The following is a 243,793-nucleotide window of genomic DNA, read 5'->3' on the forward strand; positions in this document are numbered from 1 at the left end:
GAAGGGTTATGATTTTAACAGTCTATGTATGTATTTATGTATGTATGTATATTATGTTAGTATTAGATTCTGTGTGTCACACCGTAGCGCCTAAACTGCAGAGCTGATTTTGATGAATAAGGTGTCATTGATCAATTTGATATTTCGGGTGACATAGGCTACATTTTATACGAAATAAATCGACATGACGGATGTTACATCCAAAAAAGTGGGGGTCCCCAAAAATTTTTTTTGCTATTGTATCGTATGTAATGTAATAAAAAAGTTTTCTTTCAATGGGTTAATCATGATGATGATACCTCTTTGGCAACCCTAACTCAAAATCACCGGTCGCTACAACGGAAAATCACACACGGTGCCTTGTCGCACCCGCAAACATTAGTCACTGGGAAAAGGGGGAAAAGACGCGAGCGCGGGATTCATAGCCGGTGTGGGGTAATTTGTGACCCCCACCTGACAATTCACGTGTTGCGCCTGAGGCCTTAGGATAGCATTTTCCGGCAACATTGATAGAGTTCGATAAATGGTCGAAACGCTTAAAGTAAAATGGACTTTAACTGTTTTGTTTTAATGCTCCATTTTGTCCATTATATTTATAGACATAGATCCAAGTGGAAACGTAGCGACATTAACATCTGCAGTACTGAAATTTGGACTTTAAATCAATGATGTTTAAGTCCATTTTACTTTGACGTTATATTATTAACTATTAACGTTGGTGAGTTGCAAAATCTCATACTAAGCTCACTAATCGATATGATATCGATTGTTTAGTGGAATGCGACGCAAATATACCTACACCACTAGTGACAGTCCTTTGCTCTCCTTATGTGTCAATCAATCAATCAATCAATCAGCCTGTTTGCGTCCACTGCTGGTCATAGGCTTTCCCAAGAGCGCGCAAGTACACACGATCTTCCGCCTTCCCCATCCACCCACTTCCCACTATCTGTTTAAGGTCGTCAGCCTAAGGGTTGGAGGTCGTCCCATACTGCGCTTGCTGATACGCGGTCTCTACTCCAGAACACGTCTGCCCCAGTGGCCATCAGTTCTGCGACAGACGTGGCCTGCCCACTGCCACTTCAGCTGGCTAATTCGTTGAGCTATATCGGTCATTCTGGATCTCCTACGGATTGCCTCGATAAGGATTTTGTCCTTCAGAGAAATCCCTAACATAGCCCGCCCCTTAGCACTCCGAGCGACTTTGAACTTATGTGTAAATATAGGTAAATAGGCTGATAATACATATATATGCTCACATGATTCGCGTAGACATTTACTCTGCCGCGCTGGCAGCATAATAACTTTCTGTCCGTGTGTCAGCCACGTGACGGATTGCGATGGGGGAGCCATCTATCGGCATGCGACCCACTTCGCGACAAATGTGCGCGGCTTTTACATGTAATTCATAATATTTCTTCTGTCAGCGTTTTTGGGTATGCCACACTATTATTATACCCATCCATTTGGACCTGCCAGCCGTAGAAAATTTATATTTTATGTGCATAAATAACTAAAAAAGAAGACTGAAAAGTAACCTTTTGTGTTTCTGAATCTGATTATAGAGATTATCTTTTCCTTCTTCTTTAACAGGATGGATGGTGCATATCGCATACTGGCTACTGCTTGCTGTACCATACAGATTTGTTCATCTGTTTTGGTGGATTAGCGAATCAAGCTTGTTATATTTTGTACATGTAAAAAGCTGCAACTCATATTTACCAAATTGACTTTTATTCATACTTATGATAAATGTTAAATTATTATATTACAGTCTGTCTGTATGTTGCTTCTAAACCGTTGATAAATACTTTTCGTTTCGGAAACGCGCCGCGACAGAAACTGGAGACACAACAGATAAAACCTTAAGTTCCTAAGAAAAACTTAAATCTACACAAATGAAAACGCAAGCATTAAAGAAGTAATATTAATTCTAATAAAAACCAGGCGTGCGAAGCTAGGGTGACATAGCAGGCAACTTATAATTAAAATATACATCCACGATTTATCTTCCAAAAAATACATGCAATAAGCTAAGTAGGAAATATGGTGTAAATAAAAACCTTTTTGCCGTTGCAATAAATCCACATAAGCTTGACCCATAGAGGATAAAAAGTGTCAGGCAAACGTCCGTACTATTTACAAAAGTAACATTCAAAATGGCGCCATCCATCATGGCGGATCTGTTTGGCGAGTATAAATTTGGCGGGAAATCCTCACGTGCCTTGTGACAGCCGTATATATTGTTAATTACAACGTAACTAATGGACTTGCACGTGTATATTATGTTTCTGTCATACGTTAACGAAGGATTTTAATTAACCCCCGACCCAAAAAGAGGGGTGTTATAAGTTTGACGTGTGTATCTGTGTATCTGTGTCTGTGTATCTGTGTATCTGTGTATCTATCTGTGGCATCGTAGCGCCTAAACGAATGAACCGATTTTAATTTAGTTTTTTTTGTTTGAAAGGTGGCTTGATCGAGAGTGTTCTTAGCTATAATCCAAAAAAATTGGTTCAGCCGTTTAAGAGTTATCAGCTCTTTTCTAGTTTTCTTGTAGAAAAGAAGGTTAGATAACCGTTAGGTTCATAATGTTATGTCAATTGACAAATGTCAAGCTGTCAAGATGGACGTTGCCTAAATACATAATTATTTATTTGAAAATGATGTTTTGGAAAACTCAAATACTTTGGATCGTCGGGGGTGTTATAAATTTTTAATTTACACTTGTTTTTGGTGTTAAATTAAGGGGTTTTAGGATACTTTTTTAAATCATCTGTTATTATACTGGCATAAAATATTGTGTTCAATTGCAATTTATTATACTTAATACTTTTGGCTTCCGTTTTTCCACCCTAAAACACTCGGAACCGTGTGACAGCTTTTATCAAAATAGTCAATAATTAAACATCTATGTAGGAGGTCTTCAGTCGAGTTTCTGATTGTGATGTGATGTGTTTTTCTTTAAACATAATATAAAAGGAGGAACTGACCCTCCCTTTATGTTATGTGTAAATAAAAACAGCCACTAAGCAAAGTTTCAAAGGCTTGAGATGTCGACCTTACAAGTATAGTCGTCGGGTTAAATGTAACTGAGCCATACAACCTACAATGACTAGCATAATTCTTATCTACCCTCAAAATGTTATTCGGCTCGCGTGCAACATCAACTGGGGGAAGATAAATATGAGGAGGCGACGGCTTACTCAATTAGTTTTAACGCCTCCGTATCCACGTACAAGATTACACTGAAGAACTTCATAAATACAAAAAGACGGTATTATCCGGCTTCCCTTTTTGATAATCTCAAAGATTTACGGACGAAATTAATAAATATAATCAATTTTATTTGTAATCTATGGATAAATTACTGAGCAAAGTTGTTATTTGTCAAAAATCGCTCTCTCACACACATACACGCACGCAAACACGCACACACGCACGCACACACGCACACACGCATAAGCACACACACACAAACACTTCGTTTGGTTTCTTATGTAATGTTTTAAGTCACATAAATTGAATTTTTTTAAGAGAAAATCTGTAATTGGCGATATATTTTGTGTAGTTAGCTTTAAATGAAATTTATTAGAATAAGTTCGCTGTATAATAAATATATAATAAATAGAAAAATATGTACCTACTTGGTCTTTCTTTGACAATTAGGTAACAACGTCACTAAGTACCTTATCTACAGATTACGGATATCCTTTCTATCGCAGCCTTAAATAAAACGTGTCTCTATAGATACTGTACCATATCCAGATAGTGGCATAATGACAAAAATAGAACGATTTGGAGCCTATTTCCATCTGTCGGCAACAGGTGGCAGGTGACGTAGAATAAAACGCTGGCTTTCCTAACCCCATGATGTCCTAGTCCGCTCAGCGCCTGTATTGAAGGTGTTGTTTCCCTCCACAGATCCTGTACCACTTCCGGGTGGTGACATAAATAGGTATTGATGCCGGTGAAAAGCCTATTTCCACCTGTCACGGCGTGCGACGTAAAATAAATACGCTGTAAAAAGGATTACAAAAGCGATCGCAATGAGCTTGTTACACTATTCTGTGTTATTTTTACGGATGAATAAATTTAATCTATCTGTAATCTGCTAATAATTTACTCAGCAACGTTGTTGATGGCCAAAAATGACAATAACATAACCGCAATTCCAGCGTATTTGTATTAGTAAAGGTCAGTGACCTTCTCATAAATACAATGAATATTAAAGTAATTTTCTAATCATAATGCATAAAACAACCATATTAGTGAGCTCATGCGTCATAACATAATATTCTAATTCGGTTACTATGCCAAACCATACATCCCGAACTAAAACTCATATTGAAAACATAAAATTTGCATAAAACGCAACAATATTCCAACAACGTACTATTAAATAGACTCCAACACGCTATAAATTTCCGCCATAGTCCAATTAAACTTTGCCAGAACGGCGTCGTCGGTCGCGCGAACTGGCGTGAAAAAAAAACTTGCCAAGCGCAAGTTGGTCTTGCGGAATCAGTGTTCCGTACCAGTGCACTGATTGTGTTATAGTAATCCTTTATATTTTCTCGCAGAAATTACTCTATTTTTATATTATATTTTTATATTTATCATTTATCGCCTTGTGACGTCATTGATCGCCTTCCGTACAGCGTGACGTTAGTAATTAATTAGTTAAAAATTTCGAAAAATCTATATATTTTTTTAATATTTTTTTTTTCTCTCGTCTGGCTTTACACTGATTAGCCAATGTCAAGTTTGTAGTTATTTACAAGTTAGGGAAACTATATGTATAAGTATGGACTTCTTCTGTGCCGGCGCCCGCCGACATACACGCGGCACCCCTTTAGAGCGCTTCCCAGTCAGTTCCACCAGCAATAAACACCAGCAGAACACAAAAACCGGCCACTTCTAACAAAAAAACACTCTAAAAAGTCACAACACGCGCGCCAGCAAACGCCACCACAGACGAAGTCCATTATTTTCTTTAATAATCAATTCTAGCCCCATAAACTACCGCTATACAAATCATCACATCATTTATTACTACAGTCCAAGACCTTATTACCTAAAATGCACATAACTAAAAGTTTGTATCCCAAACCCTCCGAATAGGACGCCGAAGTCCGAACCACTATACTTAAGCTATCTAGTCTCGGGATAAGATGGCCGTGACAGACGGATGTCGGACGGACACTAGTTTTCAAAAGTTCCGCTATTTACATTAAGTACGGAACCCCAAAAACGAAAAACGGGCAAACTCTAGATAGTTTTGTGGTTTGAACGCGGGCAACGTCATATCCGCATTTGATAAATGCGTTGCGCGAACAACCTCGCGTCCTCGATTATATACTTAGTAGTTGTGAAATACCTACGAAACAGATTTTGTGAAGACCGATTTTTGAGGATTTTCTGTCAAAAAGATCTCAGTAATGTCCCCGCCACATTAACGACCAACAACGCGATGTTCAACGGCGTTTCCCGTTAAACGTAGATGTAGCCACGATCAACGCACAACGGCATTCACAATGCCGTTCGGCGTTATACGATTTTAACCCCAATGCAATTATTGGCATTAGGCGTTAACCGTTCAAGTGTGGCATACACAGTTTACACTTTTTAAATTTTTTTTTTTTAATGATGTGACAAGAAATTTACGGTTTTCGGATTTATTCCTTTACTTTTGCTATAAGAGGTCTTATAGCAAAAGTAAAGGAATAAATCTACCTGCCTTTCATGATTTTAGATCAACGGGAAGTACCCTATAGGTTTTCTCGACAGACACGCCAGACAGACAGAAGACGGACAGACAGACAGACAGACAGACACACATCAAAGAGATCTTATAAAGGTTCCGTTTTTCCTTTTGAGGTACGAAACTTTAAAAAAGCAAAATCTAGATCAAATCTTTTGGTTAAGTATTACTTCTAATGTAGGTTTCTAATAGATTTTTCTCCTTTTCACAAAAAATAGGAACCTGATGAATCAATATAACCGATTCCGCGCGCTCATTGGATCGTAAAGGCATTTGCATAGCAATGAGACGCTATTAGAGCGGTTGGGTATTGCCCACCTCAGGACGCTGGCTCCTTTACACCCCGATATTACAATTCCGATGGCATTTCGGAGGTGTGAAACGTTAAATCGCACTTTTGAATCCATCCACATCGAATATCAACGTCCTTTTACTTTTATTACGGACTATTCGAAAAACCATTTTGGCTAGTACTTAGTTCTAGCCTGAAATCTATAGGAATTAACCTTCCCATAGATTTCAGACTGAAGAGGTCCTGGGTTCGATTACCGGATAGGCTCCAAAAACGATTGGCATTCGGTTTTTCTCTCAAGAGATTTTCAGTACTTAGCCGGAGTAAGGAAGTTCTGATCTCTCTCCGATTGTGTCGTAGTTCCGTCCCATCGGGCTATGAAAGTGAGGGAATAGAAAGTGCACCAGTGTTTGCGCACACTTTTATGACGCACTAGGATATCTCTTGCGCAGATGATTATAATCTCTGTGGAGATTTACCACCATTGATTGAAATTCGGTCGGGAGAACATTATCATTAGGTTTATTCTATTGAAATCTAACATCCAGAGATGTATATTTTTGCACAATTGCCCAGAAAAAGTAGTGTAATGTTTTCAGAATGTGTATTTTGTATAGTACGCGACTGGTCCAGATGGCAACTGGGGTGGGCCGCTTCGCACGCCCGCACAGCCTCTGCGCTAACCCGGTGCGGGAGAACATGGGTGACGTGCGGGTGGGCGGGGCGTCCCCCCGCCTCATACCCCGATTGCCATCTCAACCTGTCACGTACTATAGGTATGTAAATTTCTTTATTCTATCGTAACTTCTAAAACGGCAACCCTAACCTTTTCCTGTAGCTTACGGCCTTTCCGTTTTGGAAGGACCGTAAGCTACAGAGAAAAAGTTGTCGACAAAAACTAGTAAATAACAAAATCAGCTCCCGATCACGTCACTAGTTCGTATATAAATTTTGATTAATGTTATTTCTCCCGCCCTTCCCGAGTTTCGGAGGTAGGGTTGGAAAAAATTGTTTTCTGGAGGAGATAAATATGTCTCGTGTCGGCTGGAGCGGAGACATCCATCATAATATGATTACAAGTCACCATGGTAGGGTGACGATGGGATAGGAAATGTGAGGACAGTCTTCGAATAATCAAAATAAATTATTTGTTAAAGTAAAAGGAAAGTAAAACAAAACTTGAGAGATTTGTTTTAGATTAAGTAAGAAACATCATAATCAAATTAAAGAGCAGGTGAAGATGCTGTTAAATAGACGATATGGCCAATCTTTTTGTGTACAATTGACAGTCTCAATGTATTATCTCTTCATAACGCTCCTTACAAAAAAGGATAGCACTAGATTTAAAGATCATGTGCAATAGAATGAGCCACAACGGCAATATCGTACTTAATATTGAAAACCAAATGAAAATAGAATAGAATAGACAGATTTTTATACAAATTAACTTTTACAAGTACTTTTGATTCATCAAATGCATCTATCACTATATAATATTTCGTTGAAAATGTGTTGCATAGTAGCATCTACATGCTTATTATATTTAGTCTATAAATATTAAATTATCGACCATTTATAATTTTACTAGGAAATTCCTCGCATGACAGCGTGTTTAATGTGGATCTTGGTCCTTGCTAATCGCTGACGTTCCATGCATGCATATTTAGCGTTGGGAAGGCTGGCTGTGCAATGTGCATATAGCAGGCTACACGGTGTACGGTCAGCCTCAGAATTTGAGTAGCAATTCCGCAAAACTGTGGAATCAAAAACCTGTCACAATTATGACCTTTTTCTATAAGCACGCCACACACACCTAACGCATGTGCATAACCGTGCCACGCGAATATGATCTGATCATTAAGGTGCTAAGCGACTTACGGCCTTTGACTGTAGCATACAGATTTGTGTATTTTGCGGATTATAGTAAATCAAGTTTATTGTTGCACTTTCTTTTCTATATTTTCTGTGGAAAATCTTTGAAATGAGGGTCGATATGGTTATCCTACTCATCACAAAATCTGTCTTCGACGGGGGGAAAATATAGGGTAAGTCAATGTTGATAAGGAAAAACATTGTGAGCCAGAACGACGCGGATAGGAGCTGTTTACGCGATCAGATACCAAGTTATTGATGGCTCCCTTATTGCTAGCGTTTTGCTTGTTAAATACAGATTTGTCATACCAATATTTAAGTACCAATCATCATAATATTATTATGCTAGATGATATCCACAATTTCGTCCGCGTGGATATAGGGTTTTTTAATACCGCGGGAACTCTTTGATTTTCCGGGATAAAAAGAAGCCTATGTGTTAAATCAGGGTATAGTTATCTCCATTCCAAATTTCAGGCAAATCCGTTCAGCAGTTTTTGCGTGAAAGAGTAACAAACACACACACACTCTTACACAACACACACACATAAACACACAAAATCTATACAACACAAAAATTAAATAGGCATCTTCTAAGGTAAACGCGTCCCATCTGAGGCCACATCATCACTTTCCATCAGGTGTGATTGTGGTCAAGCGCTTGCCTATAATAATGAATAAAGGAATAAAAAATTGTATATGTCATAGTTAATTTTAAACACAGCGATATGTATGGGAAGGCACTGGCCACTGAGATACGGGATCTCCTAGTTTAGGGGCCAGGGTTCAATGTAAGATTGTTTAACCAATTATATCGTTATATCGTTGATCAATAAAATATTCATTCATTCACATAAATAAAATATAGTTTACTGTCTAATAGGATAAAAACATAGGTTCGCTGTTTTTGTTTAGTGGCTCTAGTGCCTCGTGCTCTAATGTGCGATCACCAGCATTTTGCTTGTTAAAACAGGGACTTGTCAAGCGTATTATATCAGGATATTTTCCCAATGTTTCCAAGATATTTCCAGATACTACGCCAAGGGTCGCCTAATATTCGATATGTCAAATTAACAAGATACCTATCATTTTCCGAAAAAAAAATTTCTCTTGTTAGTAACAAGGTGGGACGTCCCGCACACCCACCCGCGCTAACCCGGTGCAGGTCAGCGCGTGTGACGTGCGGGTGTACGCGGCGTCCCCCCCGCTTCATACACCAGTTGCCATCTCAACCTGTCGCGTACTACAGGTATGAGGTATTGGGTTCAGTTTTGACTCCTCGTTGATTTAATGGGAAGCATGTTCGACTGTCGATGATGAAGTCCTAGGTTCTGTTCCTGGGTTGGGCCAGACATGCAAGTAGGTAGGTATTGGGGTATTTTCTATCAACAAATTCCCAGTACTAGCCCGGAGTTAGGAAGATGGCGGTGTTTCATCCCCGTGCCTCAGAGAGCACGTAAACTGTGAAGCCATATCAGTCCTGCACCTGATATCTCCATCCGATAATGAAAAGTAAACATCGAACTTCATCTCTCGCAGCACTGCAGTCCCGTTATACATCGATGCGTTCGTGACAGTTGCACGACTCATGCAACTGAGTGGAAATATCGGCAAATAAAAATCATCAAATTAATCGTAGTATGAACCCGTTATCTACGATAGCATTATCATTAAGTACCTACTTTTAATGATAAGATAATTTAGGTATAAGATCGATGATTTTCGAACCAGTGATTTTGTCGATTTAAAAGGACTTATTTTTTGAACCTACAAGATTTTGGGCACTTACTGGATTGTAAAATATTTCTTCCATGCTTTGCAAACCTGAGATTCGAAATCTTGTTTTCTTAGTCGAGTTGTATGCGGAGGGTCTCAGAACCCACCGCATTTATTATCTTCACAGGGCTCTCTCCGTCAATTACTCCATACAACCGTGGTTCCAATTTCATTTGAATATTAAGCAACCAAAGTATATGAAATTTTGCAGACATATTCTAGAAACTAATATGCCTGTGGTGTTTTAGATTTTTCTAAAAATATGTAGTTTTAAAATTATAGGGGTTCAAAGATTTGTATGTAAATTTTTAAGACCCCGTAACTTTGAAACCGAATATTTTAACAGAAATCTGGAAAACTACAGGAATAGATATTAATTTCTAGAATATGTCTGTAAAATTTCATGGACTTTGGTTGCTTAATATTCAAATGAAATTGGAACTACGTTTGTATGGAGCGAGTGACGGAGAGACCCCTCTTAAGAGAGCTCCTTTCCAGTGATTAATGGAAAGGGGTCACGACACACGATACATGACTCACGCCCCTTAGACGTGTATTCTGACAGTCGTGAGTCGTGAGTCGTAGAGACGCAGAAAGAGAACTATTATATTGAGAGAAGAATTTATTATAAAAAGTTTTCACGAAAGAAATAAATAGGTTCATTAGTTGTACCTAGTCCCTTTGTGAAACAAAATTGCAAATTGGAATATCATTTACTCAAAAAAAACTACTTAAATACTAAACTTTCAAAAGGCACTTGTAATGTTGAGAAGTTTCCAACCATTTTATGTAAAATTTATTCATTCAAAACTATAAAATGGTTGAACAGCACAAAGGTACTAACTTAAAAAGTTATTCCGTTTGATACGCCTACCAGGTAAGTTTAAATTTTGTGAAAGACTAGCTTTCGCCGGTGACTTCGTCCGTGTGACCCCTAGTACTAGCAGAGAGAACTAGAGTGAGTGAGCTCTCGATTGGATCCTGAATCGACATACTCCACAAAGATCGTCTTCTTAATAAACGCTGAAACATTATAGTAAAATTGTTTTTTTTGTCGCTTGGTATATTTTAATGTTATCAACATTTACTTAAAGACTAACTTCTGCTGCTCTAATTTTTTCTTTCGATACAATAAAATGATCCTTACCTGAAACTGAGATGATTGGCAAAAATTTTTTTAATCAGTTTCATTGATTTTTATGGACAACTCACGCTTGACTAAAATTTTGACTATGCCAAAATTGTTTTCACAAAAAAAGACCTAAAGTTTCCTGAGACAGTTTCCCTGTATCTCCTATGGTTTTGGATTTCCCCATATTGTCCCAGTTATAAAAATACAGTGTGTAGTGCGCCACCGGTTGAGATGGCAACCGGGGTGGGGACGCCCGCACAGCCCCCGCACTAACCCGCTGCGGGTGAGCGTGGGAAACGTGCGATACCTCATACTCCGAGTGAATCTCAACCTGCCGCGTACTAGGTATATTTAGTTTGATATCAATTTCGGACAGTTAACAAGGTTAGTACATCAGTGACATTGAGACGAAATGATCGTTGAAATCATAGTGACCCTGTTAACCGCGTTACTTGCGTACATTGTGTATGTGTACAAATGGGTGCATCACTATTACGACAAAAGAGGAGTGAAGTACTTGCCCGGGGTACCGATTTTTGGAAATGCTTTGAATTCCACGATTCAGAGGAGTCATATGATCGATGATTTAGATACGGTGTATCGGGCTTTCCCTGATGAAAAGTGAGTATGTTTTTTTAATCAAAAAATGTGTTTTAATTTTTTATTTATCACAAAAAAATTGTAGTTATAAATAAATAAAGAAAAAATTCCTAAGTTCAACACAAAAATAATATAAATAATTTAAAATATTTGATAATCTAATTTATATAAAGTCGAGATAACACAAAAATTGCTGGCATAAATAATATTATCTATACTGCACTCGCGCAGAATAATTCAAGGGCGTCAGTTCATCGGCCCGTACACAGTACATTCATCATTAAGTAACCCATCGCCGGCCCACTACTAAGCACGGTCTCCTCTCAGAATCTCAGAAGGCCTTGGCCATAGATTAACACGCTAGCCAAGTGCAGATTGGCTCTATAAGAACGTTATGGAATACTCTCAGTCAGACATGCAGGTTTCCCCGCAATATTTTCCTTAGCCGTACAGCAAGTGATATTATTAATTGCTTATACCATAGATATAGCTTTGAAAATATAAAGGTGCGTGCCCGGGATTGATCATAGTATATTACATAAAAAATATTCTTTTAATTTCGTTCGCTTGCTCATCGCTTGTAATTTACGTAGATATTCCGACTGCGCAGTTCATTCAATTAAGACATCCTCCGCTCGGTCATTTTCATACATCAGTCATCAGTGGTACCGATTTTTGAAAATATTTTGAAATCTACGTTTCTGAGAAAGCATTTAGTTGATGATTTGGATACGTTGTATCGAGCTTTCCCAGATGAGAAATTTTTCAATGATTCGAAAATTTCGGCTTGAACTTTATTTGTTTCGCCAGAATACCACACAAGACATGACAAGATTACAAATTATTAATACATACTTAGTTCTGACACTTTTGTGTTTTTAGCCCGTGCGTGTAACGATGTTTTTTTTTATCAAAACACAAAAACAAAATGAGAAAAATCAAAACACAAAAAAAAAACAAATGTTGTCATGCCCATTGAAAAGCAATGATGAAGTCGAAGTTCAGAACGCACTTGCCTAAAAGACTAAAAGTTTCTATTATTGTAAAGTACCTAGATAGACACCTAGTTTTTTATACTAAGTATTGAATATATTATGTTTAGGTATGTAGGCTATATAGAAGGCACGGCTCCGATTCTCCTGATCCGGGACCGGGAGCTGATGAAATCCATCACGATCAAGGATTTCGATCACTTCGTCGACCACAAGGAATTCTTTTCTGAGGAGATTGAGCCATTGTTTGGAGGCAGCTTGCTTATGATGAAAGGTACAGAGTTCATGATGGCTTATGGCCGAAACTAATAATAATCTATCTTTAATCCGTCGATAAGTTACTGTCTCAATTTCTGCATCGTATTCCTCATTGTTTAGGGTCGTCACCACTTCACATTAATTACACAATGGAAGAAGTTTTCTTATATGGGTAATAATGCGGTAGGTTCCTAGATTTTACGTTTAGTTGCTTTACCTAGTTGAGAATTGAGATTCTTGTAACAACAAGGCCTTTCCATAAATTCGTTATTTGCATATATTTCCAAAGATTGTGGGAAAAGGATGGACAAATAAAATTGGGCGTATCAGCTAGTTAATTATAATTTATTTTCAAGAGTGTTTCTTTAACATAAAAATAATATTTTTTAGGCGAAAGATGGCATGACATGCGCAGCACCCTGAGCCCTGCCTTCACCGGCTCCAAGATGAAGAAGATGCTGCCGTTCATGACGGAGATCAGCACCAACATCGTCAACCACTTGAAAGGTAAGATGGCACGACATGCGCACCTCTCTGAGTCTTGCAGTGCGCTCCATCTTAGGCTGCATCATCACTTGCCAGCAGATCTAATTGCAGCCAAGCCCTAGTCTATAAATTTTTCAGTCCGCTCCTTTAACCGTTGAACTATAGAGAGTCTAAATCTATCTGGTTGTCCATAGGTCGTATCGGCGAAGATATTAACGTCGAAGACTTTATACGTCGCTACACGAGTGACGTGATCGCATCCACCGCCTTCGGACTGCAGGTGGACTCGGTGCGGGACAAGGACAACGAGTTTTACAAGACTGGCCAGCAACTGTCCAAGTTCACCGGCTGGCAGCATTTCATGTTCTTCTTTACTACTTTTTTCCCTTACTTATCTAAGGTGAACTACAGAAAAACTGGTCCATAATATAATGCCATACTGATATCTATCGCAAATTCGAAAGTTTGTCTGTCTGTCTATATGTCTACTAGCATTTTATGGCCTATCCGTTTAGCCAATTTTGACTTTTGGTATAGGCAAAGCTTGCATCCCGGGGATTGATAAAAACTAAACTATTTTTTTCTTGTCTTCGTCGCTTGAAAATGTTTATTACCCTTCAAGTCCCGCTTCAAGTTTAGAAAACCGGCCAAGTGCGAGTCAGACTCGCGCACCGAGGGTTCCGTACTCGCGTATTTTTTCCGACATTTTACACGATAAATCAAAAACTCTTACGCCTAAAAATAAATAAATAAACTGTTTTAGAATGTAAAGGTAAAGTTCTTTCATATGATACCCCACTTGGTATAGTTCTCTAACTTTGACAATTGAAACACATTTTACTTGTGCTACAAGACCTACCTACCTGCCAAACGTGATTCTAGGTCAACGGAAAGTACTCCATAGGTTTTCTTGATAGACACGACAGACGGACAGACGGACAGTCAGACAGACGGACACCAAAGTGATCCTATAAGTTCCGTTTTTGCTTGTGAGGCACGGAACTCCGAACTCTACGGGAGATGAGCGACCTTCGGAAGTCGCTGCTCCGTTGCTTTCTTGCGGCCACAAACATGCTTTCGCATTTATCTTTCAGAAACTTGGCGCTAGAATCATTCCGGCCCAAACAATGGAATTCTTCAACCACCTGGTGTTGAGTACGATGGAGCACAGGGAGAAGAATAACATTGAGAGACCCGATATGATACAGTTGCTCATGGAGGCTTCTAAAGGTGAGTTTGTTTTTAAACGGAACCCTATTAATGTCACTCTGATAAATCTGTCTGTCACCTAAAATTTTGGTAGAACGTTAACCCAAAACCAAATATTGAATAAGAAATTCACTTAAATTACTATTTTTCAGAAGGGCACACATGAAAAAGGAGCCGCAAAAAAATTATTACTTTAGCATATGGGGTATGGGGTATTGTTGTTTAGAGTATAGTTTGAGTAGAGTACGAGTAAATTTTTGTTTTTTTTTATCTAAAAAATAAGGAAATAGGGGGCCGTCCAAGTTGACAGTTTTAAACCATTTTTGTGATGGGGCCTATCACAAAAACTGAACTAATTAGGAATATGAAATTTCGGTGTACTATGTATCATACTGTATTTAAACAACAAATACTAAAAGCAACAATTTATAAAATAGTTTGTAAGCGACCAAAACAAACGAACAGTTTTGAGTTTTTGTTATATGGTTTAATGCGATGTTCTAGCTCGGAAAAGAAATATTTCATACACCTATAACATGATTTTCATAATTATGTACGGAACCCTAAAAGAGCGAGGCCCGACTCGCACTATTGTGAAGTTTTGTTTTATTTACAGGTGCAATAAAAGATGATAATGATGCAAGCGACAATATGTCGCCCACCGATGACACGTTCAAACCAAAAGCAGTCCAAAGACGTAAGTTAAACGTACAGCGTGTTTTATTAACTCACTTTCAAGCGAAATGCCCTAAAAAGTTGTTAAAATTGAGTCCAATGTTCATAATTTTGGTTAAATAAATCAGAACGCAAAAAAAATCACTTTCAACTTTCAAACCGCATATTTTTACGTTACTTTTTTCAGAGTGGACTCAAACTGAGCTGGTGGGTCAAGTTTTCATCTTCTTCGTAGCCGGCTACGAGAGTTCTGCTACAGCCCTGGTAATGTGCGTGCACGAGCTGACCATCAACCCCGATGTCCAGGAGACATTGTACCAGGAGATCAGGATCTTCAAGGAGAAGCACGGGGAATTGACTTACGACAACCTCGCTGCTTTGAAATACTTGGACAGCGTGTTATGCGGTGAGCATTTTTTGAGATTTTTGAATGAAAAGTTCATTCCAGATAATGAATTTTGACCTACAGCTATCGAGTAATTTTACAAAATAAAGAACTGGCCTAAAATTCGTAGACAGCTAGTGAAACCTTGAGATCTATACGCATGATATCCGTTTGAATAAAATAAGGGCATTGTACAACCGCTGACGATTAGCGAGAAATGAGTTGATTCTTTTGTGAATTCCAGAAACGCAAAGAAAGTGGGCATTCGCTCTTTTCATGGACAGGGTTTGCACTAAGCCCTATGAGTTACCCCCGCCGAGGGAAGGCGGCAAGCCAGTGCAAGTAAGTTACCCTAAGAGGTCCATTAGAGATGCCATTTTAAATACCACCTCCTACCTGTGGTCTTATGAGTGGGAGTTTTCAGGTTCGATTCCTTCGAACCCAGATTTCTTAAAAATCCTTTGGAAACTTTTCAATTTCCCGGGATAAAAAGTACTAAGCTATGTCGGTCTCCATGATGCAAGCTATCTCTGTACCGAATTTCATAAAAATCGGTTAAAAGGATGGGCCTTTGAGAATCCCATGGGAAGTCTTCGATTTTCCGGGTTAGAAAGTAGCTTATATGTCCTTCCCTGAGATGTAAACTAACTCATTATCTCATCAAAATCGGTTAAACGGGTGGACTGTGAAAAACTAGCAGATAGACAGACAACACACTTTTGCATTTATCTATACTAATATTATAAAGAGGAAACCTTTGTATTTTTGTATGTTTGTATTGAATAGGCTCAAAAACTACTGGACCGATGTCAAAATTTCTTTTACCATTACTTAGAGGGATTCTTCCGAATCCGTATAGGCTATATTTTATCCCGGAAAATAGAAAATATAAATGTCCACCCGTGCGAAGCCGGGGCGCGTCGCGAGTAATAAATAATATTATAAGTATGGATGATCCATAATTGGATCTTATTATCTATATTATTTACGTAATTAAATCAGAAATGAGGAGATCCGTAGGGGAACTAGAGTAACCGACATAGCTGTGTAGAAGTCTCTACAAGAAACCTATGCCCAGCAGTCTATTGGTTAATAATGATGATGATGATAATGATTATTACTATTTATAGTTGAATAAAGGCGATGTAGTCTACAACGTAGTCAACTCCGTCCACATGGACCCGCAATACCACCCCAACCCTACCAAGTTTGACCCGGACAGGTTCTCTGAAGAGAACAAGCACAACATCAAACCCTTCACCTATATGCCCTTTGGCATGGGACCTAGGAATTGCATTGGTAAGAGTTCTTATTACAAGCATAATTTATCAGGATTTCCAGGTTTAACCTTAGTTCTAAACCACGAGGTTAGCTAGGTTTATTCATATCGGTATCCAGGAAAAATTACACCAGGGAATCAGACACTCCAAGGAGGAAAACAGTTAAGAATCTTCCATTCTATCTTCTCCTCAGTTGAATAATTTACAACCTGGTGAACTCCATCGCCTTGGATCCGGTTAACTATCCCAACCTAACTGACAAAGTAACGCCGCACTGCCAGCATTCTATGCAACGTAGTATTAAATCAAATCCGATGTATTTCCTGGGAAGCCATGTCTCCTAATGTCTGTTTCCCTGAATCTTGTCACTGATCAACAATAAAAAATATCCCTACTTTGCAGCGTCCAGATTCGCCCTTATGGAGCTGAAAGTTTTGATATACGACCTCGTGCTGAACTTCAAGTTAGTGAAGTGTGCGAAGACCATGGACCCCATCGAGCTGAAGCCGCACCCCTTTAACATTCAACCCAAGAACGGATCTTGGATTCGGTTGGAACCTAGGATTGGTGTTGCCGATCGATAGTTGACCATCAATAAAATTGTATATCTATAACCTGTACAAAGCCCATGACAAATCAATAATATTCTCCAAAAAAAAGGATGCGGACAAAGTCCTGGGCGATAAGAATAAAAATAAAAATTATAAAGCCACAAGTTTTTTTTTCAAGTTCCTTAATCCAAGCTTTAATAGTTCGGGTTATAAACGGTTCAATCAATGGGAAGGTTCAATAGGAACTGCCAGGATTCGAACCCTGATAAGACCACAGCCTCACCACTGCGCGAGGCAGGTCATCATAATGGAAAGGAGTCAGGATTCACGACCTTCAGAATACAAGAGCGAGAGAAAACTATTTGCGAATTTATAAAAAGATTTAACAAAAGAAATAAATATTTATTTGCTGGAGGTCTAGTCCCTTTGTGAAACATAATTGCAAATTGGAAATAGAATTTTGCATAATGTGTTACAAAAGATGGTAGTATATTAATAAGTACAATAATATCATTTACTCTTAAACCACTTTTAACTTAACCGATTCTTAGGTATAAGTACGTTTATAAGTTTATGTTAATATAATGATTACATATATTATAATTTATTAGCTTCACCAATAGGCTACATTGTAATCTTAGTAGAGTACCTGAGGTTACCAATTAGTACTGTCAGAACTTTACGATCAAGAAAAATTAAAACGAGACAAAATACCAGCGATATAACGTTGTCTCATTTTAATTAACCCCCGACACAAAAACTGGGGTCTCATAAGTTTGACGTGTGTATCTGTGTATCTGTCTGTGGCATCGTAGCTCCTAAACTAATGAACCAATTTTAATTTAGTTTTTTTGATTGAAAGGTGGCTTGATCGAAAGTGTTCTTAGCTATAATCCAAGAAAATCGGTTCAGCCGTATGAAAGTTATCAGCTCTTTTCTAGTTACTGTAATCTTCATTTGTCGGGGGTGTTATAAATTTTTAATTTACACTTGTAGTGTATTATGTTTGAGTAAAGTCAAAGTACACTCTTGACTCTAAAGACCTGAGCCTGACTGAGCTAATAAAACTACAACCGCTTAAGATAGTAACTCCTAACAGTACTTTATATTCGCAATGCTTTCCTGTGAACCCTCTGTACTCTTTATACCTACTTTATAGTCTGTGATCTATAATGCAAGCGCGGATAAAGCTGCAAGAATACCTGCACAAAGTATATGGAGCTAAGTATAAGGATCTTACATTACAAAGTGAGTGTAGTGTGGTCTATTAATATTATATGAGTTTAAGAGCCCGCTTCATCGAAGCGATTACTCGTTGGCGGGTGGAACCTAAAATAGTGCTGTTTCCACAGAATATTGTGGAAACAATTATATTTGTGTGTCACCCTTTCCCTCTAACTGCAGTCTGCACCTCACCACGAGAGAGGTCAGGTAAATGAATTTTGCTTAAGACTTAAAAAAAATAGTCAAAAACGGTAAAGTCATAATTTCTAATCGACGTTTGAAATTCCGCAATATTTTTGGCAAAAGAAAACATTTTTTACACAAATTACTAGTTTTTAGGGTTCTGTATCCAAAGAGTAAAACGGAGTCCTATTAAAGTCACTTTGCTGTCTGTTTAGGTATCTGTCTGTCTGTCCGTGTGTCACGGGTCTCTAACTCGTTGACGATATGAGTTACAAATCTGAAAGATGCTTAATGTCGCAGTAAAATGGCGATATCAGGGATTTCGTAAATTGCCTAGAAAAATTAAAACGAGACAAAATACCAGCGATATAACGTTGTCTCATTTTAATTAACCCCCGACACAAAAACAGGGGTCTCATAAGTTTGACGTGTGTATCTGTGTAATATCACAAAATTCCGAAACAAGCCGAATACACCGATCGATTACTTTATCATATTAAATTCTTACTTTATTGTATAAATCTATTGAATTGAAGTAAGTTTAGTGAATAGACCTATTATTTAACTGAGACGATTCTGAAATCCTGAAGTAGATACGAAAGTATCGATTTTTTAAATCTTATGAAATACTTTATGAAATTGATGATCATTTCAGAGCAGTTTTGATAGTGATAAGTAAAACGTTAAACTATGATAATGTAAACGTATCACGCATTGTGATGGTACGCTGTGATCGTCTATACTAGTGGTTAAGATTAGGCATTATGAAGAGATAAAATAAGAAATAAACTCAGCTGAATTATAGAAACACCTAGGTATTTAAGTCATGAGTTATTTACAAGTAATTAATTGGTACAGTACGTTGGGTGAACACGTAGACTTCTCGACCAGCTAACAGGTTTACACGGATTGAATTATAAAAAATTAATGTAAAATTTCAACTCCTCAAAATAAATATAATGAGTGGAGAGATTTGTTAATTTAGAACGTCCTGTTAGTGTGGAAAATCAGTTTATACGTGTATTTGCCTTATTTAGGCCATCGGTTTGAGACCAACCGGCATTCCTCAAGCACGGGGGGAGCCCTACACTGAAATCTCAGTCTTTTAGCATTGTTATCGGGGCACAGCACTTGGACTCTCCTATTTCGCTGCGAAGCGTTTTCAATTTGCCTAGGTACGGAAACCTAGGTTCCTTTCAATGAGCTCTGGGCTCGCCCCAAAACCATGGTATTTTTGTATATTTATATATTTGTTTGATTGATTGTCAATAAATTGGCCAATTTATTAGTTCGGAGAGTCCAGCTGTATAAAGACATGACGTGTTTGCTTTGTGCCGGAATCTCGCTGCTGGTACGTCACCAATCAACCATGTACCATATAATATCAAGCAAAGGAATTACAAAGTACAGCAAAACTAGTATTTTTATCTATTCAAAAACTCGGTGATTCACAAATTCAGCTGGCGTCGGTTTTAACAGATAATGTTACCTAAAATGCTGTTTGGGAAAGATCGGTACACAATAAAAAAAAAGGTACCTACCTGCCTCGCCATCTGCCCTCTGGAGGCAGCGTGTACTCCATTGTCTCGTTCAGGGTAAGTAGATGAAATTTAGCTATGACTCGAAAGTAAAAGGTCCCTTTGTCTTTAGCCTGAGATTCGAACCCAGCCAATATTATCTTTAGTAGTGGAGAGCATTCTTGGTAAATTAGGTACTAATCGTTTTGTGAAAATAAAAGTATAAGGAAAAACCATCGTGAGAATTTCACATCCCTAGAGTTCTCTCAAATGTTCTAGTTCATTCATAACCATATAAAAGATTGATCATGATGATGATAATGATGCTTCGTCCTAACTTTTGTGATCAACTTCCACTAAATGACGTTATTTTATTTACTCAATTTCAATACTAATTTCAATGTAAGATGGAAGAAATTTGTATTTCTTAGTTCCATAGTAAGTACTTTTATTTAGGTATGTATTAGAGAGAGAAAGTCAATATTGAAGGTTATCAAATTAAATATGCACACATGTGACTTAAGTTTGAGGTATATCAAAAAAATCAAATGAACCATAACTAATAAATCTTTAACTTGAATCTCCTTCCAATATTCACTACTTCATATAGGTATAATTAAATATAGCAATAAAAGAGGAAAATAATATTCATATAATTTATTACTGGTGAATAGATTTTCTACTACTCACTCAGTTTAAAACCAAATAAAGAAGAGAAACTGAATTTATTATTTAGACTGGGAATTAAGTAACTTTATTACATTAATTAATTCCTGGCCGAATATTTGCTTCCTAAGCCATACTAATTATTGAAAGGGGAAAAGCAATATTCAAACGAAAAAACCCTTTCGGCTTTATGTACATCATTTTATCTAAAATACACACATGCCCACATAATTAATAGAGATATTATCTACAATTCTTACTTCTATAATAAAGTAAATTTTAAGGACACACATTACACAGTTTTATACAATCAATCTAGATATATTCAGATCCCAGCTCCACAGTTAATTATTTCGTCTCATTTAAACACTTTGGTTTAAGTAGTTTAATTTTATGTTCAAACGTGGAGTTAACTCATTGTGCGGTCTAGAGTATAGATACGATTTTTATAGCCTCGTATTCATAATTTAAAGATTATATAAATCATTATAGCACCAAACAAAATATCCAGGACCACCTCTGTTGATGTCCGGTTGTGGATCTCCGATTTACGTCATATAAAATACAAAGTGTGTAATGCATTATCTGGATTCATTTCTAATTAAATCAATCAATTAATTTAATTAACTAGGATTGTGGAGCTGATTTCAAAATAATCTAGTCAAAATAATACAAGATATAATACGTCACCCAATATCAGCTTCTGTCGGTTCAAACACACACTGATTAATTAAGATTTTACACTATCAAATTTTACTAGTTACTAATTTTAACAATACTAAAATTATTATTTCAATTTTACAATTTTTCTTTTCTCAAAACCTTTAATTTTGAATATCGAAATTGATGTCGAAATAATCTCGAATAGAATGATGAGTCTCGAAGGCTGAAGGCCGAATGAATTCCTCTCGACCACTGTCCTTTCTCCTATATCGTTTCTCCCTCTACTCCCTCCATCCTGTAACAGAAACACCCAGCGAAAGCATTCTGATATCTCATTGGCTCGCCTCCCGCGCATCTGAACTTTTATTGGTAAAAAGAAGAATTGACGTTTCCATGACCCGTCACATTTGACACACCTCGATTTCCCTGAATGGTCCGATTTTTGGCTCCACACTCGTTATTTTGTTCCCATGCTTATTATTTTTTTTTTTCACGCATCTGTTCGCAGTAAAATAACATTATTTATTATACTTCTAAGATTTCTAAGTTAAAATTGACGGCTTTGTCAGATTTATGACCGACCCTAACGCAATTTAGCTTTAGAGCAATTTCTTTTTTAAATACTTAGGAACTTAAACTAATTTATTTGTTTGTTTATGGGTGGACTCAAAGAAACTTAGTTCCAAGACGTATTTCTCAGTATTTAATTTATTTCATTTTTATTTTTTTGTTCTACCATTCTTTGGACATTTAGAGTGATTTATCTCTCAAGCCGTTTGCTTTCTAAAAGCAAAACTTAAAGTAACGGCCATAAAAAAAATATCTATGATGAATAGGTATGACTATCTCACACTCCCCCAAAATAGATTTTTAATACACGTAGCTCCTTTTGTCCCTGCAGCTGTGCTAGTCGTTTCAAAATCTATTTTTCCCCTTATCTGTATTAGAACGTTAGTATTAAACCTCCCACGCCTATCTATTTTACCCTCGGGCATGACCATAACTACTTAAATAAGGTATCTCTTTGTTTAGTGTACCCCAAACTACCTGTTTTCTGTTCCTTTCAATACCCTAGTTTTATCTACCTTTCTAGTTATCTACATAGTACCTAAACAAATGAATGGCATTGTAGTTACCCTTAACTTTATCAGTATGAACGTCTATTAATGTATATACATTATTATATGGAACTGCCCCTATTATGTACGGTCCTTCATATAAGCGCATGAATTTTTTTGTCAACTTTTTATCCGCATCTGACTTCGTAAAAGTCTTAAGTTTCACTAAATCTCCGATTTCGAATTGTATTAACTTATGATTTTTGTTATAATGTAATTGCCTACTTTCGGCCGCCTTATCTATGTTTTGTCGTGCCTGCTGTCGAATCTGTTCTAACGGTTCACCCTGTAAGTCTGCCCTCACCGATGAGTCAGTGTTGAAATCAGTCGATAGCAGAGTACGTTTTCCATATATAATCTCGTTTGGCGAATATCCCGTTGTAGTATGTATTACCTGATTGTAACAATCTTCTATATCCGATAATAGATCTACCCACGATCGATGTGATTTGTCGCAATACGTCCTGAATAATCTACCTAACTCTTTATTAACCCTCTCTGTCGAATTTGGCCGCGGATTTCTAACAGATGTGTGCGTCAATTCGATACCTAGTTGGCGAATACCTAACTCGAAAACTTTTGAAGTAAAGTTCGCGCCTCTGTCTGAACATAATGTCTTAATTGTGACCTGCTTATGAAACTTTTTTACACAAGTTAAAGTAGCCTTCCCACTAGCCTGGCGTAGTGGGTATAGTCTGATTAACTTACTATAAGCATCTTGCATTACGAATATGTATTTAAAACCAAATCGTCCTGCTGGTAAAGGTCCAAAAATATCGCAAAAAACTCTCTCTCCTATTTCCTTCGCTATTACAGTTTTAATCGGCCCCGTGTGCGTTTCCAAAGCATGTTTTGACTTTTGACATGCCTCGCAAGCTCTTACAACACGACCTATTATACGAGACATATTTGGGAAATAATATTGACGTTTCATAAGAGCATAAACCTTGTATCGCCCGAAATGACCTACTTCTTCATGTATGCTAACTATCAAATCCCTTAGTATGTTCTCGGGAACATATAACCTTAAGATATCCCCTTTTATGTCTCTTCTATAAAGAATCCCTTCTTTAAGCACGTAGTACTTTGATTCAGAAGTGTCTGCTGTTTGCACGCGTCTAATTATCTCACTAGCAGTCTTGTCGCGACTTTGATAACTACCTATCTCTCTCCATCGCTCCCGCACTAATCGTCCTAATGATGTTTTAAATAGATTCATTTCAGGCCCCGTGACCTTGTTAGTTAATACATCGGTGGTCCCCTTTAAATGTCGAGACAATACGTCTGCTACAATGTTTAGTTTACCTTTCACATGTTCGACTGTGTAATTAAATCGCCCTATATAATGTACCCAACGTATCATCCTAGCACTCAATAGTTTGCACGTCTGCAAGAAAATCAGACTTTTATGATCAGTCCTAATGACTAAATTCGCTCCTCTCAAATATGTTTCAAACTTTGACAAACTGAAAATGATGGCCCATAGTTCTTGTTCAGTAACTGTCCATTTGCGTTCTGTCTCTGTCAATGCTTTACTACAGAACCCTAATATTTGTTCTTCACCAGCTTCATTCAATTGATAGACATAACCCGAAACCCCCAAATTACTGCTATCGGTTTGTAAATAATAAGTTCCCTTAGGATCTGGGTGTACAAGAAGTATCGTGTCTATAAACAATTTCTTGACCCTTTCAAAACAATCGTTAATTTCCTCTGTCCATGACCATTTCGTATTTTGTTTTAATAGGTCACACAGTGGTTTAACCTCTTCGCTATATTTTGAAATAAATCTTCTGAAATAATTTATTAATCCCAGAAATCCTCGTAATTGTTTTATAGTCCGAGGTATAGGGAAGTCTAATATGGCTTTAACCCGTTCAGGATCCATACGTACCCCGTTAGTATTTACTATGTGTCCTAACAACTTTACCTCTACACATAAGAACCGACACTTCTCTAACCTTCCAGTTAAACCTGCGGTTTCTAATTTATCTAACACTCGATCTAAATGTTCTAAGTGTAACTTTATGTCCCCCGTAGTGAATATGACTATGTCGTCTAAATAGTTTACGCAAAACTCTCGTACTCCTACTAGGATATAATCCATTGCTCTCGAGAACCCTGCTACAGAAGTTTTTAAACCTTGAGGTAAAACATTATAAGTATACGTCTTCCCCATGAACGAGAACCCAGTATACTTCCTAGAATCTTTATGCAAAGGTATTTGAAAATAGGCATTATTCAAATCAATTAAACTGATATAATTTACTCCATGAAAGGATTGTAAAATCTCAGATGTGAGTGGAGGCGCGCCCGCGTCACCTACCATTTTCTTATTCAACTCTCGTGCGTCCAATAAGAGTCTTATTGACCCATCTCGTTTCTTTGTGAAAGTGAGAGGACTACAGTACGGAGTCGCTTCCTGTCTGATCACGCCTAGTTTTTCTAACTCTTCTAATTCGGTTTTTACCTGTTCTCTATACGCCAAAGGTACCGGATAACTGTGTTTTACAAAAGGTGTTTCGTCTAATAGCTCAATAACGTGTTCGTACTTGTTTGTCAAACCTAAACCTTCCGTAAATACCTTACAGTGTTTGTTTAACACAGGTAGTAATAATTCCTTTTGTTCATTACTTAAGTTCGTGTCATCTAATTTTAATCCCTTAAATTTCTCATTATCTAAATTCATGTCTGATACACTTTGTTCCACTGGCCTAGAGTTTTGATTTAATATTAAATTAATCGTGGCTGCGTTCGTCTCTCCCCCTAACCTTTCGATTTTGCAGTCCGAATTCAGCCTAACACAAGACCTAACGCCCATATGTACAATAGTCAAAGTGTGTTCACCATTACAGTTCACTATTCCTTTTACCCGCTCTAACCAATCGTATCCTAGTATCAATGACCTAGGAAGACGTCGCATAACTAGTACAGGTGCTTCAACTAAAGTACTACCTAACTGAAACTCTATTAGCACTAACCGATTTGTGCTTTCACTTCGCGATCCAAACGCGCCTTGTATTTGAATTGCTGGAATAGCGATCTCTGGCAATGTCCCATGTTCTCTCAGAATAGAGTCGTACAATTCCCTAGTTATTCCACTAATCTGACTTCCCGTATCTATGAGTGCACTCATACTTCTTCCATACAGTCTAACACATACTTCAGGTAACCTAGGTAAAGAATAATCAACACTCACATCGGTTTGTTCATCTAATTCATGATACATTGTGTACACATTCAAACCTCTCCTCATACAAGTTTCACAAGTCACGCCTAACTCATTACACTCTGTTACATTTTCAAACTGGTTTTCCAATAAGATTCCTATACTCCTAATTTCAAATTGACTACTATACTCGTTATAATCAACGCCGCCTCTTAATAACCGCTTAAGTCCCTTATCTCCGGTCCCCAAACTCTGTCCTGGCTTCCATCCACTATTAATTAAGATCCTATAGACTACACCTGTCCTTTCGTGATCTGAGGTCTTTCTGACGCCCGTGCCACACAAGAATAACTGATTTGACCTCGTTTGTGTTGGGCATTCTAGTTTTTTGATGATCCCTCCCCCACATTCTTAGACACAGTAAGATCCTCGCCCTCTTTCACGAACGTGATAGCCGGCCTAATTTGTTTAGATTCGGATACCGTAGGCCTGTTAAAGTTAACCCTAGAACCTAATCGACCACGATAGCCGCGTCCCCTCGTCGAATTTTCCCTAGCTCTCCAACTTCTTGTTGACATTGTTGCTACAATAGGTCGTCTCGATGATGACTCATTGTATCGTCTACCTCTGTAATTATTACTAACGCTACCTCTCGTAAATTGCCTAGGTTTTTCAACAATATTTTGCTCTATGTTTCGAAGAAATTTCGCTCCGTTCATGATGTTAACTTCCTCTGTTCTAGTAAACCATAATCGCTGTATATCTATAGCATAATGTCGCATAATAGAATTGACCAAATCTCTCTCACTAAACGCAATAGTTAATGACTGCATTGATTCTGCTTGCTCAGCAAAATGTTCGGACATCGACATTCCCGAATCGCTTGAATATACCGCATTAATCAATTTATATCTTATAGATTCCTGAATTTGTTCGGTCCAATAATTTCGTCTAAAATCAATCTCGAAGTCAGCGAACGTAGTCCAGCCCTTCGAATACAAGTCCATAACCTTCCGAGCATGCCCCGAGATGCAACCTAACGCTATATCTATTTCGCGATCTAATCCATTTACCGCCCTTATATATTTCTTTAATCGTTTTAGAAAAACGATGGGGTTAGTGAATGGTTTTCCGTCGAAATTTGGTTTAGTTACTGACGGCTGTACAACATATAAATTCCGGGTCTCAGATAATGTACTTGTGCTCGCGGTTTCAAGATTTGACCCCTGCCTATCAGATTTTTCATTTTCATTAATTCCGTTCGACGCGTGTGAAGAAACGCTCGCGATTTCATTTGAACCGGTATTTGAATTTAACTGATGTAATTTTGCTTCGAACTCGGTGATTTTTTTCAAAATCAACTCTAATGTAGCATTCCCTAAGGTCGTTGTTTGCTCGCTCGATTCTACGGTACTAACATCGCTTTGCCCCGCACCTACTTGCTTTGTTCTACGTCCTTTCCTACCTGAAGACATCCCTTTTTTTTTTTTCAATTTTACCCTATTCCTTTTACCTACTTTGGTACTATCTTAAATATTTTTAATTTTTTACTTTCCGTGTAAAATTTAGTAATATGCAAAGTTGTAATTAGAATAATAGTGCAATACTGCTACAATTTGCAACCACATGCGCGAAGTGCTTTGATTATATGAATTCCCAGACTTTAAGCAAAATTTGTTAAGTCTAAGAAATAAGCACGGGATAAATAACTCGGTCTTTGTAATATCCTCTCTGAAAACCTGTAAATTGTACATTTATGAGACACATAGCTTATTTCTGCTCCTGCTCCCCCTATACATAAATAAATGTAAATGTACAACATATATATATATAAAACAACATGCAGTGTGTCCTTAAAACTTATAATTTATAAATAGTAATGTAAGTTTATAAATTTTTCTCTCTCAAATACCCAATCACAATTTCTACGTTGTGTTATTTTTATGTTAATGTAAATCTAGTCATATCGTTATTTCGAATACGTACATAGATCCCTGGTCACTCGGCATCAAATTTCTGTGATGGTACGCTGTGATCGTCTATACTAGTGGTTAAGATTAGGCATTATGAAGAGATAAAATAAGAAATAAACTCAGCTGAATTATAGAAACACCTAGGTATTTAAGTCATGAGTTATTTACAAGTAATTAATTGGTACAGTACGTTGGGTGAACACGTAGACTTCTCGACCAGCTAACAGGTTTACACGGATTGAATTATAAAAAATTAATGTAAAATTTCAACTCCTCAAAATAAATATAATGAGTGGAGAGATTTGTTAATTTAGAACGTCCTGTTAGTGTGGAAAATCAGTTTATACGTGTATTTGCCTTATTTAGGCCATCGGTTTGAGACCAACCGGCATTCCTCAAGCACGGGGGGAGCCCTACACTGAAATCTCAGTCTTTTAGCATTGTTATCGGGGCACAGCACTTGGACTCTCCTATTTCGCTGCGAAGCGTTTTCAATTTGCCTAGGTACGGAAACCTAGGTTCCTTTCAATGAGCTCTGGGCTCGCCCCAAAACCATGGTATTTTTGTATATTTATATATTTGTTTGATTGATTGTCAATAAATTGGCCAATTTATTAGTTCGGAGAGTCCAGCTGTATAAAGACATGACGTGTTTGCTTTGTGCCGGAATCTCGCTGCTGGTACGTCACCAATCAACCATGTACCATATAATATCAAGCAAAGGAATTACAAAGTACAGCAAAACTAGTATTTTTATCTATTCAAAAACTCGGTGATTCACAAATTCAGCTGGCGTCGGTTTTAACAGATAATGTTACCTAAAATGCTGTTTGGGAAAGATCGGTACACAATAAAAAAAAAGGTACCTACCTGCCTCGCCATCTGCCCTCTGGAGGCAGCGTGTACTCCATTGTCTCGTTCAGGGTAAGTAGATGAAATTTAGCTATGACTCGAAAGTAAAAGGTCCCTTTGTCTTTAGCCTGAGATTCGAACCCAGCCAATATTATCTTTAGTAGTGGAGAGCATTCTTGGTAAATTAGGTACTAATCGTTTTGTGAAAATAAAAGTATAAGGAAAAACCATCGTGAGAATTTCACATCCCTAGAGTTCTCTCAAATGTTCTAGTTCATTCATAACCATATAAAAGATTGATCATGATGATGATAATGATGCTTCGTCCTAACTTTTGTGATCAACTTCCACTAAATGACGTTATTTTATTTACTCAATTTCAATACTAATTTCAATGTAAGATGGAAGAAATTTGTATTTCTTAGTTCCATAGTAAGTACTTTTATTTAGGTATGTATTAGAGAGAGAAAGTCAATATTGAAGGTTATCAAATTAAATATGCACACATGTGACTTAAGTTTGAGGTATATCAAAAAAATCAAATGAACCATAACTAATAAATCTTTAACTTGAATCTCCTTCCAATATTCACTACTTCATATAGGTATAATTAAATATAGCAATAAAAGAGGAAAATAATATTCATATAATTTATTACTGGTGAATAGATTTTCTACTACTCACTCAGTTTAAAACCAAATAAAGAAGAGAAACTGAATTTATTATTTAGACTGGGAATTAAGTAACTTTATTACATTAATTAATTCCTGGCCGAATATTTGCTTCCTAAGCCATACTAATTATTGAAAGGGGAAAAGCAATATTCAAACGAAAAAACCCTTTCGGCTTTATGTACATCATTTTATCTAAAATACACACATGCCCACATAATTAATAGAGATATTATCTACAATTCTTACTTCTATAATAAAGTAAATTTTAAGGACACACATTACACAGTTTTATACAATCAATCTAGATATATTCAGATCCCAGCTCCACAGTTAATTATTTCGTCTCATTTAAACACTTTGGTTTAAGTAGTTTAATTTTATGTTCAAACGTGGAGTTAACTCATTGTGCGGTCTAGAGTATAGATACGATTTTTATAGCCTCGTATTCATAATTTAAAGATTATATAAATCATTATAGCACCAAACAAAATATCCAGGACCACCTCTGTTGATGTCCGGTTGTGGATCTCCGATTTACGTCATATAAAATACAAAGTGTGTAATGCATTATCTGGATTCATTTCTAATTAAATCAATCAATTAATTTAATTAACTAGGATTGTGGAGCTGATTTCAAAATAATCTAGTCAAAATAATACAAGATATAATACGTCACCCAATATCAGCTTCTGTCGGTTCAAACACACACTGATTAATTAAGATTTTACACTATCAAATTTTACTAGTTACTAATTTTAACAATACTAAAATTATTATTTCAATTTTACAATTTTTCTTTTCTCAAAACCTTTAATTTTGAATATCGAAATTGATGTCGAAATAATCTCGAATAGAATGATGAGTCTCGAAGGCTGAAGGCCGAATGAATTCCTCTCGACCACTGTCCTTTCTCCTATATCGTTTCTCCCTCTACTCCCTCCATCCTGTAACAGAAACACCCAGCGAAAGCATTCTGATATCTCATTGGCTCGCCTCCCGCGCATCTGAACTTTTATTGGTAAAAAGAAGAATTGACGTTTCCATGACCCGTCACATTTGACACACCTCGATTTCCCTGAATGGTCCGATTTTTGGCTCCACACTCGTTATTTTGTTCCCATGCTTATTATTTTTTTTTTTCACGCATCTGTTCGCAGTAAAATAACATTATTTATTATACTTCTAAGATTTCTAAGTTAAAATTGACGGCTTTGTCAGATTTATGACCGACCCTAACGCAATTTAGCTTTAGAGCAATTTCTTTTTTAAATACTTAGGAACTTAAACTAATTTATTTGTTTGTTTATGGGTGGACTCAAAGAAACTTAGTTCCAAGACGTATTTCTCAGTATTTAATTTATTTCATTTTTATTTTTTTGTTCTACCATTCTTTGGACATTTAGAGTGATTTATCTCTCAAGCCGTTTGCTTTCTAAAAGCAAAACTTAAAGTAACGGCCATAAAAAAAATATCTATGATGAATAGGTATGACTATCTCAGCATCAAAGCAAAACACTTTATGTATTAACAATTTAAGAGAACAGTCGATTACTCAGTAAATTTACATTGGTAATAGTTTCTTCAATTGAATAAAAGATGAATGGTGGCCCAATACATAAGCGTGAAGCGATAACAATTGAGAAGCTGACCAACAAAACGACGTAATAGCACGAAATAAAATTTTACCTACACTTGCTCGTAAATTGCTACTTTACAAAAAAAAGGATTTCATTATAGAGGACTGTAATCGGGTTTTTATTGGCTGCACGCCAGCAATTTCCAAGAGGACTGTAATATAAATTACTGGACAGTTTCATACTGCCTACTAATGACGAGGCTCTTTCAGTGTTGTCAGGTTGTTTTAGGTAGGTACACGATTTTATGAATATTCTGTCTTATTACTTACCTACTACTTTTTTAGTACACGACTTAAAAAAATTGTTTTTTTTTTTTAAATTTTTCTTTTAATTGAGTATTACTATTTTGTTTTTAAATAAATATTTTTGACTTTTTTTAATTTTTTAATTGCCAATCCAGTGGTAAATAGAGATCGTTGATATGCTATATTTTAAACCACCCATCCATCTGTGTACACTTTAAAAGTTAGAAGTGGCGTGCCCGGAATTGAACAATAGTAGGTATATTTTATAGTAAATACTATTTTTTTTATTATTTCGTACTTATATAACTTTCGCCTGGTCATCGCTAGTAACTTACATACCTAGATATTCCGGCTGCGCAGTTATCAGTCAACTAAAACATATCCTCTGCTCAGTACATACGCCATCAATGACAAACAAACACTAGGATCTATTACACCAGTCGCATCCAAACAAAATGATCGTCGAAATCATAGTCTTCCTGATAACTGCTATATTAGTATACTATTTGTACCTGTACAAATGGGTGCATCACTATTTTGACAAAAGAGGTGTGAAGTACTTGCCCGGGGTACCGATTTTTGGAAATATTTTAAAATCTACGTTTCTGAAAAATCATGCGGTTGATGATTTGGATACGGTGTATCGAGCTTTCCCGGATGAAAAGTAAGTTTTTTGTATATTTGTCAGTGATTCGAAAATTTTGTCTTGGACCAAAAAAAAATTCAGTCAAAACACATACTTTACAAAAATAGATACGCAGTAACAAAAAACATTATATAATTCACATAAAAAAATTACATTATTTTAAGGTAACGTTATAAACGTTCAACTTAGGTATTTTACCTACAAGCTATAAAGACACGTTTTACAAAAATAAAATAAAGATGTAAAGAACCAATAATCTCATTAATGATCTAATCTTGACCTATAATGACCTTTAACATCATTATAATTAACACTTCTGACTCTTTAATTTTTAGGGCCCCGTACCTCAAAAATGGAAACCTTAAAGGATCACTTTATTGTCCATCTGCCCGTCCGTCTGTCGTTTTTTAACCCGTGCGTGTTTTTCATTGAAGCATAAAAACAAACAGAGAGTCTATTTTACAGCCAACTGTATTTTTTATGTACATTAGACATTGAAGTCGATTTGAAATAATTTTACTACTTCAGAAATATTTTAAGCTAGATAATGCCCGAGACTTCGTTTGCGTGGATTTAGATTTTTATAAAAATTCTGAAATAAAGTTGTCCCCGGGACGCAAGCTACCTTTGTACCAAACATATAAATCGGTTAAAGCCTTTAAGAATCCCGTGGGAACTCTTTGATTTTCCGGGATAAAAAGTAGCCTATGTCCGTCCTCGGGATGTAAGCTACCTCTGTACCCATCAAAATTGGTTAAACTGTTGAGCCGAGAAGACCTAGCAGACAGCCAGACGGACCCACTTTCGCATTCAATATATTAGTACATATATATATTTTGTTCAGGTATGTAGGCTACATAGAAGGTACGGCTCCGATCCTCCTAATCCGAGACCTGGAGCTGATGAAATCCATCACGATCAAGGATTTCGATCACTTCGTCAACCACAAGCAATTCTTCTCTGAGGAGATTGAACCATTGTTTGGAGGCAGCTTGTTTATGATGAAAGGTACAGAGTTCATGATGGCTTATGACCGAAACTAATAATATATCGATAAGTTACTCTCTCAATCTTTGCGTCGATCCCTCATTACTTAGGGTCCTGACCACCTTAAGGTTGAGATCTATAGAGCGCACTTTGACTTTGCTCAGACTTAAGACACTGTTAAAACGAGACAGCGTTATACCGCTGGCACGTATCTGTCTCGTTTTAACTGAAACTTAAATTAAGACGAATCAGTCGCATCCGATACCCGGGATCCTGAGACGCCTCATGCCTGGAACGGGTTTTTAGTGGGTATCTATCCTGTGGCAATGCCAGTGAGACCCAGATATCCACTTTTGTGGCGGGATGCGTCAGTGCATTTATTCGCAGCGAAAAATGGGGTCCTGACCACTTCCCATTAATTACTTACTGGAAGAAATTTTCGGGAGGTAATAATCCGGTGGGTTCCCAGATTTTACGCTTAGTTGCAGGTAAGCATCATATTTTTACCAAACAAATATTCACTTTACTTGGTTGAGATTCTTGTAGTAACTGGCTTTTGCCATAAATTGGTTCCACATGTATTCCCAAAGATTTTGGGTTTAAGGTGGACGAATTTGCGGGAATCTTAGAAAAGAATAGAAAAAGAGTTATTTGCTGATCCAACATATATTCAACACAAAAAACATTTACAAAAATAACACCTTAAAATCTAACTTAACTTAAACAGTGTGTAAGTATACCTACTATATTATATTTTTAGGTGAAAGATGGCACGATATGCGCACCACACTGAGCCCTGCTTTCACTGGCTCCAAGATGAAGAAGATGCTGCCGTTCATGACGGAGATCAGCGCCAACATCGTCAACCACTTGAAAGGTAAGTACTTAAACACACTACACATAGGATAGGTTTCAAAACAACAGGTATTTCAAATAAATCATATACCAGTTTTATCTATGTGTTTGACTAATTAAAAATCCTTTAGAGACCATAAGTGGGATAAAATAAGCTTATGTTCTGTATATCCCTAGAATCGCTTTGGTGGCTATAGAAACAGAAAAGTTTTTATTCAAATGAAATTTCATAAAATGTTTTTAATCGTCAAGTAGCTTAAGCTTTTGGTAGAGTACCAAAAGCCGTGAAAAAATATATTATATCTATAATATATAAATTCAATATATTTAATATACATTTAATAAGCAGACATCAAACCAATATTATAAAGGCGAGAGTTTGTGTATGTTTGTTACTCTTTCACGCAAAAACTACTGAATAGATTTGACTATTTGGAATGGAGATTGATTATATCCTGGATTAATACATAAGATAGATAGATAGAAACATAACATAAGCTACTTTTTATGCCGGAAAATCAATGAGTTCCCACGGGATTTTTAAAAAACCTATATCCACGCGAACGAAGTCGTGGACAACAGCTAATTGTAATATAATATGCACTATCTACTAATCACTACTAATTATAAGTATTATACAATAGCATAACAAACCCACCGTCAACCAAAAACATCAATTGATACCACATGCAAGGTCAATCAAGCGGATGCGAGTGATATCATCGGCCAATCAAAACTAGTTATCACTGGTTTTACAAGTGTAAATTAAAAATTTATAACACCCCCGACAAGTGAACGTTACAGTAACTAGAAAAGAGCTGATAACTTTCAAACGGATAAACCGATTTTCTTGGATTATAGCTAAGAACACTCTCGATCAAGCCACCTTTCAAACAAAAAAAAACTAAATTAAAATCGGGACAGATACACAGATACACACGTCAAACTTATTTAACACCCCTCTTTTTGGGTCGGGGGTTAAAAATCACGTCGATCCCGTCGATCCCTTGCTTCGTTGCAACATTGTAATATTAGAGGCCCAAATAAAAGAGTTGTTAGTGGTTTGCGTGCTTTACTGATACTAACTCCTAATTGTAAGGTGCGTTACAATATATATATCCGTGCATCAAGTGCCGTGGGTCACATACTACACCTCCCAGGGCACTTGAAAAAAAAAATTTAAAAGTAAAACAGTTTTTTTTTTTTTTTTTTTAGTGGTTTGCGTGCTTTACTGATACTAACTCCTAATTCTAAGGTGCGTTACAATATATATATCCGTGCATCAAGTGCCGTGGGTCACATACTACAACATGATTGGAGAAGAAACCAACAAACAAAACCACCTTCACATTTATAATATGTGTAGTGATATAGATAACGATGAAAAACCTATTTCACCGTAATTATTTTAACTTGTTTCACAGTAAACAGAAATGGATGTGTTTACCCCTTCACCATAATTACGTAACGATGCCGGGACCTAAATCACACGTATAATATACACGCTTGATAAACGCTCACATTAAAGTTTAATTGAATTTAAACGCCATTAAAAGTTGCTGCGTGATATTAGCCAAAGAGCATGACAATATTAGACTGATAGTATTAAAACATGTACCTATAGTGCGCACATTTTGACATCTCATTCGTCATTTTAGTTATACATATCTGTCAACTGTCATAATGTCAAAAGTAGGGTTCACCTTTAAATTGACACATACAGCTAAAATGGCGACTATGATCTCAAAATGTTTGCATTATATGATTGTTTAAGCTCCAACTTTGGCAATGAAGAACTGAGTAATGACAGTTTATAATAAGAACGAGACTGCAAGAGACCTATGTCCAGCAGTGGACGTCTATCGGCTGACGATGATAATGATGTTGAACTATACTCTATACACGGAAAGAAGATAGTAAAGCTCTCTGTTACGTAATCCCAAACAAATGACAGAGACAAAAATCCCAGTGGGCGTTGACTATTGTGAGTCACCAACCAATCACAAACATGTTTCAAAAAACATTCGAAATTCAATTCTAAAATGTTTTCGAAAAACATTCGAACTTCGATTCGAAAGCAGTTTCGTTTGTGATTGGTTGGTAACAGAAAATGGCTAGCGCCCGCTGAGGTTTTTGTCTCTGTCATTTGTATGGGGTTACGTAACAGAGACAGCGCTATGCTTTTTTCCGCGAAGGAGGTATGGTCATTCTACTCATGTTGTAATAGTTTGTCGGTAGTACCGACTCCCCTACTCCATACGTTTGAAGCGAGAATAAACATTTGCAAGCTATTACTGGCGAGGCTTAGTTTAATTTCTGAGATGATAATATCTCTGACGCTAACAATTTTGCTATTGTATAGTTTACGGTTATATAATTTGATTTTAGTTATTATGCGTTCAACTATATTCAATTTTAATGTGAATTTTGTACATTTCTCATTCAAACCCTCTAACTATTTTAAATTCTTACGCTGCTCAACTCAAGGTCCTTATAATAATATTGCAGTTAGTACCTACGTAGTATATTATTCCCATTTGACTGATTAATAGACTGTGTAAGGACTTTGACTAGTTAATATACTTTGTGATTTGTGATAATCGCAATCAGCTTTGATCTGTAAATTATCCTTTAACCACTGAGCTATCGGGGCTTTAAATCTATCTGGTTGTCCATAGGTCGTATCGGCGAAGATATTGACGTCGAGGACCTGATACGTCGCTACACGAGTGACGTCATCGCATCCGCCGCCTTCGGACTGCAGGTCGACTCGGTGCGGGACAAGGACAACGATTTCTACAAGACTGGCCAGCTTCTGTTCAAGTTCAATTTCTGGCAGCAGTTTATGTTCTTCTTTACGGCTATGTTTCCTAATTTGTCTAAGGTGAGCTCCAAAACAGAAAAAAGGTGAGCAGTGTTCCGAAAGCTGAAAGAAATCTTCTCATCCGAAATTCCTCGATGTTTGAAGACCAAGTCTTCGAACAGTGCGTGTTGCCAGTGATGAAATATGGATCCGAGACATGGTCGCTAACTATGTGCTTCCTTGGGTGTTGGGTCCTATACTTGGGTACCTATAGATCACCTGATGTTAATTGATTACCGCCGCCCATGAACATTTGCAGCACTAGAGGTACCGCTGATACGTTGCCGGCGTTTCAGAAATTTTTTGGCCCGCCCCTTGATTAACCCCATATTGTAATCTAGTGGGAACACCGCCGATGGGAGTTGATTCCACAGTTTGCATGTGCGTGGAAGAAAGGATCTGGCACAACGGGTGGTCGATGTGCACCAGGCACCCAGGTGGTGAGGTTGAAATTGCTTGCGATGGCGTGCGGTACACAATAACTCTACAAGTCTTTAAGTTTAGTATATCCAACAAAAAATACACTTTCGCATTTATGTGTCAGAGACTTGGCGCTAGAGTGTTCCCGGCTAAAACAATGGAATTCTTCAGCCACCTGGTGTCGAGCACGATGGAGTACAGAGAGAAGAATAACATTGAGAGACCCGATATGATACAGTTGCTAATGGAAGCTTCTAAAGGTGAGTTGGTTTTTTGTTGGACCTTGTTCTTAATATAATGAATATAATAAGAATAAAATTAGCAGCAGGCGACAGGCAAACGAGCAGGCGACTTTGACTTTATGGCTATTTAAGTTAGTACAACCTAACGTATAATAGTCAAGTTTTGTTTTATAAGGAACCAAAAGCTTAATTTGCTATAATCCGCTAAATCAAACAAATCTGTATGGTACAACATGCAGCATGCGACATGCATCGTCCGCCCTCCCACTGATAATCATGCAGGAAAAGCCAGCCTCCAAGCAAGCAATACGCACCACCACCACGCAGCACCACACAAATCTCTTAACTACTCGATGCTCGTTCCGCCCCGAGCATCAGAGTATCCTCAGGAGATGTAGACTTTCGTTCATTTCGTTCCTTGTATATCATGGACTTCCGCAAAATAACGAATGCTTCTATGCTAAAGTTTTGTTTTATTTACAGGTGCATTAAAAGATGATAATGATGCAAGCGACAATACGTCACCCACCGATGACACGTTTAAACCAAAAGCAGTACAGAGACGTAAGTCATAGTAATTTGTTTAGTTATTTGTGTAATTATCCTGGGTATAAAATGTATTCCATGTTGGCGAAATTGGCCCTAAGTGACCTGACGATAGATTACAGATAAATAATTGTTATTAATTTTGGCCTTTATTTAAATGTTTATCTTCGAAATATTTGTTGCTTTTCAGAGCAAACAATTAATTATTTATAAGCAATTAGCTGACGCCCACGACTTCGTCCGCGTGGATTTAGGTTTTTCAAAATCCCGTAGGAACTCTGTGATTTTCTGGGATAAAGTAGCCTATGTGCATCCTATGTGTTAATTCAGGGTATGATATATCTCAATTCTGATTTTCTTTCGTAGCTTTTGCGTGAAAGAGTAACAAACATACACACATACATACACACAAACACAAACTTTCGCCTTTGATACATTTTATTACGTTGATGATTATTATCTACACTCATTTATTTATTTTTTACATTTTATCCTATTTTTAAACAATAAAATAACAAAAACAACAGAAAAAATAACAGAAACACAGAAAGAACAAAAAATAAAATAACATCAACAACAAAATCAATAAATAACAGAAACAAAAGAGAAATAAAATAACATAAACAACAAAAAACTAAAGTAACGGAGAAAAAAAAAAAAAAAAAAAAACATTGAATAAAAATATGATAAAATGTACCCCACTGGCAACAGGGTGGGTTGGACCCAAGCCGCCAGTGGTCAGGGCTCCAGAGTGAGGAACCTCCTCACAATGCGTGCCGTCTCAAGAACCACTGCCTTCTGTATCTTACCCTTGATCCAACAGTTAAGCGACAGTTTCTTAAGATGTTGGTCGAAACTGTTCGCAATAAGACCGTTGACTGATACAACTATCGGTACAATAATCGCTGAGTCAACACTCCACATGGCGGTAATCTCGTGGGCCAGGTCCAAGTATTTCGATACTTTTTCCTTTTCTGCTTTCACTAGATTATCATCATGTGGAATAGTGACATCAACAATCATTGCTCGACGCGCTGATCGGTCAACTAGCACTATATCTGGTCTATTGGCTACAATATACCTGTCAGTGATAACCGACCGATCCCAGTAAAGCAGGGCACTGCTATTTTCAAGAACTGACATTGGGTCGTACCTATAGTACGGCACCTCAGTATCTACAAGGCCATACTGAAGAGCAAGTTGTTGATGGATTATCTTGGCTACTTGATTATGTCTGTGCAAGTATTCGCCGTTAGCAAGATAAGAACAACCGGAAACAATATGTCTGAGGGATTCCCCAGGAAGATGGCACGCACGACAAATGTCAAGCGTTCCATCTTTCATTATATGTTTCCGGTAATTATTAGTCTTAATAACTTCGTCCATAATTGCACAGATAAAACCTTCGGTTTCCCCAAAGAGGTCCCCAAACTGTAGCCAGGATACAGAGGCTATGGAATCTACATCCGGCCTAGTTAAGGCCTTGTAGAATCTTCCATGCAACTCCTTACTCCTCCATACAGCTATGCGATCCGAAGTGCTAAGCACTATGGGCTTACGCCAGTTATTTTTGCCTAAGGAAAGCGGAGTAAGACCTTTATCAACTGCAACTACATCCCTATGTATTCCCACATTTACTTTGAGAAAATAATCTCTGAGATTGCATACCTCACGATTATGAAGGTTCTTGGCATTTAAAAAACCACGCCCTCCACACTTGCGTGGGATATACAATCTCATAACAGATGAACGTGGATGATGCATACGATATGTAGTCAACAATTTTCGGATCCTTCGATCCAAGGCATCCAGTTCGGTTTGAGTCCATTTTAGAATGCCAAAAGTGTATATAAGTAAAGGCATAACCCAGCCATTAAAGGCACGTACTTTGTTGCCACCAGATAAAAGACTATTAAGAACTTTTTTTAGGCGGCCAAAGAAACGCTCCTCCACTGCCTGTTTCATAGTCCTCACTTCTATACCAAGTGCTTCTGACATTCCAAGATATTTATATGTTTCACCTTCACAGAGAGATCTAAGAATCAAAGTTTCTGAAAGAACTAAATTCTCAGAGTTCACAACCCTACCTCGCTCTATATTGATAATCGCACACTTGTCAACACCAAATTCCATCCCTATGTTATTGCTAAAGTTCTGAGTAATCTTTAGCAATTTCACAAGGTCTGTTCGTTTAGATGCATACAGTTTGAGATCATCCATATAAAGTAAGTGAGATATGACCTCACCCCCCTTGCGAAGACGATAGCCTAACCCTGAGTCCTTCAGTAGTGTACTGAGAGGATTCAGTGCCAAGCAAAACCATAAAGGACTCAAACTGTCCCCCTGGAAAATTCCCCGCTTAATCCTTATCGGTTCAGCTGATTCAAAAAACTCATCACCACCTGGTTGACGAAGGACTGTCATCCACTGACTCATACATGAGTCAAGGAAAGAACATAGAGTTGCATCGACCTTATACAACCTCATGATCTCCATGAGCCACGTGTGAGGCACTGAATCATAGGCCTTCTTGTAGTCAATCCAAGCAGCCACTAGATTTTTTCTATTTCGCCGAACCTGTTGCCAAATAGCAGTGTCAATGAGGAGTAGTTCCTTTGTACCGCGTGCCCTAGCCTTACATCCATTCTGAACCTGGGCCAAAATATTATTTGCATTAATATGCATAGTTATTTTTGTGGTTAGAATAGATGTAAGTAGCTTATAGATGGTCGGTAAGCAGGTTATAGGGCGATAGTTTTTTGGGTCTGCGGTACTTCCGGACTTATGTACCAAGAACGTGACACCAGTTGTCATGAGTGTCGGTAACGATCCAGAGTCAATGGAGTTCTGGAATTGTGTTGCTAAGACAGGATGTGCACTACGGAACCATTTTAGCCAGAAGTTGTGCAGTCCATCCGGCCCCGGGCATTTCCAGTTCGATGCCGAACGAATTGCACATCCTACATCCTCAGCACTAATGGTTACAGGATTCATCTCTACCACCGTAGCGCACTGATCCCTCACAACATTCATCCACTCACCTTCGGTATGATCTATGGGAGCCGACCAAATGCTACGCCAGAAATCTGACGTAGAATCAGGTGTAGGAAGCTCTCCATCGACCATACAACCTCTAGGTCGTTCCCAATTCCTGTACATCTTCCGTTGGTCACTTTGGAACATACGATTCTGAGAAGCTCGATCAATGCGTTTTCTAAAGCGCCTAATGCGTTGTGCCCATGCATAGACTTTCTGTTTCAAGAAGTCAATACGATCCGTAACCAAAGACAAATACTGAGAGGGACTAATATTAGTCCCAGCAAATGCTTGGTGTACAAATCGCATTATCCTCGGGCGAGTATTGCCCGCCCTAAAACAGATCAGCTTTGCAATGAGAGTTCTAGTCAAAGAGATACGCCTTTCGATCCCAGCCTGCCAAGCTGGAGCTGTATTTGGTCTTTTTACAGCTCTATGCAGCTCTGGAAATTTGATAGAAGCTATCCGACATGCTGCAACAGCTCCACAGTATAGGATTGAATGCGTATCATTTAGGTCATATGAACTTTCTAAATATGTACCTAATATTTTGTCTAGAACTGCCATCAACGCCATATTTCGTCTATGGACAGGCAAACGAGGTAGTTTCGGTCTAAGGTTGTTAGGCACAGATCTAAACTCTAAAATCGCATCCTCCAAAGTCCTCCTCATTTGCTCATCATTCTGGTTACTTACCGCCAAATCTAAACCACCTTGTAACTCCTCTTGGGTGTTTAAAATCTCTATAACACTCGGAATTTGTGGAGATTTATGAGTTGAGTTACCGGTAGTAATAACTTGTGGTAAATTTAAGCGCAACCGATCAAGTGTAGATTCATCCAGCACACGACGGCGCTGAATAACTCGCACCTGATCCGATAGCCGCTGAGCGGACACGGTCACTGTCGGTTCAAGGGCCTGAAACAAAGACACCATTCTTGAGCGATACCCAGTGAGATTAGTTCCCCCATCTGTCGCCCTATAGTACGCTCGCATGACGTTCTCATTCATTCGTTGAGTCCATCTCATGCGACGCACTACACCACTGGCGGCGGAAGCAGTCGTAGGAGCACGCAGCTCCTGTTGCTCCAAGCCATCCGGTGGCGGGTGTGTTGCTCGTCGTCGTGGTGCTCGTCTCGGTGGCCTGGTGTCATCGGCGGACCCCGTAGATGACGGCGGGGTCCTATAATCCTCGTCCGACGACGAGTCAACACCAGATGTTATTTGTGCTGTATGTGCGCTGGCATGTCGATGTCGTCGAGTTTCCATTTAACAAATTACTATGGAGTCCATGTTATTATTTTATTATTGTTCTTCATGTTTACTGTTTATATATACAACTTTTAGTTCTTTTTGGCTTCATATTTGGATGTTTAATAATATTTTGTGAAATAATTTATTTGTTGTTAGAAAAAAATGTCATCTCGGTTGACATCGGTTGTCAGGATTTTTGATGATTATTATTATGATAACGATGATGATGATGTCATTGCACTACGACACTGAATGTAGGTATAAAACAAGAGGCAGTTAAATATTTAAATGATATCACAGAATGATAAACAAGCGTAGGTAATCTGCAGTTTAGTGTTTGAATCAGTATTTGAATAGGACTTACCTAGTTCTAAGACAAAATCAGATATATTGTATTCTTTCTTTACAAATTGGGTACTGTACCCAATTTGAATGAATGATTTGATTTTGACTTTAAGTCCGTTTATATATTTTACGAGTGTAAATATTTATATAGGTACATTAGTACTTAATATGTTACAGCGTACCATTCAGCCTATAGCTACTTTTAGCTAGCCTTTTTTTTACTACAACTACGCCACATTTTATCATAGCATTATTTTTATAAAACATGCAAACACTAAATAACTATTTATAACATTACCATTTTAGAAGCATTTTAGATTAAAAAAATTATAAGCAAAAATTAATAAGCTGTTTAATTTAATTCTGGTGCCTATGTGCAAGGCAAACAAGCATAACATTCTCAGCGTGTTACCTGATATCTGCCTCCCTATTATAACCCTATGTAGCCGAACCTTATCGCCACCAACTTTTTCAACTTTTGTGGCGTACATAATATACATATATACCTACCACTACGATACTTTTTCCAGAGTGGACTCAAACTGAACTGGCGGGCCAAGTTTTTATCTTCTTCGTAGCCGGCTACGAGAGTTCTGCTACAGCCCTGGTAATGTGCGTGCACGAGCTGACCATCAACCCCGATGTCCAGGAGACATTGTACCAGGAGATCAGGAGCTTCAAGGAGAAGCACGGCGAACTGACATACGACAACCTCACTGCTTTGAAATACTTGGACTGCGTGTTATGCGGTGAGAATAATTAAGACATTTTTAAATCAACATTTTCAGCATAAACTCAATTTGACTTACTATCGAGTAATTTCACAGAATAAAAAATTAACTTAAAAAATTCTTTCGTCGGTTTGCAGTTTGCACAGTCAGCGATCATTTTATTGACACAGAATCACATCGATTTTAAGTTTATTGAGCAAGAAAGTCGTCGATAGCTATTCGCTTCCTTGATGGCGGTGAGACTACTGCCTTAGAGGCATACCTATCTATAGTGCGCGACAGGTTGAGATGGCAAGCGGGGTATGAGGCGGGGAGACGCCCCGCACACCCGCACGTCACCCGCGCTATCCCGCACCGGATTATCACGGGGGATTTGCGGGTGTGTAGGGCGTCCCCACAGCGAATGCCATTTTCTGTTATACTGTTTCATGAATCAAACAGTGATTCATGGTTCTTTTGTGAATTCCAGAAACGCAAAGGAAATGGGCTGCTGCTCTTATCATGGACAGGGTTTGCACTAAGCCCTATGAGTTACCCCCGCCGAGGGAAGGCGGCAAGCCAGTGCAAGTAAGTTACCCTAAGAGATCCATTAGAGACGCCTTTTAACGACCTCCCTGGTGCAGCGGTGAGCGCTGTGATCCCAGGTTTAATTCCTGATAGGGTAGGTAAATTCATAATATCTAAATTATCTGATTTGGTCTGGTGGGAAGCTACGGCCTAGCTAGTTACAACTTAGACCACCAGGTGAGACCTCAATCAAGGACTAACTTTTGTCTGAATAAAAAAAGAAATACGTGGTTGAAATAATGCAAGTATAATATGGAAACGCGGAGTTCCCATTCTTGATATGTCATCGACATTCCATCTACACACAAAACGTTTTGCGTCATTATTCCTCATACGCATGGCTAAGGTTTGGAATTGGAATACTCTTCTGTGAGCTGTGCTTCCTACCAATTACAACCTTTAAAATAAAATATATAGTCATCTTCTAGGTAAATGCTTCACATCATCTTTTTCCATCAGGAGTGTACCTATAGTGAATAAAACTAAAATAAAAAAATTACTGACTATCCATTCTTTCTTATTCACAGTTAAATAAAGGTGACATAGTCTTTAACCTAGTGAACTCGATCCACATGGACCCGCAATACCACCCCAACCCCACTAAGTTCAACCCGGACAGGTTCTCCGAAGAAAACAAGCACAACATCAAACCCTTCACCTATATGCCCTTTGGCATGGGACCTAGGAACTGCATTGGTAAGAGTTCTGAATACAAGCATAAAGTCAGGATTTCCATGTACCAGGACATTAGGCACTTCAATAAGTTAAACTCTAAGAGCTTCACCCGGATATTTTAGATGTCTCAAATCAAATCAAAATTATTTATTCGAGTGGTATGATCCTTATAGCCCAGTCAGTTAAAAATATACCTTCTTTGCAGGGTCAAGATTCGCCCTTATGGAGCTGAAAGTTTTGATATACGACCTCGTGCTGAACTTCAAGTTTGTGAAGTGTGCGAAAACCATGGACCCCATCGAGCTGAAGCCGCATCCTTTTAACATTCAACCCAAGAACGGATCCTGGATTCGGTTAGAACCTAGGACGGCTGTTGCCGATCGATAGTTGACCATCAATAATTATATATCCATATTCTCAAAAAAAAAGGATGTGAACAAAGTCGCGGGCAATAAGAAATCTAAAATAAAAAGAACATTATGTTTATATTACTATTTTGTATAATCTTGTGCTATTTTCTTATAAGATCTATTGTTATTCTTGTACCAAATTGTGTTGTTTTTTTGTTTAGATAAATAATATAAGGAATTATAAAAATGTATCTAGATTGCTGCAAGCGGTTGATTGATAATAAAAATAAGAAAGCCACAAGGTGTTTTTGTTATTTTTTAAGTTCCTCAATCCAAGCTTTAATATTTTGAGTTAAGAAACGGTTCATTCAAATGAAAGGTTCATAGAGAACTGCCGGGAATTGAACCCGGCACCTCTCACTGATAAGACCACAACGCTCGCCACTGCGCTAGGGAGGTTGTCATAATGCAACGACTTATGACTCACAACCCTCAGATATGTATACTTACTGAGGGTCGTGAGTCGAAGAGACGCAGAGAGAGAACTATTTGCGAATTTATAAAAAGGTTAAACAAAAGAAATAAATAGGTCCATTACCTGTACCTAGTCCCTTTGTGAAACAAAATTGCAAATTGGAAAATCTTTTACTCTTAAACTACTCTTAACTTACCGATTCTTAGGTAGGTATAAGTACGTTTATAAGTTTAGGTTTATATAATCAATATAAGCTTCACTCATAGGCTAGATACTACTGACAGAACTTGTTTTATTTTTGCGTTATATTTTAACGTTCGTTTTATTTTAACGTTGCCTCATTTTAACAGTGTCTTCAGTCTGAGCCAAGTCAAAGTACACTCTTTTGACTCTATAGACCTGAGCCTGACTAAGCTAATAAAAGTACACCCGCTTCAGCATAGGCATTAGTTACCACTAACAGTACTTTATATATTCACTACGCTTTCCTGTGTACCCTCTGTACTCTCTGATCTAATGCAAGCGCGGCTATAGCTGCAAGAATAGCTGCGCAAAGGGAGCTTAGTGTAAGGATCTCACATTACAAAGTAAGTGTAATGTGGTGTATCTATACTAATAAATAAAATTGGAGTGTCTGTCTGTAATTTCGAGATAAGTACCTCATATTAAGCTCATATGGTTATTTGAACGATACCAACACAGAATAACACGTTTTTAAAATTTTTGTCTGTCTGTCTGTCTGTCTGTCTGTCTGTCTGTCTGTCTGTCTGTTTGAAAAGGCTAATGTCCGGAACGGCTGAACCAATTTTGACGGGATTTTCACAGACAAGTTGAGGATTGACCAGGGCGTAACATAGGCTACTTTTTTAACCGACTTTCAAAAAGGGAGTTGTGTTTTTCTACCTATGTACACCGAAATCTCCGAGATTTCTGAACCGATTTGCGTAATTTATTTTTTAATCGATAGAGAAACTTTGCGACATTGTTTCATAAAAAACTTGGAGTCCAACTCCTCAATCCTGATGCTGCAGGGGATCTGACTAATCCACGCGGGCGAAGCTGCGGGCATCAGCTAGTAATTAATATAATATGAGTTTAAGAGCCCGCTTTATCGAAGCGATAACTCGTTGGCGGGTGGAACCTAAAATAGTGCTGTTTCCACAGAATATGACGGAAACAACGTTATTTGTGCGTGTCATCCGTTCCCTCTAACCTAACTGCACCTCACCACGAGAGGCCAGGTAAATTAATTTTTCTTAAGATTTGAAAAAAATAGTCAAAAACGGTAAAGTCATAATTATTGCTAGTCAACGTTTGGAAATACGCAATATTTTTGCAAGAGAAAACATTTTTTACATAAATTACTAGTTTTTAGGGTTCTGTATCCATAGAGTAAAACGCTGTATGTTAGGGTATCTGTCTGGCTGTCCGCGTGTCACGGGTCTCTAACTCGTTGACGTAATGAGTTACAAATCTGAAATTTTGGTATTTGGTGCTTAATGTAACAGGAAAATGGCTTTATCAGGGATTTTGGAAGGAATATCAGGAATATTATACAATCCCGAAACAAGCCGAATACCGATCGATTACCTTATCATATTAAATTCTTACCTTATTGTATAAATCTATTGAAATGGCAAAGAACTGAACTAAATTTAGTGAACAGACCTATTATTTAACTGAGACGGTTTCTGAAATCCTGAGGTAGATACGAAGGCGTCGATTTTTTTTAATCTTATGCAATATTTATGAAATTGATGATCATTTCAGAGTACTTTTGATAGTGATAAGTAAAACGTTAAACTATGATAATTTAAACGTATCACGCATCAAAGCAAAACACTTCACGTGTTAACAATTTAAGAGAACAGTCGATTACTCAGTAAATTTACATTGGTAATAGTTTCTTCAATTGAATAAAAGATGAACGGTGGCCCAATACATAAGCGTGAAGCGATAACAATTGAGAAGCTGACCAACAAAACGACGTAATAGCACGAAATAAAATTTTACAGGCTGAGCCAAAAACTGAACGAAGCTTTCTGAAAGTTTTAATTTTACCGCTTTGATCAAAAACACTAACTTTGGACTCATTTTCAATACAATTTTAGACCATTTTACTTGGAAATGAGTTCAAATTTGTATTCAGTTATGGATTTACGGAATGGCATCGATACATTTGAAGAAAAAACTCAAATCACTCGTTAGATCACTTCCCTGAAAATCAGTGGGTAAATTCAATACTAGCCAAACCAAGCCAGAAGAAACTAAGTATTTGTATTAAGTTTAATATTTACTGCGCAATTTAAAGATAGAGACAAATTACGCTGTAAAAAGAAGTTACCGATGGACTGAAAGGTTGAATTGATCACATAATAAATAAATTATTATGTATCATGGAATGGAATTCTGCAAATACCTAACGCTAATTATGATATTGATCTAAATGTGTCGAATGGCTATGGATGGTTGTTTAATTACCGATTGATTAAAATGATGAGGTAGGAAATAAAATAGCCAAACTCCGCCCGACATTTTCAAAGAGGCGGAAATCGCACAAAATGGTATTTTCAAACGCCAGCTCGTAATAACCTACTTACCACCCTCGTATCACAATTTAGATACTATTTTATTATTTCGTACCCACATAACTTTCGCCTGCTCATCGCTAGTAACTTACTTAGGTAGTCCGGCTGCGCAGTTATCAGTCAACTAAAACATATGCTCTGCTCAGTACATATACAATCAATGACAATCAAACACTATACTTTGTCCATCTTATTGATAGTTTTTTGACAGCTCACGCCCATGAAGTTTCGTATAGTTTAAGTTAAAATTTCATACAAATAATATTGTACTTCATGGACGTGTACCGCCCCCTTGGTGATGTGCCACACATAATGATTACTACGATTGTGCCACAGATTACAAATAATAATCGGTAGAAATAAATCCCAACAACAATATTTCATGTGAAAAATAAGGGTCAGTTCCTATCAAAAAAAATCGGCCATTACAAGTACCGATATCAAAAATTATGGCGAGTTCTTTGCTAGGCTCGGTAAATGGAACCATACAGTTTTATAAGGTTATCTTCTTCGACCACCTTCAAGCTGTAATCGCATTCATAGGGATCCTGTTGAAATGTGTTTAAATAATTTGTGTCTTAATATTAACACCGCAATTCGAAGTTCATTAAACAACTACAAAAATATGCAAATGAATAAAACGATAAAAGACAAATTTGATTTTATCGATAAAGAATGTACACATCACTACAAGTGAAGCCTAAAATAATGTATAAATTAAAATTAAATTACGCTATAAAACATGTTTTTTGTCAATATTACACGAGATTATTACACTTATAACATGTAAATCCTTAATTTTAACCTACTACTAGAAACTACTACCTATGAAAAGGCAATCGAGGAACTTGGACGCCTCCTTTCTTGGAGGCGCAAAACACAGCGTCACACATTTGGTTTTTAATTTTTATCTTAATTTTAACCCAGACTTATTTGAATTTTTAATTTTTATAAAAACATTTCATGAAATCCCAATGTTTTGTCTACCAATGTTGACACTACTGACATGAGTTACACTTACAGTGCGTTGTTGCCAGACCTATATGAGCAATCGCGAACCGAGGTTATCTGAAATAGACGGAGATAACAATACAATAGTTGACACATGGATGTACGAGAGCGGCAACAAGCTATGACTAACTCTAGTTTTATTTATATCTCTATGGTGGACAAGGACAAACTATAGGAACTATTAGACCAGTGGCATCCAAACAAAATGATCGTTGAAATCATAATCTTCCTGATAACTGTTATACTAGTGTACTTTTTGTATGTGTACAAATGGGTGCATCACTATTACGACAAGAGAGGAGTGAAGTACTTACCCGGGGTACCGATTTTTGGAAATATTTTGAAATCTATATTTCTGAAAAATCATATAGTTGATGATTTGGATACGGTGTATCGAGCTTTCCCGGATGAAAAGTAAGTTTTTTGTATATTTTTTAGTGATTCGAAAATTTTATCTTGGACAAAAAAAAAATCAGCCAAAACACATACTTTACAAAAATATGTGGTGGTTATGTCAAGCTCTGTTAACCAGTTCAAGAATAGATTAGACAACCATTTGGAAAACTCGAAGCACTTCTGATATAGACGCATCAGCGAAAACTGCTTAGTTTATTTATTATAAATGATAATATATTATGTTCAGGTATGTAGGCTACATAGAAGGCATGGCTCCGATTCTCCTGATCCGGGACCGGGAGCTGATGAAATCCATCACGATCAAGGATTTCGATCACTTCGTCGACCACAAGGAATTATTCTCTGAGGAGATTGAGCCATTGTTTGGAGGCAGTTTGCTTATGATGAAAGGTACAGAGTTCATTATGGCTTATGACTAAAACTAATAATCTATCGATAAGTTACTTTCTCAATCTCTGTATCACTACTTACCCTTACTACTTAGGGTCCTGACCACTTTAAGACGTCTCAGTCGTATCTGATACCCGGGATCCTGAGACGTCTCATTCCTGACGCGGACTGTGTCTCTGGGTTTTTAGTGGGTATCCTGTGGCAGTGCCAGTTAGTCTCACATACCCGCTTTTGTGGCCGGGATGTAGATTTTCCCCACCGAAAAAAAGGGTCATGACCCTTTCATGGTCATTAATCACATAATGGAAGAAGTTTTCCTTGGATAATAATGCAGTGGGATCCTAGATTTTACGCTAAGCTGCAGGTAAGTATCATATTTTTATTAAATATTTACTTTACTTGGTTAAGATTCTTGTAACAACTGACTTTTGCCATAAATTAGTTATTTGCATGTATTTTCAATGATTTTGGAGATGGAGTTGCATCTTTTTAGGTGAAAGATGGCACGACATGCGCAGCACCCTGAGCCCTGCCTTCACCGGCACGAAGATGAGGAAGATGCTGCCGTTCATGACGGAGATCAGCGCCAACATCGTCAACCACTTGAAAGGTAGGTACTTAATTTTTTTGTCCTATGACGAATTTGGAAACAGGTCCAGTTGTGGCGCAAACAAATAGGATAGGCAATTCCTGAAATGCGACCAACGCGTTAGCGGTTCCTCTGGTACTGCAAATGTTTATGGGTGGCGGTCATCACTTGACATCAGATGACCCGCCTTCTCGTTTGTTAAAAAAAAAAACAAGAAAACGACGAATAAATAAATATTATTTTATCTGGGACCAGTACAAACAGTACAAGTACAAGAAAACATACAGAAAAAAGATCACAAATCCTACGTACAGCTTACCATATTGCATGCCAACTGAGAAAACCACATTATATTATCATATAAATCATATACCAGTTTTTATCCGCTAATATAATATGTCTGACTAATTTTAAATCCCTTTAGAGACCATATGGCACACTCCTGGGTTAGAAAAAAACCTACGTTCATCTCGCTCGGATCGGTTCAGCCGTAAAAGGTTTTCATTCAGCCAAATTAGATATTAACGGGGCTATTCGCTGCCGGCCGATTTCGGTCGTAGGTATCTACGTCGAAGTAGGCAAGTATCCAGCCACTAGCGAGCTTACGTCATGCGCAGTGAGACTCCGACACAAATGGATACAACCCACGCGGACGAAATTTTGAGGTTTTGCAAGTAATAAGTATAATAATAATTTTTTTTTGTAAAAAAATCAGGAGTGAGCAAGCATAGATAGTAATTACCTAACTATAATAAAGACGTAAGATATATAGAAAAAAGTGGCAGCAAAATAGTACGACCTTTATCGTCACGACTCACAACATGGAACTCCGAGTGCTGTTGTAAATTGCACTCTGTTTTTTATATTGCTGATGATTTTGTAATAAAACTCAATTTTGTTTTGAAATTAATAATTTAATGTTAATTTCAAAAATAATACCATATTCGTTCTCAACCACCCCGATAACCTTGAAATGTAACCTATAATGCGAAAGGCTGAGTTTGTTGTGGGCTCTTCTCAGACTTGGGCGCGTTTGGAACCCTCGTAGCTTTAGTTTTAAGTTACGTAATTAATTATCACCACTATATCGTACAAATTTAACAATTTCGACCATCAAAAGGAGTACAATTGTACCTACTTTAAATAAATGATTTTGACTTTGACTTTGAAAGTAACAAATTAGTGCAATAGCCATCTTGGATTTAAAGAACCATCATCAATAATAGCATATCCGTTTTTAGACACCCCGAAAACCTTGAATATGAGGCCCATAATTTAAAAAATTTTCGGCGGCCATTTTGGATTTCAAAAATAATATGATATTCGTTCTTTGTCACCCCTAAAAAGCTGAAAACGACACCCATAGTGTGAAAATGACAAATTGGAGCGGCGGCCATTTTGGGTTTTTAAAATTATAGCAAATTTTACAGATAACGAAACCGTTTTTTGACGGAATCCTAAAAATCAACCGATAACTAAATGCCAAAATATGTCTCAGCAAATAATTAATTTAATCGACTGAAATCTACTTTTTTTAAACTTGCTATATTTTACTTGTTGTTTTTGCGTGTACGATTTGAAGTTCACGATTCCCGCGTAAAAGTAGAGCTGGCGGCGAGAAGCGTAGTCCCCCTTCGAAGGCCGTCGGCAGAGTGAAAATTCGGCTCGTGCGCTTCCTGTTATATCAGTGAGATTTTGTATCGCAAATCCCCATACGATTTTGTATGGAGAATTTTTGTGGAAATACTTGGAGCGCTTGAATGTTTTTCATTAAATAATGAAAGCACAAAAGTCTAAAATAAGATAGGCCAATAATACTTCAATTTCTTTCATTTGTAAAAAGAATTTTTGTTTCGTGTTTACTGCAGTAGACAAATCATATTTACGGGAACTTTACAAGGCGTTTTGGTTGATTTTTCGTGATTTTAGCAATGTGTTTCAATTTTTCTTTGGATAAATAAGGTATTTTCGTCAAATCCGAAAGGCTCTCAAAGAAGATCAACCTTTTAAACTTGCTACACTATTTTTTGTTTCTCAAAATATTTCTGTTTAATACGTTAAACAATGGTAATTCGTGAGCATGTTTAGCGTATAAGACCCTTAAGCTAGATCATTTTAAGAAATGGGCACCTGTTTTTCGGTAACTTTCGTTGGCTCCTTGGTTCCCCGGGGATTATAGTGTAATTTTTCCTTTTGTAGTTATCATATTGTAGTTTTTGACTGAATAAAGTTTATTTATTTATTCAAAAAATAAACGAAACTTGCTAAACCTGCCTATGATTCTAGGTCAACGGGAAGCCCTTTAAGTTTTCATGACAGACACGACAGACAGACAGAAAGACAACAAAATGATCCTATAAGGGTTCCCTTTTTCCTTTTGAGTTACGGAATCTTAAAAATTGTGTATCTTATAAAGTACCTACCTAAGTAATATCATAATGAACCCACGACCAACGAAAAAAACTCTATTGATACCACACGCAAGGTCAATTCAACGGACGCGAGTGATGTCATCAGCCAATCAGAACTTATTATCACTGTTAAAACGCTTAAAAATAGAGCAATTTAAAGGACTGATGACCTCCCTGACGCAGCGGTAAGCGCTGTGGTCTTGTTAGTGGGAGGACCCGGTTCGATTACCGGCATGGTTTGGAATTATATAATTTCTAAATCTCTGGTCTAGTCTGCTGGGAGGCTTCAGCCGTGGCTAGTTACCACCCTTAAAAACCGTACTTTATTAGCCGTAAGATTATATTAAGAAGAAGAATTTCTCAAAATCGTTGCTTAGTGCGGGCTACCTTATAGAGAGAACCTAGAAGCAATACCTAAAGTTTCGAATCCCAGCTGTTTGAGCTGTACGTTTATATATCCGTTAGTTAGTTTCTCCTTTTAAATTAGTCACACCCATAAATATAAATACTTACTTTTCCATCCTTATTCTTCCATTTTCTTTCTTTCTTTCTTTCTTTCTATCGATTGATGATGATAATGATGATGAACTATATACTTTATCGACGGAAAGAAGATAATAAAAAGCTCTCTCTGTTAAGTCATCCCTTACAAATGACAAAGACAAAAATCCCAGTGGGCGTTGACTATTGTGAGTCACCAACCAATTCCAAATATGTTTCAAAAAACACTCGAAATTCAGTTCTAAATTTTTTCCAAATACATTCGAAATTCGATTCGAAAGCAGTTTCGTTTATGATTGGTTGTTAATTGAAAATGGTTAGAGAGAGCGCTATATTAACTTCTTCCGCGGAGGGGGTATGGTAATTGTACTCATGTGGTAATAGTTTATTCTGTGGTAAGTAATAGTTTCTCGGTACTCCTTACGTTTGAAGCGTGAATAAACATTTGCAAGCTATTGCTGGCGAGGCATTGTTATTACGCCTGCAACTATATTCAATTTTAAAGCGAATTTTGTACATTTCTCATTGTAACCCTCAAACTACATATTTTCAACTTAGTACTTACGCTACTTATCGTTTTTAACTCAAGGTCTTTATAATGTAGTTTGTACCTGCGTAGTATGTTATTCCCTCTTTGACTGATTAATAGACTTTGTGATTTGTGATAATCGCAATCACATTTGATCGGTAAATTATCCCTTAACCGTTGAACTATCGAGGCTTTAAATCTATCTGGTTGTCCATAGGTCGTATTGGCGAGGATATTGATGTCGAGGACCTGGTACGTCGCTACACGAGTGACGTCATTGCATCCGCCGCCTTCGGACTGCAGGTGGACTCGGTGCGGGACAAGGACAACAAGTTCTACAAGACTGGCCAGAACCTATTCAATTTCACCGGCTGGCAGCTGTTCATGTTCTTCTTCACTGCTATCTTCCCTAATTTGTCTAAAGTGAGCTCCAAAACAGAAAATGCTAAGAAGTGTTCCAAAAGCTTTAAAAAATCTTCTCGTCGATGTTTGAAGAACAAAGTCTTCGAACATGACATGGTCTATGACCGAGACATGGACTATGTGCCTCATAAAAAAGCTCACAGTCAACAGTTTAGTGGGCGATGGAGAGAGCTATGCTTGGAGTTTCGTGGTTTAGTTGTTCAAATACCCCGTGGGAACTCTTTGATTTTTCGGGAGTAAAAGTAACCTATATCACTCTCCAAGTCTTTAAGTAGGTATATCTACGCAAAAAATCAAGTCGGGCGTGATTGAAGAACAAACCAAGAGACAAACAGACGCATTTATGTTTCAGAGACTTGGCGCTAGAGTGTTCCCGGCTAAAATAACGGAATTCTTCAACCACCTGGTGTTGAGCACGATGGAGCACAGGGAGAAGAATAACATCGAGAGACCCGATATGATACAGTTGCTCATGGAAGCTTCTAAAGGTAAGTTTTTTTTTGTTGAACCTTTTTTTTAAATAAAATTAGCGAGCAAACGAGCAGACGACTTCGACTTTATGGCTATGGCTATCCAAGTTTTTAAAACCTAACGTATAGCGAAGTTTTGTTTTATTACAGGTGCATTAAAAGATGACATTGATGCAAGTGACATTATGTCGCCCACCGATGACACGTTCAAACCAAAAGCAGTGCAAAAGCGTAAGTTATAGTTATTTGTTTTGGCTTTGCCTATGTGCCCAAGCTCAATCTAAGGCCTCATTCGTACGGGGGCTTTTTTAATGTCCGTTAAAAAAGCGAACAAATCCATTCCCAAGTATCTGTTCACACGTCAACGCTTTTTTAACGCTCATGTGAATAAGGACTAATTAATATATAAAAGGAAAGTTGACTGACTGACTTAAGTTGACTGGTACCTATGGTGTTCAAATTGCGAATATGGGTAAACAGTGGAGAAGTTATAAAGACATAAAGGGTACCTACAGTCAAATTCTGCCTATAAGCATGCAATATGTTTCATAATACACTATTCAGAAGAAGAATAGCTGCACTACTATAGTGTTAGTATACTACTATATTGTTCGTATACAGCTACAGCTCCTCGTCACATTTTATCATAGCATTATTTTCATAAAACATGCAAACACTAGATAACCATGATATCATTTTAGATTAAAATTATCAAAAGCAAGTATTAATTAAGTGGCTGTAATTATCCATATGAACTACGCAGCAGTACTCGTAATTTATATCTGGTGCCATGCGCAAAGCAAACAAGCATAATATTCTCAGCGTGTTACCTGATACCTCCCTACCCTTTGAAAGCAAACCTTACCACCGCCAACTTTTTCAACTTTCGTGGCGTACCACCTTACGATACTTTTTTCCAGAGTGGACTCAAACTGAACTAGCGAGCCAAGTTTTCATCTTCTTCGTAGCCGGCTTCGAGAATTCTGCTACAGCCCTGGTAATGTGCGTGCACGAGCTGACCATCAACCCCGATGTCCAGGAGACATTGTACCAGGAGATCAGGAGCTTCAAGGAGAAGCACGGGGAACTGACTTACGACAACCTCACTGCTTTAAAATACTTGGACTGCGTGTTATGCGGTGAGAATATTTTAGACATTTTTAAATCAACATTTTCAGAATTTTAATGAGGGATTAATAGCCTTTGAGGCACTAGGAGCGAGAAAATAGTCGATAGCCATTCGCTGCCTCGTCGACGCGCGGTGAAACTACTGCCTTAAAGGCATACCTATAATACGCGACAGGTCAAGATGGCAATCGGGGTACGAGGCGGGAGATGCCCCGCCTTGTACCCCGCGCTATCCCGCACCGGGCTAGCGGCTGTACGGGTGGGCGGGGCGTCCCCACCCCGATTGCCATATCAACCTGTCGCGAACTTACGGATTATCATTCTAAATTTTACAATATAAAATACTTGGCTAAGTATTTCATGATTCTTTTGTGAATTCCAGAAACGCAAAGGAAATGGGCATCCGCTCTTATCATGGACAGGGTTTGCACTAAGCCCTATGAGTTACCCGCGCCGAGGAAAGGCGGCAAGCCAGTGCAAGTAAGTTACCCTAAGAGGTCCATTAGAGATGCCATTTTATGCATTTTAACTACCTCCCTGGTGCAGTGGTGAGCGCTATGGTCTTGAGGGTCCAGGTTTAATTCATGGTAGGGTAGGTAAATTTAATAATGTCTAAAGTCGGGCTAGAGGCTACGGCCTGGCTAATTACCACCCTACTGGAAAAGTCGTGCCGCCAAGCGATTTAGTCTTTCGGTACGATACCCTGTAAAAACCGGTACCTAAGTGTGGGTTTAATAAAAACTACCATACTCCATCCAAGTTAGTAGGTACATACGTCACATCTGTATTTTCCATCAAGTGAGATTGTGAGCAAACGTTTGCCTATGGCGAATTAAAAAAAAAAAAACTTACTAACCATCCATTCTATCTTATTCACAGTTGAATAAAGGCGACGTAGTCTACAACGTAGTGAACTCTGTCCACATGGACCCGCAGTACCACCCCAACCCCACCAAGTTCGACCCGGACAGGTTCTCCGAAGAGAACAAACACAACATCAAACCCTTCACCTATATGCCCTTTGGCATGGGACCTAGGAACTGCATTGGTAAGAGTTCTGATTACAAGCATAATTTACCAGGATTTCCAGGTTTAACCTTAGTTCTAATAACCGGGTACTAAGCCCGGATAAACTAACCCCTTAAGATAATTAACCCAGACTAGTATTCAGAAAAAAAAAATACAATTATATGCTGGAGCTCTTTCTCAGTTGAATAAAAGATATATATTTCTCAGTTGAATAAAGATAAGAAATATTAAATTATAGTTAATAACCTGGTGAACTCTATTCTTTTTGGATTCATTTTACCATCTCAACCAGACCAATTTTGAGGATTACTGGCGAGAGCTCTTTATCTACATGCCTTTCAGAAAGGAAACTAGGAACCAACCTGTATTGGTAAATAACTAAGAATTCTTATTTCAAACATATTCTATTATTTGCAAGTTTTATAATCCATATTCCAGTGAAAATTATACCAGGAGATTGCTCAGATTGGGCGAACAAGCTCTTTTATCCCGAAATCCAGAAGAAATCATACCGGAAGTGCATAATGCACTTCAAGAAGTTAAACTCTAAGAACTTCACTCACTCGCTGAAGCGAGCGAGCATCAGCTGCAGGCGCTGCAGCATTCCGGGCACCATGTCTCAAATCAAAATGATTTATTCGGATGGTTTGATCCTTACAGCCCGGTCAGTTATATATATTCCTTCTTTGCAGGGTCCAGATTCGCCCTTATGGAGCTGAAAGTTTTGATATACAACCTCGTGCTGAACTTCAAGTTAGTGAAGTGTGCGAAAACCATGGACCCCATCGAGCTGAAGTCCTCCTTTACCATTCGACCCAAGAACGGATCCTGGGTTCGGTTGGAACCTAGGACTTAGGTAGTTGGCCGATCGATAGTCGACTATCGCGATTGTGCATCGAAAACCTACACACAGTTCATAAAAAATCAATGAATCCGATAGACATCATTCTCAGGTGGGTTTAGATAATTTAAACGTTTTATACGTTTTAAACGTTTTATAAAACGATTTAATAAAAACGTTTTATGCAGGCAAAGTCGCGAGCTGTTTGGAAGTAAAATCATAAAAACACTGTCTGTAATGTTGTTATTGATTGTATAATCGTGATATTTTCATTGTTAATTCGTGTTTTTTTTATTTTAATATCCATTGATACTAGTACCAGTTCGTACTAAAAAATTTTAACTTGTTATTTTTCCTACGATAACATTGTAATGAAGTGTCTGGACTGCCACAAGCGATCAAGCGGTCGTTTGATAATAAAAATTATAAAGCCACAAGTTTTCATTAGCTTTTAAAATTTGTACCTTAACTCAAATTGTTAAGGTTCAATGTTTAATGAAAGTATCAACTAACAAGTATGCTTTTGGTAGTCGGTGTACCACCAAGTAGCTCAGATTGAAATCTAAGACTCCAACTCAACGCAGTATTGTCTGTACTCCTATCCCTATAGTGATTTTGGACCGCACGAAGCCAGAAGCTCGCGAAGGTAGTCCTGAATGAAGCACGTTACGAGGCCGAGTGGAGCGAAGGGGGAAGGTGACGAGCGAAGCGAGCCGGCAACCTCCGTTGCTTATAACTTTGACTGTATCCTTACAAGAGACCTATTTCCAGCAGTGAACGTCTATCGGTTGATGATGATGATGGTGATTATGATGAAATTAACTTAGTGCTCACCACTGCACCAGAAAGGTTCTCAGATGAATTGTACAGAAAAATTAATGGAGCTTATTTTCCTTATTAAATAATAATGGAAGCAAGTTTAAGCGGCAAAAATATAAAATACGCTTGTTCTAAAAATCCGGTGAAAACCTGCCAAATGCACGTAATTTAAACAACGGAATATACGGGCGTACAATTCGAGCGTGCACGCTTCTTGGTGGAAGCACACACGCCACGCTACGTCATTCACGTTATGCCACCTCAAGTCACGGTGCAGTATCAAACAACTTCTGTTGACGAAAACCAAATCTTAATCATCGGAGATAATACTACTAGGACACGAAACCACGTCACTTCTTTCTTGAAAGCTTTCTTTATAGAAACCCTTTTTGAAGTTTACAAGGTGCAAGATGATGTCCGTAATATCCTGGCAAACTGAGGCTAGGACCAATGTGTAGATGTGCCAAAAATAATAAGCGTTGCGTTTAATGCCCGTAGGAGATATGAGAACATAAAGAATTTGTTTACAACTTCAATATAACAACCGTGCAAACCACTGATCGCGATCGCACGCCTTTTCCATCTCTTTTCATAGTGTGATGTGCAACACACATTGCTTTGTATAACAAATCTTTATCAACTTAAAAAAACTTAAACTTACAGTACCCAAAATTGTCACATTTACACAAGGACAAGCTGTACGCTTAGTTGGAGGGGGAGATTCTAATGTTTGAGGGTATGCCTAATTTTAAAAAAAGCTGCTGCTCCTGCTGCCGTCACGCGTCACTTTCTTGCCCCTTGTGTTTCCAAATCACCAGTTGATGAATGCGTATTTTTATTATTCCATGGTAGGTAGGCAGTGTCGGAGTGTTTAATGCGCAACGCGATGTACGGGAAATTTCCGTCTTAATCCAATTCTACCCGCAAATTCCAACCCCATGGGATTTTGACATTGATATAAAATATCCAGGAATTTAGTTTCGTTTGCCGTAAAAATGTTGGGGCGATGGTCTTAGTGAAAAAAATCTAGGTATGCCTAAGCACTTATAATAAAAATCCTGAAACTACTGGACTGATTTTAATAATTATTTCAACATTAAAAAGCTATGTAGATACTTTATCCAGAAGTAACATAAATTCCTCACGATCGAAGCCAAATAGATCAGCTAGTATCATCGATGATAACTGCATAATATTGACATTTCTATGGACAGTCCAAACTTATTCATTCTTTGCGCAAAGAATCAATTCAGCTTTAATACAAAAATAACCAGCATTTTAGACCCCATTCAATGCGCTTATTACTTTTATAGTAATTTTACAAAAATATTGCAGTTTGACTTGAAATAAGTTTTTATAAGGTAAAAAACAAATCCTTATCCTAATGTAAAACAGAGCTTATCTTCTAATTTTATATTTTTTCGAATGCTATTGCACAACACTGTGTATCTTGGGAGTGGTGTATCAACGGTAATTATGGTGATTTACACAACGGCTGGCAACTTTTATATTCACCGCAGCAACATAATGTGTTCTCATTTGTCATTTTACATTCGGAATGGGTTCATTTGGATTTTTATTGGCGTATTCTTGCCATATTAGTTCTATGTACCTATGTCCTTATTCAGCGGATTTGGGTTCATTGTTTCTGTTAAAGTAGGCCAGTGCGATGTAAGCTGGGGGCAAGCGACGGCCGCGAAATTCAAATTTAATTTGGTTTTTCGCAATTTGTAAACTAATACGACAAAGTAGGCTTATGGCATTCTAGTTGCGACAATGGCAGTATCATTTCCACGTATTTATATAAATCTTTACTTGATAAGGTCCAGTTTAAGAAATTAACTCTAGCGTCGACTAATTTGTGAGTTACAGTCGATACTAGAGCTAATTTCTTAAACTGAACCATTTTAAGAAAACCCGATTAAAATTTTAATTTCGCGGGCAGACTCGTCGCTTGCCCCTTAACTGCTTGAACTGGTAAAACATAGTATGACGAAAATCTGAGTGTATCATTTATTTTTATTGTAATAGGATGTCTTCAAGAATCGATGACCACGACTACATTCTACATAATATAATATCGATGCCAACCGCCCATAACATATACAAAACATATTATTAAAATTCACCTAAAAAAAATTTAGTAAGAATCTAATAAAGAGAGAGCCTGCGAGGGCAAGACCTTCGTTATTTTATAAAAGCTGAAATTTTCTCTGCGTACTGCCCCTAACACAGTGAGGAACGATCGGTGATTATGAAGTTTTTCATCAAAGTGGCTTTGGCAGATAACAGCTAAGAAAGTAAGTAAAAAATCTTACGTCAAAGTGTAAAGTGTAATTGTTTATTCATATTTTCTTGGAATAGTGGTAATTTAATTTCAATTTAAAATTTAATTTCAATTACACTGTTTTGTTCACCAGCTCCTCAAATGATAAAACTTAAAGACAAAAGACGCCAAATAGGTATTCATAAGTTAGTTGATATAGAACGCCGCGAACAAGTTTCAATTTAAGTAAAGCGATCCAATTTCACACCACGGTGACGACGAATGGCGTCAATTTTAAACTGAGATTTAAATTAGGGCTTTCTTAGTTTACCGACTGGGTAACGTAAGAGTAAACTGTGGCAACGTGGTCTCAGAGTTAAACTTTTATTAGTGCTGACGTGAAATATTATCATCATGATCAACCCATCTGCTTATACCTAACTCTTAGCTCTTAGGAAAGAGAGAGAAAAGAGAGACTTCACGCAAAAGGAAAAGAGACGTTTATTAAATTTTAGGCCTTAACGAGCTGAATTGCATTTTTTGTGTCGTAACAAGAGTTGCAATTTATTTAAACATCCTTGTACTCGTTACCATTTTGGACCAGGAAGGCATAGTATAGATAGAGTTTAGTTTTCCCTTAGTTTTCCATAGTTTGCTTAAAACAAATCGCAGCAACCATCTCGGAGAAACACGTAAGCGACACGATTTTTCCCGGTGCTTTAGAACTTCTGGAGTCAGGTTTTTGACTTGCATCATAGTTTCATTGTCAGTTTCTTAGTAACAAGTTGTCATGTCACACCAATTAAGGAAAACAAAAATATAGTTACTATTAGGTATTCTGTGCTAATACTAGAAATTTTAGACGCAAAGTTTTGCCTTTGGCCAAAAGCGCCGCACAAACGAGATCCACGCATTCTTTTTGTGCGGATTTCGTAAGCCCTAATTAGCAGCTAGGATTTTTAGTGTTCCTAGGCAGCTTCGCAATTGCCGCCGCGTTTACAGCTATTGACGTTGCAAATTACATGGGCCGGGATTCGTTAGCCGAAAATAGGGAATGTTTTTCGTATTTTTCCCGTTAGTTTGGAGTTTTTGGATCCTTTTATTTATTATTTTAGTTTGTCTAATTTGCCTTTCAAAGCTGTGTGATGAGAGAGAAACTTTATGTAGGTACCTACATACCTAGGTATTTGCTTTGTAACTAAACAAATATTGAAAGCTTGTAAACAATCTCTCATCTCTGTAAAGTCTTGATATCCGAATAATTTGTGAAGTTCTAGACCAGACAGTTTTACAAAGATTTTGTTTCAAATATTGATTTAAAAAAACTTTGAATATTCAACCGTGTCTCCTTGGATGAATAAATACTCCCGTGTCTCTTTTTATTTTTAACCGTTGTTTTTCTTCAACGTGTGTTTATCTTTCACTGAGTTCTTTCCTGACACAAACTGTACTTTTAGCTTTTGCTATAACTAAGTACCTACTAGTGTGAATAAAAAATTTTTAACACCCCCGACAAGTGAAGGTTACAGTAACTAGAAAAGAGCTGATAACTTCCAAACGGCTGAACTGATTTTCTTATATTATCGCTAAGAACACTCTCGATCAAGCCACCTTTCAAACAAAAAAAAACTAAATTAAAATTAGTTCTTTAGTTTAGGAGCTACGATGCCACAGTTACACACGTCAAACTTATAACACCCCTCTTTTTGGGTCGGAGGTAGCATGCCGGAGACTCGACCTTGAAGTTTTTAACCATCACAATCACTCAACGTGCCTAAAGAAGTTTCCACTTCAAAACATAAAGCCTCCTTCACATATTATGCCTAAATTATATTTTGCTGAAATACTCAAGGCATAAATAATTCGCCACGCATCTTGAGGACGTAATGATGCGTAGGATTTTATTTTTATACACAAATATTACATTACTTTCATTTGTGAACGTTTGCCAACATTTTTCGTCTCGCTTGAATTAATAAAACGCTTCGAATTTTATAATATTACCTATAGTATATGTATGTGTTTACATGAGTGATTGCTGAAAATCTGTAAATAGATTGCTGTAATTTAGTTGATCTTCTCTGTATATAAATGAACTTGAATATAACTAAAGAAACTGACTGACATAGATATTAACATACAGCTCAAGAAACTAGCATGTAGGTTTTGCTGCATTGATTTCATTTCTCGCTCTGAAATTCGTGCGTAAACTGGACGCAACCTATAGTTCGCGACAGGTCGAGATGGCGTTACTTGGATGTTACTAAAAAACTTTAAGGGGTCCATAATGATAAGGGTGTTACTAAAAAAAAGGGGTCCATAAGGACAAAAAGTGAGTTCAAATAAACTTGGATATTTTCTGTACATTATCTGGGGCGGCTAAAATGTGAAAAGGTGTCTTTTTGTTAGGATTTTCATATTTTACTATGCGTTAGGGGAGCGTCGACGTATTTCACGGTTAAAGAAGATTTTGTATCGTCATGAGGGAATAAATAGCTATAAAAAGTTACGAAGAATATTTTTTGTGATGCATGGTGTTGGTTGTTCTATCGCTTTTTTGTGGGCCTTTATTGTTTACTCAGTTAGTCTATTTTTTTTTGTACCGATATCGCGATACTATGTTAGTCCGTGACTGCAATCTCACCTGGTGGTAAATAATCATGAATTCTAAGATGGAAAAAGATTAACTTGGAAAGGGGTATGGCAGTCTCATTAAAAATATGTAGTCAGTTTCTACAGGGCATTTTACTGAAACGCTAAATCGCTTGGCAGCACGGTTTTGCCGGTAGGATGGTAACTAGCCACGGCCAAAGCCTCCCACCAGAGCAGACCATAAATTAAGAAATTATAAAATTCCAAACCTCTGCCGGAAATCGAACCCGGGACCTCCCACTAATAAGACCAGCACTTTCCACTGCGCCAGGGAGGTCGTTATAAAGCGTGATTGAAGGATAAAGGAAAATTGAATTGAAGGATAAAGCAACGAATCAATTATCCAACAAACAAACACACTTTCGCATTCATAATAGGTAAGTATGGGTAGTGATAAGTCCTTTTATTTAATACCAAACACTGTCGGAAAAAACGTACGTAGCCACGAGCGACGATAGCTTCACAAGCAACTTGTGGTATTGACAGCTGACAAACTGAATTCGCCCGCTGCACAGTACTTCTGTCCGTCCGTCCCGACAGCGGATGTAAGCTTTTGCTGCAAATTATTTAAATTTCATCCATTTATTTTTGAAAAATTTGACGCAAAGCTTTTTGGCGTTTGCAATTCGTTCTAAATAGCAATAAGTGAAACGAACGAACGCGGCGATGAAAATACCATATGAGTGCCTATCTGGGAAATAGCGCAAAACTTTGCTTCTGTCAAGTATCCTGCAAAACCTCTCTGTTTTCAATCCACGTGGATGAAGTCGCGGGCATCATCTAGTAGTTATATGTCTATGTAAAATGAGCCAATGAGCACGCATTACGGGAATGCTTCCACGTGTGAAATTTCCAATATGGCGTGAATGAGTTAATGAGCTTGACTGCGACCCGTGCAGTCATATTGCGTGCTGATATACGGCGACTGTTGCTCCAACTATGTAGTGTAGGGCAAACGACCAAGAGTGTTCTCCGAACACAAGTTTTCAGTACACCGAGCGAGCGCTGACATCCTTAATAATAATTGAATTGGTGAGTGAAAAAGGGTTCAATTGCACAAATTATCGAAATCAAGTTATTGGATTCGCCTTTCGATTTCCTATCTAATAGTGTAGGTAACATAGTAGAAAATTCAATAAATACGAAGATATAATTATTATGTAGTCGACATCTACTCGTATGAAACCTTTTTGCTCAAGTTTTTTGATAAGTATATAGGTAAACTGCAAGGTGTAAGGTCGATCGACATTTCAAAAAAAATTAGTCAATCTAATTTATTTTTATGTTTAACTCACACTTGACCAAAAACTTGACTATACCGATTTTTTTTCACGAACAAGATAAAGTTAAACAGCACTAAACCCCTTTTGGCTTTGCCGAAGTCGGGAAAAAATGCATCCTATTGATTAATAACATTATTCAAGTGAGAACCAAACTTCGTTAGTACAGAAAAACGCTGGAAAGTGCTCTAGGGATATACCTGTTGAAATAAAGTCCAATGAAACTCAAAGACTCTTTCAACATTTCACTCTGAAGGATTTAATAGCAGGTTATGAAAGCAGTGTAACAGCATTACAGGCCCAAATCCCCGATATCAAAAATAGTGCGGCGCGCGGGGAATTTTCCAATTAGCGTGGAATCGATACTTGTAAGCGGGTTGTTGAGTGTCGCGGAGACCATGCCGCCGCATACTGAAACACGATCAACACATTTTAAAAGTGCGGTCGACATGAGTAAGAACTTTCGGATATGGTAAAATTAAAGATGAGACCGATGTAAAAAGCATTGACTGTGAATCTTACAATCCATGCTAATATTATACATGCGAAAGTGTGTCTTCTGTCTGCTACCTTTTCACGGCCCAACGGTTTAACCTATTCTGACGAAATTTGGTACAGAATTAGCTTATATCCCGGGGATGGACATAGGCTACTTTTTATCCCGAAAAATCAAAGAGTACTATCCGCTTATCCGATTTGTATGAAATTTGGTACCGAGGTAGCTTGCATCCCTGTAATTGGCATAGGCAACTTTTTATCCCGGAAAATCAAACAGTTCCCACAGGATCTTTAAAAAACCTAAATCCACGCGGACGAATTGACGGGCATCCTCTAGTATGATATACTTACTGAATTGTAAAATTGAATAGTTGATTTAGCACTTTTCTCCTGTCGCTTTCCTGTAAACGCTTGCCGTGACGATACGAGAAGAGCATTTGACAATTTGTCTTGTCGCCGTTATCCGTAGCGAGTTTATGGCACTTTTAACCAGGGTTTAGCCAGAACGCCAGCTAAAATGAAGACAGGTGATGCTACTGATGATTACTGATAAGATACCATCCTGATAAGATATCCTGTATAAAAATACAGGATTTTTAATTATTAAGATATTGCACAATATATTGCAATTTGAAAATAAAACATCTGACTGGCGCTAGAAGTCAACAAACTTTCCGTAAATAGGTCATCCGAAGTCAATGCCGCGTCGTAGCTGGGACCAGAGTTTGGCACGCTATACATTGCGTTTGCGAGTTTGAAAAATACTAAATCACTAAAACTATAAAATAAGGCAATTTATTTATTAAAGTTATTTGAATTGGATTGTATTTAGGTAGTATAATAATAACGCTAAGTCTTTGCTAGCGTTCTGGTTACCTGTATATTTGATTAAAAAAAAGCCCTGCCTTATCCAAAAATTTCATACTCTCCGTGTCGCTTTTTAAAAGAGAGCCTTGCTTCTTGGAGCGTGTTGAATTTTTAAAGAGTACTAATTGGTTTACCTTTTAGTGACGACATAGCACCTGTCTCCGGGGCATTGGACTGTTTCTCTTGTCTACTTATGTATCTCTTCTACTTATCTTCCTATCTACTTCGAGAGAGAGGTTAGCCGACGAATCCAACTGGACTGAGCAGCGTTTGGGAAGCTTCGAGATACCTTCTCATACAAAACTCCTCAGTGCTTGAAGAGCAAAGTCTTTGAACAGTGCGTGTTCCATGGAGAGAGTTATGCTTGGAGTTCCTCTACTGATCAAATCAGAAATGAGGAGATCCGCAGGAAAACCAGAATAACCGCGAAGCTGAAGTGGCAATGGGCAGGGTACATAATACAAGAAATTACAAAGCGTAAACTCCGTCCGCTTGCTGTCAACTCTGGCGGTAAATGTAGTTATGCAGCCACACTTAATGAAGGGAATAACTGCAAAACGCACCGCGCAACTCCCCGCGTCTCCCTGAATGAGGCCTAAAAGAAGTTTCACCTCAGAATAAAACGAGGTTCTTATACACCTAATATTGAAGTTTCCAAGTGGGCCGATATTGAATGGGCGGCATAAATCCTCGGGAGCCGGAGTGTAGCCTGCCACTACATATATTCGCAATATTTGACAACAACACCGTTCCGACTTTTTACGATTGTTTTTATTGCGCATTCTCTTCATATTTCCTAAACTTTGCTTCAGGTGGCCATGGTTGTAAACTTCAAATCGGGACAGCAAGGTTTTATCATCAACAAGTACCAATCAGTATGTCCTTCCCGTCCTCACTTATGACGGTGAAACGTGGACACCGACAAAAAGGGCTTGATCTAACAATTTCCTCTCCATAACTCACTAAGCTGACTGTCTAGAATAAGATTCCTTATATCTACACGCACGAAACTTTTTGCGTCATCATTCCTCATAGTACGTATGGCTAAGGTTTGGAATACTCTTCCGCGATCTGTGTTTCCTACCAATTACAATAAGGGGATCTTTAAAACAAGAGTGAATAGGCAACTTCTGGGTAAACGCGTCCCATCTTAGACCACATCATCACTTTCCATCAGTCGTGATTTTGGTCAAGTCCTTGCCTATAATGAATTTAAAAAAAGATTCGAAAAAGAGATCCGCAGAAGAACAAAGGTCACTGACATAGCGCAAACCATCAGCAAGTGTAGATAGGGCATGCTTGCCGTAGGAGCAATGGCCGGTGGAGCTGGAAAGTTCTAGAGCGGAGACCGTGAATAAGTAAGCGTAGTGTTGGACGGCAACCAGCTCGATGGACCGATGATATAAAGAAGATGGCGGGAAGTAGCTGGATGGAGAAGGTTGAGAACCGGGAGTGGTGGCGCTCTATGGGGAAGGCCCATGTCCAACAGTGGACAACCGTAGACTGAAAATATGATAATGATGAAGTGCCAGCCAAGTTTACGCCGTTTACGAACTGCCCTCTTTGGTTGCATTTTTATACGAATTTGATTCATACGAACATTCACGAATGACTTCAGCTTTTCAAGTACCAGGGAAGCGCGCAAAATTTTTAAACCCAGCAGGCTCCCATTAGTACTTGAAAGATCGGGTTTGTTCGTGTGTATTCGTACATGTTTGCACGAGTCAAATTCATACGAAAACGCATCCAAAGTGCGGTTAGCCTACACTCATTGTTTTTCACCTTAGCTAATTTTGATAAAGTTATCTTTTGTCCTAATAATTTCAAACTGCATGGTGAGTGTACCAGGGCGTAAGAAGTTTGTGGAATTACACCGTGTTGTGCCTTGGAGGGTGAACTTGGGTCCTTTGAGCGTATTATTGCTATTCCACGTCTCATTTGTAATTGCTCCTCGCTCTTTATTTGAGCGGGATTCTGTTCTATTTTTTGTGGAGTTTTAATTACTATAAGACGTCAATTTTGTGATTGTGGGACTTTTTACTTTTTGTTTTGTCAAGGACGTAAAGTACCTAGCCCATACTGCAAAGCTAGTCTTCTTGTAATATAAAACTCAGTGAGCTGTGAGCGCAAAATATTATTGCTTTTACGCGCGGTAATAAAAATTCTTTGGTAACGTCGTATTATTTAGAATTCAGTAATTTCCGAAATGAGCCATAGTCAGTAAAAAATAGAACTTTTAATGCATTGCACTCGGACTAATTACCTACTTGATACTCTAAAACACCTGTTTAAAAGTCGGTGGCCTCAAGACATCTGTTCTGTAGCGCCACAAAGGAACAAAGAAACATATACGTAGACTGATGAACACATACTTATTATTTTCTTCGTGTTTGTGCAGTCGTATTATATCCCGGACACATTAACGACCAACAACGCGATATTCAACGGCGTTTAGTTAATCGATCAATGTACTAGGGCATTCATAATGTCGTTTGGCGTTAGACGATTTTAACCCCAATTCAATTGGCATTACACGTTCAAGTGTGGCCACTCAGTTTAACGCGTTGATTATCGCGATAATTATGGCGTTGTTGGGCATTGACGTTAACCTTAATGTGGCCGCAATATAAAAAAGTAAACACATGCGGTCCGCCTACAGTCTGGACGATCATAATCTTAAATATTCGTTCGTGTGAGGGTGAAAACGAAACTACAAACTATTTCGGCTGTGTAATGTTATCTTCTCAACTGCTGCCCGGTAGGGGCTGGAATTAATTGTTTGCCTCGGGCAAGACGCGTCTAGACCGCCTTATATGTACGTACTCTGTTTCTCTGGTAGAACTGGCAGGTAAACAGATGGACCGTGAAAGGCTACATTTGTAATGTTAAGTATGGACTATTATGACTTGCCATGAATCTGTAAATCTCATATCATATATTATATTTATGTAGTAGTATAGTATCTCAATCATAAAGTACCTATATTATACTCTAGGACTAAGTAGTATAATATTACCTAAGAGATAATATAAAATTGTTAAGCGTATATTTTAGGAAAGGTTGCAAAAATAAGGTTATTTCCATGAAAAATGTAATAGCGGCGTTTAACCTCGTGTTAATAAAACCACCAAAATATTCGAAAAGTGTTTAAGCATCTTTCCAGGGCGGCCCTACAGCGCCCGGGGGCAGCAAGGCTTAGAATATAAGGTTATGAATATTTCCTATTAGGCAAAAAGCCCCGGCTATGAAATAAAGACTTCCTAACGAAGTTAAATGGTTTAGTAAAAGTTTTATGCTGCCGTACAGCCATTAAAGCCGCGAGAGATAACTTCCGAAAATGAGAGTTTATAACTACTAGTAACACACTGTCGTAAAAGTTCCAATTATAAAACTTAAACTTATGGAAAAAATCTATATAAAACTCATGTGGTAAGTAAGTAGTCGTTCCGACTTCTTCTGGGAAGTCCAGAAAAGCAGATCTTACCCACAAGTCAATTGTCAAATTGATGTGAATCGTTTTATTTCCTCGTCAGCGCTCATCATTTTAACCGACTTCCAAAAAGGGGTGGTTTTCAATTCGGCCCGTTTTTTTTTTTTTGTATGTATGTAAATATATTTTTTTTCGACGTTTCTGGACCGATTTGCAAATATATTTTTTGACCTACTATTATTTTTTTCGTTTCGTCGTTCGTTCGCAAGCTTTTTAGTTGTTTTATTTCAGATGGTATATAGACTGCGAAATAAGGAAGCGTTGTCTTTACAGGCTACTTTAAGTAAGGTAGGTACTTAGTATGAAGAGTAGTTAGTATGAAAAGACTTTTCAAGTGATTTTTCACATGCGTCTGTGAAACACGAGTATCCATCTCTACACCGAAATAATCTCATTTTTCTTAGAAATAGGCTACTTAACACGGTTGTTCAAAGGGTTCGTGATATTTTATCTAGCCAGAGTAAAGACCAGCTATTTTCAAAAACGCCTTCCTAACGGCCCGATCCGGGCTAATACAGAGCGGTTCAGCCGGATAACGTGGTTATTAGTTTATGAGATGAGCGTGACGCACGGACGGACAGCGCTACACGCCTAATACACTTACCAGATTATTGTGTGAAGGTCTACCACTTAACTCATTATTGCCTGGAAACTAAACGAATAATATCCTACACTTTTATTATAAAAAATATGCGTATTTTTCCTTCTTTGCATCTTATTAGGTATCATGTTTCATTTCTGAGCATTTTGACCTTCTATTAATCATATTATGGTAGAGGTTTATTGGGTTAGTAAAAGCGTGCGTGAGCTCCTAGCTTATGACACTAATAATATTGTAAAGGCGAAAGTTTGTGTGTGTGTGTGTAATATGTTTGTTACTCTTTCACGAAAAAACTACTGGACACATTTAGCAGGAATGGAGATAGATAATACCCTGGATGAACACATAAGCTACTTTTTATCCCGGAAAATCAAAGAGTTCCCATGGGATTTTTGAAAACCTAAATCCACGCGAACGAAGTCGCAGGCATCAGCTAGTTGTTCATAATACTCATTTTCCTTTTTTGTTTGTCCTCAATCCCCGAGAGCTACGGATTTAGGTACGTGATTCTCTGAATGGGTATACCTACTTATTTGAGGACCTGGACAATACACACAGGACACAGGCTACTTTTTATCCGGGAAAATCAAAGAGTTCCTACGGGATTTTTAGAAACCTAAATCCGTGTAGATGATGGAAGCTAATTTTGTAACAAATTTCATTTGGAATTTTATAATTTCAAAATCACTGCTCCGGTCTGGTGGGAGGCTTCGGCAGTGGCTAGCTACCACCCTACCGACAAAGCCATGCCGCCAAGCGATTTAGCGTTCCGGTATGATGCCGTGTACCAAATACACGTCAAACTTATAACACCCCTCTTTTTGGGTCGGGGGTTAAAAAATACAACATCAAATTGCTCTTCATTTATTTTATATCATTTAGGGATAATGCTATAATGTAAGCGCACACCACAGCACATTAAAAGTAAATTAGGATCGTTAAACAGAACCTACATTGTAAGCGTAGAATGACTACACCGAAAGTAGGTTGAAATGAGCATAAAGCTTATTATGAATTTATTATTTATACTTAGGTACAAGGAAATTATTGGGTTACCTAGTTTCAATCATAATCACATTCGAAAATTGAAAAGGCCAATCAGAGCGTATAATCTGTGCTATTTATAATATAAGGAGTTGAGATTTGTTTGTTTGTTTGTATTTGAAAACTCTGAAACTACTGAAATGATTTTAATAATTCTTTCAAACTGCTTTATCCAAAATTAACATGGGCATAAATTACATAATTATGTACCGCGAACGATTAAGTTTTAGCCTTAAAACTCTAGTTTCTGAATAAAGTAATGACAAACACACATAATACTGAATGGTACATAATGCTAAAAAAATGTTTTTATTCATTATAGGTACGCTCACAATCACATTTGATGGAAAGTGTTGATTTGACCTAAGATGTTTACCTAGAGGATGTCTATTCACTCTTGTTTCAACGATACTCGGATTATAATTGTTAAGAAACACAGATCGCAGAAGAGTATTCAAAACCTTAGCCATGCGTATGAGGAATAATGACACAAAACGTTTCGTGCGTGCAGATGGAATGTCGACGACATAAGAATGGAAACTCATCTGACATCTCATTTGATATCTCATCGAATAGTTTCTGAGCACACAGTTTTATTACACAGTTTTATTATCGAGCCAAACTGTCAAAGTCGTCGCTATGAGGTATTACGTTGTTATTACGTTTCGCAATAACCCCATCAGCTTTATGAAATGGTAATTAAATACAGTAGGTATAATGAATTACGCTGAATAAATTGTTACCTTTTAATGAATATTTTAACACTTTGGTTATTAAAGCAAATGATTTATGATTGGCTTGTTATTGCTTGGCAAAACAAGATCCTAACTCCTAATAATATAATGTTAATTATACTTAATCTTTGTTTTCTTATAATTATATCTTAGGTACTAGCTGTGCCCGCGTGTGCATAAAAATAAATAAAAATCTGTTTTAGAATGTAGAGGTAGGTTTAGGAGGCCCTTTTATAGATACCCCACTTGGTATAGTTATCTTACTTTGAATTTCCTCTCTTGTGTGATCTGCGATCAGTCGATCACACTATATGCAGATTTGTTAAGATCAGTTATGACTTTTTGAAAACTGAAAATACTAATTACCTATTTGTTCATGAACACCTTTTAATTTTTTTTGTGATATAACCACAAATTGAGGGTTTTGACACGACAGACGGACAGACAGACAGACAACAAAGTGATGCTATAAGGGTTCCGTTTTTCCTTTTGAGGTACGGAACCCTAAAAACTCTGAAAACATTACCCTCCTGTTTTTGAGCAGTCGTCTAATAAAACAATATAAAACACACATGCAATAGCACTGCTACACAAAGCTGCTGTTTTGTGTCGGGCATACATAACTGCACTCACGTAGCGAAACGTATTGCCACATTAACTGCAGAATATACCTGCCGAATATTTACGAGGTATACCTGGAAGGGATATGAAATTTGGAACATAAAATTGATGTCACTGTACCCACGAGGGAAGCTAATATAGGGCTCTCTCTGTTACGTAATCCCATACAAATGACAGAGATAATGTTCTCAAAAGTGTAAGAAGTCTGCGCATCCGCATTTGACCAGCAGAGCAGACTATAGCCTACACCCTACACCCTTCTTATCCTGAGAGGAGTCCTGTGGATCAGTATTGGGTTGGTCATGATTATAATGATGAGTAAAAGACTGTACATACTTATTCGTATGCGATTTTTTTTAATTCAGATACAAGTTAGCCCTTGCCTGCAATCTCACCTGTTATTAAGTGATTGTGCAGTCTAAGATGGAAGCGTGCTAACCTGGAAAGGGTACGACAGTTTTCACTAAACCCACACATACCCCTTTGGTTTCTACACGGCATTGTACCGGAACGCCAAATCGCTTGGCGGCACGGTTTTGTCAGTAGGCTGGTAACTAGCTTCGGTCGAAGCCTCCCACCAGACCAGACTACAGAAATTATAAAATTCCAATACCCTGACGGGAATCGAACCCTGTACCTCCCACTAATAAGACCACAGCGCTTACCACTGCGCCAGGCGGGTCGTCAATAAGAGTTATACCTACTTCTATGAAGACTAGACATTGTTGGCAAGCTTCCCTCCCAGGGTATTATAGTGCACACAATATTTACTTTCAAGTCACGATCTTCCCCCTTCCCAACAGATAGGTAGGTTAAAACATAATTAACGACCGGGCCATCAATCAATCCTTCCACTCGATTTACCAACTTAATCAGATGACGCGGCTATATGGCGGTTACTCGTGTTCCAGCTTTACTATCATTTGTTGGCGGTAAAAAATGATTTTCACGTTACTTGTTACAATATGTTTTTATTAAACCTATATTGGGTATCACTTTCTTGTTGGTTTCGAAAGAATTATGAAAACTTATAAAATCGAGACTATCACACTAATATTATAAAGGCGAAAGTTTGTATGTGTGTGTATGTGTGTGTATGTTTGTTACTCCTTCACGCAAAAACTACTGGACGGATTTGGCTAAAATTTTGAATGGAGATAGATAATATCCTGGATTAGCAGATAGGCTACTTTTTATCCCGGAAAATTGAAGAGTTCCCACGGGATTTCAAAAACCTAAATGCACGCGGGCGAAGTCGCGGGCATCGGCTAGTTATCTATAAAATTGAGGAGTACCTTAGTGACAAAGGTGCGTGGAAGCTTGTGATTGTTACGTATAGTAACTTCCTAATTTGAAAAGAACACATAGGTAGATCTTTTTTAGAGATTACCACACGCCAGTCTTGCGCTGCCTGAATCCAGTGCCTCCCTGCGTTTCTTTTGATGTCATCTATCCACCTAATGCGGAGTTTTCCAACGCTGCGCTTTTCGGTCTAAGGTAGGTACTTAATATGAAGAGTAGTTAGTATGAAAAAACTTTTCAAGTGATTTTTCACATGCGTCTGTGAAACACGAGTATCCATCTCTACACCGAACTAATCTCATTTTTCTTAGAAATAGGCTGCTTAACACGATTGTTCTAAGGGGTCGTGATATTTTATCTAGCCAGAGTAAAGACCAGCTATTTTCAAAAACGCCTTCCTAACGCCCCGATCCGGGCTAATACAGAGCGGTTCAGCCGGATAACGTGGTTATTAGTTTATGAGATGAGCGTGACGCACGGACGGACAGCGCTACACGCCTAATACACTTACCAGCTTATTGTGTGAAGGTCTACCACTTAATTCATTATTGCCTGGAAACTAAACGAATAATATCCTACACTTTTATTATAAAAAATATGCGCATTTTTCCTTCTTTGCATCTTATTAGGTACTAGCTGATGCCCGCAGCTTCGCCCGCGTGGATTGGTCAGATCCCCTGCAGTATCAGGATTGAGGAGTTGGAATCCAATTTTTTTATGAAACAATGTCGCAAAGTTCCTCTATCGATTAAAAAAGAAATGACGCAAATCGGTTCAGAAATCTCGGAGATTTCGATGTACATAGGTAGAAAAACACAACTCCCTTTTTTAAAAGTCGGTTAAAAAAGTAGCCTATGTTACGCCCTGGTGAATCCTCTATTTGTCTGTGAAAATCCCGTCAAAATCGGTTCAGCCGTTCCAAAGATTAGCCTTTTCAAACAGACAGACAGACAGACAGACAGACAGACAAAAATTTTAAAACCGGGTGATTCAGTTATGGTATCGTTCAAATAACCCTATGAGCTTAATATGAGGTAGTTATTTCGAAATTACAGACAGACACTTCAATTTTATTTATTAGTATAGATGTGTTAGTAGACAATTAAGATATGTTATTTCAATTTCTAACTTCTAATACATAATATTATAATATTACACTAGTGGGTAGATTTATACTTAAATAAATTCTTAAAGTACCATCGCAACAAAAAACATACGAACGCGGGAGGTCCAATAGTCAGCGCGAGCCACGGCTGAGCTGACTTACCCACAAACTTTTGAATCGTCAAAATAATCTACCACTAGTTTTTCGAACTATGTGTCCTGTCCATTGCCACTTTATCATCGCAACCTGTTGAGTTATATACGTTGGTTACTCTGGTTCTCCTCATTTCTGATTTTATCACGTAGAGAAACTCCAAACATAGCTCTCTCCATCGCCCGCTGAGTGAGTAATATCAAATTAAAAATACAATAAATAAAACGTAATTATGTCAGCCATCCAGTTTCATACACTTTTATTTTATGGCCGCCATTAGGGGGTATCTGTCACATTTTTATGTTCTGCACAATTGGGAGGGTGTCCAAGTGCCTTTGACGTAGTGTGCCAACATATTAAATGCAAATTGTGCTTACATTACCATATAAAACCCGTTTTACTATGTTATTAATGTTCGGAGACCGCAGTATTAAAAGATGAAACAAAAGATTTAATATCTAGGCAATGACTTCTAGGTAGGTGTCTATTTCTTTCGCAGCTTTTACAACCTTGTATCGATTACACAAACTTCAAGTACCTATACTTTTACAAGGGCTTTTGAATCGTCAAAATAATTTACCAATGGTTCGGAGTGCCGTTCCTACCGAGAAGAACCAGCAAGAAACTCGGCGGCGGAAAGACGAAGTACCGTGTGTAGTGACGCTCTATGTCCAGTAGAGACTCAAACAGACTGGTGATGATGAAGTATAAACAGTAATTACACGTCGTAAAATATTCTCACTTCACGTGGTGAGTGGTGACGAGTGCCAACACTGTGTGGTAATAAATTGAGATTAAGTACGCGCGCTGTATGATGTATGAGGTGCCGTATAACTTACCCACAAACTTATGCAGCGTACACCAACGCTTGCAACTTGAGCTTTATTCAAATTAATATTCCTTTAACACGTCTAAGCGGTGATATCTTAGTGATCTAGAAACGACCTCCTATTCGAAGGTTCCGAGATTTGACCCTCTCACGTATCTCTAAATTTGTATTTGTATGTATTTTAAGCAAAATATCACCACTTTAACGGTGAAGGAAAACATCGTGAGAAAACCTGCATGTCTGAGAGTTCTCCGTAATGCTGTCAAATAACTACATATCTTTATGAATGCGAAAGTGTGTATGCTTCTTGGTTTGTCCTTCAATCACTCAATGGCATAATGTAGACAACTTTGGTTCGGGAGTTACTTAAGCACTGATTGAACAGGGTCATTCAATGCTCTCAGCGTAGAGTCAAAATCCTTTGATGTTTTATTTGTATAAGTGGCACTGCCGTTCCAATTAGATGTAAAATAAAAATAAATAAATAAATGGTATATTATGTAGTTAAAAATCTGGATAGTTACTATGTTATTCTTTATCCCGGAAAGTGTAAGAATTCCCACGGGATATCTAAAAACCTAAATCTGGAGTGGATATTTTTGCGACGAATAGAATGGAATGGAATAGATTTTTATTCAAATAGACTTTTACAAGTGCTTTTGAATCTTCAAATAATTTACCACTGGTTCGGAATGCCGTTGTTACCCTCAGTTACCTAGAATCTCAATTTGCCGAAGACTTAAGTTCACAATTTCAGTAGTGCACGGAGTCACAACGTATATTTGAATACCGCAGCGTCCCGCATTTATTCCCGCGCTGTGATTCCCCGCGCGGAGAGTTCGCTATAATTCTCCTTGACACGGCGGAAATCGCCCGCGTTGTGCGGAATGACGCTGTATTCTTGCTGTGCTGCCTGTCCGCTGCCCGCCATACTTGCGGCCATTCTTGCTGAGTTTAGGATTAAATTGCTAGCTTAGGCCACGGTCTCACTAGGACACCAATGGTGGCGCAAACAGTCACACTACCAACAAAATGTATATGTCGCCGGTATATTGTCAAAGCCATGATATTACAATTTCAATAGTGATATTATAATTAAACGTGAGATTGTCAATCGACTTCATTTCTCACAATTTAACTGCCTCGTTTTAGTGTCATTATAATGTCACGGAGTCACTATAGTAATATTACCGATTTTGAAAATTCTTTCACCAAAGAAAGCTACATTCTTCCTGAGACTATATTTTATTTCAAGCACCCGTACGAAGCGACGATAGTCTTTGATATGTCAGTCAGACGAATATACGAATGTGTATCTAGAATCTGAATCTAGAATTAGGCTAAAAAGATTGTCTTGTATAAAACTCCTTGAACGTTTTTCTGCTATTTTAATAGCATAAAATGTAAGCGGTACTTAGTAAACCTTTTCTACGGGATTGATGTTAAGTGTACTTTACTCGGGGTTTCCTATTTCGGGACAGTTTCGTTTACCAGACATGTTTACTGGCCGGCTGCAAGCAGCTTTATTACTTTTCACGGCTTAACCTGATTTCAACATTTCAGGTACCTACTCAAGATAAACTGCTCACTCTTTACCTCTTATCATTCTACCAGTTGACCCGCCCCGGATTTGCATAGAAGCCTACCTGGCTACCTATTATAGATACCTATATAGATATGAATGAGTTATAATATTAGAATCTACTTATACTTCTTATTTATACTTGAATATACTTAAAGAAAGAATATACTTAATCTACTTATACATATACTATCGATTCTCGGCAGGGGCAGTTTCAGAATTTATAATTTCTAAATTGTCACTAGTTTGCTCTGATGAGAGGCTTCGGCCGTGGCTATATACCACCCTACCGGGACAGCCGTGCCGCCAAGTGATTTATTAGCGTTCCAGTTCAATGCCGTGTAGAAACCAAAGGGGTATGGCAGTTTTTATTAAACCCGGTATGGGTTCCAATTCCAAGTTAGTTACCTAACTTATAATAATCAAACAAAATACCTACTTAGTACTTACCTAAGTATCTACTGGACTGGACCCCGCATCTCCACAGCGCTTCACGGCCATCAAGCGAGCATTTTCCCAGTTTCCTCTTTATGTTCACCGTTCGTTGGACTCGTAAATTACTCGAAACGTGGATGAACTGACAAATTCATATCGCATGTATTTGACGCGCGATTTTATTTACTGTAGCTGTTTTTATGCACGGATGACTAGCGTGCTAAACCAATCAGAAAACTTCTTTTCAAAGCTTAAATAAAATAATAATATAAACAAGTGTAAATTAAAAATTTATAACACCCCCGACAAAGTATTTGAGTTTTCCAAAACATCATTTTCAAATAAATAATTATGTATCTAGGCAACGTCCATCTTGACAGCTTGACATTTGTCAATTGACATAATATTATGAACCTAACGGTTATCTAACCTTCTTTTCTACAAGAAAACTAGAAAAGAGCTGATAACTCTTAAACGGCTGAACCATTTTTTTTGGATTATAGCTAAGAACACTCTCGATCAAGCCACCTTTCAAACAAAAAAAAAGTAAATTAAAATCGGTTCATTCGTTTAGGCGCTACGATGCCACAGACAGATACACAGATACACAGATATACAGACACACAGATACACAGATACACACGTCAAACTTATAACACCCCTCTTTTTGGGTCGGGGGTTAAAAATAAATGATCACTATCAATGATAATCACTACCCATAGTGTAAACGGGAATAGTATATTTCATTACAAGTGTGGAAAGGCTGTCATTGCAAAGAGTTCCGACAAATGTCTACCCGAGCCGAGGCGCAGCCGAAGGCGAGGGTTGGCAGTCGAAACAAGTTGTAATGACGGTTCCGCACGTGAACTGAACGACTATTTTAATACAGTTGCGAAAAAATGAAGCAATTTAATAAAATAATAAAAACACAATAAACTCAACTAACTTAATTAAATTTAATTTAAAACAAGTTTATTGTTAATAGATAGAAAAAAACTAGCGTCGAAATAGCTGACAGTAGGAAAAGAGAACGCATGAGTTCGGGAAAGGTAAAAAAAACACGAGTATGTAATAGCCCACATCCCGAACGCTATACGTCCCTGCAATACGCCACTTTTTGAGCAACTGTATTAAAAAGTGTGTTTTGTGACAGCGCGAAATAATAGATCAGAGTCGTATAGTTATTTTGTTTATTCTTAACAGGGCTCTCTCCGTCACTTACTCCATACAATCGTAGTCCCAATTTCATTTGAATATTAAGCAACCAAAGTCCATGAAATTTTGCAGACATATTCTATGGAAACTAATATCTGTGCCTGTGGTTTTTCAGATTTCTGTTAAAATATTCGGGTGGAGTTCAGTAGAAATTTGATAGTTCGGAGCAAGGAACCAGGAACCCCTAAACCTAAAAGCGTGTCCACCGTAGTTCTTCCAGTCCAGCGACTGCGAAGCAAGTACTACAGCGCACAGAACAGCTTATCCTTGCATATTAGATTTTTCAAAGATGGTAACTCACCCCAGCGAGTTCAAAATTTGAAGCAAAGAAATACGTTGCTACTGGTTGGTTCTGCACAGCAATTGGTCCACGTGATTATTTGCAAGGATATAGTTAAAGAAGATACGAAGAGTGACACATGCTATTTTATTTGGATATAAAAACTACCGAACCCCGGTTAAAAGTGATCCGAGGCAATCATTTTGCTCCACAGCTTTCGCGCAGTTTCCTCTCTATATGTTCCCCGTTGGTTGCTCGTAAATTACCCGCGACGTGGACGGACTCACAAACTCATATCACGCATATTTGACGCGCGTTTTTATTTCGCGCACGCCGCGTAAATACTCGCGGGGATTAAAACACTCGTGAAAAGAGGTTTTGATAAGCATATCTACATGTGTAGGCGCTAGATGCTCGCGATAATATATTTTTTATTGCTCTTTCTGGCTGTAACTTTGAAGTTCGGGAAGGGAAGAAAAATATTCGTCCCTTACCCGTCCGTCGTAATGATAGATGTGCAAAAAGTAAAGCTTCTGAAGAGATCCGTATTCCGTTCACTTCCGTACACAAATCGCAACGCAATCTTTTAGGTATCGTGGCCTGATTTTGTAGTTTTTGATAGTATTTTAACCGACACAAAAAATGAGGAAGTTCTCAATGGAAGGCATTATTTCTTTATGTAATGATGAACTCTTCTGGATATCTGATTGGATTTGCATATTTCTCTTTTTTATCTCATAAGAAATTAACGTGCGAATTCTTTTAAAAAGCGTGGACAATTATTTTTGATTGACCTGAGTCGATATTGAGGTTCTCATTTGGTTATTTAGGGGTTGCAATCATCTTACACCGGGCCTGTTCTACCTCTAGGCACAAATGCAAAATATGAATTGCACGGCCATTGCAAATTGCTTAAACATCGCTAAACATACCAACATGAAGACAATGAAGACGTTTCCTTAAAATACCGCCAACAAATCTTACATCACGCTGCAAAGATTGTTAAAGACTTGTACTACAACGACTGGTAGACGGTAGAGTCATAAATTATGGTGTATTTATTAGTTTATTTACGAAACATTATAGATGTCGCGCCGGGCGCGTCCCCCATTACTCAGTGGGGCTTAACTCCTTGAATTTTATCCGGGATTTTGTGATTGGCTCTGTTTCAACTGTTCCAGTTAATGGTACAAGTTACTTACTATACCGAGACTTCGAAAAATTTAATCTTTTAAGTTGCTAGCTTTTTAATTGCGGTAAATTGACAGCTAGGTAGTGTAACGATCTTGGCTGGTTCCCTATTGGCTAAAATGCATTTTTGCAACAACAATACCATAAATACAGGCAATCAAGCTTCAATTTTAAGAAGCCTAATCGCATAAAAATCTAGTCATCTATTTTTTGATTCAAGATACGCCGGAAATTCGAATCTAAGTAATTCGCAGAATTTGTTTAAACTTTTTTGTCAAAACCTTTTTCGATTATTTTTAGATGTCGTTGCTCTTGTAACAGTTTTTAACCCCCGACCCAAAAAGAGGGGTGTTATAAGTTTGACGTATGTATCTGTGTATCTGTGTGTCTGTGACATCGTAGCTCCTAAACTAACAAAACGATTTTAATTTAGTTTTTCTGTTTGAAAGGTGGCTTGATTGAGAGTGTTCTTAGCTATATAATTCAAGAAAATCGGTTCAGCTGTTTGAAAATTATCAGCTCTTTTCTAGTTACTGTAACCTTCACTTGTCGGAGGTGTTATAAATTTTTAATTTACACTTGTTACTTAATTAGGAGGCAGGGTCTTAAACTGGTTTATCTGTAAGTTTTTATAAAACTAATAAAGCTAGTAAAAATAAATAAAGATCCCTCACTAAATATATGAATGAAATCATCATTTAGTCGAGTAAACAAGTAGTTTGAACGCAGCACGAAGACGTTATCCCGGCGTATTTGCGATTTAAAATAAATGTGGGGATTGCGACAGCCGAGGCTACACCGAGCCGTTTAACGCCGAGCCGGAAGGGCTGACTTAGTCTATTGTACCCCTGCTGTTTTCATCATCATCATCATTATCTACCGATAGACGTCCACGTCACAGGTCTCGTGTAGGGACTTCCTCGCGTCACAGTTTTGTGGCGCCTGAATCCAGCGGCTCCCTGCAACTCGTTTGATGTCGTTTGTCCGCCTAGTGGGGTGTCTTTTCGCTCTGCTTTCCAGTCGCCATTGTATCCTATCACTTTGGAACCTCAGCTTTATTGGTTTTCGAACTATGTGCCATATCCATTCCCACTTCAGTTTCGCAATCCGTTAAGCTATGTCGGTTACTCTAATTCTCATTATTTCTGAATTGATCATGTGGAGAAACTCCACGTGCTCCTTCCTTTACTTGTGCCATAAGACCTACTTACCTACCACATGATTCTAGGTCAACGGGAAGTACCCTATAGATTTTCATGACAGACAGAAGACACGACAGACGGACAGACAGACAGTTCTGGTTACACTCGGTCTATTAATACAGAAGAAGGAGAGTTATTCTAATAAAAAAGAAACCAAAATTCATTAAAATTTTAATTTTATTTCAACTTCAATTAATTCTATCACTGTACAATTTTATAATAATTATATATCCCCATGCCTATGATTATTATCAAAAAAATATTAATTTCACTATGGTAACACTATCCTGTGTGTTTTCCTTTCATGATACATACGTACCTTGTACATACACATAGTAGGTATGAATATTTCAACAAGTTAAAATAGACCTTAAAATTAAAGTAAAAATATAACGAGACTATAACTTTTAGTATAACACTTTGGTATTCATTAATGATATCTTAGTAAATAATAGGTAGGTACAAAATAACTGTTACAAATCTATAAAATAATATATCAAATGAAGCACAAGTGCTGATAAAGTTTTTTATAACACAATTTATAAAGCTATGTAAAATGGGTAGAAAATTATAAAATATAAAAAAGTAGGTGGGTCAGAAAAAACAGCAAAAGGCCAACATCACGCGGTGTTCCCAGGCGGTCACCCATCCAAGTACTGACCGCGCCCGATGTTGCTTAACTTCGGTGATCGGACGAGAACCGGTGTATTCAACATGGTATGGACGTTGGCGATTATCGAAACGAATTTAGCAATCCATATAATCGCTTAAGTTCTAACAACCCGTAACTGAAATGAACAATTTGAGAGCAAAACCTTGCTACTTGCTATTTCCAGAGGTTCGGGTTGTTATGGATACCGTATAATTGCTTTTTATTCCTTTATAGACAAAGAGCTTGTGAGGGCCAGACTTTAGTTATTTTATAAAAGCTGAAAGTTTCTCTGCCTGTTGCCTCCAAAATCAAAGGGTGAACGATACGAAGTTTGGATTGGCTTTGGCGGATAACAGGTAACAAAGACGTATAAAATCTTTCGTCCAAGTATAAAGTATTTTTTACCTATATATTCTTCGGAATAGTGTTAAAAATCACGTCATGCCTAGTATCCCGGCAACCCCCAACCTCGTGGTGTGACCCGTTGGGAACCCATCTGCCAGACACCCTTTAACTTGCATAGAAACTTTCAGCTTTTGTAAAATATAGAAGGTCTGGTCCACACGGGCTCTGCCCACTATTAAAAGTTTCTATTGGACATTTTCTTATTTCTCACTAAAACAACGCGTTTCTCGGTTCTTTAGCGAATGACTTCTAAATGTTAAAACCGCCAAAAAAATTCAATACCTAATTTCCTATCATTCTTTCCTTACTATTATCTTCAATAAAGAATTTTTTGATATGTAAATTAACAATTTCTTAAAATTAACAACGCTTATGCACTGGAACCGATACTAATCCGAGAAAATACATTCTAATATACCTGTAGTACTAAAACAATCGTATTTAGTCACAGATCGAGTGCACAAACGCTCTATGTACTTATATTTGACTAAGTATAATAAAAAAAGGATATAAAATAATGTAATAAAAACCGCAAAGGGGAGTATTTTCCGACCTAAGATTATGTAACTGTGCTTATAGATGAAAATCTTCTATCGACGTCCAAAGCTGCAAAAAATTAGTTTATTAAAATTTTAGTCTCCATTCCATAATAGTTATTCATATTAATATTATAAATGCAAAAAACGTGTCTGTCTGTCTGTCCGCCAACTTTTCACAACCCGTCTGTTTAACCGATTTTGATGAAATTTGTTGCAGATATAGCTTTTTTTTGCATTCTGGGAAGGACACCTGGCAAATCAGAGTTCCCACGGGTTTTTAAAGAACCTTAATTTACATGGACGAAGTTGTGGGCATTGTACGACCGTCCATCTACACGCACGAAATGTTTTGCGTCATCATTCCTCATACGCATGGAATCAGAATCAGTACCAATGCTATCAAAAAAAATTACAAAAGCGTTACAGCCCGAAAAAAGGCAAAAGGCCAACATCACGCGGTGTTCCCAGGCGGTCACCCATCCAAGTACTGACCGCGCCCGATGTTGCTTAACTTCGGTGATCGGACGAGAACCGGTGTATTCAACATGGTATGGACGTTGGCGTTTGCAATTGCGAATTTAGAAATTGATATATAGTGATAGCTTTATTACCTAATACGAACTGGTCGATGCTAGGTCCGGTCACAAACCTCGATGCCATGCCAGGGTGTAAGGTCTCGAACACACTCTGGTGAGCCGCGTCGAAGTTCCACAGCAGGAAGCGGTGCTCCTTCTGTTCCAGCTCTAATATTGCTGATATCACGTTCTGGAATAAAAACTGTGTGTTCGAGTGCGTGTGCACTGCGTGCAGTATTGATACGATCAAAAAATTCACGGTTATTGAATTTTTTCCCTTTCTTGTGCTATAAGACCTACCTACCTGCCAACTTTTATGATTAGACACCGTAACAGGCTTGCGACTCCTACGCTCCGTCTCAGGAAGGTCCAAAAGTCATTTGTGGGAATGGGTATAATCTTCTATAACAAAATTCCTCAGTCAATTTTGGACTTGCCTTTACACAGGTTCAAAAAATCTATTAAAAATATGCTCCTGAGAAAAGCATATTATACTATCGAAGATTATGTAAATGATAAAAAAGCGTGGATTTGAACTTCGATTCGCTCCAGCAATGCGCAGGACTTCAATTGCTTTTATACATGGCATAATATTGTGTATCAAATCTTTGAAAAGAGCAACCGCCGAGTTTCTTGCTGGTTCTTCTCGGTAGGAAAGGCATTCCGAACCAGTGGTAGATGCTTTTGACGATTCGAAAGAACTTGTAAAAGTCTAATTGAATAAAAACATTTTGAATTTTGAATTTTGAATTTTTGAATTTTGATTCTAGGTCAATGGGAAGTACCCTATAGTAGGTTTTCTTAACAGACACGACAAACGGACAGACAGACAGACGCGGACGGAAAAACAGACATTCAGACACAACGAAGTGATCCTATAAGGGTCCTTTTTCTTTTTGAGGTACGGAACCCTAAAAAATAAACTATTATGTCCTATCAACTATAGTACGCGACAGGTCGAGATGGCAATCGGGATATGAGGCAAGGGGACGCCCGGCAAACCCGCACGTCAGCCGAGCTATTCCGCATCGGGTTAGCCTGGGGCAGTGCGGGTGTGCGAGGCGACCCCACCTCGATTGCCATATCGACCTGTCGCGTAGTATACCAGCTATAAAGTACTTTAGATACTGTGTACAATCTTTGAAGATGTACACTGGTTCTGTATACATCTTCACAAAAAACTAAAATCATAACATAACCAAGCCCACTTTATCAATAATTCTGGATGTAGTCCTAAAATATTATTAAAAAAATATTCTAAAAAAGTTCAAAAGATTCTAGAAAAGCAAAAAGGCCAATATCACGCGGTGTTCCCAGGCGGTCACCCATTCAAGTACTGACCGCGCCCGATGTTGCTTAACTTCGGTGATCGGACGAGAACCGGTGTATTCAACATGGTATGGACGTTAGCGACAATTGTAACGAATTTAAATATCCATATCAATTATTTATCTATCTCTTTGGTAATTTATTAGTTTTTTTATTACATTTTTCATGACTTCGCAATTCAAAAGAACACATTGTAAATATTAATTTTTAGTGGCACGTTTTTTCTCAATGAAAATACAATATAATGTATATATTATTGTTCTTTTTTTTGTAAGTATATATTATTGTTAAATTTTTATGTATGAATACCTAATAATAATACCTAATAATATCATACAATCTTTTGTTTCTGTTATTTATTGATTTTGTTGTTGATGTTATTTTATTTTTTGTTCTTTCTGTGTTTCTGTTATTATTTCTGTTGTTTTTGTTATTTTATTGTTTAAAAATAGGATAAAATGTAAAAAATAAATAAATGAGAGGAATCATACAATATTCTACTAGTATTATGAATTGATATACTGAAACTACTTGCCTTGTATTAATCCAAATTTTTAATTTCATTTTTATTTTTTTTTAAATGGGACTACTTTTTTTCAACCCGTGAAATTTTCTGTACTATTTTAAATGCAATTAATAAAAACATTTCGTAATTTTTTTTATGTAAGTATAGACTGCCATCTACCGCAGTTTCACAAAACTACTAAGCAGTTGTGCCTGCCGGGTGAACCGGCACAGTCAAACACAATTAGTACATTCAGTATTTAGTGATACAGCCCACCGCTAGATGTCGCTCATCTGAATCCGAGCATAAACACATTGCGCTATGTAGGTTCTCGCCCAGGCAGTCACTACCTCAGGTGTCTGTCTTTAGAGCATACTTACCTGGCGTAGGGGACACCGTGATCATGAAGGCGGTTCCCCCAGAGCGAGGCCCTTCCTTTGCACTGCGGCTGGGTTGACCTCTGCGATTATCCCTAATGTGGATAACTCGGACGCGTAATTTTTGGTAGTGGGGACTGCGTACGCGCCGTCCCCCCATAATCAACTAAGAGACAGTCATATTCACTTCTTAGTCTAATTAAATGCTTAGTCAAGAAGTGAATGAAACAAACAAAATATGGTCTATTGAGAGTATTGAGTATGGGAAGGTGGCTATACAAATAGCAAGGGATTATTGGGAAGATGGCAATACAAACTATACAAAGTCATTTAATTCAATGTTTTATGGAAAACTTCCCTATTCTTAATTATGTAGAACAGTCATTCATAATGGCTCATTAAATAGATCCTACTAAGTACTAATATTATAAACGCGAGGGTTTGTATGTATGTATGTTTATTAGTTACACGCAAAAACTACTGGACGGATTTGGCTGGGAATGTGGGAATGGAGATAATAGATTATCCCCTGGATTAACACAGGCTACTTTTTATCCCGAAAATCAATGAGTTCCCACGGGATTTTTAAAAACTTACATCCACGGGAACGAAAGTCGAGAGTATCAGCTAGTAGTCATTCATAGTTGTAAAAAATGAGTTCTCTCGCGCCTTCACACTGAGGTTGAGATCTATAGAGCGCACTCTGACTTTGCTTGGACTTTAGACCGACTTAAAACGAGACATGTATTTCTGTCACATAAATCTGTCCCGTTTTAACTCAATCAAGTCAAAGTGCGCTCTAATCTCATGATAAAACGTTGTAATGTAATGTGGGAAGTACCATTTTAGTCCTTATTTTAAAGGTGAACCGTACTTTTGATATGACAGCTGTTGACCCATAGAGTTCGAATGGCGCGTGAGAAGTTATTTTGTACGGACTACCTCCCTGGCGCAGTGGTAAGCGTGTGGTCTTATTAGTTAGGGGTCCCGGGTACCATTCCCGGTAGGGTTGGGAATTTCATAATTTTTAAATCACTGGTCGCTGACGCCCTTGACTTTTTGTCCTTGTCATTTGTATAAAATTCCGTAACAGAGAGAACCCTATACCATAAAATATGTTGCATAGATTACCCAGGCTATGACACGACTACAGGTTTCTTTTTCATTCATTTCACGTCACCCGTAACCTAATATTTGACAATGTCGATTCATGATGAAAACCGAGAGTTTCCTCACTCTAGTTCACTCCGCCTGTACTAACTTATCTCCGCAGATATAGTATAAAAATGCCTGCAAGTAAATCTAGCTTACCTCCACAACACCGATGTCCATTCTACGCAGATGCCTAGCGTCCAATATGACCACTTGCGCGCTGCAGTGCACGAGCGCACGGATCTTACGCGGCACGTGCTCAGCGCTAGCGTAGCCCAGTGTGCCCACTAGAGTTAGCGAGATGCACTCTTGGTTGCCGATCTGGAAATCCAAAACAACTTGTCCAAAATACCGAGAAAATTAAATTAAGCATTGAAAAAAGATGACAATGGAAAAAATTCCTTCATTTTCAAGTGGCTCTTCAGAACATTTTTATATGGAACATTTTTCCTACCTATTTTTACACGTAAAACTTATGTACCATCTTCCTTCAAAAAAATATGAAACGTCGTAGTATAACAGTGTTTGGGAGCACGTAGTGTCCCAGTGGTGGGTCTGCTGAGGCGGACATCCGCTGGCGGAGTAACGAGGCGTTGTCGGTCCCTTGTGCTCCGTCGTCAGCGGTGGGATGGAACTTCGTGAGGTTTTAAGTCAGCAGGAGTAGAAATAACTAGGGTGCTCCCCCATGGCGGGTGGTATCCATGACGGATTTTCCTCATGATGCTGACCTTGAACTGCAGTTTGTGCAGGTCGGGGCGCGCGGCAGCGGTGAGGGCGCGCAGCGCGTCGGCCGCGGCGCCGGCGGCGATGCCGTACTCCAGCCCTGCGGTGATGCCCACGAGCACTGTCAGCATCCATATGACCAGTTCCGATTCTGTAACGAAGTAAAATTTTTAATCTCCCTAGCGCAGTGCTGAGCGCTGTCGTCTTATGGTGGTTCGATGCCTGGCAGAGGCAATTTGGGCATTTTTAATTTCTAAAATGTCTTTAACTCTGGTCTGGTGGGAGGCTACGGCCGTGGCTAGTAATCTAGTAACATTTTTAAATCTAAAATAAAAAAAAATTGAAAACATCCTAAAAATTAACAAAAACAGCAAAAGGCCAACATCACGCGGTGTTCCCAGGCGGTCACCCATCCAAGTACTGACCGCGCCCGATGTTGCTTAACTTCGGTGATCGGACGAGAACCGGTGTATTCAACATGGTATGGACGTTGGCTACAAATGTAACGAATTTAAAAATCTATATCGAGCTATCGACATGACAGAAAATAAACAGTTTGCATTTTGTTTTTTAACCCCCGACCCAAAAAGAGGGGTGTTATAAGTTTGACGTGTGTATCTGTGTGTCTGTGTATCTGTGTATCTATGTATCTGTGTATCTGTGTTTCTGTGTATCTGTGTATCTGTGTATCTGTCTGTGGCACCGTAGCGCCTAAACTAATGAACCGATTTTAATTTAGTTTTTTTAGTTTGAAAGGTGGCTTGATCGAGAGTGTTCTTAGCTATATTCCAAGAAAATCGGTTCAGCCGTTTGAAAGTTATCAGCTCTTTTCTAGTTACTGTAACCTTCACTTGTCGGGGGTGTTATAAATTTTTAATTTACATATACACTTGTTATTCATGTATGGTTGTTACTTATTTTCTTTTTAAAATTTTTCTATTTATTATCTAGGTCGCAATAACATAGTGGACCGTAAGCATATTAGAATAAACTAAGGACAGTTATTGGACTGAAATTAGATTTAGAAATTATTCATAAGTAGAAGTTTAAGCTAGAATAAAATTACTAATTAGCCCATAGGCTAGATCGTAGTAGGAATAAAGCTACCATTATATAATGGAGCTTTATGGTAAAGAAAAAAAAAAAAAAATTTCACACTTATTTTATCACTTAAACATACTTTAACACCATAATATATACGCATAAGTTATAGTCGCATGGAACAATGTCAAGAAGACGTGGCATTTGTGCGCTAAACAGCCAGACTGATTCTTTGCGCAAAAGCGCCTTAAGAAGAGTCACTGCTAGTAACACTATAACTTACTGACTACTGCTACTATAATATCGCTCGCGGAATGAAGTAAATGCTTTACTTAGCCGAGTCACTGTTAGTAGCATGACACATGTGAAGTGCTACTTACTGCTACTAATCCACAGCTTCTTGACGATGGTGAAGTCGACAATGGACATCATGGCCACTATAATGATACCAGCCAACGTCGCTCGTGGAATAAAGTAGAATGCTTTACTTAGCAGAGTCACCGACAGGAGCACCAAACTTGCTGTGAAAATATCAAAATTATGTATGGCATAAATGGACAACTTGAGTTTAAAAACGACGCCACTCAGTCGGTGTGACGTCACAATTCTGAAAAAATAATCGGGCTGTTTTTGTTTTTGTTTGCTGTTACTGTTTTTGTGCCCGATGGAATAATTTGTGTTTTGAAAAGAGTAACTACTGAGTTTCTTTCCTGCTCCTTTCAGTAGAATTTACTTACTTTACAGTCTTGCCGTAGCATACCAGGCAGAAAGAGACAGCATGAAATTCGAGTTTTAAAACTACGCAGCCCAGTAGTTCAATGACACGATTCTGATAAGAACTTCAGGCAGAAAACGCGCTTTGATCATCATCAAGTAAGACACTTATTTTTAAAGATATAAGAAAATTAAAAACACAGTTTCCCTTAAAATTAAGGGAAAGTTGTGATTTAGTAATAATACTAAATTATTTTTATACTTACCTTTAATTAAAATTAATAGGCTGACCCAATGTCAATCGGCAAGTAGGCATAGTGATACACATTTCGGGTAGAAAAATGCGCTTTGGTCTTCACTATGGCTGTCACTTATTTTTCAAGATTAAAAAAAATTAAAAACAAAGTTGTTCTTGTAATTTTTTCTAGATCATTTTGATACTAATACTTAATAGAGAAGTAGTACCTTTAAAGAAGGAGCCTGCGGGAGTGACGACGCCGCTGGCGTGGTTGAGCGCCGTCCTCGTGAAGGAGCCGGTGGACGGCATGCTTTGTGCGAAGGACGACAGGATGTTGCAGGCGCCTATCGCCACCATCTCTTGCGTTACGTCCACTGTTTTTGTACCCGCTGAAATATTTATTAAAATGAATTAGAATAAATAAAATAAAAATATTCCGACGAATTGAGAACCTCCTCCTTTTTAAGGTCGGTTAATAGTAGATAATTTAACTTTTTATCATTATAAAAACATTATGTAGAAACCCTAAAAAATGAATCGAACTTCCAAGTTGCGTTTAGCTTTTGGTACTTCGTTGTCTGTCTGTCTTGTCTGTCAAGACCGCTCAAGGGAATCAAACCCTAAAAGACTATCCCTATAGGCTATATACTTCCCGATAACCTAGAATCATGAAATTTTACAGGTAGCAATGTCGTATAACGCAAGTAAAGGGCAAAATCCGAAATCCGCAAAAAAGTGTTATTTTTTTATACGATGGTAGGGAACCCTTTGTGTGCGAGTCCGACTCGCACTTGACCGGTTTTTTATTTTTGATTAAGCACTTACCAAAAGCCTTAGCAATGGCAACACTTTCCAATATGGCGACCAGTGGCATAACGAGTCCCTCAGCCCCAAATACTTGCAGCATGCCCTCAAAGTTCAGCGTCTCGTTCTTGACCCTCGTGCTGAAGGGCGGCGGACCGAAGTGCGGCAGACCCCCTTCTATTTTACCTGAAAAAGTAAAAAAAGTGCGTCAAACGTTAAAAAGATAAAGTAAAGGCCGATTCACACCAATTGCGTAGCGTCACTAAATGGTTGTATGCCGTGGAACCGCCACCAAATCGCAGGAGACCGTGGATCAGTCCCGTTTCATTTACAGAAAATCAAAATAAATATGTCAGATCACTTCATATAAAGTGGATGATAAGATAGCTGATAGGTAACGCAAATAAGGCTGCAAAGCAAAATATAATGTTACAGACAATGGATTAGCGACTTGTTTGATAATACCTACTCGTACTTATGTAAACACTGTTATTCATAGATAGGGCTTTCTTTAAGAGACCATTCAGACGGCATCTGTCATATTCAACCTTTATTTATCCATTTAATTACAGACTTTATGAAAAGTGAATATTTTACACCAAACTTTGCAAACCAAAGCACAATATAAAAACTGAGACTGGTGTTTGCAATTTGCAGCCCAAATAGACCATAGTCTGTGCTAGGGCTGACAAAAATCATCGTGCTTAAAAGATTAATTTATTTTAAGACTTAAGAATCAATGGTTATTAACATTTCATACAAACCTATACTTACATTTTTTATTTTTATTTAGCGTACTTTTTTATGCAATGCATTATCATCATTTGAATCAACTATGAATTCCAGTGTAAGTAAACGATGCTCGCTCGATATAACTTCTTACCTGTCAAAGCAAATGGTATAATGTCCTTCATAAACAGCACATAGGCCAATATGGTGGCAACGAACACTACTAAAGCGTTTCTAGCGCGAACCACATACAGCCAGCCCCCCGCGAACATTATTCGGCCTCGGCTGTCCAAAGGAGATGTTTTGAGGGTAGTTCGCTGAAATATTATACAGGGTGTAATTAAAACACTAGGGAAAATCTAGCGCTAATATTATACTAGGTACCTAAACACAATCCAATCCAATAACCATGTGCCTTATACTTGTAGTTTTAGTAATTTATTGTTTTTCAAACATGTAAAACTCGGGTTCAATGCCCGCGGCACCTATCTACGCAACATTGGGCATCATCTAGTAAAAAATACGTACGTACTTTGAGGATGAGTAGCGATATAATAGTGCAGATCCCCAGCAGAGTGTCCCACAGCTGGACAGTCTTAATGTTCTTGAAGAAGTTTGTCAGAGCTTTAATGAAGGTGCCGCCGGAAGAACCTGAAATCAAATAATTATTTTATGATGAGACTTCATCCGCGTGGATTAAGGTTTTAAACAATCCCGTGGGAACTCTTTGATTTTCCTGGATAAAAGTAGACTATGTCACTCTCCCAGGTCTTTAACTATACCCATGCAAAAAAATCATGTCGATCCGTTGCTCCGTTGCGGCGTGATTGAAGGATAAACTAACAAATCAAAAAACAAACACCCTTAATAACATGCTTAGTAATAAGGTCCCGTTGGCACCCTCCAAGACCCAGGTACGGAACCCTAAAATTCTACAATTTACCTGCGATCCTGAACAGAGATTTGAGTTGTGAAGCGGAGATCTGCAGCGCAGCCGCTGTGGTGAAGCCGCTTATAACTGGCTTTGATATGAAGTCCAACAGAAAACCTGCGCAGAAAATATAACCATACTTTGTGTATATTTTAATAAATAATAATAATTTTTTTATAGTTCATCCAAGATACAAGAGTCAAGAAATAAGCAGCAAGGCCTATAGCAACATAAATACATTTAAATCATATAATTTACTAGAAGATGATGATGCCGACTTCTTGTAGGTTTAGTTTTTCAAAAATCCCATTGGAACACTTTGATTTCTTGGGACCAAAAGTAGCCTATATCCGTTTCCAGTATGCAAGCTATCTCTCTATATCGAATTTTATCAAAACTGGTTTCGGCCTCTAGGCATAGATAATGGGAAAATAAATCTAGAACAACAAATAATAGAATACTTAGGCGTAATACGTTTGTATGGAGAAGCGCCGAACTAAGTCAATCCGAACCAGCGGTAGACGCATTTGACGATTCAAAAGGTACTTGTAAAAGTTTATAATTGAATTAAAAAAATTGAATTTTGAATTTTAAGAAAAACTAGATTACACAAACTAACCTAATTGCAAAACTCCAAGCAGCAATATAACACATCCAGACAGCAAAGCAGCAAGATAGGCGAAATCGGCAGACTTGGCCACATACTTAGCCAACAGTGCGGCCAGTATGGCCGTTGGACCAACCGTGACGTCCTTACAACTGCCGAATATGGCGTAAACTATTCCCGGGAATATACTCGAATATAGACCCACCTGAAACAAAATTATGTTATTTCGATATTTTACCATAATTACGCAACACGACCGGTCAAGTACAAGTCTAAAAATGGAAAAAGCTTACTTGTGGAGGTAGACCGGCTACCATGGCGTATGCTATCCCTTGTGGTATAGACGTCAGACCCACTGTTATGCCTGTGACCAAAATATACATAAAAGCTTTGAATTGGAATTTTTCAAATTAATATAAGGTAATTTTGTATACAAGAATAATATTAATTTAAAGCCTTGAAAGATAATTAAAAGAGGTAAATACTACAACGTTCTTTGTATAAATCTTTGATTTTTTATCTTGTTTATAAAGCTTAAATAAAATTGTTATGCCCACGATAATTCTATGTACAAATAGTTTCTTCTATGATGTCAACTCTAATATCCCTTTTCAATCATTGAAATGATAAAGAGGTAACTAGGTAGCTACTTATTTAAACATATAAAAGGAAAAGCTGACTGACTGACTGATTTATCAACGCACAGCTCAAACTACCTGATCGGATTATGACATAGGCATCCGCTAAGGGTTTTTGAAAATGCAACCCCTAAGGAACATAGGGGATTGAAGTTTGTGCAGACCATACGCGGACGAAGTCTGTATAAATAAGTATGTACCGTTCGTCAGTGGTGATGTTTTTAAGAGTAGTCAGTTTTTACCCATCGAGGTACTTAGTTTTGTTTTAAACTGTTGGTTTACCTGCAATAATATCCCGCACCAGAGAGTCTGCGCTGTATTTCGGCAACCAGATGGTGATGGGCATTCGTCTCCTCCATGACTCTACATTGCAGAGTTTTCTTCCTATATCACGCCATTTTCTTTTTGGAGGGCAACCTGTACAAATAAATAGTTAATTACATAGTGTTACTAGTATTTTTATAAGAAAAAAGTGGTAATTGCCTAGTTGTTAATGGGCCCCTGTCTTCGGCCTTCATTTCGAGAATCTGGGGTTCAATCGCAAATAAGTGCGTTTTGCTTCAACGTCTAAAGAAAAAATCATAAGGAAATTTCTAAATAGTTTTCTAAGGTCGTAAGTGTAATTTGTAAGGCGCGCAAGCGACGCATGATCTTTGGGGGCGTGCGAGCGGCACATGGCATCCCTTAAAACCATGTGCCCGTGTTCGCTGCTCACCCTGTACCATAAGTAAAGCCGGCACTGCTAATAATGTGAAGGAAGAGTGGTACATACCAACTGAACAAGTCATCCTGCTAAGGCCAATTTAGTACGAAATGTCCTGTAAACTTCCAGAACACTGTACAATCTAGATATTAACTAATTTTTGCTGTAGCCCAATGAGCAAAAAAAATATATTATACTAGCCTGCAACTTAGGTTTATAAAAATCCCGTGGGAACTCTTTGTTTGGGAAATTTTCCGGTATAAAAAGTAGCCTAACTATGTCACTCTGGTCTTTAAATGTCATGCAAAAAATCACATCAATCCGTTGCTCCGTTGGGACGTGACTGAGGACAAACCAACAAACTGACAGACTCGCATTAATGATATATACTACTATAATAATATAATACGGATAAACTTCACAAACACTGTAAAATCTAGATAGTGTAAATTAATAACTATATTTATAAACACGCGTGTCCTATCGAGAGCGGTTGTTGTATTAATGTAGGATTAAATGATGGCACCTGTTGAACCAGTTGAATGTACCTACTTAGCAGAATTTTAGTATTGTACCTACCAAGACTTAGGTATACCTACTGACTGCACTGCAAGCTATGCGATATTTGATATCCATTTCATATCGCTTGATTCGCATATTCACGATGAGCGAGGAGTGAGTGGCCAAGTTGTATACAATATATTGCGATTTGAATTATGAACAAATGAGTGTGTGTATGCGTGGGTGCGTGCATACGAGCGTGTGTTTGTGTGTGTGTTTGTGTGCGCCTATGTTTTAAATCAAAATTAGTAATTACTACAAGAAATGTAAGAGTTCATTTTGTAAATAATTATAGTCACAAATTAACAGTTCATACCGTCCGTCTGTAGTGGTATTTTTAGGAAGAGTAGGGTTTTACGTTAGAACTTTATCTTGTTATAAAATAGCATAGCTTTCAGTAGTCATGTAGACGGATCTAAGCGGGTTTACAATTAAGATATGGTTAAGTGGTTTATATAGGTTTAATCCATTACTCCAAAACCTTGTTATAGTAATATAAAATAATATATTTTTAAACAAGAGAAAATTATTATCAGGCGTTAATGAAACGAATGTCTACTAAGTCTTTGAATGAGGTACTTACTTATATACTTAAGTACTCATATGTATACTTAATTTAGAAATGTAGGTAATATAAGAGTACTTAATCTTACTTAATCCTTTCATATTAGCTAGGTACCTATTTAACGTTTAAAGGTTAGCCATAATGTCCTACCTTGAGATGTGGCGGTTAATTTATTTAAAGTTGCGGCGGGGTATCATCTATTTGGTACAGACTACAGAGATAGCTTGCATAGTGTATACAGACAGACTACGGGATAGGTAGGTATAGATTACTATCCGAGAAATCGAAGATATTGTAAAAAACTTAAATGCATGCCAACGAAGTCACGGGCGGGTGTATGTTTGTTGGTTTGTCCCGCAATCAACGCCGTAACGGCGTGCAACGGTTTGACGTGATTTTTTTGCATGGATTATAAGTACCTAACTAGCTATTATCCGAAAGAGTTCCCACGGAATTTTTAAAAATCTAAATCCACGAGGACAAAGTCGCAGGCATCATCTAGTTATTTATATAAATTAACTTTCGGTTAAAAACTAAAGTTTTCCATGAATATACTCATACATTCCATCTCGGTAATCATGGAACAGCACTAGAGACATAGACTAGAGCGCATGGCCATGGCGTCATTTGACATTGACAGTAAGTGAATGACGTTGACGGTTAACAGCAGTTGACAGCTCAAATAACTTCAAAGTGACATTATTATGCGTTAAAATTTCGCGCGACGAAATTATTTCTTTGTGATTTCTTTTTCGCTCTTGCGATAAATTTTCACACGACAAATCACTAAGTTTAAGATCAAAACGATAAATAAACAGTAATCGTTGTTTTAATATGCCTCGTAGGGTGAAACTGACTAAACCAATGGTGATCAACTAGATCACACAAGTAAGCAGACAACCGTGTCTGTGGGATGTGGATAACATTCATCACAAAGTCAGACAAAGGGTTTCAAGGGCCTGGCACAGTATTGCTTGCCAACTTAATCTACGAGGTTAGATATAGGTACATTTGTTTACCTACTTGTTACATTACTGTTTCTTGGTCTACAAAAGTAGTAATGCAGTGTACTTTGAGGCATGGAGCCATGGACATAGACAAACCACTCTAGCGAGACACTCATTGACAGACTCATTCGTGTCATTACCCACGGACGACTAGTCGCCCATAGAATATGTATTAATCACTTGTAGTCGCCCGGTCGACTCGATCGACGGCGCGACCGTTAGAATCTGTTTATATGGAAGTCACCGTGTTTATGCGCACGAAGTTGCGGCGACTGCGTGTTTAAACACACGGCGACTTCCATATAACTTACACATTTCTAAGACGTACCTACTTAATTTATTATATATAATATGAAAGTTGCCGTGCCTATGCGTACGGAGTTGTGGCTACTGCGTGCGAAAAGACACGGCGACTTCCATATAAATTATAGATTTTAACGGTCGCCCACGACTCAGTTGTCGGACGACTAGTCGACCGAGTTGCCGCGCGACTAGTCGACCGTGCGTAACGGCTCTTGTAAAGTGAGAACGTGGGTACCTTATCTCTGACAACTTAAATACCGCCAATTTTAAAATATTGGCAGTTTTTATGAAATACCTACTTTCTATCTGTAATCTGTTATATAAGTTACTTGGCAATGTTGTTATTTGTTGGAAGAAATCTTACAATTTTTGGAAAATATCTTAGTTGCCAAGTAGCTATCAACAGATTAGGGATAGTAGTTGAAACCGGATGTAGGTAAATAATTTCCCTGAATAAATTACAATAGCTTTAAGTACATAAACTCATTGAACAACAAAATACTTAAGTAATCTATAGAGCGCACTTTGAATTTACTTAGACTTAAGACACTGTTTCAATGAGATAGCATTATACTGCTGACATTAATCTGTCTCGTTTTAACTGAAACTTAAGTCAAGCAAAGTCAAAGTAGGCTCAATAGATTTCAACCAATGAGTTTCTGATTAATAGTCAATTAATGTGTTTCCTACATATTATTATTTAAGTATATGTATTTACAGAGGACATAGTACGGGCCAAATGGAAGAACCTGCGTGACACACTAATCAAAGAACTTAAGAAATATGACATGAAGACTGGAGACAAATACCCGGGCATGTGGCAATACTTCAATAGGTTACATTTTATGCACAAACACTTCAGTGCCAAGTCTACACATAATGAGGACTATAATAGAACAAATGCTATATTGCATCACACAACACATGACATTTATGCAAATGAATCAGACGATGGCACTCGGTATGAAGATCAAAACATCCCCGAGTCTGAATACTTTGAAGTAAATGACAGTCCTTCAAAATCCAGTCAAACCCCTGAAGATTTTGACTTGATGTTCCTGAAATCCCTGCTACCCTTTTTCATGGACTAGAATCACATAGGAAACTGAAAGTTTGGAGTCAGATACAGGACTTATTTTTCATGAATTTACAGATAAATAATATTGATAGAAACGGCTAGTATTCAATGAAATATCCTCACTAGATCCAAAGAGATTATTCAATATTTTGGGGCTTACATGGAAGATGATCTTTGTGATCGTTAACAACTTGGTGGTTCATAACAATTATAATTTTTGTTATGATTATTTATATATGTCAGGTTTCAATGTATTCAAATTTTTCAATCACTTATCAGTCAGTAAGTTATGTGGTTAATATTCAAAACTTGTGTGATATTTTTTGACAATATACAATGTGGCCAAGTAACTTTTTGACAGATTAATTGAATATTAAAACCTGACCTTACCGTTACTAAGTTACTGAACTATTGTAGGTAGCTACTGAATTACTGAAATCTGAATTTATCTATCATCTGTCTATCATTTTTCGCAACATGACTATTTCAAATAAATATCAATTACGTTTGTAATTTAAAGTTAAGTAACAGAAAAAAACTAGACACTTGTTACGATAAAGTAAGTAAACAGGGTCATGAGACCAATTAAATAATAGTTCTTCGACCGTTAAATATTGCAAGTACTAGATAGATAGTAAAAAGAAATGTAAATAGAGGTAGATATGCAAAAAGAAATATTTACCAAAAGTTAGAAACTTACCTAAAAGCGGGCGCCTTGGATCGTCAGCGTCCATTTTCGGTCTCACAAATACATGCAAATATTAATTGATAATAATAAACTGGATTGAATTACTTGCGTGATTGGTTAATAGTCGCATATTTTGTTAGTTAAGTAATTATTGTTTCGCTCTTGTTTTGGTATGACGTCTTCTTTCGAAATTCAAATTTTTCTGCGAAATTTGACATTGACGTCAAACGTCAAGTTAACACTGACAGTTAGAAAGATACAGAATATAAAAGAGTTCCAACGCCTTACAGTTGTCACGGGTAACATTGTAAACGTGTCAAACATTACGATGGCAAATTGAAATCAATCACCTGCAAAAATGAGTTTAGAATAGTTAATTTATATCTCAACAAAATAAATCAGAATGAAAACTTTGTGTGGTTTTTTATTTCTATCCGTTGCTTGTTGTCTCACCCACCTTAAATCTGTCCTATATCATCGCCTATTTAGCAAAATGCTAAGAAGTTTATTCAGAACAGAATATTATAACAATTCAATGATTATTTATCTAAGACTCCGCTGGTACTGACTACTGAGCACTTGCCACTCTTCAGATACGGACCGTTAAAATTAGCATTAAACTTTTATGAAAAATAAGTCTGACATCATCTTATGCTCGGGCTACATTATTTAACGTCAATATCCAACAACGCGTAATCAACAACAGAATTCTGAAATCTGAAAACGACCGATAAAATCAACGCGTGAGTGGCCACACTTGAACGGTTAACGTCTAATGCCAATTGATTGGGGTTCAATTAATCGTCTAACGCCTAAAGGCATTGTGAATACCATTGTTCAAATAAATTATCGCGTTGATCGTGGCTGCATAACAGGTTATTCAAGGGGGTTCACATTAATTTAGCCGCGACATTATAAGGCTTACTTGTTTTATTTTATATTCATGGGCTTTAGTTACATGACATGGAGATTTACGTTAATATAAAAAGTTAATAATACCTAACGAATAAATCTTTTGTTTAATCCTAGATTATTATTATGAAATGTGGATTATAATATTACAATAAGTACTAGAATCTTTTCCTTATTGTAAAATTGTGAGATTTGTTTAACGTTTTCAACGTGTCATTGCGTTCCTACAAAAAAATTATAAGGCCAGACAAAGTTAATACCTTAATATTCATCCAAGTATATTTTAGGCTATTTATTTATTAGGGAAAAAAGATAATAATGACAAAAACTCGATTAGATATAATTTAAAAAATATATTAGGTTTCGGCAGGTAAGTCGCATCGGCAAATAGTACGTTTGCGCTCATAATTCGCGCGTACAAAACATGCTACAACCAATAGCGGACAGACACGCGTTGATTGGCTGAGATATTTTCTCGCCATTCAAAAATAATATTTCTGCGCAGGTACATCGGTGTATTTTATAAAAGTGGTAATACTGTATTTCATAGTAAAATAATTTCAAGCAAGTGTCCAATTAGGTAAATTACCTACTTAATGTGATATGCAACCGATTTCAACTGCCTGTAGCTAACACAAAGGTTATCAGATCCAAGTCCCATTTCGCTCTATTAACTATTTACTAGTATAAACAATATAATTGATGATAAATAAAATATGTGCAGCGTTAAAAAGTTTACTTTTCAAATCAATTTCTTTTAAAATTAAATCTCTTAAGTTTTAATTTAAGGACGCCTTTGCAAAATGAATAGGTATCAAAATTGCACTACTACATAAGTACACTGCCCACACGCACACAGCTGCGTCAAAATGAGTGAATCGACTTGATTTTGATACTTTTATATTTTTATTTTATTTTATATTTGGTCATCTATTTTTTTTTTAACAGTTTTTTTTTAAATATGTATCTTGACAATAATACAGTAAGTAGAACAGTGCCTACAGACTAAGGGTCTGATGATGAAATATTTCACCATGACTTCTTGGCAATGAACAACATTTCCATGCTTATGAAATTATGAGCTCCTACTATGACTAAAATAATCTGAGAAGGATAGCATTACATTACCTCCCGACTTGATGAAATTGCATACTTTGGAACCTACTACTGGAACTCAGAGACGAATAGAGCTAGGTGTTTCGAGTTTGGGCTCATTTTCTTAGTCATGATGAGATCTTACCTCCGGATTTGTGGAGTGACCTGATGGTATACCTCGGAAGTCACTATTGGAACTCGGAGACGAATAGAGCTAGGTGTTCCGAGTTTGGGCTCATTTTCTTAGTCATGATGAGATCTTACCTCCGGATTTGTGGAGTGACCTGATGGTATACCTTGGAAGTCACTATTGGAACTCGGAGACGAATAGAGCTAGGTGTTTCGAGTTTGGGCTCATTTTCTTAGTCATGATGAGATCTTACCTCCGGATTTGTGGAGTGACCTGATGGTATACCTCGAAAGTCACTATTGGAACTCGGAGACGAATAGAGCTAGGTGTTTCGAGTTTGGGCTCATTTTCTTAGTCATGATGAGATCTTACCTCCGGATTTGTGGAGTGACCTGATGGTATACCTCGGAAGTCACTATTGGAACTCGGAGACGAATAGAGCTAGGTGTTTCGAGTTTGGGCTCATTTTCTTAGTCGTGATGAGATCTTACCTCCGGATTTGTGGAGTGACCTGATGGTATACTTTGGAAGTCACTATTGGAACTCGGAGACGAATAGAGCTAGGTGTTTCGAGTTTGGACTCATTTTCTTAGTCATGATGAGATCTTACCTCCGGATTTGTGGAGTGACCTGATGGTATCCTCGGAAGTCACTATTGGAACTCGGAGACGAATAGAGCTAGGTGTTTCGAGTTTGGGCTCATTTTATTAGTCATGATGAGATCTTACCTCCGGATTTGTGGAGTGACCTGATGGTATACCTCGGAAGTCACTATTGGAACTCGGAGACGAATAGAGCTAGGTGTTTCGAGTTTGGGCTCATTTTCTTAGTCATGATGAGATCTTACCTCCGGATTTGTGGAGTGACCTGATGGTATACTTTGGAAGTCACTATTGGAACTCGAAGACGAATAGAGCTAGGTGTTTCGAGTTTGGACTCATTTTCTTAGTCATGATGAGATCTTACCTCCGGATTTGTGGAGTGACCTGATGGTATCATCGGAAGTCACTATTGGAACTCGGAGACGAATAGAGCTAGGTGTTTCGAGTTTGGGCTCATTTTCTTAGTCATGAAGAGATCTTACCTCCGGATTCGTTGAGTGACCTGATGGTATACCTCGGAAGTCACTATTGGAACTCGGAGACGAATAGAGCTAGGTGTTTCGAGTTTGGGCTCATTTTCTTAGTCATGATGAGATCTTACCTCCGGATTTGTGGAGTGACCTGATGGTATACCTCGGAAGTCACTATTGGAACTCGGAGACGAATAGAGCTAGGTGTTTCGAGTTTGGGCTCATTTTCTTAGTCATGATGAGATCTTACCTCCGGATTTGTGGAGTGACCTGATGGTATACTTTGGAAGTCACTATTGGAACTCGGAGACGAATAGAGCTAGGTGTTTCGAGTTTGGACTCATTTTCTTAGTCATGATGAGATCTTACCTCCGGATTTGTGGAGTGATCTGATGGTATCATCGGAAGTCACTATTGGAACTCGGAGACGAATAGAGCTAGGTGTTTCGAGTTTGGGCTCATTTTATTAGTCATGATGAGATCTTACCTCCGGATTTGTGGAGTGACCTGATGGTATACCTCGGAAGTCACTATTGGAACTCGGAGACGAATAGAGCTAGGTGTTTCGAGTTTGGGCTCATTTTCTTAGTCATGATGAGATCTTACCTCCGGATTTGTGGAGTGACCTGATGGTATACTTTGGAAGTCACTATTGGAACTCGGAGACGAATAGAGCTAGGTGTTTCGAGTTTGGACTCATTTTCTTAGTCATGATGAGATCTTACCTCCGGATTTGTGGAGTGACCTGATGGTATACCTCGGAAGCCACTATTGGAACTCGGAGACGAATAGAGCTAGGTTTATCGAGTTTGAGCTCATTTTCTTAGTCATGATGAGATCTTACCTCCGGATTTGTGGAGTGACCTGATGGTATACCTCGGAAGTCACTATTGGAACTCGGAGACGAATAGAGCTAGGTGTTTCGAGTTTGGGCTCGTTTTGTTAGTTATGACGAGATTATACCTTGAAACTTGTTGGAGTGCTCTGAAGGTATACTTCAAAAGCCACTATTGGACTTTCGAGTCGAGTAGAGTTAGATGTTATGAGTTTGAGCTCGTTTTGTAAGTTCCAATAGTGACTTCCGAGGTATACCATCAGGTCACTCCACAAATCCGGAGGTAAGATCTCATCATGACTAAGAAAATGAGCCCGAACTCGAAACAGCTAGCTTTATTCGTCTCCGAGTTCCAATAGTGACATCCGAGGTATACCATCAGGTCACTTCACGAATCCGGAGGTAACATCTCATCATGACTAAGAAAATGAGCCCAAACTCGAAACACCTAGCTCTATTCGTCTCCGAGTTCCAATAGTGACTTCCGAGGTATACCATCAGGTCACTCCACAAATCCGGAGGTAAGATCTCATCATGACTAAGAAAATGAGCTCAAACTCGAAAAACCTAGCTCTATTCGTCTCCGAGTTCCAATAGTGGCTTCCGAGGTATACTATCAGGTCACTCCACAAATCCGGAGGTAAGATCTCATTATGACTAAGAAAATGAGCCCAAACTCGAAACACCTAGCTCTATTCGTCTCCGAGTTCCAATAGTGACTTCCGAGGTATACCATCAGGTCACTCCACAAATCTGGAGGTAAGATCTCATCATGACTAAGAAAATGAGCCCGAACTCGAAACAGCTAGCTCTATTCGTCTCCGAGTTCCAATAGTGACTTCCGAGGTATACCATCAGGTCACTTCACAAATCCGGAGGTAAGATCTCATCATGACTAAGAAAATGAGCCCAAACTCGAAACACCTAGCTCTATTCGTCTCCGAGTTCCAATAGTGACTTCCGAGGTATACCATCAGGTCACTCCACAAATCCGGAAGTAAGATCTCATCATGACTAAGAAAATGAGCCCAAACTCGAAACACCTAGCTCTATTCGTCTCCGAGTTCCAATAGTGACTTCCGAGGTATACCATCAGGTCACTCCACAATTCCGGAGGTAAGATCTCATCATGACTAAGAAATTGAGCCCAAACTCGAAACACCTAGCTCTATTCGTCTCCGAGTTCCAATAGTGGCTTCCGAGGTACACCATCAGGTCACTCCACAAATCCGGAGGTAAGATCTCATCATGACTAAGAAAATGAGCTCAAACTCGAAAAACCTAGCTCTATTCGTCTCCGAGTTCCAATAGTGGCTTCCGAGGTATACTATCAGGTCACTCCACAAATCTGGAGGTAAGATCTCATCATGACTAAGAAAATGAGCCCAAACTCGAAACATCTAGCTCTATTCGTTTCCGAGTTCCAATAGTGACTTCCGAGGTACACCATCAGGTCACTCCACAAATATGGAGGTAAGATCTCATCATGACTAAGAAAATGAGCCCGAACTCGAAACAGCTAGCTCTATTCGTCTCCGAGTTCCAATAGTGACTTCCGAGGTATACCATCAGGTCACTTCACAAATCCGGAGGTAAGATCTCATCATGACTAAGAAAATGAGCCCAAACTCGAAACACCTAGCTCTATTCGTCTCCGAGTTCCAATAGTGACTTCCGAGGTATACCATCAGGTCACTCCACAAATCCGGAGGTAAGATCTCATCATGACTAAGAAAATGAGCCCAAACTCGAAACACCTAGCTCTATTCGTCTCCGAGTTCCAATAGTGACTTCCGAGGTGTACCATCAGGTCACTCCACAAATCCGGAGGTAATATCTCATCATGACTAACAAAATGAGCCCGAACTCGAAACAGCTAGCTCTATTCGTCTCCGAGTTCCAATAGTGAATTTCGAGGTATACCATCAGGTCACTCCACAAATCCGGAGGTAAGATCTTATCATGACTAAGAAAATGAGCCCAAACTCGAAACACCTAGCTCTATTCGTCTCCGAGTTCCAATAGTGACTTCCGAGGTATACCATCAGGTCACTCCACAAATCCGGAGGTAAGATCTCATCATGACTAAAAAAATGAGCCCAAACTCGAAACACCTAGCTCTATTCGTCTCCGAGTTCCAATAGTGACTTCCGAGGTATACCATCAGGCCACTCCACAAATCCGGAGGTAAGATCTCTTCATTACTAAGAAAATGAGCCCAAACTCGAAACACCTAGCTCTATTCGTCTCCGAGTTCCAATAGTGACTTCCGAGGTATACCATCAGGTCACTCCACAAATCCGGAGGTAAGATCTCATCATGACTAAGAAAATGAGCCCAAACTCGAAACACCTAGCTCTATTCGTCTCCGAGTTCCAATAGTGACTTCCGAGGTATACCATCAGGTCACTCCACAAATCCGGAGGTAAGATCTCATCAGTACTAAGAAAATGAGCCCAAACTCGAAACACGTAGCTCTATTCGTCTCCGAGTTCCAATAGTGACTTCCGAGGTATACCATCAGGTCACTCCACAAATCCGGAGGTAAGATCTCATCATGACTAAGAAAATGAGCCCAAACTCGAAACACCTAGCTCTATTCGTCTCCGAGTTCCAATAGTGACTTCCGAGGTATACCATCAGGTCACTCCACAAATCCGGAGGTAAGATCTCATCATTACTAAGAAAATGAGCCCAAACTCGAAACACCTAGCTCTATTCGTCTCCGAGTTCCAATAGTGACTTCCGAGGTATACCATCAGGTCACTCCACAAATCCGGAGGTAAGATCTCCTCATGACTAAGAAAATGAGCCCAAACTCGAAACACCTAGCTCTATTCGTCTCCGAGTTCCAATAGTGACTTCCGAGGTATACCTCGGAAGTCCACCACCATCAGGTCACTCCACAAATCCGGAGGTAAGATCTCATCATGACTAAGAAAATGAGCCCAAACTCGAAACACCTAGCTCTATTCGTCTCCGAGTACCAATAGTGAATTTCGAGGTATACCATCAGGTCACTCCACAAATCCGGAGGTAAGATCTCGTCATGACTAAGAAAACGAGCCCAAACTGGACACATCTAGTTCTTCTAGTCTTCAAGTTCCTGTCGCAGCCTTCGAAGTTCACTATCAGATCACTATCATGCACAAGAAAAAAATCCAGCTAACCATAAAATGTGATAATAGGTACATAATATTATCATTATTATCTTACCTTGCCAAAATATCAGCACAATCACGGAATAAGTACCTATAAATATCAGTTAGGGTTTAGTCGAACTATTTTGTGTTCGTACAGCGATCTTTTCCACATCAAAAAATTATAGCAACCGACGCAGAGACCACCCACGAAGGCGGCTGGCCGCTGACTGATATAATTTTGAAATCATACCATTGCCCGCCCAATATCAAAATAACCCTTAGTGCATTGTATTAAGGTTTGCGGTTGAAGCAAAATACGTGAAAAATTTATACACGATGTTTTTATTTATTTTTATAATACTATTAATATAATAATCTCACATTTTGAGGTACACATTATGTGCTAACGGAAAATATTTATTAGAAGAATAAAATCCGTACGTAAACTGAGAAAAATGTACCTAAACTTGACCCTAAATTGTTAATTCTGCGTGGAAGAGGTGAAGGAAAATCGTTCTTATAGTATCAAAATTAATGATTTTATCAAAAAATTGCTCGACCATCTCGAGATAAAGGACCAATCTATTTTTAGCAATCTGTAGTTCCAATTTACTTAGTATATTTTAGCCACAAAGCGTACCGAAAATCTATACAAGTGTGCAAATACGTCCTTAACGAAGACTAAGAAAATAACAACCTTTGACTCATCATCATTACCTACCATAATGACCCATCGCCGGTCCACTACTGTCCACGGATCTCAGAATGAGACGGTTTGACCTCATAGTCTACCACGCTGCCCTGCGGGTTGGCAGACTTCACACATCTTTAAAAAATATTATGGAAAACTGTAAGGCATGCAGGTTTCCTCACGATGTTTTCCTTCGCCGTTAAAACATCCGAAAAAATAAAGGTGCGTGACCGGTATCAAATCTCGGACCCTCGACTATTAGGCTACCACCGCTTTGCCGTTGACTACAGACCTTGATTTGACGAACCTAGGTACCCTATAGTTCGACATGGCAATCGGGGTATGGGGCGGGGACGCCCCGATTGCCACGTCGTCCTGTCGCGAACTATATGTCATCTAGATTATAAAATATCATAATCGGCAAGAATACGTCATACCAACGACGTCAATGTGCAAGTGCCATAATGTAGGTCATGTAATCAAAACACATCTATTGCGGGACTGCAGTTACCTATATTATAACCTAGGATGCCTATCTATACTTATTAATATTATAAAGAGGAAACCTTTGTATTTTTGTATGTTTGTATTGAATAGGCTCAAAAACTACTGGACCGATTTCAAAATTTCTTTTACCATTACTTAGAGGGATTCTTCCGAATCCGTACAGGCTATATTTTATCCCGGAAAATAGATAGAATTTTTCGTGGTAGTGTCCACCCGTGCGAAGCCGGGGCGGGTCGCTAGTACATAATATAGGTCATAGCTATGACCTCATATGGCATCATATTGTAAATCAAGTCTTTAAACCGCCGAGTTTTTTGCTGGATCTACTCAGCAGTGGTATCATTCTGAACCATGCAGTGGTAGATGCAATTCATGATTCAAAAGCACTTGTAAAAGTTTATTTGAATAAAAAGTATTATTTTCTATGAATTAAATTAAGGGTAAATGTGAATTAAATCCAGTAGATAGGTACATAACATAAGTTATCAAATATATTTACCGCCTAGATTTTAACTATAGTACGCGACAGGTCGAGATGGCAATCGGGGTATGAGGCGGGATGCGCTTCACCCGCACCTCACCCGCGCTATTTCGCACTGGGTTAGCGCGGGGGCTGAGCGGGTGTGCGGGGCGTCCCCATCCCGATTGCCATGTCGACCTGTCGTGTACTAAACGTAGCTATACTTATCTTACTTTGAGAAGGTAGGTACCTATTGCATGCCACAGGTCCAGATGGCAATCGGGGTGTGAGGTGGGAGACGTTCCGCTAACCCGCGCCTCACCCGGGTAAACGCGGGGGCTGTGCGGGTGTGCGCGGGGCCCCACTCCGATTGCCATCTCGACCTGTCGCGAACTATCTATACTAATAAATAAAATTGGAGTGTCTGTCTGTAATTTCGAAATAACTACCTCATATTAAGCTCATAGGGTTATTTGAACGATACCTTAACTGAATCACACGTTTTTAAAATTTTTGTCTGTCTGTCTGTCTGTCTGTCTGTCTGTCTGTCTGTCTGTCTGTCTGTCTGTCTGTCTGTCTGTTTGAAAAGGCTAATCTTTGGAACGGCTGAACCGATTTTGACGGGGTTTTCACAGACAAGTAGAGGATTGACCAGGGTGTAACATAGGCTACTTTTTTAACCGACTTTCAAAAAGGGAGTTGTGTTTTTCTACCTATGTACACCGAAATCTCTGAGATTTCGGAACAGATTTGCGTAATTTTTTTTTAATCGATAGAGGAACTTTGCGACATTGTTTCATAAAAAATTTGGATTCCAACTCCTCAATCCTGATGCTGCAGGGGATCTGACCAATCCACGCGGGCGAAGCTGCGGGCATCAGCTAGTTTCTAATAAATAATAGTGTACGTCCGCGGTTAATCCCGGGCACGCGCCTTAACTAGGTAGGTACGAGTATATGGAGGTAAAAGTTTATTTATATTGCATCATGCACATTTTACTGCCTATTTAACACCTACTTAATACATTGCTAGTTCAGCGATAGAAAGGTGACCCTATTGCACTATGTTAATTAATATGACGGGCCAAATTATAAAGATTAACTCATTTTTTATAGTGAGGTACTGCTTTTATGGCGCGTGAGCAGAAGGGCAATAAATACATGTCTCACCTGATGTCATGCTATGCATGCAAGTAGGTATGTGTTTAATACGGTATTTGTAATGTCAAAAATAAATAATTTAAAATAAAGGGTTCCAAAATAAGTACGTAAAATCCACGTCCTTTGTTAATTTTAAGTGTAATAACCATTTTAAATTATCGGTTAAATTAAAAAAGCACGTCAAAACATTGTGACGTCACATGCCAGTATTTCATACAAGCTCGCATACTAAGCGCGTGTTTTGACGTTCGATAAAAAGATACTGATTTGACTAGTTTTCAAACACCGGATTACATCATTATGTGTGTTAATGCGCTAAGAAACTATTTGATTAAATCCACCTTCGCTATTTTACTACCAGACCGCGAGGCATATAGTAAAGATCTGCACTGCACCCGTAGTCCCCTACATAGTCGAAATCCCACGGACTCGTATGATGCGATTCACTTCCTCGTTTCTAATATGCACTGCTAGAATATGGAATGCCCTTCCGGCTTCCGTCTCCCCGCTGCTATAATATTGGGACCTTCAAAAGAAAAGTGAATAGGCACCTTATAGGCAGACGGGCTCCATCTAAGGCTGCGTCACCACCTACTAGTTAGGCCCATAATAAAAAGATATGCCCATACTTCTGAACGTTATATTCCAAAGCTTCCGAATTCCGATTTAATTTCCAATGCAATTCCTATCCGTAAGTAATCTATGCCGTAAGTTTAGTAGGTACATAATAATTCAATGGCGTAAGTCAGTGCTACCCATACGTACCTACCTAATACATATGTATAGTAGGTACGCGACAGGTTCAAATAGCAATCGGTCCTGGAAGCCCCGCACACCCCCCGCGCTAATCCGGTGCAGGCGAGCGCGGGTGACGTGCGGGTGCGCGGGGTGTTCCCCGTCTCATACCCCGATTGCCATCTCAATCTGTCGCGGACTACAGCTAGCTTGACTGCTAGTTACTACAATGTAGTTACACTTACTACATACTAGATACACTAACCCTACACCGATCACTCACATTGCTTAGCGTTGCCAAACGCTTCATAGCGCAAGCCGCATACTCGTTGCATCATGTACTGTTGTTTCTAGTGTCTAGTTTAAACTTTAAATATTATTTCTATAATGCAACTTTTCCGATTATTGCATTTTCCTAACTGACCCAAACCTATGTTGAAGATTTATTGGGAATCCACGGAACCCTGTCTTATGCGTGTTCTGAGTTCTGACAAACACACTAATATTTCACGCATTGACGTTCTATAGGTACGTACGGATAACAGAACCCTAAGCCTATAAAGATAGTGCCAACATCGATGACTCCCGAGATCGTAATTCAGAACGAGTAAATAACGTCCTTGGACTCGTAAATTATAGAAAAACGATTGTTTTGGCAAAATTTTCTATTTTTTCACCTATGTATTTAATTATTTCAGTACACACGTGTTTGGCTCTAGGTATAAAACTGATGTAGGTGATACTTCATCATTATCAGCCAATATACATCCACTGTGACCAAAATACACCTCCATATTCGGCCTTCTGCAGGATGCACCCTCGCACATCCCTGTGGAAATCAAAATTGCAAATAATATATCGTGCTATTTCCGTTGCCTTTAAATAAATTTATACATACGCTATGGATTAACATAGTATATAATATGAAAACTCTTGCGTAGCACATAGCACGGCAAACATAAAACAGTGAGAGCGCACCTCGACCGATCATTTACATCCAGAACGTGATAAAGTCAACAAAAGTTCCATACAGTTCTGCTGTCTTAGTACACACGTCCAAGGAATTAACTGTTCAGTGTGGTTAATTAATAATTAAATTAATTAGTTTAATTGAGTATTAGTGATTAATTTTGTTCTTCGTAGTTTTTGGAATTAAACCAAGTAAGTGAGATTTTTGTTTGATTTTCAAAAAAGATTCGGTAATTTGACCTCAATACCTACAAAGCTATAACTATGGGAATTAAATGGCATGATCAAACTAATTTTCCCCATTCACTCTAGTTAAATGAAATATTTTGTTTAGTGATAAAATTAATTATCGCGAAAAATTAAGAAAACTCTACTACTTAAGTATATACATACCTATAAAATGCATCAGTCCTTATCGATTACGATTAATGAGTAAAAGTTAATTGATAAGAACAAGATAGAAGTTTGGGGCGCTTATCCGAAATCACGCAATCGCTTTGATAAGTTACACGCAGTCAATGACCTCGTTTAAAACTATGAATCTATACATATAATAAAATTGTAGAAAAGTGGTGTCTGTGCAATGGAAATATATATAAAAAAGTAGCAGGGGTTGTTATTATATCGATGCCGAACCCGAAATTGTAATAAAAAAAAATTTGTCTGTTTGTCTGTTTGTCTGTTTGTCTGTGTGTTTGTGCACGCTAATATCAGAAACGGCTTATTCGATTTAGATACGGTTTTCACTAATATATTGTAGTAAGCTTCACTTAACATTTAGTGTTTATTTCATGTCAATCGGTTGATAAATAAAAAAGTTATGTCAATTTAAAGAATCACGGCGCCTCGCGCCTGAGCGTCCGTGGCTATATAAAGCGCGAAAAGTCACTATTCCACGCGAACGAAGTCGCGGGCACAGCTAGTAAATACTAAGTGTCTTTATGTTCTGTCTGTGAAAATTCCGACAAGTGCTTTTGCTGTTCTTCTATATTTTTAACCCCCGACCCAAAAAGAAGGGTGTTATAAGTTTGACGTGTGTAGGTATCTGTGTATCAGTCTGTGGCATCGTAGCTCCTAAGCGAGTAAACCGATTTTAATTAAGTTTTTTTTGTTTGAAAGGTGGCTTGATCGAGAGTGTTCTTAAATCTTAGCTATAATCCAAAAAAATCGGTTTAGCCGTTTGAAAGTTATCAGCTCTTTTCTAGTTTTGTTATAGAGGTTTCTGTGTCGGGGGTTTTTAAATTTTGAGTTATCTAAAGTAAGAATTGTGACAAAATGTTCTCATCTTTGTGAAGATTCGTAACTTGAATAGAAGTAGACGTTACTTTGCGGAATTCCATGATATAGTAGGTAGTACAGGGAACTACTAATTAAGCTTGGAGTTCCTTGTACAAGATTCGCCACATCTTTTGATTTAGATATGCAACTAAATTAAATTAAAACCGGTCCAGTGCAAATCGCTCTCGCACACGATGGGTTCCGGTAACATCACAATATTTGTTTTTGTGGTGTTGCCACAAATTCACGGATTTCGGGTTTTTCCTTTTGATTATGCGACAAGACATTGTTACCTGCCCATGGTTTTACGTCAACGGGAAAAAGATACCCCATAGGTTTTGATTCCTTTGACGGCTCTTCACAGTCAAACAGACAACGAAGTCCTATAAGGGTTCCTTTGTTTCTCTCGAGATATAAACACCCTATAAATACCTAATATAAGATATAGTTGTTTATCCAATATCCATTCAGTTATTTATCGATACGGTCAACAGGCCGACCTCTGACGAAATCCGGATATTATACTTGGACCTACTAGACACACATATTATTACATATACATTATACATGTTTATTCTTATCTTGCATATTTTGCAATTTGCCTTTTCTCACTTATCTCGCTAAGATTACCAGAAATAATAAATTAAATGCACGTAAATAATGCTAAACTTATTTTTTAACCATAAAACAAGCAAAATCAAAAAGTCCATGGGCAAAAATATCTGGACACTGGTCCTCAATTCCTCAAAAACCCCTAACAGTATTCAAACGTAATGCCATACGAAAGCTTTTGAAGATGCTGAGTGCTGATATTATAAATGCGAAAGTGTCTTTGTTAGTTTGTTGGTAATTGCGACACAGCAATCGACGTGATTTTTTGCATGGATAATAGTTAAAGACCAGGAGAATAACATAAGCTACTTTTTATCCCGGAAAATCAATGGGATCCCACGGGATTTCTAAAACCTAAATCCACGCGAACGAAGTCGCGGGCATCATCTAGTAGCTAATATAATTAACTGATTAATAAAATTTTCCTTTACTCAATAATCATCTGTTTACATTCTGCAAAGCCAAGATTCCTCTAATAGGTAAATACTTAACTATTGATTAATTCTACAGACACATAAATACGTCAGATTTATTATTTACTAACTGAACGTGATATTTATCATTTACTTATTCATTTTTTATCGCGGAAATGCAGCCAGTATGCACTTGCATATTTCAACAATGTTGTTACAAATTTTAGAATCGTAACGTGAAGATAACCTGCCGATCTTCCAGTTTATCGCAATTTGGATACACTAAGTTATATATCCTAATGATGATCATTATCTGACAAGTGTGCTAATTCAAGAGATAATCTTTAAGTTATGTGATTTTGATATAATTAAAAGTAAACCATATTTTTCAAAAAATTTAAGTTTAAAAGAGTCTCCTGAAAACTTGTGATTTTTCAAATAGTTAGCGGAATTTTCATGTGCAGCTACAATGTGGGCTTTTCTTAAACCAATGTTTATATTACTCAGTAGATTGGTTTATCTGTATCGAAGTGTTTACAATTTTCGGGTTAAAGACCTTTTTGAATATTTCCTCAATGCTGTCTGCAGCTCTTTGTCTGTCTATGGCCTGTGGGAAAGTCAAGTCCAATTTCTCATGTAGGTAATCATCATTATCAACCGAGAGACGTCCACCGCTGGACACAGGCCTCTTGTAGGGACTTCCAATCGCCACGTTTTGCGCTACTTATCTCTATAAGTGATCTCTACCAGTGACCCTTGGCAGTGCGAGATGTTGTAAAGGGAGTGGCATAGGTACAACAAAAAAGAAAGTATTCATGAGAATATAATGTACATCTATTTATATATTAAAATATATGTGTATTGTTTTGTATTTCCAGCATGCGTGTGTGTGTGATCGGAGCGGGTGCGGCCGGGCTGTGCGCCGCGCGTCACCTCATCGCGGAGGCCTGCGTCGCGGAGGTGGACGTGCTGGAGCAGTCGGGCCAGCTGGGCGGCACCTGGGTGTACACGGAGAACGTGGGCTACGACGACTTCGGCCTGCCCATACACACCAGCATGTACAAGAGCTTGAGGTACTAACTCATCTACATTTCTGAACGTATATCCGTCGAAAATTTCGAGACATAATGAATGAATGAATATACTTTTATTGTACACCACGAAATTACCTACTAAAAAAACACATAAAAATCAAAACCAAAAAATAGGCAAGTACAATGGACATAGCAATAGTACGTTTTAAATTATAATAAACCTAAATCGCTTTTTAGGATTCCGTACTTCAAAAGGAAAAGGGATCCTTATACAATCAATTTGTGGTTTGACTGTCTGTCTGTGTGTTATGTCTATCAAGAAACCTAGAGGGGACTTCCCGTTGACCTAGAACCATGTAAGGCAGGTAGTTATGTCTTAATATAGCACAAGCACAGGGAAAAATGCGAATACCGTGAATTTGTGCTTAAGTTAGGTACATCACAAAAAAATATTGTTATTTTTTGTACGATAGTGCGGAACGCTTCGTGTGCGAGTCCGACTCGCACTTGACCGGTTTTTTAAATTAAAAAAAAATTTAGACCCTCACTTTTTTTGATGTAACTTCCGTCAGGCCGATTTTTTTCGTATAAAGTATAGCCTATGTAACCCGAGCCATTACAAAGAATCGATTGACACCTCATTCATCAAAATCGGCCCAGTAGTTTAGATGCTACGATTGAACACACAGAATCTGGATACAAACATACACACAGACACACATAATATTACATACCCAAATATATACATACATACATACATAGACTGCTAAAATCATAACCCTTTGCCGTAGTCGGGTAAAACTAGCATCAAAATCACAAAAACTTATTATTTAGAGTAGGTACCTCGTATTTATACATATTATAATTGCCACTATTTTATGTGACGCACCGTGAAAAGCAGAGACAGCAACCCTTTCCCAATATGGATTAATTTACACAATTATTATAGACATGGTATTCTAAGCACATGTTGAGACTTGAGAATACATAATTGATACATGGCAATTAATAAACTGCACGTGATATATATAGTATAACCAACAGATACATAATGATTATGTGCAAATTAAGCATAAATGAATGATTGACTGCAGTGATCAGCACCGATAGTAATTTACTAGTTAAGTTATTTACTATCACGATGCAACTTTGTCAAAATGTCAATAAGCATTAACCCTTACTTTCTGAAAAATAACAGAAACAACAAAAACTAAGCTTACCTATAGTTAATATTATAAATGACGTACCTACCTATAGGTCGCGACAGGTTGATATGGCAATCGGGGTGGGGCGCCCCGCACACCTACACAGCCCCCGCGCTAACCCGGTGCGGGACTGGACAGCACGGCTGACGTGCGGATGTGCGGGGCGTCCCCCCGCCTCATACCTCGATTGCCATGTCGACTGTCGCGTGCTATAGATTTCTAGTTACCTACTTAAAGTAATGTAATTTATCACCGCCCTATAATGTAGTCTCGTTACGATATCGATGATCTTTCACATCGTTACAAAATGGGGGCAGATATTTTAATTAGGTAGGATCTAATTTCTGTACTTTATATCAAGTACCTACCTACCTACCGATACTTCGTAAGTACAAATTAATATTCAGGGTGTAATTAGAATTTAGGACGCTAGCAAAAACTTAGCGCTATTATTCGATTCAAAAGTAGGTTAGGTACCTAGGTAGAGCTTGTCTATTTTGAAATGACGCGCCCCACCACCGCAATTTACACATCACTATTCACTACTACACAAAATTATGTAGTGGGCGCGTCATTTAAAAATAGACAAACTCTACTTTGTAAAAGTTTAATTGCATACAAATAATTTGATTTAGTATTTTTCAAACCCGTGCAAAACTCGGGGTCAATGCTCCACCTAAGACGCAGCATTGACCCCTTGGTACCTATCTACGCAACTTTCGTTGACCTCTAGTGTCAAGCAGATGTAATACTTCGCGTTTTGTTTGGGTATCTCATCAGTAATAAGTATCACCTGTCTCCGTTTTTGCTGGTGTGCTAATTATATCCTACAGGGTTGAACGCGTAAAATCAAAGAAATTAAAGCCAAAGGAAAACAAGCTCAGCCATAACAAAATGGTATGTTTTAAAGCATGTTTAAATAATGTTTCTTTAAAAATCTCCGGGATAAAAAAACAGTATACCTACACCTGATTAGCAAAATAATCTAACTTTCTAGAACAGAACAAACAAGCATTTCTAGAGCGAGCTTGATACTAATTGATAGACCCTCTTACGTCACTGATACCCTGTGACCCTAGCGCGTGGCTCAGCGTAGCGTCAGCAAAACAATTACTTGGGTGTTACAGATTAGATAGGATATCCACGAAAAAACTGTCTGGAAATGTGGTTTAACTATCTCCCTGGCGCAGTGGCAAGTAAGCGCTCGCGCTGTGGTCTTATTAATGGGAGGTTCCGGGTTCGATTCCCGACAGGGTTTTGGAATTTTATAATTTCTAAACTGGTCTGGTCTGGTGGGAGGTTTCAGCCGTGTTACCATCCTACCGGGAAAGCCGTGCCGCCAAGTGATTTCTGATCCACTGCTGGATAGGCCTTCCCAAGAACGCGCCACCATAACGATCCTCCGCCTTCCTCATACACCCACTTCTCACTATCTTCTTAAGGTCGTCAGTCAAGCGGGCTGGAGGTCGTTCCACACTGCACTTGCTTTGAACGACTTTGAACTTGTGGACAAGGACAATTACCAGTGTACACGTTCAGCGTTATACGCACTTGCAAAAGTTTATTTGAATAAAAATGTTGACTACCTAGACTTTTCTGTTTGTTCCAGAACAAACCTCCCGAAGGAGATAATGGGGTTCCCAGACTTCCCGATCCCCGAGAGCGACAAGTCGTACCTCCCCGCGAGAGACATGCTCGCCTTCCTGCAACTGTACTCCGACAAGCACGGCGTTACACGGCATATCAGAGTAAGCACATGCTCACCTTTGACCTTTCCTAGAATTAAATGCTGGTTTTATGGCTATTCCATACAAAAATCGTGTCCTATGAAGAAATCAAAATTAGTATGCGACACTCACTGGACATCAAGTTATAAGCATAGACGAGTTGCAGCCCGCAAAATTTTTTTTTTTTCGGAATGACGCGTTTATTGCTTACTGCTTAGTAATAAACAGAGGTAGTTGTTTTTAGGGTTTCGTAGTAAAGCAAGGAACCATTTTAGTTTCGTCCAGTCAATCCGTCTGTCTGTCTGTGCAGTCATTTTAAAAATAAACTAGAGTTTTAAAATTGAAACACAAGCTCAACAGTCAACACACTCGCTACACCAATGCATATTTAAAACGTTAAAGATATTATAATACCTCCTGAAAATAAAAAGCGAGAGCCAAAAAAGTACTGATGCTATCTATCAGCGCCAAAATGAAGAAATGATAAATCGCTTCAAAAACTGGTCGGCAATTGCAAGTCCAGGGTAGGTACTTACGTATAAGTAGAGGTCAGTGGCGCAGACACAACATTCCATTGTCATCCGGAGGACTGTATTTGAATCATCTAACTAAAAGTTTCTCTTTCAGTTCAACCACCACGTCCAGCTGATAAAACCCAAACAAGGGCCAACCGGGGAGCTGTGGGATGTCACATTCAAGGACCTCACCAGCGGGCTCAGCAACACCAAGGAGTACGACTACGTGTTCGTGTGTAACGGCCATTACAATACGCCGTTCATACCCAATATACCAGGGCTGAAGGAGTTTAAAGGTCAGTTTTATGTCAATAACATTTACACATGTAAGTTTTGCTCACGTAAGTATCTTAAGTGATTAACTTACGACAAATATGCCTTGAATCCATGCAATGATATTTCAATGCTTTCGAATCATCTTTCAATCCTAAGATTTGTAACATACGACACATACTTGGCATAAATCCGTCATTTTAAATCAACAGTCAGTATAATTTTGTTTGACAAAACAGTAGTAACTCTAATCATATCTTATGTCATCATCATTTTCTGAACCAGGTGATGTGATGCACAGCCACGACTATAGAGTACCGGACATCTTTAGCAATAAGCGAGTCCTGGTCGTAGGAGCCGGGCCATCTGGCATGGACATCGCTTACGAGATCACCAGCGTCACCAGGAAGGTAAAAAATCACCTTCATCCTATATAAAGTTCATCCCCCAATCGTTTTTAAACCCTTAGCGGCTTAGAGGATCACTTTGTTGTCTGTCTGTCTGTCTGTTCGTCCGTCGTGCCTGTCAAGAAAACCTATAGGGTACTTCCCGTTGACCTAGAATCATGAAATTTGGCTGGCGGGTAGATAGGTCTTATAGCACATGTAAAGGAATAAATCCGAAAATCGTGAATTTGTGGTTACATCATTAAAAAAAATTTAAATGTGTTTAAATTTTCAAAGTAAGATAACTATACCAAGTGGGGTATCATATGAAAGGGCTTTGCCGGTACATTCTAAAACAGATTTTTATCTATTTTTATGCATAATAGTTATTGATTTATCGTGCAAAATGTCGAGAAAAAAAATACCTGAGTGCGGAACCCTCAGTGTGCGAGTCCGACTCGCTCTTGGCTGTTGATAGACACTTTAATGTTACTTCCTCATACCCAGGTCATCCTCAGTCATCACCTCAAAGAGCAGCCTCGGACGGTGTTCCCGGACAATCTGGTGCAGAAGCCGGATGTTGACCGGCTGGAGGGCAACATAGCTATATTCCAAGATGGTAGTCAAGAGGAGGTCGATGTGGTATTTCTTAGCACCGGTGAGTTCTCTTCTACAAAAATGTTGGAGTTTTTAATGATAATAATCCCCTTTTCTCTCCAACTACTTGGTACTTGGTAAGCTTGTGCTAGAAGTGATCATAACCATTGTCTAGTAGGTGGAAATTTGAACATTGGTGATCTTTGACTTAATCATTCTCAAGATTACTATTGGAAGGGAAAATTGTAGGCAAAAGAACTCAAGGTGACCAAAGACGCAAATATTTGGACGATACAAAGGGAGCTTGGTTACTCGAAGTTAAAAGAGGCGGCTTTAAATAGAGAAGTTTTTCGGATGATCGCCAAACTTAATTTCGAAAAAAGCACGCAATGATGATGACTTAATCAACCCACTAATCCGTTGACTTCATAGTTTTATGGCTATGAGTTATGACTTAGGACTTTTGAGATTGATTCCCAGAATATTCTAGAAGCCACCAGCAAACTCAGTTGAGGCATCTTCTACCAATGTATTTTTGTGATTTTCCTGCTCCATGAACTTATCAAGGCATCTACAAGGGCATCTAAATAAAATATCGTACAAGTGACTTCCGAATCCGATACCAACTAAGGTCCATATAAATAAAGATGAAAGAAAGAAGAAAGGGAATCATATCTTTGATCTTCTTCCAGGCTATGTATACAACTTCCCGTTCCTCCACTCGTCGTGTGGCATCGTAGTGGATGACAACTGCGTGGAGCCACTCTACAAGCACCTCGTCAACATCGCGCATCCCACCATGTGCTTCATTGGCGTGCCGTACTACGTGTGCGCTTACTCCATGTTTGACCTTCAGGTAAACGTTTACAGATGTAGGGTCATACCCCTTTCAGGTTAGCTCACTTCCGTCTTAGACTGCATCATCACTTATCACCAGTGAGATTGCAGTCATGGGCTAACTTGTATTTGAATAAAAAAAAACAAACGACTTATCTCTATAACTGTTGGTCTTGCCAATAAAACACTCAATACTGTTGGTACTCAAGGGGCATGTTGATGCATATGAACACTATGAACGCAAACCTTCTAAATTTACTAAAATTAGGTACTTGATCATTAAGAATTTTTTGATGATGAAAATATAACAGTTGAATCTGATTCTTAATATTTTTGTCAGGTACGATATTATGTACGATCAATGAATGGGAGCTTCGAATTGCCAAGCCGAGAAGACATGACTGCGCATTTGGAGGAAGAGAAGAGGGACCGAGCAGCGCGAGGGTTCACCAAGCGGCAGACACACATGATGGGGCCTGATCAGGTAACTATGCTATTCAACCTCTTCTTTCTTCTGATTCCCTAGTGTTTCAAGTTTTCGAGAAGAAATGAATGTCTATAGAGAGGAAGGGAAGAAAGAAGGTTCCGATTGGTGCGAGGGTTCACCAAGGGGCAAGTACATACAAACTAATCAGGTTAAACTAACAGTAGGTTTGATTTATCGTCTACTTCTTTCTATTTAAAATTCTAACTGGATCTGCGGCACAGTTTACCAAACAGCAGAAATTTTATGCTTGATCGGAAAGAACTAGTTATGCTTATCTTCTTTTTTATTTTTTTAAGTTTCCAAGTCTTTGAAAAGGATAACTGATCAACGGGTAATATCTAAAAAGTTTTATCTGAAATTATTTTATCTTATCAAATTCGTATCAACAAGTGTAAATTAAAAATTTATAACACCCCCGACAAGTGAAGGTTACAGTAACTAGAAAAGAGCTTGAAAAGAGCTGATAACTTTCAAACAGCTGAACCGATTTTCTTGGACTATTCCGCGCCTACGATCCAAAGTATCTGAGTTTTTCAAAACATCATTTTCAAATAAATAATTATGTATCTTATCTAGGCAACGTCCATCTTGACAGCTTGACATTTAAAAATTGACATAATATTATGAACCTAACGATTATCTAACCGTCTTTTCTACAAGAAAACTAGAAAAGAACTGATAACTTTTAAACGGCTGATCCAATTATTGAACTAAGAACACTCTCGATCAAGCCACCTTTCAAACAAAAAAAAGTAAATTAAAATCGGTTCATACGTTTAGGCGCTACGATGCCACAGACAGATACACAGATACACAGACACACAGATACACAGATACACACGTCAAACTTATAACACCCCTCTTTTTGGGTCGGGGGTTAAAAAAGACAAGTCGCAACATTAAAAAGGCAACGCCAAAGCTTTCACACTATATTCACGGTCTTTAGAAGGTCTAGATAATACAGTACTTACTACCTATTTCTATGACATGAAGGAACCGTGCAGATTTAAGCACTATCAATGTTAACTAGTTTTATGGAATAGTAAACTTTGCCTAGTTCCATATAAGTGTAGATCAAGTGAACTGACAGTTCCGGAACCTATTAGTTGCTTGAGGATACTAAAAACTGTTGTATTTTATACATATACACATATGTATTTTCTACTCTCGACTCGCCGAGGGTTCCATACTCGAGTATTTTTTCCGACATTTTGCACGATAAATCAAAAACAATTAGGCATAAAAATAAATAAAAAATCGGTTTTAGAATATACAGGTAAACCCCTTTCATATGATACCCCACTTGATATAGTTGCTTTACTTTGAAAATTTGAACACATTTTTTTTTTGTGATGTGACCACAAATTCACGTTACTTGAGCTATAAGACCTGCCTACCTGCCAAATTTCAAGATTTATATTGACAGACACGACAGATGGATAGACACTAGACAGACAACAAAGTGATCCTGTAAGTGTTCTGATTTTGCTTTTGAGCTACGTAAACCTAAAACCCGATCAAATGTGAGGTAAATAAGAGGTAAAATCATAAATACCTATACTAATATGATTGGTAACCTAGGCAGGCTATTACGAATCCCTATCAAGCGAGAGCGCTGCCACGCCGCTGCCAGCAGTCTTCACAGCTGTGCACAACGACAGCAGCCAGCGGTTCCTCGACCACCTCGCTAGCTTCAGGAACGACGTCTATAAGCTCATAGACGCTAACAACTTTGTGTGTTATCGCGCTTAAAAACCCCATAGGTATAGAGGCAGCCAAAAAAAAAAACAGAAAAAAATAAACAAGAAAAAAAAAATCTTTTTGGTCGACAAATATTATAAACTATATTAACTACGCCCGCGACTTCGTCCGCGTGGATTTAGGTATTTTAAAAATCCCATGGGAACTCTGATTTTTCGGGATAAAAAGTTGCCTATGTCAATTCCCGAGACGAAAGCTACCTCTGAACCACGGATGGATCTTTTAGAATCCGGTGTGAACTCTTTGTTTTTCAGGGATAAAAAGTAGCCTATGTCCGTGCCCGGGATGTAAGCGAAATCTGTACCAAATATCATCAAAAAATTAAACTGCTGAGCCGTACAAAGCTGGCAGACAGACAGACAGACAGGCACACTTTCGCGTTTATAATATTACTATGGAAGTATGGATATTCATTACCTAAATTTAAAATAGCGTACAAATATAGTTGCTTAAGGGTATTTCGTTGATTGGAGGCTAGAGCGCCTAGTAGTAAGAATTGATAAAACAAGGCAATAAAAAAGAAAAATGATTCAATTACTTACTTTGCTTAAAAAGCATACCTATACGAAAATATAACTTTATAGTTCTAGAAAGCATATTAAAGGTTCTGGCAAAAGTTAAAAATCTAGGGGTCATTTGCTTTGTAGGGGTCACGAGCTAAAGTTGGGAAACTCTGTGTTAAATGTACGGCAGATTGTGCTAAGGAAAATTGGCCTTTGCCACGAAATTACCTAGCTTTGCTGTTATAATTTGTAAGAATAATAAAATAATAAAATCATCTATATTTTATTTGGAATACTTTTATTGCATTTATTGTAATCCCTACTATCCCAGAAATCATACTATACTGAATAATATGATTAGTGGGTACATACATAGGTCCTTACTTTACCTGTAAACTATTAAATCAGGGGGCACGGCAGTGCCCCCGCCAAGACGAGCCAAACGGCGGCCGGGGCGCTACGTACCTTTTTCTCGAAGTGTTTCGCCGTATTTTCGACTCGTCATAACTTCGGTCTGGATGACGCTAGAAAGCTGAAATTTTCAGTATAAGGTGTCCTCAGCAAATTTACCAAATATACCAAGTATCAAGTATCTAGCTTTTATGGTTACAGATATATTGATACCTAAAATACGCCGTTTTCGTCCCTCACTGATGATCATCAAAACCTATACTCAAAACCTCTAAGGTACTTCCCGAAGTCCTAGAAGACTGAAATTTGGTATGTAGACTAGAAATTGCATACAAACTACAGGAAAATTAAGAAATTGGAAATTCCCCCCCTCTACGCCTCTTATGGGTAAAGCAAATCTGTAAATTCTGTCGCTAGAATGCTGATATTTTCAGGATAAGATGTCCGTGGCAGATGTATTAAACGCATTGAGTATCAATTGTCTAGCTTTTATAGTTTCAGATTTATTGACAGTCAAACTTCTAGTCTGTAATTCTAGGGTACTTCCCAAAGTCCTAGAAGACTGAAATTTGGTATGTGGACTAGAAATTGCATACAAACTACAGGAAAATTAAGAAATTGGAAATTCCCCCCCTCTACGCCTCTTATGGGTAAAGCAAATCTGTAAATTCTGTCGCTAAAATGCTGATATTTTCAGGATAAGATGTCCGTGGCAGATATATTAAACGCATTGAGTATCAATTGTCTAGCTTTTATAGTTTCAGATTTATCGACATTCAAAACCTCTAGTCACAAATTCTAGGCTACTTTCTGAAGTCCTAGAAGACTGAAATTTGGCATTAAGTATGAATTTCAAGAATTATGAACAACAGATAAATTAAGAAATCGGGGCCCCCTTCATCCCTTCGTATATGAGATGCATATCTGTAGAATCTGTTGCTCGAATACTAAAGTTTTCAGGATAAGATGTCCGTGGCAGATTTATCAAACGTACCAACTATCTGTGTTTCCTGAAGTCCTAAAAGACGAAATTTGGTATATCTGCTTCAAAATTGAGTTGCAAGATTCCACCCGAACAAACATAGTTACATACGAGTACATTGCAAGTTTAATAAAAGCTTTAAAAAAAAGAGGTAACGATAGAGTGGGCCATGAAAATGATGAACCTACAAGAAATAAATAAAAAAAAAAATCTAAGGCACCTGTCAAAAAGAAATGAAATCCCACCAAAAACATTTCATGTAAAATGTTGCCAAGACTCACAAGTTCATAATGTTTTCACTGTTAAAAAGTTATGAGATCTCTAGTAGAGCCAAGCCCCTAGCTGAGCTTAGATTTGTGCTGGCCATGGGAGCTATCCCAAGTCCAAAGTATATAGCTTTTAAATGCTCTTGACTATATCACATTTATAACAATAAATAACAAATAACTCTACTTACAAGCTCTAATTCTACAAACCCTAAATCTTGGTTAAAAAAGTACGGCTTGGCCGTTTAATGTTCGTAAAACTATAAAATGACAACATATTTTAAGGCCATTAGGAATAGTTTGTTCGACAATTACTAATTTGTATTGTACTTCGTGATGGAACTGTAAACGGCCAAGGCGTATTTTTTTAACCAAGATGTAGGGTTTGTAGAATCAGGGCTTGTAAGTAGAGTTATTTGTTATTTATTGTTATAAATGTGATATAGTCAAGAGCATTTAAAAGCTATATACTTTGGACTTGGGATAGCTCCCATGGCCAGCACAAATCTAAGCTCAGCTAGGGGCTTGGCTCTACTAGAGATCTCATAACTTTTTAACAGTGAAAACATTATGAACTTGTGAGTCTTGGCAACATTTTACATGAAATGTTTTTGGTGGGATTAATTTTTACATAATACTTTAATACTAAAGTGCTTACTCACATCACTAGAAAATATTTTATTGGTGTAAAATTAAATAACTTAAAACTTAACTATCGACTTAAAACTAAAATATAAAATAAATTAAAAACTAAATTTTTGAAACAATTTACAACCTAAAAATGTCATCTAAAGTCTAAACTTTTTCTTTCTTTTTATTTTTATTGTTACAACTTTCTGGTACAAATAAATAAATAAAATAAAATAAATAAACCACCGTGTGACGAGGCAAACTGCCCAGAACGCTGGCTGCGTTACCTCCTCTCGGTTCCATTTAGATTAGATAGTAGCTGTGGTAGGAGTAGTTACTAGGAAGTATTTTAACTTAGTAGCAGGATACGAACCACCCCTCTAGCAAAGAGACTACCGTGGGGAGGTTGACCTCTGGATTTCATGTAGTTACGTCCAGGCTGGCGTTCCATCTATCTTAGACTGCCGACACTTACCATCTGATGAGATAACGGTCAAGCGCGAACCTGTGTACTATTTTCTTATGAAAAAACCGTAGATTCGGAATTAAATAGGTACTTACTTTCCTCTGTAACAGGATTCTTAATCGTAATTCGTAGATATCAGTTAAAAAGGCAAAACTCATCAGAAAAAGTTGATCAGTAGATTGTATTCTTCTCTATCAGAACTTTAGCTTATAAACACGCTTAATGGGTTATACGCGACAGGTCGAGTTGGCCATTGGGATATGAGACGGGGGGGTGCCCGGCACACCTGCGTTATCCCGCACCGGGTTAGCGCGGAGCCTGTGCGTGTATGCGGGGCATGCTACCCCAATTGCCATCTTGACCTGTCGCGAAGTATTGCTGCTGGTTTCCCTAAAATATTTTTTTTTAATAAAATTGGGTTTTATGTCTAAAATAGAGACATCCAGTTTCTAGCAAGGCATATATATACTTACTACTCTTGCCTTCTAGGTGCGGGATGGACGGGTAGAAAATAAAACTTCAAACAACAATGATTTTTTATTAAGTTACTTACACCATTTTTATGTAAATAAATATATATTTAACTTTTATTTAAAAAGTACTAGGAAATCATAAAGCGTAAGGAATTGTTTTATGCGATTAAAATCACACATTATAATTATACTGAGCTCACTGCGTCTTGATCCTTTCACACAAAGCGCTTGACTGCATGTTGCACAGTAGTCAACAGAAATAAATAGAATTAATCACATTATTCTTTGTTCGATCGGTCCAAGATCAATTGGCTTTTATAGGGGTTATCATTAATTAGCAGCCTTGTGGCAATGTCTTCATGCATTGCTTTTTAATAAATAATTGTCCTGTTTATCATATTAATGGCCAGACGGACTGTACATAACAACATTAGTTATTTGTTTTATTACGGAACCCTAATAGAATAATAAATAACCCATCCAGTTCATCACGCTAATTTTCGCCTCGGTCTGTCAAACTAATGCTGATGATGTGGCCACGCACCTTTAATTTTTCAGAGTTATCTGCGTTTAAGAAAAATATCACTTGCTTTAACGGTGAAAAAAACACTAGCATGCCTGACAGTTCTTCATTATGTTCTCAAAAGTGTGTAAAATCTGCCAATCAGCAATTGACCAGCGTAACAGACTACGGCCTAATTAAACCCTTCTCATTGTGAGAGGATACCCATCCTCAATAGTGGGCCGGTGATAGGTTGATAATGGCTGCTTATACACTAATTTTTGTCTTTCCAGGAAAAATACTACGCGTCGCTGGCAAATGAAGCGAGTACAGACAACCTTCCGTCAGTGATCACCAAGATAAGAGAAGAGAGCACCATCCGGTTCCTGCACAACCTCCAGAGCTACCGGCAAGACGTCTATAAGATCATTGATGATCACACCTACGAGATCATCAGTAACGGAACACGAGAAGTTCTTTGTTGACCTTAAATAGTTAAAATTCTATATCTCGTTATTATTTTTGCAATAAGTTAGACTTAATAACAAAAATTATTGGCAACACCCCATGACAGTACAACACATATTTTATAATTTTATGTACCTAATTCTTTTATAAGATTTTTATTTAAATTAATTCTATTGACTGTTTAAGAAAATCTGTTTGATGAATGTTAAATGTCTCAAATAGGAGTGAATAATTAAATTATACCAAATGGGTTTGTATTAACTATGTTACTATGTACATTATTTTTATTTGAAAATAAATAAAACACATAAAATCAGCCAAAAATATTTTATTTAAGCGTATTTATAATCTTTATATTATTATCAATGCTGATATATTATTACTCTTTAAATCTAATAATTATTTGTATGGCTCTCCCTTTTGATTACACTCTAAGATTGTTGAAAATAATTCATAAAATTACAAACAGTCTCAAGACGAAGTCACTTTGTAATGTAATTAAAAGCTGGGTACGTTTACACGTACATACATGGTCGACAGCTAGCGACATGAAGTATAGCTATGCTCGTGTAAATGTACCTATTTAAAAAAGTCGAACATGTACGCACGTTTACATTACGAGTTAAGGCTGCTCCAATTTTGATGAATTATAAACAAATAGTGTTAGTATACACTCGGGGCCGAGTTTAGACTCGCTCATCAACAAATTTGTACTTATTTTATACAACTTTCAAAATTATAATCAATACATTCACCGTTATATAAAAATACAACTTTTTTTAATATTGTTTTCAAATTCGAATTTTGTTTCTCCTTTTTTTTTAATATAATTTTATTTCCAAAGACAAGGGTCCAATAGTATATTATAATATTTGTAAATAAAATCAAATAAACTTACATTAAAACTTATCGAACCTAAACCTAAACTATTATAACAAAGTACGACGCACATTAAATTATATGATAGACAAAAAATGAAATTATTAATAATATTTTTCATGTTACCTACAACACATTGTATTGTTTAATTTATTATATTATTCACAATGGATTTCTCTCCGTAATTACAAAGTTGTACGTCTTAACTGAGAAAACTAATATACCTTAATAATACATATTTTAATCGAGAGCTTAGCCATTTATATTCTATTTCATATTTTCACTTGTTTTCGTGGAAGAAGGAATAAAGTTGGGCGGGTTTATTAGTTCTACTTATATATTTAACAAATTACTTTACCAACATTCATAAGTCATAACTTGAGAGTAACGCCAGAAACACATTCGCAACACCCAACACAGCACCTCAAATCAAATCCTAGTATTTTTTTACACTACCAACATCCGACACGTCGTGTTGTCGGGTATTGTAAGCGTGTTTCCGTGCATGGGATGGGTGTTATAAGTCTGTGCGGGCCATAAATCGTACATTATTTCAATCAATACGTAGAGAATTACAGTATTTTAAACATTGTTGCATCCTAAAATATAACATTGTCGTAAAGTTTTATTTTTATACCAAATCTATTATAAATTAAGCGAAACTAAATTATTGATATAATTAAAAATCAAGTTTTCTTAATAATGTTATCTTCTTATCATCGCAAATACTACAGTGTTGTAGAGTGTCGCACCAGAAGTTCATACGAGCTATCTGCATTTTATAAAGACTTTCCCCTTCTGGTGGGCTTAAATTGGTCGATCGTCACTCCAGATTAGATGGCAACACTTGACAATAAAATAATATAATTGCACCTTTAACTTTAAAACAGAGGTTTTAGTATTTAATCTAGTTTTGCATATATAACAGATTTGGTACAAATTCTAGCTTGAAATTAAGGGCCTGACAATTCAAACTTCGGCTGAATTTTTTTTAAACATTTTATTACAAACTGTTTGACCACATCTTACAAAACCTATCTACTTTCCTATCCTTGGTCGACCTAGCTATATCCCTGTCTTATCAGTCCCTTCATATACGCCTTGATATGAATAAAAAGGATAATGGTGAAAACACATTTGCTACACCCCACCTCACGCCACCCCTCACCGCTGGCAGTCGAAGGAAATCGTACTATTATGACTTATTGGTATGACCTGAAATAACGCTGCCAGATCAAAACCAGCCAAAGGCCAGATTTTCGGATGATAAGTTCACTTGACCGCGTGGTAAGTTACAATGCAAGGTAATGGAACGCTTAATCACTTGACACGTCTTTGCCGTTAGCACGGTAACTAGCCACGATCTAAGCCTCCTATCAAAAGACCTAATAGGCGTTTTGTCGATGGTGAGGTACCCAGAGACACCACGCATCTATCATCTACAAATTGAATAGTGCTAGTGCAGTACTGATACGTGGTGTAGGGTGAGGAGTGGCAATTGAGGTGGCGTGTCACAAATGTGTTTCTACCATAAGAATCGGGTTTCCAACACACCCTGTATAAAATGAACTTATATGCAGAATGAACATACTTTATATGAATACAATAAAACAATGGCAACAACAGAGCAAGATGACTTAAAAATAAATTTATAATATATAATGCTGTTCGCACATTACAAATAAACCGCGCTCGTTAACCTAAAAGACCCGTTCTAAGTTAGCCCGCTTTCACATTCCCAATAGGTTTATAAGTGCCATTTCGTACCGTTATACTAAATAGCTTATTACGGTTAAGTGTGCCGGTATAGGATGATAATTGTTTCAGCCGAAACATCCCAAATATAGTAAATTTTTTAACTAATCCGTAGAAGAATCAAATGCGGGACAACCCACTTATCCACTTGTACTCGTAAGGTTGGTGGTTATTCGTAATTTCCATCCCAAAAAAATTCGCCACGTGTGGTTTATTGCGGCGCGTACGGTTCGTCCGTAATGTGCGGTCAGCATAACAGGAAAACCTCGCACTATACTGGAAATACTTCTATGTACAACCTTAGTTAACTACACATAGCAAAATTATACGCACTGTATCAAGCATCTAGCACCATTTCGATATAAGGTATACATCAAATAACATAATATTATCAACCAAAATATAAAAAGAAATTAAGAAAAACAATAATATAACAAATAGCTCCGAATTTATGTTATATATTTTTGCCAAAACACATTAAAATGACAAGTAAAAAATTCACCGATTAATTTTGAAAAAATAGGAGACTAGCTCAAGTAGTATTGCATTTCAAGATAATATATAACTACATACGTTTCAATTGAGAAGATTCAGCTTTCAGAGAAACACTCAAACTTCCACCACCATAAGGAACAAAAAAATTCGCAAAAACTGTTTTCATTTTTAAATAAAACCAAAAAGATGTAAAAATTACGAAAAAATAAGCAGAAAATAAAATTTAAGTACAAGTACATATATTTCAAATATGGCGGTGCTCTTCTGAAACGCGTAGTATATTTTGTATGAAGAAAAATTACGCAAGAAAATCTACATAAAGAATCTAAAATAAACATAAATATAATAACTAGCTATAAACTGAGATTACGCCGTTCTATATAAGAATAAATCACATTTCATCACCGATCCAGTCGCTTCACGCTTGACCACGACTCACATACGACATATTGTCATCACTGGCACATACCAACTCGGCCCGTATAACAGCCACTACACACGGGACCAACTTTTAACAACAACTTCCAACGTATGAGTAGAAATAATAATAAGTTAGTTAGTCCTACACCCGATAGTGTTTAAAGGAAATTGTTTATGATTATGACCATGTCATTACTTGAAGATTAAATTGGTCTGACTAACCCTTGAACAACCGCTAGCTTATTTGTTATAATTACACTTGGAAAATATAAAACAGTTTTCAATTAGGTACATGAAACTTTAGTATTAGTGGATCTTTAAAACTAAATCGATAAGTCTCAAAGTAGTACTATCCTATTCCATGGAAAAGATTGTGTAAGGGATAGCATTAATTTTAGACCGTCAATTTAGTTTTTCAGAATTTACGTAGGTATAGCCAATTTAGCACAAATGTATGTTTTAATGATTTTATTGTAATGAATTACTAATGTGAACTATAATACAATACTTCGATTGAGAAATAAAGGTTTTTTAAACTATGTTGGCACGTGAGTTGAAGTTAAATTAGTCTCGTGTGTAGATGTTTAAGATCGAGGAGAAGAAAACATAACATTCCCAAAAGGACACCGCTAAAACGTAACAGGGGGTAACTTCAACACGTACAGTACAACCAAATTAATAATGCGAATGCAGATCTTCGCTAATTGTCGTATTCCGAATCGTAAGAGCCCTAAACAATGCACTTGCATTTTGCACCTTGTTATAAACAAATAGGAGTCAATATCATGTGTATCATACGACCGTTGCCGAACAGTGACGAAGATTTCTATGCGCATTATTAATTTGGTTGTACTGTACCTACGCTTGTAAAGATCGTCGCAGCGGACGGTAATGGCAGAAACACATTTGCAATACCCCACTGCACTCACGCCACGTGGCGTGGAGTGTTGCGAGTGTGTTTGGCCCATATAGTGAAAAAATTGTCACATTGTATTGAGCCTCAAAAATCTACATTGTACTTTAAGACCTGTATAAGTGATTCTCAAAGCTGCATCCGATATAATTACGTGTGTAAAGAAATCTACTGGGACGAACACTCTAACACTGAGATTTATGAAAAAATCGAAACACTATTGCTTTTCACTATTTTTACACTCAATATGTCATAATATTTAATTGAAAATAATTCAATGTACACACTAAAGTGGCGTAAATATAAAATATATAAAACTACTAATTTATTAATTAAGAAAAATCAATGATCAAGACAGTTCAATTGCACTGTAAGTTTGTTTTGTAAATCCATATTTACAAAATGTCCGTTTTAAACTGTCCGCACACTGGCACGCATTTTTCATAAATTAGAATGACGTCATAAAAACGCGTACATTCCGCATATGCGCACACTGAAGACGGTCATCCTAATAGAGCGCATGATTCGATCAGCATAAAAAGTACCAGGCGAGCAAGCTTAAGAAGTGGTAGTCTCCGCGAAGGGTATGTCTGGCTCCATCCTCAGGGATTGCGGCGTGGGATCGTAATGACCCGCCAGGTAGTATACGTCGTTGTTATCATAGACCGTACTGTACTTGACAGGGTCATCGCCCATGCGCTCCTTGTACTGCTGCAGCGGTAGCACCTCGCATTTGTGTGATATTGTTTGTACGTCGTTCTCGTCGGTGTGTGGAGATTCAAAGAGACCACCCTAAAATAAAATAGGTTATTTAAAAATTGCGGAATGTCTTCGCAACCAAATTATAAAATCGCAATACAAGCCGAGCCACAAGCAAGCAATTGTCGATTTGTATTCGAAATTCGAATTTGATAAATCGGCTCGTTTCATAATGTCTGATGAGCCAGTACTATAATAATTTTAAATCTGCCAGTTATACAACCAACCAAGTTTTACTGAGAACAGCAACAATTATAAAGGATGGTGACAGATAGGTACAACTTAGACAAAATGCTGCAATGAGCTCGGTGGCTATCATTCAGTGTTGAACACTGAGTTAGCGAATCAGGCAGGCTACCTTGCTGGCGCACGGCAGCCCACTGATTTAAACCATACTAATATTATAAATGCGAAAGTGTGTCTGTCTGTCAGCTAACTTTCCACTGCCCAACAGTTTAATCAATTTTGATGTTTGGTACAGAGTTAGCTTACATCCCGGGGAAGGTCATAGGCTACTTTTTACCTCGAAAAACCAAAGAGTTCCCAGGATTCTTAAAGGCCCATCCGTTTAACCGATTTATATAAAATTTAGTAAGGAGGTAGCTTGCATCCCAGAAATTGACATAGCCAACTTTTTATCCCGGAAAATCAAAGCGTTTGTATGGGATTTTCAAAACATAAATGTACGCGAATTCGCGGGCATCATCTAGTGCGGAATAAATACGAAGTGTTTTGTGTACCTTTCAATAAATAAATAAATAAGTGCACCTAGCCTGCTATAGCTCAATATGATGTGTTACCGGGTAATGCAACTTCTCGCAGCCAGCCGTCTCCTCGGGGTGGTAGAACCAGTGCACCCGCACCGCCATCGCGCCGCGCGCCTCCCACAGCGCCGCGATGCGCCCGATGTACGGCCGGTCCGCGCGCCCCGTCGACAGGAACACCGCCGCGTCACCCACCTGACAAAACCATCATCATCAGTACATTTGACTCCCCTGCTGGACATGGGCCTTTCCGAGGGCGCAACTGTGGCGTAAAACAAAAAGACAAGTAATTATTGATCCAAGTGACGAGTCGGTATAACTACTATGGATGACTTTGGAAGCTCCAAATTTGGCTTTTTCGTGCCTCAAAGAGCAAGTCATAATTTTACATTCACCTTCACTCCTTTTCTACACGTAGACCCTGTATTGATAGGTTGGAATGTCGTACTCACTGAATTAGTATCAAAAGGATCTGGGAGTTGGGCTGGGAGCATTAGCATCTAAAAAAAATCCTACCAATACATGATTACAGGATAGGGTCAAGAGTCAAGACCCTCAGCAATGGATCAATGCATCATTGGTTTCTTTAAACTCATCAGATTCTCCTCCACCAGGATCATATAAGCAACAGGAACTCACATGTAAAACCTCCTCGCCGCGTTGTATAGCTCTATAGAAGAGTTTTCGCAGTCTAGGTTTCGCAGTGCGCCGATACGCCGGTCCATGCCATCGCCACAAGGCGCCTCCTGGTAGGAAGGCCGCCATTTTGCTTACGCCACCACCACCACCGCCATCGGATGACGTTGAAGACACGGTCCGCCGTTTTGTCTTCTAGAAAAATAAGAAACAAGGTATCTGTGATTGCAAATATAACATGGCGATTCAGTTTTTGTCATTTTGTGCCCAATTCATTTTGTATCGAAAGACACTGAATGTGCAAATACATCATCATTATAACCCATAGTGCTCGCCAGCTCATTACTGAGCACGGTCTTTTCTCAGAATGAGAGGGGCCAGAGGGGGAGAGGTTTTGAAAGTTAATTATTCGAAATTACACTACTATTTACCTTTTTGGGCGCTTCGACCACAGCCGTAGAACTAGACGCGACAGGAGTCTGTATGGCATCTTCTTCCAACCCAATCCCGCTATCCTTCAAATTATCCTTACTTTCAGTGTCCTTCTTTAGCGTAATCTTGCTCAAATTGCTGAAATCCAGTACCGCATTTTTGACCAAACTCTTCTTAGACAGAACCGCTTTTTTAATCACAGTCTTCATTTTTTCTTCCGGTGATTTCTCAACCGCTATCAGAGTCGATAACCTATCATTAGAATCTACGGAGTCTTCGTTTGATTTATTCGAGTCTATGTAATCTGATGATGATTTGTGCCGATGATCATCGCCGGATGATGACGAATGGTCTTTGCAGCCAGAATGATGCCGTTTCTTGTGTTTTCTATGGTGTTTCTTGTGATGTCGTCTATGCTTGCAGTGTTCCTCGCAGCATTTATGTTTTTTCTTTTTCTTTTTGACGTATTCCATTGAAGCTGGGTCTTCTTCGCTTGTTAGCCTTCTCATTTTCTCTTTCTTTAATTTCTTTAGTTTCTTTCTATCTCTATGCCTTTCTTCCTCATTCTGATTGTTGGTATCTGCTGAAGGCTGTGGCGTTAGATTTGGTTGGGGTTCCGTCTTCACCTCGTTACTGGTGGTAGGTGCCGTCTTTTTCTCTTCCGTCATACTTGTGTTCCTTCTTCGTTTGCCCAGTGTGAATAATGTGTTTTCGTATTCTGTAATTTAATAAGGAAAACCATCACTATATGAAGCTTGGCTACAATATTAATTGAGACAAGTATAAAACCGGCTTATTATCTCGTGGCTGTTGATAGCTTATAATTTATTCAATAAATATTAAACTCCTATTATCCCAGGTCTATTTAACTAGCTCTACACACCTTTAGATGATTTTGTCTCCGTAAGGACGTTAATTTGGGAAGCCCTTTAGTGGTCAGCTTGAGCTTATTTCTATCATTTACTTTTTGAAACGTGGCGCCAGGAAAATTGGCTTATTGTTCTATGTTGAAACTTTGACACTTACTGAAAAGTATCGGTATAAAAGGAAGGAAAGGGATGGAACTTGATCAAAAGAATATTCAAACTTACCAACAACAGGATAGTTAGGTTCCAAAAACCTAATATCCTCAATGGCTATCCTGCCGGAGTCCCCGTCATCAAACTCCACGGCTACAAACTTGTCATCGTGAGGGTCTGGAGACGAGACGGCGACGGTGCCAGGGTACAAACACCGGTACTGCTGCGACCAATACGCGCACACCCGGGTGCCTGATGGTAGTTCAGTTACTGTTGTTGGACTCACTTCCAGGATCTGAAAAGACAGGCATCAGCGAAATTGTGATAGTCATGCAAACTGTGGAATCAACTCCCATCGGCGGTACCTCTGGTGCTGCAAATGTTCATGGGCGGCGTTAATCACTTAAGATCATTTAATCGACCTGCTTGTTTGCTCGCTATTTTATTATAGAAAAATAATAAAAGAGTCATGAAGATGGTATTGTCTAGTGGTATGTCGGCTAAGACTATCGAGTATCGGTACTTTGACCAACTGGATGATCGAATTTTTATTGAGCTCTAAAGTAAATTACATACAGTGGTTGGTGAAAAAATCGGATATTCGGAATTTTTATCGTTTTTTTGTAGTTTGCTCTTCGGCTCTGAGAACAGCTCCCGTTGCTGCCAGTTATTTTCACTAAATTTTAATGTATGTAGTTATTCGAAAACCTCAACTACTTGATTGAAAAGCCAGATGGCTATAACTGCGAAGTAGTACAGTAATATGTCAAATCCGTAATCATAGTCAGTAAGGTAACAACAGCAGACCCTGTCAACAAAGTACCAGTGTGCTGAATAAGAGGAAAAATTAACATTATTACAAATACAATATTTACGTACGATACTTACAGCATCTTTCAAGGTCTCCTCTCTGGATAGTATGTGCGGCTTATTTCCCCTTTCGCCATCAAGCGTTATGGCATACACATCTGGTGCTTGCACTGCACTCAGTTTACCCGCGTAGAATAATCCGCCTCTTGCAGTAAGCACTCTAGGTGAGGAGTCCAGGTTATCCTCAGTCAAAGTACATCTTGAAATTGGCTGTGGTTGAGGAGTAGGTTCAGGCGGGGCTTCTTTATTCACATCTTCAGTTCTTTCTACAGACTTAGTACTCTTCCGTCTCTTTTTCGCGCGACGTCTCTCTTTATCGCTGTCACTAGACGCACTCGCTCTTCTAATTGCTAGTTCTATCTCAGACATGTCGTCCCTTGAATGTTTCCTCGCCAACCTGTCAACCTTTTCTCGATTTTTCTGCCGAACCTCATTCAGACTTTCCATCGAGGAACTCGCTGATCTATTAAGGCCCCAATCATGTTCCTCCTCTTCTGAATACGTCTTTACGATAGGCTCGGCTTTTAACTTAGGCCGAACTTTACTCGTTCTGTTTATTTCTTCCCTCGAGGGTTCGCCTTTTGAATATAGAATATTGCCCTTAAGTTTTCCTTTTGCTAGCAGGTAGCCAACTAAGGTGCTCTTGGATTTAGGTTTCTTAGCTACGATTGTTTCTGTAGAGTCTGGGCTCGAAACTTTCCTCGGTCGCCCGACTTTTCGTTTTTTCGACGACCCTCTGTCTGAATCCGGGGAGAGAGCGGGAGTGCAAGGCGTTGGAGGTGTCGATATTGGTGGTAGAGGCGGCGTTAGTGCGTTTAACTGGGCTCGTTTTTCGTCACATTGGCGTTGTAAGTCCTGCAAACGTTCTCGCATGTCTTTTTCGATTGCATTGACGAGCGCCTGAGCTGAAGGCACGGCGTGGCCGTGAGTGCAGTCGGTTGACCCGCAAGTACAAGCCGTCACCCGTCGCAAACTCGCTTCTAACTCGCCACCGTCATCTTGATCAGTATCCTTTCGCTCACGTTTATGCCGTCGCATTTTTTCCAATTTATGCCTTAATCTGTCCTCCCTGTCACTGCTTCTTTTTCTTCTTCTCTCACTGGACGAATCATCTCTATGCCTATGTTTATCTTTTTTGGATTCTAACGACCTGTCTCTTTCAGTGGGACTCAGCAACTCAGTTTTAATAAACGGTCGAGACGTCGATGGTAGATTTGTTTGTGGACTTTCTTCGACTTCTTCCATAAACCTTTGTTCTGCTAAAGCACACAATAACCCTAACCCATCGAGAGAAGGTTTTTGTTGTTCATTCGCCTGTTCCACAACCGGGAACTCAAATCTTCGATGTGGATCTAGGTCGGTGCGTGGAGGAGATTTCGGGGATGTTTTGATTAAAATATTCAATTTGGTGGATGTCCTCGTATCTATTGTCAAAGGGGTAGGATCCAAAGGGGGCATGTTTCCGGGTGTCGTTCGCTCGAATTGTTCAATGCTGTTCGATAGAAGTTCGAGTCCACTGACGTCGACTGGCAGTCTAGTTTGCGGTTGAGTTGGCATTGGCGTTGGAGTGGATGTTCTTCCCGTGTCTATTACTAAATCGTGTGATCCACCGCTGCTCGAGTTATCTATCGTTTCATCTCTTTCGATTGCATCAATCGCCTTTTCTACAGCGCCAACTGCGAGGCCTTCAGAAGAAGAATCTTCAGCGCTGTCTATCAGTGGAGGATGTAATGACTGACATGACATTTGCATGACGTTTGATTCTTCTGGGAAATGCGCAACGCCAACGCAAGCTACGTCCCTTTCGTCCTCATCTGCGTGATTTGGTGAATCCTCTTCATCGTCGATGTGGTCTGTCTGGTTCGATGCGTCTCTGTGCGCCGGGAGTTCGGGAGCTTCTGGAGGCGGTGTGGGCGGAGCGGCGGGGGAAGTCGCTTGGCTTCTGCACACTTGTTCGGTGTAATCAGGTTGGTAGTAAAGGTGCGTCGTTAAAATTGGCTGTTGGACGGGCTCGGGGACGAATGGTGGTGGTTTCTCCTGAGGGGGTTCCGGTTCAATTTTTATCAATGTGTGTGGCATTATGAGAGGTTGCATGGATTTTCTTTTGTCTACGGGGTGCGGGGGGTGAGACTGGGGAGGTGGGGCGGGAGCTAGAGTGACCAGGCGCGTTGAATGGGTGTGCGTGTGTTGCAGGGTAGCAGTAGACGCGAGGAGGTCGCCTGGTAACAACTGTAGGTGATGCGAAGGATGTGGCGCGGGGGGAAGGAGTAAAGGAGCTGAGGAATATGGTACTCCACCCCAGACTACCGCGTGGGGCAAATCTGGAGGAGCAGGTAGTAGAAGTAGGGCTCCAGAGGAAGGTTCGCGGACAAGCTGGAAACCGCCGACGGACGACACTCCTCCGCCCACGGGACCGACGCCCACGCCACCCACACCGCCCACCATCATACTTTCCATCGACATTTGGGCTGTAAAGAAGAAAAAGTCTAATTATTTATAATTTTGATGTCCAATTTTTTTTATAATTTGTTACAATGGAAACATGTGGACAGCAATCAGCGTAATCATATCATGATGGTAATTTAATACCTACTTTCCGTGTACCTAAGCAGTAGGTAAACACCAGATACTCTTATCTTATCTATTTTAAATAACAATAATAATTAGCTGTGTAATTCTAAACTTCAAATAATAATCCATTTACATTTTGTTTACCAAAACAACCAATTAAAAGAATTTCTTCATTTTCATAATTTTCTTTATCACGTCTATCTAACATTACCTATAACAACATCAAATGGCTGCAATGAAATATCAACTCTATTAATACGGAACAAAGTTTTATTAATCTTGTACTAAATGCAAGTTAAAAATACTATAGTATGAGTAAATTATTATGGATTCCTAGTAACAAGTTGTTCTACGAGTTCCTAAGGATGCATTTACACAGACTAGGGACGTGGCAGGGGCGTGACACGGCATCAGTTTGTCAAAAATATTGTTATGAGATCGTTTACCTACATTATAATGGCATTTGTCAATGCATGCATATATTATTGATAGACATAGGCCACGTTCAGTCCGTTCCTGACACATTCCCGTTTTTGTTTATCTAGGCGGATTCTGATTTCTGAGCTAAAAATACAGGTCTAAATATACCTACCTACTGATGTCTTTATTTAAATGCTCCCGGCAGAAAAGGATAACATAAAGCATAGTTTACACGGAGCCAACACTGGCTGCCAATAAGACTGGCAGCCAGTGCTGGCTTGGTATTGGCCTTGTGTAAACAGTTTTTCAAGCCAAGCCAGCGCTGGCTGCCAACGCTGGCGAGAATAGAGCGACCGTCTATTTTTCTAGCCAGTGACCTCCGCCCGCATACCCTTCGACCCCCGCGCCAGCGTTGCGGACACGTGTAGACGAGTCTCGCCAGTCACTGGCGAACGTCCGTACGGTGTGTGTTCTTTGTTGTTTTTCCAAACGTGTGCACACCAGAAGAAAAAATCCGTGAATGATTGGCCGCGTCTAAACAACAAGGGCCAGGCCAACGCTGGCTTGTCTGCAGACTGGCGCCAGCATTACTGGCTTCGTGTAAACTCTACTTAAGAGATCTGTCAATTCAGTTTAGGTTAGAGATTGTGAACAACAGAATTAGCCACTTGGTCTTTTCCATGGACCAAGTTTGGAGTAGGTATGTCTAAGAATATGTAATTATGTATGCCATGTCTTAAAAATGTTTTTTCCAACCCTGCAAAAGACATTGGTGGGTGCTACTTCTGCGCCACATCGCTTTTGTATAAACCATGCCTAAGATAAGAGCGCGCCATTTGTATTCTATCCCCATACTTCCGTTGGGGGTCGGTGGAATGCTAAAACACACCGATGGGAATAAGAAAGGTGGATTCCAGAATTTCCAGCTCATTTCCTATTCATTTATTTGGAATCGGCTATCCTTTAATGCTGCTCTGATAATAAATAATTTGCTAACTGGTTTATCTGGATTGTGAAGGTACAATTCTGAAGGTACAAAACAATATACCTAAATCTAGTATAGTCCCCGTCGGTAAATAACGTGGTATTCAGTAACTTCTACGCAAAGACTACTTTTAGGTTTTTTTGTCTGATGGGAGGCTTCGGCCGTGGTTTGTTACCACCCGTTTCGGTACGATGCCGTGTAGAAACCAAAGGGGTGTGGATTTAATAAAAACTGCCATCACCTTCCAGGTTAGCCCGCTTCCATCTTAGACTGCATCATCACTTACCACCAGGTGAGATTGCACCTTGAGTGCAATCTCAACTTGTATCTAAAAAAAGCTAAAATTTAGAAATTATAAAATTCCAAACCCCTGCCGGGAATCGAACCCAAGGCCTCCCACTAATAAGACCACTGCGATTACCACCGCGTCAGGGAGGCTGTCAAAATTATCGATAATATTCAGTGACAAAACGACAAAATAAATAATAACGTAAAACCATCAATTATGCTAACTGTACACGCGATCACAAAATCCGTTCCGACCGAAAAACTCACCGGGCCGTGAAAACAAAACTCCAAACGCGATAATCGTGCGCTAAAACCCGCATAGGCTAAGAGACGGCGCCTGCTTGGGTCTTTTGACTTTAATGCTCAAGTATAATGTTTAAGTAGCCGGGATAACCTAACCCGTAGGTATAACTGGTAATGTGTGGCACAAAACAATTGTATGCAAAGGCAATTGAATGCAAATTGTATGCAGGGTATTGCTTGGAGCAATCTCCACCAGGCAACCTTTGGTGAAAGGAGAAACTAGGTGTGTTGGATAGTACTAACACGCAATGAATATTAGGTATGTCAGCGATATAATGCTTTCTCGTTTTAACAGTGTCTTAAGTCTGAGCAAAGTCAAAGTTCGCTCTATAAATCTCAGCCTCAAGAGGCATCAAACTTCGCTCGCGACGCGACGCCTCAAAGAGCATGCGTCGCTTGCGGCACTAAAATTAAATATTTTGGAATTAATGACCAAGCTGTGGTTTTCTATTCTTGTAAGCCCGTCTTTCCTAAACATACTTTTTACTCGTCTACCCTTGAGTCTCAAAGTGCTTCTCAAGCTCTTTACAATGACACCCGAATTAACGTCATATCTAAGTGCGTTATAAGTATCAGCGTAATTTCAAATTTTACACAACGCTAATTCGCAACAACCATTCGCCGGCGCCCACACTAGCCCGATGGGACGTTCGCAGGCAAAACAAATACATACAGACAATGTCTATCCATTATGGCCCACTCTTATCGCATTATTAGTCTCTCAGTTATTAGCGATTGAAATGTGATGGTATTTTGTAACACAAGAAATTTTGACAGGCTTTAATTTGTTAAACGGGCGAATAAATGCTTTTAGGTCTGAATTCTGTTTGTTGATTTTACGTCAAATTTTAACCAAAGAGTAAACAAAACGGTTTGTGTCAATTAAATGAAGATAATAACATTATATTTATTTACCTATTAATACGATACGTAGATTAGATACGCGGTACCCACGCCCAAATGGGCACTATCCACAAATCATTAGATAACTGTACAAACTCGATAAGAAATCTTACGACCGGCTCTTATAATGAGACGCCCGGTTATTCCGCCCACGTCCACTTATGACTGAAAGGGACAGAAATAGGATTCCACGTGCGCTGGAACGGGACGACGATACAGATAGAGTTTACAGATAAATTACCACAATTTCCGGGACTTTTCTAAGCACACCTAAGTACTATGACAAATAGATTTGTTTAGTTGAGTTTGTTGTGGGCTCTTCTCAGACCTGGGCGCATATGGAACCCTCGTAGCTTCCCAGTTCCCACTCCATAATCAGAAACTCTCAAAAGATCATTATTATTAAATTGTTATCCGAACAACACACAGGGATGAATCCGACATCCATGAAACAACACCTATCTGCAAAATCTCAACTCAATCAGTACTTAGCCGAAAAATCAGTTACCAATTTCGACGGAATAACAGCATACCTACATACTTAGGTACAAAGAAGTCCTTCAAAAAGTACCTAGGAATACAAAGTTTTTAAAAAGGACCTACGAGTTAGGACAGTCCCAAAAATCTCAATTATTAAGTGAACCTAGCTATACAACGGTCCCAAAAGCGTTTTATAAAATGTCCCGACATCGGAATTAAAAGGGACGCGTCGCATACGAATCGATTTTTGTATAAACGATTGTTTTCTCGATTAATTATTTATTAATGCACTTTGTTTAGTCCGATCCGAGTTCAATCGAATAATTTAGCATTTTCAAGCAGGTAGGTTGGGTGAGGGATGGGGATGGATGAGTCACGATTTATAGGCGTGATGGATACCTATGGAGACAGGCCTACCCTCGCTGTAGGACCTCGGAAAGCATGTAAAGGTGTCGGTCATGCAGCTGATCTCTCTTAGGTCATGTCGGATTGCCGTCCCTTCGAATTATGAGAGTGAGTGAATACCTAGAGTGCACCTGTCTATACGTACATAGATAGGTATTTGTGCACTTAAATTGGTAGATACTTACTAAGTACTTACCAACTAGATAAGTATAAGTAGAGGTAGGTATCTATATCTAATCTTTGATGAGAATATTGGCCGCCGAAGCCGAAATTCGGTCAAGAGAAAATTATAGATATCAGATATCAAAGAAAGTAAATAGGTACCTAAGTACTCAAAACCTAAAACTAAGAAGCCTATTAACAGGCTGAGCAAGGAAATTTAATCTCAAACGTTGAACCAAACTAAATTGTCAATGGATTAGGAAATGCCTACACGGCAGATTAGGTGTATACCTGCCTAATCCTTAATCTGGGTAGGACTGCTTACCTAAGCGCCTAGATAGTAGATACCTACCTACGTACTTACCTACTTACCTAATTCAAGGAGCTGTATGAAAAAGTTGAAAACTATAAAGTGTTGTATAGAAGCAGGCGTTAGGTACTTTGCGGAAGTCCATGATATTAGGTAGCTATAAAATATATCCTATACAAGATATAGATAGGTACCTACCTACTTATGCTATAATCCGCTAAACCAGACAAATCTGTATGCAGCATGCGATATGCACCACCCGCCCTCCCACTGCTAAACATGCAGGAAGAGCCAGTCAACAAGCAAGCAATACCTACTTACGCACCACCACCACGCAGCATCACACAGATCCCAAAACCATTGGACATAGAGATTTATCTGATTTAGTAAGTTTAAACTATAAAGTGCTAGAGAGGCTGTGTTTGACAATTGCTTGCTTGGTACTTAGTAGGTACAAATTGCTGTCAGAGTGAAGTAGAGTGAGTGACCTCTCTGTTTGAACCTAAATCGACATTTGTCAAATAATTCCTACCTATTAGCTAGGCAAGTACCTATTTGGACAATGGGGGCACAGTTCATGATTTAGTTAGATTTTTCACTCTGCTAGGGCTGACGTAAAATCAAAGATTTAGGTAAAAATATTAAAATAAGGTCGGTGGCTACTTATACTTATCATTCAGTGTTAGGTAGGTATACGGTCTACACTGAGATAGCGAATCACCCCGCTCGCTGGCGTGCTGCAGCCGTCACGTATTGACGCATCGCGTTATGTCCACCCACGCTTTTAATCGGTTTAACCGTCATTCGAAAAACCTTGACTAATTAATCCGATTCCCCCCTAGGTAGCTACTCGACGATCTAAATCCTAAAACCAACAATTATCAGCATTACGTTATCGATCAAAAAGAGCGAATATTCGAAAAACTAACTTTAATCCGTTGCGATAGTATCGCGTGAGGTGTCAAATTCTTAACCGTGAACTGTTCACTACGATAATCGTTAAAAAAACCAACTAATCACAACACTAAAAACGTGAGGGGACGTCAATGATTAGGTGACGCCTTTGTCGCGAGCTCGCTTCTGATTGGTTGAGACGTTGCGAAGGCGGAGCTTAGAAGGCGGGAGGAACGGTTTTAGGGCTGTCTATTTCAAGACTTATCGATAAATGAGTTTTTTTATGGTGTTTTTTTGCATGTTGTTTTTCGGATGATGGATAATTTATGGGTTGGGAGTGACACGAGTTCCGCTTGGCGTGTGGGAAGCGACTTATGGTGAGCGATGGAAGGTTTCTGACGAGGGTTACTGGGTCTTACGGGGTTTAGGGTTACTATACTTTGTCGGTGACTACATTGTAGATAGGTAGGTAAGTGTTGTATTAAGTTACCGTTCCTCCTGAACGCTTTATTTATGCGAAACAGTAAACAATACAGACTCAAATTAACCTAAGTAGGTATAGTGTTGTGCTTTACCGCGAAAAATACAAAGGTATCTATTTTTTACGTGATTAACCCTACCCGGTATAATAACGGTACCGATTTATTAAAAAAAAATCAGTTAAGTAAATTAGCAATTACGTATGTTAGGAACAAATTTTAAACAGAGGATATTATCCCTATACCTTTTGGATACCTAATAGGTACGTAGGTACTAGGTAAGTATTTTAAGTAAGTGGGTAGGTACCTACTTCACTTAAAATATCACTTCAGGTGGCGTAAAACTTCATGAAGAAACCGGCATGATTGAGAATGTTCTGCAACTCAAAAGAAAGGTGAAATCTCAAAGATGTATGAAGTCTGCCAATCTGCACTTGGACAGCGTCGTGGACCATGACTTTACATCCTTCTTATTCTGAAAGGAGACCCGTGCTCATAGTGCGATGGGATTAATGGGACACGCAAGTGATATTTTAATTGCTTAAAACGCGCAAAATTGGAAGCTGCCTGCCGGAGATCGAATTCACACCACCCGAATAGGAAAAGATAATTGTTATCATCATGATCTACCCATCGCTGGCCCACTACTGAGCACTGAGCAGTCTCCTCTCAGTATGAGAGAATTTAAGCCATACCTAATGTAAGGTTATTTTTAAAAATTGATTTGAGTTGTCAAAAATAATATAAAATTATTAATTTATCTAATGCAGGTAGTTTGATAAAATCGATATTTGGCTCATTCGATGTCATACAATCTGTTGCTAGGCGGCCAACAAGGTTGAACTTGCATAAATACGGGTGTTTCGAAGGTTTTAGTTTAGTCTCCTTCTGAGATTCGGAGCGATATCGCATATTTTCGGTATTTGGGTTGTGAACTGGATAATTAGATGTTGTGATAGCAATCACGCTCTAATTAAATTATTTATTTTGGCATTAGTTTGTTAAAACTAATGATTAAAACTCTCGGATAACCTTGCACATTAAACTTGTGTTTTTTTGTGTTGGTTTTGGAGAGGACATTCCAATAATTCGATAAAAATATTTAAATAATACCTGCTTTTCTGAGTGACGCCAATACTATGTAGTCCGCCACCCAGCCAAGTGTGGATTAGCCGACTAGATAGGTAGATAGATATTGAGTATTATCTTTCTTGCTGGTTATTCTCGATATAGGAACGGCATTCCGAACAAGTGGTAAAAAATTTTGACGATTCAAAAGCATTTGTAAAAGTTTATTTGAATAAAAATATGAATATTTTATTTTATTTTCTCAGGTATATCTACATAATCTATACCTAGGTAGGTAGGCAGACAGTATGAAATTATTAAAATGAAAGAATTATGAATTAAAATTGATCTAATTAGAAATGCTTACAAAAAAAATAGTCTATTATTCGAATTATTAAGCTAACGCGTCTCGCAATTATATTCTGATGATTCTGTTCTATTGTGACCAAAACTGGAACCCATAATAACGCATAAGCGATAAAAACTTAACGAGGTGTTATTGAATTACTCGAATGTACAAACCGACAATTTATGCAAAAAATATAAAGGTCAAGTGAGAGTTGGCTTAAAAGGGACTTGAAAGAAAATATTGTGTCAAAAGACCTCCTTAAATGTTAAACAATACCTACTGTAAGTAGAATGTACCTAGAGCATCGAATAATTCTGTAGGTTTTGACTTTTGATAATTTGTCAGTAAGTGGAACTTTTGTAGAACCCTGACACGTGTTGTACCTCTCTCTACCTTTACAGAGTTATGTGCGTTTTAAGCAATTAAAATATCATCTGCTTTAACGCTAAAGAATTGCATGCCTGAAATATCTCAATAATCTTCTCAAAGGTGTATAAAGTCTGCCGATCCGCACTTGGAACCGCACTGATAAAAATTAAACTAGAAAACTGAATTTATGTACCTAACAGTACTAGGTAGGTAGGTAATAGAAGGCTATGTAGACTACTGATTTAGATATTAATTTAAACTTGACAACAGATGAAGAACAAACTAATCCTAAGTATAAGAGTTACGATTTTAGCCACGCGGTAAGGAACCCTAGAAAAACCAAAAAAAAAAGAAGTTTTATTGTCCACGATTTAACCACAGGCGTGGGCACTGGGCTAGTTCATTACGAAACGAAAATAAAACGATTCGATGAAAGAAACCGGTGGCCGTAATAAACGGGATCGAGTGTCGACCCAAAAAGAGAATAAGAACCTCTTAAAAAACAAATTAGACTTCAAATGGTGGGAGGCTGATTACATCATTTTAGGCGGCGACGGTCTCACTACTAACGGTCACAGCGGTCTAGAGTTCTAAGTTCAGAGTTCTGCGTTCCGTTGTCAAAACGGACTTATAGCACAGCGTGTTTGACTAATCTTATTACATGACAAAATGGGTTATGTAGTAGACCGTACTGGGTAAAAACTTCAGCTTGCCGGGATGTGACATTATCTATAACACCTGGTTTAACTAAAAGACAAAGTCGAAAAATTGTTTACTTTATCGTGGTCATCGACTTTTGATTAATTAACCCGAAAGAAGTCTTCACAATGTATTAAAAAAAACTAAACCATCACAAATACATATTAGAAACAGTGGACGCTAGACCTCTGGCAGTGGTGGGATTGACACCTTATAACACAGCCAAATTGTACGCGCCGATCGGTATTTGGGTCTGAATGTGCGTAGAGTTCAAGTTATTTTGGATTTAATTTATTTGGGTGATATTTTCGAACGACCAATATAAATTGGGATGCTATTTCGTTAATTGTTCACAATAAAATTTTAATGTATGCAGAATACCTACTTACGTATACCGGTGATTGTAAAAAATAACGTTATAAAACCCGTTTTAGAAATACTTAGATATCGTTAAATAAATACCTGATATTAAGATTTTTCGATATTATTTTATTTATTATGGAATGAACAGATTATCGCTACCTATTTAAAGATACCTACCTACCTACTTAACTATACTGACTATACTATACTACTACTACTATACTTACTATACTTATTGAGTAAGTAGTAGTAAGTAAAAAGGCCCAACGGACAAACTCAGTTGCAATGCCGCTATCAAAGCGGCATGACATCGCAGGAGGTGTATTTAATTTAAGTGGAGCGCTGGCAACGCTAAAACGCCGCTCTCGCAATGCAGTTGGCGCGTAGTTACCAGGCTCGCATGAGTGTGAAGGAGGTGTGTCTTACCGGGATATTGCCAGAGGGGTGGGGCGGGCGCGGGGGCGGGGGTCGGCCACGCCAGCGGGGCGGGGCGGTCGTCGCAGAGCACGTTGGCCACGCCCACCGTCATGGCCGCCTGCGCCGCGTCTGCAATCACAACAATGAGGTTTTATATCTGCAATGACTGCGTGCTCGTTGCGAGCTGCTCATTAAAAATATAACACTTTATTTTATGGGGAAAAATATGGCAAAAACAATTTAAAGTTACTTATAAATAATTTGCGTAAGCCTTTATAGTTGTACTAGGTAGGTACTTGCTAGGTAATGAATGTTAAGTAGACATCAGCTGTCAAATTAATATCAAAATAATTCTTATCGTTTACGATATATACCTACGTTACATTTGATGGCTTTTCACATTGGCCAAACACATTCGGCGAATACAGTCAACGAGTAAACAGCAATACCTTGTAGGTATTCTTCTGACAAGTTGCTTGCAAATTGCATTAACAATAAAAAGTCTTTTGATGTTTGTATGAAAATGCACAAAAGTCGGCAAGGCGGACCAGTCTGCTAGACAATCTCGGAGACTAGACATTTTTTTTTTGTAAAATTAATTAAACAAAATGGGCAAGCAAATGTTAACAGGTTGTCTCTTGTCCGCTTGTCACCTCCCGCTAACTTTACCCATTCATCAAAATAATTATGTTGGGTTGATACTTAACACTAAAATTACGAAGCAGTGAGTGAAGTTAGCTGGAGATGCAAAACTGCGCATGTTAGCACGCAATGCCGTACAGCCGAGTGCATTAGCCGAAAGCGTTGGCCGTTGGGCCAATGTGTAAAATCTTAATCCTAATAGGTACTTAACTTAATATCAAAGTACCTATAGGTAAGTTTGTTACGTAGGTAGGTACGTGTACGTGTTAGGGTAAGTACCTTACTCCTTTACGCCACAATGACAAAACCAGAGTGAACTAGAGTGAGGGAACCGGGAACCCTCATTTTGATCCTTAATCGACGATGTCAAATATTAGGCTAGGTATAGGAAGGTACCTACCTAAGTATGGTGACGTGAAATCATAGAGAAATAGGGCTATAAGGACTTACTGAGGGTCGCGACCCCTTTCCATTTATCCTATAATGGTAGGAGTTCTCTTGGGATAATAATGCGCTGGATTCCCAGATCCTTCCGCATAAAACTCTCTAAGAGAACGAGATTTCGACTCTTAGGTTAATTGTCAGTTATTATCAGATGTTACTTGTTAGTGATAATAACCGGGACCGAGACACGGACCGGAGGTAACGAAAAGGCCAAATTCTGGCCACACGTCATAATAGGGCTACCAGCGTCGAATGTAGATACCAACCGTCGAATGTACCAATTAACATTTGACGCCTGCCAGTGACGTACATGCCTCGACGTTTTATTTTTGGACCAATACTCAATAAGTAGGTAGGTACGTACTTAGGTACGTTTTGTTAGAAGTTCCGTAACTGTCGTGAACTGTGAGAGAACCGAATTGGCTGAGCTTATGGACGCGGGATTTTAAAAACCTATATACCTACAAAGTCCCGGGAATCATCTTATAGTGAGATTTAGATAGATATAAGTAGGCACCTATTTTTAATACAAGTGTAAATTAAAAATGTATAACACCCCCGACAAGTGAAGGTTACAGTAACTAGAAAAGAGCTGATGACTTTCAAACGGCTGAACCGATTTTCTTGGATTATAGCTAAGAAGACTCTCGATCAAGCCACCTTTCAAACAAAAAAAACCAAATTAGGTAAAATTGGTTCATTAGTTTAGGAGCTACGATGCCACAGACAGATACACAGATACATACGTCAAACTTATAACACCCCTCTTTTTGGGTCGGGGGTTAAAAATGAATTGAAGTAGGGATTGTGGGATTTTGTGATAGACATCGCTGGGTACAATTCGCGAAATCAATTCTATCGCCATTTAAATAGGTAGGTATCTACCTACTACCTATCGCAAGAAAATGGCATTTCTTAAGAAGGTTTCTACGATTTGTTTCTGTGTTTGTTTCTATCTAGGTACCTAAGTAGGAACATAATATCTGTAATCTGTAAATAAGTTACGTAGCAAAAATTGTATGGCCTTTTTGCCAAATAACAACGTTGCCAAGTACCTAACTTATCTAGGTAGGTAGGTACTTACTACTTACTGATTATCTACTTACAGATTAGTATGTAGGTAAGTACCTACTTAGAATTTAGATTGAGTAGGTACCTACTTAGGTGTACCTACTTATTGAAAACGGGCGTCTATCAGAGCTAATCTGACAAACAAAGCAGTTATTTTATCTGATTGATTCCTAATTTCAACATATTATAAAGAACCAGAATTTTTAATATTACGTACCTACCTAAGTACCTAAGTAAGATTCACTAATTTATTATTTGCACACCAAGACCTGGTAGAATGTGTAAGGTAACTCAATTAAATGTAAGACTTACTTGTGCCTAAGTAGGTACATTCCAGCGAATAAACATTTATTTATCTATTTATTCATTTTATTTATTAAGGAAAACTAAAATGTAGTTAAGTACCTAGGTATAGATAGGTACGTAGCTACCTATCTACCACGTACCTACTTAATAAAAGCTGCAAATATTAGGTAGGTATATCTATACAAATACTAGGTAGCTACGTACCTACGTAGGTACTTACCAATAGCAAGTAAGTACCTAAGTAACCAACATCGCGGACCGGAAATAAAACCGGTCCGGCCCGGTTCCGTAGCTAATGGCCACGGCGCGGCGCGGGCGCAACGGATTCATACAATTTATTAGGTCATTTCTTTGTAGCTGTTTCTTAGTGGGAAGCTACAATCAAGCTATAATATTACGAGTATGTCAGGGCAATCTATTTTAGGGGTATTTTACACTATGCGAGAAAAAAATTAAAAACCGGTCAAGTGCGAGTCGGGCCTCGCTCTTTTATGGTTCCGTACATAATTGTGAACATCATAATATTTTGGGTATACCTATAAAATATTTCCCAGCTAGATGTATCACCCAAACAATGTTCATTTGTTTTGGTCACAGCTTACAAACTATTTTATAAATCGTTGTTTTCACTATCTGTTGTTTAAATGCAGTTTAAATTCTACATAACATACCTACCGAAATCTCATAGTCCTAATGGTCCTAACTAGTTTAGTTTTTGAGATAGCCCCCGTCACAAAAATGGTCTAAAACTGACCACTTTAACAGCCCCCCATTTCTTTATTTTTTAAGATAAAAATAAATAAAAAATATATTCGTAATCTTCTCAATGAGCTCTAAACAATGATACCCAACATGCAAGGGTAAGAAAAAATATGTCTTTTTCTTGTAGGTAGGTACCTATGGGAGTCCCCCTGACTTTACCGAGAGCAGGGTTAGCCGCCAAATACTTTAAAGCCCACTCAGCGAATACACGATGCTGTCTGTGGTCGTTGGGTTTTAGCTCTTGAGTTAATTGAACGGTGTATGGATGAAACATGTGTATCTGTGTATCTGTCTGGCATCGTAGCTCCTAAACTAATGAACCGATTTTAATTTAGTTTTTTCTTGTTTGAAAGGTGGCTTGATCGAGAGTGTTCTTTGCTATAATGCAAGAAAATCGATTCAGCCGTTTAAAAGTTATCAGCTCTTTTTTAGTAACTGTAACCTTCACTTGTCAGGGGTGTTATAAATTTTTAATTTACACTTGTTACCTAAAAGAGATGGTCCCTTGCAAAATTTTGGTTCCAACTCTTGATTCATAATGCACTCCTAAGCCATGGAAATTGATGAACTGTAGATAGTAATAAATTAATTGATGTAGTAAATAACAAGTTCTCCACAAGTTCTACCAATGTATTCGTTCTCCTCAAACCTGATGCAGCAGAATACTTCACTCCTACGTTGTGGGGATGCACGGACTGTTTATTTTGAACTAGATGATGCCCGCAGCTTCGCCCGTGTGGATTGGTCAGATCCCCTGCAGCATCAGGATTGAGGAGTTGGAATCCAGTGGCGTGCAGCTCATAGAGTTATAAAAGTACTGCCTACCCTAGTTGTAATAGATCAATGCTTATTTACCATTACGACCTGCCAGAAAATAAGTTCATACCTTTACTGCTTACCCTGGCTTTAAACGCTATGCACGCCACTGTTGGAATCTAAATTTTTATGGAACAATGTCGCAATGTTCCTTTATTTATCGATTAAGAAAAAGTAGGCAAATCGGTTCAGAAATCTCGGAGATAAATATCAGTATACATGGGTAGAAAAACACAACTTCTCCATTTATCAAAGTCGGTTTAAAAAGTAGCCTAGGTTACCTACTCCTTGGTTAATCCTCCACTTGTCTGTGAACGTCCCGTCAAAATAGGTCTAGCCATTCCTAAAATTAGCCCGTTCAAACAGACAGATACTTCAATTTTATTTATTAGTAGGTAAGTATAGATTATAGAATAACGAACATAGATATAGATTAGAATAGATTAATATTGAATGAAAGTGCCAAGTAAAGACTTCATCATTAATAATTCATTACATAAACTCCCTGTCCCAACTAACTGAAACAACGAAGAATGAAAACTTTATTTAAAAGTTGCCATTATTGAAACGGTCCAAAGATGGAAACAAAATATGTAATGGTCCATTCAAGGCAACTAGGTAGGTACCCACTTTAGACAAAAATAAAAAAAAGGAACAATAGTAATCTACGGTAGGTATGTAGGTACGTAGCGGCTAAGTATAATAATCACGGCTTACTTGCATTTTTCCAATAGAAAATTTCTTATATAAATAAGTATAAAACGATCATTAAAACGTGTGTAAAATTAACACCGCGTCAAAAGGCTTCCTTGATTAACGAAATTTGCATACGGATCGAATTAAATAAACAAAAACAAAAAAAAAGTTTTCTCACGAAACAAATTCCCACAATGAGATGTAATATCGGAGCGGCAGTCGCGCGAGGAGGCAAAAAAATGATTACGAAACTAAAGAAGCACGTGCTGGTATGTCCGTCCCGCTCTTACCTATTGCTCCGTCTCTGTTATTTCTACGTAATCCTGCAGAGTAGTTTTATTTAGAGACGTTTTAGATTAGGTGATTTATTAGTTTTTAAAAGCTTTTTATTATGGTGACTTGTTCGTAATAATATTGTTTATCGATGATATGTTGTCATTGGCAAAAATTGGTAAGTGATTTTTCGGCTACTTCCAATATTATGTCCGATTAAGCTGAAACTTTTCAAACGTGTGGCGCTTCTACACATTTGGTAATTATGTAGTATAAATTAAAAAACTTAAACCCGACTGCGGTCATCTTAATAAACGCTGAAATACTATAGTAAAATTGTTTTTCTGTCGCCTGGTATATTTTAATGTTGTAGTGCATTTGTACTTACTACTTATGAACTCAAAATTTTCTCCTGTTTCATTTGACACCCCACTCGATACAATAGGAAAAAAAAAATTTGGAGACCTCACTTTTTTTGATGTAACATCCGTTAGGTCAATTTTTTTCGTATCAAATGTAGCCTATGTCACCCTGGCCCTTACATCCAAACTTACAAACTTTATTACTTTATAGATAACAAGCTGGCACCCGCGACTTCGGTCCACATGGATTTAGGTTTTTAAAAACCCCCTAGAAACTCTTTGATTTTCCGGGATAAAAAGTAGCCTATGTGTTATCCAGGGTATAATCTATCTTCATTCCGAATTTCAGCCAAATCAATTCAGTAGTTTTGCGTGAAAGACGAACATACACACATACATACACAAAAACTTTCGCCTTTATAAGGGTAAAAATATTAATGTAGATAGTTTTACTTTTAGATAACTTTTAATGATAGATAGATAGATAGATAGAAACTCTTTATTGCACACAAAAACACATATAAGGATAACAACACAGTAAGAAGAAAACAGAAAAAAACAATTGTGTGCAAAGGCGGCCTTATTGCTTGGAGCAATCTCTACCAGGCAACCTTTGCTGAAAGGAGAAGTTCTAGGAAGGAGGTTGGATAGTACCAAGTCGCAAGGATTTTTTTACAAAGATTTATATATATACTAATAAACATAAAAAAGTAATTATATATCTATAATATATAAATATATATGTATATGCTATATATGACAATATAGTTACTTGCATATAATATAAAAGGGAAACATATAATATAAAAAATAGTAATATAATAAATAAAAACAATATTTAGATAGGTGTAGGTTATTTAGATAGGTGTTTGGAAAGAAAATAACATCCTAATAAAAGTCCAAAATAAAGTCCTAAAAATACCAGTAGTTTCCGTACAAGAACCAACAACTTTGGGCTTCACTCGCCGTTTTATTAATGCTTAGTGAGTCAACATAGTAAATGTTGCGAAATAAAACTATACATTCCTGTGCGACTCGTTTGATGTCGTCTGCGCACTTTAGTGGAGAGGTCTGCCAATGCTGTGCTTTCAGATGCGAAGTCGCCATTCTTGCGGAGCATCTTGGGACCCAACCTCTATCGGTGTCCTGCCCATTGCCACTTCAACTTCGTCGGTTACTTTGGTTCTACGGATCTTCTCATTACTGATTTGATCACGAAGAGGATCTCCGAGTATAGAGCTCTCTCCATCGAATCGAGCCTACCTTTGAATTAGTATATTATATTACAAAACATTCGTTTATATTTAACTAAAATAGTTTAAATACTTATTTTTCAATAGGCCTTCTGATAAAATTATTCATCGACCTCTCTGTTTATTAGTACACTATGCAGCGTATCAGTTGACCTTCACCGCAGGCTGGTACCGTTCCATCAACAGCATTCCAAGCATAAGTCTATCTCGCTCGCACTCGGCACTAAACGCTCACGACGATTCGTAGTATCTCCTAGTTACCGCTGATAGCCTAGTATCACGCGCGCTGAAGAAAAGGGTTTATCCGACGCGGATGGCCACTCCGTGCCCCTAGATTTTCCGACCGAACAAAACTAACCTAGTTTTTCCACGTAAATTAGTTAAATCAAGTAATAAAAATACTGAAAAATTATCTAAAGAAATCGATAAAATTAAAATGTTGCTTTTAGTGTTTTTCGTTCGTTTGAAGTTGGTTTATTTTATTTATCTGTAATACGGCGGATCGTTTAACTTTTATTATTTTTCACGCGGAGAGTATTCTATTCTAGGTCAGATAAATAGTGTCCCTATCCTAGAATAGAACTACGTCGCGTTGCGAGTGCGGCTTGCGTGGTCAGTGAAGCGAGGCGTAGCGTAAATAGAATGACGGTATCAGCCGCTTGCGAGCCACCAACTAATAGCCCTGTATAGCCTGAAACAATACCGGCCGGCTATGCAGTAGCTATTTGTAAGTTATCTACCAAAATGAAATTATTTCGTTGATTAATCCAAGTAATTTTTTTTTTTCGATTTCTTTGAATTTTATTTAGCTTTTATTGTGAAAATCAATAATAATGTTATTATGATGTCCATAGAGTCACTGAACGTTTTGTTAGAAATCTTTTTATAATTTTTATTTGTTCAGTTTATGGCATGAATATGGGAAACACAAAAATCTAAATCCAATTACATATATTATCCATACTAATATTATAAATGCGAATGCCTGTCTGTCTGCTACCTTTTCACGGCCCAACAGTTAAACCGATTCTGACAAAAAGTACAGGGTTAGCTTCTATTCCCGGGGACGGACATAGGCTGCTTTTTATCCCGGAAAATCAAACAGTTCCCACGGGATCTTTGAAACCTAAATCCACGCGGACGAAGTCGCAGGCATCCTCTAGTACAAGATAAAGTTGAAAACTAAAACCCGACTGCGATCGTCTTAATAAACGCTGAAATAGTAAAATTGTTTTTCTGTCGCTTGGTATATTTTAATGTTGTAGTACATTTATATTTATGAACTCAGGGTTTTCTCCTCTTTCATTTGATGCCCCCCTCGATACAATAACAAAAAAAAATTTTGGAGACCCCGTCTTTTTTTCATGTAATATACGTTAGGTAATTTTTTTCGTATAAAATGTAGCCTATGTCATCCGGACCTTAACGACGAATCGATTGACACCTCTTTCATCAAAATCGGCCCAGTAGTTTAGGCGCTACGGTGGAACACACAGAATCTGGATACAAACATACACACATACATACATAGACTGCTGAAATCATAACCCTTCCTTTTGGCTTTGCCTCAGTCGGGTAAAAAGAGGTAAAGTTTGTAAGTTTGTTAATAGAAAGTAATCTCTAGAAGTACTAAACCGATTTTGAAAATTCTTTCACCAATAGAAATATTATTCCTAAGTGACTGACATATTTTATTTTCTTTTTAAATCGGAGATCCCTACTAAAGTAATAAGCTAATAAGTATCTGTGCGGAGCCGGGGCGGGTCGCTAGTTTTTAGATATAAAATTCAAAAGTTTTGAATTTCACAATGCCCCAAAATTAAACTCTGATGCTCTGTTCCCTTAGCATATTTTTCGAATTTTAGTTCATTTTGTCACAGATTTTTTTTATTCATAAAACTCAAGAGGACTACAAAAAAATTACCAAGATAACAGAGAAAGAGAGGTGTGGTTGTTTGTACGGATGTCGGGCGATTGTTACAACGCCATGCATTATATTGTTTAGTAAATAAAAGAGTTCTTGGAACTAAATTGCAGAGGTGTATAGCATTTTCTTCAAAATGAAATATGTAGGAAATCGTGTCTAATGTTTTCAACCACATAACTACGGTTCTATTGAAAACATACCCCGAACCATGGCAATATATAAACAAAAATAAACTCTCTTTTCAAATGGTTGTCGACATGTAGGTAGGTACAGCAATAGCATAGTAAATTCTTTACGCAAACATTCCTGGGGTGAGCAAAGCCGCTATTTGCCCTTAACCATCAGTATCCCAACCAAAAAACACACTTATTACAACGAGTTAAGATAGAATTTAAGATGCTGTGTGTACCCCCTGCTCATTTTCTAAATTTCAGATGTGCATTTACAAAATTGAAAACTTTACAGCGGACATTTTATAAAGCAAATTGTTAAAAATCGAAAGCATAATAACTTTTTTACACTGACACATAAATAATGAGATAGCTGCTGTTGGTAACTGGTGTACGCAACACTATGAAATCATTTTTTTTCATTAACATTCAAATTCAAAATATTTTTATCCAATTAAACTTTAATGACGATTCAAAAGCACTTGGCTTTTGAATCGTCAAAATAATCTACCACTGGTTCGGAATGCCGTTCCTACCGAGAAGAACCAGCAAGAAACTCGGCGGTTGCTCTTTTCAAGCATTCAATTTACAATATGCCATTGTAGTCAGATACCTAATCTTAATATTAACAAGTATTTAATATTTTGTAATTTTGAAAACTTTAACAACCAGGTGCTATTACAATTGATGTACAATACTAAGATTGTGCCTTGGATCACTCAAAATATTTCCCATAAGTGGAAAAAGATAGTTCCACATCCACTCTGAAATGACTGGGCAGTAGTTGAACTTGGTTGCTACGTTGGGTTGTATGTAACGTAAGATTTCATTGTTCCGTTAACCTATCCTACCCTGAAATATTGAAAATACGCATAACACAAGATTTTTCGTAAAATATGAAATAAAATCTATACAGATGGGCCAAATATGCAATAGGGATGATGACTCCTAGTCAAATCAGTGACTTTTATCAAACGTCATAACGCCTGTAGGTAAGGGAGCTTGTATGAAATTCACAATAGTGACGTCATAGACATTTGACATAATTTGACGCACTTTTTTATGTTAATCGATAATTTAAAATGGTTAGCAAACTTAAAACTAACAGCGGACGAGGATTTTACGAATTATGGAAGTTCCCCTCTATTTAATAATTCCTAAGAAATAATTAATTTTTGACATAGCCATCATCCCAATTGCATATACCTAATCCGGTCTCTACTAATCATATTTGTATTTAAGCTCATCAGTGTCATTAGCACACAATGCGTTGAGTCACGAGTGTTACTAACTTGATTTGATTATTTCAATGTATTCGCACCAGCAATACAATATAAATAGGGACAATATAGGTATTATGTGAAAAACAGAAATAGTATCTCTACGTTATAAATCTGTAGTTTTCATATAGAGAATCCATTTTAGGCGCAAGGCTTACAGATTACAGACTAATGAGATTCGTATTTCCACCAAAGAAAATGGCTATGAAATATCAACAGGAATGCAGAACTAGTTATTTTAATTGGAAAACTAATTAAGGACTTTACCTATTAAGAATGCTGCTCTACTCAAGATTTTTAACTATAATATATCTATTATAACCGCATTTCTTTTGTGTCTGTCTGTTTTATCCATGAAGCAAATAGAAACATCAAGGCATGCACCAGGGGCGTAGCGAGGCGAAGCGTGCGCTCCCTCGGCAGGCCGAGGGTCGTCGTTGAGGGAGAATTTTGTCTTGCAGCTCTTGCTTGTGATTAGTTTAGGGCTGGCAAAGTCTTACAAACAGTTTTTGAAGAAATCTACGTAACACTCAAATTTCTTAGATGAAACGCAAGTAGTTGTAACAAAAGTGACATCACAAAGCTTTTCATCCTCACGAAGGAACTGTTTGAAATAACTTCCTCTCGGTCTAATAGGGTAATTTCTCTCATTAGCCTTTCTTCTTGATAGACGTTTCAACATTCAAGCTATGTCTAGGCGACACTTTTCCTGTGGTTACACAAGCCAACACGGGAGCGACATTTTCGGCTACATAAAACAGCTGAAATTGTCAGCAACTTAGATAGACCCGATAATACATACTGTTTTAGCTCATGCCTGCGTAGGAGAACAGCAAACGTCATTTGCTATATTTTATGCTCATAAAGTGTCGACTGTCGCAAAATACACATCGATATTTCGCTCTTTTACTGGGGAGAAGGAATTCTACGGCCGCGGTAGCTTTTCCAAAATGTCTTACTATAAATGGAACTCTCTTAATTGTCTATGTTTTTTTTTTAATTTAGCGCCCATCCATCACTTATAAGATTATTGTTAGTTTGTTGTTTGTCTGATTTTTTTGCACGCAAATAACACTAAATTGATCGAAAACTTCGTCAGTTGGAAAGCATAACGCTAGTCATTTTTAAATAGGCACTGCTTCACTCTCCAACTTACAAAACCGGTCCACTTCGACCCTTGGGTACATTTTAGACGCCGGCAAAAGCTAGAAATATCATAAAATGTAAAATATACCGTGACAATTAGTGTCAGCCCTGGGCGGGAAGTACGCCAAATGTTTGTGACGGGCGGCCGGGCCTGAATTGGCGCGACGTGATTAGAAATACTCTACGCTGCGCCGCCGGGCCCTCCTCCTACGCTTGCGGCTGTGTATCACAGGCAACACTTATGCTTTGTACTTATAGTAGGTACGTACGTGTTCAATCGCAGTTTCATGCGTGGACATAAGTAAAGATAAAAAGAACATGGCGAGTATGAATACAATAAATCAGTTATTTACTCTTTTACGTAGGTTCACTGTAAGGTAGGTTCATCATTATCATGATCAACCCATCGCCGGCTCACTACAGGACACGGGTCTCCTCTCAGAGTGAGAAGATTTTACGGCCATATATTTTTCATCATTAGAAAGCTACTTCATCAGAAAATAACATATGCTACAATATATGTTTTGTACGTACTTGCTGATCCACCCTGCTTTGCTCAAGTGAAGTTTTATATAACTACATTAAAATATTATGTGCCTACATAATACTACTTACTTATGGATAAAGCAGTTTTCTTAATGATAAAAGAACTATCAAAATCTGTTCAGTAGTTTCAGAGATTATCGATTGCAAACGAACGAAACCCGACCAACTTAGAACATGATGTAGATACCTACCATAATGTAGATATTGTAATAAATAAAAATAAATTCTTAGCAGCAACTAGAAAATGTAGGGTCTTCACTTGGCTTTTAATAACGGTTGCCGTAATAATTATTGTCTTTGTGAGTTACAATGTTGTCATCACACAATGCTTTATAGTCTGCATTAGTGTCTGTGTAGTTTCACACATTCTCGGGTGTTTTGTAGCGGAAGATTAAAAAACAGAGGACAGCACAGTGAACTCCCCCGACATGACACAACCGGGTCAAAATGTATTAATTAGTTAACAAAATTGGATATTTGATCGATAATCCCCTTCTCTCTACCGTACTGTTTTTTGGAAAAAGTAATATCATCCAACCAAAACTGGCTAGAAATAGGTATGATTATAGTAGAACAGGTGACAATAGGACCTGACATAACCTTTCGGATTTCAATTCACTGCCTAAAATATAAAAGAGAAACCGACTGAAAATATAAAATACGGCTCAAATTGCTGCGTCTAGAAAGAAATTTTGCTCGTAGGTTCTCTCTTTAACAAATCCAAAAATTAAAAAAAAAATTCAAAAACTCCAGTGGCTTAGCCAGTCGTTCTTAAAATCTTAATCTTACCTAATAATCTGCATGTTTCAGTCAAGTGGTTTTTGTGTGATACGCACACAAGTAATTTAGCAGACAAACTATTACAATGTCATAATAGTACCAGATATGTTAATCAAAACAAAACAAAAGCCTCTGACATCATCTCCGCTGTTTGGTCTCATTCAACAGATGACGCCGACCTTTTATCTTTGTAGTTTGTCTGTTCGCCCGACGTTGCATGCTTGTGTTAATTTATGCGAATGCTTGCTTGCGAGTTTAAATGTACATTTCTAGGAATTCAGATTTTAAATTGAAAATGTAAATATTTACTAAACCATCAATTTCAATGTTTAATTTAGCCATAAAAATGAGGAAGACTTGAAAAGAGAAAAAAATCACCATAACCAACCAAACTTGGTTGTTCAACGCATTAAAAACATATTTCTATATACATATAAATATTAGTATAACATCTTATTTGATAATAATTAGACAGGAGTCCTAAACTTAGTCTTCGTAGATAACTGCATAAGTACTTTTAAAAGTATTACTTACCTACCTACTATCAAAACCTAAAATGGAATATAAAAGAATAAGGTATCATCTTAAGATAACATTAGTATACTATTTATCTTCAACTTTATATTTAAGTTCCTAAGATTAACATAATAGGTACGTTCTTACGATCTATTTATTGACTTTGGTCTATCCTCTATCAGATGCAATTAATTACTAATCAATATTAAACTGAAAGTAGGTTAAACCCTCTCAAACAGTAATTTAAAATATTGCATCTCATTTAGTGACAACTGACAATTGCTGACTGACCATAAATAATTTTCAAATAAATACTAATAATTAATTATAGCATATTCCCATATTTTTCATTTACCGTTGCGCCTAAAATAATAATATCGTAGTAGTTCCAATCATAATAAAGAACAATAGTTTCAAAATACACTGACTAATTTCAGTGGCAATGTTTTCAAATAAATCAAAAATAATTTATTTTTCTGTCATAAGCCCCCAAATGTTTTCGACCACTTGCTGTGGCGTTATTATCTACTCGACTCACTTTTGTTTGGTTTTGGCTGTCATTTTCCGTGCGATATTGACCACTATTACTTTACAAATAACTATGACTTTTGTTTAAAAACCAAGATGGTCATGCGCCATGTTTTAATTAAGAAACCCAAATGCTTCTCTAACTCATATCACCCTGGTACTTGAAAGTCAACTTTATTTTCGCTTAGGTAGAGATTGCTTTGACAAGTATGTAAAGAAAGAGGAGGGAAGATTGGAGGGAGAGAAAGAACACTATAATAATAATTATGTGTTTATTGCAGCGTTCAAGTATGAAAGAAGAGGGTCGCTGGGGCTGGTGATATTACGTGGACCTTGATAGATTATTGATTTTATATTATTTGGTCATTCTTATAAAGGCTCATTAAACTACATAAGTTTACCTACCTACTTACTGTGTTTACAAATCGTCAAAATGTTTAAGAAGGTTACCAAGTTAATTCGAAAGACGAAACGCTTTTTCTTGAGATGAATAATAATAATTATTATTATTATACCTAAGCAAGAAACTGAGCGATCGCGTACCTATACAAAAGTAGGTAGGTATGATATCATAAAATCTATTCGGATAAAACAAAATGACCACTGGTTCCATAAAAGATTCGCCCAGAAAGTAAAAATTAATAAATAAACTCTGCGGTCGCGCATTTCAAAAATGTTTGATTTGCCAAATAAAAGGAGAAAATAAAAAATTTGACTGCCCTGCTATATTGAATGTTTCTCAAAATAAATAGTCAAAGGTCACTCGGGATAATGTTAGGATTCTAACGATACTCCACAGTCCACATAATTAAATCTGTTCAGTATATTTTAGTACTAGAAGTTATAGTGAATAAAGAAACTCGCATACAATAGATAAATGAATCCTGAAAATATTATACGCTTCCTTTTATTGGCAGTCATGTAATTAGTGCCTGTTGCATATTTTTTTTTTTCAAATTAATGTCAATAATAATATGCGCAAATCTTTAAAAAATGGAAATCAAATCGCGACGTTTTCCGTTACCTTTCCTGTCCATTACAAAGACAGATTAACACACAGTTAACCTTCAGTTAACGATGATTATTAACTAGAACCTCTGATTTTGCAAAAAAAAATGTGTAAATAAAAAAAGACAAAAATCGTTGCGTGTCCAATTGTTATCAAAGCCCACGCATATACAGCGTGCTCCGAAAGAATTAAAATTAAAAAACGCGTACTCCGCGCGACGTATATTCATGAAGCCATAAAAGCGACCGCGCTGGCGCAATTTATAGTAATTGTAAAACTCTGATTAGCATGTAATTGGTCGGGCCGGTGTTTTTGCCGTGTAAATAAATTTGAGCTAGATAGGTACATCCGCCCGCTTTCACGATGCTATCTGTACCTACTAGTACGAGTTTGCACATCTCGAAAACGTCGATGGTTTTCGTGAGTCTTTTTACTAAGCTTACTATAACGTAAGTAGTTACTAAGCTACTATAAAGTAAGTGGTTTCTATTGTGAAATAGGATTGCACATGACTATACTTAATAAAAAGCAATGATGAATTCTAGGCTGTGGCGCGATTGCCTAGAAGTTACCTGATCACTTTTAACTTGCATAAGCGTAAAATGGACTTACATATGTTTGTTATCAAATCGCAAATTAGACACTTATCATTGGTTCATTCTTGGCAGAGTGGTCGTGATTATAATTTATCATTCAATGAGCCTCTTACGAATTTCGATGCTCCAGGAACATCCGTTGGCGACATTGCGTGAAGGCTATCCACCTAATTAAAGAACCGATTTTTGTCTCTGCCGTATATGTAAAGGAATTATTTAGCTTTAAAATAAGATTTTTTTTGTCACTTTAGTCTGACGTTTTAATATCGTAACTCACGAAACCATTAAAGTTTTCGAGATGTGTGAACTCGTTCTAGATTTAGAGGAACTGTGCTAGAGCAAGAGCGGCGGGGGTAACGAAAGGATTGTAAACCTCTCCGGATTCAATTAATTTTATAAAGCGGATAATAAAAACACAGTGGTCACGATAACAATACACGGTAACCAAATGTTAAGGTTAATGCTTCATTAAGGCCATCGTTGCTTGTTAGCTAGATTTAAACCTAACTATCCACTTAAAGTACACGACAGACGACAGTACGAGATGGCAATCGGGGTGAGGACGCCCCGCACACCCCCACAGCCAGCGCGCTAAACCGGTGGGGGATAGTGAAAGTGACGTGCGGGTGTGCGGGGCGTCCCCCGCCTCGTACTCCGTCTGCAGTAACAGAGTTGTTAAGCTGATGCCCGCGACTTCTTTCCCGTGGATAGGTATAGGTTTTTAAAAATCCCGTTGGAACTCATTGATTTTCCGGGATAAAAGTAGCGTTCCTATGTGTTAATCCGGGGTATAATCTATCTCCATTCCAAACAGCCAAATCCGTCCAGTAGTTTTTGCATGAAAGGGTAACAAACATCCATACATCCACCCATACATACAAACTTTCGCATTTATAATATTAGTAGGAAATTGCATGCTAATAGGCAGAATTTGGCTGTACCTTTTTGTTTTTATAACTTCTCCACTGTTTATCCATATTGGCTATAAAGAATTGATTGAGAAGAATTGACTTGAATTGCTCGCACTTGACCGATTTTTAAAAACTGTTAAATAGTTTTCACTATACAGACTGTATGTTGTAAATAGTTTCACATGTATTTGACTCGACATATGAAATATTTGAGTACGCGTGCAAACTTCACGGTTGCATAATCTGCAATCTAGCCGATACTCGCTCATTTACTGCAATTAAAGCAATACCAGCCGACGGTATATAATTGCACTTTACTTTAAAAGCCCGTCCGTGTATAATAATACAAAAACATTTGCCGGCTCTTAATTGATTGGTGGAATAGTTTTGTATATAATACCTATGCGATGCGTTTTTTATAATACTAATAGGTATTAGTTATAATATTCGTGTGATAGTGTGATGTGATGTGAAAGTGTGGATGTTTGGATGTTAGTTACTCAATCACACAAAACTACTGGACGGAATCGGTTGAAATTTGGAATGGAGATAGATTATACCTAACACAGAGGCTACTTTTTATCCTGGAAAATCAAAGTGTTCCCGCGGGATTTTGAAAAACGTAAATTCACGCGGACGAAGTCGCGAACATCAGCTAGCAGTATAAGCCTAGCATTCTAGCAATTTAATTTGAAAGTTTTCATTTCTTAATCTCTTTGAACACAAACCGTCTCAAAAATAAAACTTAGAGTAGATTTATCTGCTTTAGACTAAGTTAAAAATCTCATAATATAAAAAGTCAAGAAAGCAAATTTAGATTAAGTTAAGATATGAATGTTGTATTTGGTTAGAGATTAGATACATACTATGGAGATTTTATTGATGAAAAACATACAATATTCTAAAATCTAACTGATAGTTATTAAAAGCCATTTAAAATTAGCATTGAAAGCTTGTAATATTCCGTAACACATGCAGTTAACGTTAATGTATATTTTTCCCCACCGCTTCTTCGAAACGCGATAACAACTTGTAAGAACATACTCATGACAGCAAGAACATAATAATGACGGCACAGGTGAAAATATTTTATAACGTAAGCATCACTTATGTTGTAAGTCATACATTCATTGACCATACAGAACTACGATTAGCATATAATTGTTTGTTTCAGCTGTTTAGTAATAAATCTCGTTCGGAAAGCTGGACGCGTGCTTTAACGATCTTTTTACATTCGAAATTAATGATCAGATGTTGAGTCCGCCAGATGGCGGCGATTTTAGGGACACTCTCGTAGGGCTAACTTCACCCCGTAGGGGTTTAAAGGTCTGTTTCACAACCGCCAGATAGACTTTATCTAACGAATAAATGTGACATTTTGACAGATTCTCAATACAAAAACTGTCTGTCATAACGTCAAAATTCGTTGGTTAAAATCTGGCAGTTGTAAAACAGGCCTTTTATCTCGCCAACCTGATAGATATCAAGCGTCGTAACACAGTAATGTCAAAGTAGAGTGGGCCTAAGACTCTTTAGGTCCATTTAAAGTCATGCATTCAGTACCTACAGGTTACAACCGATTTTTATTACCTACGCAAGATCTTCGCTTGGACGTAAAGGACTCTAGTGTCTAGAGGTATGGGCTTTAAAACAAGGCTGTAAAGGTTTGTTTTACTTCAACGTTTAAGTATCTCGACGCTCAAATTCTATTAACTTGGGCGAAACGAAATCTCTAATAGTACCTAACCCATCGTACTAACCCTTGCTTGTTATTGCTGCACCACGGCAGTTCTTTAAAAATCTACGGAATAGAAGTTATTGTGCAATTAAACCGTCTGATAATAATAATTATAAGAAAATCCTTCAGACTTTAAATACTATGAATGATTGTTGACTGTGAAATCTAGAAAAGGTGAATTTTTTTTTTTATCAAGCAAAATGTATTAAAAAAAGAATCAGGAACAATATCCATGAAAAGTATTTTTATATGGCAGCCCTATGAGCATGGTAAAAGGAAACGTGGAGGAAAACCGCAATTATGTACCTATTTATACATATATGCTCATATACTCTGATGGAAACACCCGGCTGACTCCCACTAATGTTAATGGCACCATATTGCATAATAATGTTATTAATAATGTTCACCAGTCGTTTTCACTTCACCTATACTGAATATTTTAACCTTTGAAGCTCAATAAAACAAAATATATGAGTGTGTTTTATTGTCTACTACACCTTACACAATCGAAGCTGTTGCATTAAAAAGTTTCCGCAATTGTATTTATGTAACACCTACGAATTACGATCTATACTGAAAAAGGTATGAATACGGAAAATATGATAAGAATTAATTATTTATGGTGTGTAAACTATAGGTAAGTACATATAAAATAATAAACTCTAATAATAATAATAACTGACAAGCTCAAATCATTGGATTTAGTTTTGCTTTCTTTTTTATTTCGCATCTGTATTCTCCTGATCCTCTAAGAAAGGGTTATGAGAAAATCCAGTGAGATCTTTGAAAACCTTAAATCTATACAGACGAAGTCGCACAGTTGGAATGAATAAGTAATAATAATAATAATTGTATCCTTTTTTTGTACCCTTATTTGATCAAATAAAACTCTTTCCTTAAATATTTATTTTTTCTTTTAAAACAATGATTAGTCAAATTATTCCAAAGATAAAATGTATAATATATTGTTCCGCTTCAATATCTATTTATTTATTTTATCTCAATTTATTCTCTAGACTGATGTCATATTATGTATGCCTGTCTAATACCTATCTCTCAGGAGTTAGTGCATAGAATGCTAGGCACTACGGTGCAATGCTACGATAGTGACTCTAGACTTCGGTCCGAAACGAAGGCCCATGTTAAATAAACTAGGCTTTTATTTAAAACTAGAGGATGCCCGCGACTTAGTCCGCGTAGATTTCGGTTTTTAAAGATCCCATGAGAACTATTTGATTTTCCGGGATAAAAAGTAGCCTATGTCCTTCCCCGGAATGTATTCCAAGTCTGTACCAAATTTCATTAAAATCGGTTCAGCGGTTGGGCCGTGAAAACGTAGCAGACAGACAGACAGACAGACAGACACACTTTTGCATTTATAATATTAGTATGGATAGTATGGATTACGATTTCATCGCCTATCTGCAATAAATACACTTTCTCGTATTTTTTCATTCTTCGATACCGCAAAATCGGCTCTAATCATGAAAATACTAAACAATCGTGTGAAGGACTTGCATGCGAAAAAGGAGCAACCTGTTTATAATTTTCTACACTTTTAATATGTAACAAACTATTTTTGAATTTAGTCCTTCTGTCGCAGAACTTAAAGTCTATTCTTAAAACGTGAATTAATTTACTATACATATTTTTATTATTTATTTGTAACAGTTATTGTTTTTTCATTCATCGAACAGTTGTCTATACATAGTGGTACTAGGTTTACAGAAGCGTAAGAGAGGTTGTGAATTATTGTGATTGCCACATTTGACATTTAGTGACGTAAGTAACGACGCGTACCGATTAAGGTCACCGACCATAAAAATAGGATATAAATAATTGTATTGTATGCATCAACAATTTTACCTAATAGGTACCTAGATAATAAATCCATTAATATTATATTATAAATTCGACATCGTGTCTGTCTGTCTGCCAACTTTTCAGGGTCCATCCTTTTAACTGATTTTGATTTTAGACGTAATTTTTTACATCCCGGTGCCTTAAGGACATGCTACTTCTTATCCCGGTAAATCAAAAAAGTTTCCATGGTATATTTTAATCTACGCGGTCATGGGAATCATCTAGTAATTTTAATAAATAGCATGAATTCGCCAATTTGAAACAAAACGAAAAATTCCCACTTTTACCAGTGAAGAAAATATACATTATTTATTTATTCTGTTTAACACCGATGAATTACTAAGAAACTATAAACAAAAAAGCATGAATGAATATAAGGATACATAAATATAAATATGGATAACTTGGTTCTTATTGGAAAAAAATGTAAGTGACAAGACGTGTATGATTTCACTAATAGGTTTTTCATTAGGATAATGGTATTTTGACAAATAATACCTATTTATCATTGAGGTAATTAATTACCCGTGGATATTATGTGTTTTATAAGTTCAGCTAAACTTACCTAAATCGTGTAACCTTTGATTGTCCTTCTGCGAAAGTGCGGCGAGCAGGCCCGCGTCGCCGACCCTCTGCCGAGCCACCGCTATCCCGACGGGGATCGAACCTGTTACACACAGGAACACAGTCAAACCTCACTACTGAGTAATATATTATTTCAATTTTGTTTCTCTACTAAATCTACGATCTACCTGTCTAGTATAAAATTGTACTTTTCCTTTATGGTGTATTATTTAAATTAATTAAAAGAATCGTGTTTTTGTTTCCACCTACAACGCACTACAATATAAGTTCGTAAGTAGGATTTATTTATCTATCTATTTTACAAAAGTTTTTTTTCATTGCGAAATTTAAAACAGACAGCTGAGTTGCTATTATCACCAGGAGAGCATAAATCGAAAGATAATTATGTAAATAAACATCGTTATCAATTTACTATCTTGCCTTGGGCTGAGCAAGTGGATCCGGCTTGTTTCGCCGGCATGGTTTGCTTGACATCCAAAAACCAACTGTGTGTTCATGATCACTAAGTGCATCTTAAGTTACCTACCCAGTACAATGATTAGAAGAGGGATCCAGCTTGGTTACCGCCGAAGCTTGTTCTCCAACTTAACCAAAACTAGTTCGGAGTGCTGTGGTTCATGATTAGCATAAATCGCAAAAGCTCACTATTGTTGAAGCTTGCAGGTATGCTGTAAGGTGGATCCGGCTTGTTCCCCGGCGAAGCTTGCTCCAGCTTGATCACCACTAGGTAGGAATAACATAAGTACCGTGGTTCATCAATAAATCACCAGTCAACATGGTTGACGCTTGCGAGTAAACATGGCTTGTCGCCCTCGAAGTTTGTTTGCCTGCCAGCTGCTAGCTTGTGCACTGATTGATGATGCTGATGTGCGTATGATGTTCATGACTACCAAGAAAATATAAATCACAGGAACTGACCATTGTTCAAATTAGCAGGTAATAACCCCGGGCGGTGGATCTGACGAAGGTTCCCGACGAAGCTTGCTAAGATTGGGGGCGCGTATGCGCTGATTGACTGATGATGCTGATGTGCGTATGACGTTAATGATTACCAAGATAACATAAAGCGCAAGAACTCACCATTGTTCAAACTAGCAGGTATACCAGGCGGTGGGTCCGGCTTGTTCCCCGGCGAAGCCTGCTCCAGCTTGACTGCGACTAGTTCTGAGAGGTGCATGTGCTGTGGTTCCCGTTTGACTTGCACCTGAACGTTCTGGCCAGCCACGCCGACCCACGTTACTGGGTTAGTTCGACTGCAGCCGCCATCTGTGTGCATAACCTAGGAACACAAAAGTATGGTAAGCTGACTTTTTCTGGCTTAGTTTCAGCCACGGCAGCCTATCACAATTCTCAACAGAGACTAGTCAGGTACAGGAGGGTTATAAACGGTGCACAATTAAATGTCATGTATGAGTATGTACGGACTCTTTAATTCCCTTATTCTCATAGTCCGATGGGACCGCATTCCGACTCAACCGCACAGATCAGCTGGTCGATTCTGGAAAACATTATGAACATGATTATTACAATCAAGCAATCAGAATTTATGGTATTCTTGTTGCAAAAATGCATTGTCGCCAATAGCACAGGAGTGATGATTGCGATCGTGACATTGTAGATTTGTAGCTGTCATATTACCTCAATGGGACAGGTGCAGAATCAACAGCATAACTGTTCTACGAGGCACGGGGTTATAACACTCAGCTCCTTTGTTGTCCATTTTTGACAGAAAAATCCCTGGTTTTTGTTAATTATGGAAAAATCTAATAACTTTTTATCGAATCGAAGATCAACCGACTAGCAAGATGATAATATTCATCTAATCTATTACAACTTTAAACCATTAAAAATGAGTAGCAAACTTACATAGTTGTTCAATTTACTGCTTATAATTTTGCTTTCGAGACCGGCAAATAAATATCATAGACTATACAGCCTGATAACTGATAAGTCGTAGATAATTTTTCTTGTATATAGTGTTTATTATAAAGGCATAGCCTATTTCAGTCGTTTCTTTTCATATAATAGTTTTTCTTTATTAAAATTCACAATTCCAAACTCACCTTCTTAGGCGAATTAGTGAGGCAAGTGTTGCAAGTTCGCTTGGCCTGCTCAGTCTTGATTGTGAGCGGTTGCATCATCGCGTCCGGGCAGCAGAGTGATTCCGAGAGACACTTGCCCAGTTTGGCCTCTTCCATTCTGCTGGGCTCCCTGTACAATCGAGTTAATATATTACACAACTAATTCTTCAACTGTAAGTGCAGATCAGCTTAGCAACGTTGTAAATAAACATTATATAGTATGGGTATTTTTTTTAAATAACAATGTTGCTATACCTAAAACATCAACAGATTATACCGATAGACTAATTAGGTATAATATTAATTTAGGCCGCTAAACTCTTGAACTCTGTGTGGATGAATTTTTTCAATTTAATAATAACAGAACATCTTTTTTTTGTAAATCAAAACATTACAATAAAACATAAAGCTTAGGCATTATCTAAAATCTGAGCATCTACTAAAATAATATAGAGATGAGGTTCCAATCACGAGGTTTTGAAGTTCCAGAAAAGTTTGAAGAAGTCCAATCTGAAGTTGCAACATAGAGGTGTGCGCAGGTCATCATAGATTACAGATAGGACTAGCCCAGCTAAGATCTGGCTTGTTTATCATATCATGATTATTATCATATCACATAAGCTGTGTTCACATTGCACTTCTTGTTTTTCACCTTTTCCACACTATGGCTACCTAACCTAACATCTTGAAATAGTGTTTGATTTGTCTACCTACAATTATTTCAACAAACAAATAGATTTTGATTTTTAGAGTAGTTCACTCTGGTTACAGCCCCAGAGTCCAGACTTAGAGTCCTTGAGTATCTGCCAAAATTGTATGGGGATTCCAAATGACAAGATTTTCCCATAAATTTCCCGTCCACATGTATAATAGATTTACGAGTCTCAGGCGCCTGTGATTCAAAGGCTGTGAACATACACACACAGGCTTTCGGATTTCTATGCCCTGGCGAGAAGCAAAGTTAGGGGTGGCACGTGGCTTGTGCCAATAGAGTAAACTCACGTTACAAACGTGACGAGGTTACTTCCCCCGTCTCATGTTAACGAAACTCGAAACGTACTTGACACTTTACAGGCTTCTTCACTCTTTCAAATTAAAGGCCACGCCCGCGCGTTGTGAAGGGTGAAAAACCAGAATTTAGACTCTGATGCTTATATAAAACGCCGCGCGCCGTAAAGAATAGTGCAGAAGTTGCTTCCTCCCAACTCCCAAATTATGACGTTACATAATAGGTAAGTATTATGTTCCTACACTCCGAAAAAGTGCCTATTTTGCGCGGTTTTGGTTTTTGTACGAAACGGGAGGTATTTGTGGCTGAAGAGCGTACCTACTTTAGTTTAATCTCTAATTTGAGCAGTTTACTAGGAGCGCGCGTGGAGAACTGCCTACAGGTTCGTGAATATATAATAGTGGATAATAAGGATTATGTGAGCTTACACGGACGTACAAGATAATATAGTAGGTACATCCTCCGTTTAGACGGGTTTTCTTACTCGGAGGAAGTTAGTCTCTAGTTGTAGCGGTTGAGAGTTTGATTGAGACTTGAGAGAGACTAATAACGTCCACAGCTGTGATTCAATTAACACCAGGGCAACATAATTGAAAGATGATCCTCGTACTAGTTCTTTGGCTGACGCATGCGCATGCTTCAAGTGTTCAAGGTGCTTCGGAGTTTGACCGCCACAACTAGTTCAATGACATGCATGTACTGTGGGTCAAGATGACCAGGGTCTCATAAGCATAAAGGTGGTAGTTACTTGTCGGAGAGCAGCACGCGTTGCGCGCAGTTGAGCAGCTCCAACTGCAGCGGAGAGTACGGAGAGTTGGGCGGCGGCGTCGGCACGCCGAACGTCGACAGCGACGTAGAGAATAGGCTCTCCGTTACTGTGGACAAACAACAAAGCCATAAAGTAATGATTATAATGCTCTCTCTTTGGCCACAGCAGCCAATTTCAACAGCCAACTACTAAAGCCAGATATACTATGATGGGTGCACGTCTTTATTCCATGTGTCTTTATTCCATAACTCTCATAATAATCTAACGGTATACGATCGGTCGTGTCGAACTATACAACCAGGGCACGGTGTGTAAAGTGTCTACAACTCTAATACAGTCGGACTGCATTTGGACTGCAAATTTGCAGTCGTCTTGCAGTCCAAATGCAGTCCGTCTCTATACTGTATAACCCTAACACCACCAACTTCCCTACTCCGGGCTTCTACTTAGGATTTCTTGACAGAATAAGCCGCTAGTACCCACCGAAATACCTGCTCCTACATACCTATCAACGAAACAATAGCCACTAATAGCTATGGACAGACAGGACAGTCTAGAACTAGACATTTTGAGACGCTAGATGTTTTGGTAAGTGGACCTTTCGATACTTGTTCAAGTGGTCGACCCACCTTTGGTCGCCTTATCGGACTACTACGCAAGAAAACTACCTGAATGCCTAAAGTAAATGAATCTGTAAAATATTATCAAGAAATACATAAGAGTTGTGACTGATCAGTAATAGAGTCCCGTTGTTACCCTTCGGCTACGGAACCCTGGAAATGAAAAGAGCAGTCTCCTAAAGTCCCAATCCCATAACGAGCAGTCTACAGAACTATAGTCGAAATCTCCTCAGGGTGCTCCGGTGTCGGGGCGAAACGTGCGTCGAGAGTAGTGGAAAAGTCTTGTGTGGTGGTGCATGTGAGTGGTGGTGGCAGTGCTTGCTTGGGAACTTGGTCTTATTGCTTGGTTGGGGAGGTAAGCGGTGCTTAGCTTGTAACTGCATGTTTGACCATACAGATTTTTTCTGTTGGCGGATTATAGCAAAATAATTTTTAACTGTTTCTTGCTAAACATGAACTTCCGCAAAGTAACGCCTGATTCTATCCAATAGAACTATAGATAGTTAAAATGTATCACATCACACAAATCAATCACATAGAGTGATAGCTTTTTTTTCTCTCTCTCGTCTGGCTGTACACTGATTAGCCAATGTCAAGTTTGTCATTTACAAGTTAGGGAAACTATATGTATAAGTATGGACTTCGTCCGTGCCGGCGCCTACCAGTCAGTTCCACAAGCAATAACACAAAAACCAGCCACTTCCAACAAAATAAAAAACACTCCAAAAAGGCACAGAACACGCGCCAGCAGACGCCAACACAGACGAAGTTCCTAGTGATAGCTTAAGAATTAGATGATGGAGCTCTACATACACAAAATGTAAACAAGTAAAATATAACCAACTGTATTAAAAATTTTACAATGTATTTTGTCTTTTCAGAGGGTGTCTCTAGACCGTTGGCTGTGGGAGCGACACTTTAACATGACAAATAGAACTCATTAGTGAAGAACTCGATATCTATTTGTAGTGTCTGAGGGAGGCCTTAACTTTAATCACAATGTCACTCCGCGGCCTGCGCGACTCCCGCGCACATTTTATCATTGACGATGCTTTATCCGTCGCTGTTCTCTTTATTTTTTATGGCAGCCTGGTCTCATTTAGTAAGTCTTAAAGAGTTGCTAAACAAAAACTAAAATGGTGAGTTGAGTAACTTCTAACTACAGCCGAAATTAAGTAATCAATTATGTCTATCCATTTAGACTTACTTATCTGTATCCGTCAATAAGTTACGGCAAAGATGTAACTTGTGAAAAAAAAAGAATACAAAACAACTTTGTTAAGTAAAAAAAAATTGTAACTTTTTTCAACGCAACACAATATGAGCTCCATTATTCATACATAACATTTCTCGACGATGGTATAAGTATTTTAATCTAATATTCATATCTATATGTGGAATAGCTTAGTAGGAGGCCTCCAAGCGCAGCCGGGGCATATAAACTAGTGTATATATCTTTCTATATTAGTATAGATCTTTCATTTCCTTTTGTGTTTCAGTCCGAACTAAAGATCTGTAATCAGTATTTGATCTTTATGATTTTCCTTTAACATAGTTTAAACTATAATATGTACCTAATCAAAAATCCGTTATAGTGCGAACATTTTGAGAACTCGCTTGCCCATATTATTTGCTCATAACTGTTGTGTCAAAAGTACGATTTTAGTCCTTATTTTGACCGTACTTTTGACATTACACACAGCAAATATGGCGAGTGAGTTTCCAAAAATGCATTATATTTATACTTAGGTATTAAAATTTCTTTGTCTGTCTCTTCGAAATAGCTTAAGAATATTCACAGGTAAGAGGACTTTGTAAGAAAGTAATCTAGCCGGCAGCTGGGTGGCGCGAAAACAGTAATGATAGATAGATAATAGATATCCATCCATACATCGCGGGTTAGTAATTATTAATTAAATTAATCAAGGAGAATATTCGACTCAACGTATTTAACATTTTATTATTGTTGTAGATAGCCTTATCACCTTTTCATTTGTTCACAGATCTCCCTATTCATTATGGCAGCCTGGTACATTGCGACTCATAGTGTTACGTGATACCGTTAACCAACCGTCATCGGTTGGTTATATATAAAATTATAATTATTTCTGTTATATGTTGTGGTTATATCAAGTTTGTTGTTGTATGTCTAACGAAAATAGTTATTATGAACACATATATCGCGGCGAAAATATTTACGAAGAATTATTTTCTCTGATTCTTTCAAGCCTTTTGCGGAATGGCGTAAACAAAATGGAGCTGGGCTATGGCTATGGCTAGCACTATGCTGCTATGAGCAGCGGCTATTCAAATCATTTTTAACCCCCGACCCAAAAAGAGGGGTGTTATAAGTTTGACGTGTGTATCTGTGTGTCTGTGTATCTGTGTATCTGTGTATCTGTGTATCTGTGTTTCTGTGTATCTGTGTATCTGTGTATCTGTGTATCTGTCTGTGGCATCGTAGCGTCTAAACGAATGAACCGATTTTAATTTACTTTTTTTTGTTTGAAAGGTGGCTTGATCGAGAGTGTTCTTAGCTATAATCTAAAAAAATTGGTTCAGCCGTTTAAGAGTTATCAGCTCTTTTCTAGTTTTCTTGTAGAAAAGAAGGTTAGATAACCGTTAGGTTCATAATATTATGTCAATAGACAAATGTCAAGCTGTCAAGATGGACGTTGCCTAAATACATAATTACTTATTTGAAAATGATGTTTTGAAAACTCAGATACTTTGGATCGTCGGGGGTGTTATAAATTTTTAATTTACACTTGTTTTAAAATGAAACCTTATTATGGTGACGTAAAATCATAGAAAAATAGGGCTACCTGCGTCAAATGTACTAAACATTTGACGCCTGCCAGTGACGCCGAAGCTTCAATGTTTTGATACAAGTTCCGTAACTCGAGTCTGTGAGACACATTACAAATGCAAGTCATTACAGCACTCGTTACAGTCGTTATGTTTAGCACGGGAAGGCCGTAATTATCTGTGTCACTCCACACTACACACTTGGCGACTCCCGCGCATTGCACATGTGGCGTTTTATTTGTTTGTTTTTAACTTTTTAGAAGCAGCCAGACACTAATATAAAATACTCATTAAATCTTTATAGAAATACTTATTAGTTATTATTTCCTTCGCATTAAATCGGTCTCATGTGCATAGGCTAGTGTTCTGTGGCTCAGGCCAAACGGGTGGAGGCATTGATCTTTTTAAGAGTCAGTCAGTGGGTTAAGAAATTGAAACGCATTTTTAAGGTCGCTTAATCAAGATTCTAGATTGAAGTATTGATAAAGCCCGAGTCAATCTCGCTTGGTGGAGGCAAAAGAGGGATTGATTATCTTTAAATATATATCTCTAGTATAATATGTATTTTTATTTCGTTTGTGTGCATTTTCCGCTGTCACAAATATGACCGCGGCGATTCGCGTGTTAATCGCAAATCCGAGACGTGACGTTACGTTTCACGCATGTCACTCACAGCTCGCCGCGTCACGCCAATTCAGAATTAGGTAGGTAGGCAGTGGAAGATCACTACTGCCTGATTATATTATACATATATTTCGAGTTCTGTGATCACTACCCATCACTACCCATATTACGAATACGAAAGTGTGTTTGTTTGTTGGTTTATTGGTTCCTTGGTTTGTCAAAGGAGATACGAATTGACGTGATTTTTGCATTAAAATAGTTAAAAGACCTGGAGAGAGTGACATAGGCTACTTTTTATCGTAGAAAATCAAAGAGTTCTCACGATCTTTTTAAGAAGCTAAATCCACGCGGACGGAGTCGCGGGCATCATCTAGTACTGTATAATATACGCTAATGTATTTTGGTATACTTAAGCATTTTTCCTTTTTTTCATTCGTTTCATTTGAGTGCATTTTCCGCAGTCATTGATTGTTTTATTCGTAAAATACTAGGTATGTGATATTTTGGCAACCATATTTATGCTCTTTCCAAGAAATGAGAGCATTACAAAAAAAAACTAACTCAGTTTAGCTATCCGCTTTTGCATTTAGCACTATCGGATGATAAATAAATAAAATGGTAATTTATATCGCTGCATATAATATAAATATTAACTTTATCTAGAGCCTATGTAGCTCAATTATCTATAATTATGCTCAGGGAGCGCATCTTATTGATTAACCTGGGTATGAAAAGAGCATATTATATTAGTGAAAAAGAGGGGTGTTATAAGTTTGACGTGTGTATCTGTGTATCTGTCTGTGGCATCGTAGCCCCTAAACTAATGAACCGATTTTAATTTAGTTTTTTTTTGTTCGAAAGGTGGCTTGATCGAGTATGTTCTTAGCTAAGTATATAATCCAAGAAAATCGGTTCAGCCGTTTGAAAGTTATCAGCTCTTTTCTAGTTACTGTAACCTTCACTTGTTGGGGGTGTTATTTTTTATTTACACTTGTGTTAAAAACGCGACTACTATTCTGTAAAAATTAATTTGTTGAATTTATCTTACCTTTATGTATTTGTGTAGATCTGCCACCCTGAGTAGGAAATAGGGAATACAGCGGAAATCTCGTGACACCTGCAACAAAAAGACAAAGAAGGTTACACCTACTGATTCTAGTTTGGATGCTTTACCGCTATTTCTTTACTAGCTCATAGTTTATAACTAAAACTTAAAGCCAGCCTTATCTTATTACTATACAAATCATGCCCGCGTGGAATGGTGCCAAGAATACTGGCTGCATTTCCGCGTTGGACAGTCAGGCTGATCCGTTGCGCAAAAAATGAGCCAGCCCTTCTGTCACCCGATGAGGCTATTAAACGCGGTGAAATGTCTCGTAAAAATTTCTTTGCACTAAGACTCCATGGCCCCAGGGTCTCCACGGCAAACGGAACAAAAATGTAACTCTCAATAAGAGAGGCATACTTGCGCCGCTTGCCGTTTTCAGCCATTTCTGCTGCGGCTCCCGGTCTTGATACTGTCTCCCTGATATGACACGGGGCCAATGTGTCAACGCACGTTGCGTCCCTCATTAGCGCCCGTCCCCGTTCCCAGGGAACCAGCGTCAATCCATCAGGTCTCTTGCCATCATCCCGACTAATCCCTGCCGGCTCAATGAGCGCAGGAACGTCTATGGTGGCAAGAGCCCTTTTGATTGTGTCGTTAAGAGAGCCATGCCTAAATAGCCTACCAGCGCTCCTTTGGCAAGAGAGTCCGTGGATTCCGAATTTATCAACCTCTTTTCCACACGGACATCTGTGCTGATGGCACAGCGGTGTTCCCAATCTGAGACTAACTTATAGTCATTGCTTATAGTAGATAAGATCAATACAAGTATTCTCATAGTAATCGAATGCTATGCTTAATGTTGAATAATGAATATTGAATCACAGACACATATAATATGGTCACAAAAAAGAAGGGTATAAATATATATTAATATTATAATAAATTTGTCTGTCTGTAACATTGTAGCGTTCAAAGGATGAATCAATCGATTAGAATTGCGGTTCACTTTTCACTTTTTCAAGAAATCTCTTTCTCCTTGAGCTAAACTAGTAAGCAAAACAAGTGTATTTCGTTCGGAGGTACCAGGACAACATACCTTGGTGCAGGTCAGTGGGCGGGCGGGAGCGGGCGCCCCCCGCCGCCCCGCCCAGCATCGCCCCACGTGCTGAACCACCTCACCACCTGCGGACAAAATAAAAGGATATTAATGAAATTATATTTAGGGATCATTTATTTAGGAATAAAAATACAAAATCTAGACGGGCTAGAAAATACACAGTATCTGAAAATCTTTCCTGAATTCCTCTAACAAGTGAAAAGTTAAAACGTATGCAAACTCATCCCTGATTCACTGCAAATATATTTTGATAAACCTACGCTATTTTCAGTAGTTCTTATCGCTTATGAACTGCGGTTTATGATTAGGTAAACGATGACATGATATTTAACTTAACGATGAATTGATACAATGACCCGTAACGACCATGGCACAGACCATGGTAAATGACATTGTTAACAAAATAGTTGCGATACGTGTACCATCTACGGTGTGTACCTACCTACATGCAAAAGCTTTTAAGCCCGCCCATTTACGTAAAACTGTTTACACTCACTCTTTGACTATTACTCGCGTTTGTATGTAAATTGATGTGAAAGCTTTCACTAATTCATTAAGTCCTAGTGTTTAAAATTTTTTTTTTAAATCTTTGTTTCTAAATTCAAACTAGTTAGGGCATTCCGGGCTTTGTGTTGTAAAAATTCATTTTGATTCGTTCTGAGTTATGACCACTTCCGAATATTATGATGACCACTTTCCGATACGGCCACTTCCCAATACGACCACTCATCGGTACAATTTAACTCCCTTGGGGGTGGAATATCTAAAAATCGTGAATCACATATTTCTTAATTTTGAACTAAAAGCCTGAATACCTAAATGACAAACGAAAGGAACCTACTGTCAAAATTTTAAGTTGTAGACCTCGAAGTGTTTAATCCGTTTATTGATAAGTAGATCAAGTCAGTCAGGACAAGTTTTTATATTATGTATCCATAGATACTCATAATATGATATCCTCAGGTTGGTAAATCGAAGTTAATTTGGTTTAAGAGCTTGTGTCCTAAATTGACACAATTATTGAGGATCGAACCCAGCTAAGTTAGTATTCGCATCGCATCGCTTCGCCAGAAAGACCGAAACCTTTTTCCAAAATAATTCTAAATGGAATTTCTACATGACGGTTTCTATCTAAGCATAATCTACTTTGGAATTCTAAGAAGGCACAGTCCCACAGGCCCCAGCATCCCTACCTGCCAAAAAGCGAAAAAACCTGTCCACTCAAGAGGGAGACGCTATAAGCAAAAACTATCTATCAAAGATTTTGACCATTGGGTCAGGAAGAATATATATCTTAAAGTGCATGATATGAATTTTATTGACACTTAGTAGTTAAGTACTTGAGCGTATTATATTTTTTTAGATAGTCAAGTCGGTTTATATTGGTAGTAATTCTACTACTGATCCAAAAGCCGACAAGACTCTTTTTAAAAGCATAATCATTGTTGATGTTGCATTCTATTCAATCACGCCGAGGACTTATTTGTCAATTTGTTCCAAATTGGACTGGATATGTGCAATGCATGAAACACACAAAAGCTTCGAGAAGTTGCTGGAAAGTGGAAACCGGAGGGTCATAGAGGTCGGTGGATTAACGGACTAGAGAGGTGAGGATTTTGGGGATTCGGAGCTGGAAAGAAACAGCTCCTGCGAATTTTGAATCGTTCGTGAGCACTATAATATCTTCCTCTAACCGTGTCACTTGTTGACTACCTGCATAAAAACTTTGAAATGGGTTAACTTAATTTATTCTCACTCGCACCTCCGTATAGAGAACGGAACAATGACGTTTTTTGTCTGTCCGTCTGTCTGTTCCGACCGCCTATTGCCATGCACAAAGATTGCTTTAATTTCTTATACCTTACAATTCTCCCAACCAATAGAAACCTCTAATGCTTGTGCCATAAAGTTTAACTTTAAACTTTTAATGAAAGTGGTTAAGTATGGGGTTTTTTATTACACGTCTAAAAAGGAAATGGGGTCCTAATTTTTGAATTTATGTTTTCCAATTAGCTGGCTGTTTATAATTTGAAGTTAACTTATGAACTTTCCCAGATCGAGGTACTTACCTTAAAAGGATTGAAGGTTTAGTGTTTGGGCGGATAGGGAAATCAAGAAAGAAATATTTAATTTCAACCACCCGAACGTACTTTTCCATAATAATTATCTATATAGGTATAAATGTAAAAGGAAAAGCTGACTGAATGACTGATAACGTACAACTCAAACACTTACTGGATCGGGCTGAAATTCGACATGCAGATAGCTTTGGTCACGTAGACATCCGCTAAGAAAAGATTTTTGAAAATTCAACTTCTAAAGGGATAAAAAAGGGACTTGAAATTTGTTTAGTCCACGCGGACGAAGCTTCGCGGGCATAATCTAGTCTATATATATAAAAGGGAAAGCTGACTGATCCGCATTCAAAGAAAGGTATAAAATCAACCAGTTCTTGTAGTACCTACCCTGGCTATTGCCTGCCCACGCACAACCGCCATCAGACCAACTCAAGCGCCCCACGAAGAATGGGCTTTTAGCTTTTACGAGCTTCCCGGTACCTACCAACTGGCTTCCACCGCCTTAATGACCTAAACTCAGCTTTCTAGGGCTCCTACCCGACGGTTATCAACGGGGGACCATATTACAGCGCTAGTGATTTTATTTCCTTGTAAATTAATGCAGTAAATTTCGCCCTCAAGAATAAGGGCGAAAGTTGAAAAATTAAAAATTATTTTCCGTGAAAAGTCACCTGTGAAGAAAAATAATAATTTCATCAAATGAAAATGTTTATGAAAGTAGCAGTAATGCCCATCTCTAAATACCTATCATCTAAGTAAGCGACACCCTACCCCTGTTTAGGTACTGGTATTATTGACATTCGCCGGAGGGGAGGTTGCCTAGCAGCGCCCTTCTGCTCTGTCCCGCAGTTCTCTTCGCAGGGTCGGGAGACCTTAGAAGTATTCCAATGCCGTCTTTTAATTATACTTAACAGCGTTAGTTTCTTACATATAGAACTCTTTGATATATGCAGCAGCGTGTAAAAACCCAAGAAGTATGTAAGGTTTTAGTAAAAACTGTTATACCCATTCCAGGTGAGCCCGCTTCTATCTTTGTTATCACTCACCACCAGGTGAAAATTCAGTCAAGTGCTAACTTGTAACTGAATAAAAAAATATTAAAAAAATAAGATGATACCCGCAGACCATCCACGTGGATTTAGGATTTTAATATCCTATATGTATGTAGTTACAACCTACAATTTAAATGGCTGACTAATAATAATGGATAATCAGTAACTTTTATCTAACTTTACTATTTTATTTTCATTTTTTTGACAATTCTTTGACATGTACTCAATATTTTAAATGTATGACGATGTGATTATTTCATATTTATTTTTTTAACTTTTGGAATTGTAAATCTTAATATACTTAGATGCCTCACACCTACTTACTTGACAATACAGCATTGTAAAGTCGAAATCTCCTGAGGATGCTCCGGTGTCGGGGCGAAACGTGCGTCGAGAGTAGTGGAAAAGTCTTGTGTGGTGTTGCATGTGAATGGTGGTGGCAGTGCTTGCTTGGGAACTTGGCTTTATTGCTTGGTTGGGGAGGTAAGCGGTGCTTAGCTTGTAACTGCATGTTTGACCATACAGATTTATTCTGTTGGCGGATTATAGCAAAATAATTTTTAACTGTTTCTTGCTAATTATTTATTATCACCACTACATCATTGTTTGACAATTTGAAAGTGTACAATAGTACCCAATTTGAATAAACGACTTTGACTTTCACTTTGACTTTGACTCTACGATCAACACTGAATGATATTAATGATTTGGTGAATTTTGTTCAACATTCGTACCAAAATCCCCTTCGCACACGGAACCCTAAAAAAATTTAAAACTTTTATTAAGATTGCTTAAAACTGTCTGTCAGTCCCTCCCTACTGTAATGGTCCGCGCAATCAACTTATTGTATTTAATGAACAATTGCACCAAAGTGTAAATTAAGCTGTTAAGAAACGCTCCTACTGAGGGTACCCGGAGGAAATTATATAATTATGACTTGTCACTGTTTTAATATGACTGAATGTAGGATTGCGTGAGCTGATACTTGACAATTTAAAAGACTTCTTCATTGCCTTGATGGCTTGGTAGTTTTATTTTAGTAGGATCTAGGTATTCTCTGGTTCAAAATATGCTTATTTGATCCGGCGTGACAAACAGGTGGTTTTAAAGCATTCACATAATAAGTAGGTATAGACACTATAGATGACAGACCACGAACAAATTGACATCGCCCAAGTGGCCAGGTTTTTTAAAATGAGAATAAAAATATTTATTCTAAAATGAAACTACAACTAAGCAATAAGTCTAAAGACAAATTTGAAATAAGGTCAAACTATTATTTTTGCTTTTATTTTTCGGACCGCATTTCACCCAGAGACTTCATTCTACTTAAAAATATACCACTAGGCCATCAAGGCACTCGAGGTTTGTTAAATTGTCACTATATTAGCTATATGCGTTATTGTCAGTCAGTTTCTCCTCAGCACAGTTCACGACAGTTCTGGAATTTCTAGCAAAACGTTGACGCTTTACTTGTGAATGTACAAACATTTGACGCTAGCCCTAAAGTAGTCCTATTTTTAACCCCCGACCCAAAAAGAGGGGTGTTATAAGTTTGACATGTGTATCTGTGTATCTGTCTGTGACGTAGCTCCTAAACTAATGAACCGATTTTAATTTTGTTTTTTTTTGTTTTTTGATAAAAAGTAGCGTATGTGTTAATCCAGGGTATAATCTATCTCCATTCTAAATCTCAGCCGAATACGTCCAGAAGCTATCGCGTGAAGGACTAACAAACATACATACACACATACACAAAAGCATACACACAAACAATCGTCTTTATATGTGATGATGAAATTCCATGAAATTCACATGAACTCGGTCGGAACAGCAATTCGGTATCGCAGTCGGTAAGCCCTGGCCGCGATAACCTATCACGAAGTTCCGGCTGCGATAAACTAATTGTGTGATAGCGGACCAAACGCCGCCGAGATGCGGTTTGTTTACGGTTCCGTTAACCAATAAACATTGTTATTGCTACCTTCAAGAAGAAACATCAACCCCGTTTTTAATCGACTTCAAAAAAAGGAGGTTCTCAATTCGACTTTGTGTTTTTTTTTGTATATTCGTTACGCGATTACTCCGCCAAATGATCCGAGTGATTGTTATATTTAATTCTTTTTTTAGGTAATTGGTACACTTCAGAGGTGGTCATTTTAGTTTGGTGAAGATCTGATGAATATCTTCGAAGATGGAGAACAGAACTGTTCAATGGATAAGAGTTTCGCGATCAGTGTAATAGCTGAGTAAACAGTAGGTTTTTAACTAGGCATAACTTATTTTAAGACAATGGGACCTCTAAGAATTGTGAAATAAATTTTAAAAAAATCCGATTTCAATAACCACTAACACACTAGTAAACAATAATAATTTAATTTTTTTTAAATTACCCAATATATTATTATGTACGTATGCAAGAGTTAATATGTATGTATGGTTCTATAATTCATGATTTTTTGGAGTCGTAGACTCCTACCTACTACTATTCTATTATTTGTTGTTCTAGATCTAAAACGAAGCCAGATATTGCTCGATCCAGTTCTGTCTTAAGTTAGTCCACTAAGGATCTTGTGAATTTCCAATAGCACTTTTACAGAACATAAATACAATTCGTCACGAAAAAAAACTAGTGTGTGAGAAATAAGAAGAATAACCTACATGTTTAGTAAAAATAAATAAGGCTATACGCAAACTTGTTCTGTCAACCCTACCCCAAAGTAAACAAGCAAACATCTGAAGTATTTACTTTGATGTACCGTCCGCACAAAGTGAGAGAGCAATTACATTCGCCGCAAACGCGTCGCATATCTGAGGTGCGGTGCTAATGCGTGCTGGCGCAGTGTAGCCAGCATACAGTGAGGAAGCGGCCATGATGTGATACTTAACTTAGTTATTTAGATGTACCGTCGGCATCAAGTCAAAGAACTTTTGTAAACGCATCTATCATAGGCGTGTTGCTAATGCATTCTACCATAGTGTAGTGAACATAAAGGGAGCACGGTTATACCTGAGGATATACAATGAGGCTATACCTAGATCAAACATGGTAGGCGACTGACTGCCATGCTGGCAGAGCCCTGCAAGGAAAATGCGTTGCAAAGCCCGTTCTTCGTACATGAGAATGCGCTGCTAATGCGTGTTATCACAGTGTAACGATCTTACAGTTAGCAAGCGGCAAGAGCCTATAGCTTTCAAAAATAAACGTTTTTTTCTTTTTTCTTTCTTTCTTTCCTATAGCACGCTCATATATTTATTACAAGGTTATTTCTAAATATAAATTTAAAAAATATATCTATCTAAATTTAAAAATGCCGGAATTCGGATCTTGGATTTTCAGTCTCCCACTTATTAAGATCACTGCGCTCACCATTGGTCAGGCAGGTCGTCAAAAATCGTAAAATATGTAATTCGTATAATATGCTCTACTCAACAAACTAAAGGCATAACGCATAACTGAGTAGGTTCCTGCGGTAGTGGAGCAGTGCGGGAAGAGAGTGATGAAGCTCAGTGATTCGTCAACTTGTGACAACTGTCAATCCCTTTCGCACCGCTACCGGAGGAGCAGACTAAGTTATGCGTTATACCTCTAGTCTGTAATCAATTGCCCTGCGCTAAAAGTTACCAATTGTAGGATAGTTAAGCTGTGGTAGTGCGTACGAGAAGTCTAGGGCAGATTGTGAGCTAACCTGTATCTAGATTCTACACACAAATGCGTTTCAACAAAACCACGCTAGCGTAGCGCCGTGCGACAGTATGTAGCGTTGGCAAAAACAATATATGTTTTTTTAATATTTTTAACTAGCTAATGTCCCCCAACTTCATCCGCGTCGATTTCCGTGTTTCCTGCCTGAAAAAAAGATTTAGGTTTTTAAAAATGCCATGGAAATTGTGGTTTACCGAGATTAGCATCCTATCGCTGACTTGCGAGAATACTGACGTAACTGGTTACGTTATTGGTTTTAGGGAATGGCGTTTAAAAAGTTTTTTACAAATGTTTTCTGCATAACGCAATATGTAAATGATTTAATGAGGATTTGTAATTGTTTTTAATAAATCTAAATATGGAAATATCTTGTGCAAAATATGAAGTCCTTAATAAAGACGGGCTCAGCGTTTATCTGTTTGTACATGTAAAAAATTCAGGAAAAATGTATTTTATTAAGTTTTAACATAATTTCGAACGGGTGTTTTTAACATCTGTTTTTAAAGGTTTTTTTATATTATTTCATGATCATGTAGGTGTCAAGTTAAAAAGTCATCGGTGCACTTAAATTTTAATTGGCATTCAAGAATTCAGGCAAAAAACATCTAAAACGACTGAAACAACGTAAAAAGCCCATTGCAAGTACGTGAAACAAGAGAAAGCATTAGTGCGTACACGGGTCGACATTACAGCGGGTAATTTATTCAATTAGCCCAAAGTGGGCACAACGCGAGCCCAACAAATCATACAACAATATTAATGTTTTCCGGACAGGTTTATGACGGGTAGCGAGCAACGCGCTTGGGAGTGGACATAACGCTGTAAACGAAAAGTACTGACTAAAACACGTGTAATACTAATCTGTCACTACAACGCCACACAGAAAATAGAACTACTACTCATCATTAATCCTACTAATATTATAAATGCGAAAGTTTGTATGTATGGATGAATGTAGGGATGTTGAGTTTCTCTTTCACGCAAAATTACTGGACGGATTTGGCTGAAATTTGGAATGGATAAAGATTATATCCTGGTTAACAACTTAGGCTACTTTTTATCCTGGAAATCAATAAGTTCGGACGGTAAAAACCTATATCCACGGGAACGAAGTCGCGGGCATCAGCTAGTAACAAATACTTTCAAGTCGCAATCCGTGTTTGTCGGTGTATTCGTTTATGACTTTTAATTGGATTGCAATGCGGTTTTCACAATAATTTAGATGCATATCATGCATACCGTGAAACTAGCCGTTTTCTGCGGTATTCTCACAAAGCTTATATATGATATAGGTTTTTCAAGTGGCTAATTCAGAAATATCTCAAAACCGTAGGCTTTTGTGCAGGTTAATTAGTTATTTTTACACTAAAGATTTAAAAACAACATTGTGCAAAATAGTACCTATCGAAGGGCTATATTCAAACAAAAGTCGTGTTCTATGAAGCTGACAAAATGAGTATGACACTGGACATCAATTTTTTGTGCGCTTGAGTTACAGCCTGCAAAAAATTCTATTATTAAGGACCGATATTACATCTAGACGGTCGTTGAGATGGCCTTATGCGAGGATTAACTCGCGAATTGTATAGATTAGGCCGATTATGAAATAGACAGGTTTTACGATTGTTTAAATCGCGCCTGAACTTTTAGAAATACGATCAAGAAGACCATTTTTCGATGATGAAATTTGCCGACCCAGAGGACCACTTCTTTGGCAGAAAAGATCTTTCAAAATATCGCGTCTCCCGCAACAGAAAGAGCAGCAACTCTTTTATAAGTTTATGGCAGACATATAATATCACGCAAATATCGCCTCTATAACCAAAAGCAATACTCATTAGAATGCTTTGCACAAATCATTCAACAAGCGAATATATTTTGGCTTGACATTTCGCGTGCATAGATCAACTTTCACGTAGACAGTGATTTCCGTTGCATTGATTACCAAATTATAAAACAGTATGGTATTTACCTATTAATCTACGGGGGTGACATAGTCTTCTTAGACTAAACCCCCACCAAAAAAAAAGAGGAAAAAAAAATTACCTATTTTCTTAGGTAATCATTATAAATTATTAAGACATTTGTCCGCAAAATAAAATAAAAATAAATATACTTTTATTTGGGACTATAAGCTAGGCGCAAACACTGTACATAGGATGGATACGGATGAAATATAAATACTAATTGTTATAAATTAAACTTAAATATCGCGCAGATAATTATTATTTCAATATGCGGTTCGGGTTCCAACTTCATCCTTTGGATTTTAGTCAGTTGCTTTGATTATTCCTCTAGCTTAACGGAAAAATATATGTATGGGAAAAGCGATTTAGAGCGATACTATGAATAAAATAAAATATATGTACCTTAATTGCCACAAAGAAATAGTCCATCTTTTCATTAATTTTCGCACTAGAAAATTTTATTATGGAGAACTTATAGCAATAGCTTATTATTGAACTTAATTACTTAGTAAGTTACTAACCTAACAATTCCGTGTAAATCCAAAAATGAAAATGGTAATATAATATGTTTTTTTTTTTCAGATTACGCATTATTCAGATTTACGCATTTCAATCCTTATTATCAGCTTCACTTATTCTTATCAAGTGGCAGATAAATCAGAACTGTCTTGAAATAAGAGAACATCAACATTATGAAGAACTAGCAAAAAACTCTTTTAAACAATAAAATACAGTATATTTCTCAAAAAACACCTTTTATTATCTTACATTTAAGTATGTGCATATTTTAAACAATTTAATTATGCATGCGAATATAATAAGTTTACATATTAATAGACATAACATCCGATTTAAGAAGGTAGTACATAATATTAATATTATAACTTTCGTTTTTAGGCACATTAAATAGTTTTTCGTAGTAATTAAACTTTTCCGCTTTATGACGTTCATTGTTTCCTAATGGCAAGAAAATAAAATATAAGTATTAACATTATATGAATCTATACTAATATTATTGTAAATACTAAAGTGATCTATCTGTTAGCACATTAACTGGACTGATATTGACGAAAGATAAAGGTACGAAATTTTGCGCAGACGTGGCATTGGCTCCTTTTTACCCTGGAAAATCATAGAGATCCTATGAGATTACAAAATCTAAATTTACGCAGACGAAGCCGCAGTCATCACTATGTGTAATATACTCGTATCTACATCTCTACAATCCGTACTGCCACACTATCCACTAAAATGTGTTCAAACTTGCAGTTTCTGTGAGTAACTGCTCTGTGTAAATTGGAAACAACTTATATCGTGTGTTTAGCGGATATATAAATTACAACGTACTTATTTTATTAGGCCATTAATAAATAATACTATACAGCATCATAAATAAAACAGCAAAAGTATTAAATGCTATGCATTTACCGATGACTATAACATTTTTTTAAAGATATAAGAAATATTTATTGTTTATTAAACATGAATCATATAAAGTTGTATAAAATTAGATTACTGTAACTTTTTCGTGTATTTTTAAATAGTACAATAATACCTACTATGTAAACTGGTTCCGGTTTGTTAAATATTATAATGCTCTTTTCGTACTTACTCTATATTACTAAAAGTAAATAAATTGTAAAGAAATTAACGTACTATACCGGATAAATAAAAATAATTTTGTAGCAAATATATTTCTATGCATGTTGAGTGTTGACGGTACCATGTTTTAGCTCACATTTTTTAAATAAAATGACTTCATTTTATTTTTACATGATAGTTTTAGCCACCCACAAGAAATTGAAACAAGTGGAAAGACTTTATGAATTTCTATAGATAAGTTTTCTAAAGTTATATTTGCAATAAAACTTATTCAATAAAGTTCTCTAACATTTTAGAAATAGAGCTTAAAATTGCAAGCTAAGCTTTGATGCATTACATTTGCAGTACATTCACCATTAATAAATTATTCTAAACTAGACATGTTTTTATAAAAAGTATAACATAGTCTACAATTACATGATTTCGTACCCCTAGCTTGTCATTATTACAGTGTTTTTAACCCCCGACCCAAAAAGAGGGGGTGTTATAAGTTTGACGTGTGTATCTGTCTGTGGCATCGTAGCTCCTAAGCTAATGAACCGATTTTAATTTAGTTTTTTTTTTGTTTGAAAGGTGGGTTGATCGAGTGTGATCTTAGTTATAATCCAAGAAAATCGGTTCAGCCATTTGAAAGTTATTATCAGCTCTTTTTTAGTTACTGTAACCTTCACTTGCCGGGGGTGTTATAAATTTTTAATTTACCTACACTTGTAATTTGTATGTTTCTTAATTTTTTTAAAACAGCTAATATCTAATTGTTGTGTAGCTACTATAATTATCTCAACTAGTCATGACTTTTAAAACATTTTTACAGTGTTTTAGGTGCATGTATGATACATATTTTTGATTTATAAATTGTAATGTTTTATATTTTATTTTATTTAAAAAAAAATTGGTTTAATCTTTTCTTGTATTGCTTTATTTTCAGTTAAAATTAAATTAAATAAGTATCTAGTTACTAATTACCTATTAGAATTACCACAGCGCAATTTTGATGATTGAATTAGATTAAGATTTTAGTACTTAACTACGAGTAAGTTACAAGTATATGATATGATTGTAAATCGAAGTTAAAATACAAGAATTTCATTCTTTTAACGCGATGGTACAAGTGAAAAGTGATGACATCATACATTTAAACAACAGGTACCAGGCATACATAGCTGGAGAGGCATACATAGCTGGTAATGTTTATTTAGGGGCAGACGCTCCCTTCACTCCACGGCCATGTCGCCCCGGTACACGCAGATGTAATTATCTCTCGCCTAGGCTTCTAATGTCGGGGGAAGAGGGAGAAATGATAGGGGATGGAGTGGACGCTAAGCAAATTAAAAAGCATACACTTTGCCCACCCTAATTAAAAAAAAGTCCACGTAGTACGTGTGTAAAGCTAGTAAGTACTTCTTTTTCATAATCCTTCCTACCTCTCCCTAACTACATGTAAAGTAATGAATGCATCTCCTCTCCTTTTTCTCAAAGTTTTGTGAAAGTAAATACTATTTTTAACCCCCGACCCAAAAAGAGGGGTGTTATAAGTTTGACGTGTGTATCTGTGTATCTGTGTGTCTGTGTATCTGTGTGTCTGTGTATCTGTGTATCTGTGTATCTGTGTATCTGTGTATCTGTCTGTGGCATCGTAGCGCCTAAACGAATGAACCGATTTTAATTTACTTTTTTTTGTTTGAAAGGTGGCTTGATCGAGAGTGTTCTTAGCTATAATCTAAAAAAATTGGTTCAGCCGTTTAAGAGTTATCAGCTCTTTTCTAGTTTTCTTGTATAAAAGAAGGTTAGATAACCGTTAGGTTCATAATATTATGTCAATTGACAAATGTCAAGCTGTCAAGATGGACGTTGCCTAAATACATAATTATTTATTTGAAAATGACGTTTTGGAAAACTCAAATACTTTGGATCGTCGGGGGTGTTATAAATTTTTAATTTACACTTGTTTATTTAGACGTCAATTTACTTAAGATTAGAGAATATTATGTTCCTATTGTCTTATGTATCTGTATCTGTCCTATGTCTTACTTAGGTCCGTGATAGAATCCGCTGCGCTGTGGCTGGTTACTTAGGTGTTAATAAAATATTTAACGATTACTTGAATGTCATATCACTATGATATACTTAAAGCGAATTCTGTAGTAAAAAATAAAAAAGGTCTAAATTCTAAATCGAGGGCCATCCTTTTCGCAGGCAGCATAAGGAAAGGGATAGCAATACATTCAGAACTGGCGTTTTAGTTTAGAGATTGTGTTGTGTACTTAACAGAAATTAACCTCATTGTACTGCACAACCGTGTGCGCAAACACACTGAGGGTTTACTCTGCTGAGGGTGAGGGAATAGAGAGTGTACCTAATGCACTCTTTAATAGTTGGAAAGGCGGACACGACCGGAGACAGATCAGGTGCAAGACTCGTGAGTTTAATCGTCTCCTAAGCACAGCGGTGTAATACGGCGAGCGTCTCAACAAAAGGGTTCCTTTGCTACCTCTTTTAGCGTGACCCAGGCTAAGTGATAACCAAAACTGTTGTTTCATAGATCAGTGGACCCCGAGCTCACATCCTATTCGATTGTGAATACAATTACACGCAATAGGTACAACAAAATATCGTTTAAAAGTCATACCATACATTACATTACTTACAAACTAGTTGCGCAGCACGTCTCCGCCCGCGGCGGGCACGTTACAGGGTAATTTGTGTTGGCGATAACTCGCACAGCTGATACTCTGCCATTTGTTGCTCTACAGCTTGTAATCACTGTCACTCTATGCTTTGTTATTAGTTATTCGTAATGATAGGATTTCATGTACGCACGACTGTTTGAGGGCTCTGAACCCCTGGTGAAACTTTTTGTTTGACAGGTTTCTCTTGCCTTGAGATAATAAATAATGGAAGATCATTGAATTATTTTATGTACTACTAGCGAACCGCCCCGGCTTCGCACGGGCAGCTTATTATAATTTTATCTCTATTTTTGTAAATAAAATATAGCCTATGTTACTCAGGAATAATGTAGCTTTGTACTGGTGAAAGAATTTTCAAAATCGGTTCAATAGTTCCAAAGATTACCCCCTACAAACAAACTTACAAACTTTAACTCTTTATATACCTAACACTCCTCAAAGGGTTTGATTCCCCGCAAGGGCCTAAATTGTCTCTAAACTGATTTGACGTTCCAGTACGATGACGCGTAGAAACCGATTTATGCTTTTTTCAAGAGCATAATTTTAATAGATTTTTTAAACTTGGGTAAAGGCAAGTTCAAAATTGATTAAAATGGATACAACGCTGTAGATATTTTAGTTTCTGTTTACAGTACCAGCCACCTACCTACTTACATTGTAGTAAAATGGAGCCTGCTCGCTATCGTGTTATCAAATACGGTTGTTCCCAGAAACCTCTACCTACAGGTCAGGTAGTGTCGTTTAGTGATGTGCCTTCCGGAAAATACAACTTCGATATATCGATGACCTTTTTTAATTTATTTGCATTTGAGTCTTTGAATTCCTCGCTACGCTCAGGATTCTATTTTCGAGCCACTCGCTTCACTCGTGGTTCAATCTTGGAATCCTTCGCTGGCTCGGAATTCAATACAAACTCTCGGGACAAAAAAACAACTTTGCAGTCTTGCATAACAAATAACTTATCTAAAACTGCAGTTACCTTACAGCTCTTATAATTTATTTCAAATTGCTGTGGCACACGGACAGAGAAGACATACAGAGTGGACGAAATCCTTAGGATTCTTTGATTTTTTAGGGTTCCGTGCCTCAAAAGGAAAAACGGAACCCTTATAGGATCACTTTGTTGTCTGTCTGTCTGTCAAGAAACCTATAGGAAAACCGCGAATTTGTGGTTACATCATTTAGAATTTTTTTAAATGTGTTTCAATTTTCAAAGTAAGATAACCAAGTGGGGTATCATATTATGAAAGGGCTTTACCTGTACATTCTTAAACAGATTTTAATTTATTTTTATGCATAATAGTTTTTGATTTATCCTGTGACTACAGAACAGAACCCTCAGTGCGCGAGTCTGACTCGCACTTGGCCGGTTTTACGAAACCCTAAAAAGATGTCAGATCACTGACGATGTCGCGGACAAAAGCTAGTTTGTTTATTATTAATCTGTCTATGGAAAATATCTTGAAATTAATAGGTATTTTATTGGTATTTGCTTAAATAGAACGGTACAATATCAATATTTATCAGGCGTATCATAAATCGTAATCGGTATACGCACAACTAGTGCTGCGATGCGAACAAAACATCGATATTAAAATAAAAACGATTATTATTAATCATTATGAATTATGATTATTTTCTATTAGTTATAAGTATATTAATAAATTGCTTATTGCTTGTTATTTTCTACTGAGTTTTTTCACTTTAATATCCAAATACCAACAATGATCAGGGCGTATCCAAGCAAAACAACAGCGAATACCTTTCTACAATTGTAGTTATAAAAAGCGCTCATTAATTCACTTTACAGTGAAAAAATTATCTTATATCTATGTACATTAGGTATGTTTTACTTCACACAACATGCATTATGTGTTGTATACAAGAGCTATGTAATACGAAACATCTTGCAGACGATAAAAACCCGAATAAAATTTTGTATTTGTCATAGATTTTCGATGTGTAGAAAGCTTATCAAAATGATTGCATTCTATTAGCAATATTAATACTTTTTATAGGCATCTAAGATAGTCACTTAAATTGGTATGGATTTAACGAAATGCTCGTATATTGCAGATACGATAAGAACTTAAAAGCTATTTTGTTTTTTTTAATTAGTACGCTTCACTGCCTTCCTCATGCACCCGCTTCCCGCCACCTTCTTCAGGTCATCGGTCCAGCGGACTGAAGGTCATCTTACACTACACTTATGGCCCGCGGTCTTCATTCTAGAACGCGTTTACCTCATAAGCTGTCGGTTCTGCAACAGATGTGATCTGTCCACTGTAACTTCAGCTTGCTAGTCCCTGATTTTTCGAATAACTATTATCTGGGGAATAGGTACATTTGACGTTTTGACAGTATAGAAAAAAATGTCAAACCTCATATTTATTTCTTAGATAAAAGTTATTTAGCGATTGAATAATCAGCCGTAAATCAACAAATTTGAGAAAGCAGAGATAATTCAAGAGATATTAATTTCTGTCACTTCTGTTCTTTTACGATTTTTATTGCAATTGTATGGGTACTCAAAAATCGTGACATTTTCAAAGGTTCTTCGTTACCCTATGGCCGTACAAAATGACTTCTCACGCACCATTTTAACTCTATGGGTTAACTGTCTGTCAAAATTTCGGTTCACCTTTAATTAAGGACTAAAATCGTACTTTTGACATGATATTTGACACAAAGTTAAAATAGCGTGTGAGAATCTATTTTTTACGCATTATAAACCTGTCTGGAAACCTGACATGTCATAAGTCACGAGTCATGACCAATCTTGACGAGTAGTAACCCTACACGCGAATAAATCGTTGTCAATGTTCAAATTCGGGAAGGCGGAGATAGTTCAAGAGATAAGAGACACGTTATCGAGTGACAGTCGAATGTTTGGGGAATCTTTTGGTGGCGCGTAGTGATGTGATGGCTATCGATAACTGCGGAATGTGGGCCGGTAGCGAGTGGTGAGGTTGACGATACATTCTTAGATATTTTGATAAGAGGAATGGGACAACAGCTATTAATAATAATCATTAATTTAGTTCGGATACTTAGGAGTCTTTAGGGTCCTTTTAAATATTTTGTGTAAGCAAGTTTACATTTTATGAGAATAATTTTATGTTTTAAACCTATTAATTAAATAGTGATGCACACAACTTCATCCGCGTGGATTTAGGTTTTTAAAAGTCTTGTGTGATCTCTTTGATTTTCCTCGATAAACAGTAGCCTATATTCGTCTCTAGGATGTATAAGCTATCTCTATACCAAACGCCAAAATCAGTTAAGCGGATAGTCCGTGAAAAGGTAACAAAAAGATAAACACACTTTTGCATTTATAATATTAATATATAGATAAGTGTGGACACATAAAATGTCATAAAGAACACAGTGAAATACCAAAGCTATACTTAATTATGTTACGTCGACGATAAGTTATCAGTTCAAAGGAACATCGATGACTCGAGTTCGGTTCATTACCGCACCTATCGCCGCCCTTTGCCGCACTTTTTGCTTTTATTCCTCCACTCCACTCCGCGTCGCACGAATCATTTTGTATCGTAATTTTAGTTTATTCTGATTTCGGTAACAATTCCGTTCCACTGTTATAGTATAATAATAATTTATTTGTATTTATTTATTTTAATATTATACTTTAAGGTGGTTCGATTTCCATACTAATTTATTTTTCCATTTATGGACATCTAGGGCATAATTTCATATTGAAATCACATCACTTGGCTCTTATTCAGATCTTTATTTGCGCTAAAATATATTTATCTGAAGAAAACAATAGATTAATAGCTAAATGAGATCGAAATTTTTACTAATTTTTGTCAATGTATGAGTAGAAGGCGATAGTGTCGTACGCTACAACGTTTTAGTAGTGTGTGTTTCCGCTGCTTTCGTGGAAGTAGATGCTGCGTTGCCAGTTCGCTGATAGTAAGTTGGCAAGCGCTGTTGCCGCTCTTCGTTTTGCGTTTGATGCAAAATTAAAACTATTAGCTTCATGATGACTAGCTTTCGATGCGTCGGTCAGGTGATGCCAAACGTAAGAATTTCCTAAGAATTTAGGGAAAAATTCCCTAAAAGTTTGAAATCATGAACTATAACGCAGTAATATACTAAGCCTATTATTATGATAAATATACTTGCTTTTAGTAGCATAAAGTAGTTGTGAAACTTTTTGATTGATTTTACCGAAACCAAATTTTACGTCAACTTATATACTTTTATTACTACTATTTCATTAATATAGCCTTAAAATCATACTGAGGTATTTATAATGAATCGTAGTTATTAAAATAAAAATTTAAAAAAAAACTCGGGGTGTATGGCGCACCGCGCATTATTCAATATCTAGGCAAAAACTATTTAGAGATGGTAACCCTCTTATTGTGAATTGCGCGACGCGGTGGTACCTCCTCTAGTGTTTGTGATAAACAAGTGATAAAGTTTGAGTATTTTTATTGTATTGTTGTTTGTTCATACAACAAAAATAAATTATGGAGCCACGAACTTCACGCAAAGATTATCTGAATCACCAATACTCTGGCCCCCGGAAAAGTCGCAAACGAGTTCTTGGACAAATCAAAAGATATCATGGAGAAAGCAAAAGGTAAGTACACGAACCTAATAATAATTGCACTTCAAATACTTATTCGAAATGGAATTATTATTAGGTATTTACAATGCTTACATCATAAATATTTTGCTATAATTGATATCTAGTTATCTGCTATAATTTTTTGAAAACATAACCTCTTATTTGCAGTCGTAGTGAGTGTAGCAAGTTTAGTCCTAAGTGGAACATGAATAATCAAATAATAGTAATTGATCCATGATACATAGGTACCTATATATAATTAATTGGTTGTTTGTACTAGTTGATTACAAATCATTGTTTTTGAATATATCCTTATATTCTAAACACATCTGTTTATTGATTTCAGGGATTATAGAAGAAGAAAAATCAATTTTGGAAATAAAATGTTTTCCCTCATTGGCTCGCAACAGTCAAGATATGTTTTCTGCTGCAAAAGAGCGTAAAAATTTTCCTCTCTACATTGATAGTACTGGGAGGTTACAAATGAATAAAAAACACTATTTCTATTATCAGGTTAGTACCAAAATACTTTTTTTATCAGTAACTAGATGATGCCCGCGACTTCGTCCGCGTGGATCAAGGTTTTTCATTCCCGCGGGATATTCGTAATTTTCCGGGATAAAAAGTAGCCTGTGTTCCCAGGTATGAGCTATCTCCATACACACACACATACAAACTTTCGCATTAATTATATTATTTTCATTTTCATAGGTTTCTATTTTCATAGGTACAAATAGTAATAATATTTTTTATTTCAGATCCAGGGCCAGCTGCGGGTTACAAAAATGAACAAATGCTATTTTGTTGGATATATTTCTCCAACTTACGACATCACTATTTTAGAAATAGAACGTGATGAAGTTTTTATCGGTAACATGATACCAAAACTAGTTAATTTTTTTTTAAATTGTGTATTGCCTGAAGTAGTACTTCGGAGAGTCTGCAATAATCAAAATTGCTTAGACATTTCATTTTGTAAATAAAATCAATTTTGCTCAATTTTACTGTCCCATTCGGTGTCGAGACCCTTGGTCCCTGGGGTCCTAGCGCTTCAAGCCTTTTTAGGGAAATATGAAAAAAGTTAGTCGACATCACAGGAGACCGAAGAGCTGGCAGCTACCTCGGACAAAGAAAATTAGTCTAGCCATTCAAAGGGGGAACAATGTCAGTATCTTTGGAACCATGCCTAAAGGGACTTCTTTTAATAATTTATTTTAGTTATTATATTATATTTTTTAAGGTTTTTAGTTTTAGGTTCATTGTTTTAATAATTTAGATTTTAGATGTTCAGAATAAAGTATGTATTATTTCTAATAAATAAAATTTGAAAAATGTCTCTACTTTTAATAATCCTATAATCATATAAAAATATGTAATAAATGCGATAGTGTGTTTGTTTGTTGGTTTGTCATTCAATCACGTCACAACTGCATTTTGCATGCTTTCGAGGACTTGTATGGCTCTTCTCTATCTAATAATAAAAACCTAACTCCACACAAGAAGTCGCTAGCAAAAGCTAGTACAGTATAAAACGTCACAAAAAATATAGCTAGGTATAAAAATGTTTATATTATTTATAATATAATTTTAAAAAATAAATAAAAAAGGAAAAAAAGCAATAGTCAAGTCATGGAATAGAACCCGATACTTGTAGACGTTGTGCCTAGAGTCTGAACCATCGGTCTAGCGAGTACTTCTCTGATGAGTCGAAATTAGTAAACACCTTTGTATTCAACAAACCTGTGAATGTGTGCGTGAAAAATTCTGCTGCTACCACCGCGTGATTATCAGTACAAATTAAAGTATTTTGAAAATTAAAATACATCACAAACGTAGTTGGATATATTAAAAATATAATGCTACAATCGGGAGCTATATTAACATAAAAAAATATGCACATTTTCATTCATAAAAAAATAAAATAAGTCTAATTACAAAATAAACGCCATCTAGTAGCGCTGATGTGCCTAGCTGACCGTATCAAACCACCTTAATGTACATAGTTACTTGCACCACCTACCTCTAAAATTTAATATCTATAGCTATGTCCTTTGCCCCATTTTTGTTGCCTGGAAGAGATCGCTAGGTAGCGATAAAGCCGCCCAATTGTACCTCTGCCTTTATTTTTGTTTTGCTTTGTATGTGTTTTTCTGTTTTAATTTTGTGGTGTACAATATTAGTAGGTATATTCACTCATTCATTAATTTAATGATAGTGAAAATAGTTTCTAAATCGATTTACTTGCTTGCCTGTTCAAATAATGGTGCATTACTATCCAGACCGGAAATAAAGCAATTTACGGCTGCGTAAAAATCTACTGCCGAAGCGGTTTTAAACTAAACGAGGCTGTATAGTACTTTTCTCTCAATTGCGAGGAAACAGTAAATAAAGATTTAAAATTGAAAACTTGCGCAGTGAAAACTGATAATTCTTCTTTTGATACCTATTTTTTGTTACAATTGTTTGATTGTAAACACTTGTTAAATGATAATTTGGTTTAAATTTAAATTTTCACCAATACAACCGCGTGCGTATGAAAATTAGTGATAACGTTTTCATAAGTACATACTTATATAAAAGTAAACTGAGTTAGTACAAAGTTCATCATAGCAAACGTAGCTTGCTTCTTCAGAAAATTCCGAATTTTTCGCGATAACTCAAAAATCACTTTTTGGGATTATAATCGTTCTAGATAGAACTTGTAACACATAACATTTACTATGTTACTAGTAAACAATGTTATTTTTATGTACCTACTTACGTATCTTGTTATGTAGGTATACAAAACCAAGATTGCAAATATACTACGACTTTGACCTTTGCACTACACTCGTAATCGAGTATAACATAATATATTATGCTAAAGGTATTTAAATACCTGGAAAATTGTTAATAAAACGCTTACTAAGCTATGCCTTATGAGATATAAATACACCGCGAATATATAAGGGCGATTACAGTAGCGCGTTTTCTAGAAGACTCATTGTGACGAAGCACTGGTCAATTCTAACCCCCCATCCACACACTGCCCGTGTGGCATGGGAAGGAGCTAGGAACGGAGGCAGAGACGTAGTGTGGCCGCATCACTCGCGTGTTCCTCGTTCATGTCCATCGCTCCCTATTTTGTCAGTAAGTATTATTTATTTATTTATTTATTTATTTAATTATATATTTAATTAGAACGGACATTTCAGTCCAATTACACTAATTAAATTACAAATTCTCGCAAAAGTGCAGGATCTGACCTATGAGGTCAGCCCATTAGTCAGCAAATATGTCACAGCGAGGGGACTCCTTCAGCAGCGCGTTCAGCGCTGCCAAAGTATGCAATAGCGCGCACGTTTCCACAGTTTCAACGTCCATCGCGTTGCAAAGGCAAGCGACCTAGTGGGTGGCGCGTTGTCGCGATTAATTGCGCGAGTAGAGCAGTGTGTGGACGGGGGGTAAACTTGAAAGTTTAAAATGAACGCATCGGCGCAAAGTTTCCTGCCTATCGATATTCTACAGGATATAATATTTCGGACAGTGCGCCTGTTTCCTCCATTATCCTATTATTGTACCGCAAGACATCGTCAAGAATCAAGGTCTGCACCCGTATTCTTAGTAGTATTCCACAGCCACGAACGAAGCGATTTGCGTTCTCGTTTATTATTCGAACCGCTAGGACATGGAACGCCCTTCAGGCATAAATTTTCTTGTCCACTTTTATCCATGTCCACTTTAACAAGAACGTATAGCAGTTTCATATCTTAGCGGTACGAATTAGAAGCGCTAATCGCTTCGTACATTTCGGGATTTCGACATACGTAGGTACAGGTGCAGAACTTAACGGTGCGGTGCCTTGCGGCTGAGTTTTTCTTTTAAATCGCTGTGTAACGCGCCGCGTTTGGTTGCCCTAAATGCAAAATGAGCGAGTCATGAAGCAATAAATTGCAATAACCTTTGCTGCCCCCTCCCGCCCCGCGCCCCGCACAACCCGCGCCCCCGAGCGACAGTTTCAGACTATATGGCAGGATATTGCGTTGGTTGTAATACAAGTAAGTATAAATAGGTAGCGTGGTTGTAGTCGAAGCATCTCTAATTCTCCAGGCTCTACCTTGCGCTTTGCTCTACAATTTGGGTCAAAAATAAAGGCTAATTTTCACCAGCGCACGGTGTTAAAATGAAGTACCTATAGTACGCGACACGTTGAGATGGCGACCGGCACGTTGAGATGGCACATAGGCTACTTTTTATCCCGGAAAATCAAAGAGTTCCCACGGGACTTTTGAAAACCTAAATCCATGCGGACGAAGTCGCTGGCATCATCTACTATAATGTAAGACTTGTCTACTTTAAATTCTTAGTTCTCTGAACAACTAGATTACCTAACTTCCTACCTACCTAACATGGCTTCAATGCGACATTTAGGTAAGTAGGTACCTACAGGGGAAGTGTTTCACTTTGCACGGGTCTAGGGTCGCGTCAACTCTGACTCAGTACCACACCAGTTCTGGCTTCTGGGAAACTCATTGCATTACATTATGTACGCCTTCTCGGAAAAATGGTCGTGGAAATTGTTCGGCTTTTTCTATGGATGCCTCGCGTTTTCCTGAGCAATTATCGTGTATGGAACGCATTATTTCGACTTTTAACTTCAATAATAAAACCATAAATAACTAGTGGTCCAAGATCCCACTGCCGCCAGATCTTTATATTCTAAATACACAGCACTCGTTTTCACAGTGTCCTCGCATTAAAACAAGTTAAGTATATTAATTTTCTTAAAACGCACATAGAATAACTCCGAAAAGCTGACGCATGCCCGGGTTCCCGTAAAATCCCTCGAATAGGATGTTGCTGTGTTAACCACTAGTCTATGACCGCTTATTTCAAAAGAAAGTAGGTACGTGAGATAAATAAACCTAGTGTTAAACTAAAAGTACCTAAAATATAAATAAATTAGACTAAGTATAAGTATGGCACAGGTCGAGACGGCAATCGAGGTGGGGACGTCCAGCAAGGCTCCCGCGCTAACCCGGTGCGGGATAGCGTGGGTGACGTACGGGTGTGCGGGGCGTCCCCACGCCTCATACCCCGATTGCCATCTCGACCTATCGCGAATAGCAAGATTTGATTTCATTTTCATCTCTTACCAACCGTTCCAAATAGATCATAAATTCACAGCTACGGGTTGTTTACCTGCAAAAAGGAAAAACAATAGTTTAGTTTCAAACGGTTTAAAATGGTTTCAATTAGAGATGGCCCATTTCAAAGGTAGCCTGTGAAAAATCACGTGAAAAGCCTTTTCGTATCACAACACTTGCTATCTTATTTAAAGTAGCCTGTAAGTATATTCACGAAGCAAAATCTCATATTTAAATACTAATAAGTAAAGCATATAGCACGAGAGCGACAACACTCGCATCCCTGCGTGTTAGAAAGCTTTTAGTCAATAATATAATTGATGTAGTAAATATGTAATTCACGAAAAGAGAATTTTCACACTTACAATCATGAGTGCCAAAGTTCACATTCCGTTAAAACGGAAGCCTAACCTACGAAACACCTAATAGGTACCTATCAGCGCTATTGATCTTGATCATAATTCATAGTTAGGATTAATGTAGCAAACGATTGAATTTTTTTTTTCTTGAAAAATCGCCTGTGAAATCGCTGTGAAGTGTGTGTAATAATTTCATCAAATGAAAATGCTACAAAGGCAATCATGCCCATCGCTAGTTTCAATAGACATTGTTGCCGACCGGTTGGTCTGCGGTTTGGTGGCTACGTGATGTCTTGTCTTTGAACAAGGCCCTTTTGTTGAGGCCGTTTTTTAGAGCATTCTTTAGTAAAAAGTTTTAAACGTTAAAAAAAGATCTGCTTTTTTAGGGTTCCGTACAAAAGGACAAAAGGAACCCTTATAAGATTACTTTGTCGTCTGTCTGTCTGTTCATGTCTGTCAAGAAAACCTATAAGGTACTTCCCGTTGACCTACAATCATGAAAGGTAGGTAGGTATAGGTCTTATAGTAGGTACAAGTAAAGGAAAAAATCCGTAAGACAACTATACCAAGTGGCGTATCATATGAAAGGGCTTTACCTGTACATTCTAAAACAGATTTTATTTATTTTTATGCATTATAGTTTTTGATTTATTGTGCAAAATGTCGAAAAAATGCCCGAGTACGAAAGCCTCGGTGCGCGAGTCTGACTCGCACTTAGCCGGTTTTTTTATTATGTACCTAGTTGGGGTTTGGGAGTTTGGGAGTTTGGGGACATTCCTGTTGGACGACAGTGGAGCACACTCAGAAAGCACAAAATACATATTTGTGTTGACCGAGTGTGCTGTGCTGTGGAAGTGTGTGAATGTGTGAGGATTGCAAACTTGCAGAGTAGGTTTAATATAGGTAGGTAGAGTAGTAACCTAAAGCTACGAACCTTCTGTGTTTTGAAAGACTTGGTCGTGCTTACAGCGATAAAGCACGTTTCCAAAAAGTCGCTCTCATCTGCGAGCGGCTCGGCGGATGTTTTGACTGGCATCGATTTTACATGCCTAATATAAATCGCACCTACAGTCAGTACAGTCAAAGGCCGTAAGTCGTTTAGCACCTTAATGATCATTTTCGCGTGGCACGGTTATGCACTTGCGTTGGATGTGTGTGGCGTGATTATAGAAAAAGGTCATAAGTGCGACAGGTTTTTAATGCAATAGTTTTGCGGAATTACTACTCGAATTCTGAGGCCGCCCGTACATAATATTATTATGAGTACTTATTGGTATTATTTAGTGGGTCCTTTAGACATCGTGCCTATATTCTGTTGGTGGTTGAACACGATCTCCTAAATAAAACAGATCTAAATTTTCAGTGATCGAAGATCTAAATTATTGCTAACTGCTATCCCTTTCACAATGCTCTCTTGTTTATAATTCAGATACAAGCCCTTGACTGCAATCTTACCTGGTGGTAAGTGATGATGCAGTCTAAGATGGAGGCGGGCTAACCTGGAAGGGGCATGGCAGGTTTCATTAAACCCAATACCCCCTTTGGTTTCTACACGGCATCGTGCCGGAACGCTAAATCGCTTAGCGCACGGCTTTGCCGGTAGGGTGGTAACTAGCCACGGCCGAAGCCTCCCACCAGACCAGAGATTTAGAAATTGTAAAATTCCCAACCCCACCGGGAATCCGACCCGGGACCTCCCACTAATAAGACCGCAACGCCTACCACTGCGCCAGAGAGGCCCTCGCTGTGCGCTTGACTGTAATCTCGCGAAATAGGTAGTAGGTGAATGGTTGATGGATCCTAAGATGAAGTCTACCTAGAAGATGCCTATTCAGTTTTTTTGAGTGTGCCAATATTGTAGTTCGTTTATGACAAACATTAGTTACATTATTGTGAGTAGAGTTACTGAAAGGTGTCAAGCCGTGCCTGTTAGCACTTGAATAGGTTATCGATATTGCAGTTTTACCTACTTTATTGTAAAGACCACTGGCGCCGGGTAGAAATAAATGCCATAACGTGCGTGTAATGAACGCCACATGTCGTGAGAATGGCCAGCCAAGCAATAAAACAACACTTCTAATGGCTTTCATTCTTTCATTACTTTGCTGTCACTTTCTTCCTCGTTCTGGACCCCTGGTAGGTGGTCTACTTCTAATTTGCATGTGACAAACTTATTTTTTTGCCTGGAGGCTTCGGCCGTGGCTAATTGGTAGGATCTTACCGGCAAAGACGTTGCTAAGCGATTTAGCGTTCTGGTACGATACCATATAGAAACCATGTTACCATACAAAATTGACACTGTGTGAAATGGTCTTCGTATTGACGCTATATTGACAGATATCTCATCATCAATATTTAGTTCCGACTTTCGAGACACTCGTATGACGCTCACTGCTGTTATCATCGCCAAAATGGTGATAATCAAGTTGCTTTAAAAACAGTTCGGCAAAAGCACGTCCAGCGTTCTCAGAGGTCAGTGTTCACGCTTGCACTCACTTTCAGTGTGAACCGTGCAGTTGCCATCGCGTTTCACTGCCGCGCCGCGCCGTCGCGCGTTGTCCCAAATCACTTCACGTCCGAAGACAATGCAGGGGATATTGGAATTCGATCACAAAATCGACAAAAAACCGTAACGCAGACAAAGCAGACAAGGACGGATGTCATGGCGTCTCCGTCTCCCCAGGGGAGCATTTGACCGATGAGTAATGCTGCTTCGTCCCCGTCCTGACTGCTGTTCGGGAATCGAGTGGTATAAGTTATAAACTTTTTATAAAATTCTTTTTTTTAAATACTTCAATGCTATCTGCAATCAGTCATCGATATGAACTATATTCAGATATCAAGTGCGCGTCAAGAGTTGGAGGTCACTCCATCGAGAAACTCTTCTCTCTCATAAGGCTTTTCCTGGCTTTAGTGTCCACAAGACAGTTGATTTAAAACTTTAGGAAGCGTCTAATGATTTTAACAAGAGCTGAATGGATAGGTTTATATAAGAAATGGCTTTTAGACTTTTAAGAATAGGAATGGCTATCTAGCCTGAAACCGTCGACAGCAAAGTAGTGTCACGACGAAGCGCGACGAATCCAACGTACCGCCTACAGATTGCTATAGTGCAAGCGGACGAAGCCGCGGGAAGAGTAATGAAATGGTACTTTTCGATCCGCTTATGACTCGCGCCGGCTGCAGTAGTGAGAAAAGTGTAGAAATGATTGCGGCGCTTAAGACGGGCCGCGTGAAATAAAGTGGGCCATGCGTCATGGTGATAGTGCCCGCCCTTACTTACTTACTGCTGCCTACTGGTTTGTCTGAGTTACTGTTGCTACTCTGAACTTTGAATTCTTCTTTATCTATAACGGGGGAGTTACTCAAATGTGTGCAAAGGAGAAAGCTCGAATATCTTGGGCCGTATAATGCGTAACTCAAAATATGACCTGCTACAGACCTGCTAATACAGGGCAAGATAAAAAGCAAACGTAGACCTGGCCGTAGACAAACATCCTGGCTTAACAACCTTCACCAGTGGTTCAACATGAGTACAAGGTCTATGTTTAAAGCAGCGGTGAACAAAATCCAGTTAGCCTTAATGATTGCCAATCTCCGCTAGAAGATGGCACTTGAAGAAGATATCTATGTGATAGCCAAGACATGGTAGATATCTTGGCTATCACATAGATATCTTCCCTGTTCTGTTGAGGGTTTGATTCCGGGTTTGCAACTCTTTTCATAGTTATGTGCGCTTTAAGCAATTATCTAAACATTACTTGCTTTAAGGGTGAAGGAAACAATCGTGAGGAAACTTGCATGCCTTAGGCTGAGATCTATAGAGCGCACTTTGACTTTGCTCAGACTTTCAGTTGAAATAAGATAGATTTATGCCAACAATATAGGTAAGTAACTCTGTCTCGTTTCAACACTGTCTTAAATTAACTAACTCTGAGCAAAGTCAGAATGCACTCTATAGATCTCAACATTTGAGTTCTCAAACAATATGTGTGAAGTTTGCTTATCCGCGCTTGACCAGCGTGGTGGATTACGGCCGAACCACTTCTCATTCTAAGAGTCTCTGTACCTACTCAACTGTGGTCCGGCGATATATTGAGATGATGATAATGACGAGGTACCTAACGTATACTATTTTGATGGCAAACGCACTATTCAACTTGAACTTTACACGAACTATAAATAATTGATATAATTTACATAAGTCATAGGTTATAACTATAATCTCCATATAGGGTTATAGGGTTGCCATCCGTCCGAGTTTTCGTCAGATTTTTCCTCTGAGTACAGTCACTGGTAAGATCGAAGGAATAAGAGTCCGCGGACGTAGCCCGAGTTGGTCAGACGAAATAAAAGAAGCGGTCGATACACCTATCTGCGATGCTATTCACGCTGCCAGAAAAAGGGAGTAATGGAGGCACATCAAATTCAAAATATTTTAGTTCAATTAGACTTTTACAAGTTCTTGTGAATCGTCAACAGCATCTACCACTGGTTCGGAATGCTATCGTCGCAAAGATTGCATCTAAGGGGAGCCAGTTGAAATAAGATAGATTTATGCCAACAATATAGGTAAGTAACTCTGTCTCGTTTCAACACTGTCTTAAATTAACTAACTCTGAGCAAAGTCAGAATGCACTCTATAGATCTCAACATTTGAGTTCTCAAACAATATGTGTGAAGTTTGCTTATCCGCGCTTGACCAGCGTGGTGGATTACGGCCGAACCACTTCTCATTCTAAGAGTCTCTGTACCTACTCAACTGTGGTCCGGCGATATATTGAGATGATGATAATGACGAGGTACCTAACGTATACTATTTTGATGGCAAACGCACTATTCAACTTGAACTTTACACGAACTATAAATAATTGCTATAATTTACATAAGTCATAGGTTATAACTATAATCTCCATATAGGGTTATAGGGTTGCCATCCGTCCGAGTTTTCGTCAGATTTTTCCTCTGAGTACAGTCACTGGTAAGATCGAAGGAATAAGAGTCCACGGACGTAGCCCGAGTTAGTCAGACCAAATAAAAGAAGCGGTCGATACACCTATCTGCGATGCTATTCACGCTGCAAGAAAAAGGGAGTAATGGAGGCACATCAAATTCAAATTCGAAATATTTTAGTTCAATTAGACTTTTACAAGTTCTTTTGAATCGTCAACAGCATCTACCACTGGTTCGGAATGCTATCGTCGCAAAGATTGCATCTAAGGGGAGCCACGATCCTCAAAATTGAGGGAACGGCGCAGGATGAAGGAGGGTGTCCGCGTAGCGTCCGGGCTGGGTTTTGCATACCTACTCGAAGGTTTTCAAAGCTTAGCGCGTGAGACTGCGAAAAAAAAATTGCCCGCTGTTAGCGATCGCTCGCAGCTTCGTTCGCCAAAAATGTTATTATTATTATTGGGGGAAATTCGGAAAATCTAGTCTTATTAATTGTCTATGTTACAAAGGGAACCTCCATGCAAAATTTCAGCTTTCTGGGCCCAAGGGTTTAGACTCGGCGTTGATAAATCAATGAGTGAGTCAGGACTTTTCTTTTCATGTATGTATGGAATATGGATGTCCTAGTTTCAATCTTAGGAATTTGGAATTTTCAAGCTCTTTGTTCTATTTTTTAGATGTAAAATGTAAATCGTTACCTCTAAAATAGGACAAAGAGCTTGAAAATTCCAAATTCCTGAGCCATCGGGCTAGCCTAGTTAGGTATAGTTGCGGTAGCAGGTATAGATATAAAAGTTGAAGTTAATCGGGGTTAAGGTCCGTTGCGAAAGGCGGTCTGTGAATTAATGAAGTAATTGTTGATATTTGTAAATTATTGTAATCTGTTACGAATTACGACTGCTCCAAAGGTCAGTGCTGATTGTATAGTGTAACTTTTCAAGTTAACGGTTAACAAGTATTATAGGTAGAGATGTTTTTATAAATATAGATGTTTAGGAAAAACGTCACTCGTGGTTAAACACCATACGTAATTTCGACTTAGATCTAACTTAAAAAGTTACAAGAGAGAAAACTACTTAGGTTACAAAAATATTATTTTACCCGATTTAATATCGAATACCAAAAATGTATACTTAGTAGTTAATTATGAGAGAACATAATTATGAAAAGACACTATACCTAAAAGTTACAACAAAGTTGAAAGTTAACAAGCGCGCACAAAAAAATGCTTAACTATGTAACTTAATACTCGTACGTTTCGGCATTATTTATAAATGTTAATTATTTGTTACACAAAATTCACATTATTATTGAACACTTGAGTCTCACATTTCACTGTCATGGCAGCTGACGTCACAACACCACCTTGACAAAACACCTTGCGCAATTCGCAGAAAGTTTTCGACGGCAAGATAATCAGCAAAAGTGCCTCTTTGTATGTTTAGCAAATTCCATGCCATTTCCGCTCTAGACTGTTGTAAACAATGGGTAAAAAGAAACTTATTGAAACTTAAGACTATCGTCTAGGACAAAAGGCGACGCCTTCTCCATAATATCGTGCGATAGAGTTGCAAGTCCAGTAGGCATTTACCTACATTTTATTCTTGAAAAATTGTTACGGGTAATAACGTTTTAACGAATAACCATGCAAGTTTTCTCACAATGTTTTCCTTCAGCGTTAAAGGAAATGATATTTAGGTAATTCCTTAAGACGCACATAGTTTCGAAAATTCAAAGAATATTTTAATAGAATAAAAATCGGTCAAGTGCAAGTCACACTCGCGCACCGAGGGTTCCGTATTACCTACAGTCGTATTTTATCGACACTTTTCTCTTATGTGTGCTATAAGACCTACCTACCTGCCGAATTTCATGATTCTAAATCAACAGGATCCTATAGGATTCTTGACAGACACGACAGATAGACAACGCAGTGATCCTATAACGGTTCCTTTTTTCCTTTTGAGGTACGGAACCCTAATAACAAAATTATATGTACCTATAATAAATAGTTTTAAAGTTCATTGCCTACCTAATACAGTCCACCTCGCCAGGTGCCAGTCGCCACTCGAGCGCTAAAGTGGCTAAGCCGAGATAGCACAACAATAAAGCCATTTACTGGAAGAAATACAGCTTAAATACATTATCCGATTATGCAGTAAGTAAATGGCTCTTTGTATGATATTATTTTCATAAGAAAGCAAATATGGAGCGATGAAAGATCGTTAGCAACACTGACATGACGTGCAAAAAAACCAGGACATACCTATTATATGGTGTGACCCGGACAGCAAGAGAGGACGATTCGGTCTTCTGGGAGTAAAATCGAGGTTTTATATAGCGATTTGTTGTAATTATTCGGTAGTAACTAAGTACTTACCTATTATGTGAGTAGAGGCCTAATGTTGAGAAGTATCCAAGTAAAGTGACTTGATAAAGTACCTACTTGCGTTTCACTGACGCCGGTAACCTATCAATCATCGAAACATTAGCCGGGACGAGCCAGACGATGCAGTGGATATGTGGATCGTTTGCACGACGGAACCGGAAAGTTCTAGAGTGTAGACCGCGAATAAGCAAGCGTAGTGTAGAAGATAGATTTCGTCTGCGTTAGTAATTGATCACCAATACTTATTCGGGTGTGGAACATCGTGAGGAAACCTCTGAGAGGTCTCCATAATGTTCTCGAAGGTGTGTGAAGTCCGCCAATCTACACTGGGCCAGCATGCCAGAACTAGGAACGGCATTCCGAACCAGTGGTAAATTATTTTGACGATTCAATAGCAATTGCAAAAGTTTACTTGAATAAAAATACCTTTATTCTATTCTATTCTATGGCTTTCCTTTTCATTTTGAGAGGAGACCCGTGCCTGTGCCCGTGCTCAGTAATGCGCCGGGTTGATCTAGATAATGATGATGAATTTTTGGGTACGGCGATCTATCAAATCTAATGCATCTTCTAGAATTGCACGGATAACTAACAGTGTTTTGATTAGATTTATGCGTAGGAGCCTGCTTTTATCGTAAAAACTGAAACACAAGCAAAGAGTAGATACCCACAGCTGCATCAGGCGGTTTATAATAGCTATTAGGTTAATTACAGGCGGCCGGGGACATGGCGCGTCGTCGGAGAGGCGCGCGGCGAAATCAAAGGCGATCTGTGCGCTTGCTGCTTAGTATGAGATTTTTCATCATGTTCGAAAAACGAAAATTGGCATTGGGGGATAGCGAGGACAAAATTAAATTTTGTTCTTATGGGAGTTTGAGCTTTCTCTCTTCCGTTTGGTCCGCGACTAGTGCTTTAGTTCACGAGTTGTCAGAAAGTATTCCATATATGTAAATGTTTAATTTTTTATAATTATTTTGTATTTATTTACACTTTCTATCTAACATATGAGTTTCGAGTAGGACTACTCTTAGTTTTTTTTCTTAAAGGTAGTGATGAATATATTGAACAAATATTGAATTTCTCGCTACGCTCTGAATCCAAACTAACGCCCTCGGGGAACAAAACATCGCTTGGGCCCCTTAATATAACACAAATAACATTACATCTCACTTACATTATTGTAATTCGAGCTTGATTGCCTTGAGACTGAAATGCCATGTTTTAAGGCTTAAGTTTGTCCGTACATCTACACCCAGCACTCCAAGCTGAAACGTTGCGAAATTAAAATCGGTGCCAGTTAATTTTTGACTTTAAATCAAGGGTTTGAAGGTCCATTTTATTTTGATGTAATTATGCCTCGAGTCTCGAATTCTATCAACGTTAGTGAAATATAAAATCTCATACTAAGCACACTGTTTACTTTGCGTACTTTAAACAAGCACACTGATTTAATATCCGACAAGTGGTATCAAAGAACAGTAGGTAATGGTGACCATGGGGGAAAATCCTGCCTTCTAAAACCGCGCTGATTCAATAACCGACCCCGTAAGTGGTCTCAACTCACAAAGAACAGAGGCCATGGGGGAGGCTATGTATCTGAATTGCATTAAGCTGTTTACAAGTAAATACTTGGGTAGATAAAGGTAGACTTCCATTCGCAGCCGAAGCGATTCGCTGAACGTGTCGGTCGTTCAAGCTCTCCGCGTCATACGCGTGCGGCCATTTAATGGTAGACTTCCGTCGCGGCTGAAGCGACAGACGCGCGCGATGGACGAGTCGCGGCTGACGCGAGGATACTAAACGCTATGAAAATGTATGGCGCCAAAAGACCAAAAGAAAGTTGACAGAAGAATACAGCTGGTCTGGGTAGAATTTGGAAAATTGTTCAACGAATCATCGAAGGAAGGCCTGTGTGGTGGCGCGCTCTTGGGAAGGCCCATGTTCAGCCGTGAACGCAAACAAGCTGATCGCTAAGACCAAAAGACAGGCCAAAAAGCGTTGGATGGAATGCGTACAAGAAAACCTGAAGAGAATGTGAAATACACAAACTGAAGACAGAAGACGAAGGGCCGGAATGGAAGAACGCTGTGAAGGACCCACAAAATATGATGACGATAATAATGATGTGTGGGATCTCAATTCTAATTGAATCCTAAAATGAAATCGGTCAAGTGCGAGTCGGCCTAGCACACGAAGAGTTCCATATCATCGCACAAAAAATAACACTTTTTGTGATCACTTTACGCTTTTTGGATTTTTCCCTTTCGGGCTATCCGACAGTGTTACCTGACTTTCATGATTCTAGATTAGTTCTTCGATCGGTCCTCACGGACACGACAGACAGACAATGAAGTGATCCTCTGAGAATTCATTTTTTTCTCTGGAAAGATACAGAACGCTAAAAAGAGCGGGCCAAATGGACCGCTGCGCTAGCTTATTATCATAGCAAAGAGCCCGCGCGTTTTTCCTTTCAAATTATTACTATGCGGATAAAATGAATTGAAAACACCATTTTGAATCCAATCGGCTAATCGACTTTCCATGCACGATAACTACGATATACTCTTATATTTCCGAAAAACAGGTTTACGAATTGAATTTCGAATGTTTTTTGAAAACATTTTCGATTTGAATTTCGAATTCTTTTTTAAACATGCTTGTTATTGGTTGGTGGCTCAAAATGGTTAACCCCCACTGAGATTTTTGGCTCTGTGGTTTGTATGGGATTACGTAACAGAGACAGTGCTATACTAACTTCTTTCCATGGATAGGGGTTCGTACCCCACAGTGCCATAACTCAAGACAGTTATCTAGTTTGGAACAAATTTTTAAAAAGCATAACCTCATAACGTACCTACACTGGCAAGCGTCACTACGTATTTGGTTAAAGGAAACAAGTTTTTTTCCTTCATCCTGGAAAAGTGTTTAAATTGAGATAGTACCGGTTGTCAGTTCACAGAAGATATTTAACATCAAGGCTTAAGCCTTTGTTGGAGCAGAAACAAGGGCAAAAAAATAATTTAAGCAATTTTTTTCTGATTCCATCTTATCTAACATCCGTTTCATTATATTTTTTTCTATATTATTATTGAATAATAAAGGACTTCAGAGTCGAGCTTTGTCATAGAACAATTTCCGCCCAATTTCCTATTATTTATCGGAAAATGGGAACAAAAACCTCATACAAAACCAACGTCATCCCTCGTCAGCATCTGAAATGTCACTAGTGCGAGAAGGTCGCAGGTGTAGATTCTAGGTTCAACACGCATGCGTTGTACTACCCACAGAACATCGATATCACATACGCTCCACAAACTTGTAGCTATACGATTATCGCCTTCACCGCTTTCGTAATAAGGTTATTTGTAAGTGGAATACCAGTTTGGTGACGGTAAATGCAAGTTGGTCCGTCTCTCCGTTGATGCGGTATGCAAAATTCAGATATCAGCCAGTTCGGCCTCGATCGAGTTCGAAATTCGAATTGTTGTCAGGGCTGCCAACTGCGGTATTTAACACAAGTACAGGTTGGTATGGTACATGGTGCATACCAGAGTAGACTGCATCAAATAAGTAGACGTAACCATTCTTAGTTCTTATATCTATAAAAGTGAAAGATTGTATGTTTGGATGTTTGTAACTCCTTCACACCACAATGATTGAACCGATTTGGCTATTTGGAATGGAGATAGCTTTCTACATAATATTGTCTGTTCCGTTTGCCGTGGAGACCCCTGGAGTCTTAGTACAAATAAAGTTACGAGACATTTCACCGCGATTAATAGCCTCACCTGGTGACAGAAGGGCTGACTCATTTTTTGCACAAAGGATCAGCCTGACTGTCCAGCGCGGAAATGCAGCCATGGCACCATTCCACGCGGGAATGATTTCTACAGTGATTAGATAAAGCTTGCTTTAAGTTTGATTGTAACATTTTCAACTTAGCTGTATTTCTAAGACAGGCTATTATATTTTATCCCGTAAAATCAAAGAGCCTCAACGGGATTTTCAAAAAGCTAAACACACGCGGACCAAACCCGGAACCTCTTGCTTTGATAGAGCCTTTTAATGCAGGTAGGTATTGTTCAAAGCCGTGCGTTTCAATCAAACCCATTATAGCACTCGTGTAGCATGAAATATTGCACACAGAGCTACCGTGCTAAGCAAACTGCGCCATTGTTGCGAAAAGCAAGCCTATACTGCCGCCACTTAGAAAGTATCGTCAAACATTATTGAAAATGTATTTCTTTTTAACAGAAAAAGATTTTAGAAAAGAGAACGAGGTGAAATTACTACAATCGCTATGGTTGTCATTGACTAAATTCGTGGTATTTTTGTTGCAACAATGAATTCTAGCCAATAGTGAGCGAGTGTCAGCCAATCAGAGGTGATTGCGATCGTCACACTGTAGCTGTTATTTTACTATAACAGAGCAAGATCCCATTGCCGCCAGACCTTCCTTATTTTTTGAGGAACAAAATGTGTGGGATAGAGTAGTTTCAGTGTGTCCTATAATACTAACGTACGCATATTTCCTAGCTTGTACTGTTCGCCATTTTATATTAAAAGTACCTATTTAAAAAATTTACTCACTTTTCTTAAAGTCCGACTGCTGATTTTCATGTGTTTTACAGAATTTTGTTATTAATTAATATTCAATACTTACTGGTGTCTGGCACTTCCTGTAGGCGGATTTCTGCCAGATGCTTTAAAGCTCACAAAAAATAACATAGTTTATATTAGATACTTATAGTCTGAAATGTATAACTCAGACATTAAGAAAAGTGAGAATGTTTTTACGTGCATTTTGCTACTGATAACTTTAAACTGACCCGAGGTACAAGCTAGCAAATAGCATACTAGCACCACTCTATCCCACACATTTTGTTTCTCAAAAAATAAGGAACGTCTGGCGGCAGTGGGATTTAGGACCATAATAGTAAACACGTACCTATATCGCGACCAGCGCGCAACGTTTTGATGTCACTACAATTTTCTGAACGCAATGTGAAATCCAATCCAATCGCCGTATTTATTAACGTGATTGGTAATTTCTATACAAGCGGGCTATATCTCCGATTACGGGCATATCTCCCGCCCGATCTATCGGCGAGCATTGCACGCGATACGTCATTAATCATATCGTAATGGCGGATTTAATTGTTTGCTTCAAATTGTATAAAATACCTTTAAACCTACCTCTGCGATAAGCAGAAAAAACCAATCAAGTTCTAGTCGGACTCATACACGAAGGGTTCCATCTTCCAAAATATCGTACAAAAAATAATAAAATCTTCTTCTTCCGGACCTTATCCCACGCTACGTGGGGTCGGCACAACATGTCTTCTTTTTCAAGGAACCAAAAGCTTAATTTGCTATAATCCGCCAAACCAAAGAAACCTGTATGGTACGCAGCACCACACAAATTCAAACACAACTCGACGCGCGTTTCGCCCCGACACCGGAGCATCCTCAGGAGATGTAGACCTTACAATGTCTAATTGCAAAGCTTTGCAAGTAGCGTCGCAAGCTTGCGTCGAGTGGTGTTGGAATTTGTGTGGTGCTGCGTACCATATAGATTTCGTTGGTTTGGTGGATTATAGCATATTAAGCTTTTGGTTCCTTGTATATCATGGACTTCCGCAAAATAACGCCTGCTTCTATAATACATGTCTTCTTTTTCCACTCCCTTCTGTCATCCGTCAAAATATCATCGACCCCTTTTATACGCATATCCTCTTTCACGCGATCCATCCACCTTTTCCTCTTCTCCTCTTTTTCCCTTCCACGTGCATATTTAAAATTCTTCTTGTGATATGACTTTCATCCCTTCGCATTATATGCCCATACCATGCCAGCCCATTACCCCCTCAGATTTTCTACCACTGCGCTACTTTCAAACTTCCCCGTAAAAAAAATAACACCACACATTACCATTAGGTACCAGTTACCCCGGCGCCTCTAATACTTGAGCATTAAAGGTAAAGGACCTCAAGCAGAAGAAGCACAGGCGGACAGTGCGGGATGTGTCCCCCCCCCTGCCCTCCCGCCTTATATCGCAATCGCCATGTCGACCTGTTGCGAACTTCAAATATTTTTGTAAATTTTTGTATACGAGTAACTCAAAATCGGCATCACGCCGCTTCCCAGATACCATGTCTATTACCTTATTAGTTTCGTGGTCTGCAGTAGGTACATAGTAAAATTTAACTTATAAAATAAAAACAAACCACACGAATATGCAAGTTAACTAGGCAGTACATACATATACCTTGCGTGTTTTAATTAACATACGAATGAGCATTAAAAATAACATTAAAGTGAGTAATGTCGCGATCGCTCAGTGTGGGTAATGCGACTTGGCGCTTACACCTGCCGCTTTCACTCCTAACGTATAAAAAATTACAAATTATTAGGTTGGTACCACTACCCATGTAATAAATGCGAAAGTGTGTTTGTTTGTTGGTTTATTGGTTTGTCTTTTAATCAGGTCGCAACGAAGCAACGGATCGACGTGATTTTTTTTGCATGGGTAGGTATAATTAAAACTTTTTCGGCGAGTGTTGAAATTCTAGTCTAGCTAGCGTCGCGGCTACCTGCGTCATCGATGTATATGAATTAGCCTTTCCCATACAATTCCGTCCGCAAAAATACGCTTGAATCTTACGTCATCGTCATTGACAAAGTCAAGAGACTTATGCAATTTCTCTTGACTTTTTGAGCGCGTTTTTTATCTTCGAAGGACCCATCCATATACATCGATGCCCTGCGTGTGCTACTCTATGCTAAAACAAGTGTAAATTAAAAATTTATAACACCCCCAAGTGAAGGTTACAGTGCCTAACTAGAAAAGACCTGATAACTTTCAAACGGCTGAACCGATTTTCTTGGACTATTTGGATCGTAGGCGCGGCCTTCAAACAAGTCGCATGTAGCCGACATGCGACTTGTTTGATGGTGTCTCTCCACCTTATGGGGATCTTCACAGAAATCCAAATAGGGATCTTCCAATGCTGCGAGGTCACCATTCCAGCACCTTGGGACCGCAACGTAGAAGATACATAGATGAAGTTATTTAGTGTAAGTAAACACAGAAACCCACCGCAAGTAACTATACTTGAATACCTACGTAACTTTGGCACGGGGAGTGAAACTTGAAACTTGCTGCAACTTAGTTGTTCGGTAAAACCTTGCGAAGTAGCACTTTGTATCTCTCCGCCGCTGAAAGTTACTACTTTTATCGCCAACTTCCACACTAAGCTGAATAGGTATAGGTACTTATTTACCTACAGTGGTTACTATGTAATTATCACACAAATCATAATAATTAAAACAGCGCCGCTGCGCATGAAAATTCCGCTATGTGGAAAATCATAAGTTTTTACAAGACTCTTTTAGGGCCGATTTTTCAATCGTCAAATAACTTTTATCTAAGGAACAAAGTCTTATTGTCAGATTTCCTATACAAAAGTTATTTGACGATTTAAAAATCGGCCCTTGAACTTAACTATTTGTAAAAATATGCTTTACTTTTAGATCATAATCACATAGCTAAAAAGCTTATCTCTTGAACCAGCACACGTGTTAAAGAACGGGTTTCTACATGTACACACGATCCAAACTTCATAGTCGTTGATCCTTCCTCGCTGTGTTGGGAAAAATATACGCACAGAAGCCTTCAGCTTTTATAAAACAACGAAGGTCTGGCACGCGCTGGCTCTTAATCCGTAAGCCTATCTTTCTAATCTAGCGCCTTCTATCCTAGACTACCTCAACGCACTGCAATAACCATCGGGTGAAAACGCAGCCAAGTCACGCCGAGCTAAAACCTGTCTAGTACCTACACGATCTAATCTTCAGCTACCCATTCCTCGTTTATTTTTAAGACCTAGGCACATTCTTATGCGGAAAGAGTTTGATTGCGCCTGCATGCCGAGTAACGTGGTACTTGGTAGCTCTATTATCAGTAATCACTGTCCAGCAATCTTACAGTTCAGAAAAGGTTTATTTTCCATTCGTTTACAATTGGGATGACGACTGTCTCAAATAAATTATTTCTTAGGAACTATTAAACAGAGGGTCTTCCAAAAATCGTAAACTGCTCCACAGCTGTTGTACGTCATATTATTAAGCTAACGTTTATGACGTCACTTCTGTGAATTTCATACAAGTTCTCATATTATGCAAGCATTTTGACGTTTGATAAAAAGTCGCTGATTTGACAAAATAGTCACCATCCCTAATAATAAGATGCAAGATTGCGATCTCACCTAAAGAGACGATGTACGAATAGAATGTAGTGGCTGGTTGCTCTTTTCAAAGATTTAGCCACACCATTGGCTTCACGCAGGAAGGTTATCATATTATAGCCAATCATAGATAAGATAAGAGCAAAAAGACACACTTGAGGTTCTGAACTGTGTGATATTTATACTGTGTGTGTATTATCATGAGTCACGCGTAAATGTGTCCACGACTTGTTTGGTCGGAAGTCACTAGTATTAATGGACTTTTTGCGTTAGAGCTCATTTTTATCGCAAAGATTACATTTTGTGCACACGTTCAAACTATTGACGAAACATGCTACTTTTTAGCCGACTATGGCAAAGCCAAAAACAAGGGTTATGAGTTTAGCAATCTATGCATGTATGCAGGTTTGTATTTATGTGTGTTCCACCGCAGCGCCTAAGCTACTGAATTGATTTCGATGAATGAGGTGTCAATCGATTCGTTATTATGGTATGGGGTGACATAGGTTACATTTTATACGAAAAAATCAACCTGAAGGATGTTACATCAAAAAAGTGGGGTCTCCAAAAATTTCCAAATTTCCTCCTCTCCCTCCAACTAATAGAACCACAGCGCTCCCCATTGCGCCAGGGAGATCATCATGACCAAATGAGAGTGAGGGATTATACAGTGCACCTGCGTTTGCGCACACAATTCTCCAGCGGAGTTGGCTATCCATCAACCACTGCGCAACAGTCCGTCGACCCGGCGACCGACAGTGTGGCAATGTGTAAGCTTCACCACTATCAGGTCAGCCGACCGTGCGCCGGCGGCTATTGTATGCTAATATGGCATTGATTAATCGGAGATGTAGAAGGTACAACATTAACGTCTCAGGTTTATGGCGCTTTAAGTTTCTACGACGTTTTTTCACTAACCTTTGAGATTAGTAGTTACTATTTAGCATTTTCCTGTGGCGATGCTTTTATGATGTTTTTTTTAGATTGTGGGACTATTGAGCTGATGCTAGCGACTTTTTATCCTGGAAAATCAAAGAGTTACCATGAAATTTCGAAAAACTAAATCCACGCGAACGAAGTCGCGGGCATCAGCTAGTGCCTGATAAAAAGTAACGATGAGATCTAGGTTGGGGCGTGATTGCCGAGAATATGGGTATTCAGTATTCACCCTTGCCTTGAAAATATTTCAAGTTATAGTAGGTTTTTAACCCCCGACCCAAAAAGAGGGGTGTTATAAGTTTGACGTGTGTATCTGTGTATCTGTGTGTCTGTGTATCTGTGTATCTGTGTATCTGTCTGTGGCATCGTAGCGCCTAAACGAATGAACCGATTTTAATTTAGTTTTTTTTGTTTGAAAGGTGGCTTGATCGAGAGTGTTCTTAGCTATAATCCAAAAAAATTGGTTCAGCCGTTTAAGAGTTATCAGCTCTTTTCTAGTTTTCTTGTAGAAAAGAAGGTTACATAACCGTTAGGTTCATAATATTATGCCAATTGACAAAATATGTCAAGCTGTCAAGATGGACGTTGCCTAGATATACATAATATTTATTTGAAAATGATTTGTCGGGGGTGTTGAAAATTTTTAATTTACACTTGTTTAATATTTGTTTGTTACCAGACAAACCAATTTGCTTGGCGCCGAAATTTATTCAAGGAGCCGTTTAAGTAAATAATGATTTATTCAGCTTCTACACAGAGACAGAAACAAATAAATATCCAAAAGACTACAAAAACTAAACTCGCAAAAAATACGTGATGCACCTACCTATTTAGTTTTTGATTGCAACAGTATTTTAAATTCTGTGTATTATTTATAAAAAAGCCTACTTCAACCTGTGGCATATATTACTTTTATTGTAGATATGTATTTCGAAGTTAGCAGTTGAAAGACAAACGCCAGATATAACACTATGTTACATATTTTTCATACTTTCACGGCGCCAATTTTGAAATTATAACTATGTGTTGATAGAGCGGCGCAGCGATAGAATACACAGACAATAGAAATACACAATGTGAAAATTTCAACTCTCTGCCTATTACGGTTTATGAAGCCTGCTGAAAGACAGTCAGATGGACAAACAGACGGACGGACAGACGGACGAACAGCGGAGGCTTAGTAATAGGGTCCCATTGGCACCCTTCCGAACCGTTGGAAACCTAAAAGTAATTTAGAGGGTTGTGAATCGTAGGCACAAATTGATGAATGGTGCAATGTCTATTGTTATATCGTGTTCTATGTTAGCGACTAGAGCATAGATATGCCCCTGCGATAGGCACGTCGCGTCGGGTCACAGTCGTTTCGCCAAAGCGTAACTGTGACGTCACCGTCGCATGCGCAACATCATAATGCTTTTCTGTGTTGTACAATTTACAAGCCACTCCGTTTATGTCAGGGGCTCTTAGTTTGAAATCTATAGAGCGCACTTTGACTTTGCTTAGACTTAAGCGGTGGTATAACGTTGTCTCGTTTTAACAGTGTCTCCTTAAAGAGGAGTTTCTTTGTAGAGCGCTCCCAACAAACGTATACCTTAGTTTTCTTAAAAGGTAAGTAAGTAGCTTCTCGCTGAAGTACGTCATAGGCCCATAGGACCTTGTTACCACGAATTGTGGAATCAAGATCCGAGTGAAATGCGTGCTTCTCTGAAATACTGGCATGTGACGTCACAATGATTTGGCGTGCTTTTTAGTTTAATTGATAATTTAAAATGATTATCACACAACAAAGGACGTGAATTTTATGTATTTTAGAAGACCCTCTATTAAATAATCACTGAGAAATTTTTGACATAGGCAAAGACTTACTAAAAATCGATAAGACGTAGGTAGTATAGTTTCCGTAATAAACGCTCAGGTTTGACTTCACCCGCCGGTAGATGTTAATAATTATTAAACCAGATTTACTGTAGTAATAAACAATGAAACTTTACGAGTAGAGTGCTAATTAGAACCGATGTGTAAGAACCAAAAGTTAATTTTAACTTGGACGTTAACGTCACAGTTACGAGTAAGATAATATTATGCTCTTAATTAATATAAAAGCGATATAGGGTCTAGTGAAACCAAGCCAAGATAGACTAGAACTAGAGTTCTAGTATTTTAATTTGCAACTAGATTAAACTTCTAAAAGGAATTCAGGTTTTTTAAGAAGAGTATATTCGTTGTTCGTGGTAATACTCTTCCGAGATCTGTGTTTCCTAGCAATAACAATCCGAGTATCTTTAAACCAAAAGTGAATAAGCATCTTCTAGGTAAGCGCGTGCCATAGAATGATTGTGGTCAAGCGCTTGCCTATAATGAATAAAAAAAAGTAAAAAAAGTTATTTGCTCCAAACAAATGTAGTTTGACTGTCACTTGAATAATATTTACCAGTCATAATCAATATGGTCTTGGCATCCTTCATCCAAGGGTCTTGGACTGTTGTTGGAAATAAATGACGAGATGTTCTGTATAGCGGTAGTTTATGGGGCTAGAATTTATTATTAAAGAGAAAATTTTAAAAAATAGATTTTTCGTAATTTTTAACATTTTCTTTCATTCACAAGCTAGCCCTGGACTGCAATCTCACCTGGTGGTAAGTGATTATATAGTCTAGGATGGAAGTTGGCTATCCTGGAAGGGGTATGGCAGTTCTAAATAATTAATTTTACGAACGCCACGCTGCACGCTGTACGGACGGCGATCAATGAATGACGTCACAAGGCATAACGACAATCATTTTTCAATTTTCTAACATAAAAGAGAGTAGGTAATTTCGGCAGGAAAATATTTTAGTACGTTAATAATTAATTATGTTAAAATTTCGAAAAATCTATATTTTTAAAAATTATTTTCTTTCATAATGAATTCTAGCCCCATAAACTACTACTATGTACATAAACATCATTTTATTATAACAGGCCAAGACTCTTGGAGAGCAGATTGGTCAGTGAACAATCTACGTCTGTGTGGATATGCACCTATAATATCAGTATGGATTAGTATGAAAGTACGTATGGATTACGCCGCCTGTACGCTGTCATAATATCAATGTTTGCCTGTTTGTATACAGTCTGCGACGCCACCCTCCCAGACGGAGACCGTCTGTCGCAGCAAGACCCTCGTTTCTACCAATATACCTATTACCTATCTACTTTCGCTAACTAAATTACTTACTACGGATCATCATCAACATCACGATCAACCCATCGCCGCCGGCTCACTACAGAGCACGGGTCTCCCTCTCAGAGTGAGAAAAGTTTTGGTCTTAGTCTACCAGACTACCACGCTGCGCTGGCCAAGTGCGTATTGGCAGATTTCACACACCTTTGAGAACATTATGGCTAACTCTCAGGCATGCAGGTTTCCTCACGATATTTTCCTTAACCGTTAAAGCAAGTGATATTTAATTACTCATTACGCACATAGCTCCTAAAAACCCCTAACCCCTAACCTCGTCTTAAGGAAGCTATCACCGCTTATTACCCAGGAAATAATCACGACAAAAGGAACAAAAGAGATGGAGAGTTGCTTTCCTCCTCATGTGGGACTTGTGAGTATGTGTGTAGCGTCCCGTGCTGAGGTGGCTAAATGATATGCAAAAGGCAGCTGCCAATAAGCGCCGTAAAGCGCTGGAATGGCGGTTTTTACTGCGCCTCGTTTTTACTGTCCGCCGGGACTCTGAAGTTATTCACTGAGGACGGTTGGTTTCGGGCAGGAGCGATAGAGGTATAACAGTCCAGATTCTACTACTTAAGTGTACACTTCTTACGCGCTATTATTACACTATTATTCTGTTCTTTGTTGTTCTAGATCTATAACTAAGCTATACATCGATTTATGCTTGTATTAATTTTAAAAGTTATGGCCCTTGAAAAAAAATAACAGTTGTTTTGCCTTTGGTTTCCACAGTAGGGAACCTGTATAAAAATCTCTATTTTAGGGCATGGGGCAACTTCGTGCGTAAATAAACTATACAAGAAAACCGGTCAAGTGCGAGTCGGGTCTCGCTCTTTTAGGGTTCCGTACATAATAATGAACATCATATTTTGGGTGTATGAAATATTATTTCTTTTCGACAAAGAACGTTGCTAAGTAACTTATCGACAAATGATACGATTGGTTATTATTTTGGACCTTAAATCGCTTCTATCTCACGCCTTGGGTCCCAATCTAAACTTTTCCCCATCAAGTTGCCCGCATTGGCGAGTCAAGCGCGAGTTGCATTATACTCCACATAAAGCCACAACTATAACAATAACCGCTGTTTTCGACCAATTTACTATTTTTTAGGGTTCTGTACCTCAAAAGGAACCATTACCTATAGGATCACTTCGTTGTCTGTCTGTCTGTTAAGAATTGGGAATTAAAACCTACAGGGTGGTAAGACATTGCAACCAGCCTTTCATGATTCTAGGACCTAGAATCATGAAAGGCTGGTTGGTTGGTAGCGTAAATAAATGAAACCGTGAATTTGTGGTAATATCACAAAAAAAAATTGAAGTGTTATTTCTTGTACGATGGTGCGGAACCCTTCGTGTGCGAGTCCGACTCACACTTGACGGTTTTTATCCAAACAAATGCACTATTTTCCTCGCAAATAGTCAAGTGCTTGACTTCTTTATTGATATAACTGTGGATTTCAGCGATTAAGTGGGTATAGCAATTAAGCTACTATGATTATTATGAATTGCACTAAAAAGCGACTATATAAATGCATTACAATTAGGTACCGCTACAGGGTTTGAATTTTATTTACTATAATAGCACTTGAAAACATTCTTTTATTGTTCAACAATAAAACTTGAAAACAACTGTTGGTTTTCAATTTATTTTTCCTAGAAACTGGCTAATAAATTAAAAATGTTTAACTGTAAGTTGTAATGTTAGCCTTTGGTATAGGAATGTTAGTTCTTTTCTCCTCTTTTTAGTTTAATATATTGTTTTCTCTTCATTTTATTTGCCAACTTTTATTTCTTTTAGTTAGTTTTTTTTCCGTTAGTTGATCAAAAGAAAGCATATCAGAAAACTAAGCAAGGGCGAATCAGAACACGCAATGTAAGGATTCCGATGTTGCTAAAACTTTAGCGGTCATTATTTCAAAAAAAAAAATATTCAACAGGAAATCACTTTTATCACTTGAAAGGTTCCTTGTTTTAATGAAGATCCTTAGTAGAAAAGTATGAGGAATGTACTGACTGTACCTAATTCAAAAATTACTTCCGAGTTCCAATTCTTTTTTAATTTGAATAGTTTTTTTTGTGAGTAGGTCAGACATGCACAACACATCCACGCAGTGTAGAAGAGACGCAGTGTCTTTTTCGATAATAACTTAAACTCGGCTTTATTCACTTTACAAATACGGTTGAAATTCGTAAAATGCAAACGTTGTGCCTCGGCTCCACCCACTCCACTCTGTAGCTGTACTTAGCGCCTTAGTTTCGTAAGTAAGTAAATATAGTAACGACAAACAACTATTTATTTGTTTTCCTTATCCTATGACTGGGAAAATAATATAGAAGGAAATTTTTATCGCAACAAAACATGCCATATAATCGCTTATGATACAGTTCCACTGTTGGAATTCGGCAAATGACTCGAGTTCATCAGGCATACGGCAGTCCGGCAGGCATTCGGCATATCAACTCACAACTGGCCACACTTTGCGGGAATCGACGAACGTTTTGTGTTTAACGATTTTTTCAGAATATTAAGCTTGGCATATCAGTCGGTCAGCAGACGCGACATTCTATGACAGCGAATAATAGTCCCCTCTGTACTGTGTTCAATATAATATATCCCGGAAAACCTCCCTGGCGTAATGGTAAGCGTGCGTCTCAATAGTGAGAGATCCCGGGTTCGATTCCCGGCAGGGTTTGGAATTTTATAATTTCTAAATTTCTGGTCTGGTCTGGTGGGAGGCTTCGGCCGTGGCTAGCGAACACCCTAGCGACAAAGCCGTGCTGCCAAGCGACTTAGCGTTCCGGTACGATGTCGTGTAGAAACCAAACGAGTATGGGTTTCATGAAAAACTGCCTTACCCCTTCCAGGTTAGCCCGCTTCCATCTTAGACTGCATCACTTACCACCGTGTGAGACTGCAGTCAAGGGCTAACTTGTGTCTGAACAAATAAAAAAAAAAAAGAAATCCCGCGGGATTTTTAAAAACCTATCTAGGTATTCGCGCGAATTATTCATAGCGTGAATGTTTGGAACGATACCATTGCCGCCGGCCACACAATTCACGATATCGCGAATCATTTACCGAATACCTAGGTATAATGTAGCCGCACCACTAAGTTTTTTTTTTAAATTATTTTTATTTAGGAACTTTTATATCGAAATATAATCTAACTATATACATGAAATAAAAACACGAAGGTCGCAGGTATCAAAATATAATTTGTTCCAATATTTTGAACTTGACGAGTCATTCAAACTAATATGTCCATGGTCCTTAGTTGACATAGTCATGGATTACCACGGGAATACCGCTCTTATTCGCTAAACTTAAGGGATAGATTGGTGTGCAGAGCTGAGATAGGTGGAAACACTAGTAAACCCTGTTTCCTGCGAGATAACACCTTGATGGATCGCTTCCTACGGATAAGGGATGACGGTTCGATCCCACGTAACCAGATTGTGAGATCTATTGCTCTCAATAATTTATATGAGGCTGGGGGTCTTGTAAAGTGGGAATTTATTGTTAGTCACTTCGGTGTAAAGGTTGGTCGGTCAAAGTTATGGTTTGTTAATGACATTAAAACTAGAGATAAAATCTGTATTTTTAACGAACCAAATGATATTGCGTATTCTACGAAGAGCACTTGTTTCATGGCCTGGATCACATAGTAGGTATCTAATTTAATAAAACGGACGAGTTTTTTATTCCGTAGAAAAACAAGGAACCCTTGGGCTCTTTGTGCACTGCATCCGATCAAAATAATTAATATGTTATGTAATTTACCTGAAAAGGGTTCTTCATAAAAATATTATCCTACTTTTGAATGATAAGTATATAGGTATTTACTCTAACGTCTAGTATGTTTAAGTTGAATGATAATTTCATATTATTGTAAAACTAGAGGAGCAATAAAAGGCTTTTTTTATTTTATTTTTATGTAGTTTACTTTGGAAATTGAAATTCGAATCTAGTACACAACCCCTTATCAAATACCTAGTAGGTAGGTACCTACTACGGCTACTCGGAGAATTCTTTGATTCGCATTGAATGTAATGGGTATAGAGCCTCAATTTTATCCAGTCAATCTATCCGTCTGTCATTCATTCTAAAAATGGCTGGCTATCTGTCAACTATTTTAAAAATAAACTACAAGAGCCGTAAAATTGAAATTCAGCACTGTAATAGAAATCTGCTGTCACTACACTGAGGCAGACTTATAGAGAGAGAGCCAGCGCGTGCCAGACCTTCGTTATTTTAGACTCTGCAAATTGTCCTCAACACAGGGAGGAACGGTCAGCGACTATGAAGTTTGGATCATGGTGGCTTTGGGAGATAAGTAACAGGTAAAAAATCTTACATCAAAGTATAAAGTGTAATTTTTTACATTTTCTTCGGAATAGTATTAGAAATCACGTCATGCAATGCCAGATACTTATTTGTGTGTAACCCCATCCCAGATGCAAATTGTCAAAGTTAAAAGAAAGAGACTGCTTGTGCTGCCTTTCAGGATTCTAGGTCAACGGGAAGTATCTACCCTATAGGTTTTCTTCACAGACACGAGTCACGACAGACGGACGGACTGATAGACAGACAGACAACAAAGTGCTGCCTATAAGACGGGTTTTTTCCTTTCGATGTACGGAACACTAAAAATATATTACGATGGTAACTTTTACAAATTCTGAGATGTATAGTATAAACGATTCCAAACTATAAGTTTGCATAGTACACTCTTACCTATGGGGATTTATTCTATGTGTACATAAGGGCCAAGGGGGAATTAGTAACACGGCGTTCGTCATCGAAGGTTAATTAGCGGATCAACAAAGCTGCAAAAGGCAGCCGCGGCGTCCACGATGCATTATTCATAGAGCGCCGTCGTAGAAAAGGTAGGCAGAATTATTATATACCTATTTATCTAATAGGTACATAGATCTGGCACGGCTTGTTTTAAGGTGACAGCTCTCAGATTGAGATTTACAGAGCGCACTTTGACATTGTTAAAACGAGACAATGTTATATCGCTGGCATAAATCTGTCTCGTTTTGATTGAAACTTAAGTCTGAGCAAAGTTAAAATGAGCTCTACTGATCTCAACCATAGTATCTTCTAAGAAGTATCCATGGATTATAAACGCAGAAACTAGGAAGACGCCTTCATTTCATTTCTTTATTCCATCATAACTTCTAAGTAGCTGCCTGAACAGCCGGGCGATTCAGAACACTCGATCCGGTAAGTTATCGTTCCTTATACCTACTTACCTTAACTTACCGAACCGAGTGATGTGAATGGCCCGGTAGATTTAGATGTATGGAGTATGGACTAATAGGGTATCGTAAGGCGCCATCTCAGAAGGCGAGCGAATTACAACGAGTCCGAACTATTATCGTCGGCGATAGTGTCCCTTGTGGAGAATGAAGATAGGTCTATAAGGCTGAGATCTATAGAGCGCACTTCGACTTTGCTTAGCCTTAAGTTTCAGTCAAAACGAGACAGATTTATGCCAGTGGTATAAAGCTGTCTCGTTTCAACGGTGTCTTAAGTCTGAGCAAAGTCAAAATGCACTTCTATAGATCTCAGCTTAGAATCATTACATTATCCCGTTCTCTAGTGACACAGGTTATAAAAAAAAATCAATAGGGCAGCTTTTTTACTTCTTAGTTTTTGGCAGGATAGTAATGTTTTTAATTCTTTTAATTACGACTTGTTGGTCTACAAATAAATAATATCTACTTAGCATTTCTTTACGTATGTAGAGTGTTCGCAAATATAAGATAAGCCCGTCAAACATTTGACACTGCCTGTACCCATATCTAAGCGAAACCGCGAGGGGCGCAATTTTACAAAATTTAATACAACCCGTCGCTACGCTAGGAAGGGAGCTGACATCATCCACTCCCGAGGGGCAACGCGTGCCCAAACAGCTGATTGCCGGCCGAACACCATAAAAAACCTTATAAAACCATATCCAACCCAAACCCAACCTTATCCCAGACTAGTACATTCCATTTTCCGTTAACATTTAATATCCGACCCTTATTTTTAATACTCCAAACAATTTTCAACTCTCCCCATAGGCTTTTAGATTCAAAATCGTTTGCACATAAAAATTACTAAACACGTCATCTACAGCATAAAATTTTTATCACACACAATTTTCAACCTTAACTTTAGACATTTAAGCTAGGTTTTCGAATGGTAATACGAGTTAATGAGATAAAACCGAATGGATTTTGTGCATTTCACTCGGCTGGAGGCCGCGCCGGGCAGATCGTGGCTGCATTCGGTCCGCGGTCGTAAATGAAAATATTTCTACTTTGAGATGGATGGAGTTACCTTGCAGGCTTCTTACGGTAATAGAAAGTACCAAGAAATATGGATAGTTACCACGGAATCCTAAAAATGGAAACCGAAATAGCAACTCACTCAAAGAACCTAGCTATTTGACCCTACACAAGTTTGATCAAGGTTTCTTTGTTTACAACTTTCAAAATAATAATTTATTTTAGGACATAGATAATGGAGGGACAAATCGATATCTGGCTTAGTTTAAAATCTATTACTACAAATAACAGAATATTAGGCGTAATACGTTTGTATGGAGAAGCGCGAAAGAATGACCGGGCCACCTTAATATTCAAATTAGTTTGGAGCGCGTTCCGGATAAGTACTGATGCACTGATGTTTCACCGCACATCATTTTCACGCTCTCAACTCTTCTATGCTTCTTCTGAATTCTGTGATGGCTACCTACTAGATAATTCTACCTATACATTGGGATTTCCATACAAGCTGTAGGTAATTCAGCTTGCCTATATCTTCCCTCTTCGTATGAAATTTTACTCTAAGCTTAATTTTTTTAAGTTATTTTACAGAAAGCTGTATTCAGTAACTAGGTGCCTACTTTAGTACTTACCCACCTTTCCAGTAAATAATTTAAAGCATAAATAGGTTTGGTCGAGACCATAGACTTCGAGACTTCCATATTCAAATTCTTACATAATATTATATCTATATTTATTAATTCATGTATTTTATCTACTAGGCCAATTTGTGCCACTTATTTTTCAAGATATTCAAAAATCAAAACTCTACCACCCGTTCGGAAAACGGATAGGTAGGTAACTACCTACTATTGAGAAGAGTAATTATATTATTGTCGGTAAATCTCTGCAGTCAAAATTCGAGACCTATTAAATTAACCAGCAATACATATTCAGAAATAAAAATCATAGTGAATATGGCATTCAGAAATTGCAGAATTATAGAAATACTTTTGCTTTATTAGTGACTAGCTGATGCCCGCAGCTTCGCCCGCGTGGATTGGTCAGATCCCCTGCAGCATCAGGATTGAGAAGTTGGACTCCAAATTTTTTATGAAACAATGTCGCAAAGTTCCTCTATCGATTAAAACAGAAATGACGCAAATCGGTTCAGAAATCTCGGAGATTTCAGTGTACATAGGTAGAAAAACCCAACTCCCTTTTTGAAAGTCGGTTAAAAAAGTAGCCTATGTTACTCCCTGGTTAATTCTCTACTTGTCTGTGAAAATCCCGTCAAAATCGGTTCAGCCGTTCCCAAGATTAGCCTTTTCAAACAGACAGACAGACAGACAGACAAAAAATTTAAAAACGTGTGATTCAGTTATAGTATCGTTTAAATAACCATATGACCTTAATATGCGGTAGTTATTTCGAAATTACAGACAGACACTCCAATTTTATTTATTAGTATAGATCTCACCATTATTTTACAAACTGAAATTAAAAGTAGATACCTACTTACTTACTTAAATATTAGGTTTAATAAGTGTAAAGCCTAAAACATTCGTCCATACACACTAGCGATGTACGCTGATTGCCTCACCGTGTTTAATTATTTAAATGCATGCACATTCAAATGATTCAGTTCTTCGTTCTCACCATTCACTCAGTAGGTACCGACCTATTGTTTCATTTCGCTAACTCATCCATTGGATTAGGAGTAAGCTCGGCTTGAACTAACGATAAAAGTACAAATTGGTCAACACCAGTCTCGTTGAAAATACTAGGTCCTATGTTTTTTTTAAACTGGACTTATAAAAAAGTGCTATCAGCAGGAATAGCAACTTACGAGATATTTTTGTATAAGTTTTAAATTCTACAAAAATAATAGGTAGGCGAGTAAGTAAGTACAGTCAGCAACAAAACTAGGTTTGCACCCGCCCATAGACGCTTGTACTATGTACTAGCAGGTACAAACCTAACTTTGTTGCTGACTGTACCTACTAGTTGAAATTAAACCTTAGGTATATTTTATGAGATATATTTATTGCCTAGGTCTTAATACAGAAATATCATCTCAAATATGGATAAATATTTCCGTTTGGTATAGCTTTGCGCCTTTTAATACCACTGTAGGTTTTAAATCAGCAAAACCGAAAGAAAACGGTCTAAATAGTAATTTATTCACAACGTCCACGGAAGGGTCATTAGATTGCATGTTTATACCAAATTTATGCGTAACAATGGACATTCCTAGGCGCTAATCGAAAATATTTTCCATACAAGCCGCGGGCGGTCCACGTTTAATAACAACACCAGAATAAGTATAATAATATATTCCAGACAAATCAAGATACACGGCTAGTGAGTCGGCCAAGTTCTAATAAGACTATTTTTCTAATAAGAACGTCCACGCACTGGCATGGCAGTAAGAGATATGATTCCAGTCAAATCAAGATACGCGAAACCCACACTAGACACTAAACTAGTGTAATGTACAAATGAGGTATTTTATTGCATTGAATAATACATATACCTACTATAAATGGCAATAACAAAGTGCGTTTAGGTTTGCAGGAAAAGTTTTTCCGTGTGGTCGTAAGTTAAGGAAGCAAGCCACGGTACTTTTGTTTTTGGTTGTTTATAGCTAAATAGCTTGCATCTTTTCTACATTTCTGAATTTTCTCTTTTACTTTATATACTTAACCTATTTCAGATTCATGATGTGTGAATACACAAATATACCCACCAACCAACATAGTGCAATAAATACTAAACAATGTCAACTTTTACACCATCAAATAACGGTAAGAGCTAAGTTTGGCAATCGGGGTATGAGACGGGGAACGCCCCGCACACTCGTACGTCCTTCACCCGCGCCATCCCCTACCGGGTTAGCGCGCCATCTCGACCTGTCGCGTACTATAGGTACCCGAGTAATTTATCATTGAAAAGCTCTTGAAAAATATAGTTTAGATGAGCCATACAAAAAGATTTGCTATACGACCGACGCATCGCAAAAATATTAGAAAAAAAAACTAAAATTTGCTTATGGTTGAAATTGGTTAAAATATAGACATAATCTTTCTCTGCAACTTAAATGGGCATGCGACTTCATTGCCATTGGAAAAAAAATGATTTATGTAGGTACATACATTAATTAAAGAATTTGTGAATTTGTGGGAACGTGGTGGGAACCTTTGATTAAATTATTCTCACGATTAGCATTTTCGTATCACTATAAAAGATCCGAAACCCGGAATCGATGTATCGGATGAATGGCTCGTCAGACTGGCAATAATTATACCTTATCAACAAATTATTTTCTAAGAAAAATAAACTACCAAAGAAGGAAATGAGCCCGGGACTGTAAATGCTGGCGCCATAGAAATAGATAGATCAGTAACCAGGCGCCCTTCTAGGTCGTTAAAAAAAAAAGATCGTTAAAATCAACCTCAACTGGTTTGGAATGCCTTTCCAACCGAAAAGAACCAGCAAATTATTCTATTAACAGTGTTAAGCCTATTATGATTAACTAGAGGATGCCCGCGGCTTCGCCCGCGTGGATTTCGGTTTCATTAAATCCCGTGGGAACTCTTTGATTTTCCGGGATAAAAAGTAGCCTATGTCCTTCCCCGGTATGTATCCTAAGTCCAAATTATCCAAATTTCATTAAAATATTAAAATCGGTTCAGTGGTTGGGCCGTGAAAACGTAGCAGGCAGACAGACAGACAGAGAGACAGAGATACACTTTCGCATTTATAATATTAGTATGGATTGCGTAAGTGTGTCTGTCTGTCTGTCTGCTAGGTTTTCACGGCCCAACAGTTTAACCGATTTTGATCGGTATAGAGGTAGTTTACATCCCGGAGACGGACATTGGCTACTTTTTATCCCGGAAAAGAGTTCCCACGGGATTGTCGAAAAATCTATTTTCACGCGGACGAAGTTGCGGGCATCATCTAGTAAACAATATTTGGAGTTCAGTCACTAAAAATGATTCACGGAATCCGGCACGCTTGCACTCAATATGCACCCTTCTTGAACCTAGGTACCTACTTGCAGATACAATGCATTGACAAACGTCCATACTTGAATCACTTGGATGAGGTCATCCTTCCAATACTACTAACTACACAGCTGTAGGTATTAGCTATGTATTGAATATTGAACTGTTCAACTAAGACGTAGGTACTAACCGGCGAACTTTGCTAGCCTGCTACGGTACAGTACCTACCTTTTAAATTCAGTTTGAACCAGAACAGGATATTAGTAATTTTATTTCTCTATGTTTAACCAACTTCAAAAAAGGAGAAGATTCTCTATTCGCGTGGACCGATTCGGATTTTTTTTTTGTTTGAAAGGGTATACTTTTCCAGGTTGTCCCATATTTTGGTGAAGATCTGATTATATCTTCGGAGATGGAGAACAGAACTCCTCAATGATAAGAGTAAATTGCTAGCGAGTGCTTAGAAAACAGTAGGTTTTTAATTAGGCATAACATATTTTAATACAGTGGGGCCACTAAAAATTGTGAAATAAAATATTTAAAAATAAGTTAAAAACCGACTTCTATAACCAGCAACACTAAAAGTATAAAATAATTCAGTTTATTACTGAATATAATATTATGTAATACAGGAGTTAATGTAGTTCTATACTAACATATTTTCGAGTCGGTGCCAGGACTCCATCATGATCGTCATCATCATCATAAGGACATATAGACTCCTTTTTAACCGGCTTCGAAAAAAGGATGAAATTCTCAATTCGTCGGTTTTTTTTTTAGATATATCTAAATACGTGTTATAGACAGAGAAACAGTTTTATAGAGCATTGTCTCTGTCGTTGAGACCGACCAATCGTCACATTAAGGTGCATGCAACTGGTCTGCCCACGTAATTCAAATTTAATTTTGTTTTTCGCAATTTGTAAACTAATGCGACAAAGTAGGCTTATGGCACTTTAATTGCGCCAAAAGCAGGACGATCCTCACAGGTTTATATAAAAATCTTTACTTGAAAGGGTCCAGTTTAAGAAATAAGCTATAGTATCGACTAATTTGTGAGTAACATGTCAAACTCATTATTTTGGCTAATTTCTTAAACTGAACACTTTCAAGTAAAGATTTTTATGTAATCCTGTGAAGATGATACTGCCACTGACAGAATTAGAATGCCATAAGCCTACTTTGTTGTATTAATTAACAAATTGCGAAAAACCAAATTAAATTTGAATTTCGCGGGCAGACCCGTCTCATGCACTTTAATAGGTATGAGTGATAGAGACGAGGCTCTACGACGCAGAAATCTCTTTCTAAATTTCGATGTGCAATATTGACTGCCGGCACCTGTAAGCTACTTGCAAGTAAAATTTTGATACCTAAATGCTATAATATTTAGATAGGGTACAGTACAAGATACAATGCATTGACAAAAGGTCGTTCTTCGATGAGGTCACGCTTTCAATACTTTTGTGCGTAGCTATATCTATTGAGACTACAGAGAGATTAACAACTATACAGTTCAGAAACTGACGTAACCGTAACGTAAGATATAGGTAACACCTGTAAGTAGAACTCTGCAAGTTAATAAGGATCTGCGCCATCTATATGTGATTTAGTGAATTAAATTTTTTGTGAACACATTTTATTTTTTTTAATTCAAATCACGGTTTTCGGATTTTTCCTTTACTTGTGCTATAAGATCTACCTACCTGCCAAATTTCATGATTCTAGGTAAACGGGAAGTATCCTATAGGTTTTCTTGACAGACACAACAGATGGACAGACGGACAGACAGCAAAGTGATCCTATAAGGGTTCCGTTTTTTCCTTTTGAGGTACGAAACCCTAAAAACCGGCCAAGTGAGATTTCGAAGGCTAAAGTAGTCCGAACTAGCCTAGCGAGTTAGAAAAAGGTCGCGACGCACCGCGCCCGCACTGATCTGTATAATCGCTAAACTGCGGCACAGACTAGACATTGAACGGAGTCGTACCAGTCGGCGATCGTAGGCGAACTTCTGAATACCTTTTGAATGCAGTTCGTACTTCGTAGTTTTTCTTTTTTGTTTCCTTAGTACGGTTCGCTTGTTTCGACAACGTTGATACATTTCGAATTTAGAAACTATACTGCTGTCCTACATCTAAAAAGACGTTAACTCCGAAATGTAGTTTTTGAGTTATCACCAAAAATGTGGGAATTTTCAAAAATTAATATATTTATATAAACTTATCTATCTATCTAGCTATCTAGGACCAAGATTTATAGTTACATAGTTATTACTTACGAGGTACGTACCTACTCCTACGTAACAAACTTTTTAGAAACATCAATTTCTCTGAATTTCCATTTTTTTTTTTCACGATAACTCTCAAACTATATTTTGCAGTTAACGGATTATTATACTTATATAGAAAGACAGAATAGTGTGAAAGAAATATGGTCCTAGGACATTAATTGTGTAGCGGTTGCCACATTCGCAAGAAGATGTCGCTTCTAAATGCAATCAATCAACAACGCTCGAAACACGAACCCTAGCCTGATAACTCACGACCTACGCCTAGATGGCAGCACGGGTAGCTTAATTGGAATACAAGGAGAAACACGCAACTTCCAATCGCATTGACAGAGCGTTTACCAAATTGCACTATATATAGAAGAGTCAACGTCTAACCGTCGGCCCAGCTGGCGCTACCGAGCACAACACCGCTCGGTTGGGAAATTTCCCTATTGGTACGGTCGAGCACACAGCCACAGCTCCCGTACAATTGTAAGCCGTTCTTACTGTACTGATTTGTATTTCACTAAGTTTTCGTGTGCAGCACTGGTGCAGCACAGCAATGTATAGAGGAACTGGAACCTAAAAGCAAGAATATTTAAGCTCATTTTACTCTAACTTTAGTCTTTTAGCAACTCTAAATCCTTCTACGTTGTCCAAACATGTACTAAGGCTGTTGTAGTTGCCTGTATAGAATTCAAATCCAATAGTAAATACCTTTTTAGTATCTATTCTATAATACAAGGGCCGTGATAATGATTTCGAGATTGCTGATAAGAAAAGATTATTTTATAAAAAGTATTTTAGCATTACGAGTTCCTGGAAAATCGCGTCCAGCTAACTGGCGTAGCTTTGCTTCTGGTTATTTTTAGGGTTCCGTACCCGAAGAGTGCCAATGGGATATCAGCAGGCTGTATCTCATGAACCGTAATAGGTAGAGAGTTAAAATTGTCACAGTATAAGTATTTCTATAGCCGCTATAACAACAAATAACAAAAAAAGTGTTATTTCTTGTAAGATTGCACGGAACCCTTCGTGTGCGAGACCGACTTGCACTTGACCGGTTTTATTTAACGACATTGTACGCCTTTATAATCATCGATAATAATCGATATCTTACTAATATTATAAACGCAAAAGTTTGTATATGTATGGATGGATGTTTGTTACTCTTTCACGCAAAAAATGCTGGGTGGATTTGGCTGAAACCTGGATTAACACAATGGTCTACTTTTTATCCCAGAAAATCAATAAATTCCCACGGGATTTAAAAAACCTATAAAGTCGCGGACCTCAACTAGTTATGAGAATTAAACGCTTAATAGCCTAGTGGTTAATAAGACCCTCCTCGTCGGCCTCCTAGTTGGGGGTGCGGGTTCAATCCCGCGGCCACGCACTACCTACTGACTTTTTAGAATTATATGCGCTCTAAGCAATTAAATATCACTTGTTTTAACGACGAAAGAAAACATCGTGAGGAAAGTTGCATGCCTGAGAGTTTTCCATGTTCTCAAAGGTACGTGAAGACCACAATTTCACGGTTATCGGGTTTTTTCTCTACTTGAGCTATGAGACCTACCAGCTTACTTTTCATAATTCTAGGTGTACGGAACGGAAAGTACTCTATAGGTTTTCTTCACAGATACGACAGACAGACGGACAGAACGACAGACTACAGAGTGATCCTATAGGAGTTCCTTTTTTCCTTTTGAGGTAGGGAACCTAAAAATCTAAAAATGATTGAACATAATGCGCTTTTAGCATCAACGTTTAGTCGTCGCTGATGCTGCCAGCCCCTTTGGACGTAATGAAATACTCGCGCCGCCTCTTGGCTCTGAGCGCGACGACGGAACCATAAACAACGGACACGATCAACTGTTACCGTATTTCAAATTTTATTGCGCGCGAGATTGCATTGACTCATAGCTATAATAGGTTCGGAGACAGGCCTGATCTCTGATGTCCCGGTCACATTAACGGCCAACAACGCGATGTTCAACGGCGTTTCCCGTTAAACGTAAATGCCACGATCAACTTACAACGGTATATCCACAATGTCGTTTGGCGTTAGACGATTTTAACCCCAATTCATTTGGCATTAGATGTTAACCATTCAGTTTGGCCACTCGGCGATCTACGTTTATCGAGAAACGCCGCCCGTTAAACATCGCGTTGTTGGCCGTTAATGTGGGCGGACATATTATTATAATCAATGAAAAGTTTGTTGTCTGAAGAGTGAGGACTCGGCGGCAGAAAACGATAAAGAATAAACGAATAGTTTTTTAATGCATCAGAATAAAAAAGATTTGGGTCATACCTAGTGCACCACGCCGCCGACTGAGTGCGCAAATTGACAGACTTGACACAATTTGGTGAACATTATGGAGAACTCTCAGGCATGCAGGCATCCTCACCAATGTATTGCATAGAACCATCGATGTCATAGAACCAATAGACGATGCAAAACATACATTGTTCCGGTGCCCCCAGTTTGAGGAAGAAAAAAGAAATGTTATGGACGCGCTGGGAAGCGAGTTTGGGGTGGAGAGCCTCGTAAGCATAATGTTTCAGGAGAAAAGGAAGTAGGTTAATCCAGAAATATATAGAAACCATAATTGAAAGAAAGGAAAAGGACGAAAGAGAAGGAAGATGAGTCAGACCGGCAACGGTAGGCCAACAAGGCGGGATCTTATTGCTTGCACTATCCGGTTCGGACACAGGGTTCGGATGTCCATGAGGATTTTCCCCTTACACGAATAAAACGCTTCCTCACGACGTTTTCCTCTACCGTTAAGGTACACTACACGGGTCTGTGTGTCATGTATCATCCCCGGGATGGTACTATCAACCTCTCGAATGGAGGTTTCTGCGCAAGTACGATAAGCAACCGCTTGTCTGCAATCACACCAAATAGTAGGTTATGATGCAGCCTAAGGCCACAATAGTGTATACCTACCTAGACAAAATGAACAATAAGGTCTGTTTCTATGGATTGAGTTTGTTTTTATTAGGTAGTAGGTACCTACTTAATGTTAATTCTTAACTTGAACAAAGTACCTACCTAACTAAGCTTAATCCTATGTCCTTAGGTAGGTAAATACTAGATACTACCTCCTAATTGTATTCTGTTTTGACCGCCTTACCATTTGTTGATATAAAACAACAAAATTCTAAGTTTCAAATTTCAATACTACTTAGGTAGGTACCTATATCTAGTTATGAAAAGTAAACTTTAGATGACTTTAGGTTAATAATTCTACCTGGAAATCACTGATTGTAGCTGTCTGCTGTATTAATCTTCTATTATGGTGACAAAATACTATACCTACCTACCTTCTTCAAGCAATTTTAGCCACATTTTGTTATATGTACATAAATAAGTAGTTAGTGTGTAATATAATTGTTATTTTGAATTAATTTACCAATATAAATTATGCCCTATGCAAATTGCAAATACATATCTTTAATACAAAAAAAATAGTTTATGGTTCTTAAATTTTTTTCAGTATATCACTGTTTGAAACAAGCAAAGATCGTAGACCATGCAGCCTCATCAATCATGGATAAGAACAGAATTTGAATTTAGAACGTGAACTAAGAGTTGTTTAACGGGCGCAACGACTTCGACGGTGAATGCGTTAGGCCTATCCGACACCAGAAATGCATGGCGTGCCGTATAACGGGATATTGTTGCAACTTACGCAACTATAACTAGAAGATACCATGTATTAAACATGTCCCCTACCTTATCAACAGGGTTTAATCCACATCCACGTAAAGAATCCAAAAATAATGGCACAAAAATAACCACTTTTTTGTCAAACACTACACTTCTTTTCCAGCTTTATATTTTCTGGATATTCACGTTCACTGTTTAATATAAATGATAATATTAATAAATCACAAGATTTTTTAAACACAATCAGGCAGGTTTTTCACAACACTTTACTCGGGAATCGATTTTTTTTTCAAAAGAACAAAAAAAAACTATCGCAAATGCGTCTAGACCTTCAAAAATCCGTTTTTGAGACACTTTCACACATCTCTAAGCTAAAATCGATTTAAAATAGGGAATATCAACGGAACAGTTGCTTTCTAGCGTATTCCTTCCGCATCCTCAAAACAGCTGTTCGGGTCGTAGTGACGTCGAAAATCGATAACCAAATCGTAAACCACCGTAACACTTCACCGATTAAAGCGTATATTTTACGCACAGTCGATTAAATTGATTGTTATTAATTTATAATTAACTCGTACTCATTACTATTGTGTATTGTTTTTATTAAGTTAAGAAAAACTAAATAAAGATTGATTCGACTTTAAGAAATGGGATTGTCATTTAAAAAAGTTAATGATTAAGTTTATGGTTAGGTCACTGTTTTTTTTTTAAAGTTTGTGTGACATTTGTTTTTTCTGAGCCATATGATAGGCTGAACGCACGCGGTCGCGTTCGGTCGCGGACTGAAGCCGGCGGGGCGCGCGGGGCGCGGGCGGGGCGGGAGGCGGAGGGCGGGACCGACGCGGGAATGCTATTGTAGGCGAACTTGCCCGCCACTTTTTTTTTCCTCTCTCGATTCTGGTCAAACAAGTTTTGTATACAACCTGCATTGTAAGGATTCCGCCATTCTTCCAACGAGGCAAACGCAACGGTCTATCTTACGAGGCATAAGGTTTCGTCTGTAGCGCGACTTTTCCAAAGAAACGACATAATAGAAACCAGAACTACCCTCTGGTGCAGTGGTTAGTTTACAGGTTTACTAGCCTAGCAAAACTTGAATTTGATTTTCAATGTTTAGGGAACTTCATTTCTGTTGCGAGGCATTCCCTAAGAAGTGACAAGTAGATAGCACGCAGAACATCCCCTCTGGCGCAGTGGTTAATAGGTTTAGTAGTCTCAAAATCTTTCATTTTTGATAGGTAACTAAGTAGGTAGGTACCTGCCTACTTGATTAGAACAGTTTAAGGAAGCTGCGCTTCATTCCCAAAGAAAGACCCCTCTGGCGCAATACTTAACTAAGTATACAGGTTTATTAGCCTAGCCTCAAATAGAAACAAAAGGTTCTGGAATTTGATGAGGTATGGAAAACAGAGTAATTTCACTTCTCCTTTTAGCAACTTTTCCAAAGAAACGTCTAGGCCACGTGGAATAGACCCCTCTGGCACAGTGGCCAACTACCTTCAGGTTTACTAGAGCCTAGCCTCAAAAACGTCCTGTGATTTGATTCTAAACTCTCAAAGTCAAGTTAGGAAATTTCGCGAGTTTTCGACTTCTCGAAACTTTAGTAACTTTTCCAAAGAAACGACAAATAGGTAGAGACCACGTGGAATAGACCCCACTGGCGCAGTGGTTAGTAGCTACCTATAGGTTTCCAATCCATCAGCCTGTATTCTTCCACTGCTGGACTTAGGCTTTTTCAAGAGCACGCCACCAAACACGGTCCTCCGCCTTCCTCATCCACCCACTTACCGCCACCTTCAGGTAATTTTTTTTTAAATTTATACGCACACGCTCGGTTACAATCACAAAAAATATAGTAGGGTAATGATGCAGCCCAAAGTGGAGCGCGCTTACCTAAAATCATCATCACCAGCCCAGCAGGCTGGAGGTCCTATGCCACGCTTACCGGTACTCGGCCTCCACTCCAGAACACGTAAGTATGCACCATCGTCCATCGGTTTTGCGACAGACATGTCCTGCCCCTGTACTTAGGCTTTAATTATTCTGTGGCTGTACTAGAATCTGAACTTCAAAGTCAATATTTTTAAATTGAATAAAAAATCTTTCCATTTCTAAATGGATCTTGGATCATTGGATTTACGTTTGGGGAACTTCGCGCTGTCTAGTTATAGGATGCGTTTCCAAACAAACGATAAGTAGACTGTAGAGACCACGTTATAGAGACGATCCCCCTGGCGCAGTGGTTAGTTACTGCAGGTTTACTGACTTCGATACCGAGTGATCATAGCTTGAATTTCCGTTTACATCAGACTAGATGATGCCCGCGACTTCGTCCGCGTGGATTGAGAGTTTTGAAACGCCCGTGGGAACTCCTTGCTTTTCTGGGATAAAAAGTTGCCTATGTCAATTTCCGTGACGCAAGCTACCTCTGCACTCATACAAATCTGGGCTGGGCTTTTAAGAATCCCGTGGGAACTGTTTAATTTCTCAGGATAATAAAGTTGAAAGCTAAAACCCGACTGCGATCGTCTTAACAAACGCTAAATATTATCGTAAATTGTTTTTCTGACGCTTGGTATATTTTAATGTTATAGGACATTTATGTTTATGAACTCAGAATTTTTTCCTCTTTCATTTAACACCCCACTCGATACAATAGCAAAAAAAAATATTTGGAGACCCCCACTTTTTTTCATGTAACCATACGTCAGGTCAACTTTTTTGGTATAAAATATAGCCTATGTCACCCGGACCTTTACGGCGAATCGATTGACACCTCATTCATCAAAATCGGCCCAGTAGTTTAGGCGCTACGGTGGAAAACACAGAATCTGGATACACACATACATACATACATACATACATAGACTGCTAAAATCATAACCCTTCCTATTGGCTTTGCCGCAGTCGGGTAAAAAGTAACCTATGTCCTTCCTCGAAGTGTAAGCTAGCTCTGTACCAAACATCAGAATCGGTTAAACTGTTGAGCCGTGAAAAGTTAGCAGACAGACAGACAGACACACTTTCGCATTTAAATATTATTTCGCATTTATAATATTAAGTATGGATGGATAAGGGAATTTCGCGTAGTCTATAGAAGATGTTCCGAACAAACAAGTAGAAATCCTGTAGAGACGATCCCCCTTTTTTTTCTGGCGCAGTAACTGTAGGTTTACTGACTTAGATACCGAATGATCATAGGTGAATTTCCGTTAGTCCCTCTATAGGGACCTACCTATGGTAGTGCAGAAGTACTTATGGTATAGACCACTACTTAGATTATGTGGTATAGACTACGTAGAGACGATGCCTGTGGCTCAGTGGTTATGAACTATAATAGATCATAACATTTTGATTTTCATCATTATCTACCCATCGCCGGCTTACCTACTACTAAACACTGGTCTTCTTTCAGAATGAGAAGAGTTTGGTCATAGACCAGAGTCCACAACGCTGGCCAAGTGGTGGCAAACTTTATAAATTACACACCTTTTTTTTTTTTTAATAAAAATATTAGCCATGTTAAATGACTAATATTCCCCTTTCCTCTCCAACTAAGCGTCAGGCTTGTGCTAGAAACCTTTGAATACACAATGGAGAACTCTCAGATATGCATTACCTCAAGATGTTGCCTTTCATTATTAAAGTAAATTACTTACTATATTTAATTTCTTAAAACGCACTTAGCTTCGAAAAGTTAGAGGTGCATGTTGCCCGTGATCGAACCCCTGACCTCCCGTATAGGAGGCGGACGTCTTAACCACTGGGATATCACCGCTAATGTTTAGTTTTCCTTAGTTTACTAAAGAAAACAATTACATATTATGTAAGTAGCTTTTGACTGAAACGCGTGAAAGGGTAAGTATGGATACGCAACCCATACACATTCCGGTAAAAACTCCGGTGATTCCAGAAGGTCTAAAGCGCCAGGCAAATCGCGTCGCTTACACATTTCTCCGAAAAGGATGTGGTTCTGGAAGGATTCTGCGATTTGTTTATCTTTTAAGCAAACTGAGAAAAAACCGACTATACCTAGGTAGTAGGAGTTGTCTTCTGTTTTGTTCTGTTTCCTACCAATTACAATCCGGGTATCTTTAAAACAGGAGTGAATAGGCACCTTCTAGGTAAACGCGTCCCATCTTAGACCACATCATCACTTTCCATCAGGTTTGATTGTGGTCAAGCGCTTACCTATAGTGAATAAAAAAAGCATATAATATGTATCTACTATCATATAATATGTAACTACTTACGAAATACGAAACCCCAAAAAACTTTAAATTGTTAATGATGCAAAAGTTCTTTATGTTTATTATTTTCACATTTGACCTAAGCCCACTTGGACTGGAAACCAGAATGGAATTCCAACATTCAAGGTTAGAAGGGAACTTCCAAAGTATTTGAACAGCGATAACTGAACCGAACGCGTCTCGGCTGGTTAGAGAGGGATGCAAGTTCTTTGAAACCATGTGTCAGAACGAGATGGAACGATATATTTTATTTATTACCATATCAAGTTACTATGTGTCATAGTATAACAACCGCACAGATGAGCAAAATAATTATTCGAAGGCAATTGCAACTTATTTTGTATTACAATTAAAAACGATTGAAACATTCGAGTGAAGTCGAGCATATTCAATCTAAAAAACCGATAACACATTTACATTTACGCATTCCGAAACTTGATCATACTAGAAACGTTGCTTTTTTGAGATATCAATCGAATCATTATTATAGCATGGGTGACATAGGCTACATTTTACATTGAATGTATAAAATCAATATGGTGGTACGTCCAATCCTTTTTATTTATTTCATTTATTGTGGAACCGCACACAGAATTATACACTCAAATTACATATAATTAGTATGCGTAGAGTTCTATCATGGGTCTCATAATTCCAGCTTTAAATGCCCTTTTAAATCGATTCAGGAAAAAAAATTACTTGTCAACTTTCTTAACTTTCTCAAAGATACTAAATCGGCTGCTGCATTGTTTCTTCCTGAGAAGTCACGTTCATTTCAGTTCACAAAACTAACTATATTCGTGAAACTGTATGATTGTTAAACTGTGACTATAGAGCCGTGTGAAAGAGACAAGCCTATTTTGTAAATTAGAAAAGCTTGACAGATCCAGGTTTCCAATTATTATTTTTTATTGTACAAACGAAATAAGTGTTATGGCAACCTTTCTGGCGCAGCGGTGAGAAGTACCTACCTGATAGTTCCGGGTTCGATTCTCATTTTCCTGTAGTGTCAACTAAAAAGGTGCTCTTTACCATCGATATATTTATGTATTTCGAATTTCGATGCTCTTTGCACAAAAACAAACGGCGAAGTGCGAGTTGGACTCGCACACCGAGGGTTCCGTACTGTTACTGCAAATGTAAACGTACGATTACAAAATAGAAATTTTTTTTTTTTTTCAAAAAATACTTACCTGATAATTAACGATTTCCGTGTTGTTTCCGTTTTCTTTAACTTCTACCAAGAAAAATAGTGTTATTTCTTCAAGTGAAGTGTAAATTGTATAAACCTTTCTTCCGAATACTCCGTTGTTGTGTTCCGCAGAATAATATAACATCGTCAACAGGTTGTAGCTACAGCTCTTGTGGACTGCTATAGGTATGTGTTAAAGAGAGAGCCAGCGCGTGCCAGACCTTCGATATTTTATAAAGCTGGAAGTTTCTTTAAAGTCTATAAACCTTCCTTTGTTTTCCTTAGCTCACTTAAAAAATCGCAGAAACGCGTGACGCGATAAGCTGACATTTTCTGGACTTACGTGTTTTACTCGTATCATGATTTCATTGTCACAACTCACGTGAGAGGTATCGAAGCAAGAAAAAACTACGTTTGTATGGAGCTCACTACGAGTAGGTAGGTACAGCTCTCTTAAATAACACCCAGTCTTACAAGTGATACAACACAAACAGAGGAAATGATATCATTCTTCAAGGGTCTATCACTCAACAAATAACATTAGAAAAGCCAAGCTAATGAATTTATCAAAGCTCCGTTTGAAAGTTGAGTGTCATATAATATGCGTGGGTATGACATTGTTTATTTTCGGAGGACGGCTAATTATCTCGGCCCGCGACAGATACGGGAATAAAGCGCCACTTATAAACTAAGCTGATAACATCTTACGTAGGACGCTCTCGATGAAGACTTTAATAAAATAATTTGAAGAATAGCCTCGTAGCTGAACGGATAAAGGGGGGACTGAAATCCGAAAGATAGCCGGTTCAAAGCCCACCCGTTGCACTATTTTCATCCTACCCCTAGGACTAGCTTTTCACTTAGTTGGAGTATAAATGGGAATATTAGTCATCATCATAAACTTGCCTAATATTCTTTAAAATAAAATAAAAACCAGCCAAGTGCGAGTCAGAATACGCGCATCGAGGATTCCGTACTCCAGTAATTTTTCCGAGATTTTGCACGATAAATCAAAAACTATTATGTATAAAAATAAATAAAAATCTGTTTTAGAATATACCTACAGGTAAAACCCTTTCACGATACCCCACTTGGTATAGTTATCTTACATTGAAATTTGAAACACAACATTAATTTTACATTTTAATAACGCAACCACAAATTCACGGTTTTTGGAATAATTATTCCTTTACTTGTGCTATAAGACCTACTTACCTACCTGCCGAATTTCAAGATTCTAGGTCAACGGGGAGTTTTTCAACACGACAAACGGACATTTTTAGGGTTCCATATCTCAAAAGAAAAACGGAACCCTAAAAATACCCGCAGAGTTACCTAAATTCTGAAGATTTACTTACCTAACAAATCATTAAGTTAGGTCCAAGTTTGACAAAGAGGTTAGCCGCCGAATCCAACTCGGTTAGGAAGCGTTCGAGAAGGTTCGAAATGTCTTCTTGTCCAAATTTCCAGGGATGACATATGGATCCGAGACATGGTCGCCAACTATGGGCTTCATACGAAAGCTCCGAGTCACTCAACGGGCAATGAAAAGAGCTATGTTTGGAGATTCTCTACTTGATCAAGCTAGAGAACCAGAGAACCGATAATCTGGGGTCCCAAAGTGCTGCAATAGCGACCTCCCACAGGACAGGCCAGCATTGGAAGACCCCCTACCACGTGGACAGACGACATCAAACGAGTCACAGGGAGCCGCCGCATTGGATCCATGCGGCTCAAAATTGTGGCGAGTGCAAGTCCCTACCAAACCTATGTTCACCAGTGGACTCTATCGGCTTATGAAGTTGACGAATATAGCAGAGATTATCAAGAAAGGGGTTCAAGTTTAATGAATTTATTTGTAGGTACGTCGATTGAGTCGTTAGTAGGTACCGAAAGTAAAACACACTAGTTTGATGAAGTTAATTGGCCAAAGCTAACAGTTCAAGTTTGAATGTAATATGTACCTCTACTAGAGATGGGCTTTATTGCTACTTTTAAACCATTTTATTTGGTGAAATAATGTGTGTATACCTAGTTATATTATCATATCACTGTAAAGTGATATCTCAGGCAATTTTTTAAGGATAGTGATTTTTCAATTTTCGCATAGATAAATAATTACTAATTACAGTCCTTTGTTACATGATGTTTTTCCTTTCTAACAAACTAAGCAATGCGACTTGCGAGTGTTCTCGTTGCACGCTCTTTAGCGTCTTAGCTCGGGTCGATGATCGTGCGCTAGTGAAATCTACACTAATATTATAAAGAGGTAAACTAAGTTTGTTTGTAGGAAGTAATCTCTGGAACTACTGAACCGATTTGGAAATTCTTTCACCAGTAGAAATTATTCCTGAGTGACATAGCGAGAATTACATAATGAAAGACTTTTTCGCGTGATTTTTCATTTTTCACATGCT

General features: G+C 38.0%; 4 protein-coding genes, 2 long non-coding RNA genes and 5 other non-coding genes across 16 annotated transcripts; 5 read left to right on the forward strand and 6 right to left on the reverse strand.

Moving 5' to 3' along the window:
• Window positions 1–11,212: 11,212 nt before the first annotated feature.
• Window positions 11,213–45,011, forward strand: LOC123871696 (probable cytochrome P450 9f2). 4 transcript variants are annotated; one of them, XM_045915610.1, is made up of 11 exons: window positions 11,218–11,378; window positions 12,118–12,196; window positions 32,684–32,847; window positions 33,587–33,703; window positions 36,360–36,565; window positions 37,089–37,224; window positions 37,690–37,770; window positions 42,918–43,136; window positions 43,588–43,685; window positions 44,213–44,381; window positions 44,566–45,011. In XM_045915610.1, exons 1-11 carry the CDS (start codon window positions 11,249–11,251, stop codon window positions 44,745–44,747), a joined length of 1,581 nt encoding a protein of 526 aa, XP_045771566.1. In that variant the 5' UTR covers window positions 11,218–11,248; the 3' UTR covers window positions 44,748–45,011. The 4 variants fall into 4 exon arrangements, with proteins under 4 accessions (XP_045771565.1, XP_045771566.1, XP_045771567.1 ...); XM_045915609.1 differs by lacking the exons at window positions 12,118–12,196; window positions 32,684–32,847; window positions 33,587–33,703; ... (5 more) ...; window positions 44,213–44,381; window positions 44,566–45,011 and adding exons at window positions 12,539–12,702; window positions 13,077–13,193; window positions 13,367–13,572; ... (4 more) ...; window positions 16,572–16,740; window positions 17,124–17,305 and having other exon boundaries at window positions 11,213–11,457; XM_045915608.1 differs by lacking the exons at window positions 11,218–11,378; window positions 12,118–12,196 and adding an exon at window positions 31,553–31,857.
• Window positions 45,012–48,869: 3,858 nt separating this feature from the next.
• Window positions 48,870–57,954, forward strand: LOC123871698 (probable cytochrome P450 9f2). The gene is made up of 10 exons (XM_045915612.1): window positions 48,870–49,198; window positions 49,428–49,591; window positions 50,085–50,201; window positions 53,839–54,044; window positions 54,397–54,532; window positions 54,665–54,745; window positions 55,435–55,653; window positions 56,025–56,122; window positions 56,522–56,690; window positions 57,364–57,954. The coding sequence occupies exons 1-10, from the start codon at window positions 48,990–48,992 to the stop codon at window positions 57,525–57,527; spliced, it is 1,563 nt and encodes a 520-aa protein (XP_045771568.1). The 5' UTR covers window positions 48,870–48,989; the 3' UTR covers window positions 57,528–57,954.
• A 24,336-nt stretch (window positions 57,955–82,290) lies between these two features.
• LOC123872225 lies at window positions 82,291–82,409 on the reverse strand. Its single transcript, XR_006797434.1, has one exon. It is a non-coding gene; the product is annotated as a 5S ribosomal RNA (ribosomal RNA).
• A 1,308-nt stretch (window positions 82,410–83,717) lies between these two features.
• LOC123872229 lies at window positions 83,718–83,836 on the reverse strand. Its single transcript, XR_006797437.1, has one exon. It is a non-coding gene; the product is annotated as a 5S ribosomal RNA (ribosomal RNA).
• Window positions 83,837–85,141: 1,305 nt separating this feature from the next.
• LOC123872232 lies at window positions 85,142–85,260 on the reverse strand. Its single transcript, XR_006797439.1, has one exon. It is a non-coding gene; the product is annotated as a 5S ribosomal RNA (ribosomal RNA).
• A 795-nt stretch (window positions 85,261–86,055) lies between these two features.
• On the forward strand, window positions 86,056–86,217 carry LOC123872226. The gene has a single exon (XR_006797435.1). It is a non-coding gene; the product is annotated as a U1 spliceosomal RNA (small nuclear RNA).
• Window positions 86,218–88,311: 2,094 nt separating this feature from the next.
• Window positions 88,312–88,430, reverse strand: LOC123872230. Its single transcript, XR_006797438.1, has one exon. It is a non-coding gene; the product is annotated as a 5S ribosomal RNA (ribosomal RNA).
• An 18,228-nt stretch (window positions 88,431–106,658) lies between these two features.
• On the reverse strand, window positions 106,659–115,529 carry LOC123871714. Its single transcript, XR_006797327.1, has 3 exons — window positions 115,470–115,529; window positions 108,387–108,389; window positions 106,659–106,670 (listed from the first exon to the last, which is right to left on the reverse strand). It is a non-coding gene; the product is annotated as an uncharacterized LOC123871714 (long non-coding RNA).
• LOC123871699 (senecionine N-oxygenase) lies at window positions 110,243–126,393 on the forward strand. 2 transcript variants are annotated; one of them, XM_045915614.1, is made up of 9 exons: window positions 110,243–110,443; window positions 113,433–113,627; window positions 116,403–116,541; window positions 117,148–117,331; window positions 117,594–117,718; window positions 118,202–118,352; window positions 118,984–119,147; window positions 119,469–119,612; window positions 121,197–122,169. In XM_045915614.1, exons 2-9 carry the CDS (start codon window positions 113,434–113,436, stop codon window positions 121,365–121,367), a joined length of 1,272 nt encoding a protein of 423 aa, XP_045771570.1. In that variant the 5' UTR covers window positions 110,243–110,443; window position 113,433; the 3' UTR covers window positions 121,368–122,169. The 2 variants fall into 2 exon arrangements, with proteins under 2 accessions (XP_045771570.1, XP_045771569.1); XM_045915613.1 differs by lacking the exon at window positions 121,197–122,169 and adding an exon at window positions 125,903–126,393 and having other exon boundaries at window positions 110,247–110,443.
• A 4,090-nt stretch (window positions 126,394–130,483) lies between these two features.
• LOC123871691 (protein winged eye) lies at window positions 130,484–236,706 on the reverse strand. 2 transcript variants are annotated; one of them, XM_045915602.1, is made up of 14 exons: window positions 236,001–236,706; window positions 176,763–176,848; window positions 175,667–175,735; window positions 170,546–170,672; window positions 168,771–168,918; window positions 167,788–167,986; window positions 166,688–166,789; window positions 146,494–146,613; window positions 135,038–137,487; window positions 134,222–134,444; window positions 133,130–133,848; window positions 132,702–132,893; window positions 132,099–132,257; window positions 130,484–131,331 (listed from the first exon to the last, which is right to left on the reverse strand). In XM_045915602.1, exons 2-14 carry the CDS (start codon window positions 176,818–176,820, stop codon window positions 131,098–131,100), a joined length of 4,800 nt encoding a protein of 1,599 aa, XP_045771558.1. In that variant the 5' UTR covers window positions 176,821–176,848; window positions 236,001–236,706; the 3' UTR covers window positions 130,484–131,097. The 2 variants fall into 2 exon arrangements, with proteins under 2 accessions (XP_045771558.1, XP_045771557.1); XM_045915601.1 differs by having other exon boundaries at window positions 135,029–137,487.
• Window positions 194,483–195,471, forward strand: LOC123871711. Its single transcript, XR_006797324.1, has 2 exons — window positions 194,483–194,994; window positions 195,240–195,471. It is a non-coding gene; the product is annotated as an uncharacterized LOC123871711 (long non-coding RNA).
• Window positions 236,707–243,793: the final 7,087 nt, after the last annotated feature.

Source organism: Maniola jurtina, chromosome 14 (assembly GCF_905333055.1).
Source record: "Maniola jurtina chromosome 14, ilManJurt1.1, whole genome shotgun sequence".
Lineage (NCBI taxonomy): Eukaryota > Metazoa > Arthropoda > Insecta > Lepidoptera > Nymphalidae > Maniola > Maniola jurtina.

Coding starts and splice junctions, on each gene's coding strand:
- LOC123871696 (XM_045915609.1), top strand. CDS start 11,249: ATGATCGTTGAAATCATAGTGACCCTGTTAACCGCGTTACTTGCGTAC. Junction 12,703..13,076: donor CAGCTTGCTTATGATGAAAG/GTACAGAGTTCA, acceptor AATATTTTTTAG/GCGAAAGATGGCATGACATG. Junction 13,573..14,266: donor TTTTCCCTTACTTATCTAAG/GTGAACTACAGA, acceptor TTTATCTTTCAG/AAACTTGGCGCTAGAATCAT.
- LOC123871698 (XM_045915612.1), top strand. CDS start 48,990: ATGATCGTTGAAATCATAATCTTCCTGATAACTGTTATACTAGTGTAC. Junction 50,202..53,838: donor CATCGTCAACCACTTGAAAG/GTAGGTACTTAA, acceptor GGTTGTCCATAG/GTCGTATTGGCGAGGATATT. Junction 54,045..54,396: donor TCTTCCCTAATTTGTCTAAA/GTGAGCTCCAAA, acceptor TTTATGTTTCAG/AGACTTGGCGCTAGAGTGTT.
- LOC123871699 (XM_045915613.1), top strand. CDS start 113,434: ATGCGTGTGTGTGTGATCGGAGCGGGTGCGGCCGGGCTGTGCGCCGCG. Junction 117,719..118,201: donor TCACCAGCGTCACCAGGAAG/GTAAAAAATCAC, acceptor CCTCATACCCAG/GTCATCCTCAGTCATCACCT. Junction 119,613..125,902: donor ACATGATGGGGCCTGATCAG/GTAACTATGCTA, acceptor TTGTCTTTCCAG/GAAAAATACTACGCGTCGCT.
- LOC123871691 (XM_045915601.1), bottom strand. CDS start 176,820: ATGCTGGGCGGGGCGGCGGGGGGCGCCCGCTCCCGCCCGCCCACTGAC. Junction 134,445..135,028: donor TGAAAGATGCTGTAAGTATC/GTACGTAAATAT, acceptor CTGTCTTTTCAG/ATCCTGGAAGTGAGTCCAAC. Junction 132,894..133,129: donor TGGTCGAAGCGCCCAAAAAG/GTAAATAGTAGT, acceptor TTATTTTTCTAG/AAGACAAAACGGCGGACCGT.